This window comes from Phyllostomus discolor, chromosome 4 (assembly GCF_004126475.2).
Source record: "Phyllostomus discolor isolate MPI-MPIP mPhyDis1 chromosome 4, mPhyDis1.pri.v3, whole genome shotgun sequence".
NCBI lineage: Eukaryota > Metazoa > Chordata > Mammalia > Chiroptera > Phyllostomidae > Phyllostomus > Phyllostomus discolor.
The window spans coordinates 6,446,853-6,715,359 of record NC_040906.2 but is presented as its reverse complement, the minus strand read 5'-3'; the positions used below and the strand labels follow the sequence as shown (position 1 = coordinate 6,715,359).

Genomic DNA, 268,507 nt, shown 5'->3' with positions numbered 1-268,507 from the left:
TTGAGCATGAGTCTGTGGAACCGTCACCTTCGCTCCCTCAAAATTTTCCCTGTGCCCTTTGCAATCCAGTCCTCGCTCCACATCCACACCCTCAGGCAACCTCTCCTCTGCCGTCTGCAAAGCTTCTGCTCCAGGTGACCCGTACTTTACTTCTAAGATGCCCATAGAGGGCTCCCTGCCAACCCCAGCTTTACTGAGCTATAAGTGACAAATGCAATTGTATATATTCGAAGTATACAATGTGGTGACTTGGCACACACATACATTGTGAAGTGACTGCTACAATCAAATTAATTAAGACCTCTGTTAATATAGTTACCTTTTGTTTTGTAGTGAGATTGCTTAAGACCTACTTACTGTCTGAGCAAATTTCAAGGAAAAATATGGTATTGTTAACTATAGTCACATGCTGCACATTAGATCCCCAGAACTTATAATAAGAAGTTGTGCCCCATTTCTCCCCATTTATATCTCCCCATTTCCCCCATCCTTCAGCTCCTGGCAACCACCATTCCACTCTCTGTGTCTGTGAGTTTGACTTTTATTTTTAGATTCTGCATATGAGTGAGGTCATACAGTATTTGTCTTTCTCTTTCTGACTCATTTCACTTAATGTCCTAAAATTTCATCCATGTTGTCACAAAAGACAGGCTTTTCTTTCTTTTTTTTTGTGTGGCTGAATAATATTTCTTTGTATACACGCACCACATTTTCTTTAGCTATCAATCCACTGACGAACATTTAGCTGTGTTTGCGTATCTCGGCTTTGTAAATAACGCTGCGATGAACATGGGAGGGGGCAGATGAATCTTCAAGATCCTGATTTTCGTCTCCCGTTGAAAGCTGTTCTGGTAAATCATTTGTCTCCTCTGTGCAACAACACAGATGAGTCTTGGAAATATAATGATAAGTAAAAGAGGTCAGTCACAAAAGACCACATAGCGCGTGATTCCATTTATGTGAAATGTCCACAGTATGCACATCTACGGAGACAGAAGTAGATTAGGGGTTGCCTAGGGCTGCAGATGTTGGGCAGAAAATAGAGGGGGGGGGCTGCTAATGGGTCAGGGCTTGTTTGGGTGATGAAAATGCTCTAAAAGTGATTCTGGTGATGAGTTGTGTAAGTCTGTGAATATCCTAAAAGCCAGTAAATTGCAAAAAACCCCCAAAGCAAACCAAAAACAAAAAGCAAATTTAAAGTCTCCCTGAAGTGACTAGCATGAACCATGTATAAAGCAGTCTTGAGGATGGGTTATGATTTAAGCACAATGCCAAATCCACTCCCGTGTACCTGGCGGGCAGGATACAGTGACTCTCTTCCTTAGCCACATCTTCAGCAATAGCCTCCAGGCAGTCGTGGTTGGCATGGTCCCATCCTGCCTTTGTCTAATGCACATGCATGGAAGAGCCTACGTATTTTCAAGTTTATCTGTCTATTTCCTGCTTCCCGGTCCCTACAATCTTCCCTTTGTCTTGCTGCCTGTGCCCGCCTGTCCGATGGGCAGGCTATAACAGAGCCCTTGTGTTTTCCTGTGTATCCTGGGCCTGAGATCACATGAGGTCATTGGCTTTTCCTTAGGGGTATTCTGGGCAAGGACAGGAGAGAAATCCCAAGCACTTTGGGTATGAATTTTCTTCCCGGTTTCAGACCTCCCCAGACTTTATCTCAAAGCAAGAACAAAACTTCCACTGCCCCAAATAGTTTCCGGCCTACATTTACCATGAATTCAAACTCATAGAGCAGATCAACGTGAAGAGATACATGGCAAACTCAGGGACATGTTTCTATCTTTACGTTAGTCTTCCAAGTTTTTTTTACATTTTCTTTTCTGATAAAAATAACCGGTATTGTCATGTAGTAGCATACGATTTCATAACAGGAGAAGGTCTAAAAATGCCAGTTCTGTCACTAACTTGGAAATTAAATACTTTCTCACATATGTGTCTTAAAGCAGTAAGTCTGGTTCATGGGGGTTGTATTCTAGTTTTGTTGGTTAATATTATACATTATTTGTTTAACTTTTATGAAATCAGGAATGTTACTAGCAAATCATTAATACTCTTTCCTGTACCTCTAGGTTTTTCTTCTTCTATTTAATATCCATTTTCCTGAAAAGTTGCATGTAGATCAAATAGTATTTTAAATGTTCTTCGGTTATTATTCACTAATGGAAATGCCCAGTGAATCCTTCTGAAGCCAGAAAAATCCTCATATACCGATATATTTATATACCAAATTTATGTTTTATAGGTTTGGATTTAAATGTTATTATTTCCCTTAGAGCAGAGCACACTGAAAACGTATGTTTTAAACATATTTGAGTTCCAAGAAGAGATCGTTGGGATTAAACATCTGTGCTCAGTACTCAAAAGTCAAGTGCGCATCCTATGCTTTGAGAATGTCAGCAATACATAGGACTAAGTTTGGGACTCCATGAACATAAGTGAGAAAGATCTGGAACTTCCTCTTGTCAGGTGTGACCACAATGTGGCTTTCTTTGCAGGTACAAATGTTTCTGATGCAACTGGTTGAAGACATGTGGGTGCTATAAATCTAAGAAGCGAAGAGTTTGGTTGGGAGCATTCGAGTCATTCTCTTCTTATGGGACAGGTTTTATCGGGTAAAAGTGATACAAGCCATTGCAGGCCGATGCATAGTTTAAGGGAGAATCAGTAGACAGGTTCTTTTACTTTACACAGGACGAAGATGTTTCTCTATTCTATGATTATTTTGGGTGGATTTCTGACACTTCTACTGTTTACCTGTAAGCTGGAGAAACAAACCTAGGAAACCTGTTGTAGCAATGTTCTTGAACCTCTCTGCTCTGTCCTGCCTGTGACCTTGGGCCTCTTCCTTTCTCTTTCTACCTGACTCCTGTGGACTTGGCCTAGTGTCTCAGGTCCCTAGTTTTTCTCTTTATCTTGATGACAGTGGATCTTCCTCTCCAGGTGTTTCCTGTAACTTTGCTCACCAGGCCAGTCCCCCCGCTGGGCCTACTACCCCTGGCTCCTTTGCGAGAGAGGATCAGCTGATTTCAATGTATTATGAAGGCCGGAGGCCAGCATTAGGAAACGCGTAGGACTGGGTAACCAGTGATTACGAAAACCAAGGAGCTGCCTCTTCCTGGCTGTGAAGCGGCAGAGTCTGTGTGACAGGCTGAGAACTTGGAGCACTTAGGTGTTCAGGCCGTGAGGTCGGTCGGACCTGAGCTGGAAGGCCCACTCCCTGCCTCTGCAGCTGTGTGGCCTGGGCATGGGTCCTAGCGTGGGCTCAATGACAGTGCCACGGCAAAGGTTTCTTGTGAGGATTAACTAAGAGAACGTAGGGAGCCCTGGCTGGTGTGGCTCAGTGGATTGAGTTCTGGCTTTCGAACCAAACAGTTGCCAGTTCAATTCCCAGTCTGGGCACTTGCCTGGGCTGCCAGCCAGATCCCCAGTGAGGGGTGCAGGAGTGGCAGCCACACACTGATGTGTCTCTCCCTGTCTTTCTCCCTCCCTTCCCTTTTCTCTAAAAATAAATAAAAAAATCTTAAACAAAAGATAATGTATGGGAAACATAGTGCTTGGCACATAATGAGGGACTTGTTTCTGAAGTAACGATAACGATGTTATCTAAACCTATTCCACTTGGGAGCAAAAGTTGCCTTTTGAAAGAGGGCATAAATTAGTTGTTGAGAGCATGGGCCCCGGACTTCATGGCTTGGATTCAAACCCCACCCTTCACCACTTATTTCACCTCTTAATGAGCTTACTTAGCACCTCTACGTCTCAGTGTCCTCTTTTGTAAAATGGAAAGGAAGAGGAGGAGAGGAAGAGGAGGAGAGGAAGAGGAGGAGGAAGATCATATGTCTCGTAGGTTGTTGTGAGCTTTAAATCATTTAGAGTACATAGCTGATATCTGCCTCCCAGCATGATACACTGAGAAGGAGGCAGCATCCCTTCTGTGATAATCTTGACAAAAAATTTTATAGATATGTAACCGAAGTCCACCTAGGAGGAAACATCAGCCCAACCTGGATGATATGGATATTCTAGAAAATAATAATGCCTGCACCCTTCAAGAAGGTCAGCATTGTGAAAGATAAGGGAAGATTCAGGAAGACCCAGGAAGACTCGGGAGCGGAGCAAGTTCAAGGAGATAGGAGAGACAGGACAACTAAATGCAACAGGTGGTCCAGGGTTGCTCTGATCGATCATAGGTAGTCATGGGCTAAATCCGATTCAGGTCCGGAGATTAGGGAATGATTTTGAAAATTGTTACTGTGTTGATGTAAGCGGATGTCCTCGCTTTGGGGAAATGCTCACTGAAGTATTCAATACTGACAAGTAAAGAAGAATTTGAAAAGCATGGCAAGTCCTTAGAACAATGCCTGGCACGTGGCATGGCAAGAGTGTTCACTGTGATTTTCTCACTGAAATTTTTTTGGTGCGGAATTCCATTTAGCATTAGACCTTGCTGTTGTGGCCTTTGAGAGCGATGTTGCAGGAAACGGTGGCGAAGCACCCTGCGTTTTCTTTTCCTGCTTCCCAGCCTTGATTTTGGGATCTTATGCATTCCCAGGAAATATAGGAAATCTACAAGGACTTTCCTTCACTTGGACTTAACATCTCTCCGTTTCTCTGGGTTCTTCCTGCTCTCTCCACCTCTCCTTTATGGGCACCAATTTAGTGCATTTGGATCATGGAAAGTGAGACTGCCTGTGGTGGTGCCTGGAGCAGGACGGGGTGGATGGGACTCATCTTCCCCAGCAGAGCAACCCAGCTGCTGGGCACTGAGAGGGCAGCTCAGCCTAGAGGAATGGAACATTAGCCAAGAAGAGTATCCCCCAGGGGTGTACTTTAAATACTTTACTATGGTCCCTCCCCCCTTGTGGGATGAGGTAATCAGGTGGAATATGGGGGAAGGGTGGTAAAATAAAAATCCCTGTCCAAACGATTGCAGGTCCCCAATTTTTTTTTGTGAATAGCTCCATAGGGGATAAGGTGGCCAGACAAAAACAGAGCTGTCTTTCAAAACCTTTGTCATGCGTGGATGGCTAAATCCCAAACCCAGCTCTCAATGCTTTTTACCTTGGGGTGTGTGCACTGAGCAAATGGGGTTACCCTGGTTACTTGGAAGCTCTCAGACTTTGTTGTAGCTGAGGCTAGCATTTTATATGGGTGTACAACTAGCCTGGGTCCTACCCAGCTGAACCCCAGTGGGGGTCTTAGGATGCATGTGTGAAACAAAGATCACACACACCGTCCAACGTGCTTCCCTTGGCTTTATTTTTATTTTTATTTTTTAAATTTTAATTGTTGTTCAAGTACACCTTTCTGTCCTATACCCCCACCCCATTCCCTTGGCTTTAAACCTCTATGGAGAGAGGTTTGCCAATGGGAAGGATGAAAAAGCATGATTTGGCCCTTCTCAGTTTGTGTTACCTGTGAGGAGTGGGAGGGGCATTGTTCCGACAGGTTGTGTTGGCCGCAAAAGAAAAGCAGGGCGTGCTTCTTGGGTGGCAGGCGTGTCCGTCAGGATGGTTTGAGGCAGTCTCTCAAAACCCAAATCGGTGACAGACACGTGAATGTCCAATTCTATGTTAATCCTTTGAATAGTCAGAGAGTCCAGGAGTTGTAAGAGCCGGCTTAGGGGCATCAGCAAGGGGCCCTTTCTTTTTTTTTTTTAAGTTTTATTTTAATCATTGTTCAAGTACAGTTTTCTCCCACCTACTCCCATTCCAGCCCACCCACCCAACCCTCCCCTCTTCCCCCCCATTACCCCCCACCCCTAGTTTTTGTCCATGTGTCCTCCAAATTTGTTCCTGTAAACCCTACCCATTCTCCCCTGAAATTCCCTCTTCTCTCCCCTCTGGTCACTGTCAGCCTGTTCTCTATTTCAGTGTCTTTGGTTATATTTTGCTTGTTTCTTTGTTTTGTTGTTTAGGTTCCTGTTAAAGGTGAGATCATATGGTATTTGTCTTTCACCGCCTGGCTTGTTTCGCTTAGCATAATGCTTTCCAGCTCCATCCAAGCTGTTGCAAAGGGTAGGAGCTCCTTCTTTCTTTCTGCTGCATAGAATTCCATTGTGTAAATGTACCATAGTTTTTTGATCCATTCATTTACTGATGGGCATCTAGGTTGCCTCCAGCACCTAGCTATTGTAAATTGTGCTGCTATGAACATCGAGGTGCAAAGGTTCTTTTGGATTGGTGTTTCAGTGTTCTTAGGATATAGTCCCAGCAGTGGAATTGGTGGGTCAAAAGGCAGATCCATTTTTAGTTTTCTGAGGAAGTTCCATACTGCTTTCCACAGTGGTTGTACCCTTCTGCATTCCTACCAACAGTGCACTAGGGACCCAGCAAGGCGCCCTTTCAAGCCGGAATTTCATAGCCTTGTTTGTTTTCATTCGCTTATTTATGGCTTTATTTATTAATTTATTTAACAGCAGTGACCGAGAGCTCCCCTGTGCCAGGGGAGTTTCAGGTGACGTAGAAAGCTACTCCGGACAGAGGTGAGGGGAGCCGCTGACTCCTGGAGCGAGCTCTCCAGGGAGCATCACGTACGCAACATTTCAGGTGGTGACAAGTGTTCTATACACAGTGAAACCCAGGAGGCCGAGGGGAGCGACGGGAGGGTTGCTCTCTTCTTTTATGCATTTAGGTTGGTCTTGGCAAGGGTTAGAGCTGCTTTTCATTTTCACTTCCTTTTACAATAAGTTAAATTAAAAACTGAGTTCCTGTAAGAAAATTATCAGGAAATAATTGTCCAGCAAGATGGTATGTAAATACCTGACATTTGGCATACGTTCGTTCTAGGCTGTAGTTCCAAGCCTTGGCTGAACATTAGGATCACCTGGGGAGTTTTTAAAAATTCCAGATGGTCAAGCCACACACTCCCGACCAACTGCATCAGAACAATATGGCAAGCAACTGCCCATCCCCCACCCCCTCCGGGGATTTATTTTATGGAGAATGAACTGGAGAGTGAACGAAAAAGCCTTCCGACTCAGATGTCAGGCAGGCCAGGTGGTGGGGCCGTGGATCAGACAGTGAGCTGGGGGCAGGGGGGAGATCTGCCCATTGGATGGTGAGCCCCCAGCACTTGACACCAGTCCTGCTACCCAGACACCATCAGCCTGACTTGTATTTCCCAAATGGGGGACTGCAAGATTCTTCCCTGGGGAAAGTAACTGGGCCCAAGAAGAATGACGCGTAAACAATGATGTTTTCAGGGTGCCCAATGAGAAAGTTGCCTTTCTACCCAATCATAACCAGTACGACTCACCCTTTGGCACACTCTTCCCTGCCCATGAACACGGAGCTTCTAATCAGCTCTCCAACAAAGCACTATAGGAAGGAAGTCCAAATGTAGGCACACTAAGTGAATTGAGTTCTAAGGAGTTGGTTACAGCAGTGGAATTGAGGATGGTCCAGTCATGAGTTAAGGAGGTCACACATCAGTAGTAGTAGCTGTAGGTGGTACCGCTCACCTGGCCTGTCGCTGGTGCCTGCTGGCTAAGAGGCATGGCTTTGCCGACAGTGAGCCTGGCACTGAGCTGTCTCTGGTGAGAACTGATCCATGCCCATGCGATGGGGCATTCTTGCTCTCTGGCCATAAAAATTGGCTTGAGAATGGGCTCGTGGCCCAAACCATACAAATCACTCCCGTTTTGCCAGACTTGCAGAGCTGGTAGGACCCACACCTGGAACCGCCAGGGGGATCTCTTGCTGTCTCATGGAGCACAGGGGGGCGCACGAAGAGAAGAGAGCCAACAGTTGGAGAAAGAAGTGATGCCCTCATTTGAGCAGGTGGGCCCAGCCACACTTTCTGGAATCTTCTGTGCCTTTCTATTGCATGAAACAATGTGTACTCTTGAGCCAGTTGGAGTTGAGGTCCATCCCTTGCAAGTGTGAGGATCCTGAATCACATGTGGCCTGGGTCCCTTGCATTACAGTGGTATCCACGGCTCTCGTGTGTGGTTGAATCTGGGTGGTCCCAGACCCAGAGATGCCTTCAGGAATGCACGGGGCGTGCTTGGATGAGTCGTACTCCTCGCTGTTGGGTGTGTCAGAGGGTCCCACTCTGTTCCCAGGGGCCTTGGGGAGCATCTTCTGGTGTACTGCTCTTGTCCTCTCTTGCTCTGTCTCTGGAAATCGGACTTTCTCTAACTGCCATCAGCAAAGCAGTTGCCGTGGGAAAACATCTCTTCACTTGTTCAGCGTGGGATCATGTCTCATCTGCTTCTTTTTTCAGACGAGTTCCACCTTGGGGACTCAAAGGGGTGTGCTCCTGGCTTGACGTTTGTCTCAGGGCATTTGAATCAGCAGCAGCGAGAAGCACAGAAAGGCTGAGATGTGCAGGGAGCCATTTCTTACACAGGGGAGGGGCCGAACAAAATCGATGACTGCCTGAGGTTCAGCATTTAAATGATATCTATGAACAGGGACCGTCCAGAGCAAAGCTGTCAAGCAAATGAAGAGTCTTTGGAGGGCAACTCATTCTCAATTCTGTGTTCCCCTTTTCCCTTCCTGCCGTTCCTCTCCAGGTGGCTTCTAGCTCATTAAGTCACTGAGGTCAACTTGTCCTTTAATTGCGTCCAGCTGGCTCTCTCACACCATTTACCTTCGACTATTGGAAATTAATACTCCTCATCCTCGGGCCGAACTGCTACCTCCTGAGTCCCCAACGTCTTAATTACCATAACTCATTTCAGAAGTAAGTCTCAGATCACGTTACATCTCCGCGGAATCAAGCCTTCTGCTCGAAGCACCTGCACCCTGCCTCCTTCTCCTCTCCCGGCCTCAGCCCCCAGCACTTAGTCCTTGGGCCTCTGCATGACCTGGGCTGCAGCCAGATTGAATCCTCCTTCCCTCGCTCACCCCAGTCTCTGCATATGGCTTCTACTTTCTGCCTGTGTGCCTTTTGTCATGTAATCTCTCTTCCTGCGATGCCCTTCTCCCCCATTTCTTCCTGTTGGTCCTTTATTTACCTCAAAGACACCTTGACCTGATGCTGTCACTCGGCAGAGATGCTCTTGATACCTCTTGAACTAACCTGCTGACATAAGAACATCCAAGTCTGTAGAGAACTTTGATAAGAAATTATTCCAACCAAACTGAAGGCAACTGCCGGAGAGTAAATTCTCAAATGCTTTGGAGGATAATAGTTTTGCAGCTTCTAAGCATCAGGAACTAAGGACGATTACGTGAAGGTGGGAGAAGGCAAGATGAGATGGGCTTATAGGATAATTGACCAGATTATGGGTTCTCCTGAGGGTGGTGAAGCTTGAGGGGACTGAAAAGAGGTCTTTCAAAGGTGTGTTAACCTAGGTGCACAGAAACAATGGACAGGGCTTGTCCATTTTTAAGGCAAAGATAAACCTTTTATTAAAGGAGTTACATGCAAAAAAAGAAAAAAGAAAAAAAAAGGAAAAGGAAAAGGAAAGTGAGACTACGCACAAGGACCTACCAGATTTAGGATGACAGCATCCAGAGAGGCTCGTTGCTGTAGGATCCTTTTTGTCCACAGCCCATCCCCTGGTCTACGCCGCGTGGCTTCCACCCCATTCCAGCCTGTGGCAGAGCCCATCACCTCATGTTTCACAGTCCCCGCTAGCCTTTTCCTTAGGGGACTGGGAGTGTCTTACTCATCTTTGCAGAGCAGCGTGGTGAAGTGCCTGTGATCTCGGGCTCTGGGTTTGAAGTCTGGCTCTGCCGTTCTCCAGCTGTGTGACCTTGGGCATGTTACTGAATCTTTCTGGTTTCAGTTTTCTGAGTAAATGGGAATAATAATACCACGTGCCTCACTGGATGGCCGTGAGGATTGAATGAAATAATAAATCCACGAAGATCAGAATAGGGCCTGGTCCAGAGTAGTTACTCATAGTGTTAGCTGTCATTGTCATCATCATTATCATCATCATAATCATCATCATCTTAATCTCATTCGTTGAACAAAATATTCATGGAGTGCTCTTATGTGGCAGACACTGTTCCAGGCAGTGGGATTACGGTGATGGGAGGTGCCCTTGTCAGGCTTGTGTTGGGGAGGGGAGGAAGGAGACACGTAGGCCAGTATAAATAAACAGGTGATCTAACTTTAGACAGTCATGAAGGCAGAGACCTGGTAAGTGGAAACACAACAAGATTATGTGACAGAGGGGGAGTTGGAGGCTTGGACGTGTATTTTGATCACTCTTAAGTGGTAAAAATTACAGCTGTCTCGCCTGTTCTCAAGGCTCAAAAACATTTGGCAAAGATGGATAGATGAATGAAGAACGAGTTATGATATTTTTCCAAGGGCTGTTTGTTTTCATTGATTCTGTAGTCTTAAGAAGATCTTATGATTCAGTGGGTTTTAGGTACGTGACAGGAGGTAGGTGGGAGAAGGGTGTTTTGAGACAGGACCTCTTCTCTGCCTGCCACCCCCCAGTCCCTCCCACCCCCTCATTTCATGGGCTATGGGCTTTCTTAGTCTCAGGTCAAGTCTGAGTTCTGATGAGGTGGTCCTCAAGCTCAGACCCTTAGATCTGGCCTAGTCTCATAGTCCCAGCTGACTGACTCAGTGGCCGGTGGGGTGAGCTAGCTGCTTTGTGGGCCATTGAAGGTGGCCTGGCCAGAGAAGTCCTCCTCCTCTTACCCAGCTCAACGCTACACAGCCCAGTAAGCGTGAGTTTCTGGGAATGAGTCAACTTTATGCACAAGAGCTAGAACCAACCCCCAACCACATAGCACAGTTTAAAGCTTTGCTCCCCGGGTTTTGTTAAGGAGGGGCATTTTGCTACTGGAGGAAAGTGTCAAGAGCAGGAGCTGCCTCTTGGTGCAATGGAGGCGTCTCAGGGGATGATGCCTAAACAGAGCACCCCGGGGTGAAGGGGGCCTAGGTCAGGAGAGGGTGAGTGTGCAGGGAGGGGGCTGAGATAAGGGAGCTGCAGAGGCAACTTCGTCCACAGGGCGTCTGGCCTGAGGCCGGCCTCCGGTTCCTGTCGTCAGAAGCTCTGTTGTGCGCGAGGTGCTGGGATGGGCAACAGCTTGGTACCCTCTGCCCTTCTGAAGTGGTTCTTCATGCATCGGGGCAACACTACTTAATAACTCGCCGCCTCTGTCCCATGCTGTCTCCCTGTCCACCCTGAGAACAGCAAGTCTGAAGTTCAGCTGGTATTCCCAGGATGACCATCCAGGGTGTTAACATGTTGACACATTTCCATCATGGTTGGTAAATAGAAAAACAGCTGCTTCCTGGCCCCTGACCACCCACTCCCAGCCCCTGCTAAGGTTGGGTCCATTCCGACTGGTGGGTAACTGTCTTACCAGATACGACATTCTGAACATCACTCCCGAGATACCTAAGAATGCTGCACGAATTTGCCATTATTCTATACTATGCATTTAGACAGTTAAAAGTACTGAGTTATACCATTTGCTACCCATTCATACTTTTTGAGTGTCTGCTATGTGTAAACTTTCCAATGAGGCCTACATGCTGGGCTAGACAGAACATGGGGGAGGCCCCCGTGCCCCCACACAGACACGCATCATCCCCCCAAAGCACAGGTGCTTGCATGCACCAGTCTCTCGTTTTCCCACAGTGAGGAGAAGCAGGAAGAGGGGAGACAAAGGGTGGACACTGTGAAAGCCAAACCCAGACAAGCTCTCTTCTGCCCTCTGCTCTCAGGGGACCTCACAGGACTCTGGTCCTGCAGAGGCACATAGCGGCCTCTGGGGAGGAGGTGCTGCGAGGTTCTCCCCTCTGGAGATCTGGTCCAGAGCTTCCGAGTGGGACAGTGAGGCCGCTGCAGTGGAAGACTAAACCCACCAAAGGAATTACCTATGGGTATAGGAGAGGCCCCTGGGACTGATTTGCAGGGTGTGAGTGATGACTGAGGCTTTGCGTGTGTGTGGGGGGGACGGGCAGGTGGCTGCGTGGCAGAGTCCGCAGGATGGGGACACCCGAGGAGGCGGCAGAAACGGGCCAGCAGGACGCAGGAAGAGCCAAGTGCACACTGTTCTTGCAGCTATGCCTCCCTCTCCTGAACTCTCTGTTTTCCCTAAAGTGTCCAGCTGTCCTCGGATGAGCTCTGTGAATGTATTTAGTTCAGGGTGCCATAAAATGAAGGCAAAAGATGGAAAGAATAAAAAAGGCAAAGGAAAAAAAGGAACACTGAGGTTCTTTTAGTTTTTTTTCCTTGTTATTAACCCCTTGAAGGAGGTCCTCCACCTCCAGGCCTCTTAGAGAGCCGGTGCCCCTTGTAGATCGGGGGCCCTTCCTCTAGGGACTGGCAGGCATCAGCTCTCAACTTGCCTCACCAGGGGGATGATGAAATGGGCCTTTCTTCTGCTCTCGCTGTGAACGTGCTTTAATGCCATTCATTTCAACACACGGAGGTTGAAGCAAGTGGCACTCTTCTGGCGCCTGCTCCCCATCTGCTGGTGGGGGTGGGGCAGCAGGGAGATGAGCTCCAACAGAAACCGGCTGTGCAGGGATCCCCTCTGAGTTTAGGTCATCTGCGCTCTGAAGGACCAGAGATTTCGGCAGCCCTTGACCCTCCTGTGCACACTAACCTCTCCCCGACCGTCCCCGGGCCCACCCAGGCCCATTCTCGTGTGCAGAGACAACTTCATCCACACGGGATGTAGAACTGATTCTAGGTTCAAGTTCACATAGTAGCTTTAAGGAACTACTACGGGGGGTGTTGGCATTTTGCAGGTTAATCTATCAGTGAATCTGAGGGTTGGAAAAGATATTGGAGATTATCTAAGCCAGGGGTCAGCAAATTGGGCCAAATCCAGCTTGACTCCCATTTTTGGGAATTCAAATTCTGTTGAAATACAACGTCCATTTACTTATAAATATTTTTGCGCTATAAAGCAGCAACAGCGGCAGGGTTGAGCAGTCGCACCGAGACCATATGGCCCACAAAGCCAAACATATTTACTGTTTTCTCCTTTACATACAAAGTTTGCCAATACCTAATCCAAACCAACCCTGTTCACCTCCCCTGCAGGTGACCAATTTTGAACACCTTCTGTGGCAGAGAGCCACTTCCTAATACTCACTTCCTAAGACTCACCAGTGCTTTAATTCGAGAAGGTTCCTTCTTATATTAAGCTGCATTGTCTTTCTTTGTTTTCTTTTTTCTACTACTGTTAGAAAACTAAAAAGTCAGATAATTCCAAAGAGCTGATTTCTTTTTTTTTCTTTTTAAAATTTGATTTATTTGTAGAGAGAGGGGAAGGGAAGGAGAAAGAGAGGGAGAGAAACATCAATGTGTGGTTGCCTCTCTTGGGCCCCCTACTGGGGACCTGGCCTGAAAGCCAGGCATGTGCCCTGACTGGGAATCAAACGAGCAACCCTTTGGTTGTCAGGCCTGTATTCGATCCACTGAGCCACACCAGCCAGTGTGAAAGAGCCGATTCCTAATGGTAGAACTATAGACATTTTCATAGAAGAGACAGTTGGTGAGAAGGAAAGGAGCTTTAGAAGTAATTACTTCTCAAACCACATGACATAGGGATTTGCCTTTTTTCTACCCACTTGAAAAGTCTGCCCTTGAGGACTTGGGGATTCAGTCCTGCTGTAGACTGAGTCAAACCAGCCTTTGGGGTGCAAGCAACCACAGACCAACATTCCCTTTTCAGCCCTTTGAAGACGGCCACAGTATGGCTGTGACCCACACACATGGAGGATGCGGAAATAATAACAAAGAAATAATTATGCAAGGGAAGAAAAGTGTTTGAGATTTTATAATTTTTAGGGTTCCATGCACATATTGTTCCTTTTGCTATTGCTGTGTAACAAATCACCCCCAAACTTAATGGTTTAACATAATCATGTAGTTTTGCTCATGATGACGTGGGTCAGGAACTCAGGAAGGGCTCAGCTGGGCAGCTCTGGTTTGAGGCTCCTCATGTGCACACAGGCCGATGGCAGCCTCCCGGCCGACCACTGATGCTGCCCGGCAGCTGGGCTTTCAGCCAGCACCTCCCTATGGCCTCTGCAGCATGGCAGGCTCAGCTCAATTGGACCAACTGGTAGCTCAGAGTTCCAAATTCAAGTGTTCCAGAACACCGTGGAAGCGTCCTCTATTGATTGAAGCAGCCACAAACCCACTAGGATTCGGGGGGACTTGTAGCCTACCTTTCAATGGCAGGAGTGGGAGAGTCACACTGTAGGAGAGCAGGGGGGTGGAAGATATTGCTGTGCCCATCTTTTGAAGACGCAGCCGACCACAGGTGTCGTCCTGGAGTTCTATTTCCCTGAAGTTCTTCTTCAGGAACCAGGCACATCCCAGATAGGGCCTATGAGGGAGGAGCTTTAAAAGGAGGGTTTCTCCACTTCCTATTCCTTAGCCCCTTCTTCTCTTTTGCCCCCTGGCCCTCCACGCATAACAATGGTATGACTGAACTATCTGGCGCACCCTGGATTGATCTGGTTTTGGACGTCTAGGACGGTGCCATTTGGGTGCACTGTGCTTTGGTGCTAAATTCACGGCTTTGCCCAATCATTGTCCCTATGGCATGATGCTTACCCAGCTTTGTTTTTCTGATATTCTAGCAGGATTGGCTGATGATAGAGATTATCTGGAAGATCTTTTAGAAAATTTCCAGGAAGGCGAGAGGACTTATTCTTCATCTCTCCCTCACTAGGCTCCTGCAGGAAATTGTGATATCTGCTCCAAGAAGGCCTTCTGGCCCTGGGAACACTGGATAGCATGCCCCCTGTCATCTTCGCGTCCGGTGCAGTGCCCTGAGTGCCCCGAGTGCCCTGAGTGCAGTGCCCTTTCCTCCCCCTCTCCCTTTTCCTTGGTCAAATAACCCTTCTGTCGGTTCCCAGAGTTTTTGAGTAGTTGTTTTGGGAACAATAAAAACAGCCACCATGTGAAATACATAAACACAAGAATCACATTTCAACCATCCTAACCAGTACCTGCAGTTTGTGTGCTTGGCAAGCAGTTTAGGAGAGACAGGTTCTTACCTGTGGGAGAAAAAGTGGATTGTTTACCGATAAGTATCTCGTCCACCCTGTGCATATAACTAAGCTGCCTTGCAAGTTAGCATAAATCAAGTCTGTATCAAAATTAAAGGGAGAACTTACCACAGAGAAATACAATTTGCAGCATTTTAGGAAGGTAACAGGCAAGTGTATATGTATATGTGTGTATAATGTACGTATACCCACACCATGAATGGTCACATGGCCTGTGCATGGTTTTCATCCCTGCACCGTTGGGAACTCGCTGTGGCTTGGCATGGGACCATGAACTTGCTGCGTCAGCTCGTCCGCTGTCTATTTGGTTTTGCTCCAGGGCTGCACCTTCCCCTGCAGCCCTGTGCCAGTCCTTGCAGGAGTTCGGATGATCTGGGCAGCAGGTAGAAGATGTCACCAGGCGTCTGTTAGGCCCGGGATCTATTTTTTCCACCCTAGGGTTGAAAAGGCATTTACTTATGTTACCAATGCACCCAAACTTTATTTGCACTAAAAGCACTGCAGGTATTTGTTAAAAGAGCTTTCTGGGCCCCATCCTGGTAGACTCTGGTTTAGTTGGCCTGGGGTGGGGACCAGGGTTTTTTTTTTATCAGAGTGGGGTCTGATGTTTGTACTGCAGACCCCACTCTGCCAAGCACTCTGCCCATTCCAGCTGACCTTCGTGAGAGTGATAGGAGAACTCAAGAGTTAAAGATTTTAGCCTTTGCTCTAATGGACAGGCTTAAGTGATTAGTGCTGTTGGAAAGCTGTTATTCCAGGAACTGGAATGCATGACCATTCCAGGAGCTGCCTTTGTGCCCCACGGGGTCTGCAAGCCAGGAAGATGGTATCTGAGCCATTGTGTTCCGGGGGAGACACAGCCCGACATGCAAATAAAGGACTGTTGATCAACAGATGAAGAAGTATTAGGAACATTGCAGCTGGACTGCAACTTTTATACAATTAACCTGCTTCCAAACCCCTTACCTACCCTTTCTTCTCCTTATAAAAAGGTTGGCTTGAAATGAGATGTTAAGGTGGTTTTGAAGGTACATAACCCACCATCTTGTCAGATCACTGGCCATCTGAATGAAGTGCCCATAAATTCAATCCTTGTCTCTCCTTATTGGTGCTGGTAGTGAGTGACAGACACTCAGATTTCTCAGCTAGGGAGAACTTGGGAGAGAGAGATTTGCTTTGAATGTAGCATATCTCTTTGGTATCCATACTTGAAATGAGTAAATAAGTGCAAATAGACACTCATTTCTTCCTTCAGGGTTATTTTAATAAGATCCAAGGAAAGCAAACAGTACTAGTTGGCCCAAGATAGACTTCTAAGAATTAGCAGTCTTTAAAAGTGAAATGAGTAAATATGTCTGATATTTGTACTGATAGCTATGGCTGAGCACTGTTTTAATGGCTTCCAAGAAGATTCATTTCTTTTTGTCTTAGACTTGCTTGTTTAAAGTACATAAATGGATGAGGGCCCGTGGTGACATTTATACTAAAGATAAAGTCATCAGGAACTGATATGTTATCAATGCTTTTCATAGCCTTGTAGCTCCTGTTCTTAAAATAATTAGTAACACCAGGTGAATCTAACCGTGATAATAGTACTGCAAATCATTTAAAAGAAAAAAATAACAAATTTCTTTTGCTTGTCAGTAAAATGTCTCTTCAGAGATTTCTCTGGATTCCTTACGGTACTCTCTTAGGTCAGACAGAGGGAAGGCAGACCCGGAACTCTAATCTGAGAACAACTTTCTGCTAGAAGGTTCACACTGAGTTCCTGGTGCGCAGCAGAACAGCCCAACGCTTTCCTGACATCTCTGCGCGTCACCACGCTTTGGCAAAGAGTCCACCGTATTTTGCCATGTACAATGCACACCCACATTTTTGGCCCACATGTTTTCCCTTTCAGGAAAAAAAGTATTTTGTTTTAATTTTTAATTCAATTTTAATTAATTATTTAATTAATTTTTTCAAGGGAAAGAGAAGGAGAAAGAAAGGGAGAGAAACATCAATGTGTGGTTGCCTCTCACATGCCCCTACTGGGGACCTGGCCTTCAACCCACGTATGTGCCCTGACTGGGAATTGAACCGGTGACCCTTTGGGTGACCCTTTGGTTCTCAGGCCAAAGGGTCACCCCCCAGCACTCAATCCACTTGAGCCACATCAGCCAGGGCTTTAATTCAATTTTTATTTATTTAGATACTTGTTTTTTTGTACTATAAAGGAATTTTAGCCTTTATTTTTGAACAAATATGGTATAAGAAATTTTATGTAACAAATGATTACAAAACACAAGAACAGACACAAGGTAATTCAGGCACTACCCACGGATAATGCACATCTTTATTTTTTCCTCAGAAATTCGGGCAAAAAAGTACCCATTAGACATGGCAAAATATGGTAATTGATACTTTGAACACCATATCTTTTTAAAATTCAGTCAAACAATTGCACAGACCTCTAATATAAGAAAAGCCCTGAGCTGGGTTTCAGAATAAAAAGCTTTGGGATCTCAAGGAGGTGACGCCCAGGTAGCACAGATTAGCTGGGCATCAGACAGGCCCCAGGGGAGTCTTGATTTCTTTCACTCCTCCCACACCGCCTACCTCCTCCATCCAATCTATTACCAATTGGAGCTCAAAAATTTCCCTCGCGCCTGTTCACTGCTCCCTTTCTTCACTACCTCCGTCCTGGTCCAAGACACAGACATCTCTCGCCTGGACGTAGACAGCGGCTACCGATGGTGTCCGTCCCACTCCAGACCCATGGGGTGAGCTGAGTACTGCCCCCCCAAGACATCGGGCCTTTTTCTTTGGGGCCTGTAAATATTATCTTATTTGCAGATGTGACTAAGGATTGGAGAGGACAGATTATCGTGAATGATCAGGGTGGGCCCTAAATGCAATCACAAGGGTCTTTATAAGAGAGAGACAGGGGAAGCTTTGACAAACAGAGAGGAGGAGGCAATGGGATGACAGGGGTTGTAGTGATGTAGCCCTAAGCCAAGGAATGCCTGCAGCCACCAGGGGCTGTAAGAGGCGGCACCTGAATTTTGGCCCAGTGATACTGATTTCCTTCTTCTGACCTCCAGAACCATGAGAGAGTCAATTCCTGTCATTCTAAGCCACAGTGCTTGTGATAATTTGTTACAGCAGCCCCAGGAAACTAAGCCTTTTAATCCACTCTTCATGCAGGAGTCAGAGTGAATTTTTTTTCTTTTCCTTTTTAAATTTTATTTTAATCATTGTTCAAGTACAGTTTTCTGTCCTTTAATCCCATCCCAGCCCACTCACCCATCCCTCCCCACCTCGCTCCCATTTCCACCCCCTCTAGTTTTTGTCCATGTGTCTTTATACTTGTTCCTGTAAACCCTTCCCCTTTTCCCCTGAAATTTCCCTGAAATTCCCTCCCCTGTCCCCTCTGGTCACTGTCAGCCTGTCCTCTATTTCAGTGTCTCTGGTTATATTTTGCTTGTTTCTTTGTTTCGTTGTTTAGGTGCCTGTTAAAGGTGAGACCATATGGTATTTGTCTTTCACTGACTGGCTTGTTTCGCTTAGCATAATGCTTTCCAGTTCCATCCATGCTGTCGCAAAGGGTAGGAGCTCCTTCTTTCTTTCTGCTGCATAGAATTCCATTGTGTAAATGTACCATAGTTTTTTGATCTGTTCATTTACTGATGGGCACTCAGATCATCTCAATTCCTTGCTTACACCCTAATCATGAATTATTATCATAATGAACATAAATTGAAAGTCTCAGAGAGATAACTGTTGGACAACTGGGAAATGTGAATATGTAGGATTATTGTTAATTTTTTTAGATGTAGTGATGTTATTGTGGTTATGTAGTCTTGGGAGATGTAAGCTGAAGTACATAAGCTGAGGTTTAGGGATGAAGTGTCCTACAACTGACTTTTAAGCAGCTCATAAAAAATTATATGTTTTTAGAGGAACTTGGTTGGATAGTTCCAGCTCAGCCTGTCAGTCAGATGTTGCCTGGGGCTGCAGTCCTCCTGAAGGCTTTCCTAAGGCTAGAAGACCACTTATGTGGCTGGTGAGTTGCTAATGTCAAGTTCATTTCTCTCCCCATAGACCTGGCCATGAGACCGTTTGAGTGTCCTTACAATATGTGGCTATCTTCCCCCAAGCAATTGCAAAGGCAAAGATGGAAATACCTTCAAAAGGAACACACCGACCACCACTTCTGCATGTTCATGCAAGCCAGCCCCAGATCAGTGTGGGAGGGGCTTTTACCTGGGTGTGAACACCAGGAGGTTAGGATTTTTAGGACACGTGTTGAATGCTGGTTACCACATTGGGAAAAAAAATCAGACCAAATCAAATTATAACCAAACTGCTTACTCTTGCTTATAAAGTCCCACATGATCTGGTTCCTCCTTTTCCAAACAATGCTCCCTTTCCACTCTGCTGCAGCCATACTGGCCTTTCAGTCCCTTCAAGTAGCCAAGTATACCGATGCCTTCGGGCCTTTACACTACTCGTCTTAATCAGATATGCTCTTCCTCCTCCTCCTCACATTGTGGAAGCTACTACATTTTCAGCTTAAATGCCCCCTCAGAGAGGTCCCGTGTTACAGACTGGAGGTTGGTGTCCTCTCTTTCCCACCTCTCCCTCCCACCTCTTCCTCCCCCTTCCCTGCCCCAGATTCATGTGCTAAAGTGATTCTCCTGTGCAGGTGTTGAGGTGCTGAGAGCAGAGTCCTCATTAGTGGCGTTAGTGTTCTTATAAAGGAGACTGCGGAGAGCTCCCTTGTCCCTCCTGCCACGTGAGGTTACAAAGAGATCACCATTTATGACCCAGGAAGTCCTTACTAGATACCGAGTCTGCCAGAGCCTTGATTCTGAACTTCCCAGCCTTCAGTTTGTGAGGAATAAATTTTCTTTTCTCTTTAAGATTTTATTTATTTATTTTTAGAGAGAGGAGAAGGGAGGGAGAAAGACAAGGAGAGAAATATCACTGTATGGTTGCCTCACACGTGGCCCCTACTGGGGACCTGGCCTGCAACCCAGGGATATGCCCTGACTGGGAATCGAACCAGCAACCCTTTGGTTCACAGCCCATGCTCAATCCACTGAGCTACACCAGTCAGGTAAATTTTCAATGTTTATAAGCCACCTAATAATTTGTTATAGCAGGACTAAGGCATCCTCCTTCACCATTCATGTTACCTAGTCCCTTGTTATGATTCCACCCCTTGTAGTTCTCTGCATAACAGTTATTTGATATATTTCTTATGTATTTATTGGTATATTTATCATTTATATTTCCCACTTATAAATTCTGTGAAAACTTTTCTATGTGGGTTATTTTTGGACCCCTTGTGCCTAAAATAAAGCCCAGCACATATTGCTACTCCATGAATGTTCGGTGAATGACAATGAAGGGCAGAAATATGTGTTGAGCAGTAGTTTAAAGAGCGTCACGGAAGCACAGACAAGAGGGCACTTTCCATTTTCATAATCTGGACACTTTATCAGGTAATTGCTCCCTGGAGCTGTCATGTGGGGTGGATTGATGGATGGCCCTATGGTCTCTGTGATGTGGTCTAACAAAACAATCGCCTGACAAAGCCTAAAGACACACCGCCTTCCTGCCCACAATCATCCGCTGTCAGTTGCCACCCGAATTCTTTCTTCATTTTTGAAATGGTGTAAAATCCACCTTGGTTCTCCTGCTGTAACACACAGCGCATCCTTCCCAACCCCAGAGTGCGCTCAGGGCCCCGCCTTCCCTCACTCACCGCCCCTCCCCCACAGCTCAAAGACAGGTTTCAGAGCATTGCCTCTCTCTCCCCAGTGGCGGGGCAGGGGTTTCTCAGGTCTTTCAGCCCACAAATACGTCTTCATCACAGGAATGCCACCTGAATCACTGCTAAATCTGGGGTGCTTCTGGAACTTCTACAGCTTGCTTATGGGACCCCATCTTCTCCATGTTATCCTAGCCACATTTGGTCCCTGGGGTATTGACTCTTGCTCTAGTAGACCACAGAGTACAGACACCTTTTTGTTGTCATCTTTGGCTAGCTCCCGCAAGGAGCTTTGAAAAGAGACCTCTGCTGCTTAAGGTGGGGTACATGAATGGCAGCCTGGGCCACACCTGGGAGCTTATTATTACAGCTGGAGACTCTGAGACTTCCTGCAGCAAATCTGCATTTGAACTTGATCTTCAGCCTGTTCCTATGAGCATACAAGTGTGAAAAGCACTGGTGTAAAATAGACATTGGTGTTGCCTTCAACAGGTGCCAAGGAGCTGTCCTTCATCTGCCAGTCACCAGTTAGGGACTGTCCCCCAGGGGAGTGAAATCTTCCCAGGGTCATCCTGGTTTACCAGGTACAAGTTTTGGCAGCCTGAGGGTGGTCCTCCAACAAAGAGAAGCAGATGCTGTCTGCTGGGAGCAAGGCATGCAAGTGGGAGAAGTGGGAAGACATCAGAAGGAGTGTGGGCCGAGCATAGATTCTACCCACCACACCTCTTGGGGGACCAGACTAGCTCTAATTTGATCTCTCCTGGTTTTCTCCACCGTGGCTCACGGCAACTTCCTCTGAGAAGTGAAGCACTTAAAACATCCTTTCCACCCTCACAGCCAGGTTGCCAGCATTAACCCAAATGTGACTGGGCCGCAGGCGCAGGGAGAAGCAACCGTAGCAAAGCCAATTTCTTTCTCAACAAGGAAAGAGTCTGCTGCTAAAAAGTTTTACCAAGCTGGTGATGTGTGAATGTTCATAGGTATTTAATTGTGCTTTAGAAAATGGTGAATGTAAGTTTTGAGGAAGTAGATGTTCCTGGCTTTCCTTCTGTTTGGTAGGAATCTTCCAAAATTACAAAAATAAGTTTCAATAATAATAATATGGTTGATTTTTAGCGTGGTAATTGCCAGAGGGAAGGGGGTGGGGGTGGTAGAAGAAGGTAAAGGGGGAATGAAAGGCTATGGAAGGAGGCTTGACTTGGGGCGGTGAATGCACAGTATACAGAGGATGTAGAATCATGCACCTGAAACCTATATAATTTTATTAACCAATGTCACCCCAATGAATTCAATAAATAAATTAGTTGATTTTTTAAAATATTGGGTTTGTTGAGACATAATCTACATCCTGTAAAAAATTACCCTTTGAAGCATATACTTCTGAGTTTTAATAGATGTTTACAGTTGTACAATCACCACCACAACCAAGATACAGAACAATTTCATCAACATAAAAAAGTTCCCTTCCACCCCTTTGTGTCTTTCCTTCCCCTACTGACCTGACTTCTGTCTCTATAGTTCTGGCTTTTCCAGAATATCATATAAATGGAATTACTCACTTGGTATCTTTTTGTGCCTGGTTTCGTTCACTTGGCATAATGCTCTTGAGATTTATCCATATTGTGCGTATCAGTCAGTATTACTATAGTGTTAACTATTCTTTTTTATTGCTGAATAGTATTCTTGGTATGAATACACCATGGTTTGTTTCTCCATTCACAAAACATTGGGATGGTTTCCACTTTTTGGCTATTATGCATAATGTTGTTATGATCATTTGCATACAGGCTTTTGTGTGAATATATATTTTCATTTCTCTTGGGTAAATACCTAAAGGTGAAATGGTGGGGTCATGTGCTAACTGTATACACTTTTACAGAAAATGCCAAACTGATGTTCCAAACTGATAGATGGTACCATATCACATTGCTACCAGCAATGCATGATAGTTGCAGGTGACTTATGTAAATATTTGTTAGCACCTGGTGTCATTTTTCCCTCTGCCATTTCAGACATTTTGACAGGTGTATAGGGTTTGATCATTGTACTTCAATGCTTGTTTTCCTAATGACTAATGGTGTTGAGCATCTTTTCATGTGCTTATTGGCCTTTCTTCTCTCTTTTTTGGTAAGGTGTTCAAATCTATGATTTTTTTATATTGGATGGTTTGTTTTCTTATTGTGTTTTGAGAGTTTGTTTACATTCTGGCTACCTTTCTTTTATCACATCTATGTTTTGTCCCTGTCCCTGGTTTGTCTTTCCATTTCTTAATGTAATGTCATTAAAGAGCAGAAGTTTTCTCTTTTAACTTTTTACAAATTTTTGTTCAAGTGCAGTTGTCTCTGAGAATTTTTTTTCTTTTCCCAATCTGCTTCTTTAAAGTTAAATGGAGATAATTCACACATCACAAATTTACCTTTTTAAGGTGTACAATTCAATTGTTTTTCATACATGCCCACATTGGCAACTACCACCAATATCCAATTTCAGAACATTTTCATCACCCAAAAGAGAAAGCTCATACCCATTTCACAGCCACTCCCCATTCTCTTCTCCCCTAGATCCTGGCAGCCACTATAGATTTACCACCAATCTGGACACTTCATGTAAATGGAATCATATAATATATGACTTTTGTTTCTGGCTTCCTTCATTCAGCATAGTGTTTCTAAGACTCATACATGTTGTAGGAAGTATCATTCCTTTTTATGGCTGAATAATACTCCGTTGTATGAATATACCCCATTTTGTTTATCTACCATCAGTTGATGGAGACTTGGATTGTTTTCACTTTTTGACTATTATGGTTCATATTGCTGTGAACATTCCTGTACAGGTTTTTTGGTGGATGTATGTCTTCAATCCTCTTGGGCATATATCTTAAAATGAAATGGCTAGGTCATATAGTAACTCTTTTTAAAAACATTTCTCTTTAATTAAAAGACAATTAAGTCTATATTTTACTTTTGAAATATAAAAATAAGCAAGTGCTTCAATTTAAAATGGGAAAAGTGTCTGGAAATTCAGAAAAGGAACAATACAGCAAGTGAATAAATATATGAAAAATTAAACACTTATAAGCACTCTATGTGGCTTTTTAAAATGTGAATTAAACAGTGATGGGAACCATTTATCACAGAGATTTTGTGTTGAAACTTCATATGTGCTGAGGGCTCTGGGCTGGAAGGAGGAGGAGGGAGGAAGTTTTGGGGGACATTCTTGTGCCCTATTGGTAGGAATATAGTTGAAACAATCTTTTAGGAGGGGTTTTGGCAATATGAATCAAAAACCTTTTAAATAGCACATAATCTGACTCAGAAACTTTACATCAGAAATGAATCCTAAGGAAATAAGTATGTTCCCTAATATTTAGGAGACTTGACACAGAATTGTTTATATAATATAGAAAACCCCAGAAACAATGAAATGCCTCACAATAGGGAATTGGATAAGTAATTAAAAGTCTGTCCATATAGTGGACTACTTTGAAGCAATTAATAATTTTGTCAGAGTGCATCTTGAGAAGGAAAGGTGACCATGGTGTATTTTTAAATAGGAAATTATGAATAACATGTACATTTAAAAATAAAAGTAACTACACGAGTCATTTAGGAACCATTTAGTTACAGGTAACAAAAGCTCAATTTATACTGACTTCAGCAAGCAAATTTTTTTGGTTCATATAACTAGAAACTCCAGACATCAGACAGGTTTTGGTGTTAATTTAACTTAGCAGCTCAGAAAATTCTTTAACAACTGATTTTTTAAGTATGTTTTTGGCCCTTGGGACGACCTGCATTCACCCGAAAGTGGTTTGTCTTGTTGCGGCAAGGTGGCTGCCAACAACTTCCAGGACCATTTGGTTCACACCCAGAAAGGGGTCTCTCTCCCCGAGCCTTTGGCGGGAATCCTAGGCTTCCCTCTGATTGGACCGTCTTGATCATGTGCCTCTTTTTGGCAGTGAGGCAAATGCTTTGTATCACTCGGGTTAGGTCTGGGTTAGGTGCTGGTCCTTAAGGTAAGCATGGTGTCAAGGTCATAGATTATGGAAATTTTGTTTTGCCAAATCAGGATCCATGTCAGAGCTGGGGACCAGGTTAACATCCTTCAAGCTGCACAAATGTCCCACCGTGGTGTGGGGTGGAACAGATGTTGAGAGCTCATCCTAAGAGCCACCTCACCACAGAAACAAGGCTGGAAGGATGGTCGCCAAGGTGCCAGCAGTGGTTTCTTCAGGTGTTGGAATTATAGGGAATTTTTAATTTTCTTTTTTATGCTTATCTGTGTTTTATACTTTGACAACAACTGTGTATTACTTGAATAACTTCAAAAAGAAATGAAGGAGATTGCCCTGGCCGGTGTGGCTCAGTGGATTGAGTCTGGGCCAGGGAACCCAAGGGTTGCTGGTTTGATTCCCAGTCAGGGCACACGCCTGGGTTGCGGGACAGGTGGCAACCAATCGATGTATCTCTCACACATTGATGTTTCTCTCCCTTCCTTCCCTTCTCTCTAAATATAATTAAATAAAATTTAAAAAAAGAAATGAAGGATACAAAGATGAGGAAAAGCTGGTATATAACACTTAAAATTAGTAGGTTGAGGGATTGAAAACAGGAACTATGAGTTTTCAAAATGATACCAACTGTGCCTTGCAGACGCCTCTAACTTCCTTTCTCTTGTTTCTGTAAGGAAATTGTGGTCATTTCTATAGGAGTAGCCTGAGGTCTCTGAAGGCTATTCTGGCTTAAAACCACTGTAGCTTGATTTTTTTCCTTCTGTTGGTTTGGGTGGGGAGGGGCTTGTTTGCTTTCTCTAGAAACATTTTCCCTTGTCACCTGCAAGGGAAATGCCACGAAGGGGGTCCCAATCCTAGAAGGATGCAGAGATCATGTGTCTCTTTGCAGGGGCACCACTGTGTGCAGAAGGGGAGGCGCTGAGCCCTGGAGTCCCTCACTTCCTTCTTGGAGAGAAGGCATTGAGTGTTCTTGCAGGAAGTGGGTACTGCAGAGTCTCTGGCTGTCTCTGAGGTCTGGTGGCTCTCTGCACTGTGAGTCAGTGTAACACTTGCTGCAGGCACCACTGAAGGGGCTCTAGTGTCCTGGGAGACTGTGAAACGTCCCTTGAACCACTTCTGTGAGCTGCTGGGCATTGAAGTTCTCCCTGGGATTCACAGAGAAACTCTTGTTGATTTTCTACCAACCTCTTCCTGGGGAAGAGAACTCATTTTTTTTCCATTGGCAGGAAAGATCTCCATTGGGAGAGTAAGGTAAGGATTTTTCATGTCAGTCTCGACATCTCATCTCTCACTTTTATTTCTCTGTGAAATCGATTCTCAGTGTTGCAGTTTCAGAAACTTGATTTTATCGGATCATTCCCTTCTGGACTTATTCCATGGTGATGGTAAGCAATCAGCTGGCATCTTCGTTTTGTTACATAGCAGCTAGGAATGAGCGGCCAGAGGGAAAAAAAGGCAGGGCCCTCACCATGGCATTCTAACAAAGAACTGAATGCAGGAGGCTAGAAGCAAAGGAAGAGGTGTCTCACTCATTGACCCAGTAGTCCTGAGCCTGGTTCAATGAGGCTGCCAGGCATTCCAAACAACAAGCAAATCTATGATAGTACCGGAAGGGGGGGACCCTTGAAACTCTGTGTGTATCATCTCCACTAGCTGGGAAAAGGAAAACTGAGATTGCATATGCATCCTAAGACTAAGAAGAGGGGTGGGAGGGGGAGGTTCACAGTGCCTGAAGAAAAGCTCACAAAACAACTTTGGTTAATTGCCTGCCTCCTGTCCTGTGTGCAAAATGAACAAATGGAGTCTGGAGCAAGATAAGGATTCAGGCTAACAGACCCCCAGACATACCTGTGTTTGGGTAGTCACGTCTTCCCAGGAAAGCTGGCACTGCCTTTACCTGTCCATCAATATGTAACTCCCTCACCCCCATCCCACAAACTATAGAAGTCCTCAGAGCAAAGGGCTCTCTTGGCTCTTTCGCCACACTGTGGGATCTTGGGCAGGGAGCCTGTCCAGCTGGCCTCTGGTTGGGGGCCTCTGTCCACTGAGCCCTTGGCCACCCCCTTTTTGGCTACCCGGCCTCGGGCCACCCTGCTCTTGCCACCCTTGCTTTTGTTCTCCCATTAGAACTTAGTACTAACACACTTTGCTTGCATATTAATGGGCTTTCTGATCTGTAATTCTTTACTGTGTCAGCAAGAAGAATTGAGTTTCTGGGACTTTCTCCAATAATAGTTTCATGGTGAGAGCTATACTTACCACAAAGATCAAAATGTTCCAGTGTGAGCCGTCAGGGCACCCTGTCTCAGTGGGAAAATACATGTCGGAGAGGAATGAGGCCAGAAGGTGAATATTAGATGGTCTTAAGGAGCCCATCTGTGTGTCCACTGCTAATATCATCCACACCCTACCAGAATGTAAATTTCACTGAAGTATGGACTTGTTAGCCTTGTTCAATGTTATATCCTCAACATCCAGAATAGGCAGAGGTACTTAGTACATATGTGAGGAATGGATGGATGAAAGGCTGGCTAGCTGGATGGATGAACTGTTATTTTCTAGAGTCACTGTCCTCTGAGAAGTTTTCCCTGACCCTTCTAGGAATACTTGATTTCCTCCTCTAGGTTTCCATGGTACTTGGAATCAAAGCACTTAACTTGTAGTATTGAAACTATTTGCTTACATATCTGTCTTCCCTAAAAGACTGTAAGCTCCACAAATGTAAGGATTCTGGCTTATTTTCCCACTTAACTAACTAGAGGCACTTCACAGTACTCTGGCACAAAGTAGATATTCATTGAATAAAATAATAATGCTACGGCAACCTCATGATTATCTCTCAGCTAATGAGATCTTCTTGTTCAGTGGGTCAGGATATTACATTAATCAGGAACCCTTTCTTCTTCAGCGTTGGTCATGTATTATTAACTTCTTATTCTTTGCTTTTTATTGCTTCCAAGAGAATAAGCATCCTTTTATTTTCAGCTTTCATTTCGTTATCTCTCTGTTGAACCTACAAATACACTAAATGGTTTCCATGGATTACATTTCCAGGATCAAATTAGTTACCTCCTGATGTGATACAGTGAGGCACCTTACCTAATCTCATCAGCAAACCATCTCTAAGTCTTAGGGTAGGATGCATTATTTCTGGGATGCCTTATGCACCTTGACATAGCACATCCCTCTTGAGTTAGGTGGTTTCTTACAGCTCTGGTCACAAAAACTGAAGTCTCCAGCCCGGTCTGCACTCACTCTGGTTCACCTCTCTTAACACCTGTAGTCCCCTGTCTAGAGACTGCACTTTTTTTAATAGCTGCACTTGCCTTCTGAGCAGGCCGTGTTGCTGTGGGGTCCAGGATTTTCATGGCACCACTCTGATAACTCTGAAAGAGCCAATGGTGTTTTATGATCCCAAGTCTTGGATCATCCAGAAATAATATTCAATGTTTTAAGACCAGGAATTTAGGAAGTCAAGGCATAGACTAAATGGCAAACACATTTAAAACCAGGGCAGGCTGGGAATCTGAATCAAGGTAAATATACGAGTTATGTAAAATTGGCAAGAACCCAGGAATAGCAATATGAGCCTGTTTCTTCAGCAGACTTTGCTGTGGTGGAGAATTCCAAATTCTCTGTTCTTCTGTGTGGCCTGACCCAATGGGTGTGGGTGGTTGGAGTGGCCAAGGACGTGGTGAAAGGAAGTTTTATTGGAAGGTTCTTTGGGCGCTAGAGCTGGTATCACTAGACCAGAGTGACACTGCCATGCATTTGTTGGATACATACCACGAGGGTTTATATGTCTCAGCCTTATCTAAGTCCCCCTGTCATCTCCCAGGAGGCCTCGCAACCTGTACTTGTGTTGTCATTGAGATTCATCCAGTTGTATCGTACACTGAGAATACCTGTGATGACTGCTCATCCGTTCTTTGATGGGGTAGTTTCTCCATATGTCTGCATCCCGACGGCACTGAAAACCTATTAGTTGTTTGGGTCAAATCCCCATATTGGCCAGGGTATTGATCTAGCTAACTGTCTCCTTCAAACATAGGTTTCTGAATTTAGATAATTTCTTCTCTGTTTTTCTTCTTCGGGTGTTACCTATAAGTTTACTTTATCAGATTTGCCCTCATTTTCTACCCATAGAGTCAACTTTTTTTTTTCTTCACAGCTGTGATTTTCTAGGGGGCTTCCTTACCCTTCTCTGTGTTTCTCGAACAGTCTTACTAAACTTTTTTGTGTCCTTGCTTTTCCCAGGAAGCTCCTGCTAGCCCCATGTCTGTGCCAGCTGGGAATCATCTCAACATCACCCACTCTAGTTCTCTATGCAAGAGAAGGAACAATACCTTCCTCAGATCCTCTTCTTGAAAGAAGGAGAAAGGAATTCGCCTTTTTCTTGCCAAAGGTTTGTGGTCTTCATACATTTTTTTCCCATTCCAAATATGTGAAATTGATCTCTGTCTTTGCCACCTTGCTCATAAACGATACCTGTGTTTCTTACCCTCCCACATCAATAAAGCAAACCTTGAGGACAGACACCATATCTCATTCATCTCTGCAGGCTCAGCGTTTGGCGTGGTGCCTGACACAGGTGCTTAGGTGCACAGTGTATGTGTACTGAAGGAATGAATGAGTGAATGTATAAATAAAGAAATTAGGATGTGGGCATAAATTTTAAAAATCTGATTAAAAATGTTTGGATCATTCAAAAGTAGTTTATTGATAATATATCTAGGGCTTTCAAAGTCAATAATTTTCTCTGTCACCAAGACTTAGAATGTGAGGTCTTTTGAAAAATGCAAAATACAGTTAGAAATAATGTTTGCAAAAAAAGTAAGATTAGTGACTATAAAATTTTTCTATTTGGGAATAAGTCCATGAAATAAAAAGGTAAATATAATGGTTGTATTTAATGATAATCACAAGGGTAAATATGGAAATAGCCATTTTTTTTCAATAAATGTGATTCAAAATTCTATGCCCGTTCTAAAAAACAAATATAAATGATACTGAAATTAACTGAGAGCTTTAATGACATGATGTAGTGGACTTTGCTATGAAAACATGCAAGTCCATCCCAGTGAGAATAGAGCATTTGCTGTGGTCAGTGGTCTTATATCACAGCCACAGAAACTTTGTAAATCTGTAAGTTCTGACAACTGAGAGAAATCCATTATATAATTAAGTAAAAGTTCAAGTTAATAATGAATTATGTGCTAAGTAAAAGTTCTAGCCCTGGCTGGTGTAGCTCAGTGGATTGAGCATGGGCTGGGAACCAAAGTGTCCCAGGTTCAATTCCCAGCCAGGGTACATGCCTGTGTTGCAGGCCATAACCCTCAGCAACCGCACATTGATGTCTCTCTCTCTCTCTCTCTCTCTCTCTCTCTCTCTATTTCCCTCCCTTCCCTCTCTAAAAATAAATAAATAAATCTTAAAAAAAAGTTCTTAGAGCAGGCAAAAGGTTAAGGCATTCCATGAGTTTTCACTTTCGATTTTAAGATTTATTTACAATTATAGTGTTTTGGTCCAGGAAGCTGAATTTGGAGGACATGTGTAATATGAATGGTGCAAAGATACCTAAGAATTCTTAGACAGGGGTATTTAACCAAGCAGTGTATATTGTGTGTAGATTTCAGAACTACAGGAGTCCATTTTCATTAGCAAAACAAATTACAGTACATAAAAAAGGTTAGTAAGAAGAACTGTAACTAAACTGCACCTTAATTTGGGGAAATATTGTAGAATTGAATCTGACAGAAGTTTACAATAATCCTCAATGCTGAGTCAGACAGAAAAAAACCAAAGCACTTCTTGGAATCTGCCTGTTTCCACTTTGCCAAGATTGTACTGATGATGAAGCATTTGGTTTACGGCTAAAGCCAGGCGTGGTCGGCTGAGACAGAAAGGTATGTCTTATTGTTTAGGATGGGGCAACTCTCTTCATTGTGCAATGAAAGGAAACCATTGACTATGAGTAGAGGACTGCCTACTACCAAAACATGAAACCCACCATTTGGCTGCTATGTAGTATTATTATTTTTTTTATTATTTTTTTTGGACATGTCATTCCCCCAATTTTTCCATGCCTTTGATGGGCTTTCTATACTTATGGATTAATTTTACCAGTTCTAAAATATTATGTAAATGAACTCATGCAGTATGTACTTTTTTGAGTCTGATTTCTTTTGTTCAACTAATTTTTTGAAATTTGTATTGTTGCATACATTGATACTTCATTACATTTTATTGCTGAGTAGTATTCTGTCGTGTGGATTTCCCACAGTTCCTGTAAATTCACATCGAATGGGCCTTTTAGGTGTTTCCAGTTGGAAACTATTGCAAATAGTGTTTCTATACAGACTTTGTGTGGGCATGTTTTTTTCCCTCGTGTAAACTTAGATGAATATCTAAATGACCACTTGTCCAGTTGTATGGTAAGATACGTTTAATTTGATAAGAAATGACCACTTTTCCAAAGTGATTTTAACATGTACATTCCCTCCAAAAAGAAGCATGTCCCATCGCTCCAGATTCTTACTAACACTTAGCACTTTCTCGGTGTTATACACAGTGTATACAGTTGGTATATACTGGCGTCTCAATATGCTTTTCCTTTGCATCTGTTGAGAGACATGTATATTCCTCTGCTATGTATCATTTTGTAAGCTTTAATAATGTTGAAGTTATATACAGGTAAAATAACTTTTCACTAACTTAGTAATTGCCATCATGCAACATTAAAAATAGCTTCAATATATTTCAAAAGAAAAAGCTACAAGATGAACTCTTTTTTGCTTTTTAGAGATTTTATTTATTTATTTTTAGAAAGAGGGGAATGGAGGGAAGGAAAGAGGGAGAGAAACACTGGTGTGCAAGAGAAACAATTGGTTGCCTCTCCCATGCCCCCAGTGGGGACCTGGCCCCCAACCCAGGGATGTGCCCTGACCAGGAATTGAACCAGCAACCTTTCAGCTTGCAGGCTGACACTCAACCCACTGAGCCACACCAACCAGGGCTAGAATGAATTCTTGTTAGACAAAAACCAATAGACCAAAGGAAAAATCTCTTAGATGCGGAGGACTAGGATTGGCAATGAATCGTTTTCTCAGCAGCGGAATGAGGGCTGTTTGTTCTTTGTGGTTTATAGACATCATATTGACCTTTGGCATCTGGAGAGAAGGGAGGACAAGGAGAAGTCCACTTGCTTACAGCCTGCTGAGTAACTGTCAGAAGATTCAGGACGGTGTAAGCTCCATGACGTCAGGGGCTTGGTGTTTCTTGGTTACTGTGCATTTCCAGCACTTGGATTTATGCTGGGGACACATAGGTAGCTGGAATTGACCACATGCCCATCTCTGCCACTGTTGTTTCTTGGTTAGTCCCATGCCCATGCAGAGAGCTTCACCCTAATAGAACTGAATGACTGTTTTGTTTTAATCAGTATACCATAATTTCATAGAAATTCATTATTTAAGTTTCTAAGATGCATGAAAAATGTCACCATCAGATGACACCATTGTAGCTGGTGTGGAACAGTCTTCTCCTGACATCCTGGGATGACTCCTGTGTTTTATTTGTATCTGGAGATAAGACAGTGAAATGTGCTGGGAACTTGTGCCCTCTTTGTGTACACAGATGTCATTGTCACTGCAGTACTTGGATCATACACACTTATCACCATCTAACTTATAAAATGAAAGGAGCTTCATCACTATTTTTATGAACTAAACTCTTTCCAGTACTTCCTTTTTAAATATTTATGCATATTCCAGGTTCATGAATTTGTTTCACCCTGCCCATGTCCGTGGGCAGCCTGATGTTTTAAAATCTTAAGGTGCTCAGTAAGGAGGCATATGTACATTACTCTTTTAAGATGTGTTTTTAAGAATTAAGTAGTTTAGGAAAGGAAAAGTTTTTATTAAAGCAAAATAACCGGTCTTTAGATTCAAAAATCTTATGTGTATTTAGAAGAATGTTTGTTGATCAAAATTTTGTCCAGATAAAAATGGAAGATGAAGCTGGAGAATTTCCCTTTTTATTTGTATTTTTTAAAAGATTTTATTTATTTATTTTTAGAGAGGGAAGGGAGGGAGAAAGAGAGAGAGAGAGAAACATCAATGTGCGGTTGCTGGGGGCTGTGGCCTGCAACCCAGGCATGTGCCCTGACTGGGAATTGAACCTGTGATACTTTGGTTTGAAGCCTGTGCTCAATCCACTGAGCAATGCCAGCCAGGGCTAGAATTCCCCTTTTTATATATAAAAAAAGGGGGTTAACACTCCTTTTAAAAAGTTAACTGCCTGGAAAAGCACTCATTAGAAAATATGTAATTTTCCTGTCTTCAGAAGTCACAGGATATCCCTACAGAAGCTTTGTATTTTCACCCAGTTCTCTGCGTCACCTCCGAGTGCGGTTTCTAGCTGGTTAACAATCACGGCTAATACTTAGCAAGTGCTCATTCTTGATGTCAAGTGCTTGGCGCTCAGTAAACACCAGTTCCCTCCCTTCCTTCCTTCCCCTTTTGAAGAGAATAACAGAGGAGGTCCTCTCAGCATCATAGACTGGGGTGATTTTTAAAATGCTAAAGAAGTATGGCCACCATTAGAGCAAAGGGGAAGACACCTTTAAAGAGAAGGGGCATGTTCGTTGTGGGGGAGAAGGACTGGTCATTCAGAGAGGCTTTTAAGAGCCATTCTGGGAAGTGCCCACTCTCCTCAGTGCCCTCTGCCAGCAGCCCCTGAGCCCTTGAAATCATTTCTGAAGTTTATTCTCTGCTGATGAGTTCTTTCCTTTGGGGACGAGTCACACACTGACTCTCATGGCGCTGTCACTGCCTGCCTGCCTGTCTGTGAGCGTCTGGAAAGGAAAAGTTCTCCTTCATCTGAGAGATCATAGGTCTTTCCTTCTTCAGAAATTCCCGGTGTAAGCGCTGGGGGTAGTCTGGCTAGACCCACATGGAACCATTCTCGGCTACCGGAAATCAGGTGATAGCTGGCAACCGCTTTCCCCTGCTGTATCAGTCCGCTTGGGCTGCCACAGCAAAACACCAGACTGGGTGGCTTAAACAGGAGAGACTGGAGGCCGGAAGTCCAAGGTCAGGGTGCAGGCAGGGTTGGGTTCCTCTGAGGCCTCTCTCCTTGTCTTGCTTGTAAGTGACCTTCCTCTTGCTACCTCTTTGTGTGGTCTTTTACTCTGTGCACACACACCTCTTTTGCCTCCCTCTGCGTGTCCTCATGTCCTCTTCTTGCAAGAACACAAGGGCACTGATCGGATTGGACTAGGGCCCCCAATGGCCTTGTTTTACCTTAGTCACCTCTTTCAAGGCCCTACCCACAAATCCAGCCATGTTTGGAGGTTCTGGGGGCTAGGGCTTCAACATGTGAATTTGGTGGGGACGTAACTCAGACCAGAACACCTGCTCAGTCTTTTTTTCTTTCTCTCTCTCTTTTTAAAAAGATTGTATTTATTTATTTTTTTAGAGAGGGAAGGGAGGGAGAAAGAGAGAGAGAGAGAAACATCAATGTGCGGTTGCTGGGGGCCATGGCCTGCAACCCAGGCATGGGAATCGAACCTGCAACACTTTGGTTCGCAGCCTGAGCTTAATCCACTGAGCTACACTAGTCAGGGTTCTTTCTCTTTTTAAAATAATTTAATCCACACAGTTCAATCTGGCACTGTTAGGAAAACACTGAACAAAAAACAGTAACAGAATGTCATCTCAGAAGTCAGAAGAGCTGGTTTGAAGCGAGACTTCACCATTACCCAGCAACTCCCTGCGTGGAAGTGTGGGGAGCTCTTCACAACCTTTAAATGTTGACCTTCGCTGACATGGGGTCACCTGGCCCAGGGCGGAGAGAGCGGGCCCCTGGGGTTGGACTGCCTGGTCCACATTCCAGTATCACTGCCACAGGCTAATTAACTCTGGTCAACTCCCTTCCTTCCTCTACCCCTCAGTGTTCTCTTCTGAAGAATGGGAATAATGATAGCGCCTACTTTAGAGGCCGGTGGTGCAGATTAAAGAGGTAAGCCCCCACCAGAGCCCTCTCAGTGAACAATCGACACATGCCATCTACTATTATATTTTGTCTGCGACACAATCTTTTCATATGCTCCCTCCTAGGCCTTCGACTCACATTAGCACACAGCCAATACCCACTTGATCTTCTTCTGAAGTGGGCTGTCTGTTCAGGAATGGTTGCTTTGTGAACCCTCTGAGGTGAGGGAAGAGGGAAATTCCCCAATTCAGTGACCGGATGCCATGATGAGACCAAGGTAGGGGTTGCTTGTCCCCAACAGGGATCTGCCACCCAAATTGCCTTACCAGGAGGGGCACAGGGTGGAGAGGAAGTGGGGCTCCTACAGGTGCCTCAGCAAAGCGAATGTCCTGTTGTGGAACCACTAACATCATCTTTGTATATGGCATGGGGATAAACCAAGACCAACCAAAGGAGAGAAGCTGGGGCTGCTTGTTCAGAGCTTGCTGTAGCAAGGGAGGCAGCTGTCATCACTGAGGTCTGGGTGGAAACCCCAGGTCAGAAAGAGGAGTGGGAAAGCTTTCTGGTGGGCAAAGGGGAAGGTCCAGGTTTGCCCTGATGGAAGCTCTAGGCGGCCAACTAGAAGTGGGTATCCTATGTGACTGGTTAGAGGTGCATATTGGGCTTCTCTGGTTGGTCCTAAGTTGGAAGCAGGGACAAAATTTAGGGATGTGCCTTGGCCAGTGTGGCTCAGGTGGTTAGAGTGTTGTCCCATGCAGCAAAAGGTTGTGGGTTCGGTCCCTGGTGAGGGTATGTACCTAGGTTGTGAGTTTGATCCCCAGTTGGGGTGTGGACAGAGGCAATCAATCGATGTTTCTCTCTCACGTTGGTTTTTTTCTCTTTCTCTCCCCCTTTCCTTTCTCTCTAAAAGAAGGAATAAAAAAAATGCCCTCAGGTGAAGATAAAAAAAAATTTAGGGAAGAGACCCAACCCAGCCCTCCCCACACATCTGCTTCCTTTTGGGGGGTTTTGCAGGGAGTGGTGGTGGCTGGTTCCGACTTTTCAGGGCAGTTGTGGATACAATGCCATTCTTTCCTGGAGCCCCTTAGGAACATTCTGGGCTAGAAGGAAACAAGTATTCCCCACTTTTTGATTTGAGAAGAAGAAAAAGGCTCGAGGAACTGTCCTTGAGTGGAAATAATATGAATAGATGAAGAATTATTATATGGGCTTGGCTGCCATTAACTCTTGACATGGAACTATACCTCTGAAAAGGGATTTAAATTTGGAGATTGGGCGATTCTTTCTGGCTGCGCAATCCCGAATAAATTACCGATCTTTCTGAGGTGTCATGAATCAGTGAAAGGCAATGACGGCAGCCCTCGCTGATTGCACGGATTTGCAGCCTCCTGGAGGTTCCCTGTGGACAAGAAGCATCCTGAGCGACCCCCTGCGGTGGCAATGTCTTCGTTGTGCAAATGTCTCCTTGGCCCAGCTGCCCGCTCTGCGGACCGCCTGTCAAATTCCACTAGGAAAGCAAGGGTGGATGGATCTCATGTTGGCCCCTAGCCTAGGGCATGTGCTGCTCCTAATTTTAATCGTGCAGGGCCTACAAAATAAGTTTTAACCCTCGGAGTGGTATCAAGACCCTCCACATCTGGTCACGGCCTCAGCCTGTCCTTAGTCCTCTAAACAAGCCATCTCTCCACCCAAACTGATCTGTTCACTGCCCCCGGAGCATACCGGCTATGGCCCTACCTTGGCTTCCATGGTTTTCCGTTGCCTGGAATCTGGACCTCTCCTCCCCTCTCCCTACCTCACCCTTGACCCTACTTTGCTTTAGTTTTCATCCTTGAAAGATCAGTTCAAGTCTCACCTCCTCCAGGTAGCTTTCTCTCACTCTCTCAGTGATCCCTCCATTTCTAAACAACCCTCCAAGAGCACACCCAACTTTCTTACATGCTTGGTACATGAATAAATGTAGACATGATGGTTTGTGTTATCATTCTCTAATGACATTGTATTCAGCATCTTCCACTGGACAGGAAGCTTCTGTATGGCAGTGATGGTATTTTACCACCTTCAACCTCCCTGTTGAGGATTGTGTTGTAAGTTTCAGTGCTTGATGAAGACTGTTTGAGGAAAATGATGAGCAAGGTGCCCCATTAATTTGTGTGTTAAACATACTGGAAATCCCAAAAAAGGAGCCCTTGCTTGGTCTCAATAAACAGTTCCTTGAAAGCACTTCAGATCCGAAGGGAGGGAGGTTGGTGGTTTCGCCTTTGTTATAGCTGCAGCTGCAGTAATTCAGGGGGAAAAGACAGCTTTTAGAATTGTATTGTAAAGGAAGCATAGTGACTCCGCTCATGCTCAGTGTAGGGTTTCAAGTCTTAGAATACGTTGGGCCAAGCCCAGCTCACTGCTATGGGGGAGGTGCGGTCAGATAAACTGGACAGGTGTGTGTGTGGGGGGGGGGGTAGGAGGGGCAGGCTGGCCTCATCCTGGTGCAGGGCAGTCCTGTGGAGCAGGAGGAACCCAGCTGGGATGCTACAGATGATGACTGGGGCTCTGGGCAGAATAGTGGGTGGGAAGCAAGACTGAATAATGGTGAGTATAGCCCATAGGTTGGGCCAAACCGGCAACACTGAGCCTAGGAGTGGGAGTTGTTGGGAGACCCAAGCAGAGAGGGAGCCCTCCCCCCTTGTGGAACTTGCCAGCAGCGACCACCCTAAGCCTGGGGCTCGGAGGCTGGGTGTCAGGTCCTTACAGGGTCCCAGGCAGGATAGGGCAGGCCCTGTCCTAGAGAGCCCAGAGTTCTATTTATGGCTCCAGCATGGGAAATAAGATAAAGCTTCCGGGGAAGAGGCAGAGGCAGAACAATCTTGTTCTCCAGGCCCAAGGTAAGTGTTGGCCTCTGAGGATGTAAGTGAGGAGGACTCTGTAGATACAGGGACAAAGGTTGTGGAGGTTGGTGATGCTGCACATCTGTGATGTGAGGACCGGAGAAATGTGACTATTTCAATGTCCATTCATATTCCTTGTGAGCAGTAGATCTAAGCTTAGAGCCAGTTCATGTGGTGCCCCAGGTCCAAGGGTAGGTTGCTCGTGCCAACTTACCAGGGTTTTCATAGTCTCCATGGGAGCCCCCCGTTTCTGTGGTGGTGCCCTGAGGACAGGTGCAGGGGTGTGCTCTGGGAGGGAGTATTTAAAGAGGGGCGTTCATTGAGGACTGGACAGATGTGCATTTTTCTGTTTATTGTTGAGGAATCCTCATGTAAAATTTTGATTGAAAAATCCACAGCTAAGCCTTGGCTGGCGTAGCTCAGTGGATTGAGTGCAGGCTGTGAACCAAAGCATCGCAGGTTCGGTTCCCAGTCAGGGCACATGCCTGGGTTGCAGGCCACAGCCCCCAGCAACTGCACATTGATGTTTCTCTCTCTCTCTCTTTCTCCCTCCCTTCCCTCTCTAAAAATAAATAAATAAAATCTAAAAAAAAAAAAGAAAAATCCACAGCTAAAAGAAGCTTGAGAGTAAGTATGCTGATGACAGTTACAATTTCTATCCTTCTCTGGAGAGCCGGAAGGCAGAGAAAATAGATGCCTGGAGTTCAACGCATGACAAAGGCAAAAAGAAAATCTATCAGGACAGGGAAAATTCTCCACAGAGGGTGACAACACAATATGCAGAAAAAAAAAATTATGCCTTCAGCAAGGGATTTTGTAAGAAGCTGTGACATTTTCCATTCTCAGGAAGTTTCAGTAGTTGTGTCTCCGTTGTGATATGACCTTTAGGAAATCGATGAAATGTATTGTACCTCTTCAGGGTCTATTTTATATAGCTTGGACTCTAGGGGCCAGAATAAAGGAATAGAAACCCACTTAAGCTAGCTCAAATAATAGAGGGGTGTGTTATGTTTTTAGGGTGCAAAGACAGAAAACGCAGAGCTTACCGGTGGAATCAGAAGCTCAGGAGCCAAGGCTGGTCTCTTTGTCTTGCGAGGGCTTTTGTGGCCTCTCAGGAGCTCCATGGTCACCTTTATCTCTGCTCCTCTCCTCCCCCCCCCTCTCTCTTTCTTCTACTCATCTATACTCCAAAATGACTGGCAGGCCACTTATACATCATCACACCTGGACTCCATTCTCTGTGTGAAAATCCTTGGGTTGAATTTTAGGAGAGAGACATTAACTCAGCACAGACTACAGAATGATTTTTGCATGAGTCAGATCTCTCACCCAGGTCCAATCAACTTGGACGGAGGAGGAGGTGATATTATGTAGGTCATGCAGAAGCAGGCAGCAAGGCTACGGTGGGCTCCTGACCTTGGATGGGGTGCAGGTGGGGAGGCAACAGTTGGTTTGTCTACAATAGACTTCCAGACAGACAACAAAGAGACTGTGATTTGGGGGTTCCCTAGGCTGCCACATTGTGTACACTTTGTTGCTGTGCATGGCTGAGAAGATTTTTGAGGCTACATACACATCTTACCATTTTAGTGGTCACGGTCCCTCAGCAATCCTGAGATACCAGCCCCTTCCTAGACATTCAGTCTTACGGCTTCTTAACACAAGAAACAATATTCTGCAAATGGGGTTGGCCAGTCAAATGACATTGGCCAAAGAAGTCCTCCGAGAATCCATTCAGTTGGCCTTGCATTTGACATAAACTTCCTTGTACAGTGGTTGAGAGATAGGCTCTGGAGTTGGTCTCCACATTCAAATCCGGGCCCCACTAGGCAATAATCACCCAGCCTGGAGCAAGTTACTTAGCCTCTCCAAAGTCTCCCTTTCCCTGTTTGTGAAAAGTACATGATAAAACCATGTGGTGGAAAGGAAATCCTTGGGCGGGGGGAGTGAGGAATATGCCCTAAGAACAGTTTCAATCCCTAGAAAGTACTTGGTAAGTATCTCCCATGATTGTCATCATTTTTGTTAATCTCCCTTTCATGTCTTATGAACCCAAATGAATTCAAGTCTCCACACCCATGACATCTCCGCCTTCCTGACAGCTCTGGCCCTGACTTCTTCCCCAGAGCTTTGCGAGCACTAAGTGTTAACAAGGGCTTGGTGGGTAACCAGTTGAGTTTTACAATGTTGTGCTTTGTGCTCTGAATTTAAAAAGTTCTCGCCATCAAAGATGGAAGAGGATGCGCAAGGGGTACAATCTTGACCTGATTTTGTGCAATTTGATGTGTATGGAAAGTATGTCTTTTAAATCCTCCTTTTAGGCGATTTAAGTGTGTGCCTCTCCCCTGAAATAAAGAGAAGACATCGGATGACTTCTCCAGTTTCTTTGATCTGTGTCAGTATGATCTAAAATCGTCATCCTCTATGCTGACAAACGTGCAATCTGTTCCTTGAGACTGCACAAATCAGAGAGCAGGAAAACCACACGAGAAACCTTGAGCCAGATTCATTCTTGTTCTTCTCCCCTGCAGGAACCAAGTTGCCCTGAAGATCATGAACTTGTCTTCTGAGCACTGCAACATCTCCGATTGGCTGAGGCTCGAAGCAACAGTGAAGGCCTCTGTGTATATGGTCACTTTCCCTTTTGTCACATTCATCACAATCATCATCATCACAATAGTGTCGCAGAATTCCAAGCTGAGGAAAGAGGTCCGATACATCCTCCTTTGCCACCACCTGATGTGCATCTCCTCCTACTGTGGCCTGGGGGTGGTCTTCCAAGGGATGCGGGCCCTGCTGGCCAACAGTCCTGTGGTGCTGTGCTGGGTGGTGTTTGGGGTCCAGCTGAGTTTTGGAGAAGGTATCCTCTTCACTCTGGCCTTGATGGCTGTCAACACTTACCTGGCCATTTGCTGGCCATTGACATCTGTGTCCTTTGTAGAGTCAGTTAAATATAAGATTCTGGCTGGGACTTGGATAATCATTGTATTCAAGAATGTTTGCTTATTCATCATAGAGGGCACCAAGTCCACTTCGGTTGCTGTTTTAAGATCCGAACCCCTCTGCCCCGTGACTTTGAACAGTATTCCTTCCAGAGCCATTGCCATGGTTTTCCTTCTCCTTCTTCTATCTATTATTCTTATAAGTTACTTTCTAATATACCAAGAAGGCAGACGTGCTGGCCATTTTAATAGGTCGAATATCAAAGCAAGGAAAACAGTCCTTATTCATTTACTGCAGATAAGCTTACACGTAATACCAACCTTGATATTCATAGGTTTGGGAAAGATGTGTGGAAAGTTTTTCTCTGCTTTAAATCTGGTGCTTTTTGGAGTCTTTGCCTTTGCCCAGTGTTTTAACCCTCTGATCTACGGGCTGTGGAATAGGGAGCTTCGAAGCAGATTGTACTATTGGATGTGCTGTCAGTTTTGGTGTGGTCACACAATGAATGACAGAGGGCCAGTTTAAACAAAAATTCAGCCTTTCTTCTTTCATTTTCAGTTCTCAGGATATATTTATTGATTTTAGAGAGGAAGGAGAGGAAGGGAGAAAGAGAGAGAAAAACATCAATGTAAGAGAAACATTGATGTAAGAGACACATCGATTGATTGCCTCCTACATGTGCCCCAACCAGGGATTGAACCCGCAACCTAGGTATGTACCCTGACTGGGAATTGAACCCAGAACCTTTTGGGGTATAGGACAAGGCTCCAACCAACTGAGCCACCTGGTCAGGGCAAAACTCAGCCATTTTGAATCAATAAGTCTAGTCCTAATGGACCATCAGCTAGGGTTAAGAACTTGACTTTTACTCAACCTAAAATTGGTATGTCGATTTGATTTTTAAAACAATGTTAGCAAGTCAAAGTTATTTATCCAGGTTACACATTTTGCTGTTGCATATACTTATAAGTCCTCAGTGAAATTATTTTATGTCTTTAATTCTAAACCCAGATCAATATTTTTGGCAGTATGCCTTACTGTGTTTCAACAGTTGGGCAGCTTTTGAGAATACTCCTATTTTTAGAAACTGAGAAATAGTCCCTGGTTGATGTGAAGGGAAGAAGTTTGGCTGTTCCCCTTATGTTAATTAGGGGTAGGTTTAGGTACATATCATAACAAAGTAGAAATAAAATAGCAGTAACTTAAAAAAGTTAGAGATTGATTTATTTTATGCAAAAGAAATCAGGAAGTACACAACCCAGACTGATGTGGCATCTCTGCAGGCAAGATGCTCCTTCTCTTTTCCTTTGCCATAATTTATATACTACCTCATGACACAAGATGGCTGTTAGTGCTCCTGTCATCACATTCACACTCCAACCAACAGGAAGGAGCAACAGGCAAAGATGAGTCTGTATTCTGCTTCTGTAGACACTTGCTAGAAGTTACACAAAAACACTTTTTCTTACATCTAACTGGCCAAAATTTGATCATATGACTGTGCTTGGCTTTAAGGGAAAGTGAGAATAAATTTTAGCTCAGTAGTAGTTTCCCCAGTTGAAATTTAGGGTTTTTAATATTAAGAAAGGAAAGAAGGAGGCAAAATCATCTCAGAGGTCATTTTCTCAGTAAAATAAAGTATGAAGAAGTACAATGGGCGCATTATGATTGTCGCATAGAAATATATTCTGCCTTTCAACATAGTACACAAATGCACCATTTACCATTCAGGATCCCAGAAAACCTTAACTGTGCCATGTCAACAGTGCTCGGAGAGAACGGCATCAATAAGGAGAACACCAAACTGGTTTAAACATGAGAATCGTTATTTAAATCATTATTTATATCTAAGGACATTTGAGGCAACAGTATGAAATACATTCTTTTGCAGAAGTTTATATATGAGATGTCGTTACACGAACAATCCATTCGTGAGTCAGTCAGGATTCATTTCTAAAAACAGGAATTCCTGCTCTAGATATTTTAAACAGGAAGGAGTCGATACGGGAATTAGATGCTTACACAGCCATGGGAAGGGCTGGAAGAGTGGAGATCAGGGCCGCCGCCACTGCTTGATGTCAGGAGTCAGCCACTGTGATTGATCGGAGGTCAAGCAGCTGTGACTGTAGGTGAAGCAGCTGCTTCCACCAGGGATCCCCCGGAAACAGCAATAGGAAGACGGTCTGTCTCCCAATTTTACATGATTGCCTCTGCTTGGGGGAACATACTCGGCACTCAGAGCCTGAGACACAAGTGGTCTGGGAAACGTAGTTCTTAGTTTCAAAGACTTGGCAGTACAGGAAGTTACCCCACAAGCAGTGTGACAAGAGGGTTGAATGAGCCAGTCCATGAGATCCAATGCAGGTATTACTGTTCCTGATTTATAGATGGGAAAAGCTGAGGCCTAGAAAGGCCTTGCAGGAGCTTAGGAGGGCAGGACCTTCCCTATAAGATTTACCCCTGGCTGGCATCGCTCAGTGGATGGAGTGCGGGCTGCGAACCAAAGTGTCCCAGGTTCGATTCCCAGCCAGGGTACATGCCTGGGTTGCAGGCCATGATCCCCAGCAACCGCACATTGATGTTTCTCTCTCTCTCTCTATCTCCCTCCCTCCCCTCTCTAAAAATAAATAAAATCTTTAAAAAAAGAATATGTATACAATTCTTCAGCATCATTTTCTAAAAAAAAAAAGATTTGCCAAATACGCAGCTTGGCCCAGGGTGATCTATTCATCATCACTGAGAGCTGGGCCAATTGCTTGGGACCAATTGCTGGGCTTTGGTTCTTCACTTTGCTTTGGGTGTGGGCACCTGGCCTGTGGAAAAAAGCCTTTTCCTATCCTTTGCCTCGACTACACTGTCCCATCCTTAGGCCTCCATTGCTTTTTATTTATTTATTTATTTGGTAAAAAAAAGTTATTTTATTTTTATTAAATTAATTGGGGTGACATTGGTTAATAAAATTATACAGGTTTCAAGCGTACAATTCTATAATACATCATCTGTGTATTACACTAATTGTTCATCACCCAAAGTCAAGTCTCCCTCCATCACCATTTATCCTCCCTGTATCCTCTTCAGCTTCCCCTCTCCTCCTTTCCTTCTGCTAATCACCATGCTATTGTCCGTGTCTGTGAGTTTTGGGGATATTTTTTTCTTCATCCCTTCATCTTTTTTACCCAGCCTCCTAACCCCCCTCTCCTCTGACAGCTGTCAGTCTGTTCTCTGTATCTATGAGTCTGTTTCTATTTTGTTTGTTAGTTTATTTTGTTCATTAGAGTCCACATATATGTGGAATTAAATGGTGTTTGTCTTCTCTGACTGGCTTATTTCACGTAGCATAATACTCTCCAGGTCCATTCATGTTGTTGCAAAAGGTAAGATTTCCTTCTTTTTCATGGCTGAATAGTATTCCATTGTGTAAATGTACCATAGCTTTTTTATCCACTCATCTGCTGGTGGGCACTTGGGTTGTTTCCAGATCTTGGCTATTGTAAATAATGCTGCAATGAACATAGGGGGGCAAGGACCCTATTATTTTTAGATTCTAGTGGCTTCCGTGTCATATCTGGATTCTATTTTGGCTTCAAGTCCTGCTCATCTCCTCCCTAGAGGTTCTGTCTAAGGCTTCCCTCTTCCTTCAACCCCATCTCTGAGAATTCAAAGCACCACCTTCTCTTTTCCAATTTGCAAGCCTCACTCCAGGGTGGGCACCAGGGCCCTTTGCCTTTGTCTTCTGGTACCCAGCACAGTACCTGGCAGATGGCAGGCACTTGAAAGAAGTTGGAAAGGACTCACTAATCAGTAAGACATGCCTTTCTGCAGACTCCCTCCCCATAAAACTCAAACTGTCTCTTTGTTTTTGGTGAAATTTTAAGCAGTCTGAGAGAGTGGAGAGAGTGGAAGAAAACCTCAAAAAAATTACCAAACTTAATTTAGTTATAAGTCCTAGATCTAATATACACAATTAAATTTATCTTTAAAAATTTTAAAGCTCTATTTTCTGACATCAAAAGTAACTTCTACTTGTGACATTAATTGAGTGTTAAAGCGGCAGCTTCTATTTTTGAATTTGAAGGCTGTAGAGAAAGAGGCGGTAGGCCGAATTTGCCCTGTGAGCCACCGTTTGCCCAACCCTGGTCCATGTCATTGTCTTTGAGCAGCGCATTTCCCAAATTCAGGTGCCAGGAATGTTCGTCAGGACAGACAGGGTTATGCCACAATAACCAAATCTCGGTGGCGTCCCTTCTCAGCCTTTGGCTTAGATCAAGTGGCGTGTCAGTTCCTATCTGATATGTCTCCTGCCTGAGGACAATATATTAAATGGATTTTTGGATCAGGAAGATGGAATAGGAGCTTGTTCCATCCACTCTGCTTATCAACCCTGTACTGTAGTACCTCCAAAAGTGTTGCAAAAAAACCCCAAAAACCAACAACAAAACTAAGTGGCTTAAAACAACAAAGGTTTATTTCTCATGTATGCAAGGTCCTCTAAAGGTCAGGGCTGCTTTCCAGGGCAGCTGCCCCTGTGCAGTGACTCACCTTTTCTCCACCATATGGACACATGGTCCCCTCAATATAGGCAAAGGACAAGAGTGTGGAAAATCACACACCAGCTCTTAAAAGATTTCAGATTTCTGGGTCCATAAAGATTTTTTTGAATGTACCCATGCCCATTCATTTCAGTATTATCTACGGCTGCTTCTGCATCACAGAAGAGTTGACTGGGTACATGGCCTGCAAAGCCTGAATTATTTACTCTCTGGCTTTTGGCAGAAAAATTTGCCTTAATGCAATATACAGGTAATGTACTAAAGAATTGTATAATTTTATTAACCAATGTCACCCTAGTACATTCAACAAGATGCTAATGCATTAAAGAAACATTTGCCAATCCTGGCCTACAAGAGAATTGTATCATAAAACATGAAATTTGATGACTTTGATTTAAAATGTGTTTCAGGAAATTAGACTCTGAATAAATTTAAGGAATACCCTCATCGATTAATTTCTGTACATTTATATTTTTATGGGTGATATAGGATAAAAAAAATCTGTCTAAATAAGTTTAAAAGCTCTTTGAATAAATACACAGTGCAACTCCCAGGAAATAAGAAAGCATTGTGGTGTAGTTACCTTTGCAGGTTTTTTCCTTCTTCACAATCTATGGTCTCTTAGACTCAATAAAATATGGTAGTGTATGAGGTCTGTCCAGAAAGTATCCAGCTATATAATATGAAAGATAGAGACACGTATTGAAGAAGACACAAGATACATTGTACAGAGGACAATGATGCCTCACATACCTTCAAAGTAGGTGCCATGGGACCTCACACAGTTCTCCCAATCACCATCAGCTGCCCTGTTGTATTTTCCTGAATCTCATCCGTGGTCTGAAATCCCTTCCCTTTCAAAAGTGACTTTAGTTTTGGGAAAAACTAAATGCAGGGTATCTCAGGGTGCCAAGTCTGGGCTGTAGTGGGGCTGAGTCACCTGAGTGATTTGATGTTTTGTCAAAAAAAAAAAACCTCTGCAAAAGATATTATGTATGAGTGGGCACATTGTTGTGATGAAGCTGCCAATCACCAGTTGTCCATAGCTGCAGCCTTCTGAATCATCTGAGTAGATGTTCAAGCTTAATGCAAAATTTGAGGCAGATTCATTGCTCTGCTCATTGTGAATGCAACAGCCACACAGTACACATGCTCATTCAAGGGTGTCTACTGCCCCCACTGACTAGTACAGCGAAGTCATCATTGTTCACACATGCGCATTTCAGTCCACTCTCCTTGGCTGCCACGTTACCCTGACATTGTGCAAACCATTCTCATTATATTAACAATGCCTGGACTTTTTTTGGACAGACCTCGTAAAAGACAAAAAGCAAAAAGACAACTCTCCGGAAGAGCCTTTGAAAGGCTAGCTATGACGAGCAGGTTTCTGAATCAGCTGTGCTCTCCTGCATAGACTCTGCCCATGGCAGTTGGCGGCATGAACAACCCGGTGGGCTGTGACTTCTTATACTGGCTGAGACTTCAGGATGGAGGAGTCTTCCATTTGGGGTCTTCCCCTGGATTTCATTTGGCCACACGGGGATCCTGGATGGTAAATGGCAGTGGGAGTGCCCCAGGCAGGTGTCGCTTCTCTTGCTGAAAAGTGATCCTCTTTGCACCAAGAATGGGAAGTGGTGCCAAAGGCGTCTGGGATGAGTTAGTTTGTTTTCTCCCACCTCCGTTGTCAGCACTTCTGAGGACAGCAGCCGACGGTGCCCTCACTTTAGAGAGTTCAATCATCACTTTTCGGTAAAAGAAAGGAAAACAAATGCTCTAAGATGAGATAAGTTGTACTTTTTTTTTTTTAATCCTTACCTACTTTGACAATGAAATATTAGTCTGGATGGGAGGCAAGAAAGTAGGCAATTTATTCTAAATCATTATGCTTGGTTAAAGGAGGAAGGGCTCATCCATGGACTTCTTGTTCGTTTAAATGGGCCCTTCGGTCCAAAGGTACTTGCAGAAAACTTCTACAAGACACATTGGAAAGTGCAAATAACAAGAGTTATCAGTGTAGGGGGCCATGTGGGCCGGGTGGCACCAAAATGTGGGGTCTGATTTTGGGTGAGGGTAGGGGGTCGGACGGATCATGTAGTCTTTTCTTTTTTAATTTTAATTCTTCTTTTTCAATTACGGTTAACTTTCAATAGATCATGTAGTCTCTTTGAAGTCAGGTTTATTGAGGCATACTTTATACACAATAACATTCACTCCTTTTAAACAGAGGTCCATGAGTGTTGACAAATGTATAGAGCCACGTGACACCAACAATCAAGACAGACGTGTTCTGTCACCCCCAGAAAGCTCCCGTGAGCCCTTTGGCAGTCAATTCACCACCCTCACCCAGCCAGTGACAACCACCAGTCTGCGCTTTGTCCCCATGGTGTTCCCATCTCTAAAATGTCATATAATCAGCATCATGTAAGTGAAATCATACCACTGCCAGCTGTCATGGACTGTATTGTGTCCCCTCAGATTCATACATTGAAGTCCTAACCCCAGTGCCTCTGAACATGACTATATTTGGAGATAGGGCCTTAACAAAATAAGTATGGTTAAATAAGGTCATTAACATGGGTGGGGACCCAATCCAATAGGACAGGTGTCCTATTGGACTGAAGGGAAAGAGGCATCGAGGGTGCACATACACCATGTGAGGACACAGCTGGGAGGTGGGATCAGCAAGCCAGGAAAAGAATGCTCTTAACAGAAACCAACTCTGCCAACCCCTTGAACTTGGGCTTTCAGCCTCCAGAGCTGTGAAGTATGAATTTCTGTTGTTTAAGCCACCCAGTCTGTGGTGTTTCGTTAAGACAACCCTGGTGGACTAATACACCAGCTTTCTGAGTCTCACTCTTCTCAATTAGTACTACGTTCTTGGGACTCACCCACGGTGTTGCATTCATCGGTAGCTGGCTCTTTATTGCTGAGTAGTATTCCACTGCGTGAATGTACTGTAGTTGGTTTACTGACTCACCTGGTGATGGACATTTGGGCTCTTTCCAGTTTTCAGCCATTACAAATAAAACAACTATGAATGCCCCATGCAGGTCTTTGTGTGGACCTATGTTTTTCGTTTCAATACCTAGGAGGGGGTTGCTGGATCCATGGATAAGCATATGTTTCATTTTATAAAAATTTACCAAACTGTTTTTCAATATGGCTATACCATTTGCATTTCCACTAGGCATGCATAAGATATCTAGTGGCTTGGTATCCTTGGTTACCCTTAGTATTGTCAGTCTTTTACATTTTAGCCATGGCAATAGGTATGTAATGCTATCTCACTGGGGCTTTACTTTGTATTTCCCTGATGACTAGTGATGTTAAACATCTTTTTATGTGCTTAATTTGCCATTTGGATATCTTCTTTGATGAAGTGTCTGGTTCAAATCTTCTTTCTTACCAACTAAAAAAAAATTGGGTGCTTTGTCTTCCTAATTATTGAGCCATAAGATTTAAAAAATATATATATATGCTGGATTCAAGTCCTTCTTCAGATATATGTTCTGTAGATATTTTCTTCTGGTCTTGGCTTGGTTTTTTAAATTTTTATTTTCTTAAAAGTATTTTCAAAGAACAGATGGTTTTGATTTTAATGAGGTTCCATTTATCCAATTTTTTCCCTTGTGGCTGGTGTTTTTTATGTCTTCTCTTAGAAATCTTTGCCTAACACAAGGTCTCTCTATGAGTTTTCTGTTACTCCCATAGCAAATTAGCACCAGTTCAGTGGCATGAGACAACACAAGTTTGTCTAACAGCTCTGAAGGTCAGAAGCTTGGGTTCCTTGGCTGGTTTCTCCGCTCTGGTTACTGATAAGGCCCAAACCAAAGTGTTAGCTGGCTGGGCTGTTACTGAGAATCTCCAGTAGAATCCACTTCCAAGTTCATTCAGGTTGTTGTCAGAATCCTGTTCCTTGAGGTTGTAGGACTGTGGTCCCCATTTCCTTGCTAGTGTCAGCTGGGGCTGCCCAAGGCTCCTGGGGGCCTCTCTCTGATCCTTGAACATGGGCCCCTAACTCTCATAGCTAGTAAAAGCACGTGAAATCCTTCTCATGTTTGGAAGCTCTAACTTTGCCTCTGCCACAGATGGAGAAATTTCTCTGTGTTCAAGGGGCCCTAGGGTGAGATTAGGCCCGCTTGGATAACCCAGGCTACTCTCCACATTTCAAACTCTATACCTTTAATCACATCTGCAAAGTCCCTTTTGCCGTATCATGTGACATAGTCACAGGTCCTAGGGGTTAAGGAGTGGACATATATGGGAATTTTTGGCATACAGATATCCAATTTTTTTTAGAATGACTCGTTGGACAAGTTAGGTGTTTAATCTCTATTGTGGTGAGAAGCTGTCATTTTTACAGTTTCAGAACAAACAGAAGCATAGCTCATGTTTCATAACTGTTATTGCTGATTTCATGGAAATTCCGACCCTATTTTTGGCATTCACAAAACATATTTTTCTCTGGGAATTTTTAGGAGTGGAGCACACGAGACTCCATTTCCCTCCCCACCTTCCACACACGCCCAGCATTCCATATGGCGTGCAACCCATAGCTTGGTGGCCAAGTCTACATTCTGCTGCTTAAAGGCAGAGCCAGCAAATCATGGGCCAGCTCTTTGGCTGTTGACAATTTTCTGCTTCTTTTCTAAATTGTCACTGGTGCTGGTCTTTGGGATAGATCAGGAATTTTCATCCTGGGCGCTGGGGGAGGGGTGGGGTGGGAAGTGAGGCAGAGATGACACCTTTCTGTGAAAGTCTTTGAGGAACCCTGCCCCCCACTTTTTAAAAAAAGGTTTCCCACAGTTAAAACTATATTCAGAAAATTGTAGAACAGAAGGTGGTTAGTTTCAGAAATTCCACCCGCACAGATTCCTTCAGTCCCCAGTCGTTTCACTCCCTGGGCATATAAGTCTCCCCTGGGCTAGGCTGGGTCACTGTCCTCTTTAGGGCTCCCCCTGCCTGACCTTAGCCTGGGTTGTTGATTCTGGAGCTAGTCACCTACTCACCTGTTCTGTACCTGGGCGGAAGCATATAGCATCATGGGACCTCAACTCCAAGGGCACAGATGGGCAGGACCTGGATGAGGGAAGACCTGGGAGAACTCAGGTCAAGGGCAAGGGACTCTCATGTATCTCAGGCAATGATGACTCAGCTCAGCTTTGCTGAGCTGCATACCAGGCACTTTGCATATGTGGTTAGATAACATGACGTGTCTCCTGAGAAATTAAGATGATTAATTTTGGGCTGGGCACCCTCCATGATCTGTCCGTGAAAGAAAACTTGACACACTCCAGGGATGAGGGCAGGTGTCCTTTTAGCAGAATAAAGCCCGAGCCAGGCTTAGCAGTTCTCATGAAATGACTTTTGTGAAATAGACCATGTTAAATAATGAAATAGAAGAAAGTTTGGTGGCAGGACCCTACTGGCTAAACAGAACTATGAATCTCCCCTGGGGATCAGGAGCAGGAGTCAGAAGGAAATTAATTCTTCAGGGTAATATGTACTTTTTTTTTTGTAATCCTCACCCCGAAGACATTTTTTTATTGCTTTTTAGAGAGACGGGAAGGGAGGGCAGAAGGGAGAGAAAGAAGCATTGATGTGAGAGAGATGCATCCATTGGTTGCCTCCCACGTGCCCTGACCGGGATCGCATGTGCAGCCTAGGTCTGTGCCCTGACTAGGAATGGAACCTGACACGTTTTGGTTATCGGATGAAGCTCAAACCAGCTGAGTCACACCAGAGAGGGCCAGCAAGGTGTGCTTCGATCTCAGGTATTTTAGGACAGAAGGTGGGGCCCACTCCTTTACATCCTCTCTCCCCTCCCCTGGGTGTAGCCGTCCTTCTCCCCCACCCCCACTGTATCCCCCGGAAAGCCGGACAGTGAGAAAGGATCCTTCGAAGCACTCAGAGGGAAGGGTGTCGTACTAGGAGCACCCCTTTCCCTTATCTCCAGTCTTCCTTCCTCACTGAGTCCCTAGAAGGTGGGTATCTCTAATTTTCTCTCAAGGTGTCACTGAGTCACTGCCACCTGCAGCCTCTGGTCCTCAGCTCTGGGTCCCTCCTGCCTTCACTTTTTGTTTCTCCATGCCGCCACTGCAGGAAAGCACTTCAATCTGGATCTGTCACTAGTCTGGCTTTCACGCTGCTTACGACAGCCTGTAGCCCTAACATAATGGGGGTGCCCAGCAGCCAGCTCAGGGCAAGTTCACATTCACGTATAATACCTGCCCACCATCCAGAAAAGCTTCAGAGCGTATCTCAAGGAAACAGCTCAAGTCTGTCAAGACTGATCCACAGCAAAGCATCTCGAAGGTCCTCTCCCCTCACCCGCCTGTGAAGTCCTGTTGACAGCTGCTCAATAACAGTCTTTTTTCTTCTCTCACATGATCCCTCCCCCTCTCCCCAAATGTGGTCCACGCTGCTGCTTTTTCTGTTAGCCCTCTCTGTCTCCTTACCTCAACTCCTTTTCCTTCCGTTTTTTTTTCCTTCTGCAAATGGCTTCATTCTTTTCTTATTATTGTTTCTCAGACTGGTTCTACTTAAATAAATGTTTAAGTAGACGATAAAACATCAAACATCCAAATAACACAACCACAAAAATCAGTCAAACCACACCCATGGGCTGTCTCGCCCCACAGGGCAGGGCTGCCAGCACCTCGATGACCCCTCAGTTAGATTTGTTCTTTTGTCAAAAGTTTAGTTCAGACAAAAGACCAATCTTATCTTAGTGCAGTGGATGTCAAACTTAGCTGTGCCAAAAAGGGGTTATCTGGCACACTTGGCAAACTTGTTAAAGACACCACTTCCAACATCGGCGTGCAAAGGTTTTTTTGTATTGGTGTTTTAGTGTTCTTAGGATATACACAATGGAATTCTATGCAGCAGAAAGAAAGAAGGAGCTCCTACCCTTTGGAACAGCTTGGATGGAGCTGGAAAGCATTATGCTAAGTGAAACAAGCCAGGCAGTGAAAGACAAATACCATATGACCTCACCTTTAACAGGAATCTAAACAACAAAACAAAGAAACAAGCAAAATATAACCAAAGACACTGAAATAGAGGACAGGCTGACAGTGACCAGAGGGGAGAGAAGAGGGAATTTCAGGGGAGAATGGGAAGGGTTTATTTACAGGAACAAATTTAAAGGACACAGGGACAAAAACTAGGGGGAGGGTGGTAATGGGAGGGAAGTGGGGAGGGTTGGGTGGGTGGGCTGGAATGGGAGTAAAAGGGAGAAAACTGTACTTGAACAATGATTAAAATAAAATTTTAAAAAGAAAAAAGACACCACTTCCCAGGCATCAAACACAGATCCTCAGCCAGGGCCAGGAACCCTAGAATCTGCAGTTTTACAAGCTCCTTGGTGGTTCTGAAGTGGCTGACCATTTTGTAGGGAAGCAGGATTTTTCCACCCCAAAGTATGTATGTCTCTTTGGCATGAAGATTATTTGGGCTGATTATGTTTAAGAAACAATCTTTTTATCTCCTTAACTGCCTAAAACAACCTTAGATGGAGGGCCTTTTCCAGGAAGAGAGCCGTCAGCAGAAATAACTACGAAGACAGTGGGCCAGGTGCGGTGGGCTTGGGGGTTGCCTGGCAGGGCCCGGGGACCAGATTCCTCTCTGTGTCCCGTTGTGCCTGCAGCGTAGGGCAAACATTTGTTCTCCCCATCTTCCTGTGAATTGCCTCCCTCCCCTTTGACGTCCCAGACTTTTACCCTCTCCTCCTTAGTTCAGAATGGCATATAGGGCCCCATTTCCTGGCCACCTGTGAGCCCCCATATTGTGATGGAGCTCCTATAGGTACAAAATCGAATTTGTGTTTTCCTCCTGTTGATCTCTCTCATGTCAATTTAAGTCCTCTACCCAGAAGAATCTGGAAAAGTGGAGGGGAAATTTTTCCTCCTCAGCAAGTTCAGTGGGAAGCAGACAGACGCACAGCCATCTCAGAGGACCTCTCTCTCAACGCCGCTCGGTCAGATTTACTTCATCAGGACCCAGGACCGCTCTGTTGTGAGGCCCTGATCCTTGGCCTGCAGTGTTTTCTAGAGCAGATCATGTTCTTATAAATGGGAGGACCCACAATCCGGGTCTGAGTCCGGGGGAGATTCTAGAGCCCAGGTCTGGGGGAGCTGTTGGCCAGCTCCAGGCTGGCCTACCACGGGACCACAAGCTGTTTGATGAAAAACTAGACCACACTGCCCTCTTTCTGGCTCACATTGTTTAGTGCACCTCAGCGGCTGCATTATGCTAGCCGGGAGGTTTCAAGCTTGCGACAGAGAAGGGACCTCTGACCTCTGTCACAGGAAGAAAATCCTCATTTAAATTTTCTCCAGGCATAAACATGTGCCTAAACACGCCTGTCCACTGGTTATTCTTAGCCAGCCCAATCTGGAGAAGATCTGGCTGATGTTCTTGGCTAGTGCTCCTGTTACTGGATGTTCAATCACAGAGTCACTGAGAGCATCTTTGCCCCCTTCAGAGCCTGAGTTTCTGGTTCCTCCAGTTTTACTACCTCAGTTTCTTTCCATCTCTGGAGAGGGTCCGCTCTGCCCTCTGGTGGTGGAACAGCATTATATTCACTACAGTTGCCTGTGGAAGTCCAGCATGCAGGAGTGAGCTCAGAAAGCCCCTGAGGACGGTACTACGCTGCCCAGATGCGGATTGCCAATGAAATCGACCTCTCCCGAGGGCAGATGTACTTGATCAGGAGACCACGGCTTTCCAGCTCTTAAAAATGAGTTTTTCAAGCTTGAATTCCGGTGTCAGCTGGAGGGGGCAATATATTTTTCCGCTGGGTTCCTCCGGTCACTTTTCAGCAAAGCTTTTGTCTCGTTTTTGCAGCGTCAGCATTGCCAAGCTTCAGGGAACTGTATCACAGCTTGGGTGGAAGCAGCCCTGAGTTGCCCAGGGGTCTCGGCAGCCCTGGCCAGTGTGGGAGGGGAGCATTGAAACCGGGCTGGACCAAGAAAGGAGAAAGAGTCCCTGGGACAGGGCTCAAAGGGATTCCTTGGGGACAGGCAACTGGCATTGTCGCATGCAGGGTGGTCACCCGCACTGGTTTCATTAGGAGCCATTCATGTCTGAGGAGCTGTGTGCCAAAATCGGGCGGGCTTGGGCAGCGGGACACCAGCGTGGCCTGAGCCCGCAGCTCATAGGGATGGGGAAAGCCAGCTGAGCTGAGCAGAGTAAACCAAACCCTGCTCTTAACAGTCTGAGAACCAGGTGAGCAGCCGGGCAACAAAAGGGAATCAACAGGAAGGTACAGCCCCAGAGAGGGGGTCTCGATCGTCATGGCAACCAGAACTCTAGTGGCTGAAACTTTTCAAAAGAAATAAATGACTCCTTAATGTGTTTTTGTTTATTTGCGTGTGTGTGCGTGTGTGTGTTTAAGTAATAAAGCAGCCAAGACCCCTGATGTTGGGGGTAGGGAGGAGAGAAACTTTGTTCAGCTTACCCCTGCCAGAATGAAAGAAAGGGTCACAGATGGATGCAAGGTTATGTAAATCACAGCAAGTCTGCCCACTGGCAACCAGTGGGGAGGGGGAATCTCTTATCATAATGCATTAAGATTACGCTAGGAAGAGAAACGTTTAGTGGTCCCCTTGGAAGGATCTGGAGATCCGAACACTATGCCACTGAGATTATCATCTCTAGGACCCCCCCATCCCCTCCCGGAATGGCATCAGGAGTGGCAGTCTTTAGGGCCGTGTTTGTCGTTTTGCCATACAATAAAAGAAATTCTATTTCATTCCATGCTTTTCTTAAGTGTGCAAACTGCCTCCGCCCTTTTCGGGATCGTAGGTGACGCCGGTCCGCCCCACAGGTCACGTTACTGTGGAAACACTTGGAAGTAGAAACTACGGGGACTTCTATAGTCCTCCGTTTGTTACTAGGTGGGTGGCACTAGGTACCTCCACGGGAACTCCAACACACTCTTGTCGCAGCCCCTCACTGAGAACCCGGGGGTCCTGTCGGAGGGGTTCGGCCTTGCTCTGGGGCGGAGGACGGGGCTCCCATGGGTCCACGCACTCTTATTGGTCAGCTCGGGCGGCCCTGGCAAAACCCCGCAGACCGGGCGGCTTAAACAGAGCGTCATGGGCCGGGTGAGAGCGCTGTCCCGCCCTGCAGGTGGCCACCCTCTTGCGGCGTCCTCACACTGGCCTTTCCCCCTATGTCCATCTGGAGAGTGATCTCTGCTGTCTCTTTCTCCTCGTATAAGGGCACGACTATTATCTGGTTAAAGCCTTACCTTTTTGACCTCCTTTAACCTTTAAATGTCTCCTTAGAGGCCTTCTCTCCAAATACGGTCACTTTGGGGGTTAGGTCTTCAACCTGTGAATGGGCACAGAGGGGCGGGGGGAGGGCAATTCAGTTCACAACGATCCTCCATTGACGCTCAAGAAAATGAAAAACCAGAAACAGATCAGGAAAACTGTGTAAGTTGCAATGGCTTTTTCTATTTTTGTGTTGAGGAAAGTACCGTGATAAAAATGGATATCCTTTGAGGCTTGGTCAAGAGACGGCAATTTGCATGAATAAAATGCTCAACAGTCATTCAGTTTAAAAATATTGACCATAAAATTACAGTTGTTTTAAGTTAATATATATCAGTCTTATACTAATGACCTAAGAGGAGGAGTGCTTTCTGGAATTTTCTTCTTCTTTTTTTAGTGATAAGTGGGGAGACAGAGAACAGATCGTCAGCATATAGATAATAGATGTTCTTGAGAGTGAGCCCAGAATAAATGGATCAGAAAGATTTAATGGAGCTGCAAAAAAAAAAAAAAAAAAAAAGAAAAAAAGAAAACCCAGTACGTATATTGAAAGGGCTCAGGGTGCCAGGCAAGATCAAAGATAAGAACATTACATCGAGTCCTAACCTGTCAGAAACAACTACAGACACGGCTACAGAGATAAAGGCAGAAATCCCAACTGTGCTCACATACTAACACAGAAACAGAATTTTGGCTGAACTTGCACATCAGTTTTACAGACAAGATGCCCCAAGGCCGTGGAACAAAGTTTAGTCAATCATGAAGGTGAGGAGTTCTGTTAAGATAAATGTTGTAGCCCAATTTGTGGTTAATTTATGAAAAGAATAGAGGGCGCTCTGAGAAATGCAAAGACTCAAAGCATGCCACCCATGTACTCTTAGAACTACTTCAACTTCAGTTGACTAAGAGGTGGGGCAAAAACAAGGTATGAAGAAGCCGTGCAAGTGAAGGCCAGTGGGGAAACCCAAACAGCAAAAACAGAAATACAGCAATGTCATTTTCAAGATTATGGATTACCATATAAGACAAGATTTTAAGTTTTGTTTTTCAGATGTGTTAAACAATAATTGACTGAACAAATAATTGATGCAAAAATAACAAAACAATGACTTATGTAATTAAATAAAATTAAAGTAATTAGAGTAGAAGATAAAATTTTAATAATAATAATGAATATCTACATTATAAAACAGCAGATAGACTGGAATTAGGGAGCTGAGAGATACAAAATTGACATTTTGGCTTAAACAGGTGGCACATTAAAGACTTTATTTTTGTCTCTGATATTTGAAAAAATAAGTTAAAATGAAATTATAAAACTCTCAGGTAAGTATTAGAAGAATTAAAAACTCTTATCACGCCTCCAGAATAGAAGATAAAAACAAAGAAATATAGACAAAAATAATACAAAAGTATTCAAAAGGGAAAGAATGAAATAATATGGAAATAAGGCCAACTATAAAAAGACAAATGCAATGGATTACTTCTTAGAAAAATATAAAAGTGGAACCGATTCAAAATGCAATAGGTGTCTGAATAGTCTAATTACCATGAAAAAGCAGAGAAAATAGTCAATACTACCTATCTAAAGAACTCTCGGCTGTATAATTTTATGAATTTAAAACACTATGAACTATTCCAGAGTGTATACAATGGTAGAAAATTTTATAAGTTATTTTCCCAAGTGAAGACAATCCTATACTTGACTATGGCATTATAAAAAAAACCTACAGACCAATCTCACTTATAAATACAAATGCAAAATCCTAAAAAAACCCCTATCTGCAATGATATATTAAATATGCAACAGAGAAAAATAAATTCCACACAAATTTAGATCAACTTAATGAATATTTCATAGTGGTAGGAGTATAGAAAAGTCCAGAATATGAAAAATTTTATGGGGCAGGGGCCCCAGATTCTCCAATGAATTGGTGGCAAGGAAAAAAGTTGGCAAACTTATAGCATAAAAGGGACTTAAGAGAAACCAAAAACAATTGACTATAAAAAGATGTATAAGAAACGAGGAGAATGTGAACTATGATGGCTATTTAATGCTATTAAGGAAGTCCGCAATTTTGTAGGTGTGAGGTAAGATTCCTTTAGCTGCACAAAGGCAGAGGGTGTGACAATGCTGTGAAGGGCCTGGACTGGAGTCAAGAGGACATCCGATCACATTTCCAGACCCACTGGCAATCTGAGGATGACCAGGGTCACATCGTCTGGGTCCTGAAGTTGGGGAGCCTCAGTCCTTCCAGAATAGGGTCAAGGAGGAGCCTGAGAACTCTTCTCCTTGTCTTCATGAAAGATAAACATCTCTTTGACAGCCTTTTCAAATTCTGTCTCTAAATCCAGTCCTACTTGACCAAAGTCGGAAGCCTAAAAGAGAAAAAAAGCAAACACACAGCTGCCTAAGGACCAAGGATTAGGACCGTTAAGTCACGTGCCTATCTGAGGAGCCCCGCCCTCCCTCTTCCAGCACTCGGGCCGCATGGTGAGGAGATGCTGCTGCTTCCCTGATGTCCATGAGGCTCTGTCTGGTTGTTAGCTCGGACCTGACAGGTGGTCTGCACCGAAGAGCTGATTCTGATCACTGCACAGCCTGACACTGGTGTGAAATGGGTAACGTGAAAGCATTTCTTGAAAGCCCACTTTTTGACGCAAGGATGACCTTCCGGTTCTCCAAGGCTAGGACTGCCTCAGGCGTGGAGGGGCTCCCTGGGTAGGCTCCGCCACCTCCAGCTCCACACACGGACAAAACATGTGGCTTGTGAACGTGCCTGCCGCCTTGTGGCGCGGAGGAGGGAGGGAGGCTGGGTGCAGGTGAGCATCCTCCTTAGCTGCCTCCCCAAAAATGTCAGTACAAGGGAGAGTAAGTATAAGGAGAAACTCAAGAAACTCAAGAATGCCTTGGACTACAAAGTGGCTCAACTAATCGTCTCTCCCCTTCAGGGAAAGTGGAAGACAACCTGATCTGGGGACAGCCTCAGAGGAGGTCTGAGTCCACTGGGAACCTGAGGTTACGAAGGCCAAGCACGAGTATCCTGGAAGTTTATTGTATTTTGTTGAATTCATTCATTCATTCCTCTATTTCTGGGGCATGAGGAACAATGGAAGCATAAATGGCCCTTCTCAGTGTGAACGAGGAGGCTGGACGAAACTGCCCGTCTCAGCTGGAGCAGCCCGCCAACCTGGGGACGGAGGGTGGGTTTTTTCGGGCACCGTGTCCTGCTTGTGGCTCTTTTTGACATCCACCCCTGGAATGCGTACATTTTTCTTGTTTTTGTTTTTGTTTTTGTTTTTCCTATGGTCTTTGTCTTTTGATCCATATCCAGAAAGAGAAATGGGCACAATTCTTGCACAGCTCTGTCATCCAGAGGTTAGGGGAAAGGAGAAAGGACACGAGAAGGAAGCAGGACACGCCCTTTACCTTGTGAAATGTTTTATGGTTGTGAAAGATCAGGCGCATGTCCCGTATGAACCATGCCACTGTGTACACTTTCTCAGCCAGCCTTTCCTTCACCAGGTCCAGCCACATGGGTTCCTCAAAGGGCTCACCGTAATCTAGAATCTAGGGACAAAGCCACCAAAGGCATGATGTCAGCCCAGTCACCATGACTGGATGGATCCAACTTAAATACAAGTCTCTCTTTCCAGGGTAATAATAATAATAATACCACTTGACACCTACATGCCAGGTTTTTTCCTAAGCACTGCCATTACAATGACACATGATCTCCACAATGACTCTGTGACACAGGCACTAAAATTACTCCCACTTCAGATGAGGAAACCGAGGGACGGAGAGGTTAAGTAACCCACCTGCGATGTCTCAGCAACAAAGTGGTAGAGCTGGGACTTGAACCCACAGTTTGGCTCTGAGTTTGAGCTCTTAATCCATAAGCTATCCTTAAGAAACACATTGCCCCCAGAGAGAAGGTGAAGCCAGGACCCAAGGCAGGTGAAGCTAGCACCTGCAGACAGTAGCACCTGCAGGACTCATCCTCCAAGTTTCCAGGGTGAGTTTGACGTCAGAGAGGTGACTGGAGGGTGAGAGTCATCGAATGTGACTTACATTATATGGGATCTTCGCAAAAAAGGTGCTTTGCGGATGACAGTAGGTCTTCAAGAGGATGAACTCGCATTTCTGTAAGATGTCAAGAGGACTTTAAAGGGAGACGTAGCTTGTAGGCAGTGCAGGCAGGCCCGTGTCCACACCTGCACACGGGCATGGCCAGATACACTGGCCCTCTGTCTGCTTTTGTCTAAGGGCCCTGAACAGAGTTGAATTCTGTTCGGACTCCATTTTTGGGTGCTGAGTTACCATCTTCGGAAGCGAGCCACCCTTAGGGACCCTTCCCCTGAGCCTGTGACTGACTTGTTATGTGTGAACAGAAACAAGGAGGCCTGGGGTTTGAATCTGACTCACCAGCTGCTCCTCAGGCCCCATGGGCCTTGCTGGGACCTGAGATGCCCCGTGACATGGCTGACTTCCTGGAGACTCCTTTACCCTGCAGAAGGTGCAACTCCACGGGCTCCTGAGAGGTCAGGCAAAGTGAGGAAGGCAAAGCCTGGAAACAGCCACCGTTCCTACAGCTGCCATTGTTCTCCTTTCAGGAAGGCTGATGGACACAGTAACAGCATGAAGGCGACACTTCCCACAGTCTCCAAGATCCCTAGGAGGGGTCTGACAGGGTGACCCTCCTCCCACTGAGGGTAGCAGCTGGAGGTCAGTGGGTGGAGGGCCATGTCAGGATGAGTGGTGGGGCCTCCTCTCCCTGTTGGGGCTGCTGGGGGCACAAGGAGCCCTGCCCACCAGGCCTGAGTGTCAGACTGGACCTTAACCCCTGGGGCCCTCGGTCCCCATCAGCCTGTTGAAAACGCAGCAAAGCGGGGAACCAGGCCTTTTCTGAACAAGCACTGAACACAGACAGCTGGCATTTCCTGTCCCCATTCCCCTTGGACAGGAATCCATGCTGCAGACCTAAGGAAGGACATCTCCAGGGGGCAGTGGCAGGCTGGGGCCAAGGTGGCCCAGCTGCAGACTCACAGGCACAAGGCTGTCACCGACCCCAGAGGGAACTTAGGCTGCGCCCCACCAGGCTGCTCTGAGCACACCTACACCCACCAAGCTCACGGGTCTTGCTCTTCCTGATGGAGCTGAGCAGCCAGTGGCCGAGCTGGGGTGCAGGCTGCACGAGGTGGCTGTGTCTCACTAACCTCTCAGCCTCCACAGGTGGGATGTGGCAGTCCTCATGAAAGGCTCGTGGACAAGTGTCACAGCAGAGCAGCCGTCCCCCTCTGCAGCACACTTCACATTCATCGGATTTTTGCCACTGGAAAAGGAGATAATGAAGGCACTGCTGGGATCAGCAGGACCCACTGAGCACAGGCACTGTGGGGCTCTGGGACACCCTGCCCTTGCCTGTCCCAGAGTGGCTGCTCTCAGCTCCACTGACCAGGGTGTTTGGGCCGAATGGGGATGGAGGGCCAGTCTGGCCTTTCAGTCCTGGAAGAGCCAAGTGTCAAAAAACGGTCCCATTGCCACTTGAACCACAGATTGTCAGAGCCAGCCCTGCTGGACTAGATGGTCACGTAAGCCCATTCCACACAGCGCGGTCCGACCGACGACTGGTGGCCTCAGCGTCGTCAGGGAGATGGTTAGAAACACAGACCTACCGAACCCAAACCTACATTCTAACAGGATCCCAGGCAGGCTGTCTGTGCAATGTGAGAAAACACAGCTGTAGGCAACGCCCTCGTGTGAAAACCTGGAAAGACAAAATGCTTTTTTCTGCAGCGTCAGAGTATCTTAGTACCTGACCGAGGCCGTCCCTGGGTCGGAGCTGTTCCCACCTGCTGAGTGGCAGCTGGGGCAAGCGTGTGGGCAGCTCAGAGAACGCTCCCCGATGCCAGGGCTGAGCAACAGGACACCGACACCGAGACAGAGCTGCTGTGAAATGGGGCATTGGTGGGCTTGAGAAGTCATACGGGGCTTTCGCGGCCTTAAACATGTGATCTGGTAAATTCTGCCAGTGATTCACCTGAGAAACGCCATCTCTACTGCTGGGTGCCGTGCTGGCTGTGCCCCCGGCCCCTCCAGCCAGACAGCGTGGGCCCGACCTGCAGAAGAGGCCGGCTTCTCGGTGCTCAAGGTGGGAGTCGGGAAGAGGCGTTCTTCCCCTGTGCCTGTGTGTGCACTCTCCCCCGACCCCTGACGGACCGTGGGGGTGACAAGGTGGGGAATAGATCATCAGGAGCTGGAGCCAAGGATCCGAGGGGCCGGGACAGGCCACCTCTAAGGAGAGTAACCCCGCCATTACCCTCAACCGTCCATAACCCAGGCGTGAGGATCTGGGCAAAGGCTCAGAGAGGGAAATGGTTTTCCATTCCCAACACTGGCCACTCAGCAAGAGCAAACATTTCCTTTTTTTTAAAGTATATTTTATTGGTTATGCTATTTTGGTTGTCCCATTTTTTTTCTCCCTTTTATTCCCCTCTGCCCTGCACCCTTCCTTCCACCAGCATTCCCTCCTCCTTAGTTCATGCCCATGGGTTGTACGTGTAAGTTCTCTGGCTTCTCCATTTCCTACACTATTCTTAACCTCCCCCTGTTTATTTTGTACCTACCATCTATGCTTCTTATTCTCTGTACCTTTTTCCCATTCTCCTCCTCCCCCTCTCTGCTGATACCCCTCCCTGTGATCTCCATTTCTGTGATTCTCTTCCTGTTCTAGTTGTTTGCTTAGTTTGTTTTTTTTTAGGTTCAGTTGTTGACAGTTGTGATTTTGTTGTTATTTTACTGTTTATAGTTTTGATCATCTTCTTTTTCTTAGATAAGTTCCTTTAACATTTCATATAGTAAGAGCTTGGTGATGATAAACTCCTTTAACTTTACCTTATCTGGGAAGCACTTGATCTGCCCTTCCATTCTAAATGATAGCTTTGCTGGATACAGTAATCTTGGATGTAGGTCCTTGCCTTTCATGACTTTGATATTTCTTTCCAGCCCCTTCTTGCCTGTAAGGTTTCTTTTGAGAAAACAGCTGACCGTCTTACGGAAACTCCTTTGTAGGTAACTGTCTCCTTTTCTCTTGCTGCTTTTAAGATTTTCTCCTTCTCTTTAATCTTGGGTAATGTAATTAGGATGTGCCTTGGTGTGTGCTTTCTTGGGTCCAACTTCTTTGGGATTCTGTGAGCTTCCTGGACTTCCTAGAAGTCTATTTCTTTGGCCAGATTGGGGAAGCTCTCCTTCCTTATGTTTTCAAATATGTTTTCGATTTCTTGCCCTTCCTCTTCTCCTTCTGGCACCCTTATGATTTGGATGTTGAAATGTTTAAAGTTGTTCCAGAGGTTCCTAAGCCTCTCCTCATTGTTTTGAATTCTTGTTTTTTAATTCTGTTGTGGTTGAATGTTTATTTCTTCCTTCTGCTCCAAATCGTTGATTTAAGTCCTGGTTTCCTTCCTGTTACAATTGGTTCTGTGTAGATTTTTCTTTATTTCACTTTGCATAGCCTTCGCTTTTCCCTCTGTTTTGCGACCATACTCAACCATTTCTGTGAACATCCTGATTACTAGTGTTTTGAACCCTGCAAATGATAGTTTGGCTATCTCTTCATCACTCAGTTCTATTTTTGGAGTTTTGATCTGTTCTTTCATTTGGGCCATATTTCTTTCTCTCGGCACGTCTGTCACATCATAAGAGGAAGAGCCTTAGGTATTCACCAGGGCAGGGCAACCCATGCTGCTGGTTGAGGAGCTGTATGTGGGGGAGGGGTTGGAGAGGGAACAATGCCACTTGCCCGGCTCTTGACCTGCTGTCAGTCACTTCCTCTGCTACCCCCAAGCAAATTGGGCCCTTCTGGTGCTGATTCCTGGGTGGGGAGATTTGTGTACATTCTAGGGCCCTGTGGGTCTAGAATGAACTCCCTTGTGAGGCTGGGAGTTTCTCCCACAAATTCAACCCCCACAGGTTTTTCCAGTTAGAGGTTTTAAGGCTTTATTTTTCCACGCTGGAACCCTGGGTTGTGCAGTCTGTCTCACTCCCCAGTTGTTCCTCCCTGTTTATCCGCATGCAAATATGGGACTGCCAGGTCCACTAGCCACAGCCTCACTGGCCTGGTCCTCCGGCTGCTGCCTTGTTGTGCATCTTCTCTGCCCCGGCTGCCTGTCTCTGCCCCTTCTACCAGTCTGATGGATGTTTCTTCTTTAACTCCTTGGTTGTTAAACTTCCATACAGTTCAATTTTCTGGTAGTCCTGGTTATTTTTTGTTGTTAAATTTGTTGTTGTCCTTCTTTGGCTGTGTGAGGAGGCAAAGTTATCAACCTATGCCTCCACCTTGGCTGGAACTCCAAAAATTCCCTTTGCTTTGGGGAGGGTGTTCATCTTTCTCTTAACTGGGGAGGCTTCTTAGCAGCTCCCTCCATTTCCTGGGCCCTAGGACTTCCTCAAAGAGGGATCCCTCCATCCTGAAGTTCGGTGGATCTCTCTGGCCTTCCCACCTTGAACTCTCCATTCTTCTTTCTTTGTCTTTGAGGTTGATACTCTATGGCCTTTCTTGTCCTCCGACTGGACGCCTGCCCTGCCTTACTCCAGGGCACAGATGCCAGTTCTCCAGGGAGCCTGGACCTACCTACTCTTCCTAGTTGAGACTCTAGCTGGGTCCAGAGTCCTGAGCCCAACCCCAGGCTCCAGCAACCCTATGCTGGGGAGTGAAACTGTTTCCAGCACACATGATAAGTGACAGAGAAAAGACATACAGTTCCACAATCATGTTCTGTAATAAAGAGTCCGACTCTGGTTTTTAGGAAGACTGCTGACAGCTTCAAGCCCCACCCCCTCCTCTTCCCCTCTTGCCACATCTGGACCAGTTGATAAAAAAGCTATGGATTTCTTCCCTTAGCTCTAGTAGAAAGTTCAAGCCAGACAGGCCCTGGCCCAGCAAGAGAAACCTCACCCTAACCCTACCTGTCCTTGTCAGCACCACACTATACTCCTACAGGCTGGCAAGTAGTGTCTGCATGCTGGCCCCTTGGAAAAGGAGGTTCTCACGAGCCCTGAGGCCGGGACTCTGCACCAGCCACCCATTTGCCTTGGGCCTCGGGACCCACACCCTGCAGGGAAGCCACAAAACACATGTTTGTGGTGTCAGCATCTGATGTCTTGATGGCACACATGTACAGAGGTACACACCAGTGGGGATGGGTATAGTGCAGCACAGCAGTGACACAGGGGATGATGAGGCTCAGGGAAGGGCCCGAGTTAGTCTGTTTGTAGTCAGAGCTAGACTCGATTCTCATTACCCCGACAGGGCCCCTGACAGGTGGGACCACCAGGTCAGGTCATGTGTGCCCCAGGCTATATCATGTGCTGACATGTGACATTACAGGTAAGAAGAAACTATTATGTTGGGGCCATTCATGAATGATCTGATTTTAAATATCTTTATTGTTTTTTTTTCTGGTTACAAAAGTAGTAGATGGTCATCATAAAAATTCCACATATACATAAATGTGTAGTATGGAAGGCAAATTTCCCTTGTAAGCCCACCCCAGTATAGCCAGTTCTTTCAGATTTTTAAAAAGTCGTAGATGTACATATCACATAAATAAAAATGGCCTTGTTCCACACATATTGCCAGCAGTTTGAGCTTCCACAAGCTTTCTTGACCTCAACCCCCACTGTGTGGTTTCCCACTGACTGCGGATGAATCCTTACCCATGAATCCATTCATTAAAAAACACCATTCTGTAGATGTCTCTAGGTTGTTTTAAAATACTGATGAGCATTTGTAGTCTGATTTTTTGCTATTATAAGCATCCCGTGTATCAAGGTGTTTCAGATCACCATGGAAAAGATAGTTTATACAAGAAATGGCATGGAGGGACTACTGCCTGGCAAACTTTGAATGGATCCAACCAAGGGTCAGGCGAGCCTACAGGGCAAGATGGGATAGGAGCTATTATTGCGTCTGCTGGGGGTTCATATCCAACGGGAAGCCCATGAATGGGACTTGTGTTTGGAAGGTGCATCTAAGCAAGCAAAGAAGGCCGAGAAAAAGCTGCTGGTACAGCCAGTGGACTGTTTTTTTCACTTGGAGGGAGGTTCTGTGGAGACACAGCTTAGCTGAAGCACAGTCTTCCATTCTGGTGCTGTTGATACAGAGTGTGTGGAATCCAGATGACTGGTGTTCAATCAAGGGTGATCATCTTGCCCTTTCTGGGCTTTTCTGTTTCAATAACATGTTTACTTTTCAAACAAGAACACTCGATTTCTGACACCCTGGGCTTGTAATCATTCAGATCACAAAGATATATCCAGATGTTTGTCTGCAACACATGTACATCATCAGCTTTTGGCTTGATATTTATTTGCAAGAGTTATTTCCTTCCCTATCTCAAGTCAGCTATGAAAACACTGGTGGCACGTGCATGGACCACGGAGCTAAAGCAGTCGACTTGGAGAGAGTGTCTAAATGTGAAGCTCACTGGGGCTGGGATACTCAAGGGCTGGAAGGTGAGCCTTTGGACTTGAAGAGTCCACCACCTGGCGACTGAGAATGTGGCAGAAATTCACTTGCTATTTACCTCTCTCTCGAGACTTATTCTTGGAGGATAGTCCATGAATCCTTCCTGAAAGAGAGAAGAGGCCAAAGAATTAGGTTATTCCGGAGGCTTTTCTTTTGTAATGATCAAAGTGCCTACTTCCTAATGAATTTTTATACCTAGACATCCTTCTGGGTCTCCAACCCAAGGTGTCTAAAAGAAAAATGAGCTCCTTCCTCCAATCGATTCTTCTTCTGGACTTGATAAAATCATTTTTCTTTCTCGATTACTCAAATCCAAGACCTGCCAGTTCTTTCTTCTCAGTCCCCTCCCCACCCACTCCTTTTAATTTGCATTTCCTCCTCTCTAGATAAAACCCTGTGCTTTCATCCTAGAGATAATTTTTGAGTGTAATAGAGAGGCTTTGTGTTGGGATCCCTAGAACCCTCATTTGTTGCTCACGGGATGGGTGTGCTGGGAAGTGCAGAGGAGAGACGGACCATGCACAGGATGGCCTGGGGGACACTTCACCACGGGGTCTCTCTGGACCGGGGCCTGGAGGAGGCGCTTAGTGGTGGGAGGACACCGCGAAACTATGGCCAACGTCTCTGTCTTCATCCAGTTTCCTTCCAGCCCACCCTACCGAACACCACCAGGCAAAGCTTCTCACATTTCTCCTGACCTCAAAACCCTTTGCTTGCACTCAGAGGTCTCCACCCTCAGCACTAATCTGCGTTTTTAGCTTTACCACCCACATCTTTTTTTTTCCTATGAAGGTGTAGCTCTTTGTCAGTTGTGCTGTGGAATCCTAATGGGAATCTCTTCACAGCTCCGTTATTAACATGTCACTCCTGCTTCGAGGACTTAAACCCACTGTCTATCTGCCCCTCATCATTTTAATACCTTTCTTAGCTGTTCTAAGGTCTTTTCTCTGTAACGTATATTCCGCTTCCAGTTCTTTGATTTTTTCCCTTTTCCTCGAATTTCAAATTCGAATGGCGTCCACCAAGATCCCGCCTCATCCCGAATGCACTTCCCTGAGGATCCTGTAAGGCAAAGACAGTCCATTCCAGGACCCACTGCCACCCTCTGAATTCACCCCAAACCTCCACGCTCTCAGACTGAAGGAAGCTCTAACGCCTGGCAGAGTGGCAAGGGAGGGAGAGGATATTTGTATTTTCTGTGCCACCTATCTGTGGCAAGGACATGGTGATCAGTGTCACGGCATCCATGGACAGATGACTCCCATGTGGGAGTGCAGTGGCCTCGCCACCAGGTGTACCACGACGTGGAAAAGTTTGAAAATTCCTCCTTAACAGCCCTGGCTGGCGTAGCTCAGTGGATTGAGTGCGGGCTGGGAACCAAAGTGTCCCAGGTTCGATTCCCAGCCAGGGTACATGCCTGGGTTGCGGGCCATGACCCCCCAGCAACCACACATTGATGTTTCTCTCTCTCTCTCTCTATCTCCCTCCCTTCCCTCTCTAAAAATAAGTAAACAAAATCTTAAAAAAAAAGAAACAAAACCTCTGTTGCTCATCACATTTAAAAAAAAAAGAAAAAGAAAATTCCTCCTTAACAAACTTTTCCCCCTTCCTCTGCAGCCTAGTCTGCAGGCTCCACTCCCTGCACACAGGGGTACTTTCCTCCCTCCTAGTGATCCCGTCATCGAGGGGATCTGAAGCTCAGAGTATCAAGGAACGCACCGGTTCCCATTTTCTCCAGATAAAAAACCCCCTTCACGGCGCCACAGGTCACGGGGAAGTTAGGAAACTGCAAATCCACGGTTTCATCTTCGGGTTTTTCTGAAAGCAGAAGAACACAGTCCGTCACTCATTCTTCATGCTCTCCCCCTCACGAGTTCGCCTTTCCACGAATTCCAACAATAGTCTTAACGATATGAAGGGCATCGGGGAACGTTCTCTGGTTAATAGGCGGGGATGATTTATTTTGAGTGAGAGATTGGATACACAAAACCACCCCTGAAGACACTGCATCAAACAAAACATTTCTGTCCACCATGTTGGGTGCCCGTGTTTTTAATTCACAAGCTAATGGGCCATCACCTAACATGCACCACCCCACCCGGCATAGCCAGTTCTTTTCAGATTCTTTTGTCATGCCTCCTGCTTCTCCCACTGTGCTGGTGGATGTTGCCTGCTTAGAATGTTTCTCTGTGTTCACGTAGCTGGAGAAAAGGTCTTTGTCTACGAAATTATTGGCTGATTCCAACTGGGGCGGGGGGTAAGCGAGGCAGTTAGCACTGAGGGAATCTTGAGAGGCTTCATTGTTTGCTTCGCCCCCCCCCCCCCCATTTCATTGCCTCCCTGTGTCTTTCTCTATGAGTAAAAGAAAACCCTGGAGAGCTCTGGACTAATCTGCCAATTGCACACGGAGAGATTTGGCCGCTCAAGCCCCTGAGTAGTGATCTGGGGAAGGAGTTTAAAAGGGTTTCAGAGAAATAGCAGCCATTTCTGCTCTTCCTGCCCCTAGCCTCGTTGTGGGTGACTTCATTCAAGACAGACTGCCAGCTGTCCCTTGGCGGCAAGGGGAAGGGGCGGTCCGTGGTTTGTGTCGAGTTGCACAGTTACACCTGGAGTGAGGCTGGGAGAGCCACTAGTGCAACTCTCCCCCTTGTCTCAGCACTTACTGAAAGAGCCAAAGGGAAATGTATGAAAAAACAAGGATATCATTGAAAAAAGGACAGAACAGCATCAATGGCGAAGAAACCATGAATTATTTGGGAAAGATATAAACTAGAAAGAATCAAATGACAAAGGAGAGGTCCTTGAGAAGTGAGGGGATGGTTCCCCCAAGAGAGCCCCAGAGGATGCCCAGCCTGGAGGAGCAGGGGCTGTCGAAAGGTTAAGTAGGAATGAGGGGGTGGGAAGAATTTTGTTCCGGTAGCCGGCCAGCACTGTCGCATGAAGTGGCCACTCCATCGCTTGTCTCCAGACTCTGCCTGCTAATTACAGCCCAGTGGAGGAGAGCACAGCCTTGGGAGCCACGCTGGGTGGGCTTGTAGTTCCGGCTTTGCAAGTCGCCAGGAAGGTCACCTAAATGTGTGTTACTGTTGCCAGAGCTGAGTGGGGGATGTGCCTAAGTGACAGGTCACTTTGGACCATTATTGCAAACCCCAAGGCGGGTTAGTGTGGCAAAGGGACCTTCGGCAGTTCTCTGTCTCAGGGGACCCTCTTCCCTAACTCCTACAGTAAGTATGAGCCCAGTGAATGCAGGTGTCCCAGATTTGTTTACAAGCAGATGTGGGCGCAGTGGGTGACTCTGGGAGCTCTGCTCAGCAAGCCAAAGGGCAGGGTCACGGGCATAAGCAGCATGCTCTCCTTTGCCTGGGGCAGGTAGCTCACCGACTCATGAGGGACCTTGTTTCCAATTACTTCCGGAGCGACCACCCTGTCCTTAAGTGGGAAGGGAACTTTCCGACGTGTTCCCCCAGATCTGTTAGCCCAGCCTTCCCCACTCATGTGAGCGAGCAGTCCTGTAAGCATGGGGCCCTGGGCAAGGCCTGCCTGGAGCTCTCCTGCATGGATTCGGTCACCATTAGTAAGTGTGAGCCGGCGGGAGGAGCCTGCGATGAAACGTGAGCAACTAAAGAACAAAGAGAGTTCGTGGAAACAGAAAGCACTGTGGAGGAAATGAAAAGAAAAGCCCAAGAGAGACAGGGAAGAACAGAATGGAAAAAAACCCCAACTAGCCATCAGGAAGACCCCCAGAATTCTTACAGAACATAGGAAAAGGGCACTAGGTGGGAATTACATGGAAAGACACAACCTGGGGTAAGATCTGGGAGCTTTATGATCAGCGCACACTGTACTGTTTATCTTCACAACAGTCTAAAACGGGGAGGCAATGAGGATCCCCACTTTAGATGGGGGGGGGTGTAGGCTTAGATCTGGAGAGAATTCCTGGCGTCGTGAGGGGCAGCTGGCGCTGGAATCCAGAAGCACCGTCTTAGTCTAGTGCTCATCCCGTGGCATCAGAAGGGCCTCAACACTGGTCCCTGTCACATAACCGATGACAGCAGGGAGACGCTGCGTTAAATCAGACGTCACAGGGAGGGCAGAAATGTTAAGGAGGCAGGCGAAGCCGATGCTGGTGGGGAACTGTCAGCGTTTGCCTGGGTTCTTGCCTACATTTTTTAGTGTTTTTTAAAAAAGATCAGGGGTATTTTTTTTTTTCTGTGTAAAGAGAAAAGAACTTGACACGGGAACATCTAGGTTGATTTTAGCTCATGCAAGTCCTTTCTGTTCTAATTGTCTCTGTAAAATGCGCTGTATCACATTTGTATGGGGATTAAATAGTAAGGTGCCTTGACAATTGTAAAGTGATGTACATACTTATATTGAGATCAGGGCCTCTGTATGGTTGGGTGGGTTGTGCACGGAGCCAGGGTTCCACCTTGGAGGGGGCTGCGGTTTGCCTCTGAGATATAATCCATCTATGTACTTCTTACAGCAATCTGCCAGCAGAGGGCAGAAGAGACCGTCGTTTCAGAAATCTGCTCTGGCCCATGTGGGGAAAGTGATTGAGTAAGGAGCACCTTTTTCTAGTTCACACAGGTGCGTCATACAGGCAAATGGAGGCCCTGATGTTGGTGTTCACCTTGATGAAGAGGAATGAATACAGTCTTGACGACTTGACAGTTACTGTAGCGTAAAATGTGCGAGGCACAGAGGAGGCCTTCCTGACTCCGTCTGACTTTCACACGAGGAGCAGAACGGACAGAGACAACTAATTATCCTTGCCCTAAGGGCCTCGGGAAAAAAAAATGCAGGGCTCCAAAAGGCATAGCAGGAGGCCCTACCGCTGCCTGCGGGGCAGAGAATGCTGTGTTCACGGTGCGGCCTGAGGATGTGTAGCAAAGGGAGGGACGAGGATGCAGGTGTGTGTGTGTGTGTGCACATGGGTGTGTGTGCTCACGTGCGTGTGTGTGGGTTGGGAAGTCCAGCAGCAAGGAGGGAGAAGCATTTGGCGTCACAGCGACCTACACATTGAGAAATCAGGCTGGTGGTGACGGGAGGGGTGTGGGTAGGGACTGGATTATGAAAGTGGGTTATGTTCTGTTTCTTGACCTCATGGGGGATTGGGTCCATGTGGGCTCTTGCTTTGTGTTAATTCCTCATTTTGCCTGTGAGCACCTCACACCAGTGCTGCTCAGCATGTGCCTGTGACCAGACAGGGGCTTGACCAGGATAGGAGCCGGCGCACTGCTCTCTCGACTGGGGAGGTCTGGCCACCAAAGCAGTGTGTTTGGGGTCACAGTGGATGTACAAGCTCCGTCACTGTCCAGACCTGTATCAAACAGGCTTGCAGGTGGCCCCAGTGTGGAGACCCCACCTTGATTAGCACATGCTATATACTTTGATAATAAATTAACGGGACAAAAAGGAGAGAGGAAAGAGAGAGGGACAAGAGAGAATGCTGAGGAAGTAAGTTATAAAAGCGGAAGAAAAGTGAATACAGGAGGAGGAAGAGGACAGTGGCCCCAAGAGGCACAAGAGTTCAGGGGTCAGAAGCAAGCCCGGGGCCTGACCCACAGAGACTAGGCCATCAGCTCTGACTAACACAGGAAGTGGGGATCCGCTTTGTTTAGATTAGGGTTTTCACCAATTCCTAGAATGAAGAAAGGAGGAGTTTACATTAGAAGTTGACATATGGGTTTGGTCATTCTCCCTTAATCACTTCCGGGCCTTTATGTTCTGTGCTGAAGAATGCTTCCCTGGGCAGACATTGGCTGGGCAGCTGTCATTCCCTGGGGGTGTGTCACATGTGAGTGGGAAAGAGACCTAGGAGGGGGCAGGGACAGTGGGAGGGAGGGCAGAGGAGGGAGGGAGAATGGAGGTCTCAGCAGCCGGGGGGGCATCTGAGGGCAAGTTTGCCTCTCTGTTACTCACCCTTTGGGGGAATATTTTTCTGATGAGTCTTTGTTGAACTTTTACAGACATCTGTTTTCCTTTTCTTTTCTAAAAAAATTGTAAGAGGTCGATTATAATTGGAAACATACATTCACATGCTTTATATGTGAACTACTTTGAAATAATTTCCCCATGTTTTTCTCCCAGTTTGGAGAAAGATCGATATGAATTCTTTTTTTTTCTTTTAGATTATTTATTTATTTATTTTTAGAGAGGGAAGGGAGGGAGATAGAGAGAGAGAGCAAGAAACATCAATATGTAGTTGCTGGGGACTATGGCCTGCAACCCAGGCATGTGCCCTGGCTGGGAATCGAGATAGATATGAATTCTTAAGAAAGGAAAATCATAGCATTGACTAAGTAAAAATAGCAAACTCATGTTAATAGATAAGGAGGCTAAAATATTACAGAAGTCAACATTTCAAATAGTTATGCATAGTAACATGTAAAATAATGTGTTTATACATTTAATATAAATACTAGAAGTTACTAAATGATTGCTCTTATAAATATTATATGGAAAGGGATTTTTAAGGCAGAAGTATAGGGAAAAAAGCAGTGATTCTCAGTGCTGGGTGATTTTGCCATCTAGGGGATATTTGGCAATGTTAGGATTTTTTTTTCTTTTTTTTTTTTTTGCGACTGGGAGGCAGGTGCTACTGACCTCTGATTGGTAGAGGCCAGGGATGTTGCTAAGCATCCTGTGATGCACAGTGCAGCCCCTGCAACTAAGAATTATCTGGCCCAATATGCCAATAATGCCAACTTTGTCAAACTCTAGCATAAACCATACTGGAAAAGATGAACTGATTTAGCTAACTCAAATTTTAAAAGACATTGCCACAACCAAAAATGTCTTGTTACATGACAAACACAAAATAAGAAAAATTGCAATAAGATGACAAAAGGTTAATTTTGATTAAACCAAAAAAAATAAATAGTCTTATACAAAAATGGGCATACATGAACAGGTGATCCCCCAAAGGACAATATTCTAATGAAACATTTATTGAAAAACAGGTTCTGGTAATTTAGGATCTTTCCAAACCTCAGTGGTTTATTTACAGGGTAAGCAAACTGCAGGCTGAGGGCCCAATCGGCCCAATGCCTGTTTTTGTAAATAACGTTTTATTGAACACAGCTGGTCCATTTGTTTATGCATTTGTTTCTTTGTGCCACAATGGTAGTGTTGAATAGCTACAATAGAGACTGTAAGTCCAGCAGAGCCTAGATTATTTACTATCTGTCCCTTTTTAGAAAACATTTGCCAAATGCTGGTTTAGAACAACACAGGTTTACTTCTTGCTGATGCTGTTTGTTGATCGCAAGTTAGACGAGGTCCCACGTCACTGACCCTGGGACACAGAAGCCTCTGTCTAGAATGTCGTTGGTTCCACGGCAGAGAGAATGCCAACACAAGGGCCCTTAAAGCTTTGGTTTGAAAGTGACCCCCCTCACATTTGCCCACACTTCTTTGTTCATCAAACCACGTGGCTGTCCCTGAGTCCACAGGGCAGGGGCATTAACCTTCTGAAATGCTGGCCAGCAGTGACCCAACCTGTCCCAGAATGTTTAATTGAATGCACAGTGCACAGAAATTCAAAGGGAAATGTTGGTGGAATATCATTCTTTGCTTTTTAAAAAAATATTTATTTATAGACAGAGGGGAAGGGAGGGAGAAAGAGAGGGAAACATCAATGTGTGGTTGTCTTATGGGGACCTGGCCTGCAACCCAGACTGGGAATCAAACCAGCAACCCTTTGGTTGGCAGGCTGGCCCTCAATCCACTTAGCCACACCAGCCAGGGCCATTCTTTGCTTTTAATTTGTCAAAAACAGAAAAGTCTCATTATTTCTAGTGTTGGTAAAGGTGTAGGAAAACGGGTATCCCCATGATGTTAAAGGGTGCCTAAAGTGGCAACAATTTGATCATTACTATGTGCCAATTTTAAATATGCATATTAATTGACCAATTGACTTCACTTCTGGAAATTAACCACTAACAAATACTATTGAGAATGGGGATTGGTGACACTCCCCACTGGGTCAGCTGCAATCTGAGAGGAGACCTGAGTCTGACCTCAGACTCAGGAGCAGAAAGGTAAACAGTAGGACCTGGGAAGTGATCATGTGAGTCCACAGTGCCCAGCGGAGGTCAGCTGCACTCTGGGGACACACTTACTTCTTCCAATATGTGGACAGCAGGACCAATAAAATGGCATTGGTCTAATTAAGACAGCATAAAGTACCCTGGCTGGCGTAGCTCAGTGGATTGAGTGCGGGCTGCAAACCAAAGTGTCACAGGTTCGATTCCCAGTCAGGGTACACGCCTGGGTTGCAGGCCATGACCCCCAGCAACTGCACATTGATGTTTCTCTCTCTCTCTTTCTCCCTCCCTTCCCTCTCTAAAAATAATAAAATCTTAAAAAAAAGATAGCATAAAGTATATAAAACAAAGTGGAGTCACTTATGCTAACTAAAATGGCTGTCTGTCAGCCATGACACCTTGGTTCCAGAGGAAAATTCCCTAAGTCAGAGTAAGCACTTGTGGCAAGGAGACAGGTCTGCCCTCATGGTCAGAGCAGAAATATGTGGCAAAGAGACACACCTACGATATCTGCACACGTGGTCAGAGGGGCTGTGTCAGCGGAGCGGGACCACCCACAGCTAGGCTCCTGGGCACATCCCCCACTTGCCGTCAGGGGTGCCAAGACATTTATCGAGAGGACCCAGAGGGGTGGAGGGCACCACTCTCAAGGTATCACTGAGGCAGGCTCCAGACCGCTGCGGAGACCGCCGAGCTCCACACCCCAGAGTGCAGCTCCCCGCCACACCGATCTCCCTTGGCATGGGCTACCAGAGGCTCTGCCCTGCTGGACTGAGGATGTCACCAGCCCTGCTGCCCACCTGGCTCCAGGGGTCCTTCCCTGCAGGACGCTGACAACTCCCGTGCCCACGGTGCCGACCCCCGGACCTGCAGACGGAGACCCTGGGACTCGGGTTCATTATCTCCCAACTCATTGCTGTGTGTGTGTTATATTCCTCTTACATTGATAGGGTGCAAGTAGGATACTAATGTATGTTGATGTTCTACTTTGAGTGAACCTGCATTCAATACAAGCTGAGAGAAGAGCACAGTTACTGTGCGTGACTCTGGTCTACTCCTTGGCGCCAGGCTGCTCAGCAGGCTGCTAACCGAGCAGTTGCCCAGCTGACTTAGAGGCAAGACTGTATTGCAAACAGATGCTTGTGACACAACACCACACTCAGACCGACAGATCCTTGCTGTCTTCATGTTCTTCTTGTCTACACTGCTCCCTCCTTCTAACACTAACTTCTCACATCCCTCTAACCCTGTGCCTGCTGCACCAGACCCTCCCACCCTGAGCCTCCAAATGGCAGATGTGGTCACGAGCCTTACCCTCAGGTCCAGATGTTTGAACACATTCAGTCCTTGCCCTTCGGGCCCTTGTCATCATCTTTGAGGTGCCAGCTGAGTCGTCCTTCCTCTGGGATGCCCGATCCGCCACTTGGAGCTTCTCTTGGATTCTGTGTCCAGGTGAGGCAGGACCTGGGTCAAAGAATGATTTGTGAGAAGTTTCCATTGGGATCCCCCGTCGTCCTCCTCCTCCCCCTTAATGACCTTCCTTCTCACGCTCCCTGTCCCCACATTGTCATGAAATCCCGTATCCCTATACCTCACTTTTATCTTACTGTTTCTCTACAAATGCTCCTCTTTTCCCCCCACAATACACCTTCCTGTTCTGTGTCCTCCTTCAGCTCCTTTTTGTCTATTAATTACATGTGTAACAGTGAGAAAGGAGGCTCCTCATCTGTTTTGTCCCCTGCTGAGTTCCCATGACCTAAGACATGTGCCTGGCACGCACCTCAGCTCAATTCACCTGTGTTGAAAGACTAGACAAGGATAGAATATTTTTGAAATATTAGAAGGATATATTTTGCATCCTCCTAAATCACAATGCCCCAGGGTTCCCTAACGACTCAATCAGTAAGACCCAGGGAAAGGGCTGATGCTGGCTAGAACCGGGAAGTCATGATTCAGTTGAGACCTTTATGGAGATACTGTACATCCTGAAACACAGGATTTGTGGGGAGTGAAGGGGATTTCTAAATTCCAAAAATTATCTTCATGTACCAAGAAGAAAAGTTTGGAGGTTTCCTGCATGAGAAGTTTTCCTAGAATTCACTGGTAACAGAGAACTCTGCATTTGACAGACCGTAAGTTTCCTCTAGCCTAGGGAGGCACGGGGGTTGGGAGTCAGAAGAGACAAGGGTTGGAGAAGGGCAGGCAAGGACATCCGAGTCCCCTCACGCTCAAGGCTGAGGGGTGCTGGAGCCAAGCCGAAAAAGTGGGTTATGTTCAAAGCAGTGAAGTTCACGAGATGCTGCATGTTTTGGGGGCTGAGATGAGACTCCCTCACCGAGCACCCCAGGGCCCCCATATAGTAGGGAACTCAAGAGACTCCTCACGCACTAGCATACCTTGAAAAAGGAAAGGAGAAAGCAGAGCGGAGATGGGGGAGGGAAGGAACGAGGGGAGAAGACCAGGGTGAGGAGAACAATAGAGAGGACAGAGGAGCCAGAAAAATGCAGTTTCGTGAATGTTTCTTGTCTGCACGAAAATAACGTCAGTTTCGTGGTAGATGCATGATGGGTAGGTACGAATCACTTCAGGTGGTTTTGAAGCCTCCGTGACTACAAATCAACTCCAGTTTGATACTGGGGGTCTGGATCCTGCCTGCATGTGCAGGTTTGCTTTGTCTGTTCTCCCTGGCTCTGCACTTGCACTAGGCACAGTCCTGATCTCAAAGTTGTCTGATGCCTCTTGTCCACCTCTGCCCCACTCCTTCCCAATGGTCAGAAAAGAACCCTCTGTAACTAAACTATAGGGCGTCTGGGTTCTCCCTCTGTGAGGAGGGTCATTTGATGGGGTGGCCTAGGGGACAGGACAGCACTGGCCATGTGCCAGTGATACCCGTGTGGCCATGTGGCTGGGAAGGAGGCCTTGCTTGTCATCTAAATGAGGACCCTGATGAAGAGCAAGGGAGAGGTGACTTCACTCTCCTTACTTACCCTTTGGGAGGCTTTTCCTCTGTTTTGGTTTTGAACTTGACTGGTTACATTTTTTCTTCTTGTTTTCTGAAACAGGAAAAAATAATTTTTTATGGCTGTGGATATTGATCCATAAACTTGAGATGTCAATACTTTAAAAATCAATTTACTTGTCTTCCCATCACTTTGGGGAAGCAGAAAACCATGAGATCTGTGTAAAAGAAGTACTCCTTTTCACTTGGAAATAAAAAAGGTTGAATCAGGAAGTAACAAAGATATACTAAATTATTAACAGTTAAATTAGGCCATTTTTTTTCAAATTTATAACCAGGTTTTTTAAGACTTGAAGGAAATATATAGAGAGATTATTGTAAGCTATAGATGTAGAAAAAAATTTCTAAGCTAAAACTCAAGGCCAGAAATCATAAAGGTAAAAGATAGATCTGACCATTTCAAAAATTAAAAATGTCCACACTTCAAAAAGATCCCACAACATTAAAACAAACAATAGAAAATTGAAATACAGTAAATTATAGAGGGTTAATATCTATAATAAATAACAGAAAAGATGAATACTGTACAAGAAAAATAAGCCAAGAACATAAATTAAATTTTTGACTTTTTATTTATTTATTTATTTATTTATTTATTTAATTTAGCCTTTTCCCTCCACTCCTCCCCACCACCCCAACCCTCTCTGCTTCTCTCCCCCATTTCCACCCCCCTTGTTGTTGTCCATGTGTCCTTTATAATTGTTCCTGTAAACCCTTCACCCTTTCCCCCCATTATCCCCTCCCCTCTCCCTTCTGATCACTGTCAGCCTGTTCTTAATTTCAATGTCTTTGGCTATACTTTGCTTGCTTGTTCGTTTTGTTGATTAGGTTCCTGTCAATGGTGAGATCCAACCGTATAGGAAAACACATTTGCCAATGATACCTCAGACAAGAGTTTGATCTCCAAAATATATAAAGAACTCACACGACTCCACTCTAAGAAGACAAGCAACCCAATTAAAAAATGGGCAAAGGACTTGAACAGACACTTCTCCAAGGAGGACATACAGAGGGTCCAGAGACATATGAAAGGATGCTCAGTATCGCTAGCCATCAGAGAGATGCAAATAAAAATCTCAATGAGATACCACTTCACATAAATTAAAAATTCTTAAAGTGGAAATAAAAATAATAAATTTAATGAAAACTCATCTTTAGACTACTACTGATGAAAAATTCATTGCTCAGTTTTCAGGACACCCCCCCCATTTAAGGGGTTTCCTCCCACCCATGTTGATGAGGACCTAGTTAATGGGCACTCATGCCTTATTAAAGAGGATGTGAGCAATTACATTTTCTGCAGAGCAATTTGGTGACACACATGAACTTTAAGATACGAAGAGTCAAACCAAGTAATCGCACATTTAGAAATTAATTCCAAGGAAATTATTAGGCAACTGTGCCAACATAGAAACACATGCGAACATGGTTTCTATTTTCATGTAAAAATTGGAAGGAGCCTAACTGTCCATCAATAACTGATTGCTTCAATTGTGAATCATATAGGAATGTGTAGTGCAGCTAAAAGAAAGGAAACTAGGTAACACTGACATGAAGATACGTATACTAGATTGCAGAATGTAGTAGGGACATTTCACCACCCAGGACAGGACAGGCTAAGCTGCAGTACAGACAAAACCAGGTCTTAGTGGCTTGCTGTAACAGTGTAGTTCTCGGTCACACAGAGTGCTCTGCAGGATGTGGCATCTCCAGGGCAGCTGTCCTCTGCGTGACACTGTTGAGGCCCTCGCTGCTGGGACCTTTGGCACCTCCCCCTTCCACACACGTCCACAGTCAGGGGTAGACGGTGAGGAGAGCTGTGTAGGGGATCTTATGTGTTTTGACTCAGAAGTAAAACCCATCCCACAAACTCATTGCCAGTATCACTGCCTGGCCTCCTGCAAGAGGCTGGGGAAGGCAGCTTTCTGGGACCGGGAGAGAGACTGAGAAATAGTGGGGAGCCCGCCACACACTGTAGTTTGCAGGGCGGGTACGGTTGTTCCTCTTTCTCTGGTCTCCTTTTTTTTTCTCACTAGTCAAGCCCTTGATGTGGTTGAGCTGGATACTTGCCCTTCTAGAATACGACAACCTTTTATGCAGCCAAGTGTAGCCATGTATCTAGTCCTGGCAATGAACCGGTGACAGAATGACTAAATGCAAACTGCAGAGAGAGCCCCTCAGTGGAGGAGGTGTGCCCTTGACCTTGCCTCTTTCACTGGCTGGGCCTCCAGGAAGGAAATGCCACACACTGAGGGTGGTGAAGCAACGGCCGAGGGTGAGCCTGGGATTCAGTGGTGTTTGAAGCCAGCCCCTGACCACCTACCTCCACACAGGAGAGGGTAATTAGCTCTCTTATTTTAGCACTATTCTTTCTCAGTGAGGGTAGGGGGCAGTTTGTTGGCACCCACAGCAAGCAAATCCTAATGGCTGCTTAGCCCAAGTGTAGAACATTTTTTATGTTGAAAAAATTAAATCACAGTTTTAAAAAAGCACATGTCTTTCCGGTTTGGGTGCCTCCCATAGCCTGAGGGTACAACAACCAATAAGAGTAGCATGGAATCCACCCCCACAGAGAACACACAGGTTCTTTATACTTACTCTTTTCTCCAGATTTCCCCAAAGACAGTTTGCTTCCATTATCCAGGGAATCTAGAAGGAAATGACAAAGGTTTAAAGAAGCTAGCTTTACATTCATTGACCACATTCAGTTCAGACAATACTGAGTTGACAACGCCTTGACCGTATCATTTCCGTCCCTTCCTTTCTGATGGACAGCCATGGCTCCAAGATGCTAGCCCTGTACCAGCTCAACTCTATGCACGAATCTTCTAAAACCCATTAATCTTTCACACGTGTCAATGTCCTCCTCTGTGACATCGAATAAACTACTTGAACTCCAAGGGTGATTGCGAAAGTAAACAGAATTTCTCCACGCGAAAATTTGAAAGAGACGTCAGTGCAATGAAGGAGAAACTGTTAAAATCATCCTTCATTTCAAAGGCGGCCAAGTCTAACACATGCTTTCTGTCAAGATCAGGTATTTGTTGTTTGAGAGTCACTGTGGGAGATCTGTGAAGGGGTGACACAATGACCGGATCACCAACAGACGGAAGACTGTGCAGCATCTTCCGGCTCCAAGGGCGGTGGTGACAATGAGCCCAAGGCAGCGATGCTGAGAGTGAATCACACGCATCTTTCACCAGCGTGCGTGAACTCCCTTGTGCCCAGTTAGACTATTACACTTGTGTTTATGATGAGATGTCCTCTTCCCAATTTTCCCACAAAAGTCCTGTGAGAAACATGGAGACTGGGACCCCAGGAAAAAATTGATCTGTGGCTTGGGAACTTCCAATAAAGAACCAAGGACATGCTCAGGGCATGAATTCTCAGCAGTGGTGACGTTGCCCAAAAAATTGATTCCTGGGGGAAAATTTTACTCTTTTTATGTATAAGGCACAAACAAATATACACAGTCCATAAATCAATATGTAATACCTTTGTGATGTTAAAATGTTGTAGGGGGTATGCTGAATGAGGAAAACGCCCTCTAACTGGGCTCCCTAGGGCAGTGGTAACAAAAATAAGGCTGAGACACTCTGGCTGAGAGCCACCCCGTTCCGAATCTGGGCTCCTGGTGGTGCCCTCTGAGACCCGCAGTCCAGCGTGCATACCTTGCACGATCTGTGATGGTGTGCTCCGCGGTGTGCTCGAGTCCTGGAGACTCTGTGCTTCATCCATTTCTGAAGTGTCATCACTGATCTCTGGAAAAAAGAAGTCATCCTATTGAGAGATCTCCGTAAATGGATCACAGAAAGCGTCCTGAGGAACCTCCCAGAGATCTGGGAAGGACCTTGCGCACCCTAGCGCTGAAGGCTGGCGGTTGCAGGTTTTGCAAGAGCCTCCATGGTGCCCTCCTGCGGTACCCCTGGGTCTCCCCCACTCGGCGGGGCAGCAGAGCAAGGCTGGTCAGCGTGGCTCCGCTACTAATGGGGACGTCCAGAGGGAGAGGAGTCGTCTAAACCCCAGGAGCAGAGGCTAAAGGTGAGGTTGGGTACCCTTGGGAGGGGTCTTGGAAACCCTTTCAGGAGATCTTGGAGGTCAAAACTGTTTTCATAATAAGGTGTTATTTGCCTTTATCACCATGTAAATCTTTATACAGATATAGCCAGAACCACGGCGGGTAAAACTGCCAGTGCCTTAGGATAAATCAGAGCAGTATCCCGAAACCTTAGGAGTAGTCATCGCATTCTTCATCACCACTCACTGTAAACAAACAAACCAGTTTTATTAAGAATGTTCTTTCCCTGGCTGGCATAGCTCAGTGGATTGAGCACGGGCTGCGAACCAAAGTGTTGCAGGTTCGATTCCCAGTCAGGGTACGTGCCTGGGTTGCAGGTCATGACCCCCAGCAACCGCACATTGATGTTTCTCTCTTTCTCTCTCTATCTCCCTCCCTTCCCTCTCTAAAAATAAATAAATAAAATCTTAAAAAAAAGAATGTATACTCAAGAGCAGACATTTAATAAAATTAATTCTTACTGGTTCATCAAGAACATTCTTTTTAAAAAAATATATATTTTTTAAAGTCTTTTTTTTAAAGATTTTATTTATTTATTTTTAGAGAGGGCAAGGGAGGGAGATAGAGAGAAACATCAACGTACAGTTGCTGGGGGTCATGGCGGGCAACACAGGCACGTACCCTGACTGGGAATCGAACCTGTGACACTTTGGTTCGCAGCCTGTGCTCAATCCACTGAGCTATGCCAGCCAGGGCAAGTATACATTCTTTTAATAGTCTTTGTGAGAAATTGTAGAGTATGTGTAAAACCATTTGCTGCATCTTGAATTTCCAGGACTGTCTGAAGAAAAATACTTGTGTAGTTGTTTGAGATGTAACTCATGGTAAAATTTAGTGACTAATATTTTTCAAATGTCCATGATATTAACAAATTATGCATGAAAAGATTAATTCAAAATACAAGACAGCATTATGTATTTTATTGCAACAGAGTATGAAAAGTTCATTGATATGGTTCAGATTCTACTTTGTAACTAACCTTTAAGAAACTATTCCTTGTTGATTTTCAGCACAGTGGCAAAGATGAATAGCCACAGATATCTCTAGAAATTGTTAAAATACACCAACCTTTTCAACTACACATCTGTGTGAGACTGCTTTTTCTTCCTATATTTCAATCAAAGCAACATATTGCAATGGATTGAACACAGGAGGCAATAAAAGAAGAATCCAGCTATTTTTGAATAAACTAGGCATTAAAGAGATTTGCAAATATGTGAAATGATACCATTGTTCTCACTAATTTCATTTGGAAAATATATTTATTTTCCATAAAAATATGATATTTATGTTAACAAGTAATTGTTTTTTTGTTACATTAAAAAAGATTTTATTTATTTTAGAGAGAGGGGAAAGGAGGGAGGAAGAGAGAGAGAGAAATATCAATGTGTGGTTGCCCCTCATGTGCTCCCCACTGGGGACCTGGCCCGCAACCCAGGCATGTGACCAGACTGGGAATCCAATCAGTGACCCTTTGGTTCACAGGCTGGGCTCAATCCACTGAGCCATATCAGCCAGGGCTCTTGTTACTTTTATTTTATTTATTTTTAATTTATTTTTTATTTATTCACTTTTAGAGAGGGAAGGGAAGGAGGGAGGGGGGGAAAGAGAGAGAGAGAGAGAGAGAGAGAGGGAGAGAAACATCAATGTGTGGTTGCTGGGGGTTATGGCCTGCAACCCAAGCATGTACCCTGGCTGGGAATCGAACCTGCGACACTTTGGTTCGCAGCCCGCACTCAATCCACTGAGCTACGCCAGCCAGGGCCTCTTGTTACTTTTAAAGGAATAAATACATAAATATTTAAAAAGGATCAGTTTTGATTTCTGATAAGGTACATATTTGGGGTCCTCCGTGATTTTCAAGAGTGTGAGGGAGTCTTGAGACCAACATGTTTGAGAGCTGCCGGCCTAGGCCCCCGCTGAGGTCAACTGTACCCTTGGTCCCAGGTGTTTCTTTAACAGAAACTCCTCGGATGCAGCAGGTATCCGTTTCCTCTCTGTTGCTCCAGTCAGACCTCAGCATCTTCCCCTGCGCCGCTCCCTCCTTCTAACACCAACTCCTCACGTCCCTCTAACCCTGTGCCTGCTGCCCCAGACCCTCCCACCCTGAGCCTTCAAACGGCAGATTTGGCCACCAGCCTTACCCTCAGGTCCATATGCTGGGGGCCATTCAGTCCTTGCCTTTTTGGCACTTGTCACCACCTTTGATGTCTTGGTTGAGTCGTCCTTCGTTTCAGTGGTCTGATCCACCGACTGGCTCTTCTTTTGGATTCTGTGCCCACATGAGGCAGTACCTGGGCCGAAGAGTGATTTGTGAGTAGTTTCCATTGGGGTCCCCAGTGGGCCTCCTCCTCCCCCTCTTAGTGACCTTCCTTCTCATGCCTCTAGCCCCCAGACTTGGAGATCTCTGTACTCCTGTGCTTCACTTTTCTCCTGCTATTTCTCTTTAATTATGCATATATATATATTTTGGGTGCACTTTACTTTTGTCTCCAAGTTCGCTATCTGGCATTATTCTCTGCACAACCTATTGAAATCAGCCCAAGAACTTCGGGGGAATTCCGGAGCAGTGGAGCTTAGTTCCTGTTTTCTGTGTCTGAGCTACAGCTGCCACCAAGAAGTGATCCCGTATAAACGGTCTGGTGGTTTGTTTCAGCAGACAAGGGGCCTTCTGTCCAGGTTACTTGTCCAGGCTCCCCAGGGCCCATGTGTGGTCCAGGAATGATGGGAGGTGGGGGGGAGGGGTGTCTCTGTGCAGGGTGAGTCTGCTTCCTTGTTGAAGGATGAGATCACAATCTGCACTGGCTGCGGACTTTAGAAACCGATCCCCATGGGATGACCCTGATCCCGTGGAGCAAGGATATCTCCGTGGAAGCCAGGGGGAATGCACACAGGGCGCAGCCACGCCCCCTCCCGGCAAGTGAATGCAAGAACTTTTTTTTTTTTTTTATATCCAAACATCCAGGTGCCCTTTTATGGAGGAAGCAGGAGTGGCTAAAAGTTGGAAAGGCGGTAACCAGACACACAGGGAGTTCAATCATGGAAGTTACTAAGCATTTTCCAAAAGGAAACTGGGGCAACCTAAAAAAAGCCGAAGGAAGTTGCCTTTAACTGGTGAGTTTCATGTGTTTTTCCTCTGTCACAAAGGGGGGATTTCAGAGAAATGACAACCAGTACAGAAAATACAGAATACCCCCTTTTTTTTGTTTTTGCATATGAGAGTGTGATATGTGTATTTTCAGTATGATTATCTATGTTCTTTATTTCTCTAAATCTTGTATCTCTTTTCAGGTGTTTTTAGTACTTTTAATACAAGTGATTAATTACATGTAAAATAATGTGATTCTTAAGAAACATCCTGGTAAAAATTTTCATTTAAATACAATAAGAAGAAAGACAAAACTGGAAGAGCCTGGCATCTCTTGCTCTTTTTGGTAGCTTAGCAGAGGGGAGCCGCGGCAGGTGAGAGTTACCCAGACAGAACGGGCTGCCACCAGCCCTAGCTGGCCTCTGCTTCCTTTACCACTAACACTGCCCTGGAGTTCTCCAGCGATGCCTTGTGGCCAAACCCAAGGTCCTCTTATCTGAGTTTGTCTCAATCCCTCAGTGTAGTCATGTCTTTTCCTCTCGATCTACTGATGTTTTCTCTCTCGGTGCTCACCCCTTTGCAGCTGCTGACAAAGCAAGTACTGGGCACAGCTGAATGGGTGGGTGGCTAGCACAAATCTCAAAATAGACAGGTCAACGGTAGAATTATAAAATTCCCCCTCAAACACGTTGCATCCTGTCTCAGCAATGGGCACCCAGCCATTCAAGCCAGAAATTGAAGAGCAGGCCTTGAGGTCGCTGTCTTTTTTATCCTCAGCTTCTAGTCGATCCAGTCCTGCTAACCTGACCACCAGACTGGTTTAGAACCGGCCCTCTTGTCTCCATCTCCACAGCTCCATCTGAATCCAGGCTGCTACCAGCTCTCACGGCATCTGCCCGACACATGGATGCCCTGTTTCCATCCTTTTCTGTCCCCAATTCATCCTTTACACAGCGCCAAAATCGGTCTTGTCAGGTTTAAAGTTGGAGAGCATCATCCACTGATCAGATCTCTTCCATGGCTCCCCACTGCATTTACAATACAACTCACCTTCCGTAACTTCGACCTACACGCATGAGCTGTCTCCAGCCTCCTTGTCTGCTGTCATCTTACCTTTCGGAAGGCTTTTCTTCGGGTGTCTCCTTTTTGTAGCTGACCAGATCATTCTTTTTCTTTTCTTTGCTAAAAAAGAAAAATACAGACCATCTTTTATAGCTACACACATAGATCTGCCAAGCTTCCAGGTCAACAGCTGTCAGCTTTTCTGTTGGATGTTCAAATCACAGTGGCTAGGAGATCATGGGTGGCCTTCGGTGATGCTGCTTCGTGGAGTAATGGGGGAGACGAAATCCCACAGTGGCCAAGGAGGCAGAGGCATGGAGAAAAGGAAACGCCGAGCCTGGGTAACGCATTTACTGGGAGCTTCGTTGTGAAATGGAGGGGAGAGCTATGGAGGCAGGTGAAGTGGGATGGGGGTCAAGAGGAAGTTCCTTTGTAGGCTTTGGCCACTGGCTGGATGCAGACCTTTGTGAGAGGCTGATGCTGAATTCTCAGGAGAGAGGGGATCATGGATGCTCTCAGGCGAGGTGGAAGGTGGAGAGAAGGAGGGAAGCAGGGAGGAGGGGACCTTGGGAGCCCGAAGTGAGAGGATTCCCATCTGATGCCTTTCCATCAAGGAGGAGGAAAATTAATCTCTTGAGAATAAAAGGAGGCATTGACGGGTGGGGGGGGGTCAGAGGTTTGAAAAGAGAAGAGCTCAGGGTTTGAAAAGGTCATCACAAGAAGTGGCACTGTCACATGAGGTGGAGGGATCATTGAGCTGAAACCATGACGGCCTGGCAGGTGCCATCTGCCCTGCTGTGTGCCTCTCCCCAGCAGTGCCTGCTTTTAGATGTGTGGTGCAGAAAGCAATCACAGTGTCCTCCAAGACCTTCCAGAGACTTCTAGGAAATGACAGAGAGTCAAGGCATGTTAAGTCTCAGCAATATGTTGCTGAAATGATGGATCCTGGACTCTAAGTTGGCATGAAGGGGCGTGAAGAAAGGCAGATGATGGACTGGAAAAGGGAGAGGCCAGTGGACTGGTCATCGAAATGAGGTTGATGCTACAGCAGGAACACACTGTAGGGAGAAGTCGGGGGAGGGCATTTCTGAGTTCATTTTAAAGACTTCTGAGGGAGGGAGATTAGAGTTTGGACGATTGTTGTCGGAAGAGCACACTTCAAGGATTTGTCAAAAAGGAATTCTTTAATTATTGGGAAGTTGATCCAGGTTGAGTGATGAAAGTGGGTTGTGGATTGTCTTTGGGTGCAGGAGGCCAAGCATCGCAGGAAGAAAAAGCCATGGGAAATCAGCAGACGGAGGACTGGAGAGATCAGTGTACTGGATGGGCCTGTTATTCACATGCACCTGGAAGGTGTCCAGGATGGTGGCAGGGCTTGACATAGAAATACTCCAAGTCAGCCTTGAGCTCTGCTGGGCAGTGGAGGGGAAGTCAAGGAATGATGCTGACGAAGTAGTGAATATTGCACTTGAATGTTTAAACTGCTGACAAGGGGGTGGGGGAGAAGGGGCCTGGCTGGGGACAGTGTGGAGCAAAGTGTGAACATTCACCCTGCTTTTCTCCCCGAGGTGAGTGATAGCAGAGAATAGGCAGCTATGCCTTAAGAGACAGCAGAGCGCTCTTGGGAAACCACTTATAGCTAAAGAAGGAGATGCGACTAACCCTCCGTGAAGCTGTGGCTATAGGAGAGCTTGGTGATTTCAGAACAGGCAATTCCAATGGCCCTAAATGCCTTCTGCTTTTCCTACAATTCCATAAAAGCCTTAAAGAAAGAGGTGATGAAGGGAATTGAAAAACAAATTATGTGGAGCATCAAGACTACAATCCCATAGTGAGTGCATGTGACAAGGTATGATCAGACGAACAGAACACAGGGCCCAGCTCCCCCTCCTGACATCTCCAAGAGAGAGGCAGTCCTTACCTTTCTTGACAGGAGGTGTGCCGGAGGCCTCCTGGGCCTTTTTCAGGTCTTTTGGTTTAGGAGAATCATTTATTATCACTGACAAAAGAAAGAGAATTCATTTCAGAGGTAAGAAGGGCTCAAGAGAAAGTGCTGAGGGCACTCAATACGAGAACAAGAGGGCAGAGGACATGTGTGGCCCAGGGCTAGGGACCTGCCGGTCAACAGGGTTCCCTAGATCTGCCTTCATTCGATCCACTTGTGGTTATTGTGACCTGCGTGACTATCACAGAACCAGGGAATGATTGCCTACACAGGAAGGCTTGGTGTGCCCCATTGGGATGGGTTCCCCGTGCTCCATGGAAGACAAGCACAGGGGATCTCAGGAGTCTTCACTTGGGGAGTGAGGCTGAGAGCAGGGTAAGTGTTGACCTTGAATTCCGAAGGTCACAGCCAAGGTGCATGTCTGCCATATGAAAAGCACATGGCATTGCTTAGATGACTCTGAATGGATATGTTTGACCAGCCGTATCTGTAACTATTTCACCTTGTGCAACAGTGAAGGAGGCTGAGCGCCTTCTCTATTTCAGTCAAAGAGAGCAGGAGCCAGCTGGCAGTAGCTAGCACTTGCTAACAGTAAATAAATACTCAGTTTCTGCTGCACCAAGAAAGACGGAAAGGCACGAAACCACAACAGATAAAGGCTGGTCTCAGGGAAAGCTGTGCGCTTTCTGTTTTCACAAGGCCACGACATCCATCTCAAATTCTGGCCTCTTTAGGGACAGGTAGCCAGGGCAGGTGGTGAGCAGTCGCTGGAGCCTTTAAACGATTTGCTGCATTTCAAAAAAAAATTAATAATATCCATTTTTAAAAGTCCAAACATACAGAAATGTTGAGGGTTGAAAGTGCAAGTTCTCCACAGTCAGGGTGAGGACCAAGAGGGAGGACCATTCGTGTCTGGGGCTGTTGAGCTTTAGGGCCACACAGAGATTCTGTTTGCTTTGCGTGTTGATGGAGCAGTTTTGAGATTTACCTGGTTGAAGCGGCCTCAGAGAGTGGCTGTGCCAAACAGCCCTGCCCTGGCGCAGCCCTTCGTGCTTTCCCTCTGTGCCCCCACCACTAGCCCTTCTGGTGTCTGAAGACCCCTTGGTGGTGTTGGAGTCCAGGACCAAGAAGTATTAGTGGCGTTCCCATTCTTTGTCATTGGTGCCCCCTCCCACTCCACCTTGCCCTCCCCAGGGACTCTGGCTCCTTCCAGGAGCTCAGGGCTCCTGTCTGTCCAAGCCCTGTGGGCTGGTTGAGCGCCCAGGAGCTGCTGCATGTGCTGGTGGTCAGCAGCAGAGAGGAGAGCCCTGTCTCTAGAAGATTCATATGGCTTCTCCTTCCTGCAGACACAAAAACTAAGGTGCACTTAAGTTATTTAAATCAAAATTACCTGGCGTGTGGGCTGGGGCAACATGAGGAATCTCTTGAGCATCATCCTTGTTTTTTGTTTGTGGGGTCAGGTTGTCACTGGACGCTGAGCAGAAGAAAAAAAGGGATTTCACATGCCAGGACCAGCAAGCAGGGACCACAGAAAGAGGGCGAGAATGATCTGTTTTAGCTGGTAAAAATGATGGGGCTGGACCGCATGCCACAGCCTGGTGAGGGTGAGACAGAGTGGGAGCGTGCACCATCCTTCCTTCCAGTTGGCTACTTCTTAATCTAATGATGGTCTCTATTCTGTTCTTTGGAAGATCTAGAAGGTGGAATCTTACATTGTTTTTTGCTTTGCGTTTATGTTAACCTTATTTGGATGTATGTATTAGAGGTGTGGAGGAAACCTCATTTGGACCAGAGGACCCCCGATTCCCAGAATTCATGATGCCATCTCTGGCAGCACCCCAAAACATACCACGCTCAGTAAGTGACACAGTCTTAGAAACTAAACGAGCCCCAGCACACATTTACACTGTTATCATCTTTTCTAACAATTTCAATACCACTGCTCTCAGAATTCAAGCCACATGAAAATTCATATGGTTGAAACTGAAAGGCCTATAATCCATCAGAGGGTGAGCATTCAGGTGAGGGTGGTGGATGTGTGTGTTGCCTAGGGTACCTGTCAATCAGAACAGTGTGTTTTGAGTGTTGGTTGGACGGGACTGTTGGGCATCGCAGCATCAGACTGGCTGCGGCAGCGTCCCTGAAAGGCGGTCCTGTGCCGGGTTGGTGCCTTGGTTCTCTGTCTTTTTGTCTTGTCCCGTTCTTTCTCTCAGGGCTCCTGCCATAAGCCTCCTGGTCCGTGGGTGTGTGTTCTCCCTTCACAGCCACCTTGACCTAAACTAAGTCAGCCCCAAGGACATTACCTTGTGCAGCGGCAGGGGGTGTGCCGGACATCTGTTGTGAGTTTTCTTCATCGTTTATGTGGGATGCTGGGTTGGCCACGGAAGAGAGGGAGCAAAAGTCATTACAGGTTGCAGGCACAGGGTGTGGGGAGGGAAAGTGAAAAGTAAAAATGCCCAGGGCAGATGGAGCATCAAGCTCCAAGGGCAGAGGATTGGGCTGTTCCAGGGGTGGAAGCAGGTGCTTTGGGCACTACCCCACCCGGGCCCCTCACAGTGTCTGTAACCCTTCCCGGAAAGCACTGTGTACGAGAGGTGGGTGCATGGAAGGGGCAGACCAACACAAAGACGGGACCCTGGGGTTCTAGATGCGGCCACAGGCACCCTAGGCTTGCAGCGCACAGGTGTAGGACAGGGTCTGTTTCTCACCTGGAGTGATCCTTTCTTTCGGGGTGACTCTGGGAAGATCTTTGGCAGGGCCGGCAGGGCCAGCAGGAGCAGTAGGGCTGGGCTGCTCGCCCAGAACCTTAGCCTGGGGCTGAGGGGCTGCTCTGGGCTCGCCAACTTTGGGCACAGGGATTGGGTGCCTCAGTGGTGCAGGCAGGGGCAGCAGGGTCTGGTGGCTGCTTCTCATCGCTGTGTTGGCTGGGGCTTCAAAAGAGCTCGGTGTGGACGACCTTCCACAGGGAATGAAAACTGGGGGTGAAAAGAGCACATATCAGCACCACAGAAACTCAGAAATATTTGGGGAAAGGATTTTTCCCTCCTTCCCTCCCTGCCTCTCGTCCTCCTTTCCTTCCTCACCCAAGGATGTTTACTGATTAGAGAGAGGGGAGGGGAGAGAGAGAGAAATATCGATGGGCTGTTTCCTGTACACACCCCGACCAGGGATTCAACTGTAACTTATGTATGTGCCCTGACTGGGAATTGAACTGGCAACATTTTGATGTACAGCATGACACTCCAAACAACCCAGCCAGGACATGGGGGAAAGGAGTGTTTTTTTTAACACATGACTGGCAACAGGCTGGGGGCATGGAGTTACTCATTCTCTCCCAGGTGCATAGAATTGATTCATCATTATCATTGTCAATTTGTAAATTTGATTTTGGACATTCAGTGCTATAAAACTATATCTAGTCTCTGATCTAATACCAAAGTAGTTTCACACATAACGCTGAGTTTCACCTTGTGCCCAGGGATTTAATTATTTTTTCCTTTTCCTTAATTTTGGTTTCAGAATATAGATAATTATGAGTAATGTTTTAATGGAAGTAGATGTCCTTGTTTTAATAAATAAACACATCACTCTTCCCTGTAGCAAATACGATAAAATACAAATTTCTTTCCATAGTGCCTCTGGTTTCCGCTCACCTTGCACCCTGTGACCCGGCCACACCACACCTCCTTCCCTCCCCTAACACCCCAGGCTCTTGGCTTGTCCTATGCTGTCCGCCTGCACAGCCAAGGGTGGGGCTCTCCTATGATTCTTCTCCACCATTTATTTCAGAAGTAAAGTTGTCCCAGCCAGCGAATAGAAAAAGGAGAGCAAGGTGAGGTTTTGGAGAGGGTCCCAGAAAAAAAAAACCCACGGAGCTGTATATCGAGAAGGATGTTTGAGCTCAGCCAGGCCGGAGTGGGGGGCAGCGCATCAGTGTGCGGGCCGCCCGGCTGCCAGACTTGTTTAGCATGGCCTCTGAGGGCCCATTTCTCCTGGCACTGCCCCATGCTGCCGGGAGCGTGAGCCCACATGCAGCAGGGCTGCCTGGGGCATGACTTTGTCTTTTCCTGCCCCGTTAGCCCAAGGAATCACTCCTCCCTTGGGGGAGGAGCCTCTTGATGGTCAAGTGTCAGGGAGCAGCCAAAGAGCTGTCGACAGTGGTATCTGCTGGCCTCCCCCCTGCCATCCTCGGAGAAGGGAACCATGTGTCTCTCCCTCAGATCTAAAATGGTTTTACCATCTGCTCCTCTTACTTCTTCCCCCGCCAGCTCTACCATCGCTCTTTCTTCTACTCCTTTATTTATTCAGTTCTTTCTCCGTCTAAGTGTGCTTCCTGCCCCACTTCCTTCTCCCACCCTGCCTGTCTGCAATTTCGCTTCCTTCCTCATCACACTCTGCCTTCCAGCCACCCTCTTTGGAGCAGTGATTCCAGTCTCAGGCCCTGGTAGTAAGAGATTCAAGGAGGACTTCTGGCTCTGCTCTTAATAGACAAATAACTTAGGAAATTCATTCTGAGCTTTAATTTCCTTCTGTGTCATGTGGGGATGATTAGGATTGTTTTAAATACTATATTAGGTAATCATATAAATTGTCCGAGATAATTCCTGGCACATACTAAGCACTCAAAAGCAAAAAAACCCCAACAAAAAGATACTTATATCCATTAGTCTTCCTCTCTGGCTCTCCTTGTCCTTCTGTCGGAAAGGGTCTCTGTAACTTTGCATTTCTGTCACATTATGCATTCCCTAGAGACTGCCCAGTAGGCTAAACTGTACAATTTCCCCCAAATTCATAGACTAGGTAAGACAGAAAGATTTGTGTCCTTTAGAAGGTCGTCTGAGAGAGCCAGGGCCAGAGCTAGCCTTGCCTGCCTGGACTGTGACAGAGCATGGCCCATACCGTGCCCAGGAGAAAGTGGGCAATTCAAGCACATCTTCCAGGGGGCTGGGAAATAGCTAGAACTCTCAGCCCAACCACTCCCCTCATGTTTCTATAGCCCCAGAGGGATTTGAGGAGCCTCATACCACTTTTGAAGCTGTTGAGGACTGCGTTCAGGTTGGGGTATTCTCGCAGGTTGATCTGGCTGAACAACATCTCCAGAAGCGCCGGGTGAAACGAGTCCTCCAGTTTGGTGAGGATGTTGTGCACCACTTTGGACACGGGGACCATATTTCTGCAGGCTTCCATAGATTCCTGAACAAGTGGAATCACATTCTGTTGTAATTGGTCATAAAATCAAATGGAGGTTGATCATGTAATTGTGGTTTTCTAAGTTGTAAAAAAAGCTATTTTGCTCTTTTAAGAAAGAATTTAAGGCAAAATGTATAGTCAAGTTGTCTAAGTAGAGAAATCACAGTTCCCCATGTTTACTTGGGAAACTTCACATATGTTTTGATAGCTCATCATGGGAATAAGTAACTTAGCCTTCTTTAAAATAAGTCTGTTTTGTGGACCTTATTTTAGGTACATTTGAAGGAAGAGGGAAATTTTAAGAAAGGGAAGTGGAGTCAAAGGCTGTGATGGTGTAAGGAATCTCTAAGGCTCTGGGCACGACGCTTCAGCAATTGACCTGAAGCGTAATGTAATGGTCGGTCACCAGGGGCAGTTCTCTTGAAGGGCTCCAGCCATAAGGAACCCACCCAGGGGACTCTTCTTGATGAGAGGATGGCTGAAATGAGAAGCATGGCAGGAGAGAATCAATTGCAAAACGCTTACGGAGCACCTCCTAGGCTAGTCCTTGGGTACCAAGCAGTGGAGAAGATCAACATGGTGCTACTCTTATTGAGGAGGGGGCACTGCCGGGCAAAGGAGGTAGGCATTAAGGAATACACACAAATTAAATAAGTACCCAATTATTGTCGGTAGAAGTTTTATTAAGGGAATTAAAAGATTCCTATGAGGGAGAATGAATAATGAGGGGGTCTTAACTAGGTGAGTGGGTCAAGGAGGCCTCTCTAGGGGGTGACATCCAGGCTGTGACCTGGAGAGGGCTTGGGGCCAACCTGGCCAAGGCAGTAAGGAGATGGTTCTGCCACTGCCAATACTTCCCTAGGCTCAGGAAATGCTTCAAAAACCCAAATTATGTGAAAAGAGTGTCATTTTTGTACACACAGTCATATCTCCTATTGCCTGCCTTTCTCCACATCAGAATGGACCATGGATGACATGCTCTTAGGAATTAGAATGGTGCTACTAGTGGGTTAAATGGTGTCCCTTCCCCTCCAAAGATCCGTCCACTTGAAACCTGAGAATGTGATCTTTGGAAAAACGGTTGTTGCTGGTGTAAGTTAAGTATCTTGAAATGAGATCATTTTGGATTAGGGAGGGCCCTAAATCACAATGACAAGTGTCCTTAGAAGAGAGAGAAAGGGAGAAGACAGACAAATACAGTGATGTAGGGACAGAAGCAGGGATCACACAGATGTTTCTGCAAGTCAAGAGTATCAAAGGCTGCTGGTACCACCAGAAGAACGTCAGGGAACAGATTCTCCCAGAATCTCTAGAAGACATCAACCCTGTTGATGTCTTCATCAACCCTTACTTTTGGACTTGTGGCCTCCAGAACTGTGAGAGAATACTTTTTTTTTTAAAAGTTACCTGGTTTGAGGCCTTCTAAACTCTAGAAGCCTTGGGGGTTTGTGGTTGGAGACCTCAATAATCAGGCACTGCTGGTGAAGAGTGGGCTGCCACAGAAGGCGGTCCGAGTGACTCACCATGTACATTTTCTCGGTGATGAAGGACTTGTCTCGGAGGCCTTCGAAGAAGGGAAATGGCTTGAATATGGCGTAGGAGATCTCCAGCTTATGATGGATGAAGTGCTCACGAAGAGCATTTTTTAATTCTCGAGTCATGGTGACCATCCTATGGAAGGAGACCGAGAAAAAAAAAAGAAGCAAAGACGTGATGTATTCAGGGGGTAGTCTGGTCCCAAAGGCCTGCCTCCCTGAGCAGTCTGCAAACAACATCTCCCTCAAAGGCTCGTGGGTATTGGAAGCAATGACAACACCCAGCAACGATGGTGGCTAAAAGTAACGGACGTGACCCCAAACCCAAAGGGGCTGCTGGTTAAACATCAGGCAGGTATTAAAAACAGCTAATATTTATTGAGTGCTCCTGGTGTGCCAGATTTTGTTCTAAGGGTTTCACATGCAGTGACTTATTTGATCTTCACAAAACCCCGGTAAGATGGCTACTATGCTTTTCATTCCTTTTTATCATTGAGGACACTGAGTCGTGGAGAGGTTTAATAACTCGCCCCAAGTTGTGCAGCCGGGACGTGGTGCAGGTGAATAAATCCTGACTTTCTGGTTTCGGGCTCACAGTTGTAAGTTCTGTGGTCTGTGGCAACACTTAACACTCATTTAAAATTTCCTGAACTGCAGCTTAAGGCACACACAAGCAAGGCCAGTGTAAAAAGGATTGTTCCCAAAAAGGCAGAAAGATGGCAACTTGACAGTGCTTAGACACTTTAACAACCGCCAAAAAGCCTGGCTTGGTAGGCCAGTTATTAGAGCGCTGTCCTGATACACCAAGATTATAGGTTCAATCCCCAGTCAGGGCACATAAAAGAACCAACCAAGGAATGCTTAAACAAGTGAAACAACTAATTGGTATTTCTCTCTCTCTCCCTCTTTCTCTAAAAATATCAGTCAGAAACCTGGCTGGCATAGCTCAGTGGATTGAGCACAGGCTGTGAACCAAAGTGTCACAGGTTTGATTCCCAGACAGGGCACATGCCTGGGTTGCAGGCCATGGCCCCCAGCAACCACACATTGATGTTTCTCTCTCTCTATCTCCCTTCCTTCCCTCTCTAAAAATAAATAAATGAAATCTTTAAAAAATAAATAAAAAATAAAAATATCAGCCAGTAAATAAATCACCCACAACCTTCAAAACAAATAGGCTAAACATATATAAAAACACAAAGAATATAAAAGACATGATTAACCGATTAATGTATCAATTTCATATCTCAGAACAGACATATGCCTTTTCCTATGCCTTTGCCACTTTATAAAATTCACTATTTGGTCATGAGAAAATATTAAGTTTAGTAGGCAGAAAATTTACAGATGACATTCTTGACAAACTGTCCAGAAAAGGGAGGCATTAACAAAATATTCATTCACCTAGAGATATTTAAAAAAGAAATCAAACACAGATCCCATTTTCCAACTTTATTCTGTGTGAAGGAGAAAACGGAGCTCTAACTAGTGACTGTTTCCGGGGGTTGAATCCCAGTGGCAGACCGAACACCCCTGTCTCTCTCTTTCCTCAGTTTCAAATCCTTTAAGTTTGACAGAAAAAAAACATATATTATAAAAAAGAAAAATCCAGAACAGTACTGGAAAACAAGAAAAAATGCCGCAGGGGGTCTATAACTCTGAAGAAACACTGAAAAACGGAGAACAGGTGGGAGGGAAATCTACCGTCCATGACGTGCACGAGGGGAAGTTATTGCACAGAGCACAGAGCCAGATAAAGGCAGAATGAATGCACGCTGAGAAGAGGAAGAGGCCTTGGGGTTACATTTAGGACGACTAATTATACAACATTCGGAACAGAACACCTGCCCGATTCCTTCTTGTTTTACACAATTAAAAAAAATTTTTCTGTTACGATTGACATTCAGTATTATATTAGTTTGTGGTTACAGCCCAGTCGTTAGACATTTATAAAACTCACAAAGTGATCTCCCTGATGGATACACGTTCCTCACACCTTGTCTAACAGTTATGTTATGATTCCCAGGCATGGAGCACAGAGAGGTTAAATAACCTGCCCAAGGTATTCAGTGACAAAGGAGAGCTCATCGGATCAAAGCCCAGTTTCTGACTAACACCTGATACCACGTCTCATATACCAGTGTTCATATTTTTATGACATACAGGAGTCTTAAAAACGATCAGGAAAAAGTCAAACATTCATGTAGAAAAAAAAGCAAAAGACATAAACAGGCCATTAGGTCAAATGTGCAATAAATAAAATTAAAAAACATGGCAACTCACTAGTAGTTGAAACTGCAAATGACAGCAACTCAGTAACATGTTTGCCTATCAAATCAACCACGATAGAAAAGAATAGCAATAGTCACAGACTCTCCTGGTGCACATGCAAACATTCTAAACCTTCTGGAGGCTAACTTAGTCATCACGATTAAATGTCCTCAAATACCTTTTCCCTTAAGTCCCAAATTCCACTTCCAGGAATTTATTTCAGGGAAATAATTATGGATATGCTTAAAGAAAAAAAAACATAGACAGTTTACAACACAGTCCCGAGGAGATTAAGGGTACTCTCCTTATTTTCCCTTATCCACCAGCTTCCCAGCTATCCCTTGTCACCTGCACAGTGGATGATGAATGAGATGCTGTTTGGGGAGGGCAGGATCACGGCGCATGGATGAGGAGGGTGGAGAGCAAATCTTGTCCCATGCACACCAACAGGCAAGAATTCAGGGAAAAAAGGGCTGAGCTGTGTGTGCGCTTCCGCCCTAGGTCTGTCCCTCTGTTTAGCAGTCTCCTATTAAATCCCACATTCCTTCTTCCGCTTTAGAAAACACAGCGTTACAAAGGAGTGGGCCTCGCAGTTCAAACAGTTGGGTTCCACCCTGCTGCTGCTGCTGCCAGGAAATGATTAATAAAAGTCCCATCGCCAAACATGAATAAAACAGCCAAGCCGAAAACCTACCTGGCTGCAGAGTTTCCCACCTGCTCCTTCCCTTTCCTAGGTGCGGCGGCCAGCCAGGGGTCACTCCTGAAGGCCTGGGAGAAAGGCAGGCAGGCGGGCAGAAACCGTGGGTGAGGCAGGAAGTCTGTGCAGGCCACGGGCAGCAGCGAAGGCCTGGCTTCAGAGGAAAGAAAAGTGAAACTATTTCGAGCTGATCGTGCAGGAAGCTGAAGGCTGTGCCTGCAGCCTTGCTCCACCCCCCCCCGGAAACTTGGAGATTACCTAGTGGACAGCGATGGACAGGCCCAGGACGGGTTACAGAGGGGGAGGAGGTGTAAGGGTCCAGCCCCAGGGTCCAGGGGAATTGAGGAGCCACCAGGGGTCTGCTTCCTTGCCCACCTCTATTTCCCATGACGTCGTTCTGTACTTTTGGGGTGAGCAGCATGTTCTACCACTGCATTGTGGTGATGGTGATGGCGACGCGACTGAGTACATTTACTAGAAACCCTCTGCGTTTAAAAAAACTAACAAGCAATTAAAGGGGACGTGAGGTGGCTCCGAAATGCCTGTCATTTGTCAGGATAAAATCATTACCTAAGAAAACTGAAATACAGGGAACCCGAACATAAACGGAAGTTATGCAGCCCTCCAGGCTGGAAGGCGACTGGGAGCTAGGCAGGCAGGGGGGCGTGGGGAGAGTGTGGAACCACAGTTAAGACAGAGACCATTCCATCACCCGCGCCCCCCCCCCCCCCCCCCCCCCCCCCCCCCCCGCCCCGGAGGTGCCGTTCTCTGCAGGTGTCTCCCCTGCAGCCCCAGCATCACGCAACCCTGCTCCTCTTTCTGTCACTACAGATGGGTTCTGTCTGTGTTCAAGTTTTATGTCAGTGGAAACACACAGTGTGTGCTTTTTCCTCTATGGCTTCCTTTGCTCATTATAATACTTTTGAGATTTATTTCTGTTGCTGCAAGTCGGTAATTTATCGCTCTTTAGCAGGTGTGCTGGTCACCTCTTGCTCATTCTGTCTGATCATCGCAATGTTGTTGATGTAATCAATCAGTCTGATGGTCTATGGGGTGTCCAAGTGATCCAGGTATCTTTGAACTATATTATGGCAAGGGGCAGGTGAGTTCAAGTGACTCCTAAACAAAACTGTAAATGAGTACTTTGGTCTGTTGTGTGAGAATGAAAACCGTTTCTGATTCTCCTTTCTAGTCAGACTGGAGATGATACCTTTGCCAAACCAATGGCCACACGCCATGGACCCGAGGCTGTGGGGTGACCTGGGCTGGGGATCTTACTGCCTCATCGGCCTGTTTTCTTATTGCGGTTCTCCAGCTTTCCCATAGATTCTGTGAGCTAGTGAACATACTTCCAACAAATGGATGCTCTGCTGAGTTAGCCAGAGTCCATGAAGTTACTTGTACCCCCAAACCTCAACTGATTAAAAAATTGGTACCAGAGAGCGAATTACAGGTAGCAGATCTTCACAGAAATGCGGTCAGTCTGGGACTGGTTATCTGACCTAATCGGACGTATTGTCGTGAACATCCCACAAGTGTTCCAAGATGGGGGTGTGCTGGACTTTAGCAAGCAAGGGCAAGCTAGCAAATGAACTTATAACACCGGGCTGTGATCAGGACTCTGCAGCTCACTCCCTGATTCCAAGTGCCAGGTATTGGCACATAAACCCAATGGAGAGAAATCCTTCAGGTAGAAAGAAAACATCAGCTTGCCTTCAGAGATTATCACTCAGTTGGCCTAAATTTGGGAGGGAGACAGAGGAAGGAGGCAGGCCAGCGTTTTCTTACCCCACGGGTCCCATGCAAGGAAAAGACGACTGATTCTCTAGTGAATGTAGAGAAAAGCAAGGCAGTGGAAAATAGAACCTAGAATTCCAGCTCGTTGTTATCTGGGCTAATGCATGATACTGCAAAGTAGGGCTTTCTGATACACAAGAAAGGGCCACCCCTTCAAGCCCAGTCTCATCACCAGTCAACTGAGGAGCACCAAAGACTTTGTGCTTAGAAGCAAAAGAGACTGGCACATTTATGTCACTTCCCAGCTCAGTGGTGGCCTGGGTCGGCCTGCTGCCTAGGGCAGAGAGAGAGAGGAGAAAGAGGGATACCAGAGTGACCATTGTAGTCTGGGCTAGGCTTTGTCTGGGCCACCATGGCCCATAAAGGCTGAGAACCAAGAGGCTCAGCTTACCAGTTTCTCTGCCCTACATGGTCAGAAGGTAGGGAGAGAGGGAGGGAGAGAAGGAGGGAGAGATGAGGGACATGTGGGAGGGAAGGAGGAAGAGAGACAGGGGGCTGGGGAGAGAGAGAGAGAGAGGGAGAGAGAGAGAGAGAGAGGGAGAGAGAGGAAGGCATGTTTGTGTAGCAGCTGGTGGGCACATAGACCTCCTTGCCCACTGTCCTGGAATCTTTTGGTGGGAAAGAAAGAGCAAAAGTTGGCAGAGGGGTAGAAATCCCTGCCTTCTATGTTTTGCAAACATATATATGCAAAACCTTGAGCACATTTATAGTGAGCCAGAGGACGTGGGATTGCTTTGCTTCCCAGTCCCTGCTGTGGCCGAGGCCCTGGGTCCTACAGATACCCTGGTTCCTACTCACTTCTGCCTTTGACCCGTTGTCCTGCCTGGATTTGCATCCTCAGGTTTCCGGTATCTATTTTATTTGCACATTGTTTCCATTTCTTTATTTTTCAACTTTATGTTGATACAGGGTGTTTTTTTTTTTAATATTTTATTTATTTATTTTTTAGAGACGGAAGGGAGGGAGATAGAGAGAAACATCAATGTATGGTTGCTGGGGGTTATGGCCTGCAACCCAGGAATGTACCCTGGCTGGGAATCGAACCTGGGACACTTTGGTTCCCAGCCCGCCCTCAATCCACTGAGCTACTCCAGCCAGGGCTATACAGGGTGTTTTTATACATTGCTTCAAATCCTTTACAGAATGAGGGCTGGGTATAACTGAAAAAATTATGTACCAACACAAATGCGACACATTGGTTAATTAACTGGCAGCACCTTGATGTTCAAGGCCAAGGTAATCTCAGTTCTAAACCTTCTCCCATCTCATGAGAAGCCTGTAGCTCTGCACAAGATTTCAGTGACTAGCCGAAGTTCAGTTTTTTTCCTGGTAACTCTGGCTGCATTTGGAAAGTGCTCACATATTCAAGAAGTCTTAGAGTTCCACACCAGGCTTCTGTGCCCAAACCTGGCGCTCCCCTCTGCTTGCAGGAGTTGGGAGAGTTCTCTCTTAACGCTGGCCGCCTTCCAGAACTTTGAAGAGCATCTCCCCCATTTCATAATGCTGAACGTTTGGGCTGTCCTCAGGCCCAGGTCTGTGCACTGGGCCAGCCTCGTCCAGTCTGAAGCTTGCCACTGTGCCGGGCCAGCCCCTGGGCCTGAGAGAGGATCTGAAATGTTTCACGGTCCTTCTCACCCCACCTCAGCAAGGGGAAGGACGAATGTGAAACTCACGTAATCCCCATACAACGGTACCGCCTCGCCTCAAAACAACTTTCATTCCTTTGAGTTAATTGGATTTCCCCGCCAAATTTCCTTTGTGTGAACAAGTGGCCCCCTCTCCCGCCAAGATTTGGTTTTGCTCCTCCTCCCGGGGCTGAGCACTGCCTTGAGGATTGGAGGAGGGACAGACACGTCACAGCGATCAGCCATTTCACGTTTCCTTCACCCCTTGGGTGCCACTTCTGAAGGATCCTTTGATGGGTAGCCATCCTCGTCCCGTTAGAGCTCTGGGAAGGAAGAAGGCAGAGAGACAGGGTCCGAGTGCCTGACCAAGCGAGGCTCCGGTCCAGCTCCATGGCCCCAGGGGGCCAGCAGTAGAAGATGGCAGGTGGAGGCCGTGATCTCAGCTGCAGGTCAGTCCTGGCTTTCTCTGCTGTCTTTCATCTCCGGTAAGGTCGGCATCTACCCTTGCTCATTCTGTCTACCCAGCCTCACTCCCCAGGTGTGCAAGAGACTGAGATTGCAAATAAGTCAACAAGGGGCGTGTCAGGTTTTTAAAATTAAAACGGGGAAATTTAAGGCCGCAGGAGCCACACCACCATATTTCCTTACTACAGCCACGCAGCTGGGCCTCGCTGCAGAGCTCAGGGGTTCCTCACAACCTTGAACCCTCTGATTCCCCGCATGCCTCCTCTATCCCCATCCAAAGGCAACTCTCCCCAGAAAAGGTCTTTTTAGAAAAACTAGCATCCAAATCAAATGCCTGACTATTGTCAAACTTTTTCTAGTTTCCTGGTAGGCTGAGAACCAGTTTTATTCAAAGTATGCGAGTCAGTTCAGTGCCTCTGACACTGAATAGGAGGAAGTGAAAATAGGTGGGGTCCAACAAAGATTGTACGACCCTGTGGGGAGTGAGCATTGATTTTTTTTCTGTGGGATGTGTTTACCCATCTGGTTAGAGAAAGATGCAAATTGTTTTTTAAAAATGCAAGATAAAAAAAGAAATAAAATATAATTGAAAAAAGCAAGATAAATACACCCATATATTCTTGTTGGTAAAAATTAAAACAGTGTACAATCCTGGACTCTGAGCTGGGGCTATGCCTGGCACTAGCTGGGTACCAAGAAGGCCACTGTGAGGGTGGGGGTGATGCTGCCCTCATAGAATGAGTTAGGAGGTGATGCCCCTGCTTCTGTTTTCTGGAAGGGACCATAGTTGGAATGCTTTAGTAGAATTAACTAGTGATACCATCTGGGCCTGGTGCTTTCTTTTAGGGAGGGACTAATAATTATTGATTCAATTCCTTTAATAGAGATAGGCTTATTCAGAGGATCTATTTTTCCTTGTTGAGTTTTGGTAGTTTGTGTCATTTAAGAAATTTGGCCATTCATTTTTTAAAAATCAGATTTGTAGTCATGGTGTTGTCCATTGTATTGTTTCTTTATTATTCTTTCAATGTCTATGGAATGAATAGTGATTTTTTTTTGTTTCTGATGTTTGTAATTTGTCTTCTCCCTTTTTTCTTTGTTAGCCTGATGAAAAGTTTGCCAACCTTATTGATTTTTTTTTTTTAAAAACCACCTTTGGTTTCATTGATTTTTTTTCCCTAATGTTTTCCTATTTTCAGTTTCATCAAGTTCTACTCTAACTTGTATGATTTCTTTTCTATTGCTTGCACTAAGCTTGTTTCTCTTTTTTTCTCTAGTTCTCTTAGGTGGTAGCTTAGATTATTGATTTAGATCTTGCTTCTTTTCTAATAGATGCATTTTAACGCTATACATTTTCTTCTAAGCACATCTTTTGTTGCACCCCATACATTTGATAAGCTGTGTTTTCATTTTTTAGTTAAATGTATTTTTAAGTTTCTCTTGAGAATTCTTCTTTGATCTTAGAAGTGTGTTGTTTAATTTCCAAGTACTTGGAGATTTTGCAGCTATCTTTCTGTTATTTCTACCTTAATTTTATTATCATATGAGAACATATTTTTTAAATGGGTTGGCAAAAAGTCTGTTATGTTTTTACATAAAATAAAAGACACATTTTTCATTTTCACCAATAAGTTCAGTGATTTGGATATTTTGAGTATGTTGTCTATCTCCCACAATTGGCTTCTAGTGGGTAGAGGCCAGGTGTGCTGCTAAACATCTTCCAATGCATAAGACAGCCCCGCAGCAAAGAATTATTTGGTGGAAATGTCAATAGCACCAAGAAACTTTATAAACCACTTTTGACATGTTCAACCAGTTACAGTACCTTCTCCATACAATGTGCTAATCTTTTTTTGTGTTTCAAGTGCAGACATTACTTTCTTGAAGTAATAAAACATAATACTCTGAAAATGATGCACATTTTCTTCCACCTTTAATAGTAAAATGACCTCACAAAAATGCACCAACTTTGATAAATTTTTTTTCAAATGCACACTAATATCACAGCTGTCACAATAAAATCTACTAACAAAATTGTTTTGAATGAAGTTAAAGGCAACTAAGCACCACTGGAACCATTGTACAGAAAGGATGTAATGGAGTTTTTGGCCAAGCCAAGATGATTTCTCTCCTTTTAAATTTGGTAGGATCTGTTTAATAGTCTAGAATGTGGTCTATTTTGGCAATATACCATGTGAGCTCAAGGGGTGTGTGGACTTTGTTGATGTTGAAAGGAGAATACTATAAATGTCAATTAGGTCAAATTTTTGATTGATGGTGCTGTTCAAGTCAACTATATTCTTACTGACTTTCTGACTGCTTAATCGATCAACTACTATAAGAGGGGTAATGAAGTTGTTAAACAATATTAAAAAATCCGGTGGGTTTGGCTAGAAATAAATATAAAAATTTATTCAGGAATCTTGGAGTTTGCAAACTGGAAACATAGGGAAAAATCCAGAGGTGTTGCAGAGAAGAAGAAAAGTTTAAAGTTATTACAGTAAAAAGTATGTTCTTGAGAATTATCAGTCCTGCATTCTTAGTTCTGGGGTTGGTTCAACCCTAGACTCTGAGCTGTTATCAGTCAGATGTTAGGATGAATGATGGTTATCAGGATGTCCAGAAGATGGGCACCAGGAAGCCTGGTACCTCCAGTGGCATGCATAATTAATGTGAGGGGTGTGTGTGTGTGCCCTTGTGAGGGTAACCAGGGGGTTATACAGAGGTCTAGATGTATATCTTAGCTTTGAAAAGGACTGGAAAATTAAAAAACATTTAAGTTCCCAGACTTCTTAAAACAAGAATGGAGTCTTTTCTCATGTCTCAACTTTCATGTCAATACTTTTAGTAGCTTTGTTAAAGTGACTAATATTTGTGTATAGCTTATCTTTACTCCTTTTGCAAGTTCTTCAACAACAGTAGTGGATTTATCTAGTTTTCTTTTTAGTTTATCAATTTTATTTTCATGTACTTTGATGAAGTAGTAATCTGCAGTGTGGGTCAGGAGGCTGGAGACTGAATAGCTGAAGGTGCATCCAGTCTAAATGCAGTTTGGTGGGAGATTTCTTCTTATTCTGGGAGGCTGGTCTTCTGGTTCTATTCATGCTTTCAACTGATTGGATGAGGCCCACCCTCATTATGGAGGGCAAACTGCTTATTCAAAGTTTACCAAGTTAAATGTTAATCTTGTCTCTAAACACTCTCTTGTTCCTAAACATATCATATGGAGCATGATATGAACATTGATATGAATAATATCATGATTCATATGATATTGTGATATGAACTATCGCAATATCATATCAATGCCTATAAAGACTGTAACATTTAAAAATTGAGTGTATTCCCTAGAGAATTCAGGCCAAAGTCTTTTTGCAATAGTTTTGATTAGCACAAGGTGAACCCTTTCACTTCTTTGTACAAGTCTTTCTTAAGCTCAGTGTTTTTTTCCTATTGCACCCTTGATTATTCTCTAAATAAATAAATTCCATTTCTTCTGGTCTCTCCGCAAGAACACTATTTTACATGCTTCAGTCCTCCATGGACTATCTTTCATGGCTAAAGTCTTCCGGCTCCCACAAGCCTCTCTGAAACCCAGTGTTTACATTCACATCATGTCTTTGTTTTTCAGGCTGCTCACTGGGGACCAAAACCCAGGGGAGCAGAATGTGGAGGAGCAGCTTCTCTATGAGTTCATTTTCAGGTTCTTCAAAGAAAATAAGGTGGAGATTGCAAGTGCAATAAAGAAGCCATTTCCCCTTTTTATGTGCCTGCGAGACCGAGGCCTTCTCCCTGAACAGATGTTTGAAGTAAGTGAGGAGACTTTCCTCCTGGGAAAGAGCCCCTCATTGTATTGTTGCAGACTTCAGGGTTCAGTGAGCCCCCGTGAGTGTGGACCTGCACTGTCCTATACCTGAGAAGGTGACAGGAGAAGCAGAGACACAGAAAGCATTCTTCTTTCTGTAGTCAATGCTGGTGGGGGGACACGGGGATGGGGATGTGGTAGGATTGGAAGCGGGAACGCTCCATAGGTACAGACCACGTCAGGTACAGCTACACAGGGCGACACAGATCACTATAATGGATGCAAACAAGTGAGTTTGGTAACATTTCATTACGAAGCCCTCTTATTTTACACACTTGAATCTGAGATTATTGAAACTCACGGGGAAGTTGTGTCACATTAGGATACATTTGGAAGCAGATGCTTACTGCCTTCTCTCCAAATTGTTTCTTGTTCTTTAGACAACTCTGGAGCCCTATAGTGTAGCTAAAGCTTAGCAGTGGGTCTTCCTAAGGATACTGAGGGCAAGTCTTCTCTTTATCTGTGAATTTTCATTGCCCTCCGGCCAGGTACACAGCAGGGGAGAGTGGTTGTCTGCTTTCCTGGGACTTCAGGCCAGATCAGTCCTGGGTGGAGGGCAGCAGGGTATTGTCTAGTCACTGAAATGGCCACCTATTACCAGTCAAGCCACTCCTGAAGCCTCCTGGCCGGACTCTTACAGCCCCACGTGATACGCAACTTCGAACCCACTTTTATTCCTCAAAGTGGCTCTCTGAAGCGTACACCCATGTCCAAGAGTAAGGTTCACAAAATAAGTCTATTTTTCCAGTGGAGAATATTTAAGTGGTCATCTAAGTATCTGTAACATTTTTTCAAGAGAACAAATGGTTTATTTGCAATCTGAATATTCTATGACTTGTAAATGCATATCTACAAAGTTGTCCTTTCAATATGTTTAAGCATTTTCAAGAAGCTTATATAAACCTGGTCCCCGTGGAGACAGTGGCATATAAAATGCTCAGTGAACTGGAGAAGAGATTTGACAAGACAGTTCTGGAGGTATTGTTCAGCAAGGTGAACCTGGAGGCCTATCCTGCTTTACTTGAGGTTTTCAGAAACTTCCAAAATGGTAATTATAGCTTTCCATGACATTTGGGGATTTGAGTTCATTTCATTCACTGATTCATTCATTCATTCATAATTAATATTTGATGGTTATTTTGGGTGACTGCTATGTGACAGGCATGAGATAAGACAGTGTACATGACCTGAGGTTAACAAAACCATCCCACAAATGATTCTTCAAGCAGGGCCTGAATTGGGTGCTGAGAACCATAATATTTGAGTTTCTACTTTTATTGGGGTGGGGGAAGGAAGATTTGAATTATGATCTTTTGTGGCAAAGGAGAAAGCCCTGTCTCATATTTGCATTAATGTTCAAAAAGGAAAAGATTTCCCTTGTATTAGAAAATTTATCATTAAGTGAAGTTCTGTGCTAGCTTACTTCTCCAAACAAATAAGAGTCAGAAGAGACCGTCAGCACATACCCATACACTAAGGAGGAGCAGCCAGCAAAAGCTACAGAATGCCAAATGAGTGGACTTAAGCATTCTGTGGCTAAAAAAGAGAGCGTGGGTAAGGGTGCTAAGAAGCTAATTCTGAAGAGGGAAGTCAGAGGAATTTTTGAGGGTCCAATACTCTGTTCCAAGGAATTTTAAGTTTAGTACGTGGGAGATAAAGCATCATTGAAGATTTTAAAACAGAGAACAAGTAAAAGGAGTCAGTGTAAAGAATGGGATGTGCTGGTTTGTGAAAGCCGTATATTGATTGTAATAGGAGCCATCTCACTTCCACTCTATGGTATATCTAAGTCAGAGATAAAGAAATCAAGTACTCGTCACGAATTTCAAGGATGTCCCTGGGCCATGGGTACAAATGGAATGGCAGTTTCCTTTACTACCTACATCTTAGGGCCTCTAATTTTCTTTTTGGACTGTGGGGATTACCCTACCTTGGCCCCAGCACCCCCCTCACAGGGGCTCCCTAGAGGGGATGACCTACCCCTTCGGCTCACTGCCACGGCCGGGGTGAGGGGCTGGGACTGCACTGCTCACTGCCTGACCCAGTGCAGCCGCCCACCTGCCCTCAAGGGAGGTTGCTGCTGGTACCTTCTAGAACCTGCCATTCATGGGAGTTGTGGATCAGCAGCCTAAAGCCACGCTTTGGGAAAGGAGGCACGTAGGTGCCTCCTCATTTTCGAAATGCCTGTGCGTGGGGACCCTGCTTTATGTTCTCTAGACTGCTGACCCCCACAGCACTTACAACCATGTGCTCCTCCAGACTTTTCCTGGGCGTGAAGTCAACATGTCGTCATATGGCACATGCGCCTGCCATTCCCACAGGTCCTTTCTACCTTAACCCCCAATAGTGCCTTGGCCCCTCAGTGGGTTTGCACACAGAAAGTCTGCTCCAGTTACCTGTCCTTCTGGACTGCCATCTTTCTGCATTTCTTGGGTGTTTTTCTCATGCCTTGGGGGGGTCTGGCCTTTTCATCTGTTTTCTGAGTCACCTTGACATGCAGCTCTGAAGTAGGGTACCCTGGGCTGGTTTCCTGAACTTCTTTACTATGTCCTGGTACAACGGTAGTACATTCTCTTCCTGTTTGTGCCTCTCAGAAAATATGTATTCCTGTTCGTGCCTTAGAGAAAGTGTCTTTCCTTTGTTTCCTGGGTCCCTCCCACTCATTCCACCTTGGGGACGTTTTATGTCCCTTTGTTACCAGATCATCTTCCCTGACTCAAGATCTCCTGTCTTCCTTTCCTCCTTTTTTCTTTCCTTCTAAAAAAAATCCCCCATCCTTAAAGATGTTGGTGCTTTCTTTCTTTCTTTTTTAAATGTAGGTCTATTTCTCTATAAACATTACCTTTCTGCTGAAGAAATCAAACCTCTGTGTTTCTTCTCTATTCCTGTTGCATGTAGAATTTGCAAAACACATTCCACATATATTATTTATTTTAAATTGGCTTTCACTATTCTCTGATCATCTTCAAGGGATTTAACCACTATTTACAACTTGTCTACTGTCCATCATTTTTAAACCTTGAGATGTGCATCTCTGTGTGGAACAGCTATAGGGTTCTGGAAGCAACATCAAGTCACAGGCCATGCGAGACCCCTAAAAGCCCAGGATTTCCCGAGGGCTGGAAGTCTTCCCTCTGAACTGTTGGAGTCCAGAATGTACCTGGAGATGTAATTGTGAGATGCAGCTCCTGGTCACTGCCTGAAACCTCTAACTGTCTTTTCCTTCCTCTTCTCAGCGATTCATGAGTACTTCATTTACCCAGCTATCAATGAGGAAGAGACAAAGGAGATACTTAACTCCCAACACATCTGTGGACAAGGTAATTAGGACTTGATAGAAACTTGTGTTCTCATCTACTGAGACAAAAGGTGATTACAGATCAGTGGACCGAACTCCTGAGTGGAGACTGTACCCTGGGGAAGAGATGCAGGAGGAGATGGGAAGTCAGAGCAGTGGTGAGTTGCCTGAGTTCCCGATTAACCAACCAGATGTGGAACCCAACAATATCTTCAGGCAGATGTAACACCTGAGAAGATGGGACACACACCCAAGAGAGAAATCTTGCTGAGACTATAAGGCAGCATTAGGGAGAGAACTGACTGTAGGATTTATGAGCTAGGAATTCACTGGATCTGTGAAGGAGTAACGGTTTGGTCCTTTGTAACAAGCCCCCCAAAGAGGACTTTGGTGTATCTAAAGAAAGAAATGTTGTAAATATTACTCATAATATGAGAAAAGAGGAAGCGAGTATGTAGTAGTTGTGGGAGGAAGAGAATGTAGAAGGAGCGGTGCTGTGCGGGAAAGAAGAGAGGGAGAGAAGGAGTAAAAGGGGAAGAAGAGAATAAAGGGCAGTAATAATTTTAACAGTGACGATAATAACAACACCTACTTTTACGCCCCACTAGGCATAAGATGGTCACTTCCCATAGATGAGCCCCTAATGCTCACAAATGAGCTATGTAAGGTTGTAACCAATAACCACCAGTTCTAACTTTTCAACCATCCTTTCATTTATATTATTAGTAACAATTAATCATTAAATTATAACACATATAAGACATTAATACTGAAAATTGTGATCTCTTGTAAAATTACTATTCCCCTTCATATTACTCATATTGCTTTATGAGTAGCATCTCACTTAATCTTCTTAACAATGCTGCCATGGGGGATTTGTTATTCCTGATTTTTTCAGGAGAAGAAACTGAGGTGCGAGGGAGGATAGTTAGTGATGTGTGCAGGTCACACCACTAGGCATTGGCCTATCTAGGACTCACACCTTCTCCTCCATACCAGCTGAGAGCTAAGACTCTGAGGCCCCACTGCTGGACTTCAAGTTTTGGCTCTACCGTTTACTTACCTGGGCAAGTTACTTAATTTCTGTGTTCAAACATGCTCATCTGTAAATCTGTATCTCTATCTCCACCTAAAATAATGTTGGTTTAAGAATTCAATGACTTTATTTATGCAGAGCACTGAATTTGTGGCACCAAGTGGCCCAATAATTCATGGCACAAAGTCATTGCTATGTGTTTACTACTGTTAATAGAATGTATATCTGACTGCAACAACTAGACATTTAGTTTTCCCGCAGACACTCACTGAAGAAAAAGTTATTTTTCAGGTTAGAGTAGCAATGAGTGAAATAGCCTTCAAACCCAAGAAAAGGCCATCCATAGGCCAAATGGTCTAAAACAAATTTATTTATTTGTTAAATGTTGACTTTTCCCCCAAAATAACCAATGTTAAGAAAAACCATAAGAATATAACCAGCCTTGTAGAACGCCATGAATATATATCTTTAATTTGGATGTACACCTCAGGTATTGCACATTTTTACATTTTTTAAAATATTTTATTTATTTATTTTTTAGAGAGGGAAGGGAGGAAGATAGAGAGAGAGAGAGAGAGAGAGAGAGAGAGAGAGAGAGAGAGAGAGAGAGAAACATCAATGTGCGGTTGCTGGGGGTTATGGCCTGCAACCCAGGCATGTACCCTGGCTGGGAATCGAACCCGGGACACTTTGGTTCCCAGCCCGTGCTCAATCCACTGAGCTACGCCAGCCAGGGCCATTTTTACATTTTTAACTGTGGTCATACATTTGTATAAAATTTGGATCTCTTTTAATGATCATACTTATTCTTTTGAACAAAGACAAATTGATAAAAGTATAAAGTATACATTAAAAGGTACAGAGCATATAAAAATATGCCTAGAGATTCATCTACTACTAGGGCAGGGGAAATGAGGATAGGATAGTGGAGGAGGAGTAGGAGACATTAGTTAAGAGTGAGAGAGGTATGTCGTAAAGAAGGAGAAAACAGATTCTTCAACATTCTTAATGTGATTCAGATGCCACCCTACCTGGAGCTGGAACTCAACAGTGTCTCAGTAATGGACAGCAGATAAGTACAAAGGAAGAAGCTCCACCTCTTAACCCAAATATTTCAATAAAAATCCAGGACATGACAAATGAACCTGCCCAAGAATCTCAACAAGCAGGTAAGGTTGACTTAGTCTAAAAATTGCCTGATGACTCAGAGTGACTCTAGCACATATGGCAAGGGGTTAAAGGCTGTGTCACATGGTTCTAATTCATAAAGGAAGTCCCAAGGAGCCTAAAAGAGGGCAGGAGAGTAGACCAGGGCCTGATTTAAGAAGACATGTATTTACCAAAAAAGGGTCCCTAGTTTATATGGCAAAAGAGAGAGGGGGAAAAACCACAAAGAGACAGAGAGGGTAGGGTGCTCAAATAACAGAGAGAGAACTGGAAGGGAAAGACTAGAGACAAAGGGGAAAGAGTTGGAAGCCTCCCCGGGGGAAGGCAGAGGCAAAAACACAAAGTGGAGTGGCCAAGGAGGGAGAAGCCCTCAGAATGAAGGGAGCACAAATAGTTCCTTGGGCAGAGGCAGCCGTGGGAGCTGGACGAGAATTAGAACTGTGAGTAATGGAAAGAAGTAGAATGAGCTGTAAAAAGACTGAAAAGAGAGAGCAAACACGGAAAAATGAAGCTTCACTCCTCTTTCACATCATTCATAAAAGATAATTCGTGTTGGGTCACAAAGCTAAAAATCAAGGCTAAAACTATGAAGCTTCTAGAAGATAACACAGGAGACTATCTTTGCAACTTAGGCAGGCAAAATTTTGTTATAAGGACACACACAAAAAAATGGGTCATAAAATAAAAACTTGATAAATTGGACTTCATCAAAACTAAGAACTTCTGCTACCCAAAGATACCATTGAGAAAAAGACAGGTGAGTTGAGAGGCTGGGAGAAAACATGTGTGATACATATATCTGACAAAAGGCTTTACCCAGAATATATAAAGAACTATGAACAAATACTAAAATGACACACCACAAATTCAAAAAATAGACAAAAGACTTGAACGGACACTTCTTGGAGAAGATAAGAATCATCAGCAAGAACATGAAGTATAGAATGCCATTAATCATCAGGGGAATGCAAATTTAAAACCACAACAGGCTACCCTTCACTCGCTAGAACTGTAAAATAAAGCAGACTGAAAACACCATACGTTGGTGAGAATATGCAGCAATTAAAAGTTTTTTCATATATTTTGTTTGTATGGATGCAAAGTGATACAACCACTTTGGAAAACTGTTGATCAGAGTCATAAGCTTAATCTAATTTAGGGCTCAGCCAACCCACTCCTAAGCATGAGAAATGAAATTGTCTGTGCACACAATGACTTGCACAAAAATTTTTAGAGTAGCTTTTTTCTTAATAGCTAAAATCTGGAACCAATGTTTGTCAACAGGAGAGTAAACAAACTATGATATACTTATAAAGTAGAATTGCAATTGGCAATAAAAAGGAACGAACGACTGGTATATGTAGTAACATGGACAAATCCCCAAAACATTACATTGAACAAAAGAAGCCAGTCACAAGAGTACATGCTGAGCGATCCTGTATGTGTGAGCCCCAGGACAGGCTAGTACTGAATCAGAAAGGAAGAGCTTAATAACAGTGATAGAAATCCAAGCAGTGGTTGCTTACAGTAGGAACTGACTGGAACACAAAGAACAGGGAACTTTCTGGCATGGTGAAAATATTCCAAATCTTTTTTTTAATACTTATAGTTACATTTATTATAGGAAAAGATACCTTAAAATTAGTGGAAGATGCACAGGGCATATAGTCTGGGAGGCCTCCAAAGGGTTCCAACCTCAAAGCTTCCCTTATTTCGTGATGCATTACCCTCCCGACATTGATGTGTAGCAATGCACACAGAGTATTGCCAACAATATTACATGCATATAATCTCTTCAGGAAGCTCACCCAAGCTTTGGTGGTCAGAGTTTTTATTGGTATGATTGATTGAATTGTGGTTGAATTGAATCTCTAGTCCATACCTCCCATCTCCTGGTTAGTCTTTCCAGTGTGGCCGGCCCACACAGAAAACCTATCTAGTGTGGCTGGCTCCAACCTGTGCCATCTCATTAACATAAACTGTCAGCTGTGGTCCAGGGAGCTCACTATGAAAAAAAAAAGACACTCCTATTACTTGGTAATTTCCAAATGTTTAGAAGTAACCTCCAAGAATCAGGACAATATCAGACCTCTTTTTTGACAAGGCAAGTTCTTTACTATTACAGAGGGTCCTTTCTCCTTTTTTCTTTTTTTCACTTTCATTTATTTTCTTATTAAAAATTGCATTTATTGGGGTGACACTGTTTAATAAAATTATATAGGTTCAGGTGTCCAATTCCATAACACATCATTTGATTATTATATTGTGTGTTCACCACCCCAAGTCAAATCTCCTTCCATCACCATTTACCCTTCCCCCCTTTACCTTCTTCTACCCTCCTTACCCTCTGAAATGTTCCAAATATAGACTGTGATGTTGGTTACACAACTGTTTTCAATTATGTGAGGTGCATCTCAGTGAAAAAGGGGAACAAGTTTCTGTCTGGCCTCTGGCGGAGTCTTTGGTGCTTGAGTTCAGTTTGAGTAAACAGGTCTCTCCTCTGGTCACTGATTTCTGTCATTTTCTTGTCACCTTCTACAGTGTGTTGTAAATACTCACCTGTCCACATGAATGATGTAAGAGGGACAGAAGATAGGCCCAGCTTATTGCCACATGATGGACAGGGTAACTATCATTTAACTTATCAAGTCTGTATTAAATCTTTGTTTTCTTGACCTGTGGAAGCAAAAGGGACATTTTGTCTTCTTTCCTAGGCCTGTGATAGCTCTACATCCCCTACATGCCCTTACCTGCCCACAACTGTGAATCAGGCCATGAGAAAAGGAATCTGAGCTTGAGAGTAGACAGAGTATCTATTGATGAAAATTATAAAAAAAGAAATGGAAAAAGGTAGACAAGAGGTAATATATGACAAATTACACAGATGCATGCAGTTTTTTAAAAAGGGAACATACAATCCTACTATTCCAGGCTGGGATGGGAATATTTTCAATTAATTTTCCAGAACAATTTAGGGTACCTTCGAAATAATGGGACATATCAGTTTCACAATGAGTGTAAACCTTCATTGTGCAGCCAGCCAGTTGGAGGTCCCTGGCCCTGTAGTCAAAGTCTTAGAGGAGAGTTTTGGAGAGGATGAGAGAGGGGAACCTGGAAGATGAAATCACATGGAGAAACAAAAGTTAAAATAATATTGGCAGACAGAAGGTCAAGGCACAGTTGGAGATCCAAAGATGGAAAGGGAGAAGGTATAAAACACATCATAGAACAGATGAGCTAAGCAAATCTTTCAATGATCAGAGATAAAAATTTGGGGGGAAACCATCTAGAAATGGAAAGATGGAGGAGAAAATAAATACTAAGAAATGGGGATGTTGGGGAGAGGTACCAAGGCAACCATGTAGAGAAAGAATTAAAGGCAAATGGATGGAAAATAGGTAGAGTGAAAGTGAGTAACGGGAGGAGAGGCACAGATTGGGACACAATAGGTGTGAGGTAAGAGCTGGGTGTGAGCATCTTTGGGTACAAGGGTTGACAACATTAGCTGTGAAGTTTCAGATGGAACTGTCCTTAATTATCAAAGTGGCCCTTGCAAAATATTCAGATTGCAACAGGCTCTCCTGAATATACCAATGATTCCCAAGACCAAATCTCCACCCAGATTATCTCAGATCTGAGGAGAAGGAGTCTGACAGAGATCTACACTTGAATTTTTTGAAGAGCCTTAAACAAGGCAATTCCAGACCTGAAAGCAGCATCTTCATCACTCATACTGGATCTAATTCCTGCTCAGCACCCTTCTCTCCATGAGGAATCACTATTGTCCCATGGTTTTTCAAGTTGAAAACCTAGGAGTCATCCATGGTGGCTCTTGCCTTCAGATGCATGCCCATGTCCCACCTCACATAGTCATTTGTCTTTCAGAGTATCTCCCACTGGTCCTCCTGTCACATCTCCTAGCCCAAGTCTCTAATCCAGATCTCGGTCATGGTTCTCAGAGCACCAGCCATCTGCTCATGTCCTTTTTCTAATCTTGCCCCCATGATATGAGTTATTTGCATTCCAACTATGTGGGGCATTTGAAAATAAAAACAGGATTGTATTATTTTCACACTTATTAATAGATGAGGATTAAATAAATGTTTCTTTCAGTGGCATTGAGGTCATCCTCAGTGAGCCAGCAGCTTATTTCCCCAGCCTCATCACCTGCCTCCTACACTATTCAAGATAGAATGAATCCCTGACTGGCGTAGCTCAGTGGATTGAGTGCGGGCTGTGAACCAAAGCATCGCAGGTTTGATTCCCAGTCAGGGCACATTCCTGGGTTGCAGGCCACGGTTCCCAGCAACCACGCATTGATGTTTCTCTCTCCCTCTCTCGCTCTTTCTCCCTCCCTTCCCTTTCTAAAGATAAATAAATAAAATCTTTAAAAATGTTTTAAAAAGATAGAATTAACCTTCTTTCCAAATGATTTTAATTGTTAATTTTTTCTTTCATTTCTAAGCCCCTTCATATGCCTTTTCAGAATGGTTTTCATGTTCCACTACCCTCTCCACTATGATTAAATCCTGTTTAAAATAGACTATCTCAGAGAAGCTTTTTTTTTTTTTTTTTAAGAAAGAGAACACTTGAGAGACAAAGGGTAAATGAGGAAGAACAGGAAACAAGAGACAAAGTTGTAGGAACAGAGAAGAGAGAAACACACCAAGAGAAAGAGAAACTCCAAGAGACACCAGCAGGAAGAAACAGAAGCAGAGATTGGTAAAATGTACAGAAAGAAATGAGAAGGGAAGGTGTAGAAAGAGTATGAGGAGTAAGAATAGGAAAATTTCCCATGATGGGTGAATCCTTCTCAGTCTGTAAGGCAACCTACTGAAGCAAAGTTAACCTTCAGGTCAGGCTGTTTTGCAGAGTGCGACATTCCAGCTTCTCAGACTTTCTTGGTTTTCCTATTGTTTTCTTGTGGCGATTCTTTTTTAGCCATAAATTCAGATGTCCTTGGGATTTCATTTTCTTCTGAAGAGGACAGCAAGGCCAGCTGTATGACTTGTGATGGAAAACAGCCTCGGGAAGCCTTGAATTCCCCACCAACATATGAGCCAGGTAAGAAAGGGGAGATTGTCAGCTCTGTGCTTCAGGATGTCGGGTGGCTGAATTCAGGACTGGTGTTTCCCGATGCATGAAATTGTGGACACCCTCTATTGTCAAAAGATTCTGTGTGTCCTAAAATCTGTGGAGTCACATGAATGTTTCTAAATGCATATTCTTGTACAACTATATAAAGAAAGGGGATGCCTTTTATATCTACTAATACTAAAGACTTGAATTTATACCTACCTACCCACTCTTTCTCTTCCTTACAGAATAAAAACTAAATATTATTCTTTTTGTTCATAATATTATTATTGTGTGCCTAACTTTGGAAAACCCTCAAAAGAAACATGGTCCTTTAGATCAAATGCTCTCAAATCTAAATTATAATGTTTGCCAAATATTTTGCATTATGTTAGTAGAATTTTGGCAAACAAGGTGGCATTTTATCTGAAGCATATAAGGGTCTTTTACCAGTTCAGATTAGTCAAGCAAGTGGATGGACCAGAATCCTCAATGACTCAGTGCAGTGAGGGTCATGTGGGATTGACAAAGGGTCAGGGTAACCAGGGTCACCTGGGCTAAGTTCACTCAAGAGAGCCCAGAAGGCCTGCAGGTACCAGGGAAGTAGAACAGGGCTGGGTACAAGGAGACTTTCATTCAACAAATATATTTCATTGGTGAGAGAAGGGAAAAGCAGAAAGAGGTGGTAGGGTGGGACTTGTCCTATGGGATGCAAGAGATCTAGATTTTCTAGCTCTTTTAGAGCTAGAAAGAGAGAACCACAGTGGGAAAAGTGATAAAAAGCAATGAAGAAGCAAGGACTGAGAGGGAATCCAGAAAATCGAGCGCATGAATCATCCTTCATGGTGCAGAAGCAAAGTGCTTGGTGACAGAAAATGAGGTGACTGAGGGAAAAAAAAAGAAAAGAGGCAGAGCAAGGCTTGGGGGCTCTTAGGTGAGGTCTTTTGAGCAACAGCACTTTTCTCCCAAGGAGAAGCTGAGCTGAGCTCCAGGCATAGAATTCGGCAGGAATTTCCTGAGTCTTTTTCCTGGTCACCATGTCTGGTTGGTCATTTCCATTTTTCTCTTCAGTTTCCTGTAAGCATGAAGACCTCCAAAGGACTAGTGGTGATGATTCTGAAAAGATACCCAAACTGCTACCAGTTAATGGGGGAGGTAATCATGATTTAAATGACTAAATACCTCACTAAATTTGTCTGTCTGTATGTAAGGGAAGTTTCTCATCCTTCCCTCCAGCATATATTCACAGTTTTTCTTTTTCTCTCTGGTTGCTTTCTCTGGGTATGTGGAGGCAAATGGGAAAGGACAGCTAAGCACCTTAATGAAGGATCTCCTTAGAGAAGAATTTAAGGGTACAAAATAATAAAAATGTAGACTGGGGTCACCAAATGGAGCTATTTTAACTGGGTCCAATTTTATCTAAATGCATATGGAATCTAAGTACCACCAGTTTGGAGTATGGGAAGAAAGAGCTCATTTTAAAATTACTCACCAAGGATTGCTTGGGAACAATGAAGTACTATATATAGGAAAAACACAGAGACATAGAGTTAAAAGAATAAGTTGAAAGACAATGGAGCAGAAAGGTCAAGAACATCATGGGGGAAGAAAAAGACAGAAATACAGAGTGGTAGAAGTCTGGCACAGAAAGTCATAGTCCAAGAGATCCACCAATAACTTCATGGCACAGATGCGGCAATGTGTAGAAATTGGGTCAGAGGATAAAAAAGAGAAGAAGAGAGAAGGAGGAAGGGGGAGAGGGCTTAACAAGCTGCTCAATGGTAGAAAGCAAAGCTTGTTTGGTGCAACACACTTTTATTCCCACGGAGCAGTTCTCCTATACTCTAAAGATCAAAGCTCTGATACACTCTTGAACATGACCACATCCAGGTAGAGTCCAGGTCACTCTCAATTGTTCATCATGGTCCTGTTTCTCTTTTCAATGTTCTTCGGACTTGTAGATCTACAGATGGATAGAGCAGGAGAATCAGAAGAAATGCCCACCTTACTGCCTTATGATGGAGAAGGTAATTAGGATTTAAATGACCTATTTAAATCCTATTATCTAATTAAAGCTTTGCTTTCCTGTCAATATTGAAAAAGACCATTTCTTTTATCTTCCTTCCTATTCTTCCACCCACCCACCCAGCTACTTATCCACCCATGTATCCATCCATCTGTCCATTCATCCATCCACACTCACATATGCACATAGACTATGATCATTTTCTAGTCGCTTTCCTCTAGAGGTTCAAGCAGTGAAGAAAGGATGAGCTACAAAAGGTTGGGGACACAGGCAAAGACAGGGAGAATGATGAAGTCACTGTATGAAGAGAGATTGGATTGTTGCCACTTTTACCTAAATAAAATTGAAATACAACTATTACTATGTTAGATGTGTTATCAGGAAGGGAGGTAGTTTTCAAGCTTGGAACATGGGCATAATGAGTGTAATTGAAAAATGGAACATGCTTGTGAAAAACTTTCAGAGTGGACCTTGCAAGGGGAAGGATCCCTTTTCATTTGTCAACAGCAAAAATAGAGAACTTTGCGGATGTGGGAGAGAAATATGTAAGATGAACAAAATAGATAGGAAGGTTGAAATTTAAATTTTAGTTTCAAACATTGGTAACAGAATGTTAAGAACTAGAGAGAACAGATAGAAACAAGGAATTGATCATCATAGAAGAAATGAGGCCAGCTTAATAATCAATAGAGGTGCAGAATGAAAAGGTAGAGAACATGGTATTTAAAAACTCATGTTCTGAGAGGAAAGTGCTCAGAGGTAGAAGGAGTAGGGGAGAGGCACACAGTTATACAAAGAGAGGAAAATACAGGAGAATGAGTGACAAGTCAGTAGAGCAGGAGCATTGTGTACAAGGATAGAGAAGATGGTTGGGGACATTGCAGGAACTGAGAGATGAACTGCACATAAACAACTTCTGGCTCTAGGAGTAACACATTAGCAATGAGTTTTCAGATCATGGTGTGCCTAGTTATCAATGTGGCCCCTGTTAGATCCTCAGAGGCAACGGGCCTCCCCCAGCCATTCTTGACTGCTCCCATCATAACTTGATAATCCCCAAATTCTTGTCTCTGGCCTAGACTTATCTTCTAAACTCATTAAGTGCCTGAATATGTTTTTGCAGGAATCTGAGAGTCATCTTCATTTGGAATTTTTTCCAGGAACTTCAATGCAAGATACTTCCATACTGTGCCTACCATCTTTCTTGACACCAGATCTGCCTCCTTTTCTGGTGTTCCCTATCTCAGTGTAGAACATTCTTGTTCCCTTCTTCAAGCAGGAACCTAGGGGTTATCGATATCTAGTCAACTTATGTACCCCATCAATCATCCAGTTTAGTCAACTATACCTTTGGCATGGCCATTTGTGTACTTCTTTCCACATTCAGCTCAGAAACCCTAGTCAGATGTGTCTTCTCTCTGGAACTATAGCAACGGCCTCTAGTCTCACCTCTTCCTCCACTCCCATTCCCAGCACCTCCACTCTCTCCAGCTCAATGGGATGAGTGTTTGAAAATGTGAGTTGGCTTATGTTACTTTCCTACCTTAAATCAATAACTTCTGGTTGTCACAAGAATTAGGTCTGTTTTTCTTCCCATGGCTTCAATCTCCTACCTGCCTCTCCTGCAATCACTTCAAAACTTTGTATAAAACTGCAGGAATTTTGATTTTTTTTGACTACTTGCTCCCATCTGAGTCTTTGCACGTGCTTAGCTCTGTGCCTGGAACAGATTTCTTAGCCCACTGTGCTCTTCATTTGTGCTCACTAATGGCCCATTCTGCTCACTAATTTGGTGAATTTATGTGGAAATTACATTATATCTCGAAGATGCCATTTCTGACCAACCACTAGCTCAGGAAAGCAATAGGATGAGAGATAGGGAGAAGACATAATGCACAGCATTGGAGAAGCAAGACGGAAAAGAGGGAGGCAGGAACAGACATGGGAAAAGAAACAAATTGGGACAAAGAGAAGTACCAAGACATTCCATCAGCAAGATACAGAGGTGAAATAGAAGAAGCAGAGAGAGGTGGAATGAGTGAAAATGAGAAAGAACAAGGTGTGGAAGATAAGGATACAAGGTTTTTGACAGTTTCCATCAGATTATTGGATTGTGCAAGACCTTTTCCCTTCACAAAACCTAAGCCACAGACATCAGCTATTATAATTCTATTTTATGGATGAGGGAAAAAAAAGCACAGAAAAGCATGCTAGTCAGTTTTTAAGGGCCAAATAGAAAAAGAAAAGTGGTACAAAGGTCCTGGGTATGTCACTGAGGGTGACAGTTTAGGGAAGCCAGCAGGCAGTTAGGGTGGAATCATGTGGTCAGGAGAGATACAGGAAGTCAAGGAATTCTTCAGGTTCCCATGAAGTACACAGCTAGCCAAAAACTAGACCTAAAAGAAGAGACAGAAAGAAAAACCTGGTAATTGAAGCAATGCACAGTGAGGCAACACAAATATGTGGATGCACAACTATAGGAAGAACACTGGGAGGCAGAAAGAAAAAGAAGGAGGTACCTTAAGATGGTAAAAAAAGCTGAACAAGACAGCATGGCTCTTGGGAGCAGTGCTTGGGGCAGAGTGACAGGCTGAGGTCCATTTCTCATTGTCTTCCATGGTCCATCATTTTCTTGTTTCTCTGCAGTGACCTGTGATTTTGAAGTTTCAGAGATGACTAGCCTAGAAGTAGACAAGGTGCTCAGCTTCCTACCTGCTGAAGGAGAAGGTAATTATGATTTAAGTTCCTAACTTCCTCAATCCATGTTTGTTTTCTGGTCAGCAGGAAACAATCTCCCTGGTTTCCCATTCTCCCATCCTCTTCCTCATATTCACATGCATACGGATGAGATTGCTTTGTTTTTCCAAAGCTGTGAGAGAGACAAAGAATGAAGGTGAGCTTGGCTCCTGGAAGAGAGGGGATCCCTGCATGGAGAACAGAGGGAGATGGAATGTGCCAAAGGCAGGCTGGGGCACCAAGGCAGATGTGCCAGGTGATATTATTAAATGGATCCAAAATCCAGATATCAGCAGGTTATGACAAATCAGGCAAGGAGATCCTTTCCTGCTGCCCACTTCTGGAAGTACCGGGAACACAGAACTAAGTTTTGTGAATGATTGATAAGGCTCTCTGGCACTGTGGTCTATGTGAAATGGCAGAGTTTGAAAGAAGGGATGTCAGTTTGGAAGAAGGGATTTGTGAGAATGAGGAAAATATGTAAAGTAATGGAAAATCTTACAGATGTCCAGCAGGTGAAGACTCAGAAACAGAGACAGAAAAGAAAAAGTTATGCCCCTCGGTGAGGGACAAATACCACATGATCTCCCCTTTAACTGGAACCTAATCAACAAAACAGACAAGCAGGCAAAATATAGCCGGAGACATTGAAGCTAAGAACAATCTGACAGTAACAGAGGGGAGGTGGCAGGGGATAATGGGGGGCAAAGGGGGAAGGGTTTTCAGGAACAACTATAAAGGACACATGGACGAAACCAAGGAGGGGTGGAAGCAAGGGAGGGAGGGAGGGATGGCTGGGGTGGCGGGGGAGTGGTGGGGGTTAAATGCAGATAACTGTAATTAAACAACAATAAAATAATTTAAAAAAACAAAAAAGAAGAAGAAAGTGAGAGACAAAGTAGAAAGGGTATAACCTCAATAAGCAATGAGATACAGAGATAAAAATTAGAGAAATCATAGAGAGAGGCAAATAAATACACCCCCCCCCCCCGCAAAAAAAATAGGGAAGGAAGCACAAAAGAAACTACATAGAGAGATAGTTTTAAAATCATTTAAGAGTGAAAAGTGCTATATAAGGAGGAGAGGAGAGAAGTTGGGATCCTCTAAGGCTCAAGTGCAAGTCACTAGACAGAAGCTTTTCCCAGAACAAAGGGGCATGTCAGTAGTGAGTTTATTCCATTCCCCGATCAGGTTACATCATGCTATTTCAAGGATACCTTTCCTGAAAGGTGGTGGGAAGGAGGTACGTGAGGCAGGGAAAGTCAATAAAGAACAGTGTCAGAGGCTCAAGAGAAAAAGTCAGGAGTGGAGGAAACAAACACATCAAAATGAGGAACACCTGGAAACACTGACAGCAGGAGAGAGGGCAGAGACAGAAACAACAGGCCAGAGACTATGGGGCTGGGGAAGAAATAGAGAGAATTAGGTGTGTGGGAGAGAAGAGGATGGCGGGTGGTTCACAGCCACTGATGACAAGGGCAGAAGTCAGTCAACCTTCAGGGCCGGTGAATGTGAAGGGAAGACCAGGACTGTCTGCATCAGAGACAGTCCCATCTTGGGGATACTTGAACTGCCCCCATCTTCACTGCGAATTTTCTTGCCATCATTCCCCCTGGTTGTTTACTGAGACTTCTGAGGGATTTCAATTTCTCTCTGCAGAGGACAGCAATGTCTGTTGGGATCTCAGTGACGGAGAAGAGCTCCAGGAGACCTTGAGCTCCCCACCCAGAGGTGAGCCAGGTACGGAAGGGGGGATTGCTAGCACCTGGCTGCAAGGTGTCAGGAGGCTGAATCCAGAGCTGAACAGCAGGACATCCAACGTTAGAATAGGTGTGTTCTCTCTTCATTTTGTAGTAGATAAATACCAAGGAAAGATAGAGCCTTTCATATTCTTTACACACTTATTTATACTACAGACTCAATATTGTGATTTTAACCTTGCCCATCTTTATTTTCTATATAAAGTATAGAAACTTAGTATTTATTTAGTGCTTAATAATATTATCATTATAATATTATAACCTTGGATAGGCTTTAAAAGAAACATTGTTCTGAGATCTACTAGTCAATGTTCTACTAGGAACAATGACTCTCAAGCTGAAATTACAGGGTTTTTTTCGCCACATGTTCTTCATTAAGCTGTTGGATTATATAGCACTTCTTTCTTTCAAAGTACGTTGGCAAGTGAGATTTCCTCACAAAACTTTAGGACTTAGCCAGGAAAACTGTTATTGTCCCTCCTTAGAGAAAAGGAAATGGAAGCACAGAAAAGGGATACTTGTTTCCCCCCGCAAGATGTCTCAGGCATCTCACTACAGGCGATGGCTGTGAGAGGCTAGTGGGGGTCAACATGGTGACACAGTCAGAGTCCAAAGGGGGTCTTGTGGGCTCCCAGGGGGACGAGAGCAAAGGTCAGTGCAGACACACTCCCACTTCACAAATAAAGCATGTCAGTAGGGAGGGAAGAAATCCAGAGAAATGGTGAGAGAAGGACCAGATCCTGGTGTAGGGATTGGAGAGACCTGGGAGAACAGAGCTAGACAGAGTAAACAGAAGAGAAGAGATCAAGATCACCATTGAGAAAAAAAAAGATAGAAGAGTAACAACATAGAAGAAGCCAGGGGGAGCAGAGCCCACAAAAATCAAAGAAAATATTGTCTGGGTGCAGATGGTGAACTATCTGGAGGCAGGTCTATAGGTAACTCAGAAGCAGAGAGCAGGAGAGTGAGGTGCAAGAGATAGACACAGAGGCAAACCAGGGCTTGGGTGGATCTCAGGTGAGGTCCTTGGAGAAGATGTCCCATTTCCCAAACAGCAGCTCACCTGTGCTCTGGACAGCCTGGCTCAGCTCATTTTCTTATTTCTCTTCAGTGTCCTATGAACCTGAAGCTCCTCAAATGACCAAAGAGAAACCAGGCAAGGTGTCCAGCCACCTACTATGTAATGAAGAAGGTAATGGTGATTTCAGTTCCCATTTAACAAAATGAATCTTTGTTTTCTGTCTACAGGGAGGAAACTCTCCCCTTTCTTCTCCCCTCCTACCCTGCTCCCCTTCACATACCCAAACAGAACGAATGTGTAGAGCTAAGCAGAAAGGGTCAGGAATATTGAGAACATTACATATAAGGGGAGGGAGTGACATGGGTGGAGTATTCTCTGCCTCTGGTGACAATGACAAAAGCTATGTTAACCTCCAGGCCAGGTAGACTCAAAAGCAGGGGGGTCTGAGGTCAGGGACATTCCCAGTAGGAGATACCTGAGCCACCTTAGACTTCCTGGGAGGTGGACTTTCCTGCCTGCTTTGTATTGCCGGTAGCTCTCGAATCATGCATCATGTAGGTGTAACAATGTGCACATTAACTATAAATCAATCGTGTGTAAAAGAATTTTCCAGGAATTCTAAAATTAATCCTTCTTTAGGGTATTTAATCTATTAGTTGCACTTGTGGAATAGATCCCTACTAATTAAATATGTAGGGTTTTTTAAAGCAAACAAAAAAGGAAGTGACATTAGATAATGGTCTGAAAGTAATATTTAAGGGTTGGGACATAGGAACTTTGGGTCATTTATCTGTCTTTTTTATAGAAATAGTATCACATGCATTGTTTACTTTTGATGTGTCACAAGTTCCCCATCAAAGCCCAAAGTCATCGTCTGTGAAGCTTTGTCATTTATTACGATACGTGCAACAGTTAGAGTCTCAGTGAGAGCACAAACAGGAAGTGGAGTTCTGCCAGTGGGGGGCCGCAGCTTTGGCAAAGACAGGCTCCTGACAAACAGCAGCGGCCACAGCATTCAGTCATAAGTGTGAATGGTGTCCTGCATGTGAGTGGGGCATGGCGTTTATTCACCAAGCAGAGACGAAAAAGGAGACATATGATCAATCACATAGTAATATTTGACCTCAGACTATGTGCTAAACAAAATTATTTTCTTTACAGTTTGACAGGAGGTCAAGTGTCTTCATGAAGTTTTTGGAGTGGGATTCAAGACTAAGTGTGCCCAAATATCTTTGCACAAATGGGCTACTGTGCAATGGACCCACACCCATGAATTAGTCTTTGGAGCTAACTTGGATAGGGGGCATGCCAGGTCTCTGCCTCCATCCACTTGCTTTCAATCACTTTCTTCTAACATTTGAGAATCACAGGAAAATCAGGAACAAGCACATGTGGGATAAGACTTTTTATAATAGACAAGGGAGCGAGAGTAAATGAAGCAATGAAAGAATAAACACCTCGACACACTATTTGCTAAATGGTGCATCTGCAAAGGAAATGTCTAACTACTTTGCATCTAACTGCATACACATCATTAAATAATAAGATCCTTTCAGGAACAAGAGCACATGAAACAAGTCAGCATCCAAGTATGGTGTTTTGCCATGTATAATGCACACCCACTTTTTGGGCCCAGACTTTCAGGAAAAAAAATCTTTCGCTTTAATTTTTCAATTCAATTTTTTACTTATTCATATTGAGATGCTTTTTTTGTATTATAAGGGAATTTTAGCATTTATTTTTGAACATGTTATGGTACAAGAAATTTTATGTAACAAATAGTCACAAAACACAAGAACAGATACAAGGTATTTCAGATGCTACTCATGTATAATGCACATCCTTATTTTCCCCTCATAAATTCAGGCAATAAAGTATGTATTACTCATGGCACAATATAGTAGTTGCTGACAAAGAATTTATACCTGTTTGGTCCAAGGATCCCACAAGACTTTCTTAAGCAAAAGTTTTCAAGACGATTTTGGTGGGAACTCCATTTTGGAGGGGTTGTCTATCACACAACATCTGGAACTAAAAGAGGGATTTATTTCTTGCATAACGAGGCACATGGTAGGAGGAGGCAGTGTACTTATTGGGCACTGTTTCTTTTAAAATGGAAACTATTGATTTTATATGGAATTTTGTCAAGCACATGTTTCAGGGACTGCAGACTTTCAGAAACAGGAATGACTATAACAGGTTACATTTAGCCACAGATGAAGGCTTTCTGGAGTGTGTTTGTTGCTGACTGGCTGACTTTCAGAAGTGTGTGGCTGTAACTGATTGGATGCCTTTCAATGTGGTTGGTGCTGTAAGTAGTCATTGGCTAACTGGGATGAGTTTGTATGTGGTCTGGTACTTTTACCATTTTCAAAGAACGGTTAGTTTTCTTTTTTTCCTGGAAGAATACATTCTTTTTATGTTATTCTTAGGGCTACAAGTAGGAAAATAAAAGTAGAAGAAGCAGAATGAGGTGTAAAACATGGGGAATATGTGGCTCTGTAGGATCTCAGGTGTGATTATTGGAGCAGGTATATATATATATATATATTATTTTCAATATAGTTTATTGATTATGCTATTACAGTTGTCCCATTTCCCCCCTTCACTCCCCTACACCCTGCACACCCTCTCCCATCTACATTCCCCCCTTTAGTTCATGTCCAGGTATATGTATATATATTTTTAGGAAGCAGTTCATTTGAACTCAGAACATCAGTGTGCCAAATAGGAGCACCAGGTACTCCTCCCTAATCACTATCTTAGGATCCATGCACACTAACTTTCTTGTTTCTCTTTAGTAGCTGGTGAACTAGAAGCTCCCCAAGTGGGAGGCGAAGGAGAATCTGAAGAGCTTACCTCTAGCCTACTAACCTGTGATGAACAAGGTAACTGTGACTTAAAGAATAATAAAATCAGAAACAGAGTTCTAAAAAGGGAAGAAAACATGGAAGGAAAAATTGGGGACTTAAAAAAAGAATCAGATATAGGGTGGATCGATGGAAGATTTTGGAGAAAGAAGTAGAAAAATGGAGATCAACAAATTTACACAAAAAAGAATCCCTGAGGAAAATGAAAGGTCTTTATAAATCACAATTTTAATGTTCCTGTATTATGTGCTTCTCAGAAGATGAGTCGGGATGTCCAGAAGCAAGGACTGAAAGCAGCCAAGCACAGGACACAGAAGGTAAGGCTGTGCAAAGGTCATGGCATGAGGGTGGATGCACAGGTTCCACAGGCCCCAGGTAGAGTGTGACAGCCAGGTGGTCCAATACATCCTGATATTCTGTTCTTTGCCTTTTCTCAACCTGATTCTTTTGGGAACAACAGGAAGACAAGAGATCATCATGAAGTCATGTTTAATAGGATGAGCCCTGTTGATTATGTTTGATATAGTAAAAATACACGCACACTCTTAAAATGACAACATCTAGTTTACTACAGTAGTATATCAGTAATAAACTCTGTATTTATACAGTGATTTCTATCCCTGACGCACCTGAAAATCTATAGAATCCAAAAAAAGGAGGGTGTACTTCTGCTAACAGATAATATTGTCACTTGTCGGAACCTTAGAAAGACCTCAAAGGCAACTGATCCTGCCACTAAATTGTCAGTAGGGGAGACTTCAGATCACCTGCTCTTTACCCAGCACATATTTTTGATGGATGTCCTCCACCGTCACTAATTTATGTAGTGTTTTCCTGCCAGTTTTGCACTTAATATGCTAATTCTCACAAAAAATCGTAAGACTGAGGCAGAATAGGATAACTGTTTCGATCCCTGAGTAAACTGAAGTACGTAGGTATTTAAAAGTGTTTTTCAGAGTCCTGTTGAGAAATAAAAGAAGACCCACCAACCCTCTGAGACTCCTACTTCTCAATCCAGAAGATATTTAGTTCCTTTAGAAGGAAGAGAAAAATGATAACCCAGGCATCTTTAAAAACTCAGGTCTTCTGTGGTATGATTCACCCTAGGGTTGGCAACTTTTAGTTATTAATTTGTTTCCTTACATCAACCTCATTTTCTAGATACTGTGGATCTTGGAAACAACTCTACTTTGGGGAAACTCAAGAGGAAAAGAAGTAAGAGTGCATAAGATTTTACTTGATTTTGATGTTATAATGAGTCTTTTTAGTGCCAGAGTTTCATTTTATTTTTTACAATAATAAGTGATACCAAAAAAATAAGTGATAATAATGTGATATTCCCTCAAATGTGTCCATATCCTAATCTCTGGAATGTGTAATGAATTCTCTTCTATGGCAAGAGGGATTTTATAGATATAATAAAACTAGGGGCCTTGAAAGGGGAGATTATCCTGGATATTTGGGTGCCACCAAGGATAATCGATGGACTTGAGAGTGAAGAACTGTTTTCAGGTGTGGAGAGAGGAATTGACTTTGGAAGATAGTTACAGAGAGATGCAGTATTGCTGGCTGTGAAGATGAAGAAGAGGAACAAAGAATAATGGGTCACGTGTAGAGAAGTTGGAAGAGGTATGGAAATAGCGTCTCCTCCACAGCCTCCAGAAAGGAATCAAGGCCCATGGAAACCTTTATCTTAGCCCTTGTCAGACTTCTGACCAACATATCTGTAAGACAATAAATTTGCATTGTTTTAAGCCACTAAATTTGTGGTCATTTGTTATGGCAGCTACAGAAGAGCAATACAGAGTTTGGCTATTGTGCAGCTACAACGTGTTCCTAAAAAGGTGGAAGTGACTTAGGAATTGGGCGATGGGCAGAGGGAAATTGGGCAATGAGAAGAATTTTAAGTAGAATGGTAGAAAATGTCTACATGGCCTGGAGCAGTTTGTTAGTAGAAATGTGTGAAGACCTCTAGGGAGGACTCAGGTGGAGGTGAAGCACATGGGGAAGAAAACCTGTATTGCCTTAGAGAAAACATAAATCATACCAAACAGATGTTAGTAGAAATATATTAGTTAAAGGTCTGACTGCTGATGGATGAGAAAGAAATAAGGAACATGTTTTTGGAAACTGGAAAAAGAGGATCTTTATTAAATAAAGGCAGAGAGCATAGTGGAAATTCTTTTCTGAAGACGTGAGGAAAGCAGAACTTTCTGGGTATATATATCTAAAGAGATTTCTGAGCAGCTGAGGAAGATTCTGTTTTTTTCTCTCCTTAGAGTAAAATGGGAAAAGAAAGATAAAATCAAGGGAAGAACTGCTCAACACAACAACAAAAAATAGAACTTGATGATCTGAAAAATTCTCAGTCTATTCAGGTTACAGAAGATGCTAACATCAGTTGATTCTATTTCAGGAAAGTGTGCTCTGTAGAAGTGACCAAGAATGTGACTTAATGAGCTATTTTCTGGTGCCTCAGAAATAACAAAAGGTCAAAGAATTCAGTCCCATACAAGGTTCTTTGAAGAGATTACTTGTGTGACTCATAGATCCCCTCAAGCCACCTCAGCAGGAGTAAAACACAGATATGTGGTTATATACAAAGGACCTGTGGAGGAGACTCTTTTTAATGAAATAAATCCCCATGACATACATGGGAGACCCAGAAGATTCTTGAGAATTTGATACCAGCAGAAACAGAGCTGTCGATGCCTAATCCCTGGGACCTGTAATATGTTTCTTTTCATGGAGAAAGAGAGTTTGAGGATGTGGTTAGGGATCTTGAGGTGGGGGAAGTTATTTTGGATAATCTGGGTGGCCCCAATCAAATTAGATGGGTCCTTAAAACCAGAAAAACTTTCCTGCTGTGCAGACAGGGATATGCGTCCATGGAATAATAATCTGAGAGATGCGATGAGGCTGGCTTCGAAGATGCAGGCAGGGAACAATGAGCCAAGAAATTGGAAGCTGGCTAAGACTTTAGACAATGGATTATCCTCTGCCACCTCCAGAATGGGACAAAACCCTGTGGATGACTAGATTTTAGCCTAGTGATACTTGTGTCATATTTCTGACCTTCAAATACGTAAAATCATAACTTTGTGTTGCTTTAATCCACGAAATTTATGGTAGTTTATTACAGCAGCCATGACATGCCTTTCATAAAATAAAAAAATGAATATTTCACCTTTACATGGTTAGATTACATCTTTTAAAATAGCAATTTATATTTTGAAATGCTCACATCTTTGTCTTTTTAATTTTAAAATATATGAACTTTGCAAATTTAACGTCTATATTTTTTAGGTTTTCTCTATGCATTTATTGACATATTTAGAATTATATATCTAAAATATCTATTCATAATGTTACACTTCTCTTACTTTAAGTAGTATATCATGCACAAGATATTACAAACATTTAGTATATTGCCAACTTACCTTTAAAAATTTTCTTTTGAGATAAAACTTACAGTGAAATGTAACAAAGTTGAGGATATTGTTTGATACATTCTGATAGATACATTGTCCTGTATAATTCAAACCCTCTCCAGATACAGAACATGCCTGTCATCCTGGAAAGGGCCTTTATGCCCTTCTGGTATATTCTTAACCTTTCACTCATCAAATGCCATTACTATTCTTATTTTTTCACGATAACTTAATTGGCCTTGTTTTCAAACTTTAGATAAATAAGGCTTTAGAGCATATTCCCTTTCGGTGCAGTGCTTCCCTCAGCATAACGTTTTTTGAGTTTTACCCATGTTGTTGAATGTAGCTTGTGATTGCAGTTAGTGCACATTGTATGAACAGACCAAACTTTGTGTATATATTCTCCTACTGATGGACACCACACGTGTGCCAGTTTTTGGCTAATACGAACAAGCTGCAATGAACATTCTTGTGGTAGTCTTTCTGTGTAGCTCCATGCCTTCATGTCTTTTGTATGAATTCCTGGGAATGAATTTTCTGGGATATTGCATAGGTGCATTTCCTTTGGCCCCCCCAAACCCGCGCAGGGGTGATGCGGCACACAGAGACGGTGCCAACCTGAGGGATACAAGCTTCAGAAACTGTTCCTATCTGTTAGAAACCCCCACTTGTAGAAAGGGTTTAATAAACCTGTTAGTAAACCTGCTGAAACCTTACCCCCGAGGGAGGCATTATTTATAAGCAAATCTCTGAGGAGAGGAGGGAGACTTTACTATCTTCGGATATTTCTAAGGAGGGAGATGCTCTCCCTTTTATACTGGTTAGGGAACAAATCTGCCCTCTGATCTAGACAGCTGTGTTAACTCCACATACTCTGAGGCATGTGGAAATGCCACAAAGAATCGTCTCTGAACAAATCCACTTCACCCAGTAGCCTGGCGAATTTCCACATGGAGACACCAATCCACCAGCCACTTCAATGATTCTGACCAGTGGGGATGGGACCAAATCCATTTGATTTGTTTCTTGTATTATTTAACATATTTCATAAACCATAAATACTGTCGGTCTCTAATGACCAACCCTAATCTGCAGTTCACCATGTTTGCATGGGAGAGGCAATGAGTGTCTGGCTTTTGCTTAAGAAATATCTTCTCAAGGGCACACACAGTGACTCTGGAAGGAATGCATCTACAGTTATTGAGGTCCCCTGATGGGACATACACCAGCCAGGGGAAGATAGACAGTGTCCCCAGTGTGGGCCCTGGCTGCAAGCCTTATAGCTCCCCGTTCCATTCAACATGCCTAGTCCTTGATATTCAGGAGGGCTCTGTACAGATGCAGGGGCCCCGTTTTCTCACATCTGAGTGGCAGACTCAGCATGTCCATGGTGGGAGTGTTGGAGTGTGCAAATGGTCCTGGAAGAAGGATTCAGGACACTTCGGAAAGACAGATATTACTAGTGCCTCTCCCTCCCTTGTATGTCTTAAGGAGTGTGGTGCTCTCTCCTCAGATGCGTGGATCTTTGCTCTTCCTTCACTGCCACAAGATACATGTGTACCATTCTAGTGGCTGTAATTTCATCTTTCTTTCCCAATCATTTTTATTTGTCACTCAGATCTCTTGCCCAGAAGGATCAGATACGAGCAGGAAAAGACATTTTCATTAAATGTAACTAGAATTAAATGTGACCCCCTTAGGTATTCCAATGCTAGTTGGAAATGTCTCCAGGAATGGTCAGAACAGAATCGTGAATTTTAAACTTTGGTTTATGTAACACTATGCATCCCTTACTGTTTTTCTTCTGATATCGATGCGGGAAGGAGTTGATCTTCTTCTGGGAACAAAGAGCCTTACCGAGGTGTATGGACAGGAGGAGATGAGGGAGGTTGAGTCAGACAATCAGCACATTGGGAGCAGCTTCTGATAAAGGGCACACCATTGTCAGGCTCAGATAATCCCGCCAAGCAGGCTCATGACACCTGTGAGTTCCTAGGGTCACAGTGGTGTGGCCAGAATCAGTTGGTCTGTAAGTTGAACTGTGAACTGTGTTGATACACCACCCACAGCCTCAAGAGGGGTTTGAGGTCTGATCAGTGTGTCGGGAGCAGGCAGAGCACAGCCCCTTGTGATGTGGCTCCCTGATCATGGGATGGATGGGTCGACTTTGGCAGGAGCCATGAACCTGGCCCGCAGCTGCAGCCCTGCATCAGAATCATGGTGTCAGCCTCTGTCAGCAGAGACCAGGCAGGCACTTGGGCATTTCCATGAGGGGGTCAGACTGGTCAGTCAGTAGCATGGGTTTATTTCTGTAGTCATGGCCCAAGAGATAAGTACGTTAACTTCGCCAGCCTATACTTTTTCACTTGATTGACAACGCAGCTAGGCCATGCACAGAAGCCTCGTTGTCTTGAGTTCTGCCAGCCAGAGGAGTGACCACATTTGCTTTTGGTTCTGCAAAACTGGCTCTGATGCCAAGCAGCCATGGCAGCCCAGTGGACAGCAGCTGTCAGCTTGTCAAGCATTAGGGGACCAGGCTTATGCCCCATGGGAATCTCCCTGAATTGAGTACCCTGCAAGGCCAGTGTTTGTTGCAGGCTGGGCAGGAGAATGGAAAACCCAGGTGCCCAGAGGTAACATCCCTGCATTCCTGACTATCTTGTTTCCACTAGAAGAGCAAGGCTTTCAGGCTCTTCCTGCCTTGTAAGTGCTGGAGTTGAGTTGGCCCACCTCAACATGGGAATCTCAGGAGAATCACAGGCCTCCCTCCATGGGTTGAGGCTTCGCTTTCAGCGGTAAAAATCTAATAGTTGGCTGTTACGATACTCATGATAAGAATAACAAGATACAATTTCTATTCACCCAGCACTGATGGTTTTCTCACATTCACATATTCTTATACCATTCGCAAGAAAGCAAAAACACAACCACACACAAACCCACTGTCGGCCTTTGAGTTCTCCAGGAGTTTCAGGCACTAGATTAAATATAAGTGAGAGGATCTGTTTCATACCTGCAAGAGCTCAGCGATTATTTCATGAAAACACTCCACAATGAAGTTGAGACTGTTATCTGTGAGATTATGCAGGAATATAATATTAAGAAGTATGCTTTCTTATTGCACATTTGAATCAATGCTTGAAAAGGGAACATGTTGCTCCATAATCACAATTATTATTCAGTCTAAGGTACAAGCAGTTTATTTTCTAACTTAAACAAAATTCAGATAAGAGTCATCTTTTATTGCCTCCCAAGTCCTTGAAGTATAAACTATAACTCTATAATCAACATCATGCAGCTACACTGGTAGTTAAGAATTTTGCCTCATTCTTGTGGATCAAAATCTGAAAAAAGTACTTGAACACCACTTAACCCATGAGGCTTTGTGTTGTATTGATAGCTCTGAAAAATTAACTCATTCTCTTCTTGCCTAAAGGAAAATATAAAGGACATGGCTGGACAAGATATAGAAGGAAATGGCAGAGAAACATACATCAAGGAGGTAAGCAGGCAAAGTGAAGCAGTCACACCTTTGGAGTTTAGGATGGCACTGCTTCTTGTGCCCTTGTGGCCTGCAGTCACCTGTGGGCCCTGACGGTTTCCCCACTGCTACGTCAGGTAGAATATAGGCTAAGACTGTAACAGAGCAGTCTGAAAATACAGTGGCTTCAACAAAATGGTTTATGTCTCACACACATAATCACCCAGAGCTAAATGATCCAGGTTGATAGGGAGACACTGCCATCCTCAGTACATGGTTTCTTTATTGGGTCAAGAATACTTATTAATTAATTTAGAAAGATGTTCCAAAGAAAGCACATGAACAAAGGCAGAGTGTAGACCTCACTAGTATGTCTCAGTTGATTGGGCATCATCCAGCAAAGCAAAAGTTTGTTGCTTTGATTCTGGGTCAGGGTTCATGCCTGGGTTGTGTCCTGGTCCAGGGTCAGGGCATGTGAAAGAGGTAACCAATCGATGTTTCTCCCTCACATCATTTTCTCTTCTTCTCTCTCTTCATGTCTTCTCGTTTCTTTAAGAATAAATAAACAAATCTTTAAGCCCTGGCTTAGTGGATTGAGTGCTGGCCTGTGAACCAAAGGGTTGCCAGTTCGATTCCCAGTCAGGGCACATGCTTGTGTTGTGGTCCAGGTCTTCAGTAGGGGGTGCATGAGAGGCAACTACACATTGATGTTTCTCCCCCTCTCTTTCTCCAACCCTTCCCCTCTTTCTAAAAATAAGTAAATAGCACTGGCTGGTATAGCTCAGTGGATTGAGTGTGGGCTGTGAACCACAGGATCGCTGGTTCGATTCCCGGTCAGGGCACATGCCTGGGTTGTGCGCTAGGTCCTCAGTAGGGGGTGTGTGAAAGGCAACCACACATTGATATTTCTGTCCTTCTCTTTCTCCTTCCCTTCCCCTCTCTCTAAAAGTAAATAAATAAAATCTTTTAAAAAATCTTTTAAAAAGAAGAAATCAGGCCATATGTATATGTGTGTACATGTGGTAAAAAATATACATATAAACATGAGTATATACACATTAGTGATAATATGTTTTTATATATTTATAAATGCTTGTTTATACATATGTAGCTATGTCTCTGTATAGATATATAGAAAAATCAATGGCAGTTCCTCCATAAAAATATATTCAGTGATTACATTTGGTCGATGAAATGTAAGTGATATTTATATATTTTTTGGTTTTTAGATGTATGTGTGTACATTCAAAATAGTAAACATGTTCAACTATTGTAATGAAAAAATATTATTGAAGTCATAACATATGCAAAGAAAAAGTCCAAGAGGATGTTTTTGAACATGTTAATTGTGGTTATTTCCAGATGGTGATGTTTCATACAATTTTTATTTTCTAATTTTTCAATAACATATATGTATTACTTCTGATCAGATCCCTGAAATCTTGTTATTTTAGTAGTTTTTTAAAGAACTCCTTTCTTCTAGACAACAAGGGAGAGACCTCATTTTCTACATGATTGACAATTTTGAATCAGTAGGCCTATAAGATTTTTAAGTCCAATTAAACATGATTAATTTTCACTAACCAGCATATCTTATATTTTTATTAATTTACATGGCCACCTTGCTGGTGAATGTGCGCAATTTTGTTTGGAAAGGAAGAAAAAGTGGTTGCATGCATTTTAAGATTATTTTCAAAATATCAAATATAGCGATTTAATCATTATAACATTTTTCTTTCAGCCTATGTGTCGGTAGATAAACTCTAAACCATTTCTTTCCAAAGTGCAATGAAATCTTGCATGTAATTTAAAGTCATCTCTAATATCCTGGAAACCTGAGGCTGACCCTTACCATTAATTTACTTTCTTGGCTCAGTGTGCAGTGAAGGTGTTCAGAATCGAATCCAGTGTTCCCACACATGCTTCTGTAGCCTCATGTTGGCTGCTGTTTTGCCCAGCTCTGTATTTTCCATGCCTATCCCTAAACAGCAGCAAAGCTGTTGGCCAGTTGGCCTTGAGTAGAAAGAAGGTGAAAGTGAATCTGCAGGATCCTGACAAGATTAGGCAGGAGATACACTTTGTGCCACTTCCACTTTGCACTATGTGAGGGTCAATACATTATTTGCTAAGGTTTTGCGTTCCATGAGGGTGACTCTAAGATGTGTGATGCAGGCAAATGTAGGAAGGCCAGTACAGAAAAGTTTGACACCCACTGTCTTTAATTCTCAGTTCATCCTGTACATCCTGTTATTTGTCTTTATGTAATTGGTTTTGGGTCATTTTGGATACTCTGTAACATTTCTTTACACAGTGTTATTCTTCAGCCAATAGATTATGGTGGGACACAGGAACTTTTAGATATTTTACTCTCCTATGGAAATATTATGATATGCCTTGTTTACTTATGATGTGTCCCAAGTTCCCCATCAAAACCCAAAATCATCGTCTGTGAAGCTTTGTCATTTATTAAGATATGTGCAACAGTTAGGATCGCAGTGAGAGCACGAAGAGGAAGTGGAGTTCTGCCAGTGGGGGACAGCAGCTTTGGCAAAGACAAGCTCATGACAAACAGCACAGGCCACAACATTCAGTCATACGTGTGAATGGTATCCTGCATGTGAATAGGGCATGGATTTTATTCACCAGAGACGAAAAAGGGGACAAATGATCAATTACATGGTAATACTTGACCTCAGATTATGTGCTAAACAAATTTTTTCACAAATTGAAAGATGTTAAGTGTCTTCATGAAGTTTTTGGAATGGGATTTGGAATAAGCGTGACCGAATATCTTTGTACACATCAGCCACTGTGTAGTGGACCCACACCCATTAATTAGTCTTTGAGACTAGGTTGGATAGGGGACACGCCAGATCTATGCCTCCTTCCATTTGCCTTGAATCACTTCTAACATTCAAGAAGCACAGGAAAATCAGAAACAAGCATGTGTGAGATGAGATGTTTTATAATGGACAAGAGAGTAAGAGTAAATGAAGTAGTAAAAGAATAAGAACCTTCCCAGAATATATGCTAAATGCTGCATCTCCAAAGTAAATGTCTATTTTGTACCTAACTGCATACAAACATTTAAATAATAAGGTAAAAGGACAAGAGCTCATGAAACATGCCAAAGCTCATGTAGTTGTTACGACAGTTCACTTGGCAGTGGGTCAGGGAGATAACCTGAAGTGAGCACAAGAGGCTGGAGAATTATCCCTGTTGGTCCAACAGTCCAATCTCAGGTGTGATTGTTGGAGGAGTTATATGTTTTTTTTTCTGAGAATGCAGTTCATCTTAACTCAGAATATCAGTGTGCCACATAAGAGCACCAGGAGCTCTTCTGTATCTCAGGATCTGTGGACACTAGCTTTCTTGTTTCTGTTTAGTAGCTGGTGAACTAGAAGCTCCCCAAATGGGTGGCGAAGGAGGATCTGAATGGCTTACCTGTAGCCTACTACCCTGAAAGACTAGATGAACTTGACTTAAAGAAACAGTTATGACAAAGAGAAAAAGACAAGAGAATAAAAACGGAGACTTGGATATAGAGAGGATTAATACTATATTTCAGAGGAAGAAGTTACAAAACAGAATCCACAAGGGTATCAAAAATAGTATCATTAGGGCATGTGAAGACAGTTTTCATAAATTATGATTTTGCCCAGAATCAGAGCCAGCAGCACATGGAAATGAGATGTGTTCCTGCGTTATGTGCTTCTCAAAAGATGTGCCAGGAGGTGAGGAGCCAAGCAGTGGAAGGAGTCAAGGTAAGATGCTGCCTGAGGGTCATGGCATGAGGGCGGGTTCATAGTTACCCGGGACCCCAGGTGGAGTGACAAGCAGTTCAGTCCATCTTACTATGCCGTTCTCTGCATTTTCTCAATGGACCCTTGTGGGAAGAGCAGGGAGGCAAGAGATCATTATAAAGTCATATTTAACAGGATGGGCCCTCTTGATTATTCATGAATAATGTAGTAGAAATGCACTCTTATAATGGATCTAGTTTCCTGCTTTGCTCTATTAGTAATAACACCTTGAATTTATGTAGTTATTTCCATTGTTGTCACATCGAACATTCTATGGAACCCCAAAAAAACAAGGTGTACTTCTGTTAGTAGATGTGTCATTTTATTTTACTTTATGTTATTTTTTATTTTTTAAGTTCTTTTTTAAAATTTTAACCATTGTTCAAGTACAGTTTTCTCCCTTTTACTCCCATTCCAGCCTGCCCACCCAACCCTCCCCACTTATCTCCCATTACCACCCCCCTAGTTTTTGTCCATGTGTCCTTTAAATTTGTTCCTGGAAACCCTTCCCATTCTCCCCTGAAATTCCCTCTTCTCTCCCCTGTGGTCACTGTCAGCCTGTCCTCTATTTCAGTGTCTTTGGTTATATTTTGCTTGTTTCTTTGTTCTGTTGTTTAGGTTCCTGTTAAAGGTGAGATCATATAGTATTTGTCTTTCACTGTCTGGCTTGTTTCGCTTAGCATAATGCTTTCCAGCTACATCCATGCTGTTGCAAAGGGTAGGAGCTCCTTCTTTCTTTCTGCTGCATAGAATTCCATTGTGTAAATGTACCATAGTTTTTTGATCCATTCATTTACTGATGGGCATCTAGGTTGCCTCCAGCACCTAGCTATTGTAAATTGTGCTACTATGAACTTTGGGGTACATAGGTTCTTTTGTATGGGTGTTTCAGGGTTCTTAGGATATAGTCCCAGCAGTGGAATTGCTGGGTTGAAAGGCAGATCCATTTTTAGTTTTCTGAGGAAGTTCCCATACTGCTTTCCATAGTGGTTGTACCAGTCTGCAGTCCCACCAACAGTGCACTAGGTTCGCCTTTTCTCCACAACCTGTCCAACACTTGTTGTTTGTTGCTTTGTTTATGATGGCCATTCTGACTGGTGTGAAGTGGTATCTCATTGTGGTTTTAATTTTCATCTCTCTGATAACTAGAGATATTGAACATCATTTCATGTGTCTTTGGATCTTCTGTATGTCCTCCTTGGAGAAGTGCCTGTTCAAGTCCTTTGCCCACTTTTTAATTGGCTGGCTTGTCTTTTTAGAGTGGAGTCGTGTAAGTTCTTTATATATTTTGGAGATTAAACCGTTGTCTGAGGTATCATTGGCAAATATGTTTTCCCATACAGTTGGTTCTCTTTTTATTTTGATACTGTTTTCTTTAGCTGTGCAGAAGCTTTTTATTTTGATGAGGCCCCATTTGTTTATTCTTTCCTTTATGTATGTCCCTTGCTCTAGGGGACATGTCAGTAAAAAAGTTTCTGTGTGAAATATCTGAGATTTTCCTACCTGCATTCTCCCCTAGGACTTTAATGGTGTCATGTTTTGTATTTAAGTCTTTTATCCACCTTGAATTTATTTTTGTGTAAGGTGTAAGTTGGTGCTCAAGTTTCATTTTTTTGCACATAGCTGTTCAGTTCTCCCAACACCATTTGTTGAAGAGGCTATTTTTACTCTATTTTATGCTGCTGCCTCCTTTTTCAAATATTAATTGACTGTAGAGACTTGGGTTTATTTCTGGGCTCTCTGTTCTGTTCCATTGGTCCATGTTCCTGTTTTTATGCCAGTACCAAGCTGTTTTGATTACAATGGCCTTGTAGTAAAGTTTAGTGTCAGGTATTGTGATTCTTCCTACTTTACCCTTCTTTCTCAAAATTGCAGCAGCTATTTGGGGTCATTTATGATTCCAAATAATTTATTGAAGTGTTTGTTCTATGTCTGTAAAATAAACCATTGGTACTTTAATAGGTATTGCATTGAATGTGTAAATTGCTTTGGGTAGTATGGACATTTTGATGATATTAATTCTTCCAATCCATGAACACGGTATATGTTTCCATTTGTTTGTGTCTTCTTTGATTTCTTTCCTCAGTGTTATGTAGTTTTCTGAATACAGGTCTTTTACCTCTTTGGTTAGGTTTATTTTTAGATATTTATTTTTCTTTTTGCTATTTCAAATGGGATTTTTGCCTTGATCTCTGCTTCTGCTGTTTCATTGTTGGTGTACAGAAATGCCTTTGATTTCTGGATATTGACTTTGTATCTGATGTTTTGCCATATTCATTTATTAGGTCAAGCAGGGTTTTGGTAGAGTCTATAGGATTTTCTATGTACACTATCATGTCATCTGCAAACTGTGACAGTTTTGTTTCCTCCTTCCGATTTGGATGCCTTTTATTTCTTTTTCTTGTCTGATCACTGTGGCTAAAACTTCCAGAACTATATTGAATAAAAGTGGTGAAAGTGGACAGCCTTGTCTTGTTCCTGATCTTAGTGGAAAAGATTTTAATTTTTGCCCATTGAGTATGATGTTGGCTGTAGGTCTCTCATATATGGTCTTTATTATGTTGAGGAATGCTCCCTCTATTCCCACTTTGCCACATGTTTTTATCATAAATGGGTGCTGTACCTTATCGAATGCTTTTTCTTGATCTATTGATATGATCACGTGGTTTTTGTCTTTGCTTTTGTTTATGAGATGTATTACATTTACTGATTTGCGAATATTGTACCATCCTTGCATCCCTGGAATGAATCCCACTTGTTCATGGTGTATGATCTTTTTAATGTATTGTTGGATGTGATTTGCCAGTATTTTGTTGAGGATTTTAGCATCAATGTTCATCAGCGATATTGGCCTGAAGTTTTCTTTCTTCATTGTGTCTTTATCTGGGTTTGGAATTAGGATGATGTTGGCCTCGTAAAAAGAGTTTGGGAGTCTCCCATCTTTTTGGATTTTTAGGAATAGTCTCTGAAATATAGGGGTTAGCTCTTCCTTAAATGCTTTGTAGAATTCTCCTGTGAAACCATCTGGTCCAGGGCTTTTGTGTGTTGGGAGTTTTTTAATTACTGCTTCAATTTCTTTTGCTGTTATTGGGTTGTTCAGGCTTTCTGCTTCTTTTTCATTGAGTTTTGGAAGATTATATTTTTTCTAGAAATTTGTCCCTTTCACCTAGGTTTTCAAATTTCTTGGCATAATTTCTTCATAATAGTTTCTTACAATTCTTTGTATTTCTGTGGTAATCTGTTGTAATCTCTCCTCTTTCATTTCTGATTGTGTTTATTTGGATCTTCTCTCTTTTTTTCTTGATGAATCTGCTTAAAGGCTTGTCAATTTTGTTTATCTTTTCAAAGAACCAGCTCTTGGATTCATTGATCCTTAGAATTGTGCTTTTAGTCTCTATGTCTAGATGTGTCATTTTTTCACAACTTTTCCAAGACCTTAGAGACAACTGATCCTGCTATTTAATTGTCAGGAGGGGAGACTTCCAATCAACTGCTCTTAGCCCAGCATATGTATTTGGTGGATGTTCTCCACATGTCACTAATTTATGTAGTATTTTCCCACACGCTTTTTGCCATAAGATGCTATTTAATTCTCACAATAATCTTGAGACCTAGACAGGATAGGACGTTTATTCCTATTCATGAGTGAATTGAAGTATGTAAGTATTTAAGAGTTGTTTTTTTTTTTTAAGTCCCTTTGAATACAAAAGAAAGGAAGTCCCAGGGCTCATCCTGGATTCATACTTATCAATTCAGGAGATTTTTTGTTCCTTTATAAGGAAGAGAAGAAAGGTAATCCAAACAAGTTTATAAACTCACTCCTTTTGTAGTATGAATCATCCTAGGATTGGTAACATTTAGCTATTAATTTCTGTTACCTTACATTCAACTTCTTCTTCCTAGATCCTGTGGATCTTGGAAACAACTCTACTTTGGGAAAACTCAAGAAAAAAAGAAGTAAGAGTGCATAACATTTTACTTGATTTTGATGTTGAAATGAGGTTATTAATGCCTGAGTTTGGTCCCACAAAAAGTGTTTATATACTAATCTCTGGAACCTGTGATGCATTTTATTTGGTAGCAAAAGGGATTCTACAGATATAATGAAGCTAGGGGCCTTGAAAGGGGAATTTATTTTAGATATCTTCGTGCCACCAATCTAATCAATTGGCCTCAAAAACTGGAGAACTGTTTCTGACTGTGGAGAGAGGGAGAAGTGACTTTGGGAAATACAGAGAGCTGCAGTTATTGCTAGCTTTGAAGATGGAGACAATGAACAAAGATATGGGTGACTTGTCGAAAATGGAAAAGTCATGGAAATAATAGCTTCTCCACAGCCTTCAAAAAGGAATAAAGACCTACTGAAACCCTCATTTTATCCCAGAGAAAAACTTATCTGACTTCTAACCCATGTATCTGTTAGATAGTAAGTTTGGGTTGCTTTTAGCCACTACATTTGTGTTCATTTGTGATGGCAGCTACAGAAGAGCAATACAGATTTTGGTTGTTGGGTGTGGGGTGGGGCTGTAACACATTCCTATAAAGGTGGAAGTGGCTTAGGAATTGGGCATTGGGCAAAGTTTTAAGTAGAATGATAGAAATTGTCTACATGGCCCGGAATAGTTTGTTAGTAGAAATGTGGATGCTAAAGACAGAAATAATGACAGAAAGCTTAGTGAAGTTTATTTTTGTAGACATATGAGGAGATTTCTAAACAAAATGATGAAGGTGAAGCTGGTTTTATTTTACTGCTTAGAGCAAAATGTGAGAGGAAAAAGGTGTATTATGGGAAGAACTGCTCGATGAATGAAGTCAGGACTTGATGATTTGGAAAATTCTTAGCCTATGCAGATTGCAAAGATGCTAAAATTAGGAAGTCCAGTGTCAGGACATTGTTCTATGGAATAAGAATCTGGCCTAATGACTTTTTGCTGATGCCTCAGAAGTAGCAAAAGATCAGTGTCCAGTCACATAAAAGGTTCTTTGAAGAGTTTAAGTGTGTGAGTCACAGATCCCCTCAAGCCATCTCAGCAGGAGTACAATACAGATACTTAATTATATACAAAAGATCTGTGGAGGAGACTCTTTAAAGGAGTAAATCTGCATGACATAATGGGAGATCCATAAGATTCTTGAGAATTTTATAGCAACAGAAATAGAACTGTTGATGTCCAATCCCTGGAACCTGTAATCTGTTTCTTTCATGGAGAAAGAGAGCCTGAGGATGTGACTAGGGATTTAGAGATGGGGAGGTGATCCTGGATTATTTCAGTGGCCCCAATAAAATCACAGGTATCCTTAAAATCAGCAAACTTTTCCAGCTGTGGAGAGAGGTTTATGTACCATGAGCTAATCAGAGAGGTCTGGCAGACAAGATACAATGAGCCAAGAAATGTGGGCAACTTCAGACTAGAAAAGACAAAGTAATGGATTATTCCCTACAGCCTCCAGAAAGGAACAAAGCCCAGTGGACACCTTGATCTAGCCCAGTGAAGCTTGTTTCTGACCACAGCACTGCCACATTTCCCTTACTTTAAATCAGTGTGTGATGCACAAGACATTATAAACATTTAACATATGCCAACTTAACTGTAAAATGTTTTCTTTTGAGAGAAAACAATGAATTATACAAATATTAAGTTTATGGGAACCACCCTGCTGGGTATCAGAAGCTGTAACCCCTGCCTAGGCTAAGGCTAAGGGAACACCCTTGGAACTGTAAGCCAGCAAGGAGACAAAAGCTTATCTCCCTGGCAGGAGTGCTGCTTCTACTGCTTCATTCAAAACTGAACCCCAAAGCTTGGTCGGTTAGCCAAAGATGGATAAGATTCCCCAAGGGGGAACCGATCTAAGACAGGCACGATCACGTGGGAGGCCCCCAAAAGAAGGACTTTGGGGGCTACAGCAAAAGGGGGTGATGGACCCTCGCACCTCGGCTTTGATGTAGCCTGAGTTCTCGACGTCTGGGAGAAACTCTCCTTATCTCTTGGTTGCCTTAGTGCCCTTGCTCCACCTAAGCCTGAAACAATGACAGGGTGGTGCAGCTCTTAGCTGAAAAGGGCAGATTCCCTGGGTGATCAGGCCTAAGAAAGAACATGTATATTACTGTGAAACCTTCTTTGTTTAGAATGCTCTCAGTTGAATGAGAAGGGTCCAAGGAAGAAGTTAGTTTGTTTCTCAAAGTTTTACAGTTCTTTGACCCTGACTCAAAATAGACCCGCAGAGTTCCTTGTTATCTGTTGTTCCTTACTTCCTCATAATGAGTAATGAGCTTTTTACCTGAATTATTATGCAAAACGAGCCCAATAAAAGCAGGTTTGGATGGTAAATTGGTAAGCTTCGCACTAGGGGGCGGTGGCCATTCCGTCCCTACTTCTCCACAGAAACTAGTCTGTCTCTGTGCATGTTTTTTCTCGCGTTTTTACAAGACATCTGCAGTGTTCCAGGATCACTGCTGGCCGGTGACCCACACATCATTAAGTATGTTATTTAATGAGTTCTGAGAAATGCATTCTCCTGTATAATTCAAATGATACCAAAATATAGAATATGACCGTCACTCTGGAAAAAGATCTGATGCTCATCTCTTACATCCTTACCCCTCACTCATCAGAGGCAATTACTATTCCTTTTTTAATGGTAACTTAATTTGTCTTCTTTAAAAACTATTTTATTGAAATTTTCCCACTCAGCATAATCATTTTGTCTTTTATTCACATTGTTGAATGTATCAGTAGTATTTTCTTTTTTAATTTGAAGTAGAGCACATTTTATGAACACACCAAATTTTGTGTATACATTCTCCTATGATGGACACCACAAGTGTGCCAGTTTTTGGCTAGCATAAAAATGCTGCAATGAACATTTTTGTTGAAGTATTTCTCTGTCTCTGTGCTTTCATATCTCTTGTATAAATCCCAAGAAATGAAATGGCTAGGCTGTGGGATAGATGCATTAGTTCTTTTTTTCTTGCAAACTCATGTAATGGTGATAATGCACCCAGAGGCTATGACAAACTGAGGAATACAAGCTTAGAAACGGTTCCCATCTGTTCAGAAATCCTTAGTCTTAGAAAGGGTGTAATAAACCTGTTAGTAAGCCTGCTCTAACCTTACTCCTGAAGGGAACATTATTTTATTATCTGAAACTTAAGCAAATATCCTCTGAGGAGAGGAGGGAGATGTGCTCTGGTTTTATACTGGTCAGGAAACAAATCTTCCTTCTTCCTGGAAGGTTACATGATCTCCCATTTCCAAGGCAGCTTGCTGTTGGAACATCTTTGGAAAGATAATCTGAGGCATGCGGAATTGTCATGGAGAATACTTTGTATGTATCTGTTCAGTTTCTCTCACATAATTTATTGAGGAGACTGTTTTTTCCCCACTGTAATTCTTGCCTCCTTTGTCACAGTTTAATTGACCATGTAAGTTTGGGTTTACTTCTGCCAAAGCAATCCACAGATTCAGTGCAATCCTTATCAAAATATGAATGTCATATTTCACAGACTGGAACAAATAATCCTGAAATTTATGAAACCACAAAAGACCCCGGATAGCCAAAGCAATCTTGAGAAAGAAGAAAGCAAATTGGAGGTACAATGTGCTTGGATTTCAAACTATACTGTAAAGCTATGGTATTCAAAACAGTGTGATACTAGCACCAAAACAGACACATAGATCAATGGAACAGCATAGAGATTCCAGAAATAAACCCATGCTTACATGTGATTTTTTAAAAAAAATTTCAAAGAAAGGTTATTTCCTATTGTCTCCCACATCCACACACAGTGGAATATAGCCTGACACTGCTATACTGGTAGTTAAGAATTTTGCTTCATTCTTGCGGATCAAAGTCTGAAAAAAGTACTTGAATACCACTGACCTATGAGGCTTTGCGTTGTATTGATAGCTCTGAAAAATTAACTTATTCTCTTCTTGTCTAAAGGAAAATATAAAAGGCATGCCTGGACAAGATATAGAAGGAGGCGGCAGAGAAACATACATCAAGGAGGTAAGCAGGCAAAGTGAAGCAGTCACATCTTTGGAGTTTAGGATGGCGCTGCTTCTTGTGCCCTTGTGGCCTGCAGTCACCTGTGGGCCCTGACGGTTTCCCCACTACTATGTCAGGTAGAATATAGGCTAAGACACAGTAACAGAAAGGCTTGAAAATGCAGTGGCTTCAACAAAATGGTTTATGTCTCAAACACATAATCATCCAGAGCTAAATGATCCAGGCTAATAGGGAGACATTGAGGAGACACTGCTGTCTTTAGTGCATGGCTTCTTCACTGGGTCAAGAATTCTTACTGATTAATTAAGGAAGATGTTCCAAAGAAGGCACATCAACAAAGCAGACCATATGTGTATGAGTATGTATATGTGGTAAAAAAATATGTAAATATATGTATTTGTGAAAATGTTTTTATATGTATAAATGCTTATTTATACATATTTATCAAACTCTCTGTATAGAGAAACATAGTTATAGATATAAAGAAAAATCAATGACTGTTCATCCATAAAATATATGCAATTATTACATTTGATCATTGAAATGTAGGTGATGTTTATATTTTTATTTGAGTTTTGTAGTTGTATGTGTACACATTAAAAATAGTAAACACATTAAACTTTTGTAATAAAAGTATTATTTAAATAGTAACATATGCAAAGAGAAAGGCCTACAAGGATATTTTTGATCAAGTTAATCAGTCTCCTGACATTTTGTTTATTTTAGTAGTGATTTAAGTTACTTTTTTTCCTGAAAAAATGACGGCAAGACCTCATTTTTCATATCATTGAAAATCCTGAATCAGTTCATCTATATCATAGGATTTCAGAGTCCAATTATAAATCTCCAATTTTTACCAATTTGCATATCTTATGTTTTTGCCATTTTATAGGGCTTCTTGGTTAGTGAATTTGTACAACTTTGGGAAAAAAGAAAGTGGTTGCATCCATTTGAAGAGTGGTTATTTTCAAAATATCAAACACTAGAATTTAATCATGGTAACACTTACATTTATGTCTCTATGTAGATAGGTAAATTCTAAATATTTTCTTTCCAAAATTCAGTGGAATTTTGTGTGTAACTTAAAGTTGTCCTTTTTAAAAGTAGAGAATATTCTGGACACCTGCTTCAGATGCCTTACCATTAACTTGCTTTCTTGTCTGAGGGTAGAGTGAAGGTGATCTCACATGGCAGTTGCAGTTTTGCACAACTTGATTTCCCCTGCCTCTTCTTAAACCACAGCAAAGCTGTTCGTCAGTTGGTCTTGAGTAGAAGGAAGACTAAAATGAATCTGCAGGATCCTGCTGAGAATAGGCAAGAGATAAACGTTGTGCCACTTCCGCTTTGTGCTATGCGCAAGTCAGTACAAGTTTTCTGACATTTTGAGGAACATCAATTCTCCTTAACTTTTTACTAGTCAGGCTTACCAGTCAATTGGAGAGCTACAAAATCTAGAAAACCATTCTGCTGTCAATTGTTTGCGTTTATGTCATAGCTTTTATCTGCCTAAGACCTACAATTTTTTCCCTCTTAATAGGGTTGTGATGAGATTTCAGTGTTAGTAAGTGGATATTACAACCTGGGGACACAAAAATTGTTAAATCTTGCCTTGCTAAGCCAATACATTGGGAAAGTAAAACACAATAGTGCTGTTATGAATTAGTGGGTTTTAAACTGCAGACTCCAAGTCTCCTTACACTAAATGCTCCATGGGCTAGGTGAATTTAATGTATTTCTCTTTTTACCCTAAAAATATGAGGCCTAACAAGTTTGATGAAAGCTAAATTCAACATATTCACTGGTTTTAGGAAAGACGCAGAAAGAACTCTGTATTTGCTGCATTGTCCAAGGTTGTAATTAGATCTTAATGCCAAGCCTGACTGAATATAGGGGAGGTGCGAATAAGCTGCCTGGATCTCTTCTCACTGGGCTCTGAGCATGGACTTTCAGAAGAGGAGGGAGGAATGAGGGCGAGGCAGGCATATCCTGGCCTTCCAGAGTCCCTCATTACTTTGGCTTCTTAGGTGAAAGAGGAGTTCAGGAGAACCTTTCAGAGAGCATTCACCTGGGTGGATGACCTTCTATTGCCTGGTGACCCACCTTCCAAGGGAAAGAAGCAAGAGGGAGTAAAAAGCAAAAAAAATTAATCTGTCTCTTCAAAAACCACATTTTCACCTTTTTAGTAGATCTCCTTTGCCCGTGGCTGTTAATATCCAAGTCTTCACTTTCTTACACAAGTTTATCCATCTCAATAGCCATCTTCTTTGAGCCGCTGTTATTCTGGTTATGTAATAATAAGGTTACAATTTGCCAGTCTGAAATTTGTATGATTTTGTGATAAAGTCTAATTATTAATATTTGTCCCATGGGAGCATTTTGATCTTGAAGAAATAAAAAACCTCTCAGTAACTGTTAAGTCTAAAAATCAGAAAATGGGGTTATTTTACCAAGCAGTAGGTCCACCGTGGGTTTGATCAAAGGGAATATCCCTCTTACTTTGCTGGTCTCATATGCTCCTAATGTGCTTAGAGTTTCTTGCACTTTGGACTGGGTAGCTCAGAAAATATTTCTTCCTGGAGTCTACAAAACTTCACCTGGCATCAACAGATGGTGGTCGTTTGGTGGAGGGCATTGAACAAAGAAAGAAGGAAATGAATTCATCTTTCTGCCTTAATAAGTATGACACATTTGAATAATAGCAAACATTGAGATGTGTAGTCATAGCCCATTAACTTACAAATAGAGGAACATTCTTTGCTGCAACGTCTATCAAGCCAATCCTTAGTTACTGCTTCAAACTAAGGTTTTGTAAGACTCAATTCTACCCATTTCTCTTGGTTAGCCATCTTCTGGTAGATTCTCTGATTATCATATCTGTCCAAACCAAGGTGGACAAAGCCCTTGGTCATGTTTACCTCACTTACACATCACTTTATGTACAAATAACTTTATTTGTACAAGGTAATGTGTATAATGTGCTTCCTACCTGTAAGCCCACCACAGGGTTATTCTTAATACATGGAATTTCTATTTTTTCTGCCTCTCCACCAAAAAAGTCCATATATGCATTAATTCAATTTTGTAGTTTTCCCCTCAATTTTCTCAGAATATGTTAGTTTATGTAATGGGAGTAATCAACATCTTGATCTCATATATTTGTTGGAAAGACTAAATAAATTAGTAGATGTATGATTGGAATCTGTTAAACACAAATCACATGGCTGCTTGAGATATGAGTAAAATGCTGATTTCAGTTGTCTGTTTGTTTAACTGATGTGGGGTTATAAAAAATAAAATGGACGATGAGCCCAAGATTAATTCCTGGTAGTTTAAAGACTAGGGATTATATATATTGTTCTTTATGCTTTAGTCAGGCTTTGAGGAAGTGACATTTAAATTTAGAAAAACACTAATATCTGAAAAAAAGGCATGTCTGCAACTGTGATTGTATTTTTTTTTTCCATTTATGTCAGGGAAAAAGAGAGGCAGGTGTAGAATCCATTACATGATAGTAACAGAGCCTTAAAGAGGAGAATCTGGTAAAGAGGCAGTGAAGGAAGGGGAATATACTTCTTTTTGGAGGGGGGAATATACTTTCAATAACTATACACCTATTTGCTGTGCTCCACTCTGTGTTTTTAGTAATAAATCAATTTACCTAATTGCTTTATGTAGCTTTACTAACTATTGAGAAATGTATATGACTTGAACTGTCCCCAAATATGTCAGGGGCAGAAGGAAGATAATCTGACAAACCATTTAGTTGGTGACAAATCTAGGCCAGACCCCAGGGATCCAGGATGCACTGTGGTGCTGCTATCTCCACTGAACTGATAACTTTCATGCTGGACCTCATCTGTTGCTATATAAAGGGTATATATAACCCACAAGTGATTTAGTTGACTCTTCTGTTGCACAGAGAGTCACAGGTTGCACACCACTGGTGACCCAGAGTGGTGGTCAGAAGACTTGCCCTCTCTTTAGTCTCTGGGCTTGTGTCAGTCACTTAACTACTTTTGCCTCAGTTTCCTCACCTGTAAAGCAGGAGTGTGAATTAGGCCACCTGTCCTTCTCAGCCCCTCCTAGTACTAACAGTCCATGTATCTCAAAACTGGAACATGGACAGCCGTCTCCTCCCACCATGGTTCTATAATGTGGCTGAGAGGGCAGGATCAGGTACACATCATTCTTGAGTTAGTTCATTTTGAAGACATTTCACTCTTTAGTGGAATCAGATAGCTAGCTTCATCCTCCTGCCCCCACATGCAATTTGCAGATTGCTCTAGAGCTTCCTGGGTTCCCCTTTCAGAGTTGGAGAAGGCTGATGTGGGGGAGAAATAAGGCAAAGCGGTGAACACAAACAGCAGGCAGACACCATCTCCATTAGGTCACTCCATCTTTGTCTTCTCAGCTCCTGAGTCAGAGCTCACACAGGAAGAGACAGGCACGGTCTCGGACTTGGTCTCCAGCGACCTAAGTGCAGGGAAATAGCCCAGCTGCAGAGCTCCCTTCTACCAGGGCAGCAGCTGCATGTGTCACTGTCACATAAGAATCAGGGGGCTGACTGCATGGGAGCTAAGACATTTATACTGATGCCTGGGGTCTCTGTTAAAACATTCTGATTGTGGGGGGTTTGAGAGGTTAAACCACAGGTGGCAAACACAAGGCCATGGGCCGAATCTGGCCCTCCACCTTGTTTTATCTGGACCAGCATCTTGTTTCTACTCAGCAGCAACACTGAGCTCCTTGCCCCTAGTTAAGGAGTAGTTACACTTATACAGTCTAAAATTACATTCACTCCTTTGAAGGCAACCAGGAGACTGATGTGACCTCTGGTGAAAATGAGTTTGACACCCCTGGGAAGGTAGATATTCTGTGGTTATGTACCAAAAATGCCACTGAAAGACTCTGAAACTCTAGACATTTGTGGAACAAAGTTCCCTAAGTACCTGTATGTCTTTCTGGGAACAAATTCAACATGGGGAGAGGGGTACATGTGCAATTGTGAAATGATACAGATTGAAAAAAATCTTCTGTTTCAGGGTCAAGAAAGCGCAGAGATAACACCGTGGATTTTTGCTCTGCAATACTTCCTGTGACCTGTAGACAGGCAAAAGGCATGTTATATAAGAAGAAATTGAAACAAGGTGGGTTTCATGGTCTAATTTTCAGTTCTTATGTGAAGGAATGACAAGAAGTCCAGAATTACCCATGTGAATTACACATCATTCAAGGACTTCAGGTTGTATTTTCACTTGAGAGATGGAGCAAGGGAACCTCAAGATGATATTTTCATACTCTATGGCACTGTATATATTAGCTACTACCACATGGAAGTAAACACAGAAATACTCAAAGAACTAAATCAAGAAGTGAATCAGAAATAAATGGGAAGAGGCCCTTGGCCTTCACCTTCCTATCTCCTCCTTTCTGGGTCATTATTACTAGGATGGGGTGTTAGAAGTGGTGAGATGATCACAGAATTTAGAATTAGAAATCCCAGCCTCAGCTGTATCAAGAGTGACTGATTCATCTGAGTAAAAAGTGTACTTCTCTTGACTCTGAAATTCCTCATTAAAAAATATGATGATTAAAATATGCCTCATGGTATAGCTGTAAGGAATTAATTTACGTAATTGATGTATGGTATTTAAACAGCTTTCCTGAGATATAACTCACAAATCGTATAAGTCACCACTTAGGGTGCATGATTCATTGTTGAGTTTTGTTTGTATGTTCACAGGATTGTGATTGACAATCTAATTTTAGAGCATTCCTTGCCCCCCACCAAAGGAAACCCCATGTCTCTCAGTAGTCAGTGCCAACTACCACCTCACCCCACTGCCCAGCCTGAAGCAACCCAGACTAGTCTAGGTATTTTACATAAATGGAATCATATAGTGTGAGCTGTTTTGTGACTGGTTCTTTCCCTTAGCATGATGTTTTCAAGGTTCATCCATGTAATAGTTTATATTAGTACTTCATTCTTTTTTATTATCAAGTAATATAACATTCTATGGTATGAATATACTGCATTTTGTTTACCCCTTTATCAGTTTGTGATATTTCTACTCTTGGGATTACAAATGATGCTCTTTTGAGCATTTGTGTAAAAGTTTTTGTGTGAACACATGTTTTTAATTCTATTGGGTGCATACCTAGGAGAGAAATTGCTTGTTCATATGGTAAGTTTATTTTTAACTTTTGATAAAATATCAAAATATTTTTCATACTGGCTGCACTATTTTATATTCCCACCAGCGGTGTATGAGGGCTCCAATTTCTCTCTCTCCTGGCCAACACTTGTAATTGTCTGATATTTTAAATGATGGCCATGCTAGTGGTTGTGAAGTGATCTCACTGTGATTTTGACTTGCATTTCTTTAATGACTAATAATGTTTAGCATATGATTATCTTTTATATATAACTTAAGTTTTCTACTGGCTACATTTTACAATTATTTTACTACTGACTGTGAATTCAGGAATAAAGAAAAAAATCACTGCTCAGTAATGCCACTAAACTGGATGGAACATGCTGTAAGGGAGGGCACCAGTGGGGCCAGGGTGCCATTCTGAGCAGCAGGGTCCCCACCTGACATCTCAGTCCAGGTTAAAGCTCTGCCTGCACACTGCCCCTGGGCCACCAGAGAGTTTGGCTTGTTCTCTGCCTCCAGAATTCAATAGGAAATTTAAATTCTCTCATTGTTCAGAAGGAGAGGATTCATGGAGCACTCCTTTCAAGTGATTTTGGAATATTTTTATAATGTTGATTTTGATGGTAATGATTATTTCTTTTTTTGCAAAAGGTCAAAGAAATGTGTGTACAAAACAGGTAATCTCTTTGGAGGGGACTTACAGGCTGTATTTGGGATTCTGATGTCTGAGAGGGGAGGCCAGACACTCCTGCTCTAGTGGTCTTGAGCCCCAATGGGGTGACTCTACATCCATTGTGTTGAGAGGCTGGTGTCTGAGCTGTGAGAACAGAAGGCCAAAGGTCAACTTACCCTGGTGTTACAGGAGTCATGAGGAAGTGCATACAGAGTGAGGATGGACATTGGTTCACTCCTGGAGAGTTTGAAATCAAAGGGGGCCGTGCAAGATGCAAGGACTGGAGGCAGAGTGTGTGCTGCGGCGGGAGAACCCTACGATGGCTGATGGAGGTATTCTAGTGACAGGAGGCTTTGATGTGATTTTCCTGCCGTCAATATTTACTTACCAAATATATGCTGAGTTATGGCTAAAGCCCCAAAACCATGAGTTTATCTTTTTCCTGTGAAGATGTACCCCACACTCCTACCTTAGTATAAGGCAGCACAATCATTTGTCAAAGGGGCTTTGTCTGGGTGGATGCAGGGGCCTCAACAAGGGAAAGGTCACTCTGACCCATGTGATTGCAGACAACTTCAGGTACTGAAAGAAAGAAGACTGTCTACAATCAAACATGTGGGCAGAAACCACTTCAGAGAAAGAGTGATATAAGAACCAGAACCACAATTAATGTGACTCTGTGGTTTTAGGTAGAAAAATTGTGTGTGATATGGCATAATCCATCAATTTGGGTTGTTTGCAGATAGATTTATGCCAGGATAAGGAGTTTAAACTCATAACATAATGCAGAACCAGGGAGTCTCTTGAGGTGTGAAATGACATATTAAAATAGTATCTCAGACAATGTGGTGCCTTGAAATGACTTCAATGTCTTTCAGCCCAAGAAACCTACAGTCAACCTGCAAGGCTCAGCTCCCATGTCACTCCTGTCTGAATGTTCCCTGACTGACCTGCCCTGGTCACCCCTTCCCAGGGCGCCCTGAACTCACTATTGAGGCCCCTCTTGCACTGACTTATTCTTATCCTTCCATGCATTCCTTTTGTCTCTCTAGACCCCTCCAGGGTTTGTCCATGATTATGTGCTCAACATTGTCCAGAGTGTGTGACACCCTGTAGATGTGAGACACATGTGTGTCAGTTGAATGAATAGTCTTGGTGTGGGGAGGCAGGTGTGAGTGGCACTGGTGGGAATGGAGAGAGGGTGAGAGGTGTCCCAGAGATTGTGAAGGAAAATCTCTGATAACTTAGGAAAAAGCACAAGAGCAAGGAAAATGGTTCTTAAGAGGATTTTCTGGGTTCCATGGATGAATTCTAGAAGAAGAACAGGTGAGAAGGACATGGCGTCTCATTTAGACGCCTGGGCTTTGAGAAGACAGTGGGACATAAGTTAGAAATATTTGGGAGGAGGTTAGAAATGCCAGACTCACACACACAAAAGAACATAGGGTGACCATATCCTTGGACATTTTTATTTTTCAGAAAGGATTTCTATGTGATCCTCCAATGATATATGAAAAGAGAAAAAAGGTAATAATTACATAACTTTCTATAAGTTCTCATTACATAACTGATTTTACATATAAAATATGTTATTTTATGGTTTCTCAGTTGGATAATTATAATTAAGTATACTTTTTTTGCATGTGCCTTCAGAGTTACTACCTTGAACATTACATTGTATGCAAAGTCTTCTTTGAAGAGCAAACCATTTGAGACAGAGATGATAAGGAGGTATCAAAATAGATCTCATAGATGAGTTTTAACTATAGATGCAGATGTTGTAAGGGTGTCAAATTTGTAATAGCAAACATAACTATGGAATACATAGAGAAATTTCATAATAAAGTCACAGGGTCATCTTCAACACAAACCTAGGTATGTTTTAAATCAAGGTTATTATTTTCTAACTGTATTGAAATCTGATGGAGTAAAGTTGGCTCACCATTAATGAGATGAACCCTGTGTAGTAGCTAGTCTATCTTGGGGCATATATGAAACCATATACCATTTATGAGATAGGCAACAAAAATACAGGTTTCTTTTTGAATATTTTGCATCCTTTTACACCTTCCAGTAACATGTGCACAGAGACATACAGAATTCTTTTTCTGGGGGGAAACTATTTGCCCTTCATGAGGATGCTGCTTATGGGGAGGAAACTTTTGGGAGATCCGTCTATATAGGAGGGCCTGGCCTGGAAAATTATTTACTTTGATGAGCTGGTCAAACCTCTTTTCTATCTGTGAAAGTGGTTTCTTCCTCTGTGGAAGAAGGATATGAAGGCAACAAACAAACACATAATGTGCATTCAGGTTGAGAACAAAGTGATGGCTTTTCTAAGACTGGGTATGAGTGAGAACTTAAGGTAGTGGGGGAGGAAAGAAATACCCTTCCTATATATTTCAGGTAGAAATGGCCAACCAAGACATTCTCAGAATCATCCTAAAATAGGTAATATATAGCTGGCCAATGGGACTTCATCTTCCACTGAGATCGTGAGGTGCAGGCCTATGCATTGCCTGATGATCTGCATGATTTAAACAGTCCTCGGGACATTTCGTTCACTGAATTTACTAATTGGCAACCACTGTTAGACTCATGTAGTGAGTATGTTAAAGACCAGCATCTGAATCATTCCTTAAGTGTCAAGAGTTACTCAATTGGAGTCCCCAAGAGAGCTGGCAACTTCCTAACACTAGGTTCTACTCTCATTTATGAGTCAAATACTTTTCAGTAAGAAGCTGCAGTTGCCTCTCTATTTTGTGCCTCCTTAAAGGAGAATAGAAGCTCCCAACAGTGGCAGATCCCAGGACCCATAACTGCCTCTGTGGGTCCTCTGTGTTTCCCAGAACTTCGCTTGCTGATGGAGCCCATTGTCTTCTGGAAATTCAGTGTCACTATCAGTACCACATAACAACTTCCTGTCTCCTGACAAGTGTCTCTAATACATTTTGGTGATAGCTTCTGTTTTGTGAAATAATACATTCCTCAAGAACAATCATTTATTGTATGCTAATGTTTGCCCAAGAAGTAGCAAGTAATCTATTTTAAGTGGCACAATACTCATTCATTCTTTTGTTGAACATAAAACTGTTGAGTTCATACTAAATGCCCAATATCCACTAAAGAAGATTCAAACAATATCCTTGACCTCAAGTAATTTTCGACTTTAGTGCCGAATATGGAAGAATGAATAATGGGTAGGGCTGGGGGAATCTAGGCCACACAAGGAGGGGGGCAGTGACATGGCCACCTCTCAGGTGATTGTCCAGTGGATGACACTGGTCTATGGCTTCTCTGCCCTGGGCTGGACAGTAAGGCTGAGGCTGTCTGAATCCAGAGGGGAGGTCATTCTACTGAATGTGCATGAGCAATGTAAGTCTAGTGGGTGGCAGTCAGTTACCTCTGAAATGCCACCCAGCTGATATCTGGGATTTGAATGGAGAGAAGTGGGTGACATTCTGGAAGAAGAATGGCAACACTCCAGTCCTTGAACACATTTATCTTTGAAGCTACACCCTAGAAGAGCTTCAGAGGGTGATGGAATTCTTCTCTGGGACACTGGCATGGATTGCAGGAACCTGGGCTCTGTGGTTGCTGGAGGCTGTGGATGATGAGTCCTCAGCTTGATCCTCTCATTGCAGCTGCTCTGGTGGGATACAGAGAAGAAAGCCTGAGGGCCCCCAAAGTGGGAGAACCAGAAGGGTTCCTCCAGTTATATCTGTGAAAGATGGGCCACTCTCCCTGCATGACTTCACAAAGGCCCACCTTGAGTCTAAGAGCCGGGGCACATAACTAGATTGGGCCAAAGAGTGCTACTTTGGCACTTTTAATTCTCTTTGTAGATATATAGGTTCATAAAAGTATGTATGAAATAATGGATTGTGAATGGAATCCCTCAAAAGATGGCTGTATAAATAAATGATGGGTGCAAATATCCCATTCATTATTGTCACTCTTTCTCTTTTTTCAGCAGAGAATATCAAACTCTCACAACAGTATCTTAGCTGACCTGTGTGTAAGTACTAAATCCCATGTATAGCCCCCAAATAATCTATGCCTTTTCCCTTGGTATTTTACCTGTCTCGTTGTCACCTTTCTCTGAAGTGTGCTCACACTTAGTTGGAACATGCTGCTGTGTATTTTGAACAGAGAATAGGAAACACATTGTCCATGTCAGGTAGATGGTTCTGGAGTTGGGTGTCTCAGTATTAAAGCATCCTTTGCATTCATTTGCTGGAAACCTTCTTGATTCCCTGTTAGTATGGGAGGCAGAACTCTAGTCCACTGGGTTGCTTAGAGATGGGACTTGAAGTAGAAATAGACAGGGCAGGCCTGCAGATTAGAGGTAAGGTACAAATTTGAGTGTTTAGCAGCATTTTTAAGAAAGCAGAAGGGAAGGGAGGAACATGCCAAGTATTTACCCCACCATGCAGGCAGAGCTAAGATGGTTTCATGCATCAGGCAGAAGGCACTGGCCAGACCATGCAGCCAAGTTCAAGAGATACTTGCAGTGATGAGTCCCACTGAGACATGCATGTAGGGCAGCTGGGTCCTTTACTGGGGCTCTGCATCCAACCTCAAGGGAACCATCAAGGTCCTGAGCTGGAGGTTAGGAATCAAACCACCACCACTTAGCAAATTTGGGCATCTTTACTCACACTGATACCATATGGCTGCCTGCTTTGAGGTCTGCCAAACCCAGGGAAGATTCCACTGTCTAAGCTAAACCATACATTGATTTCTTTCATTGTGACAAGATGATGCACGTTTTAAGCAGAGTCACTTTTATACAACTCCAGGGGACAGCACTCCATAGGATGTTATGCAGTAATATTGATACATGACATCCACAATGGAGGAGGGTCAGTCAAATAGTTCTCCATAGACTTTACCTCCGAGCAATCCCCTGATAGGATGTAGATCTTATTCCCATGGATTTTGACCTTCAGCCAACTTAGGGAATCCTCAAACATCTCAAGAGGCCTGGAGTCCAGTGTTTGTGAGGCTTGTTTTTGATTGATGTAGACACAGAAGGCTGGGTCTCACTGCCCAGGGCTGAAGGAGGAGGAGATGGCAAGAGTACCCACACTCCTGTCAGTCTCTGTCCTAGAATTGACATTACAGGCCAATTCAACATGGACTTATAATATCCCCCTGCCTTACTGACCAGCCTCTGCTCAGTCTAAATCTCCATTAGGTTGCACACTGGAGTCATCTGAAGATCTAGATTACCCCCTAGAGAAAAATCTGTTTCAATCACCCTGTGCTATGACTTGTGTATTAGGGTTATTTAAAAGTCCCTGGATGATTCCAATACACAAAATTACCCCTTTTATGACTCAATGAAGAATATCAATGCCTGCACCCCATTCAGACCAGGTGATTCAGAATGTCTGGTGTCAACACCAGGACATTAATATTTATACACTTTCCTTCAAAGATTCTATTGTGTAGCTGGGCAAAGATTCAGAGAGACACACCTGTAAAGAAGATTATATATGTGAGATTCTTTTTTTTTTTTAAAGATTTTATTTATTTATTTTTAGGGAGGGAAGGGAGGGGGAGAGAGAGAGAGACAGACAGACAGACAGACAGACATCAATGTGGGGTTGCTGGGGGTTATGGCCTGCAACCCAGGAATGTACCCTGGCTGGGAATCGAACCTGGGACACTTTGGTTCCCAGCCGTGCTCAATCCACTGAGCTACGCCAGCCAGGGCTGAGATTCTTAAACACTGGTTATGTTTGTCATTTTCTTGTTTTGTTTTGTTTTTTTGGAGAGAGAGATCATCAGCTTTGGAGATGATGCTGGCATCTGTGAGTGAGTGCACTGATAGGAATACAGCGCAAGCCCCCCTGCTGGAGTGTTGCAGAGCCCACTGGGGATGTGTGTCAGGACCGCCCCCCTCCCCCCGCCCCGCCCCGCTGGACACTGAATGGGACCTCTTGGCAGGATATTTTTGGGGCTATACTCCCTCATATATGACCATTTTTAATAACAAAAGAAATGGCCAGAATCCCAATTTTGCCAAACCAACTATTTTCAACACAAAACCCAGAACAAGACTCAAAGTAATTATGAATTAAAGTTTTTTCATCTTTTATTACTTTGTACACTAAGACATTTTTTTCCATCTTATCAAAAGCTTAATACATCACCCATTTTCACTGTCCACCCAGTATATTATGCCATTGTGGTGTAGACAAACAGGTCTAACACTATTTCAGGAACTGATTTCACCTGCATGGTAATAACACTATTCAGATTCCCATGAAATCATCCCCTTGTTTGTTGTCTGTCTTTCTGTGTTAGAATCACTGGTTTTATAGGCAAAACTTCACTGGTCTGGTCACATAGGCCCACCTCCTGAACTTCACCACATCCGAAGAATTCTTCTTCTGAAACTCTCGTTCCAGCTCAGGAGAAACACATAAGAGTTCCTGCAGGTTCACACAAAGGCCATGAGTCCTAGATTCCCACAGCACTGGTGGTCAGGGGCCCTTGGGAATGTGGTCATTGTTTTACCTTCTAGCTGAATAACTCAGACGTATGTGAGATCTGCCTGGATGGAGGAATGCTCTTCTGCTGTGACACATGTTCCAGATCCTTTCATGACTACTGCCACCTTCCACCTGTGGAGACTGAGAGGTTTGTGAGATGCAGGCCCCTCCCCTTTAGGGACCCTTCCTCCTGCCATGCATGCTCTACCTCCTGGGCTCCTCCTTGTGACCCGATGGGGACAGAATGGTGCTGGATGTGCGAGTCCAGCAGTATGATCCTGGGAGCTATTGAAAGATGCTGGCAGCAGGGGGGTAATGCTCCCCTCTCTCCTCTGGGAGGTGGAGACCAGTGGCTGCATCCTTTGCCTTCATAATACTACTGTCCATTCCAGAACTTTCCCAGCACAGACTACTATTTATAGGAGTGGAAATGCCAGTTGTTTGTGTTCTGTGCTTATTCAGAAAATGCAGAAAACATGGCCTAGTTTCCTGAATTCACCACCTTCCCAACTTGCTGATGAAGGCCTAAGGTCCCCAGGGTTAAGTTAAGGTCCTGTCTCTGACACTCAGGCCTGGGGGACAGGGCTCCCTGTGCTCCCAGCAGTTCAGATGGGGAAAGGAGAGCCCACCACTTACACTGACAAAGCGCTCCACATACTCACCCCCTGGTTTTACTTTTGATGGATACAAGGGTCTTATAGCTTCTGGGAGGTATTCACTTCATGCCCCTGCTGTTCCCATCAGCCATTTCTAAAAGAAGAACTGAGGCAGCCATAGGAATGGTGCCTGTTTCTAAGACTTTGTCTTATTCATTTTGCCTGACCTCTCAGGAGCCCATGGAGTTGCATCTTCTGCAGGATAAAGGAGTTTTCAGGAAGTCAGCAGTGCGTCAGGGAATCTGAGGTCCTGGCAAGGCCGATGGGGCCTGAGGAACAGCTGGTGAGTCAAATCCAAATGCCAAGCCTCCTCCTTTCTGCTCAATGTGAGAGGTCAAACAGTTGTAGAGTGAGAGGAAGGGTACCAGAGCACTCCTGCTCCTCTGATTACCCTTCACCCACTCTGAAAACTCCCCAGAAACTGTTTGTAGAAAAGAATCATTCAGCCATTACATGATTGTTTCCTGGAATAAAAGCTGTTTGGGGAAACTTCCAGAAGATTGGTACGGGCATGCCTGCACATATGTGGGCTCATTCTTTCCAGGTTGCTTTTCATTCACATCTTCCTTCTTTTGTAGAAATGTGAGTTCCTCCTCTTAAAAGTATATCGCCATCCAGAGAGCTCATATTTTGCGAAGATTCCATACTATTTTTATGTGAGTAACAATAACAAACTGTGCGTACAAGCTGCCATGATGTTACCTGACCTTGACACCGGCTGTTGTGGGGTTTGAGATCTGAAGCCCCTGGGAGGGAGACACGAGCTGTCTTTATGTTCACCTTGGATTTCTGTTGGGTGTGATGGGCATTCACAGAAGGCAGACATTGAACTATGCCAGTAATTTTCTCAATGATATTTTCCGCCACCAGGTCAAAGAAGTTTCTCAAAACCTAAAGGAACCCATGTGGTTGGACAAAATCAAGAATACGCTACTAGAGCACGGTTACTCCCAAATAAAGGGGTTTGTGCGGGACATGCGCCTCATCTTTGAGAACCACAGGGCATCGTACAAGGTAAGTGTCTCTCCTGCTTCAGTTTAATTTTCTTCCCATTGACTTACTCTGCCCTCATTTCCTGGTGCTGGGAAATTCTGGTATCCCTCATCCTTTATGATTAGCCTGTGCCAGCAAGAGTTCAGGAAGTGAGTCACTTTTAAAACTCAGGAGTTAAGCTCCCTGGGGGGAGTAACAGTGAGTCAGGAGGTGTCCCTGCAGCCAGAACCCCAGGGCCCTGAGAGTTCATCCTCCTTGGGAAAGGTGACAGGTGCCCGTCTGGAACAGTCACATCTTCCCTGCTCCAAACCTCAGGAAAAGATTGTGCCCTAAAGTCATGCTGTTGTTCTTGTCTCTCCTCAAATATATTCAGTCAGACCTCTCAGAGATCCCCAACTGCAGAGTCCTTTGCGTGTGAATGTCCATATAGTTAACAGGGGTCAGCAGAGGGGAATAATGTGACACTGTGAAAGGAAGGTCACTGGTTGTCTTTAATATCGGATTGTTGCAAAGAACATGTATTAATCTTCTGTCATGAAGATAAACAACCCAAGCCAATAAGGAAGATAATAGATTAACGAAGAAAAAATTAATAAATAAACAGCTCTGGAAGCTTACAGAATGATAACAAAAAAAAATGAGTCCCCACATGTGGTCATCATTTCCCATTTTTGCCTAGTTAGCATGAATTAATTGTGCACTTGGACTCAGAAGTTACTCTTAGCCACATGAGTTTTTTTTCTTAACCTGGTTAATGTAACTTTGGAGATTAAAGCAATGATTCTTGAATGCAGTGTTTCTAAACACTGAGGATGAGTGGCATTACTTTTGTTGTTATTTATCTTTTTTTTCCCAGTACAATGACTTTGGCTTAATGGGCCTTAGACTGGAGGAGAAATTTGAGAAGACTTTCAAGGAAGTGTTTGCTATTCAGGAAACAAATGGAAGCAGTTCACCGGTATACTGAATGCTGCTGGTACAGCAGGAAATCACCCTTGGGGGCCGACTTGTCATTTTGTGGCTGCTGTGAGGGTTGGTTGCCAACCTACCTCTGAGTGGCATGACTCATGCTCCCCACCCAGCTCAGGCTGGAGCTAGTCCCAGCTGTGACCAGATCCTCGCTTAGCTTTCCACCATGCCGTCCTGCTTCCCTGACCGCTCCTTCTCCTGAGAGATTTCTCACAATAAATGACTGACTGAAGGGACTTCATGTCGGGCTCTTCTTTGAGGGATCACAAGATAATGGTACTAGCAAGCCGGCCCTAAGGATGGGATACTTGGGTTGGATCACTGTCTAGCCAGGCAGTGACAGGCAGAATATTGATAGTGCCTGGGTGCTACAGCAGTGTCACTGACAAAAGTTCGCCTGTAGGAAACTGGATGAGCAGAGGGGAACAGGTCCTAGTTGGTACAATTTTCTGGCATTTACAAAGGGAGAAATAGTAGCTATAAGAACTGTGGATTTTGGTGGTGCTTGCTAAGTGTGACAAATGTGTTGAAAAGAGTACATGACAGGCTTAAATCTATTAGTCACCACCTGAAGCAAAGAGAAGCTCATGTCTGCAGCTGGAAGGCAGACACTAAGAAATGCCTGGAACAGGCCCTAATTTAAGAAAGGTAGAATTTCAAGGAAGGCAGAATTCTAAGCATTTGGCCCTCTTATTCCAAAGTCAAGGCCCTGATATAGAAGGAGTGAGCCCTGAAGCTCAGAGTGGGCCTTCCTCATCCAGAAACATCCCGAAACCCAGAAATAATGCTTAATTCAGACATTTCATGATTCCGTCAAGAGGACACATAAAGCTAACCATCATAATCACAGTGTGTTAATTGGTCCTGATGGGCAGAAGGTGTTTCTTGTTGTCGAGTCACATGAATACCAGATTCTGAGAGATAAGCCACCCAAGATTCAGAGATATGTCATATGTATGTTTTTAGTGGTTCCATATTCTGGAGCATATCAGGATACCCTCTCCAAGCTCCAAGCTATTGTACTTCGCACACCCTACCACTAAGAAGTACAATGTGTGGTAGGCCTCACCAGGTAAAAAGAATAACCACTATTGACAGTTTTCTGACAGTTATTTTAGGCTTTGGATTGTGTGTGTTGGGGTTTTTTATGTTAATAATCATCATAAAGTGTGTTCTCATCAATGGTCTTCACATGACATTATTATCTGTCAATAAGTACAGTGCTATATATCTCTTCATCATAGCTTTTAGTTTTCATCAAGCCTCGACTGCAGTTGGCCCTTGGTGGTGGTGTTTGGTGTTGTGACCAATGCGGCAGAGGCAGGCATGTTGGAGGGCACTCCTCCGCATGCTGGCGGTGTGTCCTCAGGCAAGTTACTTCCCCTCCCATGCACCTGTGGGATCTTCCAGTGCAGATACTATTAGTGCATAGCTCACTGGGTCACTGGGAGGATAAATGAGTTAAAGTCTGCCATGCACTGAGAAAACACCTGACCCTGAAAGCAATAAGTAAAGAAACTAAGACAGAATACAAACACCTAGCATCGGTTAGGGCACTTGCCTGCAACACCAATGTTGTCTAGGTGAGACAAAAAGGGACCTCACTGATGAGATGTGCAATGGCTCACAGAAAGGGCAAGAAGGTTGGGTGCTGAGCCTACAGCCATCTGAGAATGAGGGCGGGAACCAGAGTAGCCCCTGGGATTGAGCACCAGACATCTGGGCCGTCTCGTTAAGGACTGCAGCAGAATGATGTTTTCCAACTATCCCTTCAATTCTGTAATGAGCTGCACTCACAGCCCATCTCCCCATAGGGAGTCCTACTGCCCAGGCTGGCTGAGTGCCAACAACTTTATCAATAGTCCCTCCAGTTGTGTACACAATGAGGAGACGTTGTCCCCTGAATGGGACCTGGGTGCTGATAGGGAAGGGGAGGAGGCTGGGTGGCCAAGGAAAACATGAGTGACTGACAGAACCCACCCAGAAGACCAAAGAGGTGGGCCATGCTGTCTCACAGGAAGAATGGGACAATCCCGGTCAGTCAGCGGGGCTGCAGAGCCTGGGCCTTTTTTAATGGAGCAGGTTGACTGTGGTCCCATTGCCCTGTACTGTGGAGACAGAGGCCGAGGTGGTCATCCTGCTAGAAGGGAGAATGCCCACCCCAAAACACTGGACAGTCAAGAACAAGGAAGGCCACTAAACCTGTTGTTCCTTAAGTCCTGTTTACCTGGACTCAGATACTAGCTGTTTCCTATGATGCTGGGAGCTTAGCTGTGGTCTTACCTGGGGTGGGGGGTGTGTGTGGCTGCAGGAAGACCTGGAGCTCCTGATGTCATGGGGCTCTTGCTAACCACCCAGCACCCGGGCCTCCCAGAGAGGCTCCTCTGGGCATCAGCTCATACCCTGCTCTGCTTTGCTAGAGAGAAGAGCCTCTCTCTGAGAGGAGGGGACAGGGATTCTCCCACTCTCTCTGTGTAAATTGGGTGGGGAGACATCTTTGTGAACACAACATTGACAGAACAGCTGGCTGAGGGTTATGGAACGTGAACAAGGGCGGCCAATTTTGAAGGCAAGTCAAATCTCACAATCTCAATAAACAGATATTTCCTGTTTATTGGCACCTGGCTCGGAGAGCAGCCACAAGCTTGCATGGGGTGGTTAAAATTTGGTAAGCAAATCCACTTTCTTCTTGGTCAGCTGAGCCAGTGAAGAAGCCCAGGACACCCAGGCTTTCCGGGGAGAGAGGGGAAATTCCAAGAAGAAAGATACAGGAAGAACCTCAGATTCTTTTTTTTAAATTAAATTTAATTTTTTAAAATTTTATTTTAATCATTGTTCAAGTACAGTTTTCTCCCTTTTACTCCCATTCCAGCCTGCCCACCCAACCCTCCCCACTTCCCTCCCATTACCACCCTCCCCCTAGTGTTTGTCCATGTGTCCTTTAAATTTGTTCCCGTGAACCCTTCCCACTGTCCCCTTAAATTTCCTTTCTCTCCCCTCCGGTCACTGTCAGCCTGTCCTCTATTTCAGTGTCTTTGGTTATATTTTGCTTGTTTCTTTGTTTTGTTGTTAGGTTCCTGTTAAAGGTGAGATCATATGGTATTTGTCTTTCACTGCCTGGCTTATTTCACTTAGCATAATGCTTTCCAGCTCCATCTGTGCTGTTGCAAAGGGTAGGAGCTCCTTCTTTCTTTCTGCTGCATAGAATTCCATTGTGTAAATGTGCCATAGTTTTTTGATCCATTCATTTACTGATGGGCATCTTGGTTGCTTCCAGCATGTAGCTATTGTAAATTGTGCTGCTATGAACATTGGGATGCAAAGGTTCTTTTGAATTGGCATTTTAGTATTCTTAGGATATAGTCCCAGCAGTGGAATTGCTGGGTTGAAAGGCAGATCCATTTTTAGTTTTCTGAGGAAGTTCCATACTGCTTTCCATAGTGGTTGTACCAGTCTGCAGTCCCACCAGCAGTGCACTAGGGTCCCCTTTTCTCCACAACCTCTCCAACACTTGTTGTTTGTTGCTTTGTTTATGATGGCCATTCTGTCTGGTGTGAAGTGGTATCTCATTGTGGTTTTAATTTGCATCTCTCTGATAGCTAGTGATATTGAGCATCGTTTCATGTGTCTTTGGATTTTCTGTATGTCCTCCTTGGAGAAGTGTCTGTTCAGGACTTCAGGATTTTTGATAAAGACATTAGGTCACTACGTTAAGTTTGTATAGCATTAAATAAACATTTCCTTTCCTTTTCACAAATCTCTGGCATTGAGAGATGTCTTTCCTCTGGTGGCGGACATAATGGACCTGGGGGCTTCTTTCAATAATAGTATATCGTCCCAGGCCCTCCTTGTTTGTTCTGTAACATGTCGACCTAGGAGGTGGGCAGCTGTGGACTTCTCACCCAGCCAACTGCTATCCGCCTCTCATTCACATGGTGATTTGGTGAATGTAAGCAGACTCAGGGAAAAGCTGGCACATTTATGCCAACACCCAGCACAGTGGGGGCTTATTTGCCTACTGCTCAGGGGGACAGAGGGGCCAGGGAACACTGGAAAGGCAGGAGTCATCTGTGTCAGACTATGTCTGGGCCATGAGTCCCTTGGAGTGGGAGCACAGGATAGCCGAGTGCTCTAGAGGCTCAGCTTACTAGTCTGGAGGGTGAAGGGATCCTTGTGTGTGCAGCACCTGAGACACATTGAGACCCTGCCCACTGGTAGAGGTCCTCCTCTGTGTCCTGGACTCTGTTCCAGTGTAATCAATATTCACTCCTTTGGGGGAAAGAAAGAACAAATGTGGAGAGAGGGTGGAACCTTCCCCTGTATCTTACATGTAATTGGGCAAAACCCTTAGTCCCATCTGGAAGAAGATGGACTCAGGGATCAAATGTGGAAACCATTCCTCTAGGGATGGTGCTTCTCCAGCCCTGTGTCCAAACACTGGGACCAGCTCAGTTGGGGCCAAGCTCTTCACCAGCCTGAGTGACGATCTGAAGTTTCCATATTTCCCTTTCTCCCTAGAGCCGTCTCCATGTGGACGAGGGGCAACATGGGTTCATTCCCTCCCCATGTAAACTCTGTACCCTTTAGCAGGTTGGGGCAGCTGAGGACAGTGGGTTCACAGGTTGTTTTTAGTGTCTTTGACAAACGAGTGGACCCCTGGAAGCTGATCCTTCTCCCCCTGGAGGTCCTTCTCCTCTGACCTGCCCAGTCCTGACTGTCCCTCCTTTCCCTCCATTTCCTCACGTCGTGGTGACTGGGGCACAGGAGGAGGGAGACGTCTGACAACGCTTAGAAAGTTACTTTCACTTTTGTTTTTCTATTTTGGGTGGAGCCCTCTCTGGGTGAATTCACACTTTTCCGGGTCAGGTCTAGACAGCCACCCTGGGATCAGGCTGAGGACTCCGAGGGATAAGACCCAGGCAGGACTTGGGGCGAGAAGATGGCCAGTGTGGGCAGTAACCTCAGCATCAGGTCAGTCTCTGTCTACCTTCCTTTAATTTCCTCTCTGGCTGTGCTGCTGCTTTAGTGCCTGTCATTAGACACGCAGGGGAACCTTGACCTTAGTCCTGCTTTACACGTGCACTCACGTGCAGTGTAGTGGAATGCAGGAATGTGTAGTGAGGAAACTGGATCTTTAAACTGCAGAGGGGCAGCCTCTGGTGTGAGCGCAGCGGCCGCAGCCCATAGGACTCTTACACCTACCTCTCTGCTGTGGAGCCACCTGGACTCCGCTGTGCTCCCTGATGCTTTGAGAAAGGGATGTTATTTTCTCATAGCCTCTGTACACTCTCATTTTCCCCAGGCCTCCTCTTGGTTATTTTAAATACAATGGTTTAAAACTTATAAAATTCAGGGTATCCACTGGACTTATTTTCAATCACCAGTAAGTGTGGTCACTTATCTGACATATGAATGGGCCTCTAGAAGGAAAAGGCTAGAAACCCATTTTTTTCTCTAGTAATAGGTTCAGAAACAACATTACTTAATACATTTAATTAAGAACTTTTTTTTAAAGATTTTATTTTTATTTATTTTTAGAGAGGGAAGGGAGGGAGAAAGAGAGTGAGAGAGAAACATCAATGTGTGGTCGCTGGGGGTCATGGCCTGCAACCCAGGCATGTGCCCTAACTGGGAATCGAACCTGCGACACTTCGGTTCGCAGCCCGCGCTCAATCCACTGAGCTACACCACCCAGGGCTTAATTAAGAACTTTTAATAAAAAAGATATGCAAGAGGGAATTTCAGGGGGGAATGGGTAGGGATTACAGGAACAAATTTGGAGGACACATGGACAAAAACTAGGGGTGGGGGGTAATGGGGGGAAGGGGGGAGGGTTGGGTGGGTGGGCTGGAATGGGAGTAGGGGGGAGAAAACTGTACTTGAACAATGATTAAAATTAAAAAAAAAGATATGCATTATAAATTTCAAATGACATGGATGTATGTAAAGGGAAAAAGTGCTATTCACCACCCACCCCCTGCTGCTTCCAACCCTGGTCCTGTTCGGGTTGTGGACCACAGCCTCCCAGAACTTTTCCTGTACATTTACACATATAATTTATCTTCCTAAATACATAATTGTGTCTTGCTTTTTAATAAATGGCATAATGTTATATATGCCATTCTGTATTTTACATTTTCACTTATTTTAATGTTAAATATCTTAGACATCTTTTAACTCTAATAAACATATAGGTCCTCCTCATTGTTTTGATCAGATACACACTATTCCAAAGGCATGGTGTGCCATGTTTTCTAAGCAGTTTTGCCCTCCATTGACTGATATTTAGTTGCTTTTCAATTGTTCTCTTTTATCAAGAAGCTGTGTGAACAGCTAGTATGTATAATTTGCATGTATATATATAAGCCTTTGGCTTGTGTCAAACCCCAAAAGTTGGAGTGTGTGAAACAAGGGGTGTAGTATTTGCTTTTTATAGATCCTGCCAATTTGCCTTTCAGTGTAGCTGAACCGATACGTCTTCACACCACCACAAGTGAATTGTGCCATCTACCCACACCTAAACCCTGCAGAGGTGGTGGGTAAAAAGTCACATCTTGTTTTAAGTCACATTTTCCTGATTACATGGAGGGTTGAATATTTTTCATCTTTATTGGCCATTAAAATGGCCTTTTCTATGAAATGCTTGCTCATTTATTGCCAATGTTATTCTGTTGAAGTTGGAGTAATATCTACTATATATGTTTCTAAGAACTCCTTATTCATTGTATTTCTTCTTTTTTCTCCTCTTTTTCTTCCCTCTCGGGTTATAATAACATTTTATTACTATGCTTTGTTAGCATATTAATTCAACTTTTACATTGAATTTGTGACAAACATTTTCTTGACACAAAATTATTTTTTGACAGTTTCTGAGGTCTGATCTACCAGTTTCTGGGCTAACCTGAGGAATTGTCTGGGTTGAATTCTTTCGGGAGGCTCATAAGGGGAGACTCTTTTTCTTGCCTTTCCTAGTCTTTAGAAGCCACCAGCACTCTTGGCTCATGGCCCCTTCCTCCACCTTCAAGGCCAGCAACACAGCATCTTCAAATTTCTTTCTGACTTTAACTTTTCTGCCTCCCTCTTCAACTTATGAAGTCCCTGCAATTACCCTGGACTCACTTAGATCATTCACAATGATTAATTTCCCCCTAATACGATCCTTAACTTTTCCTTTTCTTATTGAAGTATAATAGACACATAACATTATACTAATTTTGGGTGCTACAAAAACATAATAATTCAATATCTGTTTCTATTGCAAAATGATCAACACAGTAAGTCAATATCCATCGCCGCACAGTTACACAAATATTTTTTTTTGTGATTAGAACCTATAAGATTTATTCTCTTAGCAACTTTCAAATAGGTAATTCAGTATTATTACCTATAGTTTCTATGCTGTCATGTCATTACCATGACTTTTATATGCATTTTATAACTGGAAGTGTGCGCCTTTTTACCAACCTTACCAATTTTCCCCACCCCCAACCCTGTACTTTTGGCAACCACAAGTCTGCTCTCTGTACCTATGTGCTTCTTTTTTGCTTGTTAATTTTTGTTTTAGATTCCATGCATAGTGAGATCACATGCATTTTTCTCCTCTGTCTGACTTATTTCACTTACCATAATGTTCTTGAAGTTCTTTCTTATTGTTGCGAATGACCAAGTATTCATTCATTTTTACAGCTGAATAATATTCCACTGTATACATACACAACATTTTCTTTGTCTATTCACCCATCCATGAACATTTGGTTTGTTTCCATATCTTGGCTATTTTAAATAATGCTACAGTGAACACAGAGGTATATGCATCTCTTCAAGGTAATGTTTCCATTTTCTTCAAAAAATACCCAGAAGTGGAACTGCTGGATTACATGGTAGTTCTTTTTTTAATTTTTGGAGGAAACCCCATATTGTTTTTCCTAGTATCTGCACCAATTTACATTTCCTCTAACAACACTATGATTCTGTTTTCTCCACATCCTCATCTATACTTGTTGTTTCTTGTCTTTTTGATAATAGCCATTCTAACAGGTGTGAGGTGGACTTTTTTAAAAATGTTTTTAGTAGCTGTCTGGAGTTCATGCTATACAATTTATGCCACTTCACCTGTAGTGCAGGCACCTTATAACAAACAGAATGTTACCAAATCCTTCCTTCCATTCCTCATGACATTGCTGTCATTTGTCGCATTTATCTACATGCTGCCATCACCACCAGTTTCAGTCTCTCGAGATGTCTGGGTTTTCTGTCTGCTGCTGGACTGCCTTCCTGAATTTCTCTTTAATGTCTCCAGGATTGGATGCATTGCCTTCTTATTTTCACACCTTTCTAATTACTGGGTTACTTTTCTGTGTTTCTGTAATCCACCTATTGTGTTTTTCTAAAAATGGGAGTGTGTGGCACAGTATTCAACATTAAATAAATATATAAACAAGAGTCACACTTACACTTTTTTGCGAGGTATTAATGTATAAAACAAATTTGATGCAACATAACAATGTATGATGCAGAGAAAGAAAATCATAATATAACAAGTGATTTTAGAAATCCTTGTAACATATGGGTAGGTTATAGTTTTCAGTAGAGGAAGTTATATGCTTAGAGACCATTTAGAGAAACAGACTTGCAAGGTTATTAGAATGGATTATGCCAGAGGCCTGAAGGCGGCAAAGCCCACGAGAAAGAAGAGGTATGGTTGAAAACAAGCAAAACATAAAATTAAAATAGCAACTGCATAAAAATTTAAGAACACATATAAAACTGCATTTCAGAAATATGTGTGTATGTATAAGCATGCACATAAAGAAAAATTTTAAATGTTCGTAAAAAATATCCAAAATGGAGGTTTGCAAAATACAATGTCTCAGTCTTACATGTCCTGATTCACTCTGAGGATTCGAAGGCTGGCCCCACAAGCTCTGCATCTGGACAGATGTCTCTCGTAATTTTTGCCATCATTATCCCATAGGAGACCAGTTTTTAAATTTTTTGGAAACTTCGTAAATATTTCTCTTTGTTCTTTAGGTATTGTCATTTCAAAAATGATGTGCTTTGGCTTAGTTCTTTAAAAAATTTTTTTCTAAATATCCAACTGTGCCCTTTAAGAAAATCATGCCCTTCTACTCTGGTATCTCCTTAAATAATTCCCTTGATATGCTCCTCCTCTGTGGTTTCCTCATACAGGTTTCTTGAGTCAAAGTAGGTAGCTCTTATACGACCTACATGAATCCTAATCCTCTTATATTTTCCCTCAGATTTACTTTTCCCCCCTTTTAACTTGTTTATTTATACTCTAGGAAATCTCAGCTGTTTTACAACCATTTTAGTACATTTAAGAAAATATTTAAAAATTAGTTTAAAAATATCTAACCACTACCTTCTTCTCAGTTATGTTTTTTCCTCCTGCATCCTGTGGTACAATATGTATTCTCAAAACTCTAAAAATATTAGAGGTTTAAAAATCTTTCTCTTGCTTACAACAATATCATTGTTTCTCCTGGGGTAACTTCTTTCTCTTTTTAATGTTATTCTTTCTTTAGTTTATTGTGGAATTTCCTCAAATTAGTGTTGATCTCTAGTTAACCTCTAGTTAAGTACCTACTTAAGAGAGGGTCTAAAAATCAATCAATATGAATTGAATATTAAAGAGAATAAAGATGAAAAACCATGTGAATAGCTCAGTAGATGCATTTGATAATACTTAATAATAAAACTCTCAGCAAACTAGGAAGAAACATAACTATTCTGTCATACATATATATGTACAAAAATGTACAGAATATGTCATACTTAATGGTGATACTGAATGCTTTTTCTCTGAGATTGAAAACAAGATAAGGAAGGTTACTCTTACTACTTCTCTTCAACATTATATTTAAACTCCTAACCACTGTAATAAGAGAAGAAAAAGAAATAATTTTGCTATAAAGGAATAAGTAAGAGTTTTATCTGGCAATGACATGAATATTTTCTATAAAATCCAAAAGAACCTACAATTTTTTATTAGAACTAGTAAGATAATTTAGGAAAGTTGTGTATACATGGTTAATACTTTTCAGAACCAATTCTAATGATGAAGAAGAATAGCAAGCAATTTAAAAAGCAATACCATTTAGAGCAGGAAAAACATAACTAGTGGTACTTTTCATGACAATGTGGGTGACTTCTGTACTGAAAACTATAAACACTGGTAGGCAAAATGAAAGAAAACTGAGTAAATGGAGGACTATACAATATTAAAGGATTGTAAAGCCAGTATTATTAACATATCAGTTCTCATCAGCTAAATGTATACCTGATAAACACTCCAAAAACTTTTCATGTAGAAATTGACAAACTGATTATAAGAGAGATGCGGAAAGCCTAGGACTTAGAAAACCCAAGACAATATTTCCCTAATTTTTAGAAATATATTTTATTGATTATGCTATTACAAAATTGTAAATTGCTATTATAATTTTTTTCTCCACTTTATTCCTCTCCACTCTGTACTCCCCTCCCACCATCATTCCCCCAAGTTAGTTCATGTCCACGGGTTGTATATGTAAGTTCTTTGGCTTCACCATTTCCCATACGATTCTTAACCTCTCCCTGTCTATTTTGTACCTATCATTTATGTTTCTTATTCCCTGTACCTGTTCCCCATTCTCCCCCTTCTACCTCCTCATTGATAACCCTCCATGTGATCTCTATTTCTGTGAATCTGTTTCTATCCTAGTTGTTTGCTTAGTTCATTTTTGTTTTTGTCTTTGTTTTTTTAGGCTCAGTTATTGATAGCTGTGAGTTTGTTGTAATTTTACTGTTCATGTTTTTGATCTTCTTCCTTTTCTTAGATAAGTCCCTTTAACATTTCATGTAATAAGGGCTTGGTGATGATGAACTCCTTTAACTTTACTTTTCCTGGGAAGTATTTTATCTTCCCTTCCATTCTAAATGAGAGCTTTGCTGGATAGAGTAATCTTGGATGTAGGTCCTTGCCTTTCATGACTTTGAACACTTCTTTCCAGGCCCTTCTTGCCTGCAAGGTTTCTTTAGAGAGATCAGCTGATAGTCTTAATGGGAACTCCTTTGTAGTTAACTGTCTCCTTTTCTCTTGCTGCTTTTAAGATTCTCTCCTCTTTAATCTTGGATAATGTAATTATGATGTGCCTTGGTGTGTGCTTCCTTGGATTCAACTTTTCTGGAACTCTGTGAGCTTCCTGAACTTCCTGGAAGTCTATTTTATTTGCTAGACTGGGGAAGATTTCCTTCCTTATGTTTTCAAATTAAGTTTTCAATTTCTTGGTCTTTCTCTTCTCCTTCTGGCACCCCTATGATTCAGATGTTTGAACATTTAAAGTCATTCCAGAGGTTTCTAAGCCTCTCATCATTGTTTTGAATTTTTTTTCCATTCTGCTCTGGGTGCATGTATATTACTTCCTTCTGGTCCAAACTGTTGATTTGTGTCCCAGTTTCCCTCCTGTCACTGTTGGTTTCCTGTACAATTTCCTTTATTTCACTTTTCATAGCCTTCACTTTTCCCCCTATTATGTGACCATACTCAACCACTTCTGTGAACATCCTGATTTCCAGTGTTTGAACTGTGTGTCTGATAGGTTGACTATCTCTTCTTCACTTAGTTGTATTTTTTTCCTGGAGCTTTGATCTGTTATTTCATTTGGGTCATATTTTTTTTTGTCTTAGCACACCTATTACTTAGCAAAGGGTGGAGCCTTAGGTATTTGCCAGGGCAGTGCAACCCACATTGCTACATTGTGCAACTGTATATGGAAACCTCTGAAAATACTGAAAATACCTGTGGGGGTCCTGGCTGGTGTAGCTCAGTGGATCGAGCATGGTACTGTGAACCCCAGGGTCACTTGTTTGATTTTCAGTCAGGGCACATGCCTGGATAGCAGGCCAGGTCCCCAGTAGGGAATGCATGAGAGGCAACCACACATTGATGTTTCTCTCCCTTTCTTTCTCCCTCCCTTTCCCTCTGTCTAAAATAAATAAATAAATTCTTTAAAAAAACCTGTGGTGGTTGAGGCTGCATGCAGGAGAAACCCCCAGCCTCACAGGAGAGTTTGTTGGAGATACCCATAGGGTTCTAGAATGTACATAAGACCATCCTTCAGGAATCAGCACCAGAAGGGCCCAAGTTGCTTGTGTGGAGAGGAGGAAGTGACTGAAAGCAGCCGAGAGCTGAGCAAGTGACATTGTTCCTTCTTGGACCCCTCCTTCACATACAGTGTCCTTAATTGTTTTTAAATATGTTTATAAGTTATAGTATTCAAGCCAATATGCTATCAGCACAAGAATAGACAAAGAGGTCAATGGTATAGAATACAAAATTGACAAATACATCAATGTGTATATTGTAAATTATTTTCTGAATACTTTCATAAATTGGGTAGGCAAAGATTTCTTAAGATAGTACACTAAATTCATTAACCACAAAAGAAAATACCTGATGGATTATATTTTATGAAAATTAAATTTTTCTCTTTATGAAAAGATATGGACAACAAAATTAAATGCAAGCCACAGGTTGGAAGAAAATATTAACAGTATATACATCAGTGAAAACACTTATGTTTATAATATATAACAAACTCCTACACATCAATAAGAAAAAGATAACCCAATATTATATATAGGCAATGGTTGAATGAAAACTTCAAAAAAATATATTGCCAATGAATTGCCAAGCATATGAAAATGCACAAATGTAATTAGTCATTAACAATACAAATTAATATTAAATCACATGGGATAGCATGGATTAATTAGAAAGGCTGCTTCTAAAAACTTCGAAAACAGTTAGATTATTCTAGAACAATTAAATGTACTCCTACATGACACACAAATTTCACTCCTGGTTATTTATTCAAGAGATATGAGTACACTAAACTACAAAGAGGGTTATATAGGCAGCAACATTATTCATTATAGTTCCACTTTAGAAGCAATGCAAATGCCCAACAATAAGAAAACAAACAGATATTGGTAGATACACACAATGGAATACAACTCAGCAATAAAAAGGAACAAAGTTCCGATCAGCCAACAGCAAGGATGATGAACAAAACAAGTCAGGCACATAAGCATACATGACATATTATTCCATGTATGAAATGCAGTAATAGGCAACAGTAACATGAGGTGACAGAAAGTCAGCAATGTTTGCCTCTGGGACTGCTGGGCTTCTGGTGGTCAGCTTATGGGTTGTGGAGTAAAGGGTGCATTGTTCTGTCCTTCAATTTTCAAATAACAGGTCAGTTTTCAGCACATTGTCTCCATAGCATTCCTTACTCCTCTTTGGAATCCACAGGGCACAAGGTTGCTTTCCTGACCACTGGGAGTGTCCTCCACCTACAATAGCAATTACTGCTCCCCAACCACATGTTGTCCTACAGCTTTTGGTCGAAATCTCTAATCTACTCATTGTCCCCATCATTTCCTTTGTCATGGTGGACTCAGTTCCCTTATTACCATTTTAGTGGGGTTCTCAATAAAAAAGACAACAGAAGTTTCTTTTTATCTTCAAAATTTAACCAGAGAATTTTTAAAAATACAGTTTTAGAAAAAAATTCCCAAAATAGAACTAAGCAATGAAGAGATAGGCAACCTATCAGATGCAGAGTTCAAAACACTAGTGATCAGGATGCTCACAGAAATGGTTGAATATGGTTCCAAAATAGAGGAAAAAGTGAAGGCTATGTAAAATGAAATAAAAATAAATAATAAAATAAAGGGATCCAACAGTGAAGGGAATAAAACTGGCACTCAAATCAACAGTTTGGACAAGAAGGAAGTAATAAACATTCAACCAGAATAGAATGAAGAAATGAGAATTTAAAAAAGGAGGAGATGCTTAGGAACCTCTGGGACAACTTTAAACATTCCAATATCTGAATCATAGGGGTGCCAGAAGGAGAAGAGAAAGACCAAGAAATTGAAAACTTATTTGAAAACACAAGGAAGGAGAACTTCCCTAATCTGGCCACGGAAATAGACTTCTAGGAAGTCCAGGAAGCTCAGAGAGTCCCAAAGAAGTTGGACCCAAGGAAGTGCATACCAAGGCACATCATAATTACATTACCCGAGATTAAAGAGGAGAGAATCTTAAAAGCAGCAAGAGAAAAGGAGACAGTTACCTACAAAGGAGTTCCCATAAGACTATCAGCTGATTTCTCTAAAGAAATCTTGCAGGCAAGAAGAGCCTGGAAAGAAGTATTCAAAGTCATGAAAGGCACGGACCTACATCCAAGATTACTCTATCCAGAAAAGCTCTTATTTATTTATTAAAAATTTAATTGTTGAAATACAGTTTTAAAGCTCTCATTTAGAATGGAAGGGAAGATAAAATGCTTCCCAGAAAAAGTAAAGTTCTAGGAATTCATCATCACCAAGCCCTTATTTTATGAAATGTTAAAGGGCTTATCTAAGAAAAAGAAGATAATAAAAAATATGAACAGTAAAACAATAAACTCACAACTATTAACAACTGAACCTAAAAAAAGAACAAAAACAAACTAAGCAAACAACTAGGACAGAAACAGATTCACAGAAATAGAGATCACATGGAGGGTTATCACTGGGGAAGGGTAAGGAGGTGAATGGGGGAAAAGTACAGGGAATAAGAAGCACAAATGGTAGGTAAAAATTAGACAAGGGGAAGTTAAGAATAGTATGGGAAACAGAGAAGTCAAAGAACTTACATGTATGACCCATGGACATGAACTAAGTGGGGCAGAATGTAGGTGGGAGTGGGTGTTTAGGGTGGAGGGGAGAAAAATAAAAGGGAGAAAAAATTGGACCACCATAATAGCATAATCAATAAAATATACTTTAAAATAATAAAAATACAGAGTAGAACACAATTTTACAAAATTATTTTCTGATGCATGTTGGGTAGTAGGAAGTCCCAGTGATTGTCTTCTGGTATGAGAAAATAGAGCTTATGAATCTTCATAATGTTTAGAAATGCAAAATATTGAATAAATATTATTGTCAGAGCAATAAAGTGACCTGTTAAGAAGTAGAATACAGACTCAGGTTCAAAATTACTTTCACAGGAAACAGCAGCAATTTCTGAAACTTAAGTGTGTATAAATATTTACTATATGCAACAATAACATACATAGGTTTATATTAACACAAAATAAAAGCCCCAGGAGAAATCATCAATATTCTTTTTCTTTAAAGATTTTATTTGATTTTAATTTTTATTTTTAACTTTTTTTATTGTTGTTCAAGTACAGTTTTCTCTATTTTACCCTGACCACTCCCCCTGCCCCAGCCATCCCCACTTCCCACCCCTGATCCTACCCCCAGTTTGGTTTCGTCCATGTGTCCTTTATAGATGTTCCTGAAAACCCTTCCTCCTTTTCTCCCATTACACCCTCCCACTTCCCCTCTGGTTACTCTCAGTTTGTTCTTAACTTCAATGTCCCTGATTATATTTTGCTTGCTTGTTTTTTTTTTTTATTAGATTCTACTTATAGGTAAGATTGTATGGTATATGTCTTTCACCGCCTGGCTTATTTCACTTAGCATAATGCTCTCTGGTTCCATCCAAACTGTCACAAAGGGTAGGAGCTCCTTTCTTTAGAGAGGGGAAGAGTGGGAGAAAGGGATAGAAATATGAAGGTGTGGTTGCCTCTCACACGTCTCCTACTGGGAACTTGGCCTGCAATGCAGACATGTGCCCTGACTGGCTTTCAATCCAGAAACTCTTCAGTTTGCAGTCTGGTGCTCAGTTCATTGAGCCACATCAGCTAGGGAAAATGATCGATATTCTTGTGGAAACCCTAGTGTAACAGAAAGGAGGGGGCTGAATGATATAAAAGACCCCCCTTTTTCTCCAGGGGTTCCTCCCCACCTACTGGGTTCATTTTGCCTGCTGCCTGAGGAAAGATGTCTCTTAATACCAGACATCAGTGAAAAGGAAAGGAATTTATTATTTATTTGAAACAATACAAACTAAAATTCCCCACAAATGCACACAGTCCTCCAGGCACCCTCCACGTGGCAAAAGGGAGCACTTCCAAAGCCTCATGGTCCTGACTCTCACCCAAGCTGCATGGTCCCAACCAAGCCGCGTGGCCCTAAGCCGCGTGGCCCTAAACAGATGCATGGTCCTGAAAAGACAGACACCCAATGGCTGCCATGCCCCCGTTTAAATTCCAGTGCCAATCATCCTCTGCAGTTCCATTTCCAGCTCTTCTTGTAATTGGCCACAGCTGCCAGCATTCTGGGCAGGTGTGGCCCTGTGGTGTGGAGCCAATTATCTCCAAGCTCTTCTGGGCCCTATTACAAATCCCTATTTGGGGCTTCCCTCTTGGCTGCACCCTGTTACACTACTTTATATGTTATCAGACCATTATTAAACCATATCTTATCTATTATAAGCTAATTTTATATGCAGATATTTCTCTGAATAGTGTTATATCAGAGAGTAGACACCTAGCTTTGATCTTTCTGACTTATTTTCTCTTAGTTGTTAATTAAGAAGCATTTTCAAAGTTAGATTTTCAGTTTTTTATTTTCCATTCCTGTGTTCATTTTGATTTTACATGAATTTAAATTTTTTAATTAAAAATATTTCAAATATGGTAAGTTGCCTTCATAATGGATTTGATAAGGATAGACTGGAATGAACTTTTCCAATCCTGTGCTTCTCTTTCTGTTTCTCCATGCTTTCTTCAATTATATTTGTGTCTATTGCTTCAATTCCATTTATTCAGTTCTCTACTCAGGACCACTTATTTTACATACATTGGTTCTTCACAGCCTGTCCTTTATATATAAAGTGTTACAGCCTCCACAAGGATCCCAGAATCTTGATGACCATTTTATCACAGTATCTTTTCTCCTAGGGTGTTTGCAGAAGACCAGAACATAAAAAACAGTCCTATCTATGAAACTGCACTCAAACACTTCAAAACACATAAGCTTGAGATTTCAAAAGCAATAAATAAGTCATTCCCTTTCCTTGAACTCCTTCGTGACCATGGACTCATCACCGATAAAATGTATGAAGTAAGTGAGGTTTATTATGTTATAACTTGGTAAATGCGCACCAACAATTACACTTTGATATCCTGGAATCAAATATCAGGGAACCACTGGCCATGTGAGGAGTCTCTTATGCGTGAGGACCTTCTCACATACTGCTGTTAAGTGTTCCTATAAGGTGAAAAGGGAGAAGAGAAGCAGAGCATCACCAAGGGCAGTTCAGCTCCTAACTGAAGAAACTGCTCCATGGTGCTTCCTGGAGTAATAGAGTAGCCCTGGAGATAGGCTAATCTGAAGCTGGTGGGCTCCATAGATGTATAATGGTTTGTAGGAATATAGCATAAACTAGAAATTAAAAGGAATTTTAATGAATGGATGAATAAGTTTAATGATTTATTTCAATGAAATAATAATTGACACATTTCGTTTCAATTAACATAATGTAAATAATTAGATCTGAGACGACTGAAATCCACAGAGAATTAATGTCATGTTGGATAAATTTGTAAGCACATGCTTGCTTTTTCTCCAAAGTTTTTGTTTTTCTTTTCTTTGGGGAGGGTATTCCTAGAGACTTGGAATTTAGGTTAATTTTAGCAAAATACATGAGATACAGAGATACAAATCTGTTTCACTATGTCTAGGCTTTCTCAATGGTCAAGTTCACAAAAAGAAAGAAGTGTTACTGGCTTCTTTGAGTCCTGCCAGGACAAATTAGTTCTGGGGAAGGGACAGGGTTGTCTGCTCTGTAGAACAGAAGCCCATCACATGCTGTCTGTTCCTAAAACATTAGTCCAGGCTTTTTAAGGGCCACACATTGTTTAACTTTGAAGCCACCTTTATTCTTCAAAATAACTCCTCCCTCCATCTAATGTAAATGAGGATGACGAGATCAGATTGGGTTTACAGATGGATATTTTCAAGGAGGAAGGATTTACTTGATTCACTTAGTAACCATACAAATACATAGAAATTTAAAACCCTATGTGAGAAAATACCTATGTAGGGAAATTGTAACATATTATATACAAAATCACTTTCTGTGCCTCTTCTGTAACTTAGAAGGTTGTATTTATATTTTTCTCCCTTTGATGTTCTTTAAGGATTGTCAAGAATCGCATAGAAATCTGGTTCCTTTATGGAGAGTGGTGTACAATGTTCTTAGTGAACTGGAGAAGAGATTTGACATGTCAGTACTGGAAGCAGTGTTCAGCGAAGTCAACATGAAGGAATACCCTGATTTAACTCACATGCGTACATCCTTTGAAAATGGTAATTAGGCTTATTATCTACCCTTTGATGTTCATTGCCAATTTTTTAAACAAGTACGTATGAGCTCCTACCATGTGTCACATACAGTGCTGGGCAGTGGGGTTATAGCAGTTAAGAAAACAGACATATCATGAGCTTCTCAAAGCTTATGATATAATACAGTGCAACACCCACCTGGGGTCTTCTTAAACAGGCGTCTAGACTCACAGGACAACCAGAATCACAGTGACATCAGATTTAGTGAGGACAAATGTCAGGAAACATAGCATCCCAATAGGCAGCATCAGTTGCTACTCCTCTGCGGGACCCTTTGCAGTGGTCCACACAGCAGTCCACCAGGTTGACTACTACCTGTCTCAATTGAAAGTTTAGCAGTGGGTGCAAAATCCACATTGGCTCAGTAGCACCATGCTCAAGAGAGTCAATGTTTCATGTAACAACTCTGTAGTCATAGCTTTCAGGGACCCCATGAGGAGCAGTCAAGGTACAAGAGTCACCATGTTGAAGGAAGAACAAATATGTCTCATAGTTCATGTAGAGTCTCTCCCAGGCCACATGCAACTACCTATATACAGTCACAAGTCATTTTTCACCCTAAGCAAGGCTTGGCCTAGCAACATGCAAGACAGGCTACCTTCACTAGGTTTCCAGAATAATGAGTAAGAAAGCTAACTTAAGGGAAAACTTGCTTTTAAAGAAGGACATGGTTGTATTAGCTTTTTCTCCACATGGGGTGAAACAAACATTTATCAAAAAATCCCCTAACCAATCCCTGAATCCCTGAACCAATCCCTTCCTCAACTACCAGAGACTGTTTTTAACACTATACAAAAGTGACTGAGTCACCACTTTTTCCTGAGACTTATAGTTTATACTTTCCAATTGGTAGTCAGGAAAGAAAATGTCCTCCAATAATTTTTGTTTTGACTTTTATTGTAACACAGTTAGGTATCAACTGTGATCTTCAAACAACAATGGAGAATTCACAAGAAAAAATGATTATATGAGCTGAGGAAGACAGATGCTACAGGAAAAGTCTTAGAGTATGAAAGGGCCCCCCATGTGCTAGTACCACAAGGACAATGCGATTTCTCATGGAATGGGTAGCAGATTGTGGGAGTTGATTCAAACGAGATAAATTTGAAAAAGATTTTGGAAGGTATGGCACCTAAGGCTAAGCTATGTGAAGTTTATTTACTGGACATTAAAGACATGCTACAAGGGTTGGCAAGATGGTGGAATGAGTGGAAGTCATACTAACCTGCTCCTAGAACCAATCTGGAAATACAACGAAATTGTAAAGAAATTACCCAGAATGAATGACTGAACAATAAGGAGAGAGAAGTATTATAATCTCAGACAGACAGAAGAACCAGTTTCGGCACAACCCATCTACACCTGCACAACAGCATACAAGATGTGGTGAGTGAAGTGACCCTCTTTGGTGGGAAGGACCCACCAAAGAATGACCCAACAATAATCAAAACACAAATACATCCAGAAAGCCAACATAAATGGCATCCCAAGAGCAGCAAGTTCAGGAGATCAAGGAGACTGCACCATTGAGAACCTCATGGGTCTCCTACCATAGGAGTTCAAACCACAAACTCAGGGAGTCAGAACAAATCAATTTAGAAACAGAAGCTGACAAGAAGAGTCTCACAAACAATGGGAAAACAAAGAAACAAACCCCAAATGACAGAAAAGGAGGAAACCTCAGAAAAAATGCTAAATGAAATAGAGGCAAATCAACTATCAGATATTGAGTTCAAAGCAATGGTTATCAGGAAGAAACTACAACGAACTCACTGAAAACAATATCAGCATGAAACATGAAAGAGAAACTATTAACAAGAGCCAAGAAGAAATGAAGAATACAACTTCTGAACTGAAGAACAAGTAGAAGGAATCAAAAAGAGTTCATTTGAAGCAGATTACTGAATCACTGAGCTACAGGACACAGTAGAAAAAAGTTCCAGAAAAAGCAAGAAAAGTGAAAAAGATTGATAAAGACTGAAGAGGTGTTAAGGGAACTGCAGGACAACATGAAATGTAATAATATCCATATAGTAGGGACACCAGAAGGAGAAGAAGAAGAGCAAGGGATAAAAAACCTGTTTGAAAAACTAATGATGGAAAACTTCCCAAATTTGATGTGAGGAAAAGTCACACAAATCCAGGAAACACAGAGAGTCTCAGTCAAGAGGAACCCAAAGAGGCTCACTCTAAGACACATCATAATTAAAATGGCAACATTCCAAGACAAAGAGAGAATCTTAAAGGCAGCAAAGGAGAAGCAGGAAGCAACATACAAGGGAGCCCCAATAAGGCTAGCAGCTGACTTCTCAAAGGAAACGCACAAGCCAGAAGGGAATGGCAAGAAATAGTCAAAGTAATGAAAATGAAAGGCCTGCAAACAAGACTACTTTATCCAGCAAGGCTCTCAATTAAAATGAAAGGTGAAATAAGGAGTTTCCCAGACAAAGGAGGCTGAAAGAATACACCTGCACCAAACCAGCTCTTCAAGGGATGCTAAAGGGTCTGCTTTAAGAAAAGGAAAAAAAAAAAAAAGGGAATGAGAGAGAGAGGAACACAGGCACGAAGGAAGTAAAATGGCAATGAATAAGTACCTATCAATAATAACCTTAAATGTAAATGGATTAATGTCCCAATCAAAAGACATAGAGTAGTTGAATGGATAAGAAAATCATGACCCACACATATGCTGCCTACAGGAGACCCATCTCAGAACAAAAGACCTACACAGACTGAAAGTGAAGGGCTGGAAAAAATATTCCAAGTAATGGACAGGAAAAAAAGTTAGCAATACTCATATCAGTATTGCTACCCAAGTAGCCAAAAAGTATCCCAAAAAGGGTAGCAATACTCATATCAGACAAAATAGACTTCAAAGCAAGGACCAAAAGAAACACAGAAGGACACTTCATAATACTTAAGGGAAGAATACATCAAGAAGACATAAACATTATAAACATATATGAACCAAACATAGGAGTACCCAAATGTATAAGGAAAATTTTGGAGGACTTCAAGAAAGATATTGACTTATACTAGGGGATTTTAACACCCCACTGTCAAAAATGGGTAGATCTTCTAAACAAAATATCAACAAAGATATTGCAATATTGAACAAAGTCCTAGATCAAATGGACTTAACTGAAATATATATAGAACCTTTCATCTCAGAAGCAAAATACACATTCTTTTCAAATGCACATGGAACATTTTCAAAGATAGACCACATAATAGGACACAAAACAAGCTTCAACAAATTCAAGAAAACTACAAGCATATCAAGAATTTTCTAAGACCACAAAGGACTGAAATTAGAACCCAACCTCAAGGAAAAAACTCAAAAACACTCAAATTCATGGAGATTGGATAAAATGCTATTAAACAATGAATAGGTCAAGAATGAGATCAAGGAAGAAATAAAAAAAATTTCTGGAAACAAATGAAAATGAATTCATAACAATACAAAACTTATGGGGCACAGTAAAGGCAATCCTGAGAAGGAAGTTTATAGCGAAACAGGCCTACCTAAAAAGGTAGAAACATTTCAAGTAAACAACCTAACCCCACATCTATAAGAACTGGAGGAACAACAATGGCAGCCCAGAGCAAGTAGAAGGAAGGAAATAACCAAGATAAGAGCAGGATTAAATGACATAGAGACTAAAAGAACAATTCTAAGGATCAATAAATACAGCAGCTGGTTCTTTGAAAAGATGAACAAAATCGACAAGCCTTTAATCAGACTTTCCAGAAAAAAAGAGAGAGGACCCAAATAAAATCAGGAATGAAAGAGGAGAGATTACAACTGATGCCATAGAAATACAAAGGAATAGTAAGAAATCACTGTGAAAAACTATATGCTAAGAAATTTGAAAACCTAGGGGAAATGGACAAATTTCTAGAAAAACATAATCTTCCAAAACACAATGAAGAAGAAGCAGGAAGCCTGAACAGAACAACAGCTGATGAAATCAGAGTGGTACTCAAAAAACTCCCAGCACACAAAACCCCTGGACCAGATGGTTTCACAGGAGAATTTTACAAAGCATTTAAGGAAGAGCTAACCCCTATATTTCAAAGACTATTCCAAAAAATACAAGAATATGGAAGACTCCAAAACTCTTTTTATGAAGCCAGCATCATCCTAATTCCAAAACCTGATAAAGACACAACAAGGAAGAAAACTATAGGCCAATATCGCTGATGAACATAGATGCTAAAATCCTCAACAAAATATTGGCAAACCGCATGCAGCAATACATTAAAAAAATCATACACCATGACCAGTTGGGATTCATCCCAGGGATGCAAGGTTGGTACAATATTCATAAATCAATAAATGTAATACATCACATAAACAAAATGAAAGACAAAAGCCACATGATTGTGTCAATTGGTGCAGAAAAAGCATTTGATAAGGTACAGCACCCATTTAATATAAAACACTCAATAAAGTGGGAGTTGAGGGAACATTTCTTAACATAATAAAGGCCATATAGGAAAGACCTTTAGCCAATATCATACTCAATAGGCAAAAATGAAAAGTTTTCCCACGAAGATCAGGAACATGATATTTGCTTTCAACACTTCTATTCAACATAGTATTGGGAGTCTTAGCCATATAAATCAGACAAGAAAAAGAAATAAACAGCATCCAAATTGGAAAGGAGGAAGCAAAACTCATTGTTTGCAGATGACATGATCATCTACATAGAAAAATCCTATAGACGCCACCAAAACGTACTCAACCTAATAAGTGAATTTGGTAAAACAGTGGGATACAAAGTCAATATTCAGAAATCAAAGGCATTTTTGTGTGCCAACAATGAAATATCAGAAACAGAAATCAGGAATAAAAACCCATTTTCTATAGCAACAAGAAAAATAAAGTACCTAGGAATAAACCTAACCAAGGAGGTAAAAGACCTGTACTCAGAAAACTACACAACATCGGGGAAAGAAATTAAGGAAGACACAAAAAAATGGAAGCATGTACCATGTTGATGGATGGGAAGAATTAACATCATCAAAATGTCCATACTACCCAAAGCAATTTATAGATTCAATGCAATCACTATTAAAGTACCAGTGACATATTTCACAGATATGGAACAAATATTTCAAAAATTTATAAGGAACCATAAACAACCTCAAATAGCTACTGCAATTTTGAGAAAGAAGAGCAAAGTAGAAGGGCTCACAATACCTGATATCAAACTGTATTACAAGGCAACTGTAATCAAAACAGCCTGGTACTGGCATAAGAACAGACACATAGACTAATGGAAGAGATTCAAAGGCCCAGAAATAAACCCAAGTTCCTATGGTCAATTAATATTTGACAAAGCGGGCAGAAGAATAAAATGGAGTAAAAGTAGCCTTTTCAGCAAATAGTGTTGGGAAAGCTACACACAAAAAAAAAAAAAGAAAAAAAAAGAAAAAGAAAAAAAAGAAACTCAAGCACCAACTTACACCATACACAAAAATAAATTGAAGGTAGATAAAAAGACTTAAATATAAGCCATGACACCATAAAAGTCCTAGAGGAGAACATAGACAGGAAAACTCAGGTATTCCATGCAGCAATATTTTCACCGATATGTCCCCTGAAGCAAGGGACCTAAAGGAAAGAATAAACAAATGGGACCTTGTCAAAATAAAAAGCTTCTGCATGGCTAAAGAAAAGGCATTAAAATGAAAAGAGAACCAGCCATATGGGAAAACATATTTACCTATGATACCTTGGACAAGGATTTGATCTCGCAAATATGTAAAGGACTCACACAACTCTGCTCCAGGAAGACAAACAACTCAATTAAAAAATTGGTAAAGGACTTGAACAGACACTTCTCCAAGGAGGACATACAGAGGGCCCAGAGACATATGAAAAGATGCTGAGCATCGCTAGCCATCAAAAAGATGCAAATTAAAACCACAATAAGATACCACTTCACACAGTGAGAATGGCCATCACAAACAAATAAACAAACAACAAGTGTTGGAGAGGATATGGAGAAAAGGGAGCTCTAGTGCACGGTTTGTGGGAATGCAGACTGGTGCAGCCACTGTGGAAAACACTATGGAATTTCCCCAGAAAACTAAAAATGGAATTGCCTTTTGACCTGACAATTCTACTGCTGGGATGATACCCTAAGACCCCTGAAACACCTATCCAAAAGAACCTATGCACCCCAATGTTCAGAGCAGCACAATTTACAATAGCCAAGTGCTGGAAGCACCCTAAGTGCCCATCAGTAAATGAATGGATCAAAACCCTATGGTACATTTACACAATGGAATCCTATGCAGCAGAAAGAAATAAGGAGCTCCTACCCTTTGTGACAGCATGGATGGAACTGGAGAGCATTATGCTAAGTGAAGTAAGACAGGTTATGAAAGACATATACCATATGATCTCACCTGTAAGTGGAACCTAATCAACAAAACAAACAAGCAAGCAAACTATAACCAGAGACATTGAAATTAAGAGCAAACAGAGTAACCAGAGGGAGGTGGGAGGGGATAATGAGGGAAAAATGGGGAAGGGTTTTCAGCAACATCTATAAAGGACATATGGACAAAACCAAATGGTGGTAAGATAAATGGTGGAAAGTGGGGATGGCTGGGCTCGACAGGAAGGGTGGGGGAAAATGGAGACCACTGTACCTGAACAACAGTAAAAAAAGTTTTAAAAAAGAAAGAGATGCTACAGATTTATAGCTTTATAAGTACAGGTGTATTACCCCAGTAGGTAACCCTGTTTATTCCTGGGCAGTGGGGGGCCACCAGCAACCTAGTTTCTTTGTTCTAATATACCCACCACTGGGGTTTTTGGTTTATTCTGTTCCTCCTTATACTTGCTGGGTCACCTACTTATAGGGCTCCTTGGCTGGTGTCCTGACCTCTTCTCTTTAGCAGCCTTCTCAGTCCCTGGTCCAGGCATCTTGGGGATGTCCTTCAGCATTGCAATGTACATTCCTTGCTTGTAGCTTCAGAGGATGTTCTACCTTTATTCCTGAGATCTGCCCCATGCCCCAGGATGTTTTTTCTATCTGATTCTACTGAAAAAAACTTTGTGAGCTCTGATGCCTCTTTGGGAAGTGCATGCACATGACCCAATTAATTACACCTTTCTCTTGCCCAGCCAAAATTTTAAAGCTCGTGAACTTTCTCTTTTATATATGTAGCTACTTATAGGATCTTAGTTCTATCCTGAGGAAATTCCTGATTTTTCCTTACATTTTGGAAGTGTTATATACTTTCTAAGCCATCTGTAAATGTTTTTTACATAAATAACTGGCTCACGATGTTTTCATGACTCTTTTATCCTGACGTTTGGGAGTGGCTCCTTTGTATGGGAAACATAAGGGCTCCCTTGTTGAGGGTTCTCTTTTCTGTCCCAGGGATGATGTGGAATTTTCCTATCAGGGTGAGGACCCTGAATGTTGAGTAACTGGAAGGCTGAAAATTCCTAAATTTGCAAATTTGAGATGATGCTGTGATGGAGATCTCTAATTTCTCTTCTCTCTCTCTTCAGATATCCAGCAGAAAATTTATCACCAAGCAAGTGATGGGAAAAAGCTTACAGCGAACCCCAACACCCAACTAAGCCTTAAACAAGGTGATTGCAAAGACTGGTTACCATCTGCTAAGAAGAAAGGAGAGAGGGAGGTGGGCCCTGAGTCCTGAGTTGATTTGAGGAATCAGGGGGAGAAATGCTGAGGAGCCTGGAGAAGTCAGGGAGGGGTGTTCATATGAGAATCTGACCAGAAACCTATCCTGGAGTAGTAGCTGTGCTGAGACCAAAGGCTCAATACCCAGGACAAAGGAACATAAACCCAGTGTGTCAGGAAACCAAATTTAAAAAGAATTGTGACCTGGAAGTAATTGTGAATTAGAAAAACCCAGTAGGAGAAGATCAGTGGGAAGCTGTGATGGGCTAAGAACTGTGGGCACAAGGTCAAATATGAGAGGAAATCCTTGATAATGACAGAAGAAGGAACTTGTTTAAATATGGGGGATGCTGCTCAAGAGCAGAAACATTGAAGAATATGGGCAGTCATATAAGGAGAGAAGAAGGGAAGTGATAAGATGTGCAGGAGAGGATGGTTGTATTTTGAGAGAGAGAAAGACAGGGAATGAAAGACAAGAGAAAGGGGTAAAGGACACAATGAAGCAACCATATTTAGAGCTCACTTATTGAATATTTACTCTGGCAGTTGTGGGCTTGGTGCTCACAGCTGCCCTTCGGGCGATGGTATCACTCTCTGCCCATTTGCAGAAAAGGAGACTGAAATCTAGAGAGACTATGTATGCAGGTGGCTGAGGGTCAAATGAGCAGGATGAAGCCAGGCTCTCTGAACCCAGGTCCTGTGTTCTTAACCCATACACTTAATCCTCATGGAAAGGCTGACAAGACAGTAAACACACGTGAAGAGGGAGGGTGTGGTATGAATTGGGGGGGGGTAGCAGACATGATTTAGTAGGAAGTAAGGTAAGGCCATCATTCAAAGGTATCTATAAGGACAAAAATAGATTCACTATGCCCAGGGTTGAACTGAAAAGCGATCTCCAGTACCGAGTGGCTCATTTCAGTAAGATGTCCTGACTGGTGTCAAGGATGCAGCTGATGGCAAAAGTCAGGTGGGATCCTCCAGGTCCAGATGGCCTATGTATTAATACCTGGGGTGAGGGGATCTTCAAGTCCTACTTTATAGAGATTAAAATGGGATTAGAGGAGAATGGCACAGCCCATACTTAGATATTTGTGATAATTCATAAATAGTTCATTGAATGGCAGAAACCTGTTGAATGCTTTCAATTAACAACAGAGCTGTACAGTACATAATCCATCATGTGTAAATGTGATTCAAGCCCAGACTCTCAAGAAGCTTAAACCAATAGCCGTCTGCGATTGCCTTGAGGCAACCAGGATAATCTGTGGCTACTAGAAATGGACTGTTGATGTCTATCATGTATTGAACTAACATCCATAGAGCATGGCCTGCTTTATTATGTATGTATAAAATAAAAGGATTATGATAATATGGTAGGTGGCTGTTGAGAGAGTACTTTCAGATCATGAATACCTCTGCAATTTGTTCATTCCATGAGGGTGGCTCTAAGATATTTAATGTAGTCAAATGTAGGAAGGCTATTACAGAAAAGTTTGACACCTATTATCTTTAATGCTCAGTTAATTCTATATATCCTCTTGTCTTTTAGTAATTGGTCTTGGGTAATTTTGGATGCTCTGTATCCAAATGGGGATACATTTCTTTACACAATGTTTTCCTTTAGCCAATAGATTATGACTGAGACAATAGCCTGTTGTTTTACAAACTTGGAGTTTTTACTTAGCAGTTTTGTATGGTTAGACTTTTCTTTTATTTGGACAGCTCAATGAGTAGGTTAAGAATTATCTAGATCTATAGAGTATAGGAGGAGGTGATCTATATATTGCATCAGAGAAGATGCACAAATGAACTTTATATCCCTTAGGTCTCATTTAAGACTTGGAAGAGGTTGTTTGTCTTATTTTACCAAAACTACATAACAAATTCCCAAACACTTAGTGTCTGGACACAAAACCAATTTATTGTCTCACAGTTCTGTGGGTTGCAAGTCTGGACAGGTATAATACAGCTCTTGCTTAAAGTCTCACAAAGCTAAAATCAAGCTGTCCACCAGCCTCTCCTCTATTTGAAGATTGTGGGAGGATTTATCCAAGTTGTTGACAGAATCTAGATCCTTGAGGGTGTAGGACTGAAGTCCTAGTTTTGTTGCTGATTTTTGGCCAGAGATCATTCTTAGCTCCTGAAGGCCACTCATTCTCCTGGATATATGGCTCCCCACACATTCAATCCAGTGATAGCCTGTAGAGTTCTTCTCAATTCTTTTTAATCTTCAAATCTCTGGCATCCAATTAAGACACCAGGTAGAGAAAACTCTCTACTTTTAAGTGGCTTATATAATTAGATTGAGCCCACCAAGATAAAAATTTCTTTAAAAATTTAATTTAATTGTATTGTATTTTATTATTTGATGCTCACTAAATTCTTTTAGTCCTTTCAGTTTTATTGAGATATAACTGAGACATAACACTACATAATTTTAAGGTGTACTGCATAATGACTTAGCTTACATATATTATGGAGTGATATCTACAATAAATTGAGTTAATATACCCATCATCTCATATAGACACTGAAAAAAAAGGAAAAAAAAGTTTTTTCCTTGTGATAAGATGTTTTGGATTCACTCTCTTAGCAAACATATTGTACAGCAGTGTTAACTACAGTCATCATGTAGTACATTACATTTCCAGTACTTATTTATCTTATAACTGGAAGTTTTTACCTTTTCACAGCCTTATTTCAATATCTACCCCCTACCCCACATTCCACACTTCTGGTAACAACAAATATGACCTCTTTTTGTATGAGTTTTACCTTTTGGCTGTTTTTTTTTTTGAGACTCCACATTAAGTGAGGTTGTATAATATTTGTCTTTCTCTGACTTATTTCACTTAGCATAATACCTTTGAGGTTCATCCCACCCTCAAAATGGCATGATTTGCTTTTTTCTTTATGACTGAAATGCATTTCAGTGTGTGGGTGCATGTATGTGTGTATCACATTTTCTTTAAACATAAATTTGTTGATGGACACATAGGTTTCTTCTATTTGTTGGTTGTTGTAAACAATGTTTCACTGAACATGGGGGTGCTTTATCTTCTAGACATAGTTATTTTGTTTTCTTTGGATAAATACATCATATAATAGTTCTATTTTGTTTTCTTTGGATAAATGCATCATATGGTGGTTCTATTTTTAATTTTTTCAGGAACTGCCTTACTGTGTTCTACAGTGGCTCTACCAATTTACAATCTCACTTACAGTCCTCAGTGGTTCCCTTTTATCCACATCCTCACCAGCATTATTTATCTCTTGTTTTGATAACCTCTTTATCTTAACATCACTTCTGCATTATAACATAACCTAAAAACTGGGGGATATTTCATGATATTTACAGTCCTTGGGGGTCAGAAAGGAAATCTGAGAGGGTCGTTTCAGAATTCTGCCTACCACAATGAGGTTTAAGTAAATCCCTAGAAAATAATAGTCCTAATGAGCTATTGACTTTTCCCCAAAATAATATAGGCTATCCTTATGAACTTAGCATAAATGTACTAAAGATTTTGTTATATATAAGTAGTAAATGGGTTAGGCACTACAAGAAAGTGAGGGATTCCTATTTTGTTTATCATCGTATAGATCTTGACTTATGATCAGACTCTAGGTATACTAATGTTCAAATTAACTATAAGTTGATCATGTGTAAAAGAATTTTCCAGGAATTCTAAATTATTCCTTCTGAGAACATTGAATCTGTTCATTTCATTTGCATAATCTCTACTGATTTAATACATAAGGGGGTTTAAAAGCAAGCAAAGCAAAGGAAATAAAAGGAAAGAAAGGAGTTTTTTAGATAATGGTCTGAAAGTAACATTTAGTGATTGAGACACAGGAACTTTTAGATATTTCACTCTCTTGTAGAAATATTATCAAGTGTATGGTTTACTTTGACATGTCACAAGTTCCCCATTGAAAAGAGTCATCGTCTGTGAAGCTTCATGATATATTAAGATATGTGCAACAGTTAGAATCACAGTGAGAGCACAAAGTGGAAATGGAGTTCTGCTAGTGGGGGACTGCAGCTTTGGCAAAGACAGGCTCATGACAAAAAGTGAAGAGGCCACAACATTCAGTCATAAGTGTGAATGGTGTCCTGCATGTGAATGAAGTATGGGGTTCAAACACCAAGCAGAAACTAAAAAGGGGACATATGGTCAATTACATGGTAATAATTGACCTCAGGTTAGGTAGTAAAAAATGGTTTTCTTTTTCAAACTGACAAGATATTAAATGTCTTCATGAAATTTTTGGAGTGGGATTCATGACTAAGTGTGACCAAATATCTTTGTACAAATGGGCTATTGTCTAATGGACCTAAATTCATTATAGTCTTTGGGACTAACTTGGATATGGAACTTACCTCCTTCCATTTCCTTTGGATCACTTTCTTCTAACATTCAAGAAACATAGGAAAATCAGGAAGAAGCACACATGAGCTGAGATGTTTTATGATAGATAAGAGAGTGAGTAATTGAAGTAGTAAAATAATCACATTCACAGAATATTTGCTAAATGCTGCATCTCCTAAGACAATGTCTATTTTATACCTAACTCCAAACATATATTTAAATAATAAGATAAATTCAGGAATAAGAACTCATGAAACATACCAAAGCTCAAGTAGTTGTTAAGAGTGTTCACTTGGCAGTGGGTCAGAAAGATAACCAGAAGTGGGCACAAGAGGCTGGAGAATTATCCCTGTTGGTCCAACAGTCCCACAGGACACTCCAGCAAGAGTCTTCAAGATGACCTTGGTGGGAACTTCATTTTAAAGGGGTAGCCCGTATGCAATATCTGAAGCTAAAAGTGGGATTTATTGCTCACTAAGCAAGGTGCATGGTGGGTGTAGACAATGTATTTACTGGGCACAATGTTCTTAAATCAGAAGCTGCTGACTTTGTAAAGAGTTTTGGGAATTATGTGTTTCAGGTAGCAGGCCTTCCGAATCACTCCTAAACCTGTTCAGGAGTGATTCTGAACAGGTTTAATTTAGCCATAGAGGCAGGCTTTCTGGAATGTGGTTGTTGCTGATTGGCTGATTTTCAGAAGTGTACAGCTGCAACTGATTAGCTGGCTTTAAATGTGTTTGGAGATGTAAGTAGGCATTAGCCAATTGGGATGCATTTAAATGTGATCTTGTACTTACTTTTATAATTTTCAAGGAACAATAAGTTTCTCTTTTTCCGGAAAAATACAATCCTTTAATTTTATCCCTATGGCAACAAATAGAAAAATAAAAGTAGAGGAAGTAGAATTGGGTGCAAAGAATGGGTATAACACGGCTCTGTCAGAGCCAAAGTGTGATTATTGGAGCAGGTATACTTTTTCCAAGGATGCAGTTCACCTTAGTTCAGAATATCAGTGTGCCACACAGGAGCACTGGCAATTCTTCCCCAATCACTGTCTCAGGATTCATGGAAAGTAACTTTCTTGTTTCTCTTTAGTTCCTTGTGAACTAGAAGCTCCCCAAGAGGGTAGAGAAGAAGAATCTGAAGAGTGTACCTGTTGCCTACTACCCTGTGATCAACAAGGTGAGCATGTCTTAAAGAAACAGAGTTAAGATAATGAGAAGAGATTAAGAAAAAAAAAAGAATTAAAGGAAGACTCAGATATAGAGAGGATTACTATTATATTTCAGAGGAAGAAGTAGCAAAACAATATCCACAAGGGTACCAAAAATAGGGTCACTGGGGATATGGTAAGAGTTTTCATAAGTTATGATTTTGCCCGGAGTCAGAGCTACCAGCACATGGAAGTGACCAGTGTTCCTGTGTTATGTGCTTCTCAAAAGATGTGCCAGGAGATCTGGAGCCACGGACTGAAAGGAGTCAAGGTAAGATGCTGCCTGAGGGTCATGGCATGAGGGCAGGTCCATAGTTACCCAGGACCCCAGGTGGAGTGTGACTGGCAGTTGGGCCATTCCATTATACTGTTCTCTGTCTTTTCCTTGATGTGGCCTTTTTGGGAGAAGCAGGGAGTTAAGCGATCATTATAAAGTTATGTTTAACAGGATGGGACCTGTTGATTATACATGGATGATGTAGTGGAAATACAATCTTAAATGGCAATATCTAGTTCACTACGTTGGTATATTAGTAGTAACACACCTTGAATTTATGCAGTCATTTCCATGGGTGTCACACCCAATAATCCAAGAAAACAAGGTGTACTTCTGTTAGTAGATGTATCATTTTCTTACAACCTTACCAAGACCTTAGAGACAACTGATCCTGACACTTAATTGTCAGGAGGGGAGACTTCCAATCAACTGCCCTTAACCCAGCATGTGTATTTGGTGTATTAGTGACGTGTTCTCTACATGTCACTAATTTATGTCCTATTTTCCCACAAACTTTTTGCCACTAGATGTTATTTAATTCTTACAAAAATTTTAAGACCTAGACAGGATAGGGCACTTGTTCCTATCCATAAGTGAAATGAAGTATGTAGGTATTTGAGCTTTTTTAAAAAGTTCCATTAAGTTAAAAAAAAAAAAAGAGGAATACCTAGGGCTCACCCTGGACTCCTATTTCTTAATTCAGGAGATTTTTAGTTCCTTCAGAAAAAAGAGAATAATGATAAACAAACAACTAAATTCACTCCTTTTGTAGTATGAATCACCCTAGGATTGGTAACTTTTAGCTATTAATTTCTGTTTCCTTACATCTACCTCTTTTTCTAGATAATGCAGGTCTTGGGAACAACTCTACTTTGGGAAAACCCACGAGGAAAAGAAGTAAGAGTACATCAATTTTACTTGTTTTTTGATGTTAAAATGAAGTTATTAATGCCTGGGTTTCATGATCATAATAATAAGTGAAAATAATATGATGGTCCCACAAAAAATATCCATATCCTAATCACTGGAACCTATAATGCATTTTCTTCCATGGCAAAAGGGATTTCACAGATATAATAAAACTAAAGACCTGAAAGGATGGTTATTTTAGACATCTGTGTGCCACCAATATAATCAATTGGCATTAAAAACTGGAGAATAGTTTCTGGCTGTGGAGAGAAGGAGAAGTGACTGTGGGAGATTCATAGAAATACAAAATTGATGGCTTTGAAGATGGAGAAAATGAACAAAGATATGGGCGAATTGTAGAATTTGGAGAAGTTACGGAAATAGCTTCTCCTCTACAGTCTCCAGGAAGGAATAAAGGCCTAGTGCAACCTTTGTTTTAGCACAGAGAGAAACTTGAGAATCTTGAGAAAGAAAATAAAGTTGGAAGTATAATGTGCCTTGTATAGCAGTATAAAAGCTGCTTTTAAATTGTACTACAAAGATGTAGCAATCAAAACAGTATGGTACTAACACCAAAACAGACACACAGATCAATGGAACAGCACAGAGATTCCAGGAATTAACATATGTGTTTAAAAAAAGATATAAAGAAAGGTAATTTCTTACAGTCTGCCACATACATACACACACAGTAAAATATAACTATAATCAACCTCACACTTCTACACTGGTAGTTACAAACTGGGATATCAAACAAAGCTGATCTCTATGTACTAATGATGATTTGTTTATGTAAGAGAATATAGTAATTGAGTTAGGTACTAAAGAGAAGTAAGGTATCCCTATTTGTTTGTTAGCAAAGACATTGATTTATGCATACTGGAATTATACTAATATTTAGATTAACTATAAATTGATCATGTGTAAAGGAATTTTTCCAGGAATTCTAAAGTTATTTCTTCTTTAGATCATTAAATCTGTTCGTTTCCTTTGCATACCAGATCCATATTGATTTAATACATAGAAGGGGTTAAAAGAAAAAAAAGTGTTTTTTTCATTGTTTTTCAATTATAGTTATCCCCATTGCCCCCCACCCCCATTACTCTCCCTTGCCCTACCAATCCCCACATCCCACATTCAATCCCCCAGCCCCACTGTCTTTGTCTATGGGTCCTTTATACATGTTCCTTGATGAACCAACGGCTCCCTTCCTGTTTTCCCCTTTCCCTCCCCAGTCTGGTCACTGTTGGTTTGTTTTTTATTTCCATGTTTCTGGTTCTATTTTTCTGCTTGTTTGTTTTGTTGATTAGGTTCCACTTATAGGTGAGATCACATGGTATTTGTCTTTCACTGTCTGGCTTATTTCACTTGGCATAATACTCTCCAGGTGCATCCATGCTGTCACCTGTGTAAGTGTACCATAGTTTTCTGATGCACTCATTTACTAATGGGCACTTATGCTCTTTCCAGTACTTGGCATTTGTAATTTGTGTTGCTGTGAACATAGGAGTGCATAGATTCTTTCGAACTGGTGTTTCAGGATTTTTGGGGTATAATTCCAGCACTGCAATTGTTGGGTCAAAATACAGTTCCTTTTTTTTTTTTTACTTTTCTTTTTTAAATTTTCTAAATACATTTTATTAATTGTGCTAATACAGTTGTCCCATTTTCTGCACTTTCTTCCCCTCCACCATGTATACCTCCTCCCACCCACATTCCCCCCCAGCCTGTAGTTCCTGTCCATGGGTCATACATATAAGTTCTTTGGCTTCTACACCTTGTACTATTCTTAACCTCCTCTTGTCTGTTTTCTCCCTACCATTTATGCTACTTATTCCCTGTAACTTTTTACCCTTTCTCCACCTCCACCTCCCCTGCTGATAACCCTCCATATGATCTCCATTTCTGTGATTCTCTTCTTGTTTTAGTTGTTTGCTTAGTTTGTTTTTGTTTTCTTTTAGGTTTCATTGTTCATAGTTGTGAGTTTGTTGTCATTATACCGTCCATAGTTTTGATCATCTTCTTTTTCTTAGATAAGTCCCTTTAAGATTTCATGTAATAAGGGCTTGGTGATGATGAGCTCCTTGAACTTGACCTTACCTGGGAAGCACTTTATCTGCTCTTTTATTCTAAATGAGAGCTTTTCTGGATAGAGTAATATTGGATGTATGTCCTTGCTTTTCATGACTTTGAATATTTCTTTTCAACCTCTTCTTGCCTGCAAGGTTTCTTTTGAGAAATCATCTGATAGTCTAATAGGAACCCTTTTATAGGTGCCTTTCTCCTTTTTTCTTGCTGCTTTTAAGATTCTCTCTTTCTCCTTCTCTTTAATCTTGGGTAATTTAATTATGGTGTGCCTTGGTGTGTGCTTCCTTGGGTTCAACTTCTTTGGGACTCTGTGAGCTTCCTGGACTTCCTGGGAGTCTATTTCCTTTGACAGGCTGGGGAAGTTCTCCATTATTTTTTCAAATAAGTTTTTAATTTCTTGTTCTTCCTCTTCTCCTCTGGCACCCCTATGATTCACATGTTGGAACATTTAAAATTGTCCCATAGGTTCCTAAGCCTCTCCTCATTTTTTTGAATTCTTGTTTCTCATTCTGTTCTGGTTGGCCATTTATTTCTTCCTTCTGGTCCAAACCATTGATTTGAGTCCTGGTTTCTTTTCCGTCACTATTGGTTCCCTGTGCATTTTCCTTTATTTCACTTTTCATAGCCTTCACTTTTTCCTCTATTTTGTGACCATACTCAACCAATTCTGTGAACATCCTGATCACCAGTGTTTTGAACTATGTGTCTGATAGGCTGGCTATCTCTTCTTTGCTTAGTTGTATTTTTTTCTGGAGCTTTGATATGTTCTTTCATTTGGATCATTTTTTTTTTGGCCTGGGCACACCTGTTACATAGTAAGCGGGTGAAGCCTTAGGTATTCCCCAGGGTGAAGCGGGTGATTCCCCAGGGTGGGGCAGCCCAGGTTGCAGCATTGTGTTGCTGTATGTGGGGGGAGGGGTCTGAGAGGGAACAATGCCACTTGTTCAGCTCTCTGCTGGCTTTTAATCACTTCACCTGCTACCCACAAGCAAATTGGGCTCTTTGGTGGTGGTTCCTGGGTGGGGGTTTGTGCATGTTTTAATACCCTGTGGGTCTCTCCAATGAACTCTCCTGTGAGGCCGGGAGTATCTCCTGCCACCCCAACCCTCACAGGTTTTTCAGATGTTTTGAGGCTTTTTTTTTCCTGCACTGGATCCCTGGGTTGCTCAGTCTGTCTTGCTTCCCAGTTGTTCCTCCTGGTTTATCTGCATGCAAATGTGGGACGGCATGCTCTGCCAGCCACCACCTCACCTGGTCTGCCAACTGCACCTTGCCCGCCCCCATCCTCCAGTCCTTGCCTTGCCATGAGTCCTCTCCACCTGGCTGCCTGTGTCAGCTCCTCCTACCAGTCTGGATGAATATTTGTTCTTTAACTCCTTGGTTGTTGGACTTCCATACAGTTCAATTTTCTGTCAATTTTGGTTGTTTTTTGTTTTTAAATTTGTTGTCGTCCTTCTTTTGGTTATGCAAGGAGGCACAGTGTGTCTACCTATGCCTCCATTTGTCTGGAAGTCCTGTTTATAGTAATTTCTTACAATCCTTTGTATCTCTGTGGTATCAGTTGTAATCTCTTCTTTCATTTCTTATTTTGTTTATTTGGGTCCTCTCTTTTTTTTTTCTGGATGAGTTTGCTTAAAGGCTTGCCAATTTTATTTATCTTTTCAAAGAACCAGCTCCTGGATTTATTGATCCTTAGAATTGTGCTTTTAGTCTCTATGTCATTTAATTCTGCTCTGATCTTGGTTATTTCTTTCCTTCTAGTCCCTCTGGGCTTTGTTTGTTGTTGTTCCTCCAGTTCATGTAGTTATAGTGTTAGGTTTATTATTTGAAATGTTTCTATCTTTTTTAGATAGGCCTGTATCCTTATGAACTTCCCTCCCAGGACTGCCTTTGCTGTGTGCCATTGCTTTTGGGCTGTTGTGAGTTCATTTTCATTTGTTTCCAGAAGCTTTTTATTTCTTCCTTGATCTTATTATTAACCTATTCATTGTTTAATAGCATGTTATTCAGCCTCAATGAATTTGAGTGTTTTTGAGTTTTTTCCTTGAGGTTGGTTTCCAGTTTCAGTCCCTTGTGGTCTGAGAAAATGCTTGATATGATTTCAATTTTCTTGAATTTGTTGAGTTCCATTATGGTTTTGTGTCCCTTTATATGTTCTATCTTTGAAAATGTTCCATGTGCATTTGAAATGAATGAGTACTTTGTTTCTTTGGAATGAAAGGCACTATATATATCAGTTAAGTCCATTTGAGCTAGGGCATTGTTCAATGCCACAATATCCTTGTTGATGTTTTGTTTGGAAGATCTACTCATTTTTGACAGTGGGGTGTTAAAATCCCCTAGTATAAGTGTGTTGCAGTCTGTCTCCTTTTTGAAGTCCTCTAAGGGTTTCCTTATATATTTGGGTGCTCTTATATTGAGTGCATATGTTTACAATGTTTATGTCTTCTTGATGGGTTCTTCCCTTGAATATGTGAAGTATCCTTCAGTGTCTTTTTATGGCTTTTGTTTTGAAGTCTATTTCATCTGATATATGTATTGCTACTCCAGCTTTTTTTTCCTGTTGTTTTGCAGAATATTTTTTTCTAGCCCTTCACTTTCAGTCTGTGTAGGTCTTTTGTTCTGAGGTGAGTCTTCTGTAGGCAGCATATGTGTGGGTCATGTTTTCTTATCCATTCAGCTACCCTATGTCTTTTGATTGGAGCATTTAATCTATTTAAATTTTACGGTTATTATTGATAGGTATTTATTCATGTTTTCCTCCTTTGTGCCTGTGTTCCTCTGTCTCTCACTCTTTCTTCATCTTCTTAAAGCAGTCTCTTTAGCATATCTTGCAATACTGATTTGGTGGAGGTGTATTCTTTTAGCTTTCTTTTGTCTGGGAAACTCCTTATTTTGCCTTTCATTTTAATTGAGAGCCTTGCTGGATAAAGTAGTCTTGGTTTCAGGCCTCTGTTTTCATTACTTAGAATATTTCTTGCCATTCCCTTCTGGCTTGGTGCATTTCCATTGAGAAGTCAGCTGCTAGCTTCATCAGGGCTCCCTTGTATGTTACCTCCTGTTTTTCCCTTGATACCTTTAAGATTCTCTCTTGTCTTTGATTTTTTGCCATTTTAATTTTGATGTGTCTTGGAGTGGGCCTCTTTGGGTTCATCTTGATTGGGACCTTCTGTGATTCCTGAATTTCTATGGCTTTTCTCCTCTCCAGGCTAAGGAAGTTTTTTGTCATTATTTTTTCAAACCAGTTTTTATCCTTTACTCCTTTTCTTCTCCCTCTGGTATTCCTATAATTTGAATGTTGTTGTGGTTCATGTTGTTCTCAAGTTCCCTGAAGATATCCTTATATTTTTTTAGCCTTTTTTCTTGCTGTTGCTCTACCTAGTTATTTTTTACTACCTTGTCTTCCAGCTCACTACCTTGGTCCTCAGCTTCATCCAGCCTGATTGTAATTCCTTCTAGTTTTTTTTTTTTTAAATTTCAGATATTGTAGTCTTCATTCCTTCCTAGTTCTTGTGTATATTTTCTTTTTTCTTTTTTATGCTGTTGTAGTCCACTCAGTTCTTTGTAGTTGTCTGTGAGTTCCTTGAACATCTTCATAACCATTATTTTGAATTCTACATCTGATAGTTTGCTTGCCTCCATTTCATTTAGCTCTTTTACTGGGGATACTTCCATTCCTTTCACTTGTGGGTTCTTTCTTTTTCTCCCCATTTTAGTTGACTCTTTTTATTTGTTTCTGCATTTCTGGGTGGTCTGCTTTGCCAGCTCTCTTCAGGGGAGGGAATTTCTGTGGTAGGGGTTCTGTGGGGCTCAGTGGTGCATTCTCTCTGTCTTCTTTGTCTGGATGCTCTAGTGTTGCCCTTTCTTTCATTTGTGAAGGCTCTGTTGTTGTGCTAGGACTTTACTTTGGTGTCTTCTTTGTTGGTGGGTTCTTCCTGCAGTGGGCTTTCTGGTAGTGATAGCTCCTACATTGTCTTGTATGCTTTGTACAGGTGTTGGTTAACACAGTTGTATTACCAGACAATAAAACATATGCCAGAAAAAAGAAACCCCTCCCACATCAGCAATCTCAACCAAAATTGAGTAAAAATTATTAAAGGTGAAGAGAGACTGCAGATATTATAACAAAGGGGATATGGGATGACAAAGGGAATGTGAGATAACTAAAAGAGGGGAAAATGTTACTGAGTAATAAGAGGGAGGAGAATTGATAAGAGTTGGGATAGAACTGAGGTGAAGAAAGGGAGAGAACAAAATTTTAAATGTAAGTAAAACACGAAAGGGTTGATGGGAACAATGGGGTAAAAATAGGGAAGCGTATACTATGAGGTTTGAAGTAAAATTGAAAAGGCACTGGACCAACAGGAGCAGAATTGCAGAAAAAACACAGCAGGGTCCATAGCAATGACAGCTGAATGAAGTTTAATAAAGGTTAAATGGATATAAGAACATTGTAGCAAAGTGAAAAGTGAATAAGATATCTACAGTAAAGAAAAATGATTTTGAGAGGGTGGTGGAAAAGAACCCACAAGAGTAGGGAGTAACACCCAGGTTGAGAGAGGGGGAAAGAAAAAAAAAAGAAAGAGAGAGAGAACAATGAAAAAATCAGCAGCACCCAAAACAGATCAGGGGCACGGGGAAGGTGAAATGGAGTAAGATAGTGGGGAGTATTCTATGGGATTTAAAGCAGAAACAAATAGTGTACAAATAGAAGTTCCTTTGGAGAAGTACAGAAATAACCATGGTATTTCACTCAACTAGCCACTGTTGATAATAGGTGGAAAAGAAATAAGACTCATAAGAGGGGAAAAAGCATGTGAACTGACTTAAGAAAGAAGGGCATTTTTGTGAGGTTAGATGGAGGAGAAATTGTGAGAGTAAAGGATAGAAACTTGGTGCAGTGTGAGAGAAAATAAAGTTTATACCAACCATAATAAAGCTCAGGAGGATGGCAAAATGGATGGACACCAGGGAAGGGTGATGTGTAGGATTTGGAATAACAATAGCATGATTAGAAATATATAATATGAATAAAAAGGATAAAAAGTAAAAGACCAAGAGTAGTGAGTTATTTGGAATACAAGTGTAGTGAAAGAAGAAAGATTAAAGTGCACTTTGGAAGGTAGATAAAAACCAAACAAATAATAAAAACAAATAACTTGGAATAGAAGAAACAAAGAAATAAATAAACAGAAGAAAGAGACATAAAAAATACACAAGTTCTGATGAAGAGCAAAGTAAAATTTTTCTCAGCCATTGCTGTTCGCCTTCTGACTTTTTTCTGGATCTGTCTCTGGTTTTCTCTCAGCCTCAGGTCTTTTGCTGTCTTACATTTAAAAAAAAAAAGCCTGTCAAGCCAGTTTTGCGGATCCTCCTGGTTCCTGCCGGCAGAGGCAGCGGGGCTCAGCTCCATTTTTCCTTTCCAGTGGGTCAGCAAGGATGAGGGCTCAGCCTGGGCTACAATAATCACAGGTGCCCAGTTTCCAGCCTACACCCTCAGAGCACTGTGTGGCCTGCACTCTCCACTCTGCACAGTTGCGCCAGGCTGGAGCAGATAAGCCACCTCACTTTGCACCCCTTTGATCAATTCATGAGATGCACTGAGTGGGAGCAAATGTAGCCACACTCTTCCTTCTTTGTTGGCCAGTCTGCTGCCAACAAAGGCACGAGAGGTCCCTGCATGGTGTGCCCTTTTGAAAAAGTCTTTTTGGGTGCTGCTGTGGCTCTGAGCCTCTGCCCAGCTTCCATACACTCCAACTTTCTGGCAAGTCAGAGTATGCCTGGATGACAGCCAGTCAAAGCCTACCTCCTCTCTTAGCTCCGAGTGCTACCAGGGTCCTTCAAATTCTCTGGCACTGTCCAGGCTGGCAACTGTCATCTCAGCTTGGATGAGCAGCCAGCTGTGTGTGCTTGCTGCCTCCTGCCCTCACCCCCCTCCCCACCATACCCAGTGACTTTATGCCCTCAGATGTCTCCCATTGAGGGTCTGGGCTTTCCCTGCCCTGGGAGGGGAGGAAGCCACTAGGCTGCTATCACTCACCTGGCTCCCTCCAATGTTCCCAAGGTAGCTGCAGTTTCTGGCAATAGGCCCAAGGGATTGCCCCATCGGCCTATAAAACCTCTTTACCACCAGCTGTGAAGTGTCCTCTGCATACTTTGGCTTCCAAACTTCTTATCAGCTAAGATTCTGTTGTCTGTTCACATTGTTTTTTTTGGAAGATTGGCTAAGTGTTCCAGTTGGGTGCATGAATAAATGGGCTTAGGTCCCACCTACTTCACTGCCATCTTCTGAACTCCGAAAAGGTGTTTTTTAGGTAATGGTCTGAAAGTAATATTTAGTGATTGGGAAATGGGGACTTTTAGATATTTTACTCTCTTATGGAAATATTATGATGTGAATTTTGTACTTTCGATGTGTCACAAATTCCCCATCGAAACCCAAAGTTGTCACCTGTGAAGCTTTGTCATTTATTATGATACATGTAACAGTTAGAGTCGCAGTGAGAGCACAAAGAGGAAGTGGAGTTCTGCCAGTGGGGGGCCGCAGCTTTGGCAAAGACAGGCTCCTGACAAACAGCAGCGGCCACAGCATTCAGTCATAAGTGTGAATGGTGTCCTGCATGTGAGTGGGGCATGGCGTTTATTCACCAAACAGAGACGAAAAAGGGGACAAATGATCAATTACATGGTAACAGTTGAACTGAGATTATGTGCTAAACAAAATGGTTTTCTTTCACAAATTGAAAAGATGTCAAGTGCCTTCATGAAAATTTTGGTGAGGAATTCATGACTAAATTTGACCAAAAATCTTTGCACAAATTGGCTATTATCTCATCCATTAGTTAGTCTTTGGAACTGGCTTATATAGGGATCATGTCTCCATCCATTTGCTTTGGATGACTTTCTTCTAACATTCAAGAAGCACAGGAAAATGAGGAACAAGCATGTGTGATATAGGACATTTTATAATAGACAATAGAGGGAGATTAAGTGAAGCAGTAAAAGTATAAACACGTTCACAGAATATTTGCTAAATGGTGTACTTCCCAACTAAATGTCTATTTTGTACCTGACTGCACACACATGTTTAAATGATAAGAAAATTCAGGAATAACAATTTATGAAACATGCCAAAGCTCATGTAGTTGTTACGACAGTTCACTTGGCAGTGGGTCAGGGAGATAACCACAAGTGGGCACAAGAGGCTGGAGAATTATCCCGTTGGTGCAAGGGTCCCACAGGACACTCCAGCAAGAGTCTTCAAGATGACCTTGGTGGGAACCCCATTTTAAAGGGGTAGCCCATATGCAATATCTGAAGCTAAAAGCAGGATTCATTGCTCACTAAGCAAGGTGCATGGTGGGAGGAGACAGTGTACTTACTGGACACAATTTAAAAAAACCCCCCAGAAACTGCTGACTTTGTAAAGAGTTTTGGGAAGTATGTGTTTCAGGGACTGAGGACTTTCAGAAACAGGAATGAGTATGAACAGGTTAAATTTAGCCATAGGTGCGGGCTTTCTGGAATGTGGTTGTTGCTGACTGGCTGACTTTGAGGAGTGTATGGCTGCAACTGATTAGCTGACTTTAAATGTGGTTGGTAATATAAGTAGTCATTGGCCAATTGGGATGAATTTAAAAGTGGTCTGGTAGTTACTTTTATAATTTTCTTTTTGTTTTTTTTTTAAAGATTTTACTTATTTATTTTTAGAGAGAGGTGAAGGGAGGGAGAACCAGAGGGAGAGAAACAGCACTGGTTGACTGTCTTGTGTTCCCTACTGGGGGACTAGCCTGCAACCCAGGCATGTGTCCTGACTGGGAATTGAACTAGTGACCCTTTGGTTCACAGGTCAGAGCTCAATTCACTGAACCACACCAGACAGGGCTACTTTTATAATTTTCAAAGAACTGTTAGTTTCTCTTTTTCTGGAAAAATGTAGTCGTCTAATTTTATCCTTATGGATACAAATAGAAAAATAAAAGTAGAGGAAGTAGAATTGGGTGCAAAGAATGGGTATAACATGGCTCTGTCAGAGCCCAGGTGTGATTATTGGAGCAGGTATACTTTTTCCAGGGATGCAGTTCACCTTAGTTCAGAATATCAGTGTGCCACACAGGAGCACCAGAAATTCCTCCCTAGTTACTGTCTCAGGGTTCATGGAAAGTAACTTTCTTGTTTCTCTTTAGTTCCTTGTGAACTGGAAGCTCCCCAAATGGGTAGAGAAGGAGAATCTGAAGAGCTTACCTGTAGCCTACTACCCTGTGATCAACAAGGTGAGCATGTCTTAAAGAAACAGAGATAAGATAAAAAGACAAGAGAAGAAAAAAAGGAGAATTAAAGGAAGACTCAGATATAGAGACGATTAATATTGTATTTCAGAGGAAGAAGTAGCAAAACAAAAATCCACAAGGGTACCAAAAATAGGGTCACTGGGGCATATGATAAGAGTTTTCATAAATTATGATTTTGCCCAGATTCAGAGCTACCAGCACATGGAAGTGACCAGTGTTCCTGCGTTATGTGCTTCTCAAAAGATGTGCCAGGAGATCTGGAGCCACGGACTGAAAGGAGTCAAGGTAAGATGCTGCCTGAGGGTCATGGCATGAGGGTGAGTTCATAGTCACCCGGGACCCCAGGTGGAGTGTGACAGGAGGTCCAGTCCATCTCACTATGCTATTCTCTGCCTTTTCTTGACCCTGACCCTTTAAGGAACAGCAGGGTGTTAAGAGATAATTATAAAGTCATGTTCCACAAGATGAGCACTGTGGATTATATATGGATATTGTAGAAATACAACTTAAAATGGCAACATCTAGTTTGCTGCATTACTATATTAGTAATGACATCTTAATTTTATGCAGTTATTTCCATGGGTATCACACCTAAAATCTATGGAACCCGAGGAAACAAGATGTACTGGCACTTCTCCTAGTAAGACAATAGTGTCATTTTTTCACAACCTTACAAAGACTTTAAGGACAACTGGTCATGCTACTTAATTGTCAGTAGGGGAGACTTCCAATCAATTACTCTTAACCCAGAACAAATTTTTGATGGATATACTCCACATGTGTCTAATTTATGTAGCATTTTCTTATCAACTTTTAGCCATAAGATGCTATTTAATTCCTACAAAAATTTTAAGACCTAGACAGGATTGGGCACCTATTCCCATCTGTAAGTAACTTGAAATAAGTAGGTATTTAGGAGTTTTTTTTTAAGTTCCATTGAGTGAAACCAGAAAAAAAAGGGGGTGTCGGGGGGGGATACCCAGGGCTCATCCTGGACTCCTACCTCTTCATTTAGAAGAATTTTAGTTCCTTCAGAAAAAAGAGAATAATGATAAACAAACAACTAAACTGACTCCTTCTGTAGTATAAATCATCCTAGGATTGGTAACTTTTAGCTATTAATTTCTCTTTCCTCATATCTACCTCTTTTCCTAGATACTGTGCATATTGGAAACAACTCTACTTTGGGAAGACCCAAGAGGAAAAGAAGTAAGAGTGCAAAAGATTTTACTTGTTTTGGGTATTAAAATAAGGTTATTAATACTTGAGTTTCATTATTATAATAATAAATGAAAATAATATCATGGTCCCTCAGAAAATGTCCATATCTTAATCACTGGAACCTGTACTGCATTTTCTTAGGTGGCAAAAGGGATTCTACAGATATAGTAAAGCTAGGGATCTGGAAAGAGGAGTTTATTTTAGACCTCTGTGTGCCACTGACATGATCAATTGGCACTGAAAACTGGAGAACAGTTTCTGGCTGTGGAGACAGGGGGAAGTGGCTTTGGGAAATGCAGAAAAACACACAATTGGTGGCTTTGAAGATGGAGAAAATGAACGACAATATGGGTTAACTGTAGAATTTGGAAAAGTCATGGAAATAGCTCCTGCCCCGCAGTCTCCAGGAAGGAATAAAGGCCTTGAAATAGCCTTAAAAAGATACTTTGATGCATGTGGAAATGTCATGGAGAATTGCCTCTGCATGTATCTATACAGTTTTCCTGTCACCCTTTATTGAGGATACTGCTTTTTCCAATTGTATATTTTACCTCCTTTGTCATAATTTAATTGACCATGAAATTTTGGGTTTATTTCTATCCAAGCAATGTACAGATTCAGTGCAATCCTTATCAAAATACCCATGGCATATCTCATACAACTAGGATGAATAATACTAAAATTTATGAAACCAAAAAGACCTTGAGTAGACAAAGCAATCTTGAGAAAGAAGAAAACAAAGTTGGAGGTATAATGTGCCCTGACTTCAGACTGGACTACAAAGCTATCGTAATCAAAACAATATGGCACTAGCACCAAAACAGGCACAGAAATGAATGAAACAACATAGAGATTCCAGAAATAAACACATGCTTACATGTGTTTTTAAAAAAAAATTTCAAAGAAATGTCATTTCCTATAGTCTTCCAAGTGCACACACAGCAACGTATGACTGTGTAAGCAACCTCATGCTGCTACACTGGTAGTTAAGAATTTTGCCCATTTTTGTGGATCAGGCTCTGAAAAAAATACTTGAACTCTACTGACCTATTGGGCTTTGAGAATTGTCGCTCTGAATAATTAACTTTATTTATTTATTTGTATTGTTGTTCAAGCACTGTTGTCTCCATTTTCCCTCCACCACTTTTTCCCCACACCACCCACCCGTATCTCCCACCCTCAGTCCTTCCCCTCTTTGACTTTGTCCATGGGTCCTTTATACATTGAATAATTAACTTTATTCTCTTCTTTTCTTGAAGGAAAAAAGAAAGGACATGCCTGGACAAGATATAGAAGGAAGCAGCAGAGAAACATACATCAAGGAGGTAAGCAGGCAAAGTGAAGCAGTCACACCTTTGGAGTTTAGGATGGCACTGCTTCTTGTGCCCTCGTGGCCTGCAGTCACCTGTGGGCCCTGACGGTTTCCCCACTGCTACATCAGGTAGAATATAGGCTAAGATGCTGTAATAGAGAGGCCTGAAAATACAGTGGCTTCAAAAAAATGGTTTATGTCTCACACACCTAATCATCCAGAGCTAAATGATCCAGGTTGATAGGGAGACACTGCCATCCTCAGTACATGGTTTCTTTACTGGGTCAAGAATACTTATTAATTAATTTAGAAAGATGTTCCAAAGAAGGCACATGAAGAAAGCAGGCTGCATGTGTACATGTGGCATATATATATATATACATATATATATATATACACACACACACACACACACATATATATATACGTTTTTATATGAGTAGCAAATATGTTTTTATATAAGTAAATGTTTGCTTACACATATTTACCTATCTCTCTATATACAATGATATAGATATGGATATATAGAAAAATTAATGGCAGTTCATCCATAAAAATATATGCAGTGGTTGTATGTGGTCATTGGTGATGTTTATATTTTTATTTGTGTTTTATAGGTATATGTGTGCATATGAAAATAGTAAACACATTCAACTTTTGTAATAAAAAATATTATTTAAATACTAACATAAGCAAAGAGAAAAGCCTAGGAAGATATATATGATCAAGCTAATTGTGGGTATATATTTGTAGTCAGACTGCTGACATTTTGTTCATTTTAGTAGTGATTTACAGAATTCTTTTTTCTGAAACAGTGAGGGTGGATCTGCCTTTCAGAAGTGCCCGATCTCACCTTTCACCAGGCCAGCATTTCACAAGACTGTTTATCCTTGGGTTGAATCAAAATCTGAAGGGTGGCTGTCTGCAGTCACTACTGGACCTCCTGAAGGGCACTCTGCACAGCCTTCCGACTCAGACATTGCTGGAGGGCTATAAACTGAGAAGTCCAGTAGAACTCATTTTTCAACCAAATGGGAAAGATTGTATGGTTAATGTGAAGTCTCACAATTTTAACTCAGATTGTGCCAAGGATCTGATTATTGGGTCTGTTACCGCATCTGCTCCGAGCATTGTACATGCGGACCAGTGTTTCGTGTTTGTGTCTAAAAATTTGGACCTCTTAGTCATGCTTGTCTGGGGCATCTCTGACTGGAGGATCTTTGATAAATGTTTGCTGAAGAATTTTGTCCCTGGAATAATAGAGTCCTTTAAAAGCTATTCCCTATATCCCCTAAGCCATGTGCATGATACTATTAGTTTCTGGTTAGATGGAAGGAAAGAATTTAATGAACTAAGGTTTCACTCTATGGCCCGAGCAGTGGCCCAGGTCACTATCGCATCCATACAATTTCTTAGTCATTTTCAGCATGCCCAGACTGAACAGGCCAGTCTCTGTTATAGACTGACCTACAAGACCTGTGACAAGGCCCTTATCCAACAGCAGGTAGCATCATTGCAGTCCAAGTGTAGGAAAGAGATCCAACAATGACTACATGTGACGCCTCGGTAGTTTAGTAAATTCATTTCTGCAGCGTGGTCCTCATGGGTATGGGATGCAAAAAAAACCCATTTGTAACTGGAAGTCCTTTTTGGACTTCTTTTTTTGGTAAAATCTTGTACCTTGTGACTGTGGACTCTAAAGATACCTATGTCTTGATCACTTAAACTTACAAACTATAATGTAATTGGTGACCTATGGAGTCGTACAGTATTTTGATCCTGAGTAATGACTACAAAAACAAACAAATAAAATATCATCATGTACTATAGATGCTCTATTGCTGAAGAGGTGATAGAGCTTGAGTGTCTTATCAAGTATATATATATTAGTCTGTCCAGAAAAAGTCCAGCCGTTCTTACTATAACGAGAATGGTTTGCATGACATCAATGTAACCTGGCAGTCAAAGAGGGTGGACTGGGATGCACACACAAGAATAATGAACACTTCACTGTACTAGTCAGTGGGGGCGGTAGATGCCATTGAATGAGCTGTGTACTGTGTGGCTGTCATATTCCAAATGACTGAGTGAGTAGAGCAACGGATCTGCATCAAATTTGGCATTAAGCTTGAATAACATTCCTCCATGGAAACTATTCAGATGATTCAGAAGGCCCCAGCTATAGGCAAGTGGTGATTGGCAGCTTCATCATGACAACATGCCTGCTGATGCATCACATCTTGTGCAATTTCTTGGTGAAACATCAAATCACCCAGGTGACCCAGCCCCTCTATAGCCCAAATTTGGTGCCCTGTGACTTCTAACTTTACTCAAAACTAAAATCATCTTTGAATGGAAAGAGATTTCAGACCATCATTGAGATTCAGAAAAATATGATGGGGCAGCTGATGGTTATTGAGAGAACTGTGTGAGGTCTCAAGGTCTCTACTTTGAAGAGGACTGAGGTGTCATTGTCCTATGTACAACATTTCTTGTATCTTGTATCTTCAATAAATGTCTCTATTTTTTATAAAAAATGACACGTTGGAGTGATAGCAAACATTGAGATGCATAGTCATAGCCAATTAACTTGTTACAAATAGAGGAACATTCTCTGCTGTAACATCTATTAAGCCAATCCTTAGTTACTGCTTGAAACCAAGGTTTTGTAAGACTCAATTCTACCCATTTTTCTTGGTTAGCCATCTTCTGGTAGATTCTCTGATTATCATATCTGTCCAAACCAAGGTGGACAAAGCCCTTGGTCACATTTACTCCTCTTTCACATCATTTTCTGTACAAATGTACAAATATATTTATTCAAGGTAATGTGTGTAATGTGCTTCTCACCTGCAAGCCCACCACAGGGTTTTCCTTGATGCACAGAATTTCTATTTTTTTCCTATCTCTCCACCAAAAAGAATCCTTAAATGTCTTTACTTTTTTGGTAGTTTTTGTCTCAATTTTCTCAGAACAATTTAGTTTCTGTAATGGGAGTAATCATCATCTTGATCTCATGTATTTTTTGGAAAGACTATCAATAAATAAATTAGTAGATATATGATTGGCATCTGTTAAACACATATTACATGGCTGCGTGGGCTATAAGTGAACTGCTGATTTCAATTGTTTGTTTAATATTTCAGGGTTATGAAAAATAAAATAGATGATGAGCCTAAGATTAATTTTTGGTAGTTTAAAGACTAGGGATTATATATTGTTTGTTATGCTTTAGTCAGGCTTTGATGAAGTTACATTTAAATGGAAATTTAGAAAAACAGTAATATCTGTAAAAAAAAGCATGACCATAATTGTGATTATATTTTCTCATTTTTGACAGGGAAAAAGAGAGGCAGACCTAGAATCCACTTAAATAGTACCAACAGAACCCTAAGGAAAGGAGTCCTGTCAAGACGCAAGAAAAGTAAGGGAATATATTTTCAATAATTATTCACCTAATTTCTTGTGCTCTAGTCTGTGTTCCTAGTAATAAATCCTTTTCCCTAATTGCTTCATGTAGCTTTATTGACTGTTAAGAAAAGTATACGACTTAGTCTGTTTTCAAAATGTGTCAGGGGCAAGAAGGAAGATAATCTGACAGACCATTTGCTTGGTGTCAAATCTAAACCAGACCCCAGGGATTCAGGGTGCACTGTGGTGCTGTTGTCTCTACTGAACTGATAACGTTCATGTTGGGCCTCGACTGTTGCCATATAAAGGGTATATATGGGACACCAGCCCACAAATGATTTAGCTGACTATTCTGTGACCCAGAGTGGTGGTCAGAAGACTTTCCATCTCTTGGCTCTCTGGGCTTGTGTCAGTCACTTAACCACTTTTGCCTCAGTTTCCTAACCTATAAAGCAGGAGATAGAATCAGGCCAACCATCCTTCTTGAGCCCTCCTATTACTGACAGCCCTCTCCTCCCACCATGGCTCTGAAACTTGGCTGAGAGGGCAGGATCTGGTACACATCGTTCTTGAGTTAGTTTGTTTTGAAGGCATTTCACTCTTTAGTGGAATCAGGTAGCTAGCCCCACCCACCAAAAAATGCAATTTGCAGATGTTCTGGAGCTTTATCAGCACCCCTTTTGGCTTTGGAGAAGGCTGATGTGGGGGAGAGATGAGGTAAAGCAGTGAACACAAACAGCAGGCAGACACCATCTCCATTAGGTCACCCCATCACTGTCCCTTCTGCTCCTGAGTCAGAGCTCACACAGGAAGAGACAGGCACAGTCTCGGACTTGGTCTCCAGCGACCTAAGTGCAGGGAAATAGCCCAGCTGCAGAGCTCCCTTCTACCAGGGCAGCAGATGCATGTGTCACTGTCCCATAAGAATCAGGGGACTGACTGCATGGGGAGCTAAGACATTTGTACTGATGCCTGGTGTCTCTGCTAAAGCATGCTGGTTGTAGCAGGGTTGAGAGGTGTTATGAAAGTCGACATTCTGTCATTAAATATCAAAAATGCCACAGAAAGACTCTGAAACTCTGGACATTTGTGGAATAAAGTTTCCTAAGCACCCCTATGACTTTATAGGACGTAACTCAACATGGGGGGAAGGGTACATGTGCAATTGCAAAATGATACAGAATGAAGAAATCTTCTGTTTCAGGGCCAAGAACGCGCAGAGATAACACTGTGGATTTTCACTCTGAAATAATTCCTGTGACCTGTGGACATATGAAAGGGATGTTATATAAGGAGAAATTGAAACAAGGTGGGTTTCATGGTCTAATTTGAAGCTCTTATGTGAAGGAATGACAAGAAGTCCAGAATTACCCATGTGAATTACACATCCTTCAGGGACTTGAGGTTGTGTTTTCACTTGAGAGATGCAGCAAGGGAACCTTGAGATGATATTTTCATACTCTATGACACTGTACATATTAGATGCTCACTACCACATGGAAGTAACCATGGAAATGCCCAAAGGACCAATCAAGAAGTGAATCAGAAGTAAATGGGAAGGGGCCCTCAGCCTCTGTCTTCCTATCTCCTCAGTTCTGAATCATTATTACTAGGACGGGGTGTTAGAAGTGGTGAGAAGATCACAGAATTTAGAATTAGAAATCCCAGCCTCAGGTGTGTCAAGAGTGACTAATTCATCTGAGTAAAAAGTGCACTTCTCTTGACTCTGAAATTCTTCATCTAAAAAGAGAGATGATGATTAAATTATACTTCATGGTATAGCTGTAAGGAATTAATTTACATAATTGATGTATAATATTTAAACAGCTTTCCTGAGATATAACTCACAAGTCATACAAGTCACCACTTAGAGTGCATGATTCATTGTTGAGTTTTGTTTGTATGTTCACAGGGTTGTGAATTGACAATCTAATTTTAGAGCATTCCTTGTCCCCCACCAAAGGAAACCCCATGTCTCTCAGTAGCCAGTGCCAACTACCACCTCACCCCACTGCCCAGCCTGAAGCAACCCAGACTAGTCTAGGTATTTTACATAAATGGAATGATATAGTGTGAGCTGTTTTGTGACTGGTTCTTTCCCTTAGCATGATGTTTTCAAGGTTCACCCATGTAATAGTATATGTTAGTACTTCATTCCTTTTTATTATCAAATAATATAATATTCTATGGTATGAATATACTGCATTTTGTTTACCCCTTTATCAGTTTGTGTTATTTCCACTCTTTGTGATTACAAATAATGTTCTTTTGAATATTTGTGTGCAAATTTTTATTTGAACGCATGTTCAAATTTTGGGGTGTATATAGAGGAGAGAAATTGCTTGTTCATATGGTAAGTTTATTTTTAACTTTTGATAAAACACCAAAGTATTTTTCATACTGGCTGCACTATTTTATATTCCCACCAGCGGTGTATGAGGTCTCCAATTTCTCTCTCTCCTGGCCAACACTTGTAATTGTCTGATATTTTAAATGATGGCCATGCTAGTGGTTGTGAAGTAATCTCACTGTGGTTTTGACTTGCATTTCTTTAATGACTAATAATGTTTAGCATATGATTATCTTTTCTATATAACTTAAATTTTCCGCTGGCTACATTTCACAATTATGTTTACTACTGACTGTCTGTGAATTCAGGAATAAAGGAAAAAAGTCACTGCTCAGTAATGCCACTAAACTGGATGGAACATGCTGTAAGGGAGGGCACCAATGGGGCCAGGGTACCATTCTGAGCAGCAGGGTCCCCACCTAACATCTCAGTCCAGCTTGAAGCTCTGCCTGCACACTGCCCCTGGGCCACCAGAGTGTCTGGCCTGTTCTCTGCCTCCAGGATTCAATAGGAAATTTAAATCTTTTCATTGTTCAGAAAGAGAGGATTCTTGGAGCACTCCATTGAGGTGATTTTGGAATACTTTTAGAATATTGATTTTGATGGTAATGATTACTTCTTTTTTTGCAAAAGGTCAAAGAAATGTGTGTACAAAACAGGCAATCCCCTTGGAGGGGATTTATAGGTTGTGTTTGGGGATTCTGATGTCTGAGAGGGGAGGCCAGACACTCCTGCTCTAGTGGTCTTGAGCCCCAATGGGGCGACTCCAGATCCATTGTGTTGAGAGGCCTGTGTCTAAGCTGTGAGCACAGAAGGCCCAAGGTCAACTTACCCTGGTCTTACAGGAGTCATGAGGAAGTGCATACAGAGTGAGGATGGACATTGGTTCACTCCCGGAGAATTTGAAATCGAAGGAGGCTGTGCAAGATGGAAGGCCTGGAGGAGGAGTTTGTACTGCGGCAGGAGAACCCTAGGATGGCTGATGGAGGTATTCTAGTGACAGGATGCTTGGATGTGGTTTTCCTGGTTGCACCCTAATATAACATCACTTTTTGTTCACAAATACATGCTGAGTTATAGTTATAACCCCAAATCCATGACTTTATCCTTTTCCCAGGGGGAGGCTCCCTACACTCATATCTCTATGCAAGGGAACCCATCCATTTGTCAAAGGGTCTCTGTCAGGGTGGATGCAGGGGCTTGGAGGAAGGAAAGGTCCTTCTGACTCAGGTGCTTGCAGACAACTTTCAGCACTGAAAGAGAGTAGAAGGACCACAGTCAAAGAAGTGGGCAGAAGTAATTTAGGGATAGAATGATATAAAAACCAGAACTACAATAAATGTGACTCTGTGGGATGAGGTAGGCGGATTGTGGGCTATATGGCATAATTCACCAATTGGGTTTTTTTTTGTAGGGAATTAATGCCAGACTAAGGAGTTTAAACTCATAATATAGACAGTGTGGAACCAGGGAGTCTCCTGAGGTGTGACATGACATATTAAAATAGTATCTCAGACAATGTGGGGTCTTGAAATGACTTCAATGTCTCTCAGGCCAAGAAACCTGTAGTCAGCCTGCAAGGCTCAGCTCCCATGTCACTCCTGTCTGAATGTTCCCTGACTGACCTGCCCTGGTCACCCCTTCCCAGGGCGCCCTGAACTCACTATTGAGGCCCCTCTCCCACTGTGTGATTCTTATCCTTCTATGCATTCCTTTTGTCTCTCTAGACCCCTCCAGGGTTTGTCCATGATTATGTGCCCAACATTGTCCAGAGTGTGTGACACCCTGTAGATGTGAGATACATATGTGTCAGTTGAATGAATAGCCTTGATGTGAGGAAGCAGGTGTGAGTGGCACTGGTGGGAATGGAGAGAGGGTGAGAGGTGTCCCAGAGATTGTGAAGGAAAATCTCTGATAACTTAGGAAAAAGCACAAGAGCAAGGAAAATGGTTCTGAAGAGGATTTTCTGGGTTCCATGGATGAATTCTAGAAGAAGAACAGGTGGGAAGAGAACAGGTGAGGTAGATGGTGTCTCATTTCCTGGGCTTTGAGCGGAAAGTGGGACATAAGTTAGAAATATCTGGGAGGAGGTTAGAAATGCCAGAGTCCCACACAAAGGAACAAGGCTGACCATATCCTTGGATATTTTTATTTTTCAGAAAGGATTTCTCTACAATCCTCCAAGAATATATGGAAGGAGAAAAAAGGTAATAATTATATAACTTTCTTAAATTCTTATCACATAACTGATTTTACATATAAAATATACTATTTTATGGTTTCTCAATTCAATAATTTAATTAAGTGTTCTTTTTTGCATGTGCCTTCAGAGTTGTTACCTTGAACACTATGTTGTATGCAAAGTCTTCTTTGAATAGCAAACCATTTGAGACAGAGATGATAAAGGGGTTTCAAAGTAGATCTCACAGATGAGGTTTATCTAGACTCAGATATTATAAGGGTGTCAAATTTGTATAAGCAAACATATTTATGCAATACATAAAAACATTTCATAATAAAGTCACAGGGTCATCTTCACCTAAAACCTAGATATTTTTAAAATCAAGGTTATTCAACAAAAGAGAAAAGCAAGAAATATATAACCAGAGACATCGAAATCAAGAATAATCTGAGAGTAACCAGAGGGGAGGTGGGAGGGAGTAATGGCGGGAAGGGTTTTCAGGAACTACTAAAAAGGACACATGGACAAAACCAAGTAGGAGGGTGGAAGCAAAGGAGGGAGGTGGGTGTGGCTGGGGTGGGGGGAAAATGCAGACAACTGTAATTGAGCAACAATAAAATAATTTAAAAATAGAAAAAAAGTTTATTACTTTCAAAGTGTATTGAAATCTGGTGGAGTATAGTTTGCACACCATTGCTGGGATGAACCCTGTGTAGTAGCTAGTCTATCTTGTGACGTATACGAAACCATATACCATTCATGAGATAGGCAACAAAAATACAGGTTTCTTTTCTGATACTTTACATCTTCTTACATCCTTAGTAAAATGTGCACAGAGTCATACAGAATTCTTTTTAGGGGGTAAACTATCTGCCTTCATGAGAATGCTGCTTGTGGGGAAGAAGATTTTGGGAGATCCCTGTATATAGGAGGACCTGGCCTGGAAAATTATTTACTTTGATGCTGCCCCTTTGTCTCCAGCAGAAGAGTGGTCAGGCCTCCTTTCTATCTGTGAAAGTATTTCTCCTTCTATGGAAAAAGACTATGGAGGCAACAAACAAATACATAATGTGTAGTGTAGAGGGAGGACAAAGTGATGGCTTTTCCAAGACTGGGTATGAATGAGAACTTAAGGTAGTGGGAGAGGAAAGAAATACTCGTCTTATGTACTTCAGGTAGAAATGGCCATCTAAGACATTCTCAGAATCATCCTAAGATAGGTCATATAGAGCTGGCCAATGGGACTTCATCTTCCACTGGGGATGTGAGGTCCAGGTTTATGCATTCTGTTTTGTGAAATAATATATTCCTCAAGAACAATCATTTATTGTATGCAATTGTTTGCTCAAGAAGTAGCAAGTAATCTATTTTAAGTGACACAATACTCATTCATTCTCTTGTTGAACATAAAATTGTTGAGTTCATACTAAATGCCCAATATCCACTAAAGAACATTCAAACAATATCCTTGACCTCAAGTAATTTTCAACTTTAGTGCCGAATATGGAAGAATGAATAATGGGTAGGGCTGGGGGAATCTAGGCCACACAAGGAGGGGGGCAGTGACATGGCCACCTCTCAGGTGATTGTCCAGTGGATGACACTGGTCTATGGTCTCTCTGCCCTGGGCTGGAGAGTAAGGCTGAGGCTGTCTGAATCTAGAGGGGAAGTCATTCTACTGAATGTGCATGAGCAATGTAAGTCTAGTGGGTGGCAGTCAGTTACCTCTGAAATGCCACCCAGCTGATATCTGGGGTTTGAATGGAGAGGAGAAGTGGGTGACATTCTGGAAGAAGAATGGCAACACTGCAGTCCTTGAACACATTTATCTTTGAAGCTACACCCTAGAAGAGCTTCAGAGGGTGATGAAATTCTTCTCTGGGACACTGGCACCGATTGCAGGAATCTGGGCTCTGTGGTTGCTGGAGGCTGTGGATGATGAGTCCTCAGCTTGATCCTCTCATTGCAGCTGCTCTGGTGGGATACAGAGAAGAAAGCTTGAGGGCCCCTCAAAGTGGGAGAACCGGAAAAGTTCCTCCAGTTACATCTGTGAAAGCTGGGCCACTCTCCCTGCATGACTTCACATAGGCCCACCTTGGGTCTGAGAGCCAGGGCGCATAACTAGATTGGGCCAAAGAGTACTACTTTGGCACTTTTAATTCTCTTTGTAGATATATAGGTTCATAAAAGTACGTATGAAATAATGGATAGATTGTGAATGGAATCCCTCAAAAGATGGCTGTATAAATAAATGATGGGTGCAAATATCCCATTCATTATTGTCACTCTTTCTCTTTTTTCAGCAGAGAATATCAAACTCTCACAACAGTATCTCAGCTGACCTGTGTGTAAGTACTAAATCCCATGTATAACCCCCAAATAATCTATGCCTTTTCCCTTGGTATTTTACCTGTCTCATTGTCAACTTTCTCTGAAGTGTGCTCACACTCAGTAGGAACATGCTGCTGTGTATTTTGAACAGAGAATAGGAAACACATTGTCCATGTCAGGTAGATGGTTCTGGAGTTGGGTGTCTCAGTATTAAAGCATCCTTTGCATTTGTTTGGTGGAAACCTTGATTCTCTGTTAGTATGGGAGGCAGGACTCTAGCCCACTGGGTTGCTTAGAGATGGGACTTGAAGTAGAAATAGACAGGGCAGGCCTGCAGATTAGAGGTAAGGTACAAATTTGAGTGTTTAGCAGCATTTTTAAGAAAGCAGAAGGGAAGGGAGGAACATGCCAAGTATTTACCCCACTATATAGGCAGAGCTAAGATGGTTTCATGCATCAGGCAGAAGGCACTGGCCAGACCATGCAGCCAAGTTCAAGATATACTTGCAGTGATGAGTCCCACTGAGACATGCATTTAGGGCAGCTGGGTCCTTTACTGGGGCCCTGCATCCAACCTCAAGGAAACCATCAAGGTGCTGAGCTGGAGGTTAAGAATCAAACCACCACCACTTAGCAAATTTGGGCATCTTTACTCACACTGATACCATATGGCTGCCTGCTTTGAGGTCTGCCAAACCCAAGGAAGATTCCACTGTCTAAGCTAAACCATACATTGATTTCTTTCATTGTGACAAGATGATGCACATTTTAAGCAGAGTCACCTTTGTACAACTCCAGGGGACAGCACTCCATAGGATGTGATGCAGTAGTATTGATACAAGACATCCACATGTATCCTCCTCCACAATGGAGGAGGGTCAGTCAAATAGTTCTCCATAGACTTTACCTCCAAGCAATCCCCTGATAGGACGTAGACCTTATTCCCATGGATTTTGACCTTCAGCCAACTTAGGGAATCCTCAATCATCTCAAGAGGCCTGGAGTCCAGTGTTTGTGAGGCTTGTTTTTGATTGATGTAAACACAGAAGGCTGGGTCTCACTGCCCAGGGCTGAAGGAGGAGGAGGTGGCAAGAGTACCCACACTCCTGTCAGTCTCTGTCCTAGAATTGACATTACAGGCCAATTCAACATGGACTTATAATATCCCTCTGCCTTACTGACCAGCCTCTGCTCAGTCTAAATCTCCATTAGGTTGCACACTGGAGTCATCTGAAGATCTAGATTACCCCCTAGAGAAAAATCTTGTGCTATAACTTGTGTATTAGGGTTATTTAAAAGTCCCTGGATGATTCCAATACACAAAATTACCCCTTTTATGACTCAATGAAGAATATCAATGCCTGCATCCCACCCAGACCAGGTGATTCACAATGTCTAGTGTCAAGACTAGGACACTAGTATCTTATACAGTCTCCTTGGAATATTCTATTGTGTAGCTGGGCAAAGATTCAGAGAGACACACCTGTAGAGAAGGTTATATATGTGAGATTCTTAAACACTGGTTATGTTTGTCATTTTCTTTTTTGTTGTTGTTGTTCTTTTGGTTTTTTTTTTGGAAAGAGGGATTATCAGTTTTGGAGAATGATGCTGGTAGTCTGTGAGTGTCTGTACTCACAGGAAGAAATGTTGGCCAAACGTGGCTGACAGAGCATCTAAGAGCCCACTGGCAATATGCGTCTGAACCTCCCAGGACCCCGAATGGGAGCTCTTTGCAGGACATTTTTGGGGCTACACTCCCTCATATATGATCATTTTTGATAACAAAAGAAATGGCCAGAAACCCAATTCAGCCAACCCAACTATTTTCAACACAAGACCCACAAAAAAGACTCAAAGTAATTGTGAATTATTGTCTTTTATCTTTTATTACTTTTTACATTAAGAAGTCTTTTCCATCGTGTCAAATTCTCAATACATCTCCCATTTCCAATGCCCACCCAATAAATTATGCCATTGTGGTGCAGACAAATGGGTTTTTAACACTATTTCAGGAACTCATTTTGTCTACATGGTAATAACATTATTCAGATTCCCATGAGATCATCCTCTTTTCTGGCCTGCCTTTCTGTGTTAGGATCTCTGGTTTCACAGGCAAAACTTCTCTGGTCTGGTCACACAGCCACTCCTGAAATTCACTGCAGACCAAGAATTCTTCTGAACATCCACTCTATGCTGTCCCTTCAGAGTTCAGAGAAACACATAGGCATCCCAGCAGGTTCACACAAAGGCCATGGGTCCTGGATTCCCACAGCACTGGTGGTCAGGGGCCCTTGGGGATGTGGTCATTGTTTTACCTTCTAGCTGAATAACTCAGACGTATGTGAGATCTGCCTGGATGGAGGAACACTCTTCTGCTGTGACACATGTTCCAGATCCTTTCATGAGGACTGTCACTTTCCTCCTGTGGAGACTGAGAGGTTTGTGAGATGTAGCCCCCTGTCTCCTTTTATAGACCCTTCCTCCTGCCATGCACACTCCCCCTGCTGGACTCCTCCTTGTGACCCGATGGGGACAGAATGGTGCTGGATGTGCAAGTCCAGAAGTATGATCCTGGGAGCTATTGAAAGATGCTGGCAGCAGGAGGGTAATGCTCCCCTCTCTCCTCTGGGAGGTGGAGGCCAGTGGCTGCATCCTTTGCCTTCATAATGCTACTGTCCTTTCCAGAACTTTCCCAGCACAGACTACTGTTTATAGGAGTGGAAATGCCAGTTGTTTGTGTTCTGTGCTTATCCAGAAAAGGTAGAAAACGTGGCCTAGTTTCCTGAATTCACCAACTTCCCAACTTGCTGATGAAGGCCTAAGGTCCCCAGGGTTAAGTTAAGGTCCTGTCTCTGACACTCAGGCCTGGGGGACAGGGCTCCCTGTGCTCCCAGCAGTTCAGATGGGGAAAGGAGAGCCCACCACTTACACTGACAAAGCGCTCCACACACTCACCCCCTGGTTTTACTTTTGATGGATACAAGGGTCTTACAGCTTCTGGGAGGTATTCACTTCATGCCCCTGCTGTTCCCATCAGCCATTTCTAAAAGAAGAACTGAGGCAGCCATAGGAATGGTGCCTGTTTCTAAGACTTTGTCTTATTCATTTTGCCTGACCTCTCAGGAGCCCGTGGAGTTGCATCTTCTGCAGGATAAGGGAGTTTTCAGGAAGTCAGCAGTGCATCAGGGAATCTGAGGTTCTGGCAAGGCCGATGGGGCCTGAGGAACAGCTGGTGAGTCAAATCCAAATGCCGAGTCTCCTTTCTGCTCACTGTGAGAAGTCAAACAGTTGTAGAGTGAGAGGAAGGGTACCAGAGCACTCCTGCTCCTCTGATTACCCTTCACCCACTCTGAAAACTCCCCAGAAACTGTTTGCAGAAAAGAATCATTCAACCCACATGACTGTCTTAGAGCAAAAGCTGTTTGGGGAAACTTCCAGAAGACTGGTATGGGCATGCCTGCACATATGTGGGCTCATTCTTTCCAGGTTGCTTTTCATTCACACCTTCCTTCTTTTGTAGAAATGTGAGTTCCTCCTCTTGAAAGTATATTGCCATCCAGAGAGCTCATTTTTTGCGAAGATTCCATATTATTATTATGTGAGTAACAATAATAGATCATGAATACAAGCTGCCATGATGTTACCTGACCTTGACACCGGCTGTTGTGGGATTTGAGATCTGAAGCCCCTGGGAGGGAGACACGAGCTGTCTTTATGTTCACCTTGGATTTCTGTTGGGTGTGATGGGAATTCACAGAAGGCAGACATTGAACTATGCCAGTAATTCTCTCAATGATATTTTCCTCCACCAGATCAAAGAAGTTTCTCAAAACCTAAGGGAACCTATGTGGTTGGACAAAATCAAGAAGAGGCTAAGAAAGAGGTGTTACTCCAAAGTGGAGGAGTTTGTGCGGGACATGCGCCTCATCTTTGAGAACCACAGGGCATCATACAAGGTAAGTGTCTCTCCTGCTTCAGTTTAATTTTCTTTCCATTGACTTACTCTGCCCTCATTTCCTGGTGCTGGGAAATTCTGGTATCCAGGAAATAACGCATCCTTTATGATGAGCCTGTACCAGCAAGAGTTCAGGAAGTGAGTCACTTTTAAAACTCAGGATTTAAGCTCCCTGGGGGGAGTAACAGTGAGTCAGGAGGTGTCCCTGCAGCCAGAACCCCAGGGCCCTGAGAGTTCATCCTCCTTGGGAAAGGTGACAGGTGCCTGTTTGGAACAGTCACATCTTCCCTGCTCCAAACCTCAGGAAAAGATTGTGCCCTAAAGTCATGCTGTTGTTCTTGTCTCTCCTCAAATATATTCAGTCAGACCTCTCAGAGATCCCCAACTGCAGAGTCCTTTGCGTGTGAATGTCCATATAGTTAACAGGGGTCAGCAGAGGGGAATAATGTGACAATGTGAAAGGAAGGTCACTGGTTGCATTTAATATTGGATTGTTGCGAAGAGTGTGTATTGTTAGTCTTCTGTTGCTAAAATAAACAAGCCAAGCCAATGAGGACGATAATAGATTAAAGAAGAATAAAAAATAAATGAATAGCCCAGAAGCTTTACAAAGCAATTTAAAAAAAGAGTCCCCACATGTGGTCATCATTTCCCATTTTTGCCTAGTTAACATGAATCAGTTGTGCACTTGGACTCAGAAGTTTCTCTTAACCATGTGAGTTTTTTGTCTTAACCTGGTTAATGTAACTTTGGAGATTAAAGCAATGATTCTTGAATGCAGTGTTTCTAAGCACTGAGGGTGAGTGGTATTACTTTTGTTGTTATTTATCTTTTTTTCCAGTACAATGACTTTGGCTTAATGGGCCTTAGACTGGAGACGGAATTTGAGAAGACTTTCAAGGAAGTGTTTGCTATTCAGGAAACAAATGGAAGCAGTTCACCGGTATACTGAATGCTGCTGGTACAGCAGGAAATCACCCTTGGGGGCCGACTTGTCATTTTGTGGCTGCTGTGAGGGTTGGCTGCCAATCTACCTCTGAGTGGCATGACTCATGCTCCCCACCCAGCTCAGGCTGGAGCTAGTCCCAGCTGTGACCAGATCCTCGCTTAGCTTTCCACCATGCTATCCTGCTTCCCTGACCGCTCCTTCTCCTGAGAGATTTCTCACAATAAATGACTGACTGAAGGGACTTCATGTCGGGCTCTTCTTTGAGGGATCACAAGATAATGGTACTAGCAAGCCGGCCCTAAGGATGGGATACTTGGGTTGGATCACTGTCTAGCCAGGCAGTGACAGGCAGAATATTGATAGTGCCTGGGTGCTATAACAGTGTCACTGACAAAAGTTCACCTGTAGGAAACTGGATGAGCAGAGGGGAACAGGTCCTAGCTGGTACAATTTTCTGGCATTTACAAAGGGAGAAATAGTAGCTATAAGAACTGTGGATTTTGGTGGTGCTTGCTAAGTGTGACAAATGTGTCAAAAAGCGTACGTGACAGGCTGAAATTTATAGTCACCACCTAAAGCAAAAAGACGCTCATGCCTGTAGTTGAAAGACAGACAGTAGAAAGGCCTGAAAGAGGTTCTAATGTTAAGAATGCAAAACTTTAGAAAAAGCAGAATTCTAGGCTCAGTTTGGCCTCTTTTGCCAAAATCAAGACCCTTATATAGTCGGGGGTCCTTGGTAGTTTTTATCAAGAATGGGGATTTCTAGGTAGTTTTACATGAGAACTCTGAATTCCAGGTTCCCTACATCCACTGGTCTGCAGAAGAATCTCCTGCCCCTTGTTGGAAGACAGACCCCCTACCCAATCTCCCTCCTTACTTGAATAAAAAATATGCAGAGTCCTCTCAGCATGACTCAATTGGCAAGTCCTGGGTGGAGTGACTAGGTGAGGAGAGGGTTTCTATTCCAATGGAACTCCAGGCTGACCAACATATACCTGCAGGTGCCAGGGGACTGAGTCTGGGGGTGGATTCTGAATGAAGAAAAGGGAATATGAAACTAAAAAGGAAAAATTGTTGATACAGGTGCACTCTCCTGTGTCAGAGAGTGTAACTGGCCTGTGAAAGACCAAGGTGATGATTCTATTACGCTCCTGGGGAGCTCTTAGAGCAGGGGTGTCAAACTCACTTTCATCAGGGGCCACATCAGCCTCATGGTTGCCTTCAAAGGGTGGAATGTAATGTTAGGACTGTATAAATGTAAATACTCCTTAACAATTAAGCAAGAGTTTGGCACTGCCGCCAAGTAGAAACAAGGTGCTGGGCTGGATAAAACAAGGTGAAGGGCCCTTGTGTTTGCCGCTTGTGTCCTAGAGGCTTGTTGTAAGGCAAGGTTCATACTAGAGGAAGTGGAGGAAGAAATACCTGATTTGCCAAGGCTGACTATGGAAAAGGGGGATCCAAAGTCATAGGGGAGATGGCATAGGCTTACACTCCACAACTGGAAAACCCATCCGTCATGTGAGTGTGTCTTCAGGAGGCCTCAGAGACACTAAAGGAACAAGGTAACAAAGGACATACTGCTGAGGGGGCACCAGCATCCTTGAGATGCTCAGCAGGGCTGTTTTCTGTGGGTTAAGATAATGTAGGAGTGTTTCACACAACTTGATTCCCCGGGTAGTAAACAAAACAATTATATTTAAGAATAATAGAATCATGTGGCAGAATTTAAATTTCAGAGTTAAATGAAGTAATTTCTGTTGTAAGCTGCAAGGTGAGAATAAGACCATGGGGTGGTGGGCTTATGGATATCTATAGAGATAGACAGAGATAGCTAATAGGACATGGTTTTGTTAAGACAAGATGGAAGTACAGCCACAAGAATACACACACACACACACACACACACACATACACATACACACATATATAATCAATACTAAGTAAAAGTAGATGGCTGATGTCAGCTATGCCAATAGAAAGTCAAAATGTTATGCTCAGTTTCCAGGCCTGAGCAAATTTTTGGACCTAGAACCTGATGACAGAAATGAGCAAATGTACATAGTAGTGATTCTCTGAGTTCTTCACTGAGAGGACTGATGGCCATTTATTCAAGTATCCATGTACCAGAACCACCCCCCCCCAAAAAAAAGAAAAGAAGAGAAAAAAACAAATATAACGAACTATTAAGTTTTGTTGATACAGTATCTGAACTGATCCTAATACCTACAGACCCAAAGCACCATCATGACCCCTGTTAGAGCAGAATGTATGGAGGTAAGGTAATGCTCATCTACGGTGAGTCCACTCAATCTGTGGAGCTACTCAGCAGTCATTTCCCAAGATCCCAAATGTATAACCAGGACTCACATAGTTGTTAACCAAACTGGTTCTTTAACCTACCATTCATAAACCCACAAAATAGCAATGGCTATTTCAGGAAAGGTCAAGCCGAAGACCTGAAACTAATGTTTCCTACGGTAAAAATAGTAATTTGAAAGCAATATCATATTCTTGGAGAAGGAGGGAAAGACAGATTAGTGCCACTTGCAAATATTTAAATATGCATGAGCAGTAACCCATCCCTATTACATCTTCATTTATTCAGTAGATTGGCTTCTAGAAAAGCTAGGTGATTCATGTCTATTAGATGACTAATAGAAACTTAAGCAGGTGTGGGGCTTATGGCAACCAGCACTTAGACCTTGAAGGGCCACATTCCTGTGTGTAGTGGTATCTGAGCAGATATCCCAGCTAGCAGCTCTCCTCTTCTGCAGAGCTGAGCCAGTGGGTCCCATATGGCCAGGAAACTTAGTTGACAGTTCTACCTGATTTGTGTCCCCAGTCAGGTAATAGCAGCTATGGAGCCCATTCTACTATCCCACCCAAGTGGTAAAGCAACTTTCCAACTCTGCTCACCTTTTGAAAGTAGTTCTCAGTCCTGACCATTCAGTAAATTTGGCCAGGGAACTCAGAAGCCTAATGGACAAGGCTATTATACTGATGAGCCATGGAACCCAGTGTATAGCTCTGTCCAACAGCAGAGCCCAGCCTATTGGCCTGCCCAATTGTCAAAACAACCTGTGGCCTCACTGATACAGCAGCCTAGCCAGTGAGTTCACTCACTCATAAAGCCTAGTTTAAGCTCCACCCAATGAAGGAGCCTGGTTAATCTGGCCCAACAATAGAGTCATTCGCCCCACCAACTGCAGGATATAGCTGGAGACCCATCCCAAATTCAGTGTGGCCAAACCATGCTGAACAGCAGAGCACAGCAAGCAGCCTAACTGATTGTGTAGCCAACCCACGGCCCTTCTTAATTCAGGGAACAGGCTTCTGCTGTGCCTTATAACAGACCACAGCATGGGGTCAGATCTGACAGTGAAGTCCTCCATGTTGCCCCTCCTAAACATGGAGCACAGCCTATGTTAAAATCAGGCTAAGGAGCATAGCTTGAAACTTCACCGAAACAGGAGCTGTTGCAAGGTCCACCCTGTAGCATTGCCCAATCATGGAGTCTAACCAGTGGCTCCATCATGGTAGTCTCACCAGACAACAGGTGATTTCAAAGTCAAGCAAGTGAGCCACTCTGAATGCAGTGCACACCTAGCAGCACTACTCAGTCAGGGAGCCCAACCAACCATAAAACTCAACCAGCATCTACCCCTCAATCTCAGAGTATGGAAGTGGCCTTGGCCAATGGAGATGTTCATAATATGCCTCACCTGCACATAAACACTACTAGCTCTTCCATCTAGTGCTCGAGCTGACTGATGAAGGTCTTTCCCTGCTGAAGTGAAGCTATAAATTCTGGAAGAAAAGAGTGCTTACTCAAATATGCTGATACCAACACATGGAATCAAGAATTATGAAGAACCAGCCCTAGCTGGTGTGGCTCATTGGATTGAGTGCTGGACTGCAAACAAAACGGTAATGGGTTTGATTCCAAGTCAGGGCACATGCCTGGGTTGTGGGCCAGGTCCCCAGTAGGGGGTGCTCAAGAGGCAACCACACTTGGATGTTTCTCTCCCTCTCTTTCTCCTTCCCTTCTCTAAAAAATAAATAAAACCTTTAAAAAAGAATTATAAAGAATCAGGCAGACATGAAACCACCTAAGGAAACTAATAAATTCTAATAACTGTTACTATAAAAATAAAGATCTATAAACTGTCTAACAAAAAAGTTCAGGATTATCCTCTTAGAGAATTTAAGTGAACTACAAGAACACACAGACAACTAAATTAAATGAGGAAACCATACATGAACAAAAATAGAAGTTCAACAAAGAAAAGGAAGCTATCAAAAGGTCAAACAGGCCCTGGCTGGTGTAGCTCAGTGGATTGAGCACGGGCTGCGAACCAAAGTGTCACAGGTTCAATTCCCAGTCAGGGTACATGCCTGGGTTGCAGGCCATGACCCCCAGCAACTGCACATTGATGTTTCTCTTTCTCTTTCTCCCTCCCTTCCCTCTCTAAAAATAAAGAAATAAAATCTTAAAAAAAGTCAAATAGACATGCTAGAACTAAAGAAGACAATAGCTGTACTGAGGAATTTTCAATAGAGAGCTTCAACAATAGTCAATCAAGTAGAAGAAAAAAATCAGTGAACTAAAGTACAAGTATTTGAAATTATCCAGACAGAGGAACAAAGGAAGAATGAAAACGAGTGAAGGATGCCCACAGGATTTAGGAGACATTGTCAAGAAAAATATATAAGATCATGGTACTCCTAGAAGGTGAAAAGAAAAAGAAAAGGACAGAAAGTCTATCTAAAGCAATGATGATTGAAAACTTCCAAATTTGGGGAGAGAAATGAACGTTCATATTTGTAAAGCTTGAAGGACTCAATAGGTTAAATCTGAATAGGGCTACATTGACATACTTTATAAGTAAATTGTCAAAATACGAGGACAAACAGAATTTTGAAAGCAGCAAGAGAAAAGTGACTTGTCATATACAATGGAGCCCCCATTAGACTACCAACAAATTGCTGAACAGATAGTTTTGCAGGTCAAGAAAAAGTGGGATGGTATATTCAAAATATTGAAATAAAAAAGCCTGTTAACCAAGATTAGTGTCCAGCAAAGCAGTCCTTCAGAAATAAAGAAAAAATAGACTTTCCCAAACAAACAAAAGCAGAGGGAGTTCATCACCCTAGAACTGCCTTTTAAAAAATGCTAAAGGATGTTCTTCAAGCTAAAATAAGGAGCATGTAATTAACATTGTAAAAACATAACCTGAACTCTCAGCTACATACAGTTGGGTGCTCTTTCTCCTGTTGTTACATGCACAAGGAATTTAGAGTAAGAAGGAGACAGAGGGAAGACTGAGCCCAAATCTCTTGGAAAAAGATGGCTGCATATAAATTCTTGAAACAAAATGCAGATTCAATGACCATAACTCAATCTTCTCCTTTAACAATAACAACAACAACAATACATGTACGAGGTCTGTCTAGAAACTATCCAGCCATATAATATGAAAAGTAGAGACACTTATTGAAGATATAAGATACAAGAAACATTGTACGTAGGACAATGATGCCTCAGTCCCCTTCAAAGTAGGCACCCTGGGACCTCACAAGGTTCATCCAATTGCCATCAGCTGCTCTGTCGTATTTCCTTAATCTAATTGATGGTCAGAAATATCTTCCCTTTCAAAGGTGATTTTAGTGTTGGGAAAACCAGAAGTCACAGGGCACCACATTTGGGCTGTAGGGGGACTGAGTCACCTGGGTGGTTTGATGTTTCTCCAAAAAATTCTGCACAAGACATGATGCATGAGGGGGCACATTGCTGTGATGAAGCTGCCAATCACCAGTGTCCATAGCTGTGGCCTTCTGAATCATCTGAATAGTTTCCAAGGAGGAATGTTCAAGCTTAATACAAAATTTGATGCAGATTCATTGATCTACTCGCTCGGTCATTTTGAATGCGACAGCCACACAGTACACATGCTCACTGAATGATGTCTACTGTCCCCACTGACTAGTACAGTAAAGCCATCATTGTTCACACATGTGCATTCCAGTCCACTCCCCTTGGCTGCCAGGTTGCATTGATGCCGTGCAAACCATTCTCGTTTTAGTAACAACGGCTGGATTTTACCTGGACAGACCTTATATGTATTATATATTCTTAAGCTTTTTGGCAACAACTTATATGTTTCATATGTGTAGATGGTTTGTAAGTATTAATTCCAGCAGAAATTCTGTGGTAATCCATGTTTTCTTCTCCAGGCATATCATTTGCTGATTATTTTGCTTGTGAAAGAAGACTACTCTAAACAGGTGTGTGTTTGTGCTTCTGTGAACACAGAAGTACAAAGTGTATCTCATCTGGTTTGTGTCTCCTAACAAACATGTGCCTCTGATGCTCAACACAGCAGCATCCCTTCTTCTTGATGGGCAGGGGGTTGGAGGCACTGGACCCAACAGGATCTCCAGAAGCCAGAAGAGGGCTGGACCTGGGAGTGGCGGGGGTGCGTGGTCTGCTGCTTACAGGCCAGCACAGAGAGTTCTGCTTCTGATCTGCAGGAGTGAGTCCCCAACAAGTCATAGTTTTGAAGAAAACAGCTAGAAACTCTGGGCAATATTTAGAGAACAATGCTTTAGTCTTCAGGAAAGTGAACAAAGACAGGGTAACTCTGCAGGGAATTAAAATCTCACAAGCAGCCAAAATGAGATGCTTCCAGTACACTTCTTTGGGAGAAAAGAAAGAACAGAGGTGGAGAGTAGGTAGACCCTTCCCCTGTATCTTAAATGTAATTGGGTGAGAACTCTTAGGCGCAGCTGGGGGAAGTCGGACTCAGGGAACAAACGCAGAAACCATCGCTGTAAGAATGGTGTTTCTCCAGCCCTGTGTCTGAACACAGAGACCTAACTGTTCCTCTGCACCCTCTAAGAAAGCTGGAGCAGCGAGGACAGGGCAATTCACAGAATTTTTTGTTGTTTTTGCACAAACAAAGGGAATCCTGAGGACTGGAGTCCTCTTGGAGGTCCCCTCCCCTGGCCTCCAGGTCCTGAGGGTCCCTCCTTGAACTCCGTTTCTTTTGCCACAGGTCCTGATGGCTACGAACTACCCTGGATCTGCAGGAGGAAGGAGACAGCACTCGAAAAGTTACTTTCACTTTTATTTCCCCCATCCGGTTGGAGCGCTCCCTGGCTGAGTGAACTCACAGAATTCCTGCTTAGGGTTGGACAGCCACGCTGAAACCAGGCTGGGGGCTCAGAAAGGATCAGAGGACCTGGCAGGGCCCACGGCAGGACAATGGCCAGTGGGGGCAGTGATCTCAGCACCAGGTCAGTCTTTATCTACCTTCCTCTAACTTCCTCTCTGGCAGCACTGCTGCTTTAGTGCCTGTCGTTAGACACTCCTGCTGTACACGTACACTCACGTGCAGTGTAGTGGGATGCAGGAATACGTAGTGAGGAAATCGGATCTTCAAACTTCAGAAGGACAGCCGCTGCTGTGAGCATAGCTGCCACAGCCCACAGGACTCTCACCTTACACCTACTGCTCTGCTGTGGAGCCATCTCGAGTGGGTTGTACTTCCTGAGGTTTTGGGGCAGCGATTTGTTCTTCTCTCATGACCTCTGTGCTCTCTAGTTCCTCTAGGCCCCTTCTACCTTCACCTAGATTGATTCAAAGACAGTACTTTAGAAAATATCAAATTCAGGGTAAACCTCTGACTTTTCAAATCTGGTTGCCTTGGTCTCCTACTTGACCTGGGGATGGGTCAGCACAGGGCCTACTCTGGTCTCCGGCTGGGGGTCTGGTTCTTCCTCCACGGATCTTGATCTAAGGAAGTCAAAGGAAGAGGGAGGACCAAAATGCCAAAGATCGGTGCAGGCTGAGTGTTTCATTTGTACTTTGATTTTCTGCTCTGGATGGATTCTACCTCTGACAAAGAAAAAGCTAGAAATTCTACCTTTAGTAATGGGCCAGAAATAACATCATTGATATGTTTCATTGTTTGATTTTTTAATACAAAATACATTATACATTGTTGGTCATAAAATTGTAAATGGCAGGGGTGTATGCAGAGGGAAGCAGTCCTGTTCAGCACCCATCCCGTGTAGCTTCCCTCTGGGCCTGCTGAGTGTTGCGGGCACAGCCTTTTATGTCTCTCCTGTGCATTTGCACACATGACTTGTTTTCCTAAATGTGTAATTTCTGTCTTATTTTTTAATGGATGAGATTATATTGTATATATCATTCTGGGTTTTACATTTTCAAAATTTTAATATTAAAATATTTAGAGGCACCTTTTCACATTAATAAACCTGTGGGTCCACCATCATTCTTATTAAAGCTGCGTACTACTCCATGGAATCAATACACCATAATTTTAAAATTTGTTCCATTTAAATAATTTATATCATTTTTAATTGTTTAGTGTTACCAACAAATTGCAATAATAACAATATATTTATCATTAATATAACATATATTTACATAACAAAATATCATATATTTCTTTATGTTTTTGCATATATACAAGTATTTGTCTTGTGTTAAAAGCCAGAAGTTATATTTATTGAGGCAAATGGTCCTAATATTTAATTGTGTATAGATTCTACCAAATTGCCTTCTTAGTGGCTGAACCGCTATATTCTCTTTTCTGTAAGTGACTGTTCAGGTCCATTTTCTTTGGGATTTTATGTCATGGTTTTTGTTTGTTTGTTTGTTTTTTGTTAATAGACTGAATTCTTTGTATATCAGATACATTACCCCTTAGACCTATGTACTGAAAATATTTTTCTATATTCTTTTAATATCTTACTATATTTCTAACATTTGAACCCATTGTCTTCCCCACAAACTTTCTTTTTTATACTTCTCTTTGCTTGACTCAGGTATTTCTTCTGTCATATAAATTTTTAAATTTCATTATCCAGGTTCAATTGGATTACAAATTGCAAGTGTACCACCCTTTTACAATAATTTCAGAAGGATTGATATTTTAAAATTGCTATGTTTTCCTAATTGGAGGCACCTTCTCATCTCCGTTTATTTAGATCTTGTTTAATTTTCTTCAGTAAAACATTATAGCTTCTTTTATATAGGTTCAGAACTTTTAGATGTTTATAAATATATGAGTGTGTTTGAGCATCATTTTAATGCTCTTTTCAATGTACATTGTTGCAAATACAATTTGTTAATTTTCTGTACCTTTTAACAATTCATGCTTCTTGGAAAATTCTTTTTCTAGTCAGGGAATTTAGTTAGGTCTGTATTGTTTCTCCATCTATATTCTTATATCATATAATATTGTATCTTATTTTAGTGTTTTTACCATTGAGCTCTTTTTCCTGTCCTAATGCGTTAGCTAATATTATATATATATATATAGTGTGTGTGTGTGTGTGTGCGCACGCGTGCACGCATGTGTGTTTGTGTGTATGGTAGTAATGGTATCACTGTTCTTTATTTATTTATATTTTAAAATATATTTTATTAATTATGCTATTACAGTTGTCCCATTCCCCCCACTTTATTCCCTTCTACCCTGCACACCCCCTTCCACCCACATTCCCCCCATCCCTTAGTTCATGTCCATGGGTTGTACATATAAGTTCTTTGGTTTCTACATTCCCTATACTATTTTTATCCTCTCCTTATTTCCTACCTACCATTTATGATTCTTGTTCTCTGTAACTTTCCCCCCATTTCCCCCCTTCCCTTCCCCACTCATAACCCTCCATGTCATCTCCATTTCTGTGATTCTGTTCCTATTCTAGTTGTTTGCTTAGGTTTTTTTTTTTTTTTTTTAGGTTTGGCTGTTGATAGTTGCAAGTTTGTTGCCATTTTACTGTTCATAGTTTTGATCATCTTCTTTTTCTTAGATAAGTCATATAACATTTAACATTTCATATAATAAGGGCTTGGTGATGATGAACTCCTTTAACTTGACCTTATCTGGGAAGCACTTTATCTGCCCTCCCATTCTAAATGAGAGCTTTGTTGGGTAAAGTAAGCTTGGATGTAGGTCCTTACCTTTCATGACTTTGAGTACTTCCTTCCAACCCCTTCTTGTTTGCAAGGTTTCTTTTGAGAAATCAGCTGATAGTCTTACGGTAACTCCTTTATAGGCAACTGTCTCCTTTTCTTTTGCTGCTTTTACAATTCTCTCATTATCTTTAACCTTGGGTAATGTAATTATGATGTGCCTTGGTGTGTGCTTCCTTGGGTGCAACTTGTTTGGGACTCTAAGTTTCCTGGACTTCCTGAAAGTCTATTTCCTTTGCCAGATTGGGGAAATTCTCCTTCATTATTTTTTTCAAATAAGTTTTCAATTTCTTGCTCTTCCTGTTCTCCTTCTGGCACCCCTATGATTCAGATGCTGGAACATTTAAAGTTGTCCTGGGGGTTCCTAAGCCTCTCCTCATTTTTTGAATTCTTGTTTCTTCATTCTGTTCTAGTTGACTTTTTATTTCTTCCTTCTGGTCCAAGCTGTTGATTTGAGTCCTGGTTTCCTTCCTGTCACTGTTGGTTCCTTGTACATTTTCCTTTATTTCACTTTTCATAGCCTTCACTTTTCCCCTCTATTTTGCAACCATGCTCAACCAATTCTGTGAGCATCCTGATTACCAGTGTTTTGAATTGTGCATCTGAGAAGTTGGCTATCTCTTCTTTGCTTAGTTGTATTTTTTCTGTAGCTTTGATCTGTTCTTTCATTTGGGCCTTTTTTTTTTTTTTTTTTTTTTTGGTCTGGGCATGTGTGTGATGTAGTAAGGGGTGGAGCTTTAGGTATTTGCCAAGGTAGGGCAACTCACATCCCTGCATTGTGGTGCTGTCTATGTGGAAGGGGTCTCAGAGAGAACAGTGCTGCTTGCTCAGCTGCTGGCTGACTTCCAGTCACTTCCTCCTGTATCCTGAAGCAAATTGGGTCCTTCTGGAGCTGATTCCTGGGTGGGTGGGTTTGTGTACATTCTAGGACCCTGTTTTGTTTGTTTATTCATTTATTTTGTTTTATTTTATTTAACCTATGAATGATATCAGACAGTATCTGTTTTTCTCTGTCTGACTTAATTCACCTAGTATAATACACTTTAGGTCCACCCATGTTTTCACAAATGGCAAACTTTCATTCTTTTTTATTGCTGAATAATAATCCCTTGTATATGCATGTATTATTATATGCTCATATGTCACATCTTCTTTATCCATTTCTCTATGGATGGACATCTAGGTTGCTTCCATATCTCAGCTGTTACTAATAATGCTGCAATGAACATAGGAGTAACATATATCTTTTCATCGAGTGTTATTTTCTTTAGATAAATGTCAAGAAGTGGAATCACTGAATCATATGGCAGCTGTATTTTTAATTTTTTGAGGAGTCTCCATACTGCTTTTCATAGTCATTGCACTAATTTAAAATTCCACTAACAGATTATAAGAGTTCCCTTTCCTCTGTACCCTGGCCAGGATTTGCATACATGTTGATTTATTGATGATAGCCATTCTAACAAGTGTGAGGTGATATCTCCCTGTGGTTTGAATTTAAATTTCTTTTATGATTAATGATGTTGAGCCCCTTTTCTTGTCTGTTGCCCATTTGTATGTCCTCTTTGGAGAGATAGCTTTTTAAACATTCTTTGCCCATTTATAAGTTGGATTGTTTGTTTCTTTGGTGTTAACTCATATGAGTTCTTGATATACTTTAAATATTAATCCTTTATCAGACGTATCATTTGCAAATGTCTTCTTTCATTCAGTAGGTGTCTTTTCATTTTGTTAATGATTTCTGTCTCTCTGAAAAAACTGTTTAGTTTGATGTAGTCTCATTTCTTTATTTTTTTCTTTCCCTTGCTTGAAGAAATATATGCAAAAAGATGTTGCTAAGAGTGATGTTAAAAGGTTTACTGCCTATATTTTCTTCTACAAATTTTATGGTTTCTAGTCTGAGAGTTAAGTCTTTAATGTATTTTGAGTTTATTTTTGTATATGGTATAAAAGTGGTAAAATTTCAATTTTTATATGTGTATCTATCCAATTTTGCCAACACCACTTATTAAATAGACTCTTTTTACCCATTGTATATCTTTGACTCCTTTGGCTTAGATTAATTAGCCATGTAAGTGAGGATTTATTTCTGGGCACTCTATTCTATTCCATTCATTTTTGTATCTGTTCATTGCCAGTCCTATACTGTTTTGATTATTATAGCTTTGTAGTATAGTTTGATATCAGGGCCTGTGATACTTCTTACTTTGTTCCTTCTTCAGATTTATTTTGGCTTTTTAGGGTCTTTGGACTGCCATATAAATTTTAGGATTAGTTCTAATTTTTAGAAGAATGTATTTTAATAGAGATTGCACTGAATCTGTATATTACTTCAGGTAGTAAGAACATTTTAACAATATTAATCCTCCCAATTTATGAACATGGTATATTTTTTCATTTATTTGTATCATCAGCATCTTTCATCATGACTTATAATTTTCAGAATAAAGGTATTTGACCTCTTTGGTTAGATTTATCTCCATGTATTTTATTTATTTATTTTTTTAACAAGGATTGGGGTTCACTTTATTTTTTAAAAGCTTCAGAAGTTATCCTATTATAAATGGACATGACTAAATAGGTAGGAAGCAGATTCCCCATTGTGAGTGCTCTTGATGGCTTCTGCAGGGATTATGGAGATGTAGATCACCTGTATTTGGGAGCAATGCTTCATCTTCATTCTCCTGAGGTATGAATGCTGAGGAGGAATCTCCTGAGGAGAATGCTTCATTCTCCTGAGGTATGGTATTGGTGACCACTACTGCTTCGAAGCATGCATTGTTAATGCGAGAGATGGGCCAGAAAAGATTCTGTGAGTCAAGATAGCATAAACTCTGGTGGCTTCAGCTGAAAGAAGTTTGTCGGCTGCATGGCAGATTGAGCCACAAGTGTCAGCCATGTCATCCACTAGAACGGCCACTCGATCCTTCACGTCTCCCACCAGCACCATGTGGTCCACTTCATTGGCTTTCTTCTGTGCTTTGTGAGTCAAGGCAAAGTCAACATTCAACCAGTCTGCAATAGAAGTAACTCTCTTAGCGCCCCAAGAATCAGCTGAGGCAATAATGCAGTTCTTCTACTCAGATATGTTCTCTGTCCACTTTAGGACTGCTGGCTTGCATATAAATTGTCCACAGGGATATCAAAAAAGCCCTGAATTTGAGAAGCACGAAGGGCCATGGTGATAATATGATCCTGCACCTGCTATAAAGAGCATATTTGCAACAAGCTTGGCTGAGATTGGAGCCTGGATCTTATCATTCTTATTCTGCCGGGCATAAGGAAAGCACTGGATGACTGCAGTAACCTGGCTACCTGAAGCAACTTACAGACATTAATAATGATCAGAAGCTCCATTAGATTGTTGTTAATATGCCACAGCCACTCTGAACAATATAGACATCCTCTCCATGTACCCTTTCACCAATTTCTTTTTTTTAAAGGTTTTATTTATTTATTTTTAGAGAGGGAAGGAAGGGAGAAAGAGAGAGAGAGAGAGAGAGACATCAATGTGCGGTTGCTGGGGACCGTGGCCTGCAACCCAGGCATGTGCCCTGACTGTGAATCGAACCTATGATGCTTTCACCAATTTCAACACAGGTCTCCTGGTTGCTGAATTTCTTAGTCTCCACCTTGCCTAGCTCCAGGCCCAGGCGATCAGCAAATTTTCTGGGACAAGTCCTGATGGGAGCTGCCACTCAAGATTTTGATATTTGGCATCTTGGCCAACTACCCTACGCACTCTTTGCTCAGTGATAACTGCTGCTGCCAAGATCCCAACCAAAGTCAGCCCAAAGACTCAGTACCAACCACTGTGCTTAGCTACTCTGCCATCTTATGTTCCCAGCTGGCACGTGGCTCTTCTTTTATTCTTTTTGATGTAGTTGTAAAGGGGCTATTTTTTAATCTCTTCTTATGATCATTTGTTATAGAAACACACCAGATTTCTGTGTATTGACTTCATATCCTTCAACTGCATTGACATCATTTATTAGTTCTAATAGTTTTTTGGTAGTGTTTTTAGAGTTTTCTAATATAATATTTGTCATGTGCCAATAACAAAAGTTTTACTTCTTCCTTTGCCATTATGTCTTTTATTCTTTTGATGTTTCTCATTGCTGTGGCAAGAACTTCCAATACTATGTCAAATAGAAGTTTTTAATAAAAAATATTACAGATATGTTTAGAAGAAGATGTGTTCACAATGTCTTTGATTTGAAGAGTCTGGACATTTTCAATCATCTGTATGTCTTGCTGATCATCCAGGCTTCCTTCTATTATGTATTTGTTGATTGCACCAATGCCATTTGTCCTCATCTCTAGTCAAGACCACTGTTTCTAAACATGTTGGTTCTTCACATTCTATCCTTCATATATAAAGGGTTAAGCCCACCACAAGCATCTCAAATCTCGATGACCATTTTATCATGGTATCCTTTCTCCCTAGGATGTCTGCAGAAGACCAGAGACTTATGTGTGAGATTGCATTAGAACTCTTCAAGAAACATAAAGTTGATTTTTCACATGCCATAACAACAATATTTCCTTTCTTTGAGAAGCTTCGTGACTGTGGATTGATCACCAATGAAAAGTATGAAGTAAGTGAGGTTTATTATGTCAATCTGGTAGAGCAGCCCCAAATTAGACATGTTTTGATTTAGGATCAAATGTCAGGGCCCCACTAGGGAAGTGAGGAGTCTGCTATGAGTGGGGGCCTTCTCAAGGACTTCTCTGAGTGTTTCTGTAATGTAAAAAGGGAGAAGAGAGGCAGGTATCCCTAGAGACAGTCTTCTTTCTGAATGAAGGAACGGAGATCCATGGTCCCCCTAGTGTCGAAGTGAATAATGCTGGAGATAGGCTGGATCTGAAGCCTGTGGGCTCCACAGATGTACAATATAATGCCTTGTAGGAGTTATATATACAATCTAAAATAACTAGTAATTCAAAGTAATTTTATTGAATGGCTGAATAAATTTAATGAATTGATTTAATGGACTAATTTACACAGCATTTCATTTCAATGAACATTAATTTAAATACTTAGATTTGAGAACATTAAAATCCACAGGAAGCTGATGTCTTGTTAGCACAAATTTGAAAGTAGATGCTTGTTATTCTCTCTTCAACAGTTTTAAGCTTTCTTTTGGTATTGATGGAATCTTGGAATTTAGGTTAATTTTAGCAAAAGATGTAGGTGGAGATACAGAGATGCCAGTCTTCTTTTTCCCCATGAATAGGCTTAATTCATAGCAAAGTTCACAGGAAGGGAAAATCACCACCTGGCTTCCCTGATCCCTTGCAGGCCAATTCATTGCTGCAGAAGGGACAGGGCTATCTAGTCAATGGAACATCAGCCCATCACCTGCTAAGTTGATTGTTAAAACATTTGGCCAGGTTCTGAAAGGGCTACACATCGTCTAACTTTGAACCCATTCTTGTTCTTCAAAATTGTTCCTCCTTCCATGTAATGTAAATGAGAGTGAGGAGATGAGATTCACAAATGGGTATTTTTATGAGGAAAAGTTTACTTATTTCACTTAGTAGCCATACACACATAGAGAGATTCTAAAACTGAACATGAGAAAATACCTATGTAGGGAAATTGTAACACATTAGAAATGATATCACTTCTTAGGGCTCTTCTGTAACTTGGAATTCTTTACTTATATATTTCCCCATTCACTGTTTTTTAAGGAGTCTAGAAAATCTTGCAAAAAGGAGGTACCTGTACTGAAGTTGGTGTATGATGTTTTCAGTGAACTGGACGAGAAATATCACCTGTCACTTCTGCATATCTTGTTCAGCAAGGCCATCATGAACAGCTACCCAGATTTAAAAGACATTCACGCAGGATTCAGAAATGGTAATTAGGTTTATAGTCTACCTTTTGCTGTCCAATTTATTTTTGGCCAATATATACTGAGCATCTACCATGTATCACACATGAGGCTGGTCAGTGACAATATAGCATTTAAGAAAACAGACCTATCATGAGACTTCTCAGAATTTTTGGTCTAATGAGTCCAGCAAAACACACATGTGGAGGTCTGCTTAACTAGGTATTGATTTAAACTCCCAGAACAATCAGATTCCCAGTTGCATCAGATTTACTTGGAAGAACAAATGCCAAGAAGCACTGCATCTGAGTAAGGCACCGTCAGTTGCTGCTCTTTTTGCAGGTGCCACACAGCAATCCACCAAGTTGACCACTACCCATCTTAAGTGACCACTTAGTTGGGCGTGCAGGATCCACCTGGCTTAGCAGCGCCATAACCAAGGGACTCGATGTCTCATGTAACGACTCTGTAGTTATTACTTTCAGGGACCCCATGAGGGACAACTGAGTTATAAGAGTCACCGTACTGGAGGAAGACCTGCTATAATTTATAGTTTACATGGAGTCCTGCTGAGTCCAGTCATGGATCATTTTTCACCCTAAACCCAGCATTGACCTGATAATACAGAAAAGAGAGACCACCTTCATCAGGTGTCTTGAGTAATGAGCAGGAAAATTAACCCAGGTCAAATTTTCCCTTAAGCAAGAATAATGGTTGTATTAGCTCTTTCTCCACTCAGGGTGAGACAAGCATTAATCAAAACATCTCAAAGTCAATTGTTCTGCCAGAAACTGTGTTTGATACTTCGCCAAAGTGATTGATTCACCACTTTTTTCCTGAGACTCACGGTTTACAATTTTTCATTGTAGCCTGAATCTGTGGTTGAAACTGTACCTCCAATAATTTTTGGGTGGTTGTCTCTGGTTATATTTTATTCCTCCAATGCTTTTGTTTTTCTGGAAAAATATCACAACCATCTGGTATGAACCAGGATCTCCAAATACCAATGGAGAATTCACAGGAGAAAGAATTATGTGAACTGAGGAGAGTAGATGATCCGGGGTACAGTATAGAGTGTGAAAGCATCCCTAGTATCTGCAAAACAAGGAGAAATTAGATTTCTCTCAATTGGAGAGTGAGAAGCAGATTGTGGGAATCGATTCAAAGGGGATAAATTTGAAAAAGATTTTGTAAGGTTAGACATCTGAGCTAAGGAATTTGCAGTTTACTTGTTACACATTAAAGAGATACTATAGCCTTATAGGTTATAAGTATAGGTTTATTGCTCCAGAAGATTGACTTGCCATCAGAGCTGGGAAGAATGGACCCACATCTTTCCTAGACTCCTTCTGCCTCAATGCCCTACAGATACCAACCCTGAATTTCTTGGATTGTTTCTTTCCTGTTACTTTTCTGGGTCCCCTACATGCAGGGAATTTTTGCCTGGTGAACTGGGCATTGCTTTCTGGGAGCCTCCTGGGCCATGGTCCATTGTTTGCTGGGGCTCTTAGGACATCCTCTAGTGCCACAATATTCACTCACTTCTGGCAGCTTCAAAGGGTGTCCTTCCTTTGTCCAGGGATCTGGGTCCCCTGGAGGTCTTTCTAGTTCTCCCTGTGTCCTCTGATGTGTCTTTGGGAAGCGATCGTCCTCCCAATCCAATAAACTCTACTCTTATCTTGTACAGCCTTTTAGTTAAAAATTTATGTGCTTTTTAAAAATACATGCAATCACTTATAAGGTATTGGTCCTTCTCTCAATGAAAAGCTGTTTTTTCCTTACAGTTTCAGTAGTCAGAGAACATATTTCACTGCCATTTTTACTTGATATATGCTTTTCCAGCCCTCTTTAATTAAAAAAAATAATAAGAAGCTCGTGGTATTTCCAGAGTGCTTTATCCTGACACTGGAGGGGCTCCTTTCTGTGTTGGAAATGTAAAGGTTCCCTTGTTCAGGATTCTCATTTATGTCCCAGGGATATTGCCAAAACTGACCTGGAGGGCATTGCTTTCTGAGTGATCAGAAGGCTAAAAATTCCTAAATGGGCAAATTGTTTAAATTTTATTTTATTAATTACAATATTACACTGGTCCCAATTTTTCCCCCTTTGTCTCCATCCCCACAGCATCCCAACTTCTGTAGGCAATCCTCCCACTCCCATTCTTGTCCATAGGTCAAGTGTATAGTTCTTTGGCTACTCAATTTCCTATTCTGTTCTTTACATCTCCATGGCTATTTGGTGACTACAAATGTGTACTTCTTAATCCCCTCACCTCTTCACCATTCCCCACAACTCCCTCCCATCTGGTAACCATCAAAACTTTCTACATATCCATGGTTCTGTCTCTGTCCTTCTTGTTCACTTAATTTGTGTTTTAGATTCAGTTGTTGATAAATATGTATTTATTGTATTTTATCATTCATAGTTTTGATCTTCCTTTTCTTAAATAAGTCCCTTTAACATTTCATATAGTAATGGTTGGGTGATGATGGACTTCTAGAGTTCTTTTTTGTCTGAGAAGCTCTTTATCTTCCCTTTGATTTTAAATCATAACTTTGATGGGTAGAGCAATCTTGGCTGTAGGTCCCTGCTTTTCATGACTTTGAATATTTCTTGCCAGTCCCTTGTAGCCTGCAAAGTTTCTTTTGAGAAATCAGCTGACAGTCTTGTGGCAACAACCCCTGTAGGTAACCAACTGCTTTTCTTTTGCTGCTTTTAAGATTTCCTCTTTAATCTTTGGCATTTTAAATATGATGTGACTTCGAGTGAGCCTCTTTGCACCCATCTTGTTTCGGACTATCTGTGCTTCCTGGTGTTGCGTGTCTATATCCTTCACCAAATTAGGGAAGTTTTTTTTTCATTGTTTTGTCAAATATACTTCAAATTTCTTGCTCTTTCTCTTCTCCTTCTGGCACCCCTATGATGCAAATGTTGGAACACCTCAAGTAGTCTCAGAGGCTCCTTACGCTATCCTTATTTTTTTGGATTGTTTTTTTGTCTTGTACTTTGATTGTTTGTTTTTTGCTTCCTTATTTTCCAAATCACTGATTTGATATTCAGCTTCATCCACTTTACTGTTGTTTCCCTGTAAATTGTTCTTTAGTTCGATAAGTGTATCCTTTATTTCTGACTGAATATTTTTTATGCTGTTCAGGTCCTCACTAAGTTCCTTGAGCATTGTTATAACCAGTGTTTTGAATTCTGCATCTGATAGATTGCTTATCTCCATTTGTTTAGTTCCTTTTCTGGAGTTTTGATATGCTCTTTCACTTGGGCCATGTTTCTTTGTCTCCTCATTTTGGAAGCCTCCCTGTGTTTGTTTCTATGTATTAGTTAGAACTGCTATTGACTCCCAATCTTTGTAGCACGGCCTAATGTAGTAGGTGTCCTGTAGGTTCCAGTGGTGCAGCCTCCCTTATCACCTATGTTGGGTATTTAGGTGTAAGACTACATAGGTTGAGTAGAGCCTTCTCTTGTAGTTGACCTTTGATTGCTGTTGGCAGGCCAATGGGAGAGTTTTACCTAGGCCATTCAGCTGCAAGGACTGGCCATGACCATTAACCACCAACCTCTGCCCTCTGTGGAAGATTAGCTGTGCAAATATAACATGGAGGTGTTCCGATGTGGTCTGTAGCTGTCCACTAGGTACACAGGTTGGGGGATTCCTGGATTGTGCAGGCCAAGGTCAGCCACCACCTATGGTCTTCTTGGGGCCACCCTGCAGGACCTACAAAGCAATCTGAGATGGCTGCTACTTGTGCTTGGCTTAGAGATTCTGGGGAAGACAAGTTATGAAAGCAGGCTGGCTGCTGACAGTACCAGGCCTGGGGCCACTTAACCAGAGGCATGGAAGCTAGCAGCTTGCTGAGGCCAGCTGTTGCTTGTTGGAGAGGATTTAGGAAGTTGTGAAGCATAAACCAAGACCAGCCATTTATATGGAAAAGCCATTGTTAACAGCTTGGTTGGGCCCATAAGTTGGGTATAGCAGTGCCTCAGGATATTACCAGGATGGAGCCAGGCTGTTGGAATCTCAGATATGGCACCCACCTGCTGGCTCTGTGGCTTTGTGGGGGAGATTTAGAAAATTAACAATGACTTCTGCCTGCCTTTCTGCCTGGGAAATAGCTCCCAGAGTCTCCTAGCTCACCTTGATGCCAGACACTTCAGCTCCTTCCTCATGCCACTAGTGCCTTTCAACTTGCTACCCTAGTGTTGGAGCTCACAGGCAGTGACTATGAATAAGTCCATGTACAGATTCATTAAGAGGTACTGCTAGGGAATCCAGCATTTTCTTTCACCAACTTAATTCCCTCTGGTTTTTGCAGCAAGAAGTTATGGGGACTTATCTTCCTGGCACTGAAACACTAGGCTTAGGGCCTGATGTGGGGCTGGTACCCTTTGCTCCACAGATATCCCTCCCAAATTTTTATGCATAACACATGGGTGTGAATCCAGCCTATTCCACATCTCCACATCTCCATACCTCCTACCAATATGGATGGCTATTGTTTCTTTTGTTTTGGAGTTGTCAGGCTTTCATTCAACTTGTTTTAGGACAGTTCTGAGTGATAGTTGTTTTATAGTAATTTTGGCGTAGTTGTGTCAGGAGGTAAGCCTCATGTACCTAGACCTCCATCTTGACTGGAAATCTTTAAATGTGCAAATATGATGTGATATCCTCAGGCTGTGATAGAGATGCCTAATTTCTTTTCTCTCTCTCTTTAGAGATCCAAAAGAAAATTTGTCACCAAGAAAGTGATGAAGGAAAGAGTGCAGAGAACCCTAATATCCAACTAAAGCTTGGACAAGGTGAATTAAACCAAATAAAAACCCATTTTCATCTCTAAGAGGAAAGGAGAAAGGCAGGTGGGCCCTGAGTCCTGAGAAGATTTGGGGACTCAGGGGAGAACTCCTGAGGAGGCTAGAGAAGGCAGGAAGGGGTGTTCATATGGGAGTCTGACCAGAAGCTGATCCTTGAGTGGTGATTCTGACATGACACCGTTGGCCCAATAACCAAGACAAAGGTTAGGAACCCAGTGTGTTAGTAAACTGGACTTAAAGACAATGCTGACCTGAAAGTAACTGGGATTTACAAGTAGGAAAAGATCAGTGTGAAGTTGTGAAAGGTTAGAGTCTATGAGTCCAAGGTCAGTTGCAAAGATTAGACCTTTAATGATGACAGACTAAGGAACTGATTAACGGTCAGAGATGTTGTTTAAGAGCAGAAACATTAAAGGACATAGGCAGTCATATAAGGAAAGAAGACAGGAAGTGGTAAGATGTGAAGGAGGGGATGGTTGTATTTGGAAGAAAAGGGAGGGGGAAAAGTAGGAGAAAAGGATAAAGGACACAATAAGCAACCATATTATTAGGAACTCACTTATTGAACATTTACTCTGGTAGTTGTGGTTAGTGCTCACAGACACCCTTGGTTGGTGGTAACACTATCTGATCATTTGCAGAAAAAGAAAGGGAAATCTAAAGAGTCCATGTATACAGTTGGCTTGGGTCAAATAGGGAGGATTAACACAGGCATTGTGAACCCAGAGTCCATGTTCTAAACCCTGTACATGCCCAGATAGTCTCATGGAAAGGACAGAAACTTGAGACAAAAATAGAGAAATATATGCAGAAAGAAAGATACAGAAAGAAGAGTACCAAGAGTTGGAGGAAGTGATGGAAAATCAGACACTGAATCCCAATGAAAAGGCCAGTAAAGCAGAATGAGCAGATGTGCAGATGGAGGGTGTGTGTGAAAGAAGTGGACAAGTCAGGTAAGGCCTCCTGTCAGGGGCAGCACTGGGGACAAAAGCACATCCCTGTGGCCATAGGTGACAATAAAAGCCATCACTAGTTACCAAGTGGCTTGTGGATAACACAGTGAGATGCGTGACTGAGGCTGGGGTATAGCTCTGTATTGATACTTGGGGGAAAAGGTTGTCAAGTCCTACATTATAAAAATTGTTATTAAAATGGGACTGGAGGAGAATGGCACAGCCTATAGTTCCATTTCTGAAATAAGGTTCTAATTTCTTCCTTTAGGAACTGGTGAAAACTCATATCCAAGCCTGCCCTGGCTCTTCCCGGATCTGTCCAGTAATGCAGGTCTGTTCCTTCTGGCTGTTCTCGTTCCATTCTGGCATGGGCTGTGGTGGGAGGGCTGCTTGTTTGTAGTACAGAGTGCCCAGAATTGTCCATCTTGGCATGTGCTATCTCCCAAGATTTAGAAAAGAGAGACTTCATACACTGAGTTGCCTGGGAGGGTTTGTTCTCTGATTCTCATGTGTGTTTGCTGCCAACTGTTGACAGCTTTGGTACCTATTGTTCATGTGCCTGGCTTCATGGCCTCTGCATCTGTCTTGCTTGAAATAGGCTGTGGCCTGAGCTGTTTGATATCACATCCAGTGGTGGCCAGCATTGCAGGAGACAGGTTAGCAGTGATGACTGTGCTCCTTGGGGACAGAGTCCATTTCCTGTTGAATCCTTTACATAGGACTATGGGCCTCCCATGCTAACCCTCTTGCATCATCCTCAGAGTGGCTGGGCCAGGAGTTGCTCTAAAAACACAAGATGGGCCTCTGAACAAACACTTTGGTACTTTAGCAACTAATAACCACTATTTACAATTCTTGACCTTTCCATACTAATTAAAATATTTAAAATAGAATAAACTTAAGACATGAATCCTGAAAAGTTTTTTTTCTATCAGTCATATTATTCACAGTAATGTAAGGCAATATTTTATGTAATCTTCTCAAACACTTAAAACAATGGCATGTCATCTTGGTTTTTCAGAGGACAAAAATTCAGCTTGGAGACTTGGGCTAATTGTGCAAGTTTAGCCACTGAAACTGGGTTTGAAATCTGCCATGGGGCAGTGTCAGAGCAGGAGGTGTGGTGACCCACAGCTGGCTTCCAATTCTGCTCTGAGACCTTGGGGAAGTGACTTACCCTCTTTGTCCTGCAGTATCATCATATATAAAATGGAGGAGATAATAGTACCTCCTTCATAGTGTGATGGATGGATTTTAAACAAGTTATGTCATAAAGCATTCATAGCCATGCCTGTTACTTCATCAGTGTTACATTGATAATTACCATTTGTATCTGAGCCAAAGTCTAAGCTATTAACCACTGCAGCAAACGGTGAGATTTTCCCTTCTCACTGATGTCCCTGGTGAATTTAATTATCCCCCAGGCTGTGGAGCAGTGATTAAAGTCATACCATCCTCAGGCCCAGGAAAATAAATTGAGGGACATAGGTTCCTCACCTTATATCATACTAGTGTATAATAAATGTCAAGTCTTTATTCACTGACTCTACTTTGCAAATGAGTGACATGGAGGAGATTCGGGGAACTTCTTGCACCATGGAAGGCGTAATCTGTATCTTCTGTGGGGTGTGGTATTTAATATAGAATGTTCTAAAGTATCACATTTTTATAAAAGAAAAATACTTTACAGAGTGATTTTTGAAAGCACCACCATACTTTTGGCAAATCACGTTAGACAAAAAGGTAACATTTAACATGCACCCAACATGCATCAATCCATACTCTTAGCAGTTCGTCACCAGTCCTGCTGGTGGGAACAGGGAGGGTTGAGAGGAAGGAACTGTGACTAGTAATGAGTAGAGAAGGGATTCAATGAGTGTGTGCGGGGTAGGGTGGTGGGTAGGGGGCAATGACATTATAACCCAAACAATGCATAACAAACCACCAATGAATATGTCCAAGAGTCTGACACTGCAGGGACAGTTGACTGTGACATGCACAGGAGTGGAAAAGGCTGTGTCTAATGCCCCACCCCTACCCAAGAAGAGGCTCCAAGGAACTGTAGATGTGACACAAATCATGTACCCCAGCATATGTTCTATTTTAAAATTGAGGGAATTAATTTTAAAATCATCATTACATAAATTACTTTGCTTAGAAAAAGGAAGTAAATGAAAAAATATTCTTCCATTTATGCACTGTTGAGGTTGGTGGGAACAGAGTGGGATGGGTCAGTGGAATCAATAATGAGAAGAGAAGGTTCATTGTGGGGAAGTTGGGTGCACAGGTCCTGGGTGGTTTACTCAGGGATTCATTCCTTATCATTCCTTGCTCTGCTCTGCTCTCTAACCCTGACCACAGGCCATTGCAGACTTGCTTGCCAGCTCTCTTGTACTGCTTCCTGCTGGGTTCCTAGCCTGGGAGACCCTAGCAAGAGGTTGTAGAGTGGAAGCAAGGGAGAAACCTGGTGTTTCCCATTCACTGTCTTGGGCAGCAATTCTGGCAGTAGATGCATGTCTTATGACTGTACCTCCCACCAAGCAGAGCAGACTTGCTCCAGTTTGTACTTACCTAGTGATCTTGACACATGACCTCACCCTTGGTCCCTCCCATAGCTTCCTGTTGACCATCTTTGGGTTGCTGCATTCTTCCATTTTGACTTCTCAGCTCTTCCATGAACTGTATAATTAATTCCTTGGATTAAATTACCTAGGCTCTAAAAGCTTATAAACTTTGTATTTTCCTGTTGGACCCTGATTGATACAGAGAGTGAATAAAATATCTATGAATCATAATGTGGTTTAGGTACAGCCCCACTTGAAAATGAACTCTCAGAGCACCTCTCTGAAACAGAACAAATAAATATGAAGAGAAAACACATAACCCGTGACAACAGGAGTGCACGAGATAGCCAACAAGCAAATGAACAATGTGCCCAAGAGTCTGAGCCAGCAGGTAGACAGAGTGGCTGAGTCTGATGAGTGTGGAGGGGAACTGGCAAGTGGAGGGACTCCACATTGTGAGTAAAGGCTCAGGGGAGACTGCAGTGATGACTGGAGTGCTAGAAATGAAGAAAATATAAAGAATGACAAAATCAATATAGAAGAGGCATTTATGGGTCACAAACATGATTAAGAAAAAGAAATAGGATAGGATAAAATAAGAAACATAATAGAGAATGGAAAAGGTGAAAAATCAGGTGAGCCAGCAGGGCCAGGTCTGGGGTGAGGCAGGGTGACCCTGGGACACATTTAAGGAGGAGCTCCCTCTCAGCACCTCCTTGTGTCCAGGGCACCTCCTCTGTTTCACACGAGACCCCGCTGAGCCTGGGTAACCATGACAAATATGAAGAGAAGTCAGTACAAGTGTAGCAAGATACAGAAGGAAATAAATATCAATAAATAGAAAAAATAGGGGGACACAAAGAGAACTATGTCAAGAATGAGTAAAGAACAATGAATGAAGAACTGATAGAGGACTAAACATTGTCTGATTGGAGGAGACAGTCTCCACAAAGAAAGCACAAAGGGCTGATCCTAATACCATTGAGAAAGTAAGGTGTCCACAACATCAAATGTCCCAGGGAAATAATCCTGTCTTCTGAAAAGTAGAACCAAAATAAAGACAAAAACCTGGGGTTAAAAGAGGCTCCAAGGAAGGACAGAGCTGAGCAGCAGGAAAGGCGAGGGTTAGGGAGCTCTGCCTGCAGTGGGATTACAGGGAGAAGGGCTTAATTGCTGTGAGGGTGCTCACTCCCTTTGGGGCGACAATGAAATTCTTCATGAATTATAATTTGCTCCAGGAGCAGAGCTACCCCACCACAGAAACCAAATCAATTCTTGCTCTGCAGATCCAGTGGATATAATGAAGGAAAAGCCTTCATTATATTTTTCATGATATTTTTTAAATTCAGGACATGAATAGGAAGCCCAAGCAAGGACTGAATATAACCAGGCATCTGACGTAATAGATAAGGTTGACTGAAAGTGTGTGTGCTGTGAGTCTCAGTACAGGCAAGGGTCTGGGACACACCATAGGGCCCATGGAGGCAGTCCTACTGGCCTTGGTTACAAATAGGAAGGGGAAGGAACTCGCAGAACAATGTCCCTTATAGTTCACAAATATCTAAAAGAGAACACATAAATGTACATATTGATGTCATAGATTATATTTCTGTATTCAGAGACAGGAAGGATTAGGGCAAGAAAAGGGAAATAATTCAGAGATCCAAGATATTCGTGAAAGGGGATTCATGAAAGGCTAAACATGAAGACAAGGAGAACTATAAAGAGATAATTTCACCTTCACCAGAAAAAGGCACAACTAGCAAAATCGGGCTGAACCAAGAGGAAAGTGAAGAAAGAGACTGCTTGGGGTGGTGGGTGCACGGGGTGGTGGGTGCACAGGGTGGTGCTCAGATGACGTTTTGTTGAATTGCACACTTGCAACCAGCATAGTTTTGTGAAAAACATCAACCCAATAAATCCATTTAAAAATAATAAATAATATTAAAAAATATATAATTTGATTCCATTTTAAAAATTAGGCTTTACGTATACTTTCTGATCCATCTTTCTGGCTTAATAGATATTTAGATATGTTGGAATGATAAAACATGAAAGGTAGAATGAGGTACGAGGTAACAGAAGGAGAGTGGAAGAAAGAAGAATGGGGGAGGGGATATGAGGTAGAGTGATTTTGGAGGTGGGAGGCAGGGTGACTGTGGGGTTGACAGGAGCTGCAGGATGGACACAGCTGCCCTCTCATCACCTTCTGTGTAGGACCTGGAGCAACCTGCAGGTCACACACCTTAGAGCACAGACCCCAGGAATCTCAGTAGCTTCTAGGTCTTCCTAGTGCTGTCTTTAAGGGGGTTTTCTGTCTGTGGGCTCCTTGGTGCCACCCTGAAACACTAAAAGGTTTGCTCTTCTATGCAGTGATCAGCATTGAGGCCTCTACAAAATTTGATGATGGAAACAAGCTTGCCCTCCCCCAAGGCTCTACCTCAGCACTGACAAAGGAACCTGGTAAGGAGGTTGGGGCTCAAGGCTTGGTCTGCAGAAATCTGAACTTAATTCTGCTACTGAATTAAAACCTGTTGAAATATCGATGGCAATAGAAGGGGTAAGAGGTAGAAGAGAGACAAGCGTAGGAAGGTAAGGCTCAAACAGAGCAGAGGGGCCCCTTGCTGGTGACTGGTCTTTGCTCTCGGGACAGGGAAAGGACCACTAACCTACCAAGCAGGTGACTTAGAGGGCAGACCAGGTGGCCTATGTACAGGTTATGATGTACTTGGGTCTCCAAGAAAGATGTTTCCAAGTTTTATTAGGGAATTTCCTGCTGGATTGGTTCCTTGGTCACTCACTGAGATACCTGAAGAATCCTGTCTTTGTGCAATGATCAATAACCTTGATTCCTTAAAATCACATAAGGAAGGGATCCCAAAAGCCACCTGTTTAGGATCCTGAACTGCACCAGATGAGAATATTAAGATTGTATTTCTGGACAACAAAAATCCAGAGTCTAAATTCAAAGCTCTGTGTTCTTGATGAATCTTACTCTGACAGTCTTTATGTACATTAATTTGATTACTTCTAGGGCATTTTGAGCATCTAACTTCTTTGACTCTATTGGAAAATAGGAGTAAGCAAGAGGCATTATAAACTGTTATTTAATTAGATGAGCCCAATCAATTGATACATTAAAAATGCAGCCATAATACACTACACTAGTAAATGGCAGTCTTACTACACATTGTCATATCTATTAATGCTAAAGAGTTGGAATGATATGCTTAGTCTCTACAAACATGTTTCATATTCTGTAGAGCAGAGTGAGCACAGAATTCCTGTATTTCCTGATAATATGTCATAAGTACTAAACTTAAAATATCTTGACAGAATAATTTGTGCTGAAATTTAATTATTAATGGAAAAATTGGCTCAGATCAACACTCTCAAATCCAAATGATACTTAAACTATTGGCTTACATTTTGATTTTTTACAGGGATTTGTAAATAAAGGTTATTTTTGTTTTCACAAAAACCTTAGCAGGGTGGTAGGGTACCTAGGTTATCCCAGCATTATAGATGAGGACACTGGAGATGGTAATGTTTGAAGGTCATTTACAAATTCACATGGAAAGCAAACAGAACAGAACAGGATCCTAGCATTGTGACCCTGGGCACTAGAACTGGGTTCAGTTGAAGAAAAGAGGAAAATGCTCATCTCAGCATTGAGATGATCACAAACCCTGTCTGCTGTGTGACTTGACATAGAATTTCTAAGACTGTTGCAAACAAATAACTGTTTTCTCCCTCTTACTTTATAGAGTCTATGGATTTAGGAAAAAGAGGTAAGAGCAAATAAGAACTTTTCATGGTTACAGATCAACAGTGTTTTCTACAAAAGGTTTCCCCTAATTCTTTACTGTATCCTTTATAGTAAAACGCAAATTTGCTTTAATTTAAGATCGTTCATATTTTAACTTTTGTATTAGTTAGGCTAATGCCTGTGCCAAATAAACCCAGAGAGGTCAATGACTTGAACACAATAGAATTTAGAAGGGGGCAGGGCTCTATTTCACAAAGTCATCCTAGGCAGAAGTCAAGTTACAGGTCTGCCTCCTTCAATGCCAAATTTGTAAGACCACCTTGGGAGAGAAGCAGAGCTAATAATTAACACAATTACAGACACAAACACAAATCCACAAAGCTACATGGAAAGAAAGAAAGAGAGTGCAGTGCAGAATGCAGAGGGCCAAGAGAATGCAGAGGGGTCCAGTGAGAGAGAAATATCTCCACCCCAGGCCCAGGGGACAGGGATGATAAAGTACTGACCTACAGGTCACATGAATACAAAAGGCAGATCATGGGGGATTGAGGGAGGGACAAGCTAGCCCTGGGTTTTCAGAGCTTCTCAACTTTTTCCTGAGTTCCTTGTCACACACTGAGACCTGCAAGGAACATTTGCTCCTTCTGCAGTGAGAAGTCCTGAACCATCTTCGGGGTTCAGTGCAGAGGAGAAGTGCCCAGAAGCCGGGAGCTCTGCAGTGAGAAGTAGTGTTGACCAGGAGGGTAAGGGTCACCATGGCTGGGCTCCAGGACAGCAGGAGCCTGAGGTCAGGGATCCTTTTCCTCCAAGCACACCTCACATGCAGGAGTCCAGTCCTGCCTTGCTCTCCTGTAGCCACTGTGAAGACTGCAAAGAAAATAAACTAACAAACAAAATAGACACAGACTCATAGATACAGAGAATAGACTGACAGGTGTCAGAGGGGAGTGGGGAGGGGGCTTGGTAAAGGGATTAATAAAAAAAGCCCATATGTAGACACAGACAACAGTATGAGGGAAAGTAGGCTGGAGAGGTAAAAGAAGGTAAAGGGGGGATAAATAGTGATGGAAGGAGACTTGACTTGGGGTGTGAACACAATACAATATCAATATGCAGACAGTGTATTATAGAATTGCACACCTGAAACCTCTACCATTTTATCAACCAATGTCACCTGCATACTTCAATAAAAATTTAAAAAAATAAATAGAAATAAATAAAACTGCAAAGAAAGAAATCACTTAAGTTCAGGCTTAACAAGATGGCTCTGGCAGGACAGCAGTGCCTCCTTACTGACTACATGCTCAGAGACCTATCATCCCCCAAGTACTGGATCACATAGTGATGTTCACGCACTCAGCACCTGTTCTGTCCAGAACAGAGGAATTTGGACAGTCAGCTATTGCTCAATTTGTCACAAACCTGTTCAAAATTCAACAGACTCTATTTTTTTTGTTATTAACACAAGGAAAAGCAAGGAAAAGCCTTTGGTTATGACTATCAAATTCCATTTATAGCTTTTGACAGATGACCCTCAACATGATGCTGGCCAATACAGTGATGTTTGAACATGGCTCTGCAAATATATACATGTATATGTGTGTGTGTGTGTGTGTATGTGTATAAACATTTAGTTATGTTTATAACAACCTAAAAGTTGGGCCAGATAACTGCTGGGGAACCATCAGTTTTCTCTCTGTACCTGTGAGTTTTTAAGGATCTTTACGCATCACATGTAAATTTACCAGAAGAGGCAGAAATAGCAGCCTGGACTCCTAGGAAACACCCAAAATCCTTTATTCCAAACCTCTGAAACCACAAGTCAAATAATGTTTTATTGTTTTAGAAAGATGCTGTGGTTTATGTCCTGTGTGTTACAAAAGACCCCAACAAGGTCTAGGGCAGAACCTCATTCTCAAATACATTAATGTTTCTGTAAAATATGTGAGTTCACACCAGGTGTGATACATAAAAATTTTACATGGACTCATGGCAGCTAAGTGCCAATTCACTTCCAAGTTAGTTAGCTGCAAATCTATGAAAATAATGTTTGTTTTCAAAACTTTTTAGATTCTGTATATGAGCTAAAGGACTGTGGGTCTTTGCTTCATTTCCTAATGATCTCTTTCCTTCAGATGTGAAGAGACAGAAATGATCATCACCACGTCTTTGTGTTCTAAATCCTTTAACAATGTGGGGAGTTATAAGTTTTACGAGTTGATTGGTTATAGATTACTGGCTGCATTTTCCTTTGCTTCCAAATCCTGCAGACATTGAAAACAATTAATGTAGTCGCTCTCCTCTTTGGGGACCCAGCTGACATCTCACAAAAATCTTAAGACCTGGACAGGATGGAAAACCTGTTACTATTCCTGCATGAACTGAAGTACAGAGGCATTTAAGGTGTTTTTAAAGTTCTGGACTCCTACTTCTCAAATAAGTAGGTTTTTAGTTTCCTTTAGAAGGAAGGGAGAAACGAGAAATCAAATATCCTATAAACTCAAGTGTCCTGCAGTATTGATTAATTATCCTAAATGTGTAACTTTTACTTATTCATTTCTGTTTTCTCACTATCACTTGTTATTTTCTAGGTCCTGTGGATCTTGGAAAATCCCTTACTTCACCAAAAGCCAAGAAAAAAAGATGTAAGAGTGAATAAGGTTTTACTTGCTTTTAATGTGAGAAATGAGTTTTAAATACCCGAGTTTCATCATTATTATTATTTACAATACTGTAGGAGGTGGAACGAAGTCTCCTCAAAGTTGTCTATGTCGCAATCCCTGGAACCTGTAATCTGTTATCTCACATGGCAAATGAACTTTATAGATGTGATTAAACTAGGGACCTTGAGATGGGGGAGATTATCCTGGACCACCTGGATGGCCCCAGTACACTCCCATAGGCCTTAAAAAGTGGAGAGCCTTTCTCGGCTGTGGAGAGAGGAAGGGACTCTGGAGGAACAGAGGGGTGCAATATCGCTGGCTCTGCAGATGGAGGGGCGACGAGGGAATGTGGGGGACCTTAAGAAGCAGGAAAAATCAAGGAAGCAGATCGTCCCCTACAGCCTCCAGAAAGGAATGCAAGCAAGTCTGCTAAAAACTTGATTTTAGCACCCCGAGGCAGTGCTAGAATTCTAACTGAAATTGATTAGATAATAAATTCATGTTGTTTTAACCCATTATTTGTAGTAAATAGGGCAACATATGGAAATAATAGAAACTTTGGTTCTTATAAGTGTCTTATGGCTATAAAACATCCCTAAAAATGTGGCAGTGCCTTTGGGCAGTGGCCAGAGTCGCTGGAGTATTTTAAGGAGGATGATTTTAAGAAAAAGCCTAGATCGCCTTGAGCTGCGTGTGAGTAGAAATGTGGAAGCTGAGAACCTAGGGAGGACTCAGGAGGAGGGAAGGCTGTGGGAGAGAAAACCTGTGTTGTCTCAGAGAATACGTAAATCATCTGAATGGCACAAGTGTATAAAGCTACCTGTAAAGGAAGGAAGAGAATGCAGTGCCGAATGTGGAGAGCCAAGAGAGTGCAGAGGAGCCTACTGAGAGTGAAGTGTCTTTGCCAGGGTGGCAGCTGCATGTGTCACTGCCACTTAAGAGTAAGGCAGCTGACTACATGGGGAGCTAAGACAGGTGTACTGATGCCTGGTGTCTCTGCAAAAGCTTTCTGATTGTGGGGGGGTTTGAGAGGTGTAATGAAGGTAGACATTCTTGGTTATGTATCCAAAATACCACTGAAAGACTGAAACTCGGGAGATATGTGGAATAAAGTTTTCTAAGTACCCTTATGACTTTATAGACATGACTTCAACACAGGAGAAAGTTGTACATGTGTGGTTGTGAAATGAGACAGAATGAAAAACTCTTCTCTTTCAGGGCTAAAAAAGCATGAAGGAGAATTTCTGGATTTTCAGTCTAAAATACTTCCTGTGACCTGTGGAGACATGAAAGGCATGTTACATAAGAACAAGTTGGAAGAAGGTGGGTTTAATGGTGTACTTTAATTTGTAATACTTTTGTAAAGGAATCACAAGAATTGATGGAATTACCCACGTGAATTACCCATCATTCAAGAAATTGAGGGCCCACTGTGGCTTGAAAGAAGAAGGAAGGGATCCCTAAGATGATGTTTTTACATTGTAAGCAGTGGTGCATATTAAGTGCTCACCCCCACGGGGAAGTGCCCATGAGGATGTCCAGAGAATGAAAGAGGATTGTCAGTCTATGGGTGGAAAAATACTGCATTTTCTACTTTGAATGAGATATAACAGGGAAGAGGCCCTCAGCCTCCACATTCACATCCTGTATCCCATCTGGGTAATCACCACCAGGACAGGGTGTTGGATGCAGTGAGGAGATCACAGAGTTTAGAGTCAGAAAACCTGATCCCAGCCTCAGCTCTGCTGAGAGTGACAGTGTGAAGACTGGGACCTTCCTGAGCCTGAAACTTCCCATCTAAGAAACAGAAAACAATTTCAAGCCTGCCTCCTGCTGTGACTTAGCGAGTTAGTTTATGTAATGAATATAACATGCTTTGTGATTTTAACGTTAGAAAGCTTGTCAATAATTGTCTATTGTGATGAACTTAATAGGAATTTCTCTTAAAATCGATAGTGAAAAGCAACTAATATAATTGTCTGCATCATAACTATGTTTTTAAACAGCTTTACTGAGATATATCTCATACAATTCACCACTTAGAGCAGAGGTGTCAAACTCATTTTCACTGGGGGCCACATCAGCCTCGCAGTTGCCTTCAAAGGGCCGGATGTAATGTTAGGACTGTATAAAGGTAACCGCTCCTTTAATGGTTAAGCGAGACTTTAGCGCTGCCGCTGAGTAGAAACAAGTCCCTGGGCTGGGTAAAACAAGGTGGAGGGCTGGATTCAGCCCACAGGATTTGTGTTCGCCACCTGTGACTTAGCGTGTAGAATTCATTGTTGGGTTTTTGTTTTTTTGTTTCTTTTATAAGTTCGTAAGGTTGTGTAACCATCATCACAATCTAATTATAAAACATTTTGTCCTCCACTAAAGGAAAACTCATGCCTCTCATTAGTCAAGGTCAACTCCCACCTCACCCCACTGCCCAAACCTAAGCAGCCACTAATCTATTTTCTGCCCTATAAACTGATCTATCTAGGCATTTCATATCAATTACTCATATAACATGTGCCTTTCTGTGATTGGTTCTTTCACACAGTGTAATGTTTTCATGGTTCACCCATGTGTAGCATATATTATATATTTCCTTCTTCTTGATGCCAAATAACATATTATTCCATGGTATACGCATTCCATATTTTGCTTATCTATCCATTTGTTGGAGTTTTTCACTCTTTGGCTATTATGAAAGGTGCTGTTTTGAACATTCTCATAACCTATTTGTGCGAACATATTTTTTAAAATTCTTTCGGGTATATACCCAGGAGTGGAATTTCTGAGCTACATGGTACTTCTCTGTGGAACTTATTGAGGAAAAACTAAACTATCTTCTACAGCATTGCACCAGGTTATGTTCCCACTGGCAAAGTCTCAGGGCTCCAATTTCTCTACATTCTCACCAACACTTATTACTATTTGTCTTTCTCATTATGGCCATCCCAGTGCTTATAATGTATGTAGTATGTCATTGTGGATTTGACTTTCCTTTTTCTAATGACTAATGTTATCATGACTTTCTATTACATCTAACTTAAATTTTCCACTGAGTACTATTTCCCAATTACTTACTGTTAGCTACCTGTGATTTCAGGGATGGAAAATCACTGCTCAGTAATTGCCATTAAACTTAGATGGGGAAGCTGCTGTAATGGTGGGCACAGATGTTGCCTGGGTGCCATTCTGAGCAGCAAAGCCCCCACCTGAGGTCTCAGTCCACCGTGAGGTTCTGCCTGCACACTGCCCCAGGGCCAGCAGAGAGTCTGGCCTGTTCTCTGTCTCCAGAATTCAATAGCAAATTGAAATTGTCTTGTTTTGCAGAGCCACATTCTTTTCCTTGTAGGTAATTTTAGAATACTTGTATGATGTTGAGTAGATCCTAGTGATCACTTTTGTTGTTGTTTCATAAAGGTCAAAGATATGTATGCACAAATCAGGAAATCTTGAAGGGGATATATAGATGGGGTTTGGGAATTCTGGTGTATAAAAGGGAAGGTCAGACTCTCCTAATATTGATCCTCAGCCAAAATTGGGTGACTTTAGATCCGGGGTGGTGGGAGGCCAGTGTCTGAGCTCTGAGGACAAAGAGGTGCCAGGATCAACTTGTCCCGGTCTTACAGGATCCACGGTGAAGTGCATAAAGACAGAGGATGGAAACTGGTTCACCCCCCAGGAATTTGAAGCTGCAGGGAACTATAAAAGTTCAAGAAATTGGAAGAACACTGTGCGCTGTGGTGGGGAAACCCTAAAACGGCTGATGGAGGTATTTGAGTGATGGGCAGGAGGTGTAACCTCCCTTGTTGTGGTCGAACATAAGGTCACCTATTGACTACCCAATACATGGGTTGAGTTATCTGTAGAGCCCTGAGGCCCCTGACTTTACGGTTTCCTAGGGGAGAGTTGCCTGACCCTCACACCTCAGTACAAGGCAGCATATCAGTTGTCAAAGCGGCTCTTTCCAGGTAGGTTCAGGAGCTCGAGGAGGGAAAGGTCATACTGACTCTGGTGCTTGCACACAATTTTAGGCACTGAAGTAAAGAGGACTGTCTGCATTCAAACAAGTGGGCAGAAGGCACTTGGGGAAAGAATGGCATGGAAACCATAACCATGATCAACTTAGTTCTGTGGGTTGAGGTAGATGGATTGTGTATGCTTTGACCAAATCCATCAACTGGGGTGTGCAGTGTAATTTAATGTCAGGCTAGAAAGTTTAAATTCATAACATAATGCAGAGAACTAGGGAGGTCTCCTAACGTGTGAAATGGCATATTTAAAACAGTATCTCAGACAACGTGGGGATTTGAAATTACTTCACTGTCTTTCAGCCCAAGAAACGTATAGTCAACCTGCAAGGCTCAGCTCCCATGACACTCCTGTCTGAGTATTCCCTGACTAATCCACCCTGGTCATCCCTTCCCTGGGCCCCCTGAACTCACTATTGAGGCCCTTCTCACACTGTCTTACTCTTATCCTTCCATGCATTCCCTTTGTCTCTTTGGACACTCCTAGGGTTTGTCCTTCTTTGTCTGCCCAAAACTATCCATGTGTCTGACACCATGTATGTGTGGGACATGTGTATGTCAGTTGAATAGTCCTGGTGTGAAGAGACAGGTCTGAATGGTACTGATGGGAATGGAAAGGAGGGGAAAGGTGTCGAAGAGATTGTGAAGGAAGGAAAAAACACACGAGCAAGGAAACACATTCTGAAAATGATTTTCTGGGTTCCATGGATGAATTCTAGAATAAGTACAAGTGAGGAGAGAGAGATTTTTTGCCATTGAGCTGATAGTATGATGTCCAGAAGAAATTTTTACAAAGAGGTTAATACCAGACTCACAGAATATTATCATAGGTTAAGCATATACTTGGATCTTCTTATTTTTCAGGAGGGAAAGCTACCTACACCACCAATATACAGCAAGAAAAAAAAGGTGATTATCCTTTTATACTAGTTCTTAATACCTAACTCATTTTATATGTACTGCACATTTTGTATGGTTTCTCAATTGAGTGATTATCATTGTTTCCTCTTTTTGTCTCTCCTACCTTTATTTCATTTATTTATTTTGCATTTTTCAGAGTTGCTGCGTTGAACATTAGTTTGTATGCAATGTTATCTGTGAATGCTAAACCACTAGATGTTCAAATAAGGAACCATCAAAAAAGACTCTTGTAGTTAAAGGTATTGTTAGGGTGTCAAATGTAATGCTAACATGATTATGGAATACACAAAAACACTTTTTTAAATCAGGTCACAAGGTCATCTTCAATTCAATCCCAGATTTCTTTGATAAAGGTTACTATTTCCTAGATTTAATGAAGTCAGATGGAGTAAAGTTTGCTCCCCATCATCCAGATGAACCTGTATAGTAGACAATCTATTTTGGGACAGATATGAAAGCATATACTACTTCATAAGAGAGGAAACTAAGAGCATATTTCTTCTCTGATTACCTACATACTCTTTCATCCTTTAATAAAATGTATACAGAGGCATACATAATTCTTTTTCAAGCAGAAATTATTGGCAAATTTTTCATAAGGATGGTGCAGTTTGGGAGGGAACTCTTGGGAGATGGATATAGTTTAGGTGAGAGGCTGACCTGTAAAAATTGTTTACTTTGATGTCACCCCTTTGGGTCCACCTCAAGGGCTGAGCAGGCCTCCTTTCTATCTGTGAAAGTGGTTTCTCCCTCTGTGGAAGAAGACTGAACAAACACTTACATAATATGCAGTGTAGTTTCAGGACAAAGTGATAGTATTTTCAAGTTTGGGTATGAATGAGAACTTGAGAAGGAGGGGAAGGTGTGAGGTGCCATTCTCACACACTTCAGGTTGAAATGGCTGCCCAGGTCATTCACAGAATCCTGCATTAGCTTACACAGAGCTGGCCACTGGGAATGTGAGGTCCAGGCCTTGACATTATCAGATGATCTGCAAATTGGGAACTAGTCTTTGGGACTTTCCATCCACTGAGTTTACTGAAGATGAAATATATTTAACATTCTTTATTCAATGAGTACTTTGAAAAGCAACATCTCTACTATTCTCCATGTGTCTAAAGTTACTTTATCTGGATTACCTAAAAGAGCTAACAACTTCCCACAATGGGTCGGTCTATCCTTTTCCATGGTTCCAACACTTTGTAGCAACAGGGAACAATTTTCCATGAGGATACTCAAAGTGGTAAATCTCAGCACACATTACTACCTGGTGGTTCCTCTTGCCTCCCTAAAATTCTCTTGCTGATGGAAACCCGAGTTCATGGAGTGGCACTTGGTACCACATGACAGTTTTATATCTCCTGATGAGGGCCACTGATGCTTTCTGGTGACAGCAGCTGTGTTCTCAAATAATCTTATCTACTCAACCAAAATAATCATTTATTATATGCTAACATTTGCTTAAGAATAGCATGTAATCCCTTTTTTCCAAGGGGCATGATACTCATTTATTTACTCATTCAACATACAGTTGAGTGCATAAAAATGCTAGATGCCCATAAGGAAGATTGAAATAATATCCCTGACCTCAAGGATTGTGTCACCTTCATTGTCTACCATGGAAGTATTACTGAAAGCAGAGATTGTAGGGTGCCCAAGTGGCAGGCAGTGACCTGGCCCTTTCTCAGGTCACTTTATAGTGGATTACATCTGTGTATGACATCTCTGCCTTGGCTGGAGATACAAGCTGAGGCTGCCTCAAGGGAAGGAGGCCAAGACATTTTACTGAACATACCCAAACAATGCGAGTGTAGTGCACAGTAGTCCATTTCCTGTGAAAAGTCAGACAGGTGCCTTCTTGGGATTTGGATGGAAACCAGATAAAGGTGACTTTCTGGAAGAAAAGTTACAGTACCAAAGATATTGGATTCCTTTTATTTTTAGTGTGATGCCCTAGAAGAGCTTCAGGAGGTGGTAGTATCTTCTCTGGGACACTTGCTTGGTTCACAGGACCCTGAGTGATAGATGGAAACCCAGGGGGTCCTGTCATACTACCAGTAACCTCAAGTCCATGGGGAGGAGAAGGCAACTGTTCCAACAAGAATACCTTCACTCATGTTAATAATAATAGTCTGTAAACACCTGGGACAGATGTTATAGGCATATAGACATCGCCTTATAATATTCTCATGCATTACTAACCACACTGGCTCAGGCCTAATCTCCACTTAGGCTGCACTAGAATCACCTGAAGTCCTTTGTAAAGTAGCATTGCCAGGATCTCTCCATCTATGAAATTGTAATTTAATCAGTCTATACTATTATTTGCACATTATGTTTGTTTAAAACTTTGTATGAGACTGACGCCTTACCACTTGGCCACCGTGCCTGATAGCCAGTTTAAAAACTTTATAGATAATTCTATTACATGAGTTACTCAGTCTATGACTTAACAAGAGTACCAATGCCTGTGCCTCAATGCAAACCAATTGATCAGAATCTCTTACACTGGGACCAGAACTCTAGCATTTCACATACTCTCCTCAGGCAATTCATATGTGCAGCTGGCATAAGAAACAAAGAGCCAAAGAGAAATGAGCCTTAAGTTGATTAAGGATCAAGGATGAAACATTATTATGCATTGGTTACAGTTTTTATTTCCTTGTTCTTCTGGGAAGAGGGCTATCATGACCTGGAGAACGATGATGGTAATCTGTGAGTCCCTACAGTGAGAAGAAGGAAACTGTCCCCAGTCCTCCATGCTGGAGCAGTTTCCGTCCCATTTGGGAGTGTGATTCAAGATTCAACCAGAAAACTGAACAGGAGGTATGGCAAGATGGTCCTTGGGTCTTGATCTTATGTTTTACCAATATTTTAAAAAAACAAAAGCAATGACCTGAATCTAAATTTGCCCAACACAAGAATTTTCACTGAAAAGTGAAGAACAAGATTCAAAATAATTATTAGTTAGTGACCTTTCATCTTTAATTCCTTTCTGCACTGAGATGACATAGCTATGATCCAAATTCCTCTTCCCATTTGCTTCAAGAGGCATATTTCTGGTCTTTGTGTACTCAACCAAGATATAGGATAGACTTTGAGAAACCAACCACTTTTCTTTATGTATTAGGGTGGAAATACTCACCAGGGTCTCAACATCTCTGCATGCAGTGGACACTACATGGATGATGGAGCAATCAAAAGAAGCTTACAAATTACTGTGTGGCATAGGGACAGATAGGATTTGGAACACGAGTAAGACAATAGACACAGAATGGATTCTCAGGCTTGTGGTCAATATTGTACATTTTAGGAAATGGGAGCACTAAGAAAGAACATGTAGTGGGCATTAGGACAAGATTTGGCTGCATGAGTTTGGCGTGTGCTTTAAATATCTGATAGGAGATGCTTGGTGAGCACAGGGATGTGCAGGAAGGCAGGAGAGAGGCTGGATATTTGGGAGCTGTGGATAGAGCAATGTAACTGTGGATTTCAGAGTGATTTGATCACCTAGGGCCAACCAAATAGCTAAAGATGGGAACTTGGGAGATTCTCTCAAAATGTTGGAGGAAAAGAAGGACTAGAAAGAAAAGACATAGAATGGTGAGACTGATGGAGTACATCCAGGAGAATGATGGAGTAATTGAACAAAAATGGAGTTTCAGCTACATGTTGCTACAAAGGCCAAACTAATGAGGCAAATGCTCGTGCAAAAGGCACAGGATTTCTTCAGGTGCTACATGACCTTGGAGAATGGCAGGCTCCTTTCTCACTGACCATCTCTTTCTTCCATGCAAGGAACTGTCCTGAGCAAGGCCAAGGCAAAAGCCAGTGTCCAGAATACCTGTTCTGTTTTCAAGTGCATTCCACTGGAGCCCTCAGGTGGCTGCTAAGTGGTCTTAGTCCCCATCCAGGCAGTTTAACAATGTTCCCAGCTTCTCCCACCTGTAGCCTGTGAGTAGAGCCCACATGGCCATGGGTTATGTGGCTACTAGGGCTGCTTGGTCAGGCAGTTCTAGAGGAGAGTATGCGAACACACTGGTAAGTGTACTACCAGGTGGGGGAAAGAGAGAGAGAGAGAGAGAGAGAGAGAGAGAGAGAGAGAATATAAGAGGGAGACTGACTTCCTCATGGAGGCCATGGGAAATGTGGCTGCTAAGGCCACATGGCCTCAGAGGGAAGAGGAAAATCCAATCTGTGAGTACACATCCAGAGAAAGGGAGAGAGAGAGCTTGTTCCTTGGGATTAGATTAGCTAGGGTGTAGGACAGACCAGGTGCTTTCTCAAAATGACAAATAAAATTCCCAAACTTTTATGCACCTTGGGAGGGTTCATTCCGAATCAATCCCTTCTTTCCCCGGGTTAGACTGACATGTCTCTTTGGTCTAGCACCTTCCCCTGCACCATTTAAGCTACTATGGTATATGGGTCTGCCTTTGCCTGGTGCCACCCCAATCTAGTACAAGATTAGGGGTAAGTGCTGGGGACAGGGCTTTTCTCTATCTAATTATCTGGCTAGCTTTTTCTATGCTCAGTGTAAGAATCTCCCACTCCCACCATCTTGGCCAATGTGGGAGGCTCTCTGGCACTCCTACTGACCGTTTTACAGTAACCGTGGCACACCACTTGTGTTCAGAATAACCAGAAATATTCACAGTAGAAAAAGTTGGACACTGTCATCCCTGTTTCCTCATGTTCCTCGATGGTCCACTTCCCTCCCATCCAGCACTTGTCAATGTGTGTGCCAGTCCCCCGAGCCATTCTCATTTTTGTCACCTCAGATGGTCACAAGAGTGTAGGCGTTTCTCCAATACCAGGGGATAGTCAGGATGTTTGTGTCTGGGATAGAACTGCCCCCAAGTGGTTCTCAAACTGGATTCTCACACCAGGCAGACCCAGGAAAGCAACCAGGGGCAGATATACTTCCTAATAGTTCCTAATTTATGTAAATACTGATTATCTTTTTAAAAATGTGACGTGTTTTATTTATTTTTTAAAAATTTTAATTTTTTCCCGGTTATTCTTCCTTTTTCTGAGGTCCTTTAATATTTCCATACCTGCAATTTTGAGGACCACCCATTGTTTTGAATTGGCCTGTGTTTTGGTCGTGTTAGAGAATGCTTCACACAGTTTTCACAGTTGGAGTTCCCTATTGTATGGCTTCCTGTGACTTCAGGGACTGAGTTTCTGTTTTAATCACCTCCTTTTCATCCCATTGATGAGGGAGGGATGTCAAATGGACAGTTTGGGGGATGGCAAAAAATGGCATCTGTCACTGGACAGATGGATGGACAGGTGTTTATTATTCTCATATACTCCCTGACTGAGAAAGGAAGGCAGTGCCCCTCCTGCAGGCCTCATCAAGGTTGCCCTGTGGAACTGAGTGGACAACCAGGGGCTGGGGAGTGTAGGGTGGCCCTCTGGTTTCTGTGGGAGGTTGTGTCCGGTTTGTGTGAAAGATTCCATGGCTGACAGAGAACTGAAGCCTGACATTCCAGGATGGGTAGGGTTACTGGTGGTCCCTGGACTAGGGGCATTGTTTAGCTGTGGGATCTTATCTGGGAGAGCAGAGTGGGGAGGGACACATGCAGATAGGTTGTCTGAGGCCATCTCAGTGTTACCAGATACCACAGCAGCACCTGACACTGAGCTTTAATATTAGTCCTTACACCACGTTTTCTTCATTAACAAAGGGCTCAGTCACAGGCCAGTTTCTTATCATGAGTTCATGTGTGTATATATAACACAGTGTATATTCATATCTTCTCTATACATTTATTTGGGTTTAATGAGTAGGAGTTATGCTACAAGACTTGGATGCAAATACTGTCAAATTTCTTCTTCTGTAAATTAAATTAAATGTAGTTTAAGGTCACAGATTGAGACTGGTAAGAAATCCAGCTTCATTGATAGCGGGGTGGGGGGCTCACCATTCTGTTTACAGAACAAAGCAGTTGCCACACTTCTTGGGTGTTCAGAGACAGAGCCTCCATATTTTACATACCAAGCTGAGTCATGGGGCATCTTTCTGCAGCTTCCGGATCTAAAGAGCTCCGTCCTTCTTTCCATCACCTGGTCGTTTTTTCCAGGGTTTTTTAAACTTGAGGCACTGTCACAGGTCCAGGGACTCTCCAGGCCCAGAATCCATGTCCAGGAACCCCTGCCAGGCCCTTCAACTCATGGGGAACCTTCAGCCAAAAAAAAAAAACAGGATGACAAGCTTTTCTTAGAAGTTTATTCCATTTTATTAATTTCTCAATGTACCACCTTCCTAGGGATCATTTTAGTCATTGTGTTGTAGGCAAATGGATTTAACACTTTATGGCAGAAACTTGGTTTATCTACAAGGTTATAAAATGATTCACTTTCTGTAAACATCATTGTTTTGTTTTGTTTAGAATCACTTGGTTTATAGGAAAAACTTTTCTGGTCTGGCACACAGGTCCCTCCTGTAAACTTCACTGAGAAAAATCATTCTTCCTCTGAACTCTCCACTCAGAAGAACATAACTTTCCTTCTAGATTCACAAAAGGCTGTGCATTCTAGAATCTAATAGTGGTGGCCTTCTGGGGTCTCACTGTGGGTACATTGATTTACCTTCTAGCTTGAAAAGCCAGAGGCATGTGGGGTCTGCCACAGTGGAGAAGATCTCTTCGGCTGTGATACTTGTTCAAGATTCTTTCATGGGGACTGTCACCTGCCACCTGTGCAGAATGAGAGGTTTGTGAGATGCAGCCCCCTGTCTTCTTTAAGGGGTCCTTCCTCCTGCCATGCACCATCCCCCTGTGGGGTTCCTCCTTGTGTCCTGATGGGGACACAGCAGGGACAGAGGTATGTGGTCCAGCAGTATGATCACAGGAGCTGTTGAAAGATGCTGGCAGTAGGGGGTGAATGTTCTCCTCTCCTCTGGGAGGCTGAGGCTGGTAGCTGAGTCTTTTGCCCACATACCACTTACTATTCTCCATTCTAGAACTTTCCTAGTGTTGACTCCTGTTCATGGAAGTGGGAAAGCCAGCTGATTGTGTTCTGTGCTTATTTAGAAAAGGCAAGAAACATGAACTTTTTCCATGTTCTCAATTGGCTGATTGAGATCCTAGGCCCCTAGGGGTTAAGGTCCAGTCTCCAGCACTCAGGCCCAGTAGGCAGGACTCCTTGTGCTCCCAGCAGCTCAAGTGGGGAAAGGACAGCCCACCACTCATCTTGACACCAATCTCCACCTACTGACCCCCAGTTGGCACCCTTGCTGTTATCATTGTCTCAGGCCCTACATGGGGGATCTGGAGACTGGGGAGTGACCCCTTTGTTCTTAGTATGTGTCCATCAGCCTTTCCTGAAAGGAGAACAGTGGCAGCCATAGGAATGGTGGCTGTTTCTGAGACTTTGCTTTGCTCACTTATCCCACACCTCTCAGGAGACCGTGGAGTTGCACCTTCTGCAGGATGAAGGAGTCTTCAGGAAGTCAGCAACATCATGAGGAGTGTGAAGTCCTGGCAATGACAATGGGGCCTGAGGAGCAGCTGGTAATTTGAATTTGACCCAAAAACTTTCTCCCACTCACATGTGAGAAGTCAAACAGTAAAAGGGTGAAGGAAAGAGCACCAAAAGCCGTCTGCATTTCTTACCAGGTCTCAACCACATTGAAATCTCACTAGGACTGGTTTGCAGACAACATAGCTCTGGAATTACATGTCTGATTCCCAGATCTCTACCTGTTTGAGGAAACTGCTGGAAAACTGGTGTGGCCACGCCTCTGCCTGGGCATACGTATGGGATCATTCACTCTGAGTTACTTTTCATTCAAATCCTCCTTCTCTTGCAGAAATGTGAGTTCCTCCTCTTGGAGATCTACTGCCACTCAGACAATATCTCTCTTGAGCCTATGGAACAAGATAAGTATGTAAGTAATGATAACAAACTGTGATTATAGGTTGCCCAGGTGTTGCCTGGTCTTGGCATGTGCTCTTGTGGGACTTGTGATCTGAAACCCGTGGGAGTGAGAGCACGAGCTGCTCTTATCACTGCCTTGCACTTTGGCTGGATTTTTCAGGAATGCACAGAAGGCAGACATTGTGCTGTATCAGAAATTCTCTCATTATTTACTTTTCACCAGAGTGTGGAGGCTTATCGAGGCATGGATAATTTTATGCTGCTGAATAAGATAAAGAAGAATCTAAATGAGCGGCGTTACCCCAACGTGGGCAACTTTATGAGGGACATGCGCGTCATCTTTCAGAATCACAGGGCATTTAATAAAGTAAGTGTCTCTCCCGCTTCCATTTCCTTTTTTTCTCCATTAAGTTGCTCTGCCCTCATTTTTTGGTGTACAGAAATTTTACAGTTTATCTCACCCTCTAACAAGCCTATACAAGCAAGATATCTAACAGTGAGGGACTTTTAAAACTCAAGATAGAGCATGGCAGTGAGTCCCTAGGAGTCCCTGCAACCAAAATTTCAGAACGCTAAGAGCTCTTTCCTCTCTTCAAAGGTAAGAGGTGCCCACTGAAAACTGCGTCTTCCCTGCTCTGAACAAAGTAAGAAGAGAATTGTGTCTTAAAGTCATATTACCCTTCTTATCGTCCCCCAAATATTATTAATCCAACTTCTCAGAAATTTCAGACTCCAGGTTGCTTGGTATGTAAACGAACCATATAGTTAAGAGGAGTCACCAGAGAGAAATACAAGTGACAATTTGAAAGAAATATCGCTGATTGTACTTAGACATCTGTAATATTTTATGATTACAAAGACTTTGGATTACTTTTTAGATTATCACTAAAGTAAAGAACCTAAACCAAATGAATAAGAGTCCCCAAGCATGGTAATGATTTTCCATTTTTGCCTAGTTAGTAGTAAATGATTGTTCACTTAGGACACAGAAAATACTCCTAGCCACATGAGTTTTTACTCTTAACATGGTTAATGCAATTTAAGTGTTTTAGGCAAGAGTTGTGATCATTCCCAATCACAAAGTATCTAGTGGCAGTGATAATGAAGTCATTATTTTTGTCATTTTTTTCAGGATCATGCCTTGTACTTAATGGGAATCGACCTGGAGGAGGAATTTGAGCAGAATTTTAAGAAAGTGTTCACTACCTCAGCACCGAAAATGAAACCTGGTAAGGAGGTGGGAGCTCAAGGCCTGGGCTGCAGGAAACTGAACTAAGAGCTACTCTTTCCTGAGGCATCTGTTCTGAGTTCATGCTGCACCATTGATCCAGTTTATCCTGCCCATTCTCTGCATTTATTTCTCTTGATCTTTTGGGGATGTGCAAAGTAATAAGAAATCATTATATTTACAGTTTTTAAAGATGAGGCCTATTAATTTACAGGTCCTGTTAATCCACCTATGCATCATCTATTGATTATATAGTAGAAATAGGCTAGCAAAGTAATAAATTTGTTTGAAAACTAATTCTATGACTATAAAGTGTTGGATTTACACAGTGATTTCTATAGAGAAAGGAAAGCTAAATATTTCTTTGTTGGAAGGTCACATTGTCATCTGATCACAAACCTTGAATAGTGTCAAGGGTCAATTCCTCCAGCTATCTAGTGTTAGCAGAAATGGAGAAGGTATTTTAAAACCCAAAGTATTATTTCTACAGGGTTTTTCAGCAAGTGTTATAGTGACTTTTCAAAGGACCTTTGCAAAAGTGTCTTACTTTTTCCTTTACAGCAACCCTGAAGGGTAAGCAGGATGGACAGTGTTACTCTTGTTTCTGGATGAGGAAACACAATCACAGACATGTTTCCAGGTCTTCTACAAAGTGTCCTGGAGATAATAGCTTTCTTTTTTTTTTTTTTAAACTTTTTTTTAAAGATTTTATTTATTTATTTTCAGAGAGGGAAGGGAGGGAGGGAGAGAGAGAGAGAGAGAGAGAAACATCAATGTGCGGTTGCTGGGGGTCATGGCCTGCAACCCAGGCATGTACCCTGACTGGGAATCGAACCTGCAACACTTTGGTTCGCAGCCCACGCTCAATCCACTGAGCTACGCCAGCCAGGAGATAATAGCTTTCTTGATTCTGCATCATTTCCTTGGTAAAGCTGCAGTTTGACACAGTTACCAAAATGCTGTCTCCCAAACCTTGGGCAGCAAGAGTGATGATACACTCTCCAGCTCTTTGGTGCACAGACTGGTGGTTGGTGTCCCTTCCTACTTTCTCAGCGGATATTGGAAACATGCCTATTTAGGAAAACATTCTAGGAAAAGACCTACAAACAAATAAAAATGTGACATGATCTTGATGTTACAGAAGAGCAATATTGTAAGTAATACGTTTGTTCTAATAGCTCACTATGTCTATCCATGTAAAATGAAAGTTTGCTGTAGTTTTTAGAGAGTGCACAGTCTGACTTCTGTCTCAACGTAGGCAAACTACTCTAAAAGTGACTTCAAAATAGATCTATGGCTCAGACACAAGAGAAGATTATTTCAAGGCACAGCAGGGGGCAGGAGGAGGGGATTTCCAAGGTCTGCCCACAAAGAAACAGCAGATGAAGGAAGTGTGAAATGACAATAGAAGGGGTAAGACAGGAAAGAGAGACAAGTGTAGGTAGGTGAGGCTCAAACAGAGCAGAGGGGCCCCTTGCCAGGGACTGGTCTCTGCTCTGGGGACAGTAAATGGCACATCACTAACCTGCAAAGAAGGTGACTTAGAAGGCAGTCTAGGTGGCCTATGTACAGGCCATGATATACATGGGTTTTCAAGATGTTTGCAGGTTTTATCAGGGAATTTCCTACTGAGTCAGTTTCTTAGGCACACACTGAGACACCTGAACAACCCTGTGCTTACATGCAGTGATCAATAACCTGACTCCTTAGAATCAAGTAAAGGAGGAGAGACCCAAGAAGCCACCTGTTCATGAATCTGAATTGCACTAAAGAAGAATTTTAGGATTGTATTCCTGGACAACAAAAATCCCGACTCTCACTGTGGAACTTTGTATTCCTGATGAATCTTATGCTGATATTTTCCATATATATAGATTCGATTACTTCTAGGGTACCACTTTGAGCATTTAATTTCTTCTAATCAATTTGAAAATAGGAGCAAGCAAGAAGCATTAAAACTGTTGTTTAACTGGATGAACCCCATCATTACTATCAAATTCCATTTATAGATTTTGACAGATGACCCCCACCACAACATTGTCCTATATAGTGATATTAGAACATGCCTTTGCAAACTACAGTATCAGTTTATGTTTACAACAACCTAAAAGTGAGGCCAGAGATAACTGTTGTTCCCCCCACAGTTGGGCAGTTATCAGTTTGCTCCCTGTATCTATAAGTTTTTCAGGATCTTTACCTGTCACATGAAGAGATACCAGAAGAGGCTGAAATAATAGCCTGGACTCCTAGCAAACATCAAAAATCCTTTATTCAAAACCTCTGAAGCCACATGTAAAATAATAATAATGTTTTATTGTTTTAGAATGACACTATGCCATCCCCACCTCCCTCCCCTGACTGGGTTTGGGGGAGTGGTGAGGGGAAAATTCAGGCAACTGTACTTGAACAACAAAAAAATAAAATAAAATAATAAAATAAAATAAAATAAAGTTTAAATGAGAAAAAAGAATGATGCTATGTTTTATATCCTGTTTGTTATAAAAGGCCACAAAGGGGTCTAGAGCAGAATCCCATTCTCAAATATTAATGTTTCTGGAAATTGTGTGAATTCACCTCAAGTGTGATAAATAAAAATTTTACATGGACTCATGGCAGCTAAGTCCAGATTCCCTTCCAAATTAGTTAGCTGCAAACCTATGAAAAATGTTGGTTTTCAAAACTTCTTTGATTCTGTATACGGGCTAAAGATTGTG

At 42.4% G+C, this 268,507-nt stretch overlaps 4 protein-coding genes, 1 long non-coding RNA gene and 2 pseudogenes across 6 annotated transcripts; 5 read left to right on the top strand and 2 right to left on the bottom strand.

The window, feature by feature from the left end:
• The first annotated feature begins 25,627 nt into the window (after nucleotides 1–25,627).
• Nucleotides 25,628–41,167, top strand: LOC114495305 (olfactory receptor 1444-like). Of its 2 annotated transcripts, XM_036022733.1 has the most exons (3): nucleotides 25,628–25,991; nucleotides 28,998–29,145; nucleotides 40,147–41,167. In XM_036022733.1, the coding sequence occupies exons 2-3, from the start codon at nucleotides 29,066–29,068 to the stop codon at nucleotides 41,081–41,083; spliced, it is 1,017 nt and encodes a 338-aa protein (XP_035878626.1). In that variant the 5' UTR covers nucleotides 25,628–25,991; nucleotides 28,998–29,065; the 3' UTR covers nucleotides 41,084–41,167. The 2 variants fall into 2 exon arrangements, with proteins under 2 accessions (XP_035878626.1, XP_028366339.1); XM_028510538.2 differs by lacking the exons at nucleotides 25,628–25,991; nucleotides 28,998–29,145 and adding an exon at nucleotides 30,197–30,646.
• A 3,629-nt stretch (nucleotides 41,168–44,796) lies between these two features.
• LOC114495928 lies at nucleotides 44,797–44,975 on the top strand (annotated as a pseudogene).
• Nucleotides 44,976–56,875: 11,900 nt separating this feature from the next.
• On the bottom strand, nucleotides 56,876–97,040 carry SP110 (SP110 nuclear body protein). The gene is made up of 22 exons (XM_028509857.2): nucleotides 96,851–97,040; nucleotides 93,874–94,021; nucleotides 92,185–92,353; nucleotides 89,869–90,135; nucleotides 89,464–89,529; nucleotides 88,551–88,634; nucleotides 87,137–87,214; nucleotides 85,267–85,335; nucleotides 83,210–83,359; nucleotides 80,659–80,748; nucleotides 79,586–79,636; nucleotides 76,956–77,021; nucleotides 75,283–75,432; nucleotides 71,843–71,911; nucleotides 67,637–67,735; nucleotides 66,837–66,979; nucleotides 65,976–66,020; nucleotides 60,609–60,724; nucleotides 59,818–59,926; nucleotides 59,464–59,535; nucleotides 58,819–58,959; nucleotides 56,876–57,767 (listed from the first exon to the last, which is right to left on the bottom strand). Exons 2-22 carry the CDS (start codon nucleotides 94,018–94,020, stop codon nucleotides 57,654–57,656), a joined length of 2,295 nt encoding a protein of 764 aa, XP_028365658.2. The 5' UTR covers nucleotide 94,021; nucleotides 96,851–97,040; the 3' UTR covers nucleotides 56,876–57,653.
• A 3,461-nt stretch (nucleotides 97,041–100,501) lies between these two features.
• Nucleotides 100,502–221,363, top strand: SP140 (SP140 nuclear body protein). Its single transcript, XM_036025003.1, has 29 exons — nucleotides 100,502–100,724; nucleotides 104,372–104,549; nucleotides 105,485–105,653; nucleotides 107,842–107,925; nucleotides 109,959–110,108; nucleotides 112,648–112,731; nucleotides 115,048–115,170; nucleotides 116,254–116,337; nucleotides 117,126–117,209; nucleotides 119,855–119,935; nucleotides 121,604–121,684; nucleotides 122,816–122,896; nucleotides 125,527–125,613; nucleotides 136,170–136,271; nucleotides 140,214–140,267; nucleotides 144,255–144,320; nucleotides 203,595–203,696; nucleotides 204,567–204,620; nucleotides 205,892–205,957; nucleotides 209,285–209,368; nucleotides 210,560–210,664; nucleotides 212,551–212,693; nucleotides 213,865–213,912; nucleotides 216,191–216,235; nucleotides 218,541–218,656; nucleotides 219,342–219,450; nucleotides 219,739–219,816; nucleotides 220,031–220,174; nucleotides 221,015–221,363. Exons 1-29 carry the CDS (start codon nucleotides 100,693–100,695, stop codon nucleotides 221,123–221,125), a joined length of 2,745 nt encoding a protein of 914 aa, XP_035880896.1. The 5' UTR covers nucleotides 100,502–100,692; the 3' UTR covers nucleotides 221,126–221,363.
• On the top strand, nucleotides 125,826–126,811 carry LOC118500408. The gene is made up of 2 exons (XR_004902968.1): nucleotides 125,826–125,912; nucleotides 126,757–126,811. It is a non-coding gene; the product is annotated as an uncharacterized LOC118500408 (long non-coding RNA).
• Nucleotides 221,364–227,493: 6,130 nt separating the features above from the next.
• On the bottom strand, nucleotides 227,494–241,144 carry LOC114494725 (annotated as a pseudogene).
• On the top strand, nucleotides 233,897–265,856 carry LOC118500400 (nuclear body protein SP140-like protein). The gene is made up of 12 exons (XM_036025008.1): nucleotides 233,897–233,908; nucleotides 249,086–249,094; nucleotides 249,723–249,815; nucleotides 251,664–251,717; nucleotides 252,954–253,058; nucleotides 255,356–255,498; nucleotides 256,622–256,666; nucleotides 263,283–263,398; nucleotides 264,081–264,198; nucleotides 264,498–264,575; nucleotides 264,789–264,932; nucleotides 265,698–265,856. Exons 5-12 carry the CDS (start codon nucleotides 253,022–253,024, stop codon nucleotides 265,839–265,841), a joined length of 825 nt encoding a protein of 274 aa, XP_035880901.1. The 5' UTR covers nucleotides 233,897–233,908; nucleotides 249,086–249,094; nucleotides 249,723–249,815; nucleotides 251,664–251,717; nucleotides 252,954–253,021; the 3' UTR covers nucleotides 265,842–265,856.
• Nucleotides 265,857–268,507: the final 2,651 nt, after the last annotated feature.

Bases quoted from the DNA above. Each gene is read 5' to 3' on its own strand.
- SP140 (XM_036025003.1), top strand. From the start codon at position 100,693: ATGGCAGGTGGAGGCCGTGATCTCAGCTGCAG. The intron at 144,321-203,594 runs GTAAGCAGGCAA...GATTTTGCCCAG, and splicing joins GAGAAACATACATCAAGGAG to ATTCAGAGCTACCAGCACAT. The intron at 218,657-219,341 runs GTTTGTGAGATG...CTGACCTCTCAG, and splicing joins CCTCCTGTGGAGACTGAGAG to GAGCCCGTGGAGTTGCATCT.
- LOC114495305 (XM_036022733.1), top strand. From the start codon at position 29,066: ATGCAAGAGAAGGAACAATACCTTCCTCAGATCCTCTTCTTGAAAGAA. The intron at 29,146-40,146 runs GTTTGTGGTCTT...TCTCCCCTGCAG, and splicing joins TCGCCTTTTTCTTGCCAAAG to GAACCAAGTTGCCCTGAAGA.
- SP110 (XM_028509857.2), bottom strand. From the start codon at position 94,020: ATGGTCACCATGACTCGAGAATTAAAAAATGCTCTTCGTGAGCACTTC. The intron at 66,021-66,836 runs GTATTAAAATGA...TCTCTCTTTCAG, and splicing joins CCTTAGAACAGCTAAGAAAG to GAAGGATTCATGGACTATCC. The intron at 60,725-65,975 runs GTAAATAGCAAG...CTCCTTTTCCAG, and splicing joins GAATAAGTCTCGAGAGAGAG to TGGCAAAAATCCGATGAATG.
- LOC118500400 (XM_036025008.1), top strand. From the start codon at position 253,022: ATGAAAGGCATGTTACATAAGAACAAGTTGGAAGAAG. The intron at 253,059-255,355 runs GTGGGTTTAATG...CCGGTCTTACAG, and splicing joins TAAGAACAAGTTGGAAGAAG to GATCCACGGTGAAGTGCATA. The intron at 264,576-264,788 runs GTAAGTAATGAT...ACTTTTCACCAG, and splicing joins CTATGGAACAAGATAAGTAT to AGTGTGGAGGCTTATCGAGG.